Raw genomic sequence first — 211,849 nt, forward strand, 5'->3', positions numbered from 1 at the left:
GAAATACGGAAATCTTTACCAGAGCCTAAACGCAGTTCAAAAGAGACAATTCTCAACTCACTGTGGTCAGTTTTTTCTTTTCACTGACTCCTTTTTGCTTAGCCAACACGTAAACGGGTCCCGAGGCGCTGGCAGGGGACACTGTACCCCGACCGCTTAGACTCCTGTTAACTCGTGTTTGGGTGGCAGGGGCGACTCTGGAGAAAAGCCGCGGAGCCTTCCCGCCCAAACACTGAGGGGGTGGGGCCGGGGCCGGGGCCGGGGCCGGGGCGGGGCCAGACTGGGCGGGGCGGGGCGGGGCCTCGGGGGCTGGCGGGTTGTTTCCCTGTTCCCCGCCCAACCACGCCCCTCTCCGTGCCCCGCCCACACGCATTTCGCCACGATCCCGGCAGGCCCAGCGGCTAGGGGAGTCACCTGAAGGTGGGCGGCGGTGTGGCTCGTCTCCGCTGTTTCTCCGTCTCTATGGTTTTCAGCCGAGGGCGGTTTTGACGCAGAGGCGGCTGGCGCTTCAGCGCGGACGGACGGGTGAGTGCTGCGCTCTGAAGGATGGGAAGAGACAGCCATTATTTACGGGAGGCAAAATGGAAGGGGTTGCAAAACAGCTTTAGGGACCTGATCTCCGGGGCGGCCGTTTGTCGGGCGACTCCTGGGATCAGGCGACTTCTCGGGTCTTGGGGCCGGGGGTAGCTGTCCCTGCTGCGCCCCGCTTAGGGGCTTGAGAGGAGTCCGCAGTCTTTCCTGCGTCCCGTCCTCCGCTTTTCTTCACTTCACCCCGTCCCTTCTCCCCGTCCCGGGAGAACTCCCGGTGCCGAGGTCCGAGCCGCTGGCTTCTCTTGGGCGCCGACGTTGGTCTCGCCGCGCGCGCGCGAGCGACCCGGGGACCCGGGGAGACCCGAGTGGTTCCGCTGGCGTCTGTGGGTGTGGTTGGAAGTTTACAGTTAGATCTCTGGTGAGGAGAAGGCTCGGTCACCGAAACGAAGCAAGTGGAAAGCCAGTGGGGACCCGAAGGAGCAAAGCAAAGTGCCGGCTCCTTGGGCTGTTGGGCGGTGACCTCCCCCTGCGCCTTCCCGTTCGCCGGCCGCCGCCAGCGCGCTTCGCACCCTCCCACCCTCGGCCCCCGACGGTGGGAGTTTCCGGAGCGAGCGGGGGGTCCGCGGCTCTGAGCATGTTGGCGGGAGAGCTGAAAACGGGCTGTCCGTTAAGTTGCCGTCTCTGGGACCTTCACGCTTACGGTTTCTTTGCCTTCTCTTTTAGATGCCTGCTCTGTGTTGTAGGTATTTGAACTGTAAGTAGAGGGAGCGTTTTATAGCTAAGGGACTAGAGTAAAAAGTTTCTCTCTGCCTGCGGTACCTGGACAGACCCGTCTCCTTTCTGATGTTTTATAAGTGGATGTGTTCTGTCACGGTGTTTTTGGGTAGACTCTTGGGTGTACCTTCAGTTTGTGTTAAAGCGCCCCTTTGGGTCCTGTGTGCCAGGGATCTCGCAGTGGAAGAAAGGAGTTTGCAGATAAAGTGGAACAGTTTGGAGCGGGTAACTGTAGGAGAGTTTAGGTTTCATTCAACCACGTGACAAATTAGTCACCTGTCGGCATCTTGGGAGGAGGATGGGCCTGCTGTCTTTCTGGTGTTGGACAAGGGAATGAGCTTGTTGATGACCGTCTTAACTTTTTAGAACCTACTGTGTGAACCCACTTGTGGGAGGGAAGGTGGCTCTGGCCTCCAGCGACTCTTTGTTGTCACCCTTCATAGGTCCCTGATTACCGCCTTCCACTTAAGAACCACTCTGGCTACCTAATTATGGCAAGAAAGTGTCACCACGCCTTGTAAGTGCCAGTAATTACTGAGGATTATAAAACATAGAGTAATACTGGCAAAAACAAAGGGTCAGGAGTGGGCTGTGTGCCTGGAGAGAAAGGGGAAGAAAGAGGGAGAGAAACTAATAAAAACTAATAAGCAAGAGGACAAAAGTGTGTATTGCTACCTTCCTTTATAATCTATTGAACATTTACTATATTCAGTAGGTAGACTTTTTACATGCCCAAGGGGAGCATCTTGAGACTGACTTTTGTATAGTGTTTAAGAATAAAACAATAGTAATTTCTCCCATAATGCCGTATTATGTAAAAATAATTATAACTGGAAGATTTAACTGACTCTTCAGACCTTATGTTATTTAATTGATAGTTATCAAACCTAATTTGGCCACTTTTAATGTTTAGTTTTACCTCTTGAGCAACTTTTACAGAGGCTACAGCACTTGTTGAATGTTAACCATTTTTACCCCCATATAGAGTTGGTTATTATATCCCTTTTTAAAAGAGAACCAGTTTTTTAAAAAGTTTACTCACAACTTTTCCCCCCAACTCAAAATAAAAATAGTTTACTTTTGTGCCAAGAGGAAAAGTTAATTTTGGGGGGGCATTTTTTTGTATTATTATTCAGAATATTACAGATGTTCCCTTTTCTCCCCATTGACCCCTTCCACCCCACACCCACCCTCCTCCCCAGACCCTCTCCACACTATCTTCGAAGTCCTTGGGTTGTGCATATGTGCATATAAATTCTTTGGTTAATCTCTTCCTACCCACCCTCCCTCTGACATTCATCAGTCTGATCTATGCTTCCATGCCCCTGAATCTATTTTGTTCATCAGTTTATTAGGTTCTTTAGATTCCACATATGAGTGAGATCATGTGATATTTGTCTTTCTCTGCCTGGATTATTTCACTTAGCATATTATTCTCCAAATCTTTCCATATTGTCCCAAAGGGTAGGAGATCCTTCTTCTTTACAGCTGCGTAGTATTCCATGGTGTAAATGTCCCACAGCTTTTTTATCCACTCATCTCCTGATGGGCACTTGGGCTGTTTCCAGATCTTAGCTATTGTGAATTACACTGCTATGAACATAGGGGTGCATATATTCTTTCTGATGAGTGTTTCAAGATTCTTAGGATATATTCCTGGAAGTGGGATCACTGGGTCAAATGGCAGGTGAATTTTTAGTTGTTTGAGGAACCTCCACACTGTTTTCCATAGTGGCTGCACCAGTCTGCATTCCCACCAGCAGTATACCAGGGAAAAAGTTAATTCTTTTAAAATAGATGTTCTGTACACTTTGGTAAATTATGAGAAAATTGTTAATGCTTTAAGACATTAAATATTGATATCTGAGCATATTTGAGAGGAAAACACAAGAGCAGTATTTTTTAAATTTTTTAAAAATTTTTATTAAATTTTAAAAATATCCAAGGATATTTTTTTCATTGCTTTTCTGAGAGAATGAGAGTGAGAGAGAGAAACATCGATGTGAGAAAGACACATTGATTGGTTGCCTGCCGAATGCAGCCCCAGAGTTGGAACTAGAGCCTGCACCCGAGGTACATGCCCTTGGCCGGAATGGAACCCGGGACCCTTCAATCCGCTGGCTGATACTCTAACCTCTGAGCCAAACTGGCTAGGACACAGGGGCAGTATTTTTAAATGTGTTATATTTCCTATTTTAAAGGTAATAGGTGTTTATTTTGGAAAAATATATATAGAAAATAAAACATTGAAAGTTAAAATCCTAATTTATCTTTTCCCCTGCCACCAGGTAAGTACTAGTTTCCTTGCATGTTTGGGAATCAGCGTGGAAAAGTAGAGTCTGAAGTCACATTCCATGGGAAAGATGGTACTAATAGCACTAGGCTTACATCCTACAACCTTAGAAACTCAGACGAGAGAGAACTTTTGTTTCTCTGTGATTCCAGCAAACTACTGTATGTGGGTCTCATTGGCCTCGCTTGGGTCATTGCCCATCCTAGAGGCAATCTCTGTGGCTAGAGCGATGGAATGCCTTGTGTGGCCAGGATTGGCTCTTGTTCCTACCCTGGAGTGGGGTGCAAGGAGTATACAGTTTCAAGCCACATGAATTAAGGGTAGGAGGCATATAGTTCCTAAAGGAAAATGGAAGTGTTATTTCCGAGAGAAGGGAGACTGGTTGCTCGACAGGCAAAAAAACCAGATGTTCACTTAAATAGTTTTTATATATTTGTTTTTTAATTAAAAGAACTTACTTTCCTTTACCAGTATAAATTAATTATATTTTATAGTTTATATGTTGATTTTTCTTTTTTTTAATCCTCACCTGAGGATATGTTTTTATTGATTTTTAGGGAGTGGAAAGGAGAGGGAGAGAGAGAGAAACATCTATTGGTTGCCTCCTATATGTGCCCTGACTGGAGATTAAACCCATAACCTAGGTATGTGCCCTGACTGGCAATTGAACCTGCAACCTTTTTGGTGTATGGGAGGATGTTCCAACTAACTGAGCCACCCCTCCAAGGCAATTTTTCCTTTTTCAATGTCTGTTATTTTATTAACTTGTTGTAGAAATTAAATTTAAACTCTTCAAGCTCCTGTAGTTGTACTGTTATTACATGTATATAGTACCCTTAATCTAGAGTATTCAGATTTTTTTAACTTTAAATATTATGTATATTTGGCCAGTTGTTAAAACTGGTTTTTGATAAATATTTTTATTACTGTGGGTGAACTTGGGTAAATAACAATGTTCTAAGTATTTAAGTGTATGTAGGTAATATGATTAAATGCTTGATTCTTTTAATTATTTCATGTTTAAAAATCTATTAGCGTAGGAAACCACTTCATTTTGTGCATTATATGAAAAATATATCACTATAATTGTCACTAATGGCTGTCCTTGGGTGTTAATTTCAAAACTAGTTAAGCCCTGGCCAGTGAGGGTCGGTTGGTTGGAGCATCTTCCATACACCAAAGTGTGGCAGGTTCAGTTCCAGGTCAGGGCACATACCCAGGTTGTGGGTTCAATCCCCTGTCGGGACACATATGGGAGGCAACCAATCAATGTTTGTCTCTCACATCTATGTTTCTCTCTCTCTCAAATCTATTTTCTAAAAACTATAGTTAACATTAATGTCTGGTTTTGTATCTGTATGTATTATTCTGATGATACATTCATTGTATTTTTAGAGAAAATATAATTGAAGCAACATTGTTTATTCCACTCTCTTCTCTTCCTTTAAAAGAAATGTTAACAGCTCAGTTCAATGGACATTGGAACTTTCATTGCTGACATTGGCAGTACATGCTTTAGTTTAGACGGATCTATATTCTAAAACCCAACTCCATCACTTCTGGATGTTGAGCAAGTTACTTAATTTCTCTGAACTTGAGTTTATTCTATTTGCAAAATGGAAATAATACCTATCTCATGGGGATATTGCAAGGACTAACTTAATGTATGCCAAGAGTCTTGGATATAGTAGGTTCTCATTATTAACATTAACAAAAAATAATGTCTAACAATATTTTATTTTCCCAGTTTCAGAATGTTTAACTGTGGGGAGAGTAAAACATACAGGTATCTGAGGAATTAACTATATTCTTCATTCAGTTTGTCTTGATTTTAGTAGGTTTTTAAATTCCATATTGCATATATAGCAATAAACTAGAAAACTTTGTTTAAACAAAGTAATTATTAGTGGACTGCCGAAGTATTTGAAGATTGCCTAATTTAAATATGATAACTGTCATGCTAGGGGAATGTATTGAGAGAATTTTACACAAACTGAACTAAGTGAAGTTTAATATTAAGTGGAAGGTATACTATACTAGGGGAGCTAGGTATTGCACACCTTGGAAATTCAGATTAGAATTTATGGTGACTTTTGGTAATAGAAATTATAAAAAAGGATTTGTTTTTATTTTTAAGGATAAGTTCAGGGTTAAACTCCTGTGAAGAAGCAATGCTTTGAGAATATGATATGCTAGATACCTGCAGGTGGAAGAGATAACAGCTTAGAATGTTTCTTGAAAAAACACAACTATGTAACTGAACAGCTTGTGAGAAGTGATTGACATTAAATATAATTAATGATCTGGCATGGGGAAGTAAAATATTGCTGCATTAGGAGGAGAGGTGTTTTAGCCCTGTTTATGAGAAAATAAATAGCTAGAAATGGGTTAGTCTTTATTTCCCCAAACTAAGAGCAACCAGTTTTTTTGCAAATTGTAAATATTTCCTAGGCTAACTAATAATAAATTCAAGGTGGGTTTTACTGACTATGAGGAAATTGAAATTTTAGTGGAATCTTTGAGAAATAGATCCTCATCATTCCTGTCAGCTATACAAATAATAGTTGCATTTCTCTTCAAAGTGATTTAATGTTGGTTATTTAAACTTAAAATGCCTATCCTAATAACATTGCCTGTTCAGACTTGAACAGTTACTTGATTTCCATTTGTAAGCACCAACTTCTTTTTTTTGTTTGTTTGTTTTTTAGTTTAAAACATTACTGATGTCCCTTGTAAGCACCAACTTCTAAAGTATAATTTAAGTTTTGCTTTTTATAGTTTGTTTCTTGAGTATTGGAATTAAATTGGCAAGCTTTTTTTTTTTTTTTCTTTTTAAAAAATGAACATCAGTCTACTATCCTGTTAGGAATAAGCGAACATTCTCTACCATGGCACATAAAGGACATTAGAATCTAAGCTCTAACACATCTCTCTAGTTTAGCTGTTAGGGCTCTTCCTTCCCTTCCTATACCTTCCCGCTTGTTCTAGTCACAGTGATCTACTTTTTGCTCCCCTGCAAGCCATGTCTTTTTGTGTCTTTATACCTTTGCATAGGCTGCTTGCTGTATCTCGAATGCCTCTTCACCATCCTGCCATCCTCCAAATGGCGAGCTACTGTTCATCCTTAGGCTAAGTTAATGAGTTCTTCATAAAACTGCCCTACGCTATCAAGTGGTTATTTTCCTTTGTGGTTTCCGTAATAATTACTTTTCCCTTTAAAAACTATTCTTATTTTGTGGAGCAGTTGTATGTATTGTCTCTGAGACAGTGTTTCTTGATTCCAGGAACAAGTCTTACTCACCATCATATCCTGAGCACCTGTCGTATAGACAAGCTTAGGACATGTTTGGTGAATAAGTTAGTAAGATATTTCATCTGCTTTAAAATCAGAATAGAAACAAGATACGATCCAATAGATTGAGACTGTACTCTGCAACCTTTATCAGTCTGATACATTTAGAGAATTCACTTGGGCACCTCTAGAAAATTCCATGTACACATTCTTCCACACATCAATAAATACGTTTCATCTGTCTAATATGTATCAAGGCACTGGCTCGAGAGGAGAGGAACATCATGTTCCATTCCTTAAGGTGCTCGTGGTCACATGGTGGACACAGACAGACAAATTGATAATTACAATTAAACTTATGCTAATTAAAACTTAAAATTTAGTGATAAAGTTTCACTAGACACATTCCAGGTGCTCAGTAGCCACATACGGCTAGTGGTCACTGTACTGAACAGTGAAGATATAAAACCTGCTCTCATTGCAGCACATTCTATTCAACAGAGCTGTTGTAGATCATTGTAAATAGACTTGAATATGCATTCTGTAGTTTCCCATGATTGTTAATTTTCATTTCAATCACGTTCCTTTCTTGTTAAAATAAAACTTGCTTTCAGATTTGGAAATTGTATTTTTTAAAATTATTGGGTAGAGCCCTAGCCGGTTTGGCTCCGTGGTTAGAGCGTCGGCCCTCCACCTGAAGGGTTCAGCTTGACCAAGGGCACGTGCCTCAGTTGCAGACTCGATCCCCAGCCCTGGTTGGGACTAGGGGGCAACCAATCCATGTGTCTCTCTCACATCGATGTTTCTTTCTCTCCCTCTCCCTCCCCCTCTCTCTCTTTCCCTCTCCCCCTCTCTCTCTTTCCCCCCTCTCCCTCCCTCCCTTCCACTCTCTCTGAAAAGCAATGGAAAAAATATCCTTGGGCACCTTACTCTTAGTATTTTATTTTTTTATTAAATTTATTGGGGTGACATTGCTTAATAAAATTATATAGGTTTCAAGTGTACATTTCTGTGTACATGATCTGTATATTGCATTGTGTGCCTACCACCCAAAGTCAAATCTTCTGTTACATATTCTGCCCCCTTTATGTTTTACTGTCCCCCACCTCCCTTCTCTCTCGTAACCACTATACTGTCGTCTCTGTCTATGAGTTTTTGTTTGTTTGTTTTTCTTGTTTGTTCATTTGTTACTTTTCACTTGTATCCCACATATGAGTGAAATCATGTGGTTCTTAACCTTTTCAGACTGACTTATTTCGCTTAGCATGATATTCTCAACGTCCATCTAAGTTGTCACAAATGGCAGCATTTCCTCCTTTCTTACGGCTGAGTAGTGCTCCATTGTATACATGTACCACATCTTTATCCAGTCATCTATCGAAGAACACCTCAGTTGTCTTTGTCTTGGATACCATGAATAAAGCTGCAATGAACATAGGGGTGCATATATCTTTGTAAATAAATGTTTTCAAATTTTTTGGGTAGATACCGAGAAGATGGGTTGCTGGGTCATATGGTAGGTAACTCTATTCTTAATTATTTTAGGAATTTCCATACTGGCTGTATCAGTTTACATCCCTACCAGCAGTGAATTTCCTTTTTAAGGCTGAATAATATTTCATTATATGTATGCACACATTTTGTTTATCTACTTTTCTTTTGATGGACATTTCGGCTGTTTCTACCTTTTGGCCATTGTGATTAATGCTGCTATGAACCCTGGTATACAGGCATCTGCTTGAGTCCCTGGTTTTAATGCTTTTGGATATATAACTAGGAGTGGAATTGCTGGATCATACGGTGATTCTTTGTTTAACTGTTTTCCTTAGGGGCTGCACTATTTTGCATTCCCACCAGCTGTGCACAAGGGTCCATTATCTCCACATTTTCTCCAACACTTGTTATTTTCTGCCTTTTTTTTTTTTTAATTAATAGCCATCCAAATGGGTGCTAAGTGATATCTCATTGTGATTTTGATTTGCATTCCTTAGTGTTAAGCATCTTTTCATGTGCTTATTTGTATATCTTTCTTGGAGAAATGTCTATTCAAGTCTTTTGCCCATTTTTTAATTGAATTTTTTGTTGTTGGACTAGATAGCTTTTAAATCAAAATATAAGATTTCTTAAAAATGGCAGATTGATTCCATGGCTTTGAAATTCTATTTAGGTTAGAGGAAAAGGAACAAAAATGTCCATTTCCTTGATTAGAATAGCAAGGATAGATAATGGATAAGTTTATGATTAGAATCTTACTTTGCATTTTAGTTAAATGCATTAAAAGGAAGCATTTAAACATTATATATTTATGTAATATTTTAGTGAAATTTATATTACATAATACAGTTTTTATTCGAATTATCACCATCAGCAGCATCCTCTTATATTGCCTTCCAAGCAGACATTTATTTATAATTTACTGTGTGTAGGCACTGTGCTCAGCATTTTACAAGCATTTTCATATTTAATTCTCTTTATAGTAATTTGCATTGTGTTGTTATTCCTGTTTTACGGAAGCACTAAGTTGCCAAGTCTGGCATCACAGGTTTGACTTACTTCAAAATTAATAACCAGTAAGGCCAAGTTAGTGAGGACTGGTATCTAGGATTAATTAACAGAGTACCTTGAATAAGACACTTAGCTTTCTGGGCCTCAGTTTAATAAAACTAAACAAAATGTACAACAACAATATAAACTTACCTACATGTTTAGTAGCACTTTAATTTGTGATGTTCTAATTCTGGCTTTAATTAAATCCTAAAGTTTAAAATATCTTTATGTAAGCAGGGGAAAATCTTATTTAAGTGGGACATCTGTAATACTTTCAATAATAAAGATGAATTTTTTTTAAAAGTACCTGGATAAATAGATAGAGAACAGACAGACAGCTGTCAGAGGGGAGGGGATTTGGGGGGCTGGGTGAAAAAGATGAAGGGATTAAGCAAAAATAAAGAAATACACAACAAACTCATATGGTGATTACCAGAGGGAAAGGGGGGTGGGGCAGGTAGAAGAGGGTATAGAGGGGATAATGGTGATGGAGGGAGACCTGACTTGGGGTGGTGAGCACACAATACAATATACAGATGATGTGTTATAGAATTGTACACCTGAAACCTATATAATCTTATTAACCAATGTCACCCCAATAAAAATAAATAAATAATAAATAAATAAAGTAATTAAGTAAGTACCTGGGTAAACAGAAGTTGGAATAAAGGTTAAAAAGGAAGTAAAATTTCCTATGAAATACCTACTATTTCTGTCAACCTAGCAGGTTTGTTTCTAGAGAAAACATAAATAAAGACAGATTGTTATAAAAGAGTATCTATAAAGATGTCTGTTGCCATGAATGCTAAAAATTATTCCACTGAAATTGTTATTTATGCAGAAAGAGACTTCATTTGGCAGAAATATATAAGTACTCTTCTTACAGATTGGCCCGTGGTGCTAATCAATTCTTCGCTGTTAAAGGAGACTGAGTAACATGTCATAAACACTTGAGTTCTGACATGGAATTGTTATTATATTTTAATATAGGTGTCCAATTTTCTACATCTGGAAATTGAATGTAATGCAAATGAGCATTGGAGCACTGAATTCTTATAAAATACAGAATTCTCTGCAAATGCAAAGTGACATTCTTATTAAATATTGATTCCTTCATTCTGTCTTCACGTATCATTTCTATATCACAGTAGGATTTAGAGGTTTTAATTTAATAGGGAAGCCCATAAAGTATTCTGTGTTCTACAGTACATATAATGCATTGTTGTTGATCAGTATTTTACATTTGTTCCTTTTACACTGCAGTATTTTTTTTTAATTTGCTCTTTCTAGCCCTGGCTGGTGTGGCTCAGTGGTTGAACATCATCCCATGCACCAAGTAGTTACTGGTTCAATTCCCAGTCAGGGCACATGCCAGGATTGCAGGCTCGTTCCCTGTGGCGGTTGTGCAGGAGGCAGCCGATCGATGTTCCACTCTCACATCAATGTCTCTCTTTCTCTCTCTCTCAAACTCAATAAAAATATATTTTTTTAATTATAAAATTTACTCTTTCTCGGGTTATTTTCAGCCTTTTGTAGAGTTAGGCTAGGTTAACCAGTACTTTTGCTATACATTTTCATGTTCAAGCTTTATGAACAAAGCAAACAGACTTAGCAGTGGCTGAATTAGCTGATTAGCAAATTACAAGTGAAGATATGGTTGTAGGTTTACATAGGCCACTTAGGTTTATTCTGTTGTATAATATATGTCATACATAGATATAGCATATATAAAGAAGGCTACATGGGGTATATGTACACTTTAAAGAATAATAATAAAAGTGAACCATGTAGGTAGCCATTACCCAGGATAAAAAAGAACATTTCATCACCCCAGAGCCTCCCAGTTTCGCCTCCCTGATCATAGCCATCTTCAACCTCAGGAGATAAAGTAGCATCTGAAATTTTGCTGATAATCATCATTCAGAGTATCACTAAACAATTTGTTTTTGTCTGGTTTTGAGCTTTATATAGATGAAGTCTAACCATATTTTTTTTTATGATTTGCCTCTTCATTCAACATTATATTTGTGAGACTTACTGTGTGTTACTTTTAAAGCATTTTGGGGGATGTAAATATTTCTGAAATTTGTTTTATAATGTTCCTATCTTTTTTTTAAGTTGTTTAATTTGAAGTAAAAATGTATTAAAAATGTCCGCTTTAAAGAATAATTATAAAGTGAATCCCTGTTTATTCATTATCCAGTTTAGGAATTTGGACATTGCTAGCCCCAGACCCTTCCACCACCCACACTCCCATGTGTTATGTTCCTGTGACAGTTCTCTCCCTTTCTTCAGAGATAACCCCTATTGTGACTTTTATGATGATGAATTTCTTGGTTTTCCTTTATTTTAACATCTCTAAACAATATGGTTGAAATTGTGTTTTTGAACATCATAAAAATGGAATACAACTGTATGTTTTCTTTTTTGTCTTATTCTTCAATTTTATTACTATTATGTGTAAGATTTATCCTTGTGTGTAGTGTAGTTCATTTGCTTTTGTTACCATATTGTATTATAATATGTTAATTACTGTTGTTTTTATCTATTTAAATATTGAAGGACATTTGGGTGGTTACTATAGTTTTTTATTATTAAACAAATAATGTTGTTTCGAACACTCCTGTATATATCTTTTAGAATATGTTTGAATTTTTCTACAGTGAAATCACAGGGTTAAAGGTATTTATGTCTTTATTTATCAAGATAATGTCAGACTTTTCTAAAATGATTGAGACAATTTACTCTCCCGACATCAAGTATGAGAGTTGTCATTGTTCCACATCTTTGCCAATGCATGGTATTGTTGGCCTATTTAATTTTACCAGTCTGTAAAGTGTGAAATGGTATTTAATACAAATTTTAACTTGTATTATCTTGAGAATACTGTTAAACATCTTTTCATGTTTAATGGCCATTTGGATTTCTCTTTTGCCCATTTTTCCTTTTGATTTTTTTTTTCTTTTTTAGGAACTAATAATATAGTCTGGCTGTTAGTCCTTTGATGGTAATATGAGTAGCAACTATTTTGAACCTCTCTGGACTTTACTTTCCACTTTCTTGTAGGGTCTTTTAATGTTGCCTTTATAATGTCTTCTATGGTATCTTTTACTATGAATTTTACATCTTTTACCATCGTTTTTAATATAATGTCTTTTATATTTAATGTTTTTTGGTATTATTAAAAATTTCTTCCCCTACTCTGATATCATAAAAATATTCTCTTATATCATCAGCTTTACATTTTTCCCTTTTTCACCAAAGTATTTAATCGTGCAATTGGCATATGTGTATTGTGAATCCATTTTAATTCTATCTTTATGCATACCGATGTCCCAGCTCCATTTATTGAGAAATCTTATTTTTCCTACTGATCTGCTATTCCCACCTCTATCATACTTGAAGTATCTGTATTTATGTGGATCTGTCTTGAGCCTTTTAAATTTTTTCCATTGTTTTATTTGTACCTCTGTGCCAATAGCACATTGTTGTAAGTACTGAGATTTGTAGTGAGTTTTAATGTTATAGCAGGTTCTATTACCTTGTTTTTTTGGCTCTTTTTTTTTACACATGTCTTGGCTTTTCTTGGCCCTTTGTACTTCTGATTTATTTTAGGGCCCATTTGTCAAGGTCCACTGAAATTCCATTGGGATTTTCATTGTTGTTTAGTTTGGAGGAAAATTGCCATCTCTGCAAATTTTCCCCCAGTTTATTAACATGGTATATCTATACACTTATTTAGATCTCAGATCTTTAAAGAAGTCTTTCGATGAAGTCTTGTGATGTTCTCTATAACTTTTTGCACATCTTTTTTTAGACTCATTCCTAGGTCCTTTGTATTTCTGTTTTTTATTTCTTCTATTTTTATTTTGTTTTTCTTTTAATTGTTGAGATAGATACTTTATTTTGTTCTTTTTTTTCTAATAAATGTATTTAAAACTAAGCATTTTCCTTTTTTTAAATATATCTTTATTGATTTCAGAGAGAGGAAGGGAGAGAGAGAGAGAGAGAATCATCAATGATGAGAGAGTCATTGATACGCTGCCTCCTGCACACCCCCGACTGAGGATCAAGCTGGCAACACCGCCGGAATGTGCCCTGACTGGGAATCCAACAGTGATCTACTGGATCCTAGGTCGATGCTCAACCGCTGAGCCACACCCCGCCGGGCAGCATTTTCTTTTAAATAGTGCGCCCCACAAGTATTTTTATAAACACAGTCGTATATTCACCACAATAATCAAGATGTAGAACAGTTAGTTCCATGACCCCCAGAAGAAATTGCCACATGCCCCTTTGAGTCAACTGCTTCCCCTTACCCCTAATCTCTGGCAACCATTGATCTGTTTTCTGTTGCTATGGTTTTGCCTTTTCTGCAATGTCATATAAATGGAATCATACAGTATATAGCCTAGCTTTTAAAATTGCTTTAAATTTATCATGTAGTAAAGTTGACTTTTTCTCTCTTGGTTTACAGTTCTATGATATTTAATACATGAATTTTAATAATATAGACTCAATTTACTACCACCTTGATCAGGATACAGAAAAGTTCCCCCAAACGCATTCATGCTATCCCTTTATAGTCACACCCTCCTCTACCTCTATTTCCTGGCAACCACTGATAAGTTCTCCATCACTAGTATAAATAGATGGTGTGTAACCTTTGAGACTGGCTTTTTTCACTCTGTATAATGCCTTGAAATTCATCCAAGTTATTGCATGTACCAGCAGTTTATTCCTTTTTATTGTGGTTGCATTTCATGTATGGGTATGCCACAGTTTGTTCATCCATTCAACTGTTGAAAGACAGTTCTTGGCAATTATAGAGATTCTGTAACATTCATGTACAGGTTTTATGCGAACATAAGTTTTTATTTCTCCAGGGCAAATACTCAGGAGTGGATAATGTTGGGTCATATGATAAATGCTTGTTAAATTTTATGAGAAAATGTCAAACTGTTTTCCACAGTGACTGTACCATTTTGAATTCCTACCAGAACTATATAAAAGTTTCACTTGTTTTGCATCCTTGCTACACTTAGTATCGTCAGTCATTTTTTCTTTTAGCCAAATATGTGTGTAGTGGTATCTCATTGTGGTTTTAATTTGCATTTTGCTAATGGCTAATCATATTAAACACCTTTTTATGTGCTTATTTTTATGAATAGAGGTGCTGTGAACATTCATTTACAGGTTTTTGTGTGAACATGTTTTCATTTCTCTATGATAATTACCTAAAATTCAGCTAAAATTTTTCATAAATTGCTAAAGACCAATATAAGGTAGTGTTAGAGTATAGAATCTTTGCAAACCATAGACACAAGGAGAGTTCACACCCACTCACAGGATCTTCTCAGTGGGTATCAACCAGAAGCTCATCAACAAGATTGGAGGAAAGGGCAAGAGGCAGAGAAAGCTCCTCCCCGGGTCTCAGCCCATAGTAGGGGAGCATCCAGCACAATGAGAAAAGCAGAAAGTCCTTTTCAGACTCTTTTCCCCCCTAAGTAACGAAAGCCTTAGGGCACTGGGAAAGGATAGCAAACCCTGTCACCTCAGAGTACAGGTGAAAATTTTGAGTTTAAGGGAAGGAAAAGAAAAACAAATCCTCAATCTGTGGGGGGAGGGGCAGAAAACTGTCAGAAACCCAGATCATCAGAAGCCCACACATGAGGAGAGACAGGGCCACTGAGAAAGCCCCATGCTGACCGAGTGACAAGATCTCTGCTGAAAACTGTGGCTATACCTGGATAGCAGAGAACCCATCACTACAAGGCTAGCACGCACCAAGTAACATGCGCTCAGAGGAAAAATAATACTTACAAAGGAACCAAAGGTAAAAATAACAGCAAACTCCTCAGAAATGATGAAAGCCAATTTCTGTTGCTGTTCCTTCACTCCTGAATTTCCAAGTTTCCCTCTATTATTGTTTTGTTTTATCTGAAAAACTTTTAGTAGTTTTTTAGAGCAGGTCTGCAGGCAAAGAATTCGCCTGGACTATCATGTTTTGGCACTACAGATTTTATTTAAATTGTATGAAGAGTCCTGGATATTTTTGCTTTAGCAGGTATTTGGCCCAGTTAGGTTCAGGTTGCAGATCCTGCCTTTTGTGGGTTGTAGTTTCAACGTCAGTTTAGTTTTCATAGCCTTTGAAGTACTGTTCAGATTTGTCCGATGTGTTCACCACACAGTGGTCAGTCTTGGACCTTGATGGTGGTTTACCCCATATTTTAGTTCACAGATTCTTTGATACGCTGCTTGGGCTAAGACCCATATGTGTGCACCTTGCAGGTGAGCTCAGGAGATCGTACTGAACCTTCTGCTTTCACTTGATTAAGCTCCTCTTCTATGTGATACCCCATCACTTACTTGCTTCCAAGGAGCCCTCGTCTTTTGACTCAATCCTGGAATTTTCTTTTCTCTGTCACATAATTCGACTACATCAGCCTTCTGGGTACAGTGACCACAGGATAGAGAAATAAGCAAAAGTGATCCCTCCAGTGCCCTTAGAGCACAGTTCCTCTGGTTAGAGAATGTTTTCCTTCTTCTGATTTTAGATGCCTTCCCAGCTGCTGGTTCCTGTGCACTGCTGTAGAAGCGCATTGTAGCTGGGGTGGTTGAAAACACGCGTGCGCGCGCACACACATACACACACACACTCACTCCAGGGAATTTCTTGGACTCTCTCTCACTCAGAAAACCCCTTTCCCACACATCAAACTATAAATAAATGGCACTTCTTGGAGATCTGTGTGCATCCAGTGTACACACCTGGTGTCAGGCTAACTTTGAATTCTGGCATGGAGAGATCAGAGGAAAATATTGGGCAACTCACTGCCATTTCAGTGCTCCCTTGAGATTTATTACCTTTTCCATTCTGCCTGCTAACATTTACTTTTCAGAGTTCTCAGATAGGTACTCTATCCAGGACTTTCATTGCATTCAGTGGGAAAGACAGGAAGCAGTATACTCGCTTCATCTTAACTGGAACCAGAATCTCTGTAGTCAAGTTTCAAATATTTTTTTATTTTTTTTTAAATATATCTTTATTGATTTCAGAGAGAGGAAAGCAGAGGGAGAGAGAGAGATGGAAACATCAATGATGAGAGAGTCATTGATTGAGCCCGCAACCCGGGCATGTGCCCTGACAGGGAATCGAACCCCGATCGCCTGGATCCTAGGTCGACGCTCAACCGCTGAGCCACGCCCGGCCGGGCGAGTTTCAAATATTTTTATTATGAAAATTTCAGACATACACAAAACTCACATGTACCCATTACCTAGCTTCACCATTTATCAACATTTGGCCGACGTTATTTCTTCTGTAACTTCCTATTCTCATCGTCACTTGACTTTTACATACAAAATTCAGATGGCACTTCATTTTGTTTTATGTGCCTCGTTTCTATAATTTTTGTGTGTATAATATGCAGTTGCTCAGTGTTCTATATGTGTCCATTATATTAAGTTGTTGATAAAAATATTTCATGTCCTTACTGGTTTTAAAAATATCCTTATACATTTTCTTATCCTGCACAATCCTTTCTGAAGTCTAAGCTCTGTAAAGTAATAATATATGATTGTGTTATTCCATATGTAGCATTTGTATTACAGGGCACTAAAGGTAGTTTTCTTTTTTGTGTGACCTTGAACTCTATTTGTCCAAATTCTTTTAAGCTGTTATAGAAATTAATATTTAAGAGCTTTAGGACCACATATGATGTTTATGTAATATATTGTTATCATGCCAGTACATTACATATTTGAATTCTAGCTTGAAAATCTTAGAGGCTGGAGAAGGTACATTTTCACTTTTGATAGTGTGAAGTGGTATCTCATTGTGGTTTCGTTTTGCCTTTCCCCAAGGACTAATGATGCTGAGCATGTTTTCATGCACTTATTAGCCATTTGTGTATCTTCCTTGGAGAAATGTCTATCCAAGTCCTTTGCCCATTTTTAAATTGGATTGTCCTTTTTGGTTGAGATGTAGAAGTTTTTAGTATACCTTGTATATGATTTGCAAATATTTTCTCCCCTTCTGTGGGTTGTCTTTTCATTCTCCTGATACTGTCCTTTGTTGCACAAAAGTTTTTATTTTCATTAAGTCAATTCATTTTTCTTTCTCGTTGCCTGTGGATTTGGTGTCCATTGCCAAATCCAGTGTCATAAAGATTTCCCCATATGTTTTCTTCTAAGAGTTTTATAGTTTTAGCTCATATGTTTAGGTCTATGGTCAATTTTGAGTTAATTTTTATATATAGTATAAGGTAAGAGTCCAGTTTCATTCTTTTCCATGTGGACATACAGTTTTCCCAGCACCATTTGTTGAATAGAAGTCCTTTCACCATTGAATGGTCTTGGCACCCGAGCTGAAAATCATTTGACCACACATATGAAGGTTTATTTCCAGGCTCTGTATTTTATTCCATTGGACCATATGTGTCTTTATGCTAGTACCACACTGTTTTGATTGCTGTTTTTTGTAATAAGTTTTGAAATCAGCAAGTGGGTTTTTTTTCAATATTGTTTTGGCTATTTGGGGTCCCTTGAGATTTGGTATGAATTTTTTAAAAATACTTTATTTTTTAAAGGGCTGTTTTATGTTCACTACAAAATTTAAGGGAAGGTACAGAGATTTCCCATATACCCTCTGCATTTGTACATGCATAGCCTCCCTTATTAAGCCAAACTTGACAGAGATTAGAAAAATAAGACTACAATCTATAGTAAATATAGGTGCAGAAATCTTTAAAAATAATTTTTTTAATTGACTTTTAGAGAGAGGAAGAGAGAGAGAGAGAGAGAAAGGGAGGGAGAGAGGAGAGGAGAGATTTATGTGAGAAACATCAATCGGTTGCCTCCCGCATGCTCCCTGACCAGGGATCGAACCCAAAACCTAGGTATGTGCCCTGACTAGAAACAAACCCACTACCTTTTGGTGTATGGGTGATGCTCCAACTAGCTGAGCCACACTGGCCAGGGCTAGCTGCATAAATCTTAAATGAAATAGTCAGAATCTTAAACTCATGTTTTAAAAAATTTATTTACAATAAAATTGACTATTTTTTTGCTGTGCATTTCTGTGAGTTTTAACACTTGTATAGATTTGTGTGGCCATCATCATAGTCTGGATACAAAGTATGTAGTTCCTTCGTAGTCAAACCCTCTACCTACTGGTAATCTCTGGTAATATGATCTTTTCTCCATCGCTATAGTTTTACTTTTCCAGAATGTCATATAAAAGTGGATAACCTTTTGAAACTGGCTTCTTTCATCATCATCATCATCATAATACCTTTGAGGTTCTTGTTGAGCATGTCAATAATTAATGATTGATTGATTGACTGATTGATTGCTGCATGGTGTTCCATTATATGGATGTACTAGAGTTTGTTTATCCATTCAACTGTTGAAAATTATTTATTTCCAGTTTTGATGATTATGAATAAAACTGCTGTAAACATTCAAGAACAGGATTTGTGTGAACATAAGCTTTAATTTCTAAGGTAAATAACTAGGAGTGTACCATCTTGCCTTCCCACCAACCGTGTATGAGTGTTACAGTTGCTCTGTATCTTTGATATTATCAGGTATTGTTGGTTTTAGTATTGTGTTTGTTTTTGTTTTTTAGACATTGTAATAGATATATAGTGGTATCTAATCGTCTTTTCATTTTCAGTTCTCTAATAGCTAATGATGTTAAGCATCTTTTCATGTGTTTATTTGCCATTTACATATCTTCTTTGATGAGGTGTGTATTTAGATCTTCTGTCCATTTTTTAATTGATTTGTTTGTATATACTCTATTGTGATTATAGAAAATTCTAAAAAATGCAAACTCATCTCCAGGGCAGTGGTAGTACTGGCGCCTTGCAGGCACTTAAAAAGTCCGAGAAAGGGGAACTTTTCTTTCTGACCAAGCAACTGTGGTCCCAAGATTTTGCCCCCACCTTCACCCCCGTGGAATATTTGGCAATGTATGGAGACATTTTTGGGAGAGGAAACTTTGGGTTAGAGGAGAAAAGAGAAGTCAATGTAGGATATCTGAAGGGCTTTGAGGGTTTTTGGCTTCTATGTTTTGGGAGGTGAAGTGATATTTCTGTGAGCATTTGACCTTTCCATCACAGAATCACAGCATGTCAGATAGAAAAGATTCTGGGAGACCATGTAACCCCACTCCCCTAATTTTATAGATAAGAACACTTGAGATCAGATAGTATCCAGAGCTTAAATTTGACTCTCTGGGATAAGACTTCTCAGTCCAAGGTACTTTGCTTTTTTACACATCATTGCTTCCGTCTCTCTTTTTGTGTTTAGGAATACTTTCTATTTACAAGAAGGCCAGGCGAGAGCTGCGTCCTAGGGAAAGATGAAGGGAGGCATTTGGATTACCATCTAGGTCGACTTCCCGTCAAGCAGCAGCTTGGTGTGGGGATAAACACTGGGCATTTGTGCTTGTTTGTGCTCTTAGAAACTGGCCATGGATGATGGAACAGGAAACCCAGTTCTTAGGATGTATTAATAGCTCTCTTAGTCCTGAGAGCTGTCAGGCTAAAAGTGCCTTGGAATGACTTGCAAGTTTAAGGTGTGAATAGAAGAGAGAAAGGAAAGAAAAGCAGTAAGAGAAGAGAAACAGGGAATAAGGTTGCATTTCATGGGGCTGGTAGAATGCTCTGGAACTGCTCTTTCAGGTCCTAACTACTTACAATAAAGTTCAAGGTAGTAGTATTTTAGTATTTCATTTTTTAGGAGCTTCCTGTTTTCAAATCTGGTCAGAATAATCCCGGTCTTTTCTAATACCTCCGTCAGGATTTTAGTATACTCACTTTCTCTTGTGATGATTATATACCTATCAGAAAAATATTGATGGTTACCTCTGTTTGTAGGTACATTTGATTGATCTGTAGAGCTTAGCAGAGTCAGCTTAATATATTTTGAAAGATGAAGTTAAAGTAGTTTCTTTACAGATCTTATCCAGTGTTATATATATGTTTTTATTTTGTTAGTTCCTCTTTTGTCTGTACAAAACAGGGATTTGATAACTATTAGTATTAGCTGCTCTTAATGCTGTAAGTTAGTTCTGGTTAGTTTTCCATATCTAACATCTTTCTCAACCAGGGTCCCTCATCTGAACCACAGAACAACAGCAGCAAAATTTCAGTGATTACTTTTCAATTTCCTCCTATTGGCACAAAACTACTACCATTCTAGAGGTGTAGGAGAACTGTTAGTTCATTGTCCAATGGATGTCTGCACTCTCTCCTGGAGCACCTGCTGAGAAAGGCTGCAAGAGTCCAGTAACTATGTTTTGTCATTAACTCCCCACAATTGCTACATAGGCAAAAAGTAGGTTGCAACTGGTGAAAGAGTGAAAGTAAGAAGGACTATGGGGTTTTTTATCTGTTTTATCCTGTTTGGAGGAATATTGTGCAGTCATAAGTGTAATTGAGTAATTTCTCAAAGAATATGGAACATGTATAGTTATTGTGAGTGAATCTAGGCAAATGGTATTTACAAATGGAAAATGCCTTATAGTAGGAAATACTTTTTAAATTCATAGTCGCTTTTCTTAGCAGTTTTAGGTTCAAAGAAAAGAAATGAGTGAGAAATACGGAGTTCCCATGTACCCCTTCACTTTGTCCCCCAGTTTCCCCTTTTTAATACCTTGCTTTAGTGTGATACACTTGTTACAAGAGATGAACCAGTATTGATATATTATTAAGTAAAGTGCATAGTTTACATTCGGGTTTATGCTTTGTGTTGTACATTCTATAGTGGTTTTTTAATTGTGGTAAAAAACACATTAAATTTATCATCTTAACCATTCTTAAAGTGTGCAGTTCAGTAGTGTTAAGTATATTCACGTTGTTGTATACAAATCTCTCGAACATCTTCATCAGAAAATAACTTTTTAAAGTGTGTCACGGGTCTAATATCTAAGAGGCTGGTAAACTATGGATCTATGTCCTTTTCATTTTTCAAACTTTCTATAACATTGAAAGAAAAAGCCTCTGTAAGAAAGAGCTGATCAGTGGCCTGCCTGGGAGCCAAGATGCTGCCCTGGGCTGCGACGTTCTGGGCTTTGAAGCCCCAGCATCACCCATTGCAAACATGCCTCTTAACTTCAGACCTGGAGGCCTCATCTTCCCCGGGATGAAGTGTTGTCCTCATTGGCCAGCTCAGGTGGGTGAAGCTCCTCATGGAGCTATAAGACCACCCACAAACAAACTACCCGTTTTCTTTTTTGGAACTCATGAGACTGCTTTTTTAGGACCAAAGGATATATTTCCTTACTCAAAAAATAAGGAAAAGTATGGAAAACCAAATAAATGAGAGGTTTTAATGAAAGTTTATGGGAGATAGATAACAATTCGAAAATGAAATTTTCAAGTCAACAGGCATCAGCTGAACAATCAAAGGTGTCATCTGATGTGGAAAAAAGAAACTAGTGTTTCAAAGGAGGATACTGACCATGAAAAAAAGCCAGCAGTGAGGACGTGACTAAAGCACTTGACATAACCGCTCCAAAAGCTACCAGAGAGGAAGGGAGAGAGACGCAGAAGTGCAAGTGGAAACCTAGGAGGCAGGAGTAGTGAGAACACCAACAGCATCTGTTAATCTAAAAGTGAATCCTAAAAGAGGACAACCTGTGGCTACAGACAGTCCTAATTGATACAAGTATTAAGTTCTGTGCATTTTCCTCTGACCACTGTTTCACATGTATCAAGTGGATCCTGATAGTGTATTCATTATCATTTTAAAAGTAAATTCTATTTAAAATTTAGATATAATTGACATAACATTACATTCACTTCAGGTGTAATTTACTAATGATGTGATATTTGTATGTATTGCAAAATGATCACCACAGTAAGTCTAGTTAACATCCATCAGCACACATAGTTACAAGTTTTTTTGTTGTGATGAGAACTTCTAAGATAGAATATCTTAGCAAATCTATTTCAAATATGCAATACAGTATTAATATATGTACATTATATCTCCAGGACTTGCTTATTTTAAAACTGAAAGTTTGCATCTTTTGATCACCTTCACCCATTTTGCTCACACCTTACCTCCCACCTCTGGCAACCACCAATCTGTTCTCTGAGCTTTCTTTTTTTTCTTTTGATTTTATATAAAAGTGAATCTTACACTGTATGATATTTGTCTTTCTCTGTGTGACTTAATTCAGTTAGCATAATGCCCTCAATGTCTATCCATGTTGTTGCAAATGGCAAGATTCCCTTCTTTTTTATGGCCAGTTATGTTCAATTGTATATACCAATGAAAAGCAGCCCACGGTGTCCTATCTGTTCAGCTGTTGCTGATGGACACTGAGGTTACTGACATGACTTAACTATTGTAAATAATGCTGCTGTGAACATGGAGGGGCCAATATCTCTTCGATAAATACCCAGAAGTGAAATTGCTGATCTCAACACATTAGCTCATCCTAGAGGTTTTACAAAATTTATATTAGTCATCGTTGTTTCTGTAGTTTCCTGGGTGGTTCGTTTGTTTTTGTTTAAAATAGGCTATTTCTTTGGCTGATGTTTTTCCTTCTCCACACTTTGTTTTTCAGTGCAGTTGTTCAGAAAAGGAAATTGCCACTCTTTGCTTCTTCCTTCACCAGCCATACGTTTCAGGTTTTATTATTGCAGTAAAAAAGGCTCTGTGGTGTGTGTGTGTGCATCTATTTTGAGAAGTTGAATTGTGGAGGTATCTGGAAGGCGAGTCCTATAGCATATTGACCTTTTCCCTAGCATCTTCATTTGGCGTGAATATGTACAAAAGTCGGTGTCAAACCTAACATTTCTGTGAGATGATTCTTGTTCCTACAGTAATTATTTTTTTACTGTTAGAGACTTGTATGACTTAAATTAACTTTGCATTCTCACCCAGATTATTTAAAATAGTTCTGAAGAGAGTTAGCTGAAGTGTGAGTTTTCCTCGTTTATTCCGTCAGTAATGTCACTTTGAGGTATGAAAATGCATCTTTTCTAGATGTGAACATTAATCTTTACTGTATCTTGGCAGTCATCCTGGTGCCTTTAATGCAGAACTTTCAATCTGATTAATTTCATCTAAAATAAATGTATGGGGAGGTTTTAAAAATTATTTGGCATAATTAAAGCCTAAGATATTTCCAGTAGCTTATTTCACTCCTCAGGTAAAATGACAAAGCAAAAAAAATGACAAAGTCTTCTAAGATAACGCATCCAGCCAAACTCATTTGTAAAGAATGCTTAGCTTTTTTATACCCTAAGTAAATCTTCCTCGGTGTCTTTCTTGAGCCCTTTCCAACTTTCTAAGCTAATGTAATATTTCCTTTCTTTGAATCCCTGTTATGTTCTTGTGGCTCTTATCTTTTTTTCCTGCCTTGCCTTACTGTTATTTCAATAGTTGTTTTATGTCCACTACCAAGTAATAAGGTGTTTGTAGGTCTGTGTCTTGCTCATTTTTGTCCTCTTGCTGTGCCCACACAATGCTCAATAAATAGCTCATTAATGACTTGAATGAAATAATGGCAGTTGGATATTTTGGAGTATGTGAAATTTGCTTAAACCAGTGAGGCTAATAATGTAGGATGCCCTCTCATTAATAACCATTCAGGATGATTTTCTTCTAACAATAAATGCGAAATACTTTTACCTTTTGTTTTTCTGAAATGAACTCTTAAAGCCAGAAAGTACTTACACATAAGTACCACCCATACTTTGTATCTCCCAGAATAGTCTTGGGTAAGGCTTTTACTAATTACATTGTTGGCTAGTAGTAGAGCTAGAAAGAGAACCTAAGTCTTTTGATACCTGCTCTAGTGTAATTGAACAGTAATATATTGTTATTGCTGTTAGTAATAACTTCCGATTCATTAATTGGCACTGAAGAGACTACAAAGCCTAAAACACTTCTTATCTTTCGATTTGTGATCTCCTTGGCAAGTTGACGGGTATACATTAAAATGACTTAATAAAAAGGTACCATAATAGTGATACAGAATGTTAATTCTATAGGAATTCAGACGAAGAAGTCAAGAGTGATGATGATTTTACCTAACTCTTAAGGATGAGGTGAAATTTCACTTGAGCCTTAAGGAAAAGTTGGTTCCAGGAATAGTACAGAAATTGTCTGTCATGCTAAGACACTTAGAAACAATGATAAAACCAAGACAGAAACTTGACTAAGTTCATTTCTAGTCTAATAGGTTATCTGTTATACAGTCAACATATTTATAATTATTTAGCATTATTCAACATGACATTTCTATTTAAATCAATAAACACTTGAATGTGTTTAATGCCCAAAGTATTGTGTTAGGCTTTTTATATTGTATTAGACTCAGTACTCATGTTCTAGCTTTCAGGCAGCTACATAAGCCCAGTTTAGTGAGCTCTATGGGTTTAAAACTGTGAATATGAACCCTATTATGACAGTGTGTTAATTATAATAATTCTTAGTGTCTGCAGAAGGCATAACTTATCTGGCTAATCTGAAGCTACTTAAACCTGCTCTCAGAAGTCCATATATCTTAAATACAGCAATAGCAGATGCTCATTTTTTTCTATTCTCCTGTTCCTGGAAACTATTGTTTTCATACATTACACATCTTTTGGGGATAACACACACCCTTTGCAAAGAAGCATGGCTGTATCTATGAAAGTTAAAATGATCACACTACTTTTAACCCAGCAGTTTCATTTCTAGATATTCACCCCATAGATAGACTTGAATAAAAATAAATGCACAGGAAAAAAGTCTCCGTAGCTATGTTTGTAAACTGCGCTGTTATGAACATATTCCTTCTGATTGGTGTTTCTGGCTTCTTAGGAAATATTCCTAGAAGTGGGATCACTGGGTCACAAGGCCAGCTCCATTTTTAATTTTTTGATGAACCTCCACACTGTTTTCCATAGTGGCTGCATCAGTCTGCATTCCCACCAGCAGTGTACCAGGGTTCCTCTTTGTCCACACCCTCGCCAGCACGTGTCATTTGTTGATGGAGCCATTCTGACAGGTGTGAAGTGATACCTCATTGTGGTTTCAATTTGCATCTCTCTGATGATTAACAGTGTTGAGCATTTTTTCATCTCTTGGCCATCTGTATGTCCTCTTTGGAGAAGTGTCTATTCAAGTCTGCTGCCCATTTTTTTGATTGGATTGTTTGTCTTCCTTTCGTTGAGTTGTATGAGTTCTTACATATTTTGGAAATTAACCCCTTAATCAGATATATCATTGGCAAATATGTTCCCCCATACAGTGGGTTCCCTTTTCATTTTGATGCTGGTTTCTTTTTCTGTGCAGAAGCTTTTTATTTTGATGTAGTCCCTTTTGTTAATTTTTTCTTTTGTTTCTCTTGCCCTAGGCAATGAATCAGTGAAAATTTTCCTCCTGAGATGCCTGATATTTTGCTGCCTATATTTTCTTTTAGGATTTTGATGGTTTTATGACTTACATTTAAGTCTTTTATCCATTTTGAGTTTAATCTTGTGTATGGTGTAAGTTGGTGGTCTATATGTATTTTACCTTTAAACTTCAACAAAATGCTTATAAGAAATACTATATATTTACATGGATAAATGCATAAGCGTAGTTTTAAAGCTAAAATAGTATAGTATAAAAATTTTGTCTCTTATCTCACTCATCTCCCATCCCAACCAGCACCATTGCGGTTACATTTTTTTATGGCCTCCCACAGTTACTTAATAAGAACATGCAAATATGCATTCTTACTCTCCCTTTTTACATAAAAGGTAGTGTGCCATATGTGCTATTCCATACCTTGCTACATTTAGATAATAGTGTCTCTTGAAACTCTTTTCAAATCTATATATCGTATTGCTACATGGTATTGCCTTGTATATATTTATCATAGTTTAATCAGTCCTATCTTGATGAACATTGGGGCTGTGGGTGTTTCCTAGATTTTTGCTGTTACAAACCATGATGCAATGAATAACTGGTACATGTATGATTTCACAGGTGTGTAAGTATATCAGTAGGGTATTTTAATAGGAGTGAATTTGCTGCGTCAATGTATACAGTTTTTATATGGATGATTTTGGTGGATGTCACCAACTTGCCCACCATAAATTATACCAATTTACACATTTCTCAGCAGTGGCATTTCTATAGCATTGCCAACAAGTACGTTTTCAAACTTCAGGATTTTTGCCAGCTCGACGAGTGGAAAGCAGTATATCCGTATTTATTCTCTTATTATGAGTTAGATTAAGTATCTTTTTATAGTTTTCAGAGCCATTCTTACTTATTTTTCCAACTTTTTATATCTTTATGCTACCTTTCTGTTTGTGAAATAATATTTTAACAATATTTTATGATTATCATTTTTAATATTTATATTACATTGGATTACATTATTATACCATTGTTTATCTTTCTATAGTTGGCATTTTATCTCCTTTTGGAGTGTGTCTATTTATTTTGCTGAGACTGGCAAAAATCCAGTCCCCTTTAGATTATTTTTTGGGAATCAGGAGTTCTAAGATCGATTGTAGGTTTTTTAATTAATTAGCTATGAGTAAACCACATAACTTATCTGGATCTCAGTTCCTTCATCTGTAAAATAAGGATATTGAATTAAATGATTTCCTGGTTCTGTGACCCTTTGAAATTTACCAAAAGCAATACATCAAATTTAATAGTCTTGAAATAAATAGATACAGAAACATGGCAATGATGTACTGTTGCAGGTTTAAAAAACTTGTTCTGTTTCTTCTTGGATATATAATGCTTTTCTTTGGTAACAAAATTATCTTTCACTTGCCTCCCTTGACATATCTTGGTTAGAAATACCTCTTCATCATTTTTCAGTTCACATCATAGCTACTTTTAAGAGGCATCCGTGTGTGTGTGTGTGTGTGTGTGTGTGTGTGTGTGTGTGTGTGTGTGTTGGGGCTGTTGGGGAAGAAAAATGCACTGCTTTTGATTTAATTTAATCTACGTCATAAATGTGCATGTTAATCTTCATTACTGTACAACTGCTGCCAATTCTCCCATTCAATTTTCTAGATTTAGTTGGAAAGCCAATCTTAAATCTGCTTAAATTGTCTCATAAAAAATGAACACATTCAACTAGTTACACTATTTCTTCACTACAAAGCCAGGGATTAAATTTAAGAGAATCTGTTCTCAGAGGGGTTTTTTCTCTCTGTTTACCTGGCATCTATAAAAATGGCACTAGAGAAGATGAATAAAAATATCTTTTCTTGTGTACTTTGGGGAATGAGATTAGGACTATTGGAAAAATGAGATGGAGACAGTAACACCTGAATTACAATATCAAAGTGTAAGTGGAATGTTAGTAAAATTCAGAACTTCCACATTTAAAATATTCTAGATTATACAGACATAGATTCTCAAGATTGATAAATCTTGAATATATGATATGACCTTAGTCCCTCCCTTCAAGTGAAATAGATTAAATTTTGTCACCAGAGATATGAGAGCATTAAAGAGAAAAAAGAAACACTAAAGCAGATCTAGGCATTTCTCTCATTTTTCCCCCCACTGTTTTTTATCATTAAGTTTAATTATGGTTCAGGAAAAAAATTGAGTGAATAACTTTCTTTCAAAAAATATATTGACTCTATAGATTGCAGCTATAGGAGGCTAGTAGGTTAAATTACCCTATTTTCTATTCTGAAAATGACAAAAAGTCCCATTTCCAATTTGATTGTAGCATGTGCCCGAAATGGCTGAGAATAAATACCACAAGAAAGGCAAAAGCTGTAAAGCTAGGGCATGCTATATAGGCTGTAAGAGAAAGTCTCAGAAATACCCAAACTTTCAGTTTTTTAATTGAATTTACCTGGGTGACATTGGTTAAGAAAATTATATAAGTTTCAGATGTACAGTTCTATAATATATCACCTGTATATTGTATTGTGTGCTCACCGCCCCAAGACCAGTCTCCTTCCATCACCATTTATCCCCCCTATACCCTCTTCTACCTTGCTCCACCCCCCTTTACCTCTAGTAATCACCATACTATTGTCGATGAGTTTTTGTTTTGCTTTGTTTTGTTTCTTGCTTAATCCCTTCACCTTTTTCACCCAGCCCTCCAACACCCCACGCCCTGACAGTGGTCAGTCTGTTCTCAGTATTTGTGTCTTCTCATTTTGTTTATGGTTCCCCTTGCTGTGCCATTTGGTAGGTTGGCTCTGCTAAGCTGGCTCAGCTGGTCTTGTCAGTGCTTTCCTCCATGCTGAGATCTCTCTGTTATGGAACCAAGGTTGAATGATCATGTCTACCTGAGCATGATCTCTTGGTTGAGCACAGGAGCACAAGAGGGCTAACAGCAATAGCTCTTAAAAGAACTTCATGGAAGTGGGCCACATTTCATTGGTCAAAGCAAAGCATTGGGCAAGGTACACACCAAAATGAAAAGGGTGGGAAAATATTATTTTCGTACAGGGTGTGAGATGGGAGCATGGATGTTTATTGAACAGTATGACCTAATACAGATGTTTCTAAATTAAAACAAAAATTTAAAGGAACAGGTGAAGTTATAAGTATGAAACAAAAGAATCTAGTGGAAAGGAGGGCTTCTGTGAGCCTAGGAGGGAGAAGACATTTAATTGAAACAAACTATTTTAACAAAAGCAGAGTAGGGGGCAGCAAAGTGTCCTAGTTAAAAACCAGGCTCTGGAGTCAGTCTACTCTTGGTTCAGACTCTGGATCTATCACTTCTAGCTGTACAGTCTCCAGAAAGTCACTGTATATCAGTATCCACCTCTGTATAATGGATGTGCCACTTATCAGACAGTTGTGTTTCAGCTATAAATCCATCTTTCATTGTCTTATTTGCGATATTGTAAATTTCTTCCTTGCCCGCTTTTGTTAAACTTTGTCAGTAGAGGGTCTAGAACGAGACTGGAGAAGGAAAGGGTGTTACTTCCTGAATCTAGTGTGTTCTTTATGGCATGCAGTGGCCAGCAGCATGTGGGACACCCAGTGGCACTCAGCTGGTAGGGAGTTTTCATGGCAACACTCCTACATGTAGTTTCCTTGATCTTTTCTTTTTTGATTTTTTCAGAGAAGGGAGGGGAGGAGAGAGAGAGATAGAAACATCAATGATGAGAGTCATTGATCAGCTGCCTCCTGGACACCCCACACTGGGGATCGGACCTGCAGTCCGGGCATATGCCCTGACCGGGAATTGAACTGCAGCCTCCTGTATCAGAGGCTGCTGATCGGGCCTACTACATATAGTTTCCAAATGAGTTTCATACTATGGCATCTCCTACTTATGGGCACCTTCCCAAGTTCTACTGGCATGAGTTCTTCTAATAGATGGCTTTACCATGAGTTCTGTTAGTGTGATACTTTAGTAAATTTTTCAGACATCTTTGGCTAGGTCCTCACCACAAGGTCTGTATTTCAGCCCTGTTGGGAGTAGCCCCTTTATAGATTTCTTTTCTTTTCAAATTTATCTTTATTGTTGAAAGTATTACAGATATCTCCCCTTTTTCCCCCCATTTATCCCCTCAACCCCATAGCCTCCCCCCCCCCCCCCCCGGCTTTCACCACACTATTGTCAGTGTCCATGGGTTATGCATATAAGTTCTTTGATTAATCTCCCCCGCCCCCTCCCCCACCCCCACCTTCCCACTGATATTCATCAGTCTGTTCCATTCTTCTATGTCTCAGGATCTATTTTGTTCTTCAGTCTATTTTGTTTATATATTCCACATATGGGTGAGATCATGTAAAACTGAATCAGGAATCAGAAAACCTTTGAATAGGCTAATAACAGCTGATGAAACTGAAGCAGTAATAAAAAAAACAAAAAACTCCCAGCAACAAAAGACCTGGTACAGACAGTTTCACAGGGGAGCTTTCTAATTCTATTAAGTTGTAGGGTTAGATAGTTTACTAAAAATTTTTCTTGCTTTTTTGAGGTAGGTCTGCAGTGCTATGAACTTCCCTCTTAGAACTGCTTTTGCTGTGTCCCATAGATTTTGGGTTGTTGTGTGTTCATTTTCATTTGTTTCCAGGAGGCTTGTTATTTCTTTCTTGATCATATTGGTAACCCATTCATTGTTGAATAACATGTTATTTAGCCTCCATGTGTTTGAATGTTTTTGAGTGTTTTTACTGTAGTTGATTTCTAATTTTATGCCCTTGTGATCTGAGATGCTTGATATGATTTCAGTCTTCTTGAACTTGTAGAGACTGGTTTTATGTCCTAACATGTGGTCTATCTTTGAGCATGACCCATGTGCACTTGAGAGGAATGTATATTCTGCAGCTTTGGGGTGAAATGTCCTGTAAATATTAATTAAATCCATCTGATCTAGTGCACCATTTAGTCACTATTTCCATGTTGAATTTTTGTCTGGAAGATCTATCCAGTGAAGTCAGTGGGGTGTTAAAGTCAACGACTATGACTGTATTGCTGTTGATCTCTCCCTTAAAGTCCTTCAGGTTATTATTGATAGGTCCTTATTTATTGCCATTTTAATTCTTTATGCTTATGTTTCTCTATTTCTTCTTATTATTACAGCAGTCCCTTTAACGTTCCTGCAATGCTGGTTTGGTGGTGATAAACTCCTTTAGCCTTTTTTTGTCTGGGAAGCTCTTTATTTCACCATCTATTTTGAATGATAGCCTTGTTGGATAGAGTAGTTTTGGTTTCAGATCCTTGTTTTGCATTGTCTTGAATACTTCATGTCATTCCCTTCTGGCCTATAGAGTTTCTGATGAGAATCAGCTGACAGCTTTATGGGAGCTCCTTTATAGGTAACAGATTGCTTTTCTTTTGCTGTCTTTAATATTCTCTCTTTGTTTTGAATTTTTGGCATTTTAATTATGATGTGTTTGGATGTCGCCTCTTTCTGTTCTTCTTGCTTCGGACTCTCTGTGCCTCCTAGACCTGTGTTACTTTTTCCTGCACCGGGTTAGGGAAGTTTTCTGCCGTTATTTCTTCAAATAGGGTCTCTAACCCTTGTTTACTTTCAACCTCCTCTGGCACTCCTATGATATGAATACTGTTACATTTCATGTTGTCCCACAGCATCCTTAGACTGTCCTCCTGTTTTTTAATTGTTTTTTCTTTTTGTGTGTCTGATTGATTTTTTTCTACCTTGTCTTCTAATTTTCTGATCTGATCCCCAGCTTCCTCTAATCTGCTGTTTATTCCTTCCAATGTATTCCTTATTTCTGCTATGTCATTCTTAATTTCCTTCACAGTTTCCATATCTTTTTTCATGCTGTTGAGCATCCTTACAATCAGTATTCTGAACTCTAAATCTGATAGATTGCTTATCTCCATTTCATTTAGCTCTTTTTCTGGAGACTTCTCTTGTTCTTTCATTTGGGGCTTGTTTTTTTGTCTCCCCATTTTGGCTGCCTATTTGAGTTTGTTTCTATGTTAGGTAGGTCTGCTAGGACTCTCAGTCTTTTTGGATGGTCTCTGGTGCAGGCCAATGTCAGACACTGTTTGTGACTGGCCTTGAGTACCCTGTTTGGAGCTATCGACAACCCACAGCTTAAGGTCCCCTCTGTTGGGGCTGGATGCATTTGGAGAGGACCAAGATGCACACCAAAGTCTGCTTTTCCAAGGCCCAGGTCCAGAAGCAGATCAGGCAAAGACTCAAAGCACTCTAAAGTCTGCCTCTGCCTGCAGACTGATTGATCTGATTCTCTTAATGAGCTTCAGGCTGTAGAAACTCCACGGGATAGGGTGAGAAGTTTTCCAGCAGGGTGGAGCAATTGCTTCCCCCTCAGGCAAAAGCTGCTTGGAAGGTAAATGTCTGCCTCTGCAGTATGGGGGAATGACTCAGCACAGGAATCCAGAGGGTTGCCCTCTGAGCTCTATCTCCAGAGCCCACAACCTTAGATTCTCCTTACACAGCTCCAGTCTACTCTGCCCTCCCTCTGCTGGAGCCCAAGGTGGATGGCTGCACACGAAACTTTGTGTGTTGGCTCTTTAAGAGAGTGCCTGCATTTCCAGCCGTCTCTCCCTAGCAGACAGAAACCCGGCTGCTTTTCACAGCCAGATGTTATATGGGCACCTTCTCAGTTCTGGTGCTCTTGGGGGTTTAGGCCCCAGAGTCCTCAGTGAGAAGCCCCTCCCCCGGCTGAGATATCCCTCTGGACCTTCATCTGCTGCTTGTGGGAGCCCAACCAACCCTCTCACACCTCCACACTTCCACCTTGGTTATGAGAGTGCTCTCCAGCTCCTCTTCAGTTGCAGTTGATTATTCAGGATGTTGTTTCTGTATCTTAGTTGTAATTCCAGATTGGTCCCAGGAGAGTGTCAGTACAGCTTCCACTCAGTCCACTGCCATCTTTAGTCTCTAGATTTATTTTCTTGTTGGTCTGCGACAGCCCTTGAAGTAGTGGCTATTCCCTATTATCTGCTGTCTCTTTACCCTTTACTACTTAGGCCCCTGTTGTAATTAAAAATACTTTATATTAAATTTTTCTTTTCAAGTTACCATGTAGTTTCTTGTCTTTTAATTGTACGTTGACTGACATATCAGGTTTATAAGTCGTACTTTTTTCATACGATTGTTCTGAGGATTAAATGGGATAATACGTGGTATCTTTAGAATACTGTCTGCCACTGAGTGTGTACTTATATTTGTTGACGAAGTTGATTCAGTCATCATCACTGTCGCTACCACTAGTTAGGAGTAACTTTTCCACTTTTTGTTCACAGGATGTTTCGTCTTAAATCACTTTCTGCATTGGCAGAACTGGCCCTGGGCTCTCGATGGTACCATGGAGGATCACAGCCCACCCAGGTCAGGCGGCGACTAATGGTAGTGGCTTTCCTGGGAGCATCTGCAGTAACTGCAAGTACTGGTCTTTTGTGGAAGAGGTGAGTGTTACGTGAGCATCATGTTCTTACGTGTACTTTGATTGTTCCAGTTGTTTCTGTTATCTAAAAGGAATTGATTTCTGGCTTACCTTTATATCAAAATTTCTTGCCCAAATCATTTGGTATGGATGATATTTATCTATGAAATAAGATGTTTCAGAGAATTCAGCTATCATTTCAAAGCAACCAATAGGAAGTATTCTGCTTCATGATCTCTCTGTCTCCTTTGCTAAACATTTTAACTTATTTACCAATTTAATATTTTTAATACATTTATAATAAATAATTAATATAATATAACAAATTTAATAATTTAACATGTAAAATTCATTAGTTTTAAATATATTCCCAAAGCTGTGCAGTCATCACCACTATCTAATTCCAAAAATGTTCATCACTTCATAGGAAATTCTATATCATTTAGCAGTCACCTTCCACTTTCTCTGTATTCCCTGGCCCCAGGCAACCCCTCATCTACTTTCTGTCTTTAGATTTGCCTATTCTGGGCATTTCATATGTCTGGAATCTTATACTATGTGGTCTTTTATGATAGGTTTCACTCACTTAGCATAATGTTTTCAGGGTTCATCTATGTGGTACCATGAATCACTACTTCATTTCTTTTTATGGCCAAATTATATTCTGTTGTATGGAGTGTGTACCACATTTTATTTGTGCACTTCTCTGTTGATGGCTATTTAGATTGTTTCACATTTTTGGCTATTATGAGTAATACTGCTGTGAACATTTGTGTACAATTTTTGGGGTAGAATATGTTTACATTTCTCTTACCTAGGAGTGAAATTTCTGGATCATATGGTAACTCTGTTTAGCTATTTGAAGAACTGATGGACTTTTTTCTAGTCTCACTAGTGATGCATGAGTGTGAATAAAGTCATTATGAACATTTATGTACAAATACCTCTTCAAGTGTCTGCTTTCACTTCGTCTATGTATCTAACCAGAAATAGAATTGCTGGATCATGTCTTCAGTTTTTGTTTTTTTTATAAAAAGTCAATGGTAATTCCTATCTTTGTTTTTAATGTATGAACTATATCTTTTTCCTTGACTTTTATGATATTTCTTTTATCACTTATTTTTAACAACTTGATTATGATGTGTTTTGGTGCTGTTTACTTTGTGTTTATTCTGTTTAGTGTTCATTGATTTTCTTGGACTTTGAGTTGATAGTTTTCATGAACTGTGAACAGCTTTTGCCCATTACTTCTTCATCAGATATTTTTGTCTCCACTGCCCCCCCCCACACACACACACACACACTTTCTGGGTCTTCATTAACACACGTACTAGACCATCTGATCTTATCCCATGTATCACTAAGGTAATGTTTATATTTTGTACAGCCCTTTGTCTCTCTGTGCTTTAGTTTTGGAAGTTTTTATTGTTGTATCTTCAAGGTCATTGATTTCTTTTTCTGAAGTATCTCTTCTGCTAAGTCTACCTAGTGATTTTTAAAATATTTTACACATCGTGTGTTTTTTTAATTTTTATTTATTTTATTATTATTTTTAAATATGTCTTTATTGATTTCAGAGAGAGGAAGGGAAAGGTGTAGAGAGAGAGAGAGAAACATCAATGATGAGAGAGTCATTGACTAGCAGCCTCCTCCACGCCCCTGACTGGGGGTCAAGCCCGCAACCCGGGCATTTGCCCCAACCCCGCATCAAACCATGATCTCCTGGATCATAGGTCTATGCTCAACCGCTGAGCCATGCCAGCTGGGCACACACATTGTATTTTTAATCTCTAGAAGTGCCATTTTAAAAATAACATTTAATTTTTTCTTCATGTCCATGTTTTTCTTTAAATGCTTTAACATTTATAATAATCTTTTAAAAGTCCTTTTCTGTTTAATCTATTATTTCTGAGTCTGTTTATGATTCTGGGTCTTGTTTGCCTGTCTCTCTTTTTTAATCTAATACTTTTTAAGAGGCTATTGCTTTTTTATTGTGGTAAAAAATTTGTAAAATGAAATTTACCACCTTAAGTGTACACTTCAGTGATTTTAAGTACATTCACATTGTGCAACCATTACCACTCTCTATCTGCAGAACTTTTTCATCTTTCCAAATTTAAACTCTATACCCATTTAAAAAATACACAAAAAAACCCTTCCTATTCCTCTCTCCTCCTGTACTCTGGTTACCATCTATTCTTTGTCTCTGTGAATTTGACTACTCTATGTACCTCATATAAGTGGAATCATACATTGTCCTTTTATATTTTGCCAGTTTCACTTAGTAAAATGTCTTCAAGGTTCAACCATATTGTGGCACGTGTCAGAATTTTCTTTTTATATTGTGTGTCCAGTAACTTATTTTTGTAGTTAAAGTTCTTTTTCTACTTGGTCTTTTAACTTCTGTTACAGAATTTAAAGTGATTTACACATCACCATTATAGTATAACAGTATTCTGTATTTGCCTGCTTATTTACTTTCACCAGTAAGCTTTATAAACTTTCACCTGTTTTCATATTACAGTGTAATTTTTTGTTTGTTTGTTTGTTTAGCATTTTTTGTAATATAGGTTTAGTGGTGATGAACTCCCTCAGCTTTTGTTTGTCTGGGAATGTCTTTATTTCTCCTTGATTTCTAAAGGATAGTATAGTATCTTTGGTTGGCAGTTTTTTCTCTGGGCACTTTCTATATGTCCTGCTATTCCTTTATTGACCAGTAAGGTTTCTAATGCAAAATCTGATTATAATCGTATGGAGTCCTTTTGTACATGATGAGTCGCTTTTTTTCTGCTGCTTTAAAAATTCTCCCTTTGTCTTTGACTTTTCACAATTTGATTATAATGTTTGGGTTTCTGCTATTGGGAATCATTTGGCCTTCTTCAGTCTGGATGTCTGTTAACTTCCCAAATTCAGGAAGTTTGTGGGCATAATTTCTTTAAATAAACTTTACACCCCTTTATCTCTATCCCTTCTTTTTCTGGAAGTCCCACAGTATATGTATTGGTCCTCTTGACTTGGCCCATAAACCCCTTAGGCTTTCTTCAATTTCTTTTGTATTTGTTCCTCTGGTAATATCAAATGATCTCTTTTCGCTTTCATCAATTCTTTCTTCTGCTTGATCAAGTCTGCTATTGAAAACCTCTAGTCAGTTTTTCAAGTCAGTAATTGTATTATTCAGTGCCAGAATTCTGTATGCTTTTTTATATTTTTGTCTCTCTTAATACTCATTTTTTTAATGCATTGTTTTCTTGAATTTGTAGAGAATCTTTATGATGGGTATTTTGAATTATTTTTCAGGTAATTAATATTCCTGGTTTTTTAGGATCAGTTTCTGGAGATTTATTTTGTTCTTCTGTTTAGGCTGCAATTCTTTGTTTTTTTGTGTTGTGTCTTTTAACTTTATGTTGAGGTCTGTGTTTTTGAAGAATCAACTACATTTCCCAGTCTTCACAGACTGGCTTTTATACAGGGGAAGACCCTCAGCAATCAGCTAAACTGTAGGTTCTGGGTACCTCTGAGACTTTTTTAGGGAAGATACAGCTTCTCTGGTTTGGGTGGGCAATTTCTCAATTAGAGAGGCTTGCCACTTTCTTGTTCAGGAGTTTGTAATCTTTTGCTCTCTCTGGTGTTTGTCTGAGGCACTGCAGGTTCTCTGGTCTATAGCAGAAGCATCCTTCTCTCTGTCTTCTCATTAGCCATGAAGCATTCAACATATGCCAGCTACCCATCAGCACCCAGAGTCGGGTGAGATACATACCAATCCTTCAGAGTGCCCCCCGAAGAGCTAGAATGCAAGACACACATTCCACTTCTTTCCCTCCCATCTGAGGGAGAAGCCTCAAATGATGTGCCTTTTCCCAGTTACTCAAGCTGTGCCAGCTGCAGCAAGCCACCTCCTGTTCTTCTTTGTTCTCAGTGGCCCCCAGGCATGCAAACTGTGCCACTTCCATCAGTGCTTATAAGTGAGGTGAGCAGAAACCAGTCCCTTGGGCAGTCTCTGAATAGACAGAATGTTGGATACCCATTCCATTCTTCTCTTTCCTCCCTGTGGAAGAAGTTGCTAGCTGGGCTGTTCACTCTCAGTGCTGAGCTGTGCCTGCTTGGGGGTAGGGCTGACATAAGTAAAGTACAATTACTATTCTTTCTCATTTCAGTGTTTCTGTTCTTGACATTGTTGTTGCCTGGTGCACTGCAACTTCTTAACTGGGAAATTTCATAAAGGTATTTTGATGTGTATGTCAATGTTAAATCAGTGATTTAACAAAGATTGGGATTTTCTGTTATACCATCTTGCTGACATCTAATTATTATTTTATTGGATATTTTTACATTGTGAATGTTACATTGTTGGGTGTCTGGATTTTGTTGTTTTCCTTTAAAAGTATTGATTTTCATATTGGCAGACAGTTAATTTATTGAAAAACCTGCCTGATCTTATAAAGTTTTTTTAAGTTTTTTTTAAAACACTGTTTAGAGTATTTTTTGCTTTAGGGCTAGTTTAGCTCCATTAATAAAACATGACCTGCCATGGCGTGTGTGACTTGGTTGATTGGAGCGTTGTCCCATATGCCAGAAGGTTGCAGGTTCGATTCCTGGTCAGGGCACTTATCTGGGTTGCAGGTGCAGTCCCTGGTTGGGGCACATATGGGAGACATCTCATCAATGTTTCTCTCTTACATCGATGTTTCTCTCTCTCTCTCCCTCTCTCTCCCTCTCTCTCTTTCTGACCCTTCCTCCCTCTAAAATGAATGAAAAGCATATCCTTGAGTAAGGAGGGGGAAAAAATGAACCTCCTACAGAGTTTACTAAATGTCTTAGGTGTTCAATAATTTGTCATAACTTACACATTTCCCACTTGTGAGTTCTAGAAATTATTTGGCCTACAACTCCTTGGTAATTGTTATTTGTGCAATTTTGGATAGTTTAATCCTAAGAATGTACTACTTAATGTTTAACTCAAGGAGACCCCATATAGATTTATGGAACTTTTTCTTTGGTAACTTCCTTTCTCATCCTTTTCCCCACCAATTCCAGTCACCTCAGACTCTCCAAACTTTGATCTGTCTTCTCAACTTAGCATGATACTATATTTTGCTTGGGATCCTGCTCATGATCTGGAAATGTCTCCAAACAAAGCTTCATGGCAATTGCATGCCTCACTTTTCTCAGAGAGTTCCTATTTATTGTCCAGTATTTGAAGGTGTTTGTTCCAAATATGTGGTTCAGTTTTCTGTATTTTTTCCCTCTGTGGAAATGCAAGCCTAGTGCAGTTACTCCATTGTGGTTAAAATGTTACAGTATTTGTCTTTTTGTGGCTGGCTCATTTCACTTAGCATAGTGTCCTCAAAGTTAATCCATGTTGTAGTATGTGACAGGGTTTCCTTTCCCTTTTTGTATTTTTCAGATTTTCCTTTAAAAAAAATTTTTTATATTAAAAAAGTACATAATTAATACTTACAACTTGATGACTTGGAGATAAGTATACACCTGTGACCCCTCACCACATTCTATGTTATAAAAATCTCCCATGACTTCCAAAAGCTTCCCCTCTCCCACCTCCTGGAAACCACCATTGCCTTCTCTGCCTCTGTGAGTTTGACTGTTTTACATTCATTATATAAGCAGTATAATGTAATATTTGTCTTTCTGTGTCTGGCTTATTTTACTTAGCATAGTGTTCTCTAGGTTCATCAATGTTGTCACAAATGGCAGGATTTCCTTCCTTTTTTTAAAGCAGAATAATATTCCATTGTTTATATATCACATTTTCTTTATCTGTTTGTCGATTGATAGACTCGTCTTGGCTACTGGGAATAATGCTGCAGTGATCATGAGAATGTAGATCTCTTTGTGATCCTGATTTCAGTCTATTTGGGTATATGCCTGGAAGTGGGATTGCCGAATCATATGGTAGTTCTGTTGTTAGCTTTGAGGATCTTCCATATTGTTTTCCATAATTTACATTTCCACCTACAGTATACCAAGGATCCCTTTTCTCTACATTTTCACCTACATGTGTTATCTGTGGGGGGTTTTTTATATAAAAGTTATCCTACAAGGTGTGAGGTAATACCTTGTTGCAGTTCTGCTTTGTATTTCCCTGATGATTATTGATGTTGAGCATCCCTTCATGTATATGTTGGCCAATTGTGTATCTTCTTTGGAGAAATGTCTATTCATTTCCTTTGCCCATTTTTTAATGGGTTATTTGTTTTTTTGTTATTGTATTATGAAAGTTCCCTATACATTTTTAATATTAACCCTTTATTAAATATATGTTTTGCAAATATTTTCTTCCATCCCGTGTGTTGCCTTTTCATTTTGTTGATTGTTTCCTTTGCTGTGCTGAAGCTTTTTAGTTTCATGTAGTCCTGCTTGTTTATTTTTGCTTTTGTTGCCTGTGCTTTTGGTGTCATATCCTTTACTTTTAAAGCTGAATATTATATGTATATACCACATTTTCTTTGTCCACTCACCTGTCAGTGAACATTTGGGTTGCTTCCACGTTTTAGGTGTTGTGAATCATCCTTCTATTAACATGAGTGTGCAAAACTCTCCTTATTACCCTGCTTTCAGTTCTTTTGGATATAGAACCAGAATTGAGATCTCTGGGTCATGTGGTAGTTCTGTTTTTAATTTTTTGAGGAATCTCTTCATGTAGAACTTTCTACAAATTTCATTGCTGTTGCTCCTGCTGTATCTATTAATATGATGGACCTTCATGATTAATATAGCTTTTTTTTTTTTTAAATATCTAGAGCCCTCGCAGAATCTCCACCATCTGTAAACAACCTAAAGAGTGAACTTGGTGATAAAGGAAAGAATAAAGATGAAGGGGAAGTTTGTAATCATGACAAAAAGGCTGAAGATATTTGTCCTGAGCCTCATCCAGAAGAGAAAAAGAAGAAACGTTCTGGATTCAGAGACAGAAAAGTACGGAACACAGTTTTATAAGTTAATCAGAACTATAGTTAATACAAAATTAGAATAATGCAGATGAGCCTCTTTTATGATATATTTGAGATGGTTCATATTCAATTTGAAGTTATTCATCTTTCTGCTATTTTTCCTGTTGTTTTTAAATTTATCTTTATTATTGACAGTATTGCAGGTGTCCTCCTTTTTCCCCCACTGCCCCCCTCCGACCCGCACCTGCCCGCACCCCAGGCCTTTACCACATTATTGTCTGTGTCCACAGTAATGTTTTTATTGATTTTAGAGACAGAGGAAGGGAGAGGGGGAGAGAGAGAGAAACATTGATTGGCTGCCTCCTGCACGCCCCCTGCTGGGGATCAAGACTGCAACCTGGGCATGTGCCCCAGCCAAGAATGGACCCGGTGACCTCTTGGAGCATGGGTCAGGGCTCCACCACTGAGTCACACAGGTTGGGCTCCTCCTCCATGTATCCATCCTGTTCTAAGGCAGACATACTCTTGGAATGTGAAGTTAATGGGATTAGGAAAAGGACCCAAGATTGGTAATCAGGATTAGCATATATTTTTTTCATTCTTTCAGTTCAGCTACCTAACATTGATTCTTGCTTTCTGGATCTTTCTGATGTTGAACAGTAATTGAGTCTATGTGGTAATCAGGTTTATGATGCCAGGTTGTAAAGGCAGAATAAAATCTCGGGAAATATACAAATATATTTCCAGAAAATCAATTAATTTTGAGTACAGCATAAACTTCAAGTGACTTCAGCATTCTGTATCTTTAACACGACCTGCTTTTGTATGGCTTTACCTCAGAAAAGCTTCAGTTTCAGTATAACAGTGCCTGTGTTGGGCATTTGAATTCATCAGACACAAGGAATGAAAAGTCAAAAGGGTAAATTGATTAGATATTTTGCATGTTAACATTAAAATTCAGGGAGTTGCCTTCACTTGCTAAAATATAGCTAATCCATGCAAGAGGATAACTAGAGTTATTTTTGCTTTGTGTGTGTTTGTGGTACATACTTACAAGAAGAATTTCTTTGAGAAATTTGGATTTTGTTTGTCTGTTTGGATGAAGTTATTAAATTAGTCATCTCATTTCCTAAATTCATTTCCTACTGAGGTGAATTTGAATGAAAGTTATGTATCACAGGTTAATTGTCAACTATCCCAGTGTTTCCATGATACATTTATTTAAAGCTTTTGCCCTAAGTGAATTCAAGGAAAGTTCAAATTTATCTTGCTCCAGCAGTTTCATTTAGAGTTAAAGTTTTACGAAGTTAAACTATTACAAATGACCCAAATAAACATTATTTTTGAACCTTCCATTTTCTACCCCTGCTGTGCTCAGCAGATGACCATATCTCATCCATCAGAAAAAATGAAAGCTGTCAGTGCAATTAATTTGTAACTCCCATAGCTATAAAACCTTTCTGGTCTATGTTTGAAATAATTCTCATTTCTTGCAAACTGATTATTTTTTGTTGTTATTCAGAAGTACAAGCATATAGAGGGCCTAAAGAAAGTTGTTTATTTTGTAACCAGTTTTATGCAGCAGATAGTTGTAGTATAATATAAAATGCCTTTGATTTAAGACTTTTGGCTAAGTCTCAAGGCCACTAAAGGATTGAAAAGCTCCTTAGTATGTTGGCTACATGCCAAATCTTTTGATAAAATCTCTGAAATCAGTATTCAGATTTTAATGAAAATTAGCATTAGAAAAATTGTCATGTATACTTGCAAATTAGCAGACCTTTCTTAATTGCTGAAAGCATATCTGGCAGTGGAAGTAAGACCATTGTTAAACAGCTGCTGCCAGTGACCTCAAAGTGACCACCTAGCCAAGACTGACAGTTACAGTAATAGCTATGTAAGTATGGCAAATTAAAAACATTAGGTGTTTTTCTTTTTTTTTTTTTTTTTTAATATGTTTTTATTGATTTCAGAGAAAGGAAGTGGGGGGAGAGAGAGAGAGAGAAACTCCAATAATGAGAGAGAGTCACCAATCTGCCTCCTGCATGCCCCCCACTGGGGATCAAGCCCTCAACCTGAGCATGTGCCCTGACAAGGGATCGAACCGTGACCTGGTTCATAAGTTGACGCTCAACCACTAAGCCACGCCAGCCAGGCAAATGTTTTTCTTAATATTGTATTGCTTTATAGACATTGTACTGATGGGATTTTTAAATCATTTTGCCTTGACACATTTTCTAACTGGTTATTTATAAGATACTATTTATTGTTGACTGTCTCAACATATAAAATTCAGCTATGAGAAAAATCTCTTCACCAGAGTACTATGTATTTGGTATTTTGATGAAAAAAGATTTCTCTCATACCTGTCTTTGTAAAAGAATGCTATGCAGAAGATACGGTATTTTGTGTGTTCCGTGCACAGAAGGGGGGCAGGGACCCCAGATAAGGAAACGGGCTTTCCTGTGACAGTCCACTCTCTCAGCTAGATGTGCACCATGTTTAGTTTTCCTCCTATTAACATATTCACTTGTGCTCTTCCCAACTCGGTGCTTTTCTAACTATGCTGTAAATACAGGATCTCTGGCAGTTCGCTTAATTTTATAGAAAAAGTAGAAGTCTTATTGTTTGAGACCTGTTAATAATTGAGTTTCCATGGTATGTAATTATATTTTTTAATGCTATCATTGTTGTGCTTTGTATTTGAAGACTATTAGCTATTCAAACCCATGAAGTCCCAAGTCTGTTTTGCTTTAGGATTCAGGAAATTTCATAAAAGTAAAAACTGTAAAGTCAATTCCTTTTTAAAGACTTGGTATTTAAGAACCTGTAGGCTACCATATATATTGCATTATACCCTGTTACTGAGATGTTTTGAATTCTTGTATGACATTTTTCAATTTTGCTAGCTTTCAAGGATTTAAAAAATAAGATTCTTCAAAAGAAATTCTAAAACAAAAGTTACACAAGTATTGCCTCAAATGGAGCATGAAAGACATTGGAAAGAAAAGGTTCAAGAGTTCTTGCAATTCAAGTTTAATTTTTTCTAATATAAAAAATATCTAGGGAGAGAAACAAGATGGCAGCTCAGGTAACAGCTGTACCGCTGCCTCCCGCAACCACATCAGAATTACAGCTAAAATACAGAACCACCATCACTCAGAACCTCCTGAGATATGGCCGAACAGAAGCCCTACAACCAGGGAACTGAAGAAGCACCGAGACTGGTAGGAGGGGCGGACAGGGGGCCGGATCGGGGCTGAATCACGGAGACACTGCCACAGGCCCACACCTGGTGCTGTGGGTTAAACCCGGGAGGGCATCTTGGGGCGGAGGTTTCCCAGGAGTGAGGGGTCCCAGCCCCACATCAGGCCCCCAGCCCAGGGCTCCAGGGCCAGGAAGAAAAGTCCCCCAGCTTTGGGCTGTGAAACCAGCAGGGACTGTTACTGAGGGTTGTGGAGGCTGCGGGAGCCCCAGTAGCTCCTCTTAAAGGCCTGCGCACGGACTCACTCAGACGCGTTCCCCCTGAGCCCCAGAACGGGGCAGCAGTTTGAAAGGAACCTGGGACACTTGGGGAGGAACTAACCTGCCTGAAATCTGGGTGAGAGGTGGAGGGGCAGCTTCCTCCAAGGCAGAAGAGTTGGCAGAGGCCATTGCTCCTTTGTAGAGCCCTCGCCCCACAGCAGTGTGCCCCATATGTCTTGATAAGTGGCCCCAGGCCTGGCATTAGCGGCAGCCTGCATTGGCCCATAGCTTGGCCTCTCCTGGACACACCAAGCCCAGCAGAAGTAGCAGCCAACTACGGTTTGCTGTGTAGCTCATGCTGGGTGGCCCTGGGCAAGGCACTGGCACAGGCTGACTTTGCACCTCCCAGGAGGGCCCAGAGACAGTGCACCTGATGGTCAGACTCGACCACGCTGGATTACAACCCTACCACATCCACAGTGACACACTCAAGGGGCACACTTGTTGAACACCAAAGCTCCACTGAAATAAATTCTGCTCCATAGGGGTGTCTCCAGCACAGAAGCTCTTTGGCTATAGTTGCAGCTGGTCCTTACAGCCAACTGGCCTGGGGGACAGTTCCTCCCAATGACGCCAATAGCAAGCAAGGCTCAACTACAACAGGACAGTGCACACAGCCCACACAGGGAAGCACCTAGAAGGCCCAGCTCAGGTGACTGGGGAGGCTGAGCCACTGGACCCTACAGGACACCTACTACACAAAGCCACTCTACAAATTCCAAGACACATAGCAGCTCTACCTAATACATAGAAACAAATACCTGGAAGCAGCCAAAATGTAGAGGCAAAGAAACATGTCACAAAGGAAAGAACAGAAGAAATCTCTAGAAGAGGAACTAAATGAAATAGATCCAAGCAAGCTAACAGATACAGAGTTCAGAATTTTGTTTATAAGGATGTTTAAGCATACTATTAGGGAAATAACTGAGAAAATCGAAAACATAATAAAGTACCAATTTGAAATGAAGGCTACACGAACTGAAATGAAGAATAATTTACAGGGAGTCAGTAGTAGAGCAGAGGACGCTGAGAATCAAATCAGCAATTTGGAACATGAGGAAAGAAAAAACACCCAACCAGAAGAGAAAGGAAAAAAGAATCCAGAAATATGAAAATAGTATAAGGAGCCTCTGGGAGAACTTCAAGAGGCCCAACATTCGTATTACTGGGGTACCAGAAGGAGAAGAAAGAGAGCAAGAAATTGAAAACCTATTTGAAAAAATAATGACAGAAAACTTCCCCTACCTGGGGAAAGAATTAGACTTACAAGTTCAGGAAGCACAGAGGGTCTCAAACAAGAGGAACCCAAAGAGACCCACAGCAAGACACATCATAATTAAAATGCCAAAGGTTAAAGACAAAGAGAGAATCTTAAAAGCAGCAAGAGAAAAGCAGTTAGTTACCTACAAGGGAGCACCCACCCATATGACTGTCAGGCCAGAAGGGAGTGGCAAGAAATATTCAAAGTGATGAAAAACATGGAACTACAACCGAGATTGCTCTACCCAGCAAAGCTGTCATTTAGAATTGAAGGTCAGATAAAGAGCTTCACAGATAAGGACAAGCTAAAGGAGTTCATCACCACCAAACCAGCACTACAGGAAATGTTGAAAGGTCTTCTTTAAGAAGAAGCTAATGAACAGAAGAATCTGAGGAACTAAATAGATCCAGAGACATTGACGCATGCAACAGACAATCATATTTCAGAGGAAAGAGGGAAAGGGGGTGGAGGGTGAGAAGAGATTAACCAAAGAAGTCATATACATATATGCATAACCCATGGACACAGTCGATAACGGGGTGAAGGCCTGGGGAGGGGGTGGGAGCAAAGTGGGGGGGGAAATGGGACACCTGTAATACTCTGAACAATAAAGATAAATTTAAAATAAATTATAATGACAACAATATAAAAAAAATCTAGTAATAGGAAAAAAAGCGACATAATCAAATTTCCCCAAAAAATAAGATATAAAATGTATGAAAATGAGAATTGCTTAATAGTAACACTCTGGGTTTCCAATTTTAGGTAATGGAATATGAGAATAGGATTAGAGCATATTCCACACCAGACAAAATCTTCCGATATTTTGCTACCTTGAAAGTAATCAGTGAGCATGGTGAATCTGAAGTGTTTATGACTCCACAAGATTTTGTGCGATCCATAACACCCAATGAGAAACAACCAGAACGTAAGTTGCTAATGTGAAAAATAAGATTGTGATATTTCTTTTGTTATATGCTACTTTGTTTCTTTCTATGTATTGCCTAAGTTTTATCGATCCATGCAATAATTATATTCACTGCATAGCTACTATATGTCAGGCATTATGCTAGGCTTTAGGAGTACAAAAGAGGAGCCCACAGTCTAATGTGGCAGTCCTCGGCCAGGTTAGAGGACTGAGGACAGTGGGCTCCTCCGGCTGAGGTTCATTGCCTGTGATGAGAACGTTCCTGAAGGCAGCGCATTACGTATGTGACTGCCACCAAGTTGCTCTTTAGTGAGGAGGACAGACAGTAGTGGGTAATTTCAGGAAGGTAGTGACTTGTTAAAGAAAGGTGGTGCTGTCGCAGTATAAAGAAGGGCACTTAGCTAAATCTGAAAGTTGGGAGAATGGTTTCTGGAGAATGCATCCAAGTTTGGATGAAAGCCTATCTAGGCATTGTACTTACTTCACAAAGACATTAAATCGACTATCTTAAATATGCTTCAAGAATAGTGGAAAGGATGTCTCATATAGAGGAAACAACCTGAACAAACACGGCTTGACGAAAGACAATAAATAGCTTAACATTTTAAGTTAAATGTAACAATTTACAAATGTCTATGGGAGGCACGATGGGGAAAATGACGGAGTAGAGAGCTCTAAGAATTAATCCTTCCACTGAAGCAACCATTAAGCTGCCAAAAATGGGCAGAAACAACTTTATTGGACCTCTGGAATCTAATAAAAAAACCTTACAGCACCAGGGAGTACTTAATAAAGAAAGAGGCTGCTAAATTTTAGTAAGAAAGTTTTCTGGCCTTTTGCTGACCTGCCAACGATGCCCTATTTCCCAGCTCAGCAGCCACATTCCTATTGTGGCTTACAGGTAATGGGGAGTTCATTGGGGTAACTCAGACTTTATTCTCAGAAAAAAATTGTGGTTGTGCATTTTTACTTGTTTGGCAGCTCCCTGAGGAACCAGCCCAAAGGCTTTTCCTTTTCTTTCACCCACCCAAGCTGGAGTAGTTTCCCAGATGTCACCTACTGAGAAAATGTAAGGCATATACTACCTGTAGCTCCCAGGCTAAGAGAGGGCAGATGGGACAAGCAGCAGACAGACTGAAGAGCCTAGAAAGGAGGACACTGAGGAGAAAGACATTTCCCAGGGGATAAGAGCTTTGAAGGGCTACTGCATATCCAGGGGAATCCAGAGTGCAATGTGTGTTCTCAGGGCTTGGAAAGAAGGTGAAAGTTAAGGCAGAGTTGTAGAAAGTCTAACTTGGGTGGGGAACCATTTTTCTGCCAAGGGCCATTTGGATATTTACAATATCATTCGCAGGCCATACAAAATTATCAACTTAAAATTAGCCTGCTATATTTGGTCAAACATTTAATTAACTCACCCCTAATGTGATATCTGGAACTGCTTCTCTTTGGTGAGGCCTTGGCAGGGCTGGACCAAATGATTTTGCAGGCTTTATATGGCCCGCAGGCCAGACATTCACCCCTGGTCTAGCTAAACACCAAAGAAGAACCCCAGCTCAGAGCCAGTCTGCATAGAGTAGGAGAGTTAGGGGTGCTTTTGTTTTGTTTTTTAATTCTTTTTGCCTCTAACATTTAAGGAAACCTCTATTGTGTCACTTACTGTTTAGATAATAGAAAAGAAACTTAAATGATGGCATATGACAAGGAATACAATCTTTGCAAAGATAATTTGGAAAAAAAATCACTAAACAAATATGTCTTTCTAACTAAATTGTGATTCTTCAGGGCAGGGATTGTATCTAATTCATTTTTTAATAGACATTTATTACGCACTATTCCTGGGATAAAGCAGTAGGCAAACACAAAGAAAAAATCCCTGCCCTCAAGTGCTCTTGATATATTTACTTGTATCTTTCACAGTGCTTAGAATTCAATGCTAAGTATTCCCAAGGTAAATATTTATTATTTAACCCAATTATTAAAGGCAATAGTAAGATGGTCTATTTGTATCAGTTTAAATGTGTTACAAAAAATTCTTCTGTTATCAAACTCATCTTTCTTTAACTTCAACAAAAAATTATTACGTATTCAGATTAAACAAATGTCCCTCAGTTTATTTAGAGGTAATTAGCACCTTGATGTAATGCAAAGAGCACCACCCAGGAAGCGTCCAGGACTCTAATTTAGCTCTGCCGTGGAGTAGGTTTGCACATGAGCTTTCATCCCCTTTCATCCCCTTTGTCCTCTTAGAGCCTCACTTCTCATATGTAAAGTAAAACGTTGGTATCTTTTAGCACTTGCACTTGACTCTGAAAGTGGGACAAAAGTTTTATTCTTGTGACCTTGGAATAACGTTGTGGCTAAACCATCTAGTACATTTAATTGAATGATTGAAAACGAAACTGAGAGCTGTCATTTCATGTTTCATTTGAGTTATAATCAGTGACTAAATTTTTTTGCTCTTTTACAGACTTGGGCCTGGATCAATATATAATAAAACGCTTTGATGGAAAGGTGAGCAACTATGACACATTTATATCCTATTTGCTAAGAAGATTTTAAAGTTCCTCTAAAATTATTTGTCAGAGATTTCTGAATTTATCCTATCAAAAAAGCATGTTGCTTAGGTTGGGAGGCCTGTAAGTGCTTTCAGATGCTTCTACAGAAACAGTCAAGCAAAAGTTTCTTCTGTATTTATCCATACAAGGTAACATTCATGGATTGCCTGCTGTTTATTTAATATATAGGGCTAATTCAGTGTATGTTGACATTTGAGTTTTAATTCAAAAACCACAGAAGCTTGGCCAGGCGTGGCTCAGCGGTTGAGCGTCGACCTAGGATCCAGGCGATCGGGGTTCGACTCCCAGTCAGGGCACATGCCCGGGTTGCGGGCTCGATCAATGACTGTCTCATCATTGATGTTTCTATCTCTCTCTCTCCCTCTCCTTCCCTCTCTCTGAAATCAATAAAGATATATTTAAAAACAAAAAAAACCACAGAAGTTAACAAGCCCCCCAATATTGCATTTGTTTTAAAAACACTCATCTGATTTGACCTTTCTCCACCTGTGATAGTATCTAGCAGTTACCTTAACTAGAACATTAGGGAAGTCCTACTGGAGCTTTTATAATAATTATGAAGACCACCCCAGATTTACATATGTTTGCATTATATTTACTTTCAGTTCTTTATTTTATGCCTGAATAAATCATATAATAAATCATTCTTAAGTATAGAAAATGAAACTTTCAATTTTATTATCTCAAAGCAGTTAGTTAAACATGTTTTTCCCTTTCAGGCTGAATTCACCAAAAAGAGAAAGAACGTATTGCACAGGGTCAGAAAGAAAAGTAAAATGTTAATTTTAAAGAGGAGGAAGAAAGAAGAGCGAGCCAGGAATGGTTCTACAAATCCTAAAGTGAAAGAAGTCAGAAGGAAAATCATGCAGTGGCTGAAAAAGGCAGGATCACAGACAGGGCCTAGATGGGTAGATGTCAGGGTTAGAAACTGATCTTGCAGGAATGTGTCCATCCAGCATTGTTTTGTAAACTCCATTTACTGGTAAGGTGAAGATTTAAGTGCTGAGGTCTTTTGTGCAAGTGGAAAGAATGAGTGGCTGTCCTAGGAGCTGAAAGGTCTCAGCCAAAGCTTCCAGCCTAAAAATTACCTTTCCCATTCAGGTGGCATAAGTGCCTCCATCTGTGAGTATCCTCTTTTTAAAGTCACAGAATCTAAAAGAAACAATGATAAAAAAGAAAAGATGTTGAACTTGATGTTAGGAGACCGAGGTTCAGGGTCCTGGCTCTGCTTTGGGGCAGCCACATCTTCCCTCTGATCCTGGGTGTCTCTGCTTTATGTATGATAGATAAGTGCCATATCCATGTTAGGGGTTATTTTCAGACACTGATGTGAAGGTCTGACTTCAGAGTCTCTGGCAAGTCGGGTCCCTGGCTTTTCTGTTGGACTCAGAGTCCAACATGTGCCTCGAACACAGGTGGTGACCAGTAAATATTTGATGACTTGGGAAAAAAATCAACTAGTCAGTCCCATATTCCTTGGAGGTATGACTCACTAAGTCAGTGATATCTTATAGCAAAAACATTTTAACAAATCACTTTTTTTGGTCATTGAAAGAATCCATAACAGCATGAGAATTCAGTTCTCTGTTGTTGCATATATGTAAACCTAGCCCGGCTGGGCGTGGCTCAGCGGTTGAGCGTCGACCTAGGATCCAGGCGATCGGGGTTCGATTCCTGGTCAGGGCACATGCCTGGGTTGCGGGCTTGATCAATGACTCTCTCGTCGTTGATGTTTCTATCTCTCTCCCTCTCCTTTCCTCTCTCTGAAATCAATAAAGATATATTTAAAAAAAAACAACAACAAAAACCCTGAAAACATAAAGAAGTTGAATATGTGCAACTTGTAAATGTACATGTTATAAGGGGAATTTCCATTTTTACAGATCCCCAGATATAAAATCCCTAATGATAACTCATGTTTCATACATGCTTTTTAATTTTTTCCTGTTTCGGCCAGTAACTATCCACCTGATGCTAAAAATGTGCCGTTTTTGGCAAGACTGACAAGCTCCCCTTTGTTTCAATTGTATTAAATTTTTGAGCTCTACATTTCTTATCATTGGTGTCACTTGCATTTTTCTGATGTCCACTTATTTTTATAAAATAGCAAGAGTAAAATGCAATAAAACATTCAAGTATTTGAGTCCCCACCTTGATGTGGAGACTTAAATGGCAGTGATTCTGACTTTGAAAGGCAGACTTACCAGATTACAATTGCAGATATCTGTGCACTAGAGCATAAAATCTGAAATCAAAGTAGGAAAGGCAAGGTTTAGGTATATTAATGTACAGCGTTTGAAAGTATGATTTGTATGAAAGAGAATAGAGGAATGAGGGACTCATACAAGGAGGTATAGAATTGAGCCAGTGACCCTGAGTAACCAGCTTGTCCCCTACCAAAGTGCACACAGATTTCCCATTCATCCATGGTATGATATACATATTTAATGCCTTTGCCAGACTCTTTGTTTAAATCTTATTTTGATTTCCATCAAATATATTCTTAAGGTCTTGTTTGCTTCTTAAATAGGATGTTTAAACCGAGTTCACCTCTAGTTTGTCTATTCTTTCAGATGAAGCTTAAGAAAGTAGTTTTGGTACTGTTTTTAAGCCTTAATATAATGAAGAGTCTAAAACTCATTGTGTTTAATCAGTTTAGAAGTTTTTCCAGGGATTTTTGCCATGTGTGATAGCCTTTACCTCATAACTATACGGATCAACACTTATTCAACTATCAATCTTACTATTTTCCTTTGTATCTTCATGGCTCCTTTGTTGTCTCAATCAGGAAATCTTAATTCTTAAGCAGCAGTTTCTAGAGTATATAAATTCTAAAACAATTATTGAATTGTTGAAAAAGCAGATTTGTGTGGTATTTATAGTAAATTTCATACATTATGGCCAGAAATTTAGTAGAAATCTAGCATCCTAGAGGAATTTCCTTTTAAACTTGCTTTGATTTTTAAATGGATAATTTTCTCTCTCTTTTTTTTTCCAACTTGGGAGATAAACTAGTTATAAACAGCTTAGAGAAAAAATATCGACCCTCATTCTCTTATCCCCCATTGTTTTAACTTTTAACACACCACTTAATAAAGTCTATCATTTGACCAGTAAGAAACACTAACTGATTTTATTGCCTTCTAATTGAATTGCACTTTAGACTTTTTGTCATTGAAAGCAAGAACAAATGTAGAAATAGTGTTATTTTCCTGGGGTCTTTTCTCATTTATACTTGAATTTCATATAATCTTCAAAAGCAAAGTCAGAAAGAATAGTCTGATGTTGACAGATAATTCTAATTGGATAGTTATTTCTTGCTTTGACCCCTTCCTCTTTTCTCCTGTTCTGTTTGACTAGAAAATGCCCTTAAGAAATAAATGAAACATTCTAGTTTCAACTGATAGTCATTGAAACCAAATTTGATTAAGTGGCTTTTGAATTTTGGGGAGGATCTTTTTCCAGAGCCCATCACTTACCTTATGTTAATAATGCACCCTTACTCTAAGGATACTGGCAATTTCCTTTGTACAGAAGTAGTGAAATAACATTATTATTGGCACTTGCATCATTTTTGCATTTCAAAACTATCAACTATCTACTAACACAGGCCATGTATAAAGAAGCTATAGTCAGTGGCCTTTGGTTTTAAGAATATATTTTGTAGATCAGCGATATTTTAAAAAATATTCAGACTAGGTCTAAAAGTTTAAAAATCTCAAAATGGGAAAGAGTTCAGATTTTGTTAAAGGATATTTGAAAATCATTAACTATTATACAGATGGTAGTATAAAATATGGCCTGATGTTTGTTTTGTTTAGATTTTAAAAAGCAACCCCTTCTCCCCCAGCAGTGCTCAATGTCCATGCATTTCCCTTTTCACTTGTTCATGCAGTTATTTCATGAATATTGGATCATTTCTTTAATGAAAGCTATATTTTTTCTGGGTTTAATTTTTTATCACCTAATTGATCTATGAAATAAAGTATACTTTCTAACTAGACCCTTTATGTTACATAATTGTCAAATATTTCTCTCATTTAATCATTTAGTTGCTATCTTTTATTGGTGTGGTTTATACCCTTTCTTTCCCAGGTTCTCTTACCTCTGCTTTCTTTCTCAGTATATCAAAGATAGAAATTACGTTTTTATTTTCTGTTTCTATTGCATGTAATAGACGATACTCTCCATGTCAGATACCACAGTGTTGTGTTTTTTCTTAAGTTATAGTAGAAAACTTCACGATTGAAGTAAAATTCGTTTCTTAAGCTAAGAATACCAATATTTCAGAGCTTTGATGTAATCCACTTCTCCTAAAAACTTTGACATTCACACTTTTTTTCAGGTAACAAGTAATTGCTCATTGAAACTAGCTGTCCATTATTATTGTTCCACCACGTATTTCTTTTTCAGAAAGTAGATTTTTTATTCTTTCCTCCTTATCAAGTTCCCCTTTCCCCCAAGCTTTCTTGCACATTTCAGAAATGATGCCTCCAGATTGAGTTTATTCAATATTCATAAGTACAGCCCCCTTAGAATCTGTCCAGTTTGGAAGAAAGAATTAGCGAGTGTTTTATTTCCATCTATTTTATGATACATACCAGAATATTTGTTCGCATGAAACAGAAAAACACTTTATATCAATTAAAATGAAAATTGTCCACATTTAGGTAAAAGGAATAAAAGTATGGTTAAAGGCTAGAAAGGGATCCCGATTATAGTATTTGTAACAGAAAACTTAATCAGCAGAAAAAAAGATGGGAGGCATAGTTAAAAACCAAAGTGTTAATATAACGGAATGTTTTTAATTGCTTACTAGGTGAAAGCTATTTTTAAAATGTTAATAAATGAACTTTAAAATGCCAGTCCCGTTAGGGCTAAGTCTTGGTTCCCTGAGGGGAGGGCGGGCAGGCGTTTTCCTCTTGGCTCTCTGTTCAAGTTACGATTGTTTGCTTTACGCCACAGAAAAGCCTCGTCTAGAGTAAGGCCGAGGGTAGTATTACTCCTTGGCATACACAGTAATAATGTGTGGGAGTGCCTGTCTTTTAAGAATGGAATGTATTGCAAATCAAGAAAATGTAAATGAGCCCAGCCGGTTTGGCTCAGTGGGTAGAGCGTCGGCCCTCGGACTGAAGGGTCCCGGGTTCGGTTCCGGCCAAGGGCACGTACCTCGGTTGCAGGTTCCATCCCTGGCCAGGTTGGCGCGAGAGCGGGGAGGCAGCCCATCGGTGTGTCTTTTTCACGTCGATATTTCTCTCTCCCCCCCCACTCTCTGAAAAGCAAAGGAAAAAATATCCTTGGGTGAGGGTTAAAGGAAAAAGGAAAAGCAAAGAAAGTGTGTCTCAGGAGACGTGGACAGGAATTCTCTTGGGACAGAGTTTGATAAACCTTTACATTTATTTGACCTGCTTTAATTCTGCTCAAATTTATGTAGTTGGTTATAATAAAGTGTTAATTAGATGCATCTCTCCCTCTTTCTGTCCCTCTCTCCTTTAGCTTCCAGAGACTTGAAACCAGTCAAGTCTAAATTCTTGATGAATTGATATATTTATTCAGGTTTTTGTATTGATCACTGTGAATATGTAGGCAGAACTTTATTGTTTTTGCTCCCTGCTTTTTTGACCCATGTTTTTATTTGCCGTATTAATCCCACTCTGCTTGTGTTCTCTTTCTTTTATAATAGGGAAATTCTTGCCTTAAAAAAACTATCACAGATTTCAAGAGAATGCATGAAGTATTTCACTTCCTTGAAGCCTAAAGTTCTCCACAATTATTTCATAGTCACACATGATTTTAGGGGTAATGATTTGGCCCTTCTTTACAAAACCCATTAACATCTTCACTCGTCAGTGTTTTATTTTTCCAGTTTAAAGTAAAATCACTAAATGACAAATGCTTGATTTCCCTTTTGAGAGTCTCAACTATATGTAAATGATTGATAGATGTTACAGTATGCTGAATTGAGGATGAAAAATACATTATGGATTGCTGAACTTCTTAGTGTATAATAAATGGTACAACATGAAAAGAGTGTGACTTTGGATGTAGACCATCCTGTGTTCAAATATGGACTCTGGCACATACTTGATGGGTAACCTTCACGAGAGACCACTTAACCTCTCTCAGTGTCAGTTTACCTTCTCAGTAAAATCAAGACAATAGGTAAAGTACCTGGCTGTACAAATTATAGCTATTTTGCATGACTTTGGAGTTAACTATCATAGATACTATCTTCTTTCTTGGTTTGTATGAAATGCTGTAGAATAGCACACCCTGTGCATAATTACTCTCTTGGTTCTTTCCTTCCCAGTTAGATCGGATATAAAAAATCTACTTGTGCTATCTCTGTAATGAGCAATCGGATGGATTAACTAGCTGGGCCGTGAACTAAGAGAGGTCTCTAGTTTGGTTTCTCATATCTGAGTTGCCCTGTGTTCACAATGATTTGTCTCAGCTCTGTCACATCAAACCTAACCTTAGACTTATAAATTGCTAAAAGCAAATAATTTTTTAGTCAGGAATTTTTATCATGCTACTAAGCTTGGTTTGAGAAGTATGATAAGTTCAGGTTAAATTTTATTTCACAGCCAGTGAAGTTTATTTATTGAAGAAAAATCTTTAAAATTATTTGATATTTGAAGATATTTTGGAGTGGTATTCAGCTAAATTAGCAAACCTGAACTGCTTCATCACATCTCCAAGATGGCATATGAATAGTACGCTATTTAATGCAACATAATTTGCAGGACACCTGAACTCGTCTTTAGAGTAATTACTAATCCTCTGAACCCATTTGAGTTTGGCTGCCTATATGTTAACATGAGTGGTAAAGCAATGAATTTGCCGTGAATGTATTATATCCATAAGGTGATAGTAAGACATCCTAATGGAAAAGAAATGCTTTGACTACCCATGAAAAAAATGAAGTGTTTGCTTTCCCTTTTCTTTAAGATACAGGTAATTATTTGGGTGTTTTCTTTTTATAGTAATATGAAGTTTTTCTACAATTGTATGTTTCATTTGGGGGAGGTTAGATTAAGGGACTGGGGTTTTTGGTTTTGCTTTATTGTTTAGCAGATAATATATAAAACATATCTATTTAGTCTTCATTTTCTATTTCCAGGTGTTCAGTGATTGTATTACAGGTCTTTATTGGTCCTTTATATGTTATATTTTGTGATATTTATATAATCAATTTGGGAGTTTGCTTATATAATCAAACAATGTCCATTTTTTCCCTTTTTCTCATCTTCTGATCAGGATTTCTGGCAGGTACTGACAGCATGTGCTTTAGCTTAGTTAATGTTCCAAAATCCGTAGTAATGCTTCAGGACAAAGGTTCATTTATTTCAGTGCATGCTCATGTCCTTCCCCTGCTCCCTTCAGAGAATGATTTCACTGCTGTCACTTTAAATTAATGTGCTCCATCTTTAATATGATAATTCAAGCACTGCACAAGTCCTTGAGAATATAGTACCTAGCATAATTTAAAAGGAAGGGTTTTATTTATTTATTGTGTTCTTTATAAAATTGTTTACATTTATTGTAATAAACTTTATAAGGTTCATTCCACAGTATGAACTTACAACCATGAAAACTATAACATCATTCAGAATATTCACAACTCCTACTCATAAGAAAACCAGGACAGGAAAATTTGGCTAATCCATTTTAAAAGGAAGTTTTAACATTATGTGACACAAAAGTTCAACAAACTGTTACTATATTGCATAAGGGATATTCAGTTTATTGGGTCATTTAAATAGTCTTACTTGGGATGCCTTGTTCCTAATTGAACTTCAATAGTAACTTCAAGTGAAAAATTAAGTGTTTTTTTTCTTTTGAAATTTCTTACGTAATAAATACAGAGAAGCAGTTGCTTAGTTGCACTTTACTCAAAATGGTTTAAGAGGAAGCAGAACATTTAGGAAAACATCATTTTTGAGATAATCAACAACTTTAACTTAGAAAAGCTAGCAAATATATGGAGAAAACCATGAAAAAAGAATATATAGATTGTGGACTTACAGAAGAGAATTTCAGGTACTTGCATAAGAAGTACTTTTTAAATTGATCTTTGAAGACTCTTTAATTATAGCTTATAAATTATTAAAATTTCATTTTTTAAAAACATTACTCTTGCATTTCTTAATAAAAATATAAACTAAACTGAATTGGAACATCTTTTGGTTTAAAATAATTAATGATATAATTAATGATGATCACAGGGTGCTCTTTATTTTTATAGAACATTTTTTATGTGCTTCCTTGTTCTTAAAATGGGATATATTTTTAGTAGTTTCATTACCAAACACCAAACCAATCTCCATATTATTAGTGCATAGATTGTCTTATCTTTGCCTTTAACTGCATTGTGAAACAAACCAGCAAATACTTAAATAATTATGTGAAGATAATTTGTTGATAACCCCATTATCAATGTTTCTAACCCCAGAGATTCTACTTTAGAATAGCTGTAGCCCAACCATAGTGCTAAGGAGCGTAAATCAGATGAAATGTTAACACTTGTGATTCAGGAAAGTGACTTTCTCTTCTCTAATTCAGCAGAACAGTTTGTAGGAGCAGCTAAAAACTTGATAATTGTATGGTTTAAGGGTTTAAGGTTAAAAATGACTTGCTTCAGATAGGTGTCCCTCCTAGAAAGTGAGAAGAGAAAAGAGGTAGGAATTGGTAAGTTTGGAAGTCTCTGGAATCTGCAGCATTAAGTAGTCATTCATGATAGTTGACAAAAGAGCACCAGTCATCTTTAAACTTTGACTATTGAAAATAATATTCTTTGATCAAGGACTCAAAATCAAGTTTTACTGTATTCTTAAGGATCTTTTATTAATAAGCTTTATGTATTAAAAATAATGAACTCTTTTACTTAGAATAGGTAGTGGGGGGAATTGTTTATTTCTGTTGGGTCCTATCGATATCACTCATTTTGGTGACACTGGTATGAAGAGGGCTTTCTTGCTTGCTTCCTTACAGGGATTCGTCCTTTGCATGATAAGTTCCTATTGCCTGTGGGGAGGCTGGATTCATTTGGTTTTTCTGTTAGCATAGTCATCTTCTGATGCAGCTTATGAATGGTGTCAAATACTTAACTGTATTGCTGCAAGGAGTATGCATAATGTCTCTTTCCAGTCTCTGAGTTCCACCACTAACTTAAAATCTGTTGTTTAACCCCTGTGTTTGGTTATTGAGGTTGAAAAAAGAAAAAATATAATCATTAAGAGCTCCCAAGAAGGGTATAATTTACTTGGTTGTCCCAAATATTCAGACTTCTTTTACGATGTTTTTAATTACATTTTAATTTTATACTCTGTTGTGTTTGAATTTGGGGTTAACTGAACCCATCTGACTTATCATTGTTGATTTGAAAGCATGAACATAACTAACCATTACATTTCTAACACCTTCATGTTTAGCTATTTGTCATGAAACAAGATTTGAAATTCACTTTGTCATGAGAGGACTTGGTTCCAAACTGACTACTTTTTCTTATTTTAGCAGAAACACTCTAGCATGTTTTAAGGTTACACAAATAAAGTTCTGTGAAAGCTACTCAGAGCAATTCATTTCTCCTATTCTGGTAAAAATGGGTTCTCAGCCTAAACATCTACTGATGTGCTTTGGTTGCAGAGAATGTGTGAGGAGAGTTCTTGCTTTGTATATTTGTCTTTGCTGTGATGCATTTTTAAAAGTTTTAAATTTAAATAAAAAGCTTCTCCTATACAGATTAAGATTTGTTAATTAAGAGTATAAAGAGCCATTACATTCTTAAGCTGATACTCATTTTGAAAATGATTATAATATACATTTGAACAAGTCAGGGCGTAAAAACATGATGTGTGCCTGCATCATTAGCTAGACTTTCTCTTCAAGATAACCAAGCCTGATACAAGCTAAGCCCCAAGGTTAATATTTTACAATAGCAAACTGCGTTTTGCTCCAAAAATATTCAGTCCCCATTAACAATTTCAGAAATTGCAAACAATGTAGATACCTGATTTATTTCTGTACATTGGATACACTATGGTTCATGGCATGGGTTCTGCAGTCAGACCATGACCTGGCCTGTCACTTTATAACATTGTCACCTTGGGCTACTTATTTAACTTCTCTAAACCTCCGTTTTCTCATCTATAAAGTGCTGATAGTAGTGTCACATAGCTCACAGAATTGCAGTGAGGACTGAGAGAGATCATGCAAGTGCTTAGCACAGTGCCTGGCATAGAAATGCAAACTATAATTTTTAAATTCTTGGTATGTCTTAATGGTCAGTGGTGTTCAAGGGTTACCTTTAAATGTTTGATTTCAAAATGATTTAAAAATCTTCATCCAGAGGGCTTCCTGGGGACAGTAGTTACTAGAACAGTGTAAATCAAGGATGTGAGTGGTGGTCCTCAGAATGAAACTTTTTAATTTTTATTCTTACGTGCACTTTTTTCCAAACGGGAGAAGGTGAAATAATATATTAGCCTATTTTTCAAAATTGGTACTGAGGTTGTTTTTCATGAAGTGACAGGGAAGCCTTTTATAAACCATGGGACTAAAACCAAGGCTGCTGCTGAGTTCAGGACAGTTCAGCACTGACTGATTTGAGTGGCCAAAGTTCAAGTTAATTTTTAGATTTAGGTAGCAGGTAATCAATAATGGTAAAATATCAATTCTGTCACCCAGAGAAAGAATATGCACACTTTGAAGCAAGTGTGCAGGCTTCATGTGGTAGAACTGCTGATTCTTCCCTTCTAGGGTTTTAATACCTTATCAGATACTGAGAACTGAAATAAATCACTTCAATAAAGTATCGTTTCCTTGAAGTTAATGCTGTACCAGTAGACTTTTGAATTTTTATCATTTCTTTAATCAAATCCTCTGCCACTGTTTTTTTTTTAAAGCATCTTCATTTGTATCCATTTTCTCTATAGCCACGTAGTTAATGAAATAGACATTTGCGTTCTAGGTATTTGGAATAGTTCTCAGAGCTATTAGAGTGGTTAGAATTGGGACTGAAAAGAGAATGGCTTTCTGGCAGAGTCAAGTTTACAGTATCTTAAGCATTCACCTTCCACCCTTTGTTGCACAGTAACTTATGTTTGTCGCTAAAGCAATATTACCTCTGAAAAGATTGGAAACTGAGTCAGGAGAAGAAATTATCAACTACTCCAAATTAGAAATATCTCACTTCAACTTTTATATGACATATCCCCAAATTTTACCTCCCTGCAAATTCACGTATGTGAGGGGGAAGAAGAATGACCCATTTTAACTGTGCAGCATTTTCGATTTGGAATAGTGTGATTGTTTAAGATCGATGTCTCAGTAAGGCTTTGGCATCTATGTACCAAGTAAATGATGTATGAGCATTAATTGCATGGGAAAACTGCTGGATTTTCTCTTTCTGTTTAATACTCTAGCCCTCCCTGCCCCAACCCCAACCTTAGGTAGAAATGCTGTTTATTATTTGGAAATGATATGCCAAAGTTGTATATTCTGGAAGAAGCATATTATCATTAATTTGTCTTTGAAGTACAACTTCAACTATTTCTTGGGGGATTTAGACAGACTTTGAAATGTATTTCAGCAATATAGAGAAATGCTAATATTGAAGCAATCTGATTATTTCAGTCTCATAAAGAATGACCTCATAATTTAAATAGTAGAGGGGTGTTCTTTATTAGATTTTCTCTATACCAGGGAGGTTTTGAGGTTCTAGATTATATGGTAACACCTGTTTTACTGTCATAACCCATCGACTTCTATTTGATAGAAAAACTTTATTTTGAACTGTAGAACTTGAAAAGTGGGTCTTGTGTAGAATAAATAATGAGATTAAGCTCCCAGATATGACTTTTCTCTGTGGCTTCATCTGGTCCAATCCTACAAGACAAAATTATTGCCTCTGTTTTGATAACCTTGTAACAGGATTCACTGTTTGAGCACGGTGAGTAGTAAGGAGTGTGAATCGGATCTGTAAATCCCAGTCCCAGAGCTCCTGGTGGCATCTGCAACTTTAGCCAGGTGTCTTACAAGTTTATGTGATTGGTCAGAACCCAAGTGTGGGTGCTTTCGCAGCAAATCATCCTGGTGAAACCGTCCCGGGTATAGACTCACTGAGAAGTGGAGCAGTCACACACGTACGTATAGGGTATGATTTGCTCTAAGTTTACTCTTGTCCTTCTGCTTATCTAAAAAATAAAAAGATTCAGAATATGGTGCAGTTAAGATCAATACCAGCACCCCTATGAGCTTATTTATTCGTCTGCCTTTTCTTGAGGTCAATAATTTGAATGTTTTAGTGATATTAAGCCTATAGCTATGTTTTAAATTTTGAAACAAATAAAATCAAAGACTAAATTAAAGACTAAACAAATAAGATCAAATTACTAAATGAATAGTAAAATAGCTTAACTTCAGTTTATTTAAGGCAGCGAGCACACTGCTCCCAACTGTTTTGCATAATGTTGTCCTCCAAGAGGGGTGACATTTGTCAGCAAATTGAACAGAAATAGTATTCCGATCAGTTAGCCTGCATTCTGCTTTCACAGCCTTAATTTCAGAGATTCGAGTGACAAGCAGAGTTTGATATGTAACTTCTAAGGTGCATTAAAAAAGATACCTCTTTAAGTTATTTTTAATTACAGTCTCTTTTTAAAATACCCAGTTCTGTTTGATTTTCAGCATCTCCACTGGCATATTGTTTGAATCTTACCTCAGGAACTTTATTATGAAACAAGTTTCTCATAGACCCTTACTATTTTTTTTTTTTACTGAACTGGTATCTTAATATATTATTTAATGTCACATTACATGCCCTTACCATAGAATTGGAATGTCTTTCTTTTTACTTTTATGTACAGAAATTTCTTCCTTTTAGTTTGTCTATTGTATTTGTTTATATTGAATTTACTATGTATATTGAATTAAAAACTAATCCTTATGATAGGTGTTCCTAGTAATAATGCATATTAAAATAAGTGTTCATTATTAACAAAACAAAATAACCACCTCTGAGACAGAAAATGAGCATTATTACCAATCTGTTCCGGAATATTGTGCTCCTCGGACAGTGCTTCCATATGTCCTCTGAAGTGCGTAGATGGTAGGCTTAGGGAAAAAGGACTTAAAGGTCAAACATTATCCAAAAGATTAAGCAAAAGAACATTTTACTTCACATTCTCAATTTGCAAAATTAAACATTGATGAGACTTGGGAGTAAGAAAAACCCAAAACCTTCCCCCTACTTTTCCTAACTTGAATCTTGATTTTCCATTTTTATCATACTTTGGAACTTTAAAAAAATTATTCATTATCAAACTCAAATATCAAAATTTTTACAGATTCCCTGTGTGTCATGGCTAGTTGATCTGAGGGTATAATTTTTGGTATGGCCAGGCCTTTGGTTTTAAAAGACCAGCTAAGAAGTAGCCATATAACACAAAATAGTCTAAAAATTGGTCTTCTAGTAACCCATTTCCTCCCAAGTATTGACATATTTATTTGTCATATTCCCCCTAGCTTTAAATAATTTGAGGGGTCAAATTTGATGGTTTTATGACAGTTTTGGTGTTTGTAATTAATATGTCATGAGTTTTGTTAAACATTGTCTTTGGAGTTTTGGATACTCTGCAGCTCACTTATAAATTCTTAGAGTTAGTAAAATTAGGTTTACAGTTGTGAATATGCATATCACAGAGTTTATTTTTACATTATTCTTTATTTATTATTGTATTATTTTTATTAGCAGTAACCTACTCTTGCCCACCCCTGTTTAAATCTAAATCTACCTGAGCCACTCTTTGGCAAACGGGTACCTTGGAAAGCATCCACGTAACTGCTCTCTCTCCTTTACCCCAACTCCAAAAGCGTGAAAGAGCATACAGACCTTTCCTCTAGCGAGTTAGAAGGTCGGACTGCGCCGGGCACGTTGCAGAGTATGGCTCATCTTTAAATCCTGTTTAAGCATGTTCCTCATTTTTAAGGAGCTTCTGCAGAGCACACACCTTCCCTGTTCTTTCCCTCCAACATGTGCACACCTTTCTCTTTCCTCAGTTTGCCCGAAGCTCAGTACTTTCTGTTCCTCTCCTGTTCAGTTTCTAGGGTCCTCCTTTCTTCTGTTTCTTTCCGGCTAGCTGTCTTCCTCAGTTTTCCCTGTGTACAGCACTTTGGCATTCTTTGGGCCTCTCTTGCTCCCTGTCACTCAGGTCAGCAGAGGTCTCAGGGATAGCCTCGCAGACAGAAGTATTTTCTCTAAGGCCTTAGAGGACTGAGGCTTGCCAACCTGGACATATCCCACTTAGTGCAGTAGAGGAGGCGACGCTTCCTGAGTGAGCATTGTCAAGTGTCGTTACAGTATAGCCCCTACGGATGTGCTCCAACGGTAACTCAATTAATATGCAGTTGAAGGTCTGTTCAGTGACATCTTCATTGTCTCTGCAGACTTGGTAATTGTCCTAATGGTGAGGGTGGCTAGGCCTGAACCATGACCCCAATGCATCTCATGCAGAGTCTCTCAAGGTGCCTTTTTAAAAACCATTTGAATAATCCCATAGTTATTTATACTTTGAAAAACAATCATACACGTTGCTAGTAATCAAAAGACCTTCCAAAGGAAATGGACTACTCAGATCAGAAAACATCATAGTAGAGTAGATCCATACCTACATGGTCAATTGATTTTTAACAAATCATTTAGAAACAACTGTATGTCCATATCTTTAAAAAATAAACCTTACCTCTATGTCACTGTAGACAGGATTGACTTGAGATGGATCACAGACCTAAATGTAAAATCTATAACTATAAGACTTCTAGAAGAAAATATAATATTTTTATGGACTGGAGATAGGCAAAAGTTTATTAGCCAACATATAGAAAGCAAAAACCATAAAGGGAAAACTTGATATATTTGACTTCATGAAAATTTAAAGCTTGATAGTCAAAATAGAAATAAGCCACCAACTAGCAGAAATATTTTTAATAAATATATTTGACTATATTAGTTTTTTTATTGCTGAGTAACAAATCCAAAGCTTAGTGGCTTATTGCTGAGTAACAAATCCAAAGCAATAATCATTTCTTGTCTCTTGCGTGTTCTGTGAATAGGAATTTGGGGGGAATTTGGTGAGATGGTTCTGGCTCAGGCTTCTTCATGAGGCTGCAGTGGAATGTTGGCTGGGACTTCAGTCATCTAGCCCGTCTGAGAGTGCACGGCTCATTTCTAAGTTACAAACCCAAAATAACTGAAAGCAGAGAGTCAAACATGAATGTGCATTGTAGCTCTAGGTAGAAACACCCCAAATATCCTTCGCTGGATGAATGCGTAAACAGATGTGGTACATGTACAATGGAATATCATTTGGCAATAAAAAGGAATACTGACTGATGCTACAATATGGATGAACCTTCAAAATATGATGTTATTTGAAAGAAGCCACACCATCTTGTACAGTTACAATGGTAAATTTTATCACAATCAAAAATAAACCTCCAAAGGAAAAAAGAAAGAAAGGAAAAGAAAGCTGTTCTGGATTAATGGATATTAAAGATCCATGACAACTAAATGCCATTTATGATTGTGTATTACATCCTGGACTGGGGGGGAAATAGCCATAAAGGAAATTACTGGGAGAGGTGACTAAGTTTGAAAGTAGACTGTGGATTATATAATAGTATGTATTAATATTAACTATCCTGGTTTTATTAAATTTATACTGTGATATGTAAGAGAATGTCTTTGTAGGAAATATATACTGAAGCATTTAAGTGTAAAATGTAAAATATCTTCTACTTTCAAAATAGTGCAAAAGAAAATGTATATCTGTATAAAGTGATAAAACAAATAGGGTAATGGGTAAGCTATGGGGGAATCTGAATAAAAAGCATACAAGAGTTCCTACATGGATCTTTCCACTTTCCTGAGTTGAAATTATATAAAAATTAAAAGTTACTGATGAAACTAGATTTGTCTTTTTGTTGTCTTCTAAGTAGCATTGTCCAGATGATTATTTGAAAAATAATGTTAGATATGCTTCTTTGGCTTAGCTGCCTCTGTCCTTAGATTTTTGTCTGTTTCTCACCTTCTGGATCCCAGTATGTTATTTATTTTTATTTACTTATAGCTTTCTCTCCTTAAGATTATTACATAATTAATATGAAGTACTCAGCTTCTGTACCCATTTATTGTTCTGGCTAGTAATGGTATACCTTTGGAAACCGATTCTCGTTTTGCATATTTTTTTTTATTCACATGCTTTACTTTTGCCTTATCTTGGATATTGTAAAAAAATGTAACTATTTGCTTCTTTTATTTTGAGAAATTAAAATACTTCCTTCCCAGTGAAAGGCTTTGCCGCTCCTGTTTTCATCCAACTGTGTTTTTTTACCTGAAATTTGTGTTTAATCTCTTTGTAGAAGATCCAGTGTGGTATGAGATCTAATCTTAATTTGAACTTATCAGGCTCTGTGTTCATCTTTTTTGTTGGCTCAACGAAGTAATCTCTTAATGCTGTCAAGAGAAGCCCTTTCCTAAGTAGGATCTGCCATCAAAACCTGGTACCGCTTGTTGACATTCAGCTGTGGGTTTTGACCTCTCCGTGGTTACTGTTTCATATGAGCAAACAAATATTCAGTAAAGGCTGTCGGGGGGGTTGCCAAGAAGATCATGGTAATTCACTTGGTACTTGTGTTTTCCGTTGGTTAACTGGTTTTCTTTCCTTTGTGGTGTATGATGGGATCTTCACTAGACAGAGGTAACCTATGGGAGAGTGTCCTGGATGCCGGTGTGGTGCTTGTCGGTTTAGCTTCCGTGATATTTCCCCCGGGTTATGTTTGCAGGGCTGCCTATTATTTTGCGCTTGCATGACATTATTACTTCGATCGTGCTTTGTTGCTTTGGGTTCTTGAAACCTCATATTTCTTTTTTTGGTACCCAGAATAATTCCTTGAATATCTTTGGTTGGCCCAGAACTTACGATTCTAACACTTTGGTGGATCCTTTTCAGTTTTTGAAAATATCTTCAATGTCACCACTATGTTTATAATTCGGCTAGGAATTCAGAAAACAGGGTAGGTTTGCTTAAACACCCAGGAAGAGACCACTTGCCACTCACCATCACTGAAGCTGATGATTTAACTCTCTTTGGGAACTGTATAGATTAAAGAAAAGGAGTTTATACTTAGAGTAACAGCTGAGTTTTAGGAGAGCTTCATCAAATAACTGAAATTTAGGAGCATCCACCAAGATAACAGTAAATATAATGAAATAAAACCATGTCTGAAGCTTGGTGTGCGTGTCTGATTGGTCATTATATTTTAGAGACGCTGTTTGCTCTGCAAGCTCGTTTACATTCCAAAACTGAGATTGTTGGGGATCATAAGGAAAAATTAAAATTAGTATTTCAGAAATTAGTTTTCTGAGCATTTGTGTGGGCCTTGGAAATAGTGGTTTACCCCTTCGTTTCTAATCACTAGTAGTATAGTTTTCTTGGTCAATTGGAACCGACTTCATTTTAATTTATTTGTTTGTTTTTATTTTTTTCTACCTTATATACTTCTGTAGAAGAAGATAGATTGTTTTAAAAACTAAGAAACAAAACTAGCCCTGAATCAGGTCTGTATATGTTAAATGGAAGGAGTTAATAAAATTGAAATTATTTTCCATTGTTCATATTAAGCCAGTGTTGAAACAAAATTGTATTTTTTTTCTTATAATATTAATCATCTTGAAAACTGTAAAGGATCCATTAATTTGGAATGGCCATCAGAGAAATGCTTGTGATAAATACCATAAAGCTGTCAGATAAATGGTGATCCGTCTTTAACTATTTATGTTCTCATTCAGCTGTATTTTCTTTTTATCTTTTGGTGGGACCCATATATTTAATAGAAAATTGCCCAGGAACGAGAAAAGTTTGCTGATGAAGGCAGTATATTTTACACCCTTGGAGAATGTGGACTCATATCCTTTTCAGACTACATTTTCCTTACAACTGTTCTTTCTAGTAAGTATAAACTTATCTTTCTTTTTCTTTTCTTTTTTGCTTTTTTTTTTTTTCCTGTTTGTTTATGGGGAGTATACAGGACTATAAAAGGAGTTAAGTTGATTGGAGGAGGAAGCAAGGCATGTTCATAGAGTTAATTGGTTATGTTACATAAAATTTCATTTATCTTGAATTCTCTATAACTCATGTATAGAACCACTTGAGAAAGAAGAAAATGAACATATCCAGGTAAAGTTTAAAAAAAAAAAAGGCAACTATGAAGCTACATCTACCTTTAACTATCTGAAGTTCTATTCTGTTGAGATAAATTATGTATTGCCTGCTCCTGAATAGCCTTCGTTAATGTTTCAGCTTCCCCAGTAAAACATATATTGATCTATTATTTCTCCCACTAAAGATGAAAATTGGTTCAGTTGTTCTAATTGTGTTTAATATTCATTTTTGAATCTTGGAGGATTACTATGTAAGACACAAAACTCAAATTTGACTCATTTAGAGCACGGATGAATTTCTGATTTTTTTTTAAGCTAAACAATTTTGTTGATTAGTATGCTAATCTAAGTATTTCTTAATTTTATACCCCTTTAGTGTGATTTTTTTTAACTATTGAGAAAAACAAAACAAAATGTATATTTCTAGAACTCTATGCACACTCTAATAAAATCTGCCTAAAATTGAAATTATTTCCCAATGTTCATATTAAGCCGGTGTTGAAACAAACAAACAAACAAACCTAAATAGAACCAAAGAGATCTGGTTTGTGTGTTTGAAAGAGATGATCCCCAGTTTTTTGCCTCTGGGACATATCAAACAAAAATAACCATCTCTTCTAAGCTCGTCATCTATAAAGATAAAACTATAAGACAGTTTTTAATAAATGGTGTATATGACTAAAGTCATGGCTGTGACCATTTTCACCCTTCTTCCCTCCGATTGACAGGAAAGTGAAGGAATGCAGGCTAGGATGCCTCACCACACCTGCCTGTGGGGTACCAAAGTGTCCAAATGAATTCATGTGGGAGACCAGGGCTCTAGCGGTGTAAATGTACATTGATTTGTTACGAAGACCCAAAATAGTAAACTAATTAAAAGCACACACATGCTCTTAAATTGCGTAGTGTTAGTTATTATTTTAAGGGCATGGGTTTTCAAAGCAGGCTTCAGTTCAGATCCTGGCTTCACCACTTCTTAGCTTTGTGATTTGGGGGCAAGTCAGTGAACTTGTTCATCTGTTTTGTCTGTAAAATGAAGAAGGCAGTAATACCAAACCCAAATTATTTATTTGAGGATTATGAGATCATGAATATAAATAGTACCTAGTTCAGTGCATAGTATTTAGTATGTATGCAATCTGTCTGAATTTTTTTTTCATTTTTGCGATGGTGGAGGTTATTCTTGATATCCTGTCACAACATGTTATTTTATATCTATTTTTATTTTATTCCTTTTTTATTGAATTTATTGGGATGACACTGGTTAACAAAATTATACAGGTTTCAGATGCACAATTCTATAACACATCATCTGTGCACTGTATTGTGTGTTCACCCCAAGTCAAGTCTCCTTCCATAACCATTTATCCCCCCTGTACCCTCCTCCACCTCCCGACACCCCTCCCCCAGGCAATCACCACCCTGTTGTTTGTGTCCATGAGTATTTTCTCTCTTTTTTTCTTTTTTGTTCAATCCCTCCAACTCCCCCCAAACCCCTCCCTGAACAGCTATCTATGAATCTGTCTCTGTTTTGCTTATTAGTTCATTTTGTTCATTAGATTCCACATATGAGTGAAATCATGTGGTACTTGCCTTTCTCTGACTGGCTTTTTTTCACTTAGCATAATGCTCTCCAGGTCCATCCCTGCTGTTGCAAAGGGTAAGATTTCCTTCTTTATGGCTGAGCAATGTTCCATTGTGTAAATGTATCACGGCTTTAAAAGATTTATAAATCTTGTCATTAAAAAAACCTAGCAGAGCCCTGGGTGGTGTAGCTCAATTGGTTGGAGCATTGTCTCATACACCAAAAGGTCAAAGGTTCAATTCCTGGTCAGGGCACATACCCAGGTTTCGGGCTCAATTCAATCAATTTTTCACTCTCACATCGACGTTTCACTGTCCCTCCCTCTCCCTTCCTCTCTTTCTAAAATCAATAAAAGTATGTCCTCAGGTGAGGATTAAAAAAAACCTAGCAGAATTGGTGGGGATTTTTAAAACATTTTTTGTGACTTAAGACAGAATTTACATTAAATAGACGTGATGTGGTAGAAAGCATACTACATTAAATGAAGAGACTAACTTGGAGAACTTGATGTGTAATACGTGCTACGGAACTAGTCCTTGTAAAGGTTTGTTGTGCTGAAATGAGATTTTAACTTGTATCCACTGCTTAGTTCTATTACCTTTATATCGTTCTAAAGTGTCAGAAGGATCACAAAGCAGAACCTTTAGAAAACCTGGTACGTTTTGTATCTCCCTTAATTCAATATTTAAAAGCTGATTAAAAAAAAAAAAAGTCACATTGACCTTGAGTTTTGGACACCTTACTTTCTGGTTTTTAGCTCCTGGCTTAAACATGGTGAGTGACTTATAAAAAGTGCTGAGTATTATGATGTCGTGTACTTTCTGTTTTTGTCAGGGATGAGAAAATATAATAAGGATATGATTTTAAGATTTTCTTTTATCACCAGTTTTAAGCATTTTAGTTATATGCCTTTAGTGTTTCTCAACGTTAGCACCGTTGATGTTTTGGGCAGGATGATTCATTGTTGTGAGAACTGTCGTGTATATTGTAGCATGTTGAGCAACATTCCTGACCTGTCCCCACTAGATGCCAGTAGCACACCCTCTCCCTTCTCCCAGGTGTGACAACCAAAATGTCTTCAGGATTTGCCAAATGAGCCCCAGGGGGTGGAGGTAGGAGGAATGATCCCTTGTAGAAAACAACTGATGTAGTTTTTGGCAGGTTGGGGGTTTTTTTGTTTTGTTTTTTACTATGTGCCTTGTCGTGTTCTTCATGTTTCTTGTCTTGAAGTTATTTGAACTTTTGGAATCCATTGGTTTGGTTTATAATTTCCATCTAATTTGTAAAAATTTCAGCCATTATGTCTTCAAATACTTCTTTGCTTTTCCTTCCTCTCCTTTGGGGACTCGAAGCACACATATATTTTCCTCACATCAACCCCAGAATGTTTATACTATTGTTGCCTTCATTTTACAGATGAGGAAATTGGGACATACAGAGGTTTCTACAGATAAAGAACTTGCCCTGAGTCCCACAGTTAGGTGATGCAGGGTTTGAACCCAGACCGACCACAGCATCCAGGCTCCTATTGCTTGGTTTTACTGCTGTGGTCACATTTTCATCACTCATTAGCCATAACTTAGCATAGTGCCTCTTCTTTGTCTAAGGCTGGACTGTGGAGAGGCGAGGCATTAACTCTTCTGTAGATAATGGGCACACTGAATATTGTGAACTGCATTGTCCACTTTCTCTAACAAGTCCTGCGGGGGGGGAGGATGTGCCACCAAAACTGCATGGAGATCAATTCTTTCCCATGTCCAAATTGCTGCTAGGACGGTAGGAAATGAAGCCCTCAGTGGCTCAACTTCCTTGTGGATAACAAGGGATCGTTACAGTCTAGATGCACTAAATGGTTTCCAGGTCATCCTGCAAGAGAGAATGCAATTATTTAAACACCTAAAGCTTTATTAAGGAGTGACTTGGGACTAGGGAAGGTGCATTGATGTATTCAATAATCTGTTACCATGGTGGAGAGAGAGAGAAACATTGATGTGAGAAAGAAACATTGACCAGTTGCCTCCCTCACACACCCGTCTGGGGATCAAACCCATAACCTGGGTATGTGCCCTGACCAGGAATCGAACCTGCCACCTTTTGGTGTACAGGATGGCACTCCAACAACTGAGCCACACCAGCCAGGGCAGGACTGTCATATTTCTGATTAGCTGTTTTTTCCAAAGTTAATGGACTCAATGTTCAAGAAATTGCCATCGTATTGAAGAATGTGAACACTCTGCCCAAATGGATTGACATTTGGAAACTCATAGTACTTTCAAAACTATACTATGTTGTCTAAAGTAAAATTTGACAACTGCATATAGTATATCTTTAAATTTCTTTCTTGATTTATAATTACCTCTCCAAAAAATAAAATTAACAAAGCTGCTTTTCTAAAACATATTATGTAACATAATTACCCCCATTAAAAAGAGTTAATTCTTCTCATTTACACTTTTTAGAAGTTTGATTTTTAGTTAAACAAAAGTTTCTTGGACATACACCAAGAAAAACAATCAACTTGGCATCGCTATCTTATGCTTAAAATAAATAAGCAGTGAGTGGCATATCAGGTCACTCTTCTCTGTGTGCTCTGGATAACTGGAGCCTTCTTTGAACCTAAAGTTTTAAACACACGCACACACACACACACACACACACACACACACTTATACATACATACCTCCTAAAGCCCTTTCCTGCTTTGTTTTTTCTCCTTGGCAATTATACTGTTTAACATTCTGCATCATTGATTGATTGACTGTGTTTACTACCTAGAATGTAAACTGCATGACAGTGATCACAGGTTTGTAATGATAGGCACTACTAACATATCTGGTGTATGTAAAATATTGTGGCAAGGGAACAAAGCAAGAATATAACTTTTTTTCAATTTTCTCCAGAAGGAATTTTAGCAAACATAAGACTTGATTTTGCTCCTTATATCCCAAATTGAGAACAGTCCTTGTAGCTTTTTTTTTTTAATCCTCACCCGAGGATATTTTTTCCATTGTTGTTCAGAGAGAGAGAGGGAGAGAGAGAAACATGATGTGAGAGAGACACATTGATTGGCTGCTCCTGCACGCGCCTCAACTGGGGCCGGGGATCGAGCCTGCAGCCGAGGTGCGTGTCCTTCAGTCTGAGGGCCGACGCTCTAACCACTTAGCAAACCAGCCAGGGCTCCTTGTAGCTTTGATGTCTTCAATCTGCAGCCAGTGGAATGAAAGAAATGTGTTTTTAAATTAATATATTTTCAAACAAGCTCACCTCGATGTTTCTCTCTTTCCCTTCCACTCTCTCTGAAAAAGCAATGGAAAAAATATCCTCAGGTGAAGATTTAAAAAAAAAAAAGCTTGGTTTCTTATTATTCAGAATTCATATATTCATATCCACCCCTTATTTTTAAGTCAGAAGTTATATTGCTTTATACCCCAGTTTCTTGATCTCTCTGATCAAGTTTGATGGAATAACTTGAAGAATTTTCAACATTGGCCATAGCACCTGTATCAAACAGAATACTAAGTATTTACTAAATAAGTACTCATTAATAAAATAAATTCAGATTTATTCTAGGCAAGATCAAGAAACTATTAATATATAGTCTCTGATTTGAGTGAGAATACAGAAACATGGTTATTAATGGCTTAATTCTTAGCACTAACCAACTGCAACATTAGCTGATGTTCTTAAATCTTAAAATAGAAGTCAGAGATATTTCCGCATAACTTGGTACAGAGAAGCGTCATCAAGATTTTTCTAGAATGCCACATATCATTTATTGATTTGTATTATTTTTGCTAATGTTTGGTTATGCTTAGGCTTCATAATGTGTTGTTTACCTGTTCCTGGAACAACTTTAGAAAATTCTTATGTGTTGTGCTAGGGAATTTGAGGTTGCTAAAAGGACATCAAGGCAAAAAACAGTGGTTTTTGATGGAATGGTTTGCCTAATCACTGCCCCTTCTAGAGAAGATACCCAGCGCAGTATCTGGCACATAAGTATTCCATGTATATTTGTTTGCTAAATAAATACCCAAGAATTTTTCTGAATAGTTATTTTAGTATACATACTAAAATTTTATATTGCTCCAAATACCCTTTGCCTCCTGCCTATTATTTAAAACAGTTTTAGAGTAGTATTCTCTATGTATATATACATGGTGATCATGAGAGATAGAAAATTATTACAATAGCCGAATTTTTCTATTTGAACACTAAACTGAAAAACCAAATAGATTTTGGGTGAATGCCAAACCTAGTAACATGTAAAGAGGGTCCTTTAATTTAGTGTAGATTAAATAACAAATATCCAAGCTCTGTGTTAAAGCGGCTAATTCTAAGTATCTATGCAGTAAGTTGTATCTTGGCATAAGCTGTCACTTGGGCTACTATTGAGCGCGTGGAATGGAATGAAACCACATAGACTGAAGCGAAATTCAAGCAGGGGATTATTGCTTTAGATCTGGGAAGATAGAGGTGAGGTCTCTCACAGGTATATGTCATCACTGGGTATAAAAAATAGTAACATGCATTTGAAGAAAATTTATTCCTAAAGTAGAACGTAACCTTAATGCAAGGGCAAAGTGCTGGCATTCCTTTTAGAATCTCTCTCCTGGGAACTCTTGGGGAATCTAAGCTTTTTGACATCTCTGGCATTGAATGCTCTTCCTGTAGCACAGCCGTCAGCAGTGTAGGGAGAAGCAATTTAGATGAAAGACTGCTCCTGGCAGCTCTCTGAGGTCATCAGTAGCTGAGGATGAGACAGCTCAGAGACGGCCTGTGCACTACGAACTAGAAACATCAGCTCTTTCTATTGCTTTTCTTCAGGTGTGAAATTATAAATCTTTTTTTTTCCTTTTTTTTGAGAGTCAGGACTGAAATGTATTTTCTGGAAAAATGTGAATAAACAGCAGCACCTAGAAAAAATGGTGTACGGCGGAACCTTGCTAAAGGAATTCAGAAAAAGTCCAGTCTTGTGAAGTATTTTAACTCAGGTTCTTGCCATGTAGTGCTTTATATTATTTAGAAAACTTTGCCAACTCACATTAAATAAATAAATCACACTGGCAACAATAAAACATGGAACCCTCTTTGTAGCCATCATAGAGTATCTGTAATGATAATAAGCACATAGTGACTGTCTCGTGTAGTTTCTCTCACTGTCATAAGATTTTCAAGTAAAAGCAAGACTAAGTCACTCTGAACTTTAAGTTTGTTGTAAGAATATACATTTAATTTCTCAGTGTTATCTTCTCATGGTCAGAATTTGGTAGAGTAGAAACATGGGTCTTCTAACCAGATCCTTCCGATAAGTGCTGTTAGGAATAGCAGCTTAACTCCTTATTTCCCACCCTGTCCTGATTTAATGGGGTCCTGGCTACCCTGCGACTGACCAGTAAATCCCAGGTTATGGGTTCGTCTAGGAGCTATACTAAGTGTAGGCATCATAGCTGTACCTTGCATCTTGGGCAGCTTTACCCACTAGGTCTGCTGACTTAGCTGCAGTTAAACTTAGGCTTAGTCCTCAAAACTACATGAGACGAATGAGGTCTTTTCTTAACTTAGGTCACTTTCAAAAGTCTGAAGGACTCCAATAAACTGGGATAATGGTTGGAGTCGATTACCTCTTTTAAAAGGGCAATTGGTTTTTTCTTCTCTCATTTGACTACCAAATCCATAGTGTACCTAAAACCATTTGTGCATCAGAATTAACTATTGGAATGACACACATTTAATTGCCTAGAATGTGTTGGTGAGGGCATAATTTATTGGCATACCTTTTAGAATCTTGACAGTGTTTATCAGACTTTCATAAGTGTTTACCCTTTGGCTCAGCAATTCCATTTCTACAAGTTTAGGTTAATAAAATGATTGTATGTATAATGATGCTGGTGGTCAAAAAATAAATTGGAAAGAACTCAAAAATCAAACACATGGCTGAACAAATTACAATAAGTCTATGCAGTGAGATTCAGTATAGCACCTAATGTATGTAGGGCGGAGATTCATTAGCATAGAAAAATGTTCACATATATTGATGAGTCAAAGCATACCTATTATATTATTTCATTTTGGGAAAAGAAAAAGTGTATGTGTTGGCGTGTGTATGTGTATTTTAAAAAATAGTCTGGATATTTGTATTTCTGGTCTGTCTGCAGACCCTGGCACTCTACCTTGAAGTGACTCAGACACCACCATTTTCACTCCCCCACTGCTACTACCCCTATTTGGGAAAAACTCATATCTGTCTCAGATTATTTCAATGCCCTCCTAATTGGTCACCCTTCTTTCACACTTCTCTATTGTGATCTTGTTAAATTTAAGTAAGATCATTCCTTTCCTCTGCTCAGAATCCACTGAAGACTTCCAGTGTCTCTCAGAGTAAAAACCAAATTCTTTTTTTTTTCTTTAAAGTATATTTTTATTGATTTCAGAGAGAGGAAGGGAGAGGGAGATAGAAACATCAATGATGAGAGAGTCATTGATTGGCTGCAGAACCCCCACTGGGGATCGATTGAGCCCACAAACCAGGCATGTGCCCTGATTGGGAATCAAACCGCAATCTCCTGGATCCTAGGTCGATGCTTAACCGCTGAGCCACACCAGCCAGGCAAGGCACATTCTTTACAGTAGCCTACAAGGCCCTGTGTGCTCTCCTCTCCCCCCACCGTCCCTTTCAAGGAAAATATGAATATCATTTGGCACTAGAATTCTCTACACTTACTGTTGTTATTTTTAGCCACAGTGGGAAAAAGGATAGCTACTCTAATTATTGCTAATTAACAATGATAGTTAAGGATGTTTGGGCTGGTAGGCATAGTTTATTAAACTTCTCTAAGGGTTTTGAAACTTTTTCTTTTTTATACCTCACAAAATTAATTACTTTTAGTGTTTGCAAAGCCTGTCAGTCACATCTATGTTGACTGGCACTATAGAATTCTAAAGGTTCATTTGACTGACACCTTAGTGTACAGAAATTTTAAAAAAAGATTTTAGATTCTTAATGAAAAACATAAAGGACTTGTTGCACTGTCACCCTAGCAAACCTGCAACAGACAGAGACAGCAAGGAATAAAGCAGAATAGCAGGGGTTACCAGTATCAGCCAACAGTGGGAGCAACGGAGATTCCCAGTGACCTGCCCCGGACAAGACCCCAGCAGCTTTTACCACTGAAGGAACCAAAGGCCAACACAGCTACCGCAGACCCCCTGCAAATTTCACCCATTTTTGCCCAAGATATTTGTCTTCAGTGAATCCTCCCCACCCTGCTGGAGCCTGAGACCCAAACCAGGAGCCAGCCCAGTCCTCTGAGGCTGAATGAATGCAAGACCCCAGCCCAGACCCTGGCAGCTGACTCCCACTGCTGTGTCAGCTCAGGGCTAACCCCTCTAGTTGTGCTCTTTCATGCCACCGCCAGGATGCCCGTCACTGGCCCCCATTGCTGTGTGCTCACCCGTGGCAAGGTCCTGTAGTCATGGAGTGCGTGCCAGTAGCCAAGGCCCCCACACCTGCTTGTGGGCCCAGATTCGTCCCTATCTCCTGTCACTGGCTTGCACTACTGGCACCCGCAGCTGCCCTCCCCAGCTGTCCGCCTGCATGCCGCTGGCCTGACCACCATCCCCAGCCTCCACTACCATGTGCACACCTGTGCGGAGACTGTGTAGCCACAGCAGGACAAAGCCCGATAGGGATACTGCAAGAAAACTACAGCCAATGTCCCTGATGAATATATTTGCAAAAATTCTCAACAAAATACTAGCAAAACAATTCTACAGCACATTAAAAGGATCACACACCATGATCAAGAGGGATTTATCCCTGGGATGCCAGGATGGTTCAATATATGCAAATCAGTGTGATTCACCACATTAATAGAATGAAAGACAAAAGTCATGATCATCTCCATAGATGCTGTAAAACTATTTGACAAGAGTCAGCACCCTTCTGTGATAAAAATGCAACAAATTTGGGGTAGAGGGAACACAGCTCAACATGATAAAGGCCATCTATGACAAGCCCAAAGCTAACATTCTAACCTTGAAAGGTTAGAAGCTTTCCCCGAAGGTCAGGGACAAGACAAGGGTGCCCACTCTCGCCACTCTTATTCAGCACAGTACTGAAAATCCTAACCAGAGCAATGAAGTATTATTTACATAAAGATTTGTATTTTCCTATGGTTCTTTCATCTACACCTTGGTCAGCAAGTTAAAACACATATACATGCACGCGTATATGCAGAACAGCTGCAGTCTAGGTTGATGAAAAGAAAATCGATCTCATTAAATGTGTTTAAAATAATTCTTATATTTTCACTTTGCGTAGCTCCCTTCCTCTGAACTTAAGTCATCCCAAGGAAATGCTACAGCACAGCTACAGCACTTCATGCCATAGGAACTTTTCCTTGGAGGAAAATGTCCGCACTTAGAAAGCTTCCCTGGTTTCAAAAAGCCCATAACATTTATTTCTACTTTTGGTTTACAGGATCGTACATAAAAAATACCGTCCTATTTTATTGGTCCAATAATCGTGTTGTGGCTGCACTGCCAGTACTAAGCCTTCTTGCTTCCGTAGCCAAGCTCGTAAGGGCACAGGGGGTGAGGTAGATGGGTCAGCCTGGACCAGATGTCTCTGTGGGCATTTCGGACAGGACCAAATGCCTGCTAACGGAACCTGTGTCCTCCGCTCTATGACGTGCAGGAAGATTTCTTCCAGACCGTGCCTAGCCGTCACACTTTGAAGAATTGAGGGAGGGGCACTTTTTTGAAATCTAATCTTTCAAGTTTTCTCTCTCCCTTTCTCTAGGCCTAATGTTATGTAGAAAGCAATATACTAAAGGCCTCATATAATAATGCTACTACATGAGTCTGCAAAGACGCAGTCCTGTTATTTCTAGAAAGGATAATTCATTCCAGGAGTCACTATATTTAGGATACTGTATCTATGGTAGGCATTGACTATCTGCACTACCCCGGGGAGGGCTCATAGGACGTTCACGTTCTGGAAGTAAGCTCTGAGAAACCTTTACAGAGACATGAGAATATGTTTTTTATGTATTTAGAGGGCTGTCAAATAAGTGAGGAAGCAGAAATATTTTTTATTTCTCTAGAAAATTATACCATGACAATTTATAAGAGCTGCACAGGATTAGATTTGGGCTCTGTGATTAATAATCCCAACCATGGTTAGACTTCAGAAGTGGTGACCTTCCTCTCAGAAATAATCGAAAGCTATGTTATCATCCTTACAAAAGCAGTGGTGCGGTTGATCATTGAATAGAAGTTAATTATGTTCTAAAGTATTGTCCTAACTCGGAGTTCTCAGATATTGAAAACTTACATTTGTTCTTACAGCATTATTTTAAAACAGGAATGGTGTAGGCAGGAATTATGTGATGGGAGCATCTAACCAACAGAAAATAAGAATCTAACCTATTCTTTTTTTTTAAATCCTAGCCAGAGGACATTTTTATTGATTTTTTAGAGAGAGGGGAGGGAGAGTGTGTGAGAGAGAGAAACATCAATGTGACAGAGAAACATCAATTGGCTGCCTCCCACTGGCACCCCCATCTGGGGCAGGGAATTGAACCCCCAGCCTAGGTATGTGCCCTGATAGGGAATCAAACCCATGACCTTTCGGTGTATGGGACAACACCCCTACCAACTGAGCCATACCAGCCAGAGCTAACCTATTCATTTTTGTTCATTCCATCAGTACTACCAAAAAAGAATTTAAGACATAATGACTCATTATATTGTTGGAAGAGCCAGAATTAGAGCCCTACTGTGTGCAGTTTCTATTAAAGAGCAGTCACTGAAACAGCCATGAAATCTTGGGGCGGCTGGTGGTATTGCTACTACACATAGAAAAAGGTGCCTTTTTACTTTTTCTAAAGCAAAGTAGAAAAATCGGTGCTTCAAAAACAGTCTAGAGTTATTGTTATTATTATTAATGGTATAATAATATGAAAATGTATATTTAACTAGAACAGACCCTAATGTATCTCCATTTCCTAGTAGCACAGAGTGTCATGGAATTCTGAATAAAATCTGTATAGTAATGAACTTTGTATAGAATTTTACTGTTTTAATCAATTCTAACATAAGGTAATTTTGGAAATCATAAAGAAGTGGATTATGCTGTTAACTTGGGGAGGGGAAAGCTTCACTGTTCATTCTATAAGTAGCCTGGGATTGAAAAGAATTCCTTTCTCAGTACCTTTCTAAGAGAATTAGATTATGAGTTAGCGTAAACACGAGACACCGTAAAGCTTTCCAGAGCAGCTGGATTTCAGAATTATCCTGAAGCCTACATTTAAGAGGAGACAGGGAATTTCAAGAGAATTGCCTAACGGCATATTCCTGTGTAGCATATTTCACTTAAAGCAAGCTGGGTTTTTGCTTGTCTGTCTTAAATACTTTGACAGGATCAGTAGGTGAAGACTGAATAGGTGAGAGAACTACACTGGAAGAGGGACCTTCCCAGTGGGCTGGGAAAGCCTAAATGACAGTGCCGAGGTCGCTGCCTTGACTTGCCTTATCAGTGACCAGCGCATGTGGGCTCAGCCTCTGGAATGTCAGCACAGGTACTTTAATAAACACTCCGAGTAGCTGCACATACAGCACAAGCTCTGTTTGAAAGCAGCTAGGCCAGGATACAAGGACAGAGAAGCCTTAAGCAGTACAGGGTGTGCTTTATTTGGTAAACTGAATTATGTCTTAGTTGTAAGAGGACATATGAACTATGATTTGCTAGAGGAGCTCATGCAGTCATTTAAATGATATGGCCACATGACGTCACAGCCCTAACACGATTGTAAGAATAAATGATTGGATGAAGCTGAAATTTGAAGCACTGTGTAACCTCTGTTATCAGGGAAGATAGGAATGGAAACGCTGCTTTAATTCATACGTGGCAGCGCATTGACTGGCTCTTGCCAGATTTCCCGTTTCTGTTCATTTGGACTGCACGCCTCCTGCTGTTGTGACGCCACCTCCTCCGTCATGCTTCCTCTCGGTTTTCTTTCAGCTGCATCCTACCCTTTCTTCAGCCTTCTCCTCAACCCTCGGCCCTCCTTGGGCAACTTCACTTCAAGCTCTTTGCAGCTCACCACGCTTACACTGAAGACTCTCAGCTTTAACCCCTCTCTTCTAAGTTTAAATCCATATTTCTAGCTATATCCTGAACATTTTCATCCGAATATGCTGTTGACCCCTTGAATTCAGCAGATCTGATCTGAACTCATTTCATTTCTCAAACCTTTTACATCGATTGTATCTCGTGGTTAATGACGTGCAAGCTGCCCGGTAGCCTAAGCAGTCATGCTAATTAATCATTAAGTTGTATAATTTCTGCCCTCTTATTTCAGATTTGTTTTCTCCTCTCCATTACCACTGCCATCATCATCTCAGTTCATATTTTTAACATTTATAAGACCTTGTGGCCTTCTCTGCAGCTAGTTCTTGTTTCCCAACTCATCCTTCACACTGTAGCCAAAGTCCTTCATAAATGCCTGTTTGATTGTGTGACTTCTCTGCCTCGAACTTGCAGTGGCTTCAAATTGTTTGCAGTTGTTACAGTCTCAAGTATCTGCAAGGAATCAGCAAACAACGTCTATGAGTGAAGCGGCTGAGTGTGGGACCGTTGGGGGAGAATGGAGAGTGTGTTCCTCTCTAAAGACATTCATATTCAGGGTTTTTAAAAACACTCGACAAACCTGTCTGAGAACCTAATGTTGTCACTAGGTCCCCAGTTAGTGCAGCCAAGTCTAAACTGCTGAGCGTGGCACATGCAGTATTTCTTTGACATCAGGTGCGTCTTTGAGATGAACAACTTAGAACTCGGCTGTTGCAGAGACTGATGTGACCAGTGAGTCATGTTTGTTGTTTCGTGTCTAGGTTAGAGCATATCAGGATAAAGAGTATGTGTTTATTCTTACGAATGCCACTTCATATTGGAGGCCATGGAGCGTCAGGGAAAGTTTGCAGGCTTCGGAGCAGGCCTTGGCCTCAGCTCACTTGCCAGTTCAGCCACCTACTCGCTGGGTGGCTTTGAGCTAGCCATTCACGGGCCTGGAGCCCCAGTTTCCTCCTCTGATTCAGAAATAAAGAAATAAAGACTTTCGGGACAGAGTACAGTATCAGATGAGCAACAGCTTTAAATTTTCCAGCTCAGTGTTTGGCACATAGTAAAAGGTAGCATCTAGACAGGAAAATGTAAGAGGTGGCAATAACTAATACGAAAATCGAATTCCCCCAGCTGCTTCCTTCTTAGCAATTGTGCTTGTGGCCTAAAGAAGAGCAGACCAGTTGGAGGCCATTAGCCAGTGAGGCAGGCAGTTGGAAGCAGACAGGTACATCATTTATCCCTGCAACTAAAAACCAGGAGCTTACCAGCCTAGCTGCCTCTTGAGCTGAAACTGGAATTTAACCCTAGAAGTTCAATTTGTTATTGACAAATTCCTGAGCAAGATGGGAATATGGACTTTCTACAACTGTGCATAATGTGCTAAGCCCCTTTTTTACATTTTTTGTCTACATGTAATCTTTAAAATTCTTTAGTAGAAGTTATATTAGCTAAAAATGTAATTCATTACTGTGAGGATATTTTATTTTAGTTCTATACAGCCATATAAATTTGAAGCACCAACGAAATGAAGTAAACTACTTAGTTTTCTTTATCAGAACACTTAGCATGGTAAGGAAGGAAGGCTGTTATATTTACATATCCTAATGCAGAAGTATATTAATTATGTTTTCATTGATCTAGGAACAATAAGTCTTAAAGAGCTTTCATCATTCACTTAAAGGAAAGAAAATATACCATCTTCTCAGGTTCTGCATTTCTTATTTTGTTTTTTAAACTTCAGCTTAAATTTAACATTTAAGTATACTTTACTCAGTAATTTGTATACCCACCTGACATGGTTGAAATAGGGGGCTGGACAGCTAACAGTATGCTTTCCTGCCCTGCTGCAGAGCTGTCATGATCATGAGTAAACTAGTATAGAGAGCAACCTGTTGGCAGAATGACATCCACTGAACTCCTGATTGTACTTAAAATGGAGAGATTAGAAAGTAGAAAGCTAGCTTGTTTTTAAAAAGCAAGACAAGACTTAGAGTTTCAACTTCTTTGCAGTATGTCTCACCCCGGACAGACTCTCATGCCCAGGTAAATGATATTATATTTAAGTAACAGAGCAACAACCTTAGTATTACACACCTAAGAGGATGGTGTCTAAGAAAGCAAAGCAGAAGTATTTAAGAGAGTATTGTGGGGGGCGGTTAGGGCCTAATATGTGATGGTGGAAGATGATTTGACTTTGGGTGGTGGGCACACAGTGCAATATAAGGATCTTGTAACATAGAAATCCACACCTGAAACCTATATGCTCCTGTTAACCAGTGTCACCCCAATAAATTTAATTTTTAAAAAAAGAGAGAGTATTGAAACACAAGGACAGGCAAATGCTACCTTTACTGGCCATGGTAAAATTCTCTCTTGATTTTTAAGGAGTATGACAAAAAAGTTGATCTAGATAAATATAGTGGTTATTCTGTGACTTGATGTTACATTTTATTGTTTATCTGTTTTTCTTAAAGGACTGTTTTGTTTTGTTTTTTGTCAATGCCATCTAAATATTTTTCTTTTTCCTCTCTCTCTCTTCTTCCTTCCCTCCTATCCTTCCTTTCTTCCTTTGTACTTGCAGCTCCTCAGAGAAATTTTGAAATTGCCTTCAAGATGTTCGACTTGAATGGAGATGGAGAAGTAGACATGGAGGAATTTGAACAGGCAAGTTGCCTTGGAGAGTTCCTTTAAATACATTACTATTTAACTCATTTTCATGTGCCTTGGAGTTACTTTGGCCTTGGTCAGTAGACACAGATGCTATCCAACTCTTTAAGTACCTAATGTATCGTTCACTTTTAATATGTTGGTTTTCTTGTTTTAACTCTAAACATAAGCAATTACTTGAGCATACGATTAAGGTCAAGATTGCTCTGATTTCCCAATCTGAATTAAACTATAATGCTGAGAGGCTAAGTCATGGATATTCAATCATATATTCAGGCCGCATTTATCAGACAGCTCCTTCATTCCAGGCAGTTTCAGAATACAAGGATGAGTGGCAAGTGAGAAACACGCAGAGATAAATATTTCAGAATATCTAGAGACACTCAGATTTTCACCATGTCCATCATACATTCTTAAATATACAATCTACTTAGAATTGGTGTTATGCTAGTTTACATAAAATATACAGACTTGGCAACGTATCATTTACCCCCTTCTCCATTCTTTGTGCTGCAGCTGCCCTGTGCATTACATCTGCGTGGAACAGTCCTCCCTTCTCGGGGGAGAACCGTTCTAAGACCCCCTGTGCAGACCTGATACTGTGGATGGTACCAAACTAAATATATACTGTGATTTTTTCCTAAACATACATACACTTTGTGGCTTCTCGTTGGCATATCCAAATTGTCCACATGACTACTCTTGTGGGAGCTTTGGGGCCATTATTAAGTAAAATAAGGCCTACCTGAGCACAACACTGTGATAGATACCGTGACAGTCTGGCTGACAGCTGAGATGGCTACAGGTAGCTAACGGGTAGGTATCCGACAGAGCGTGGGTGCGCCGGCCAGAGGGATGAGTCACATCCCAGGTGGGATGGAGCCGGACAGTGAGAGATTTCATCACTACCCAGAATGGTGTACAGTTTAAAACTTATGAATTGCTTATTTCTGGAATTTTTCACTTAATATTTTTGGCCCACGATTGACTGAGGGAAACTAAAACCATGGAAAGCAAAACCACAGAAAAGGGGGGACTACTGTACATTGTAAACCCCATAATACATTATAATTTTTGTTTTAATAGTCATGTTTTTCAAAGAAAGCAAGAGAAAAAATACTCTGTTATGTTTACTCACATACTTACCATTTCTGATGCCTTTCATTCCTTCCTGACTATCCTTGTTTCCATCTGGTATCATTTTTCTTCCATTGGAAAAACTTTCTGTAGCATTTCTTCTAGTGCACATTTGTTGGTTAATTAATTTATATCATCATTACTGTTGGAAGGAAATTCTAGCATAGAGTTCTAGATATTGATGTAAAAGTCTCCGTTATTGTTTCATGACCTGACTCCCTCTGATGAATAGTCACTGGTTATGCGGAATCATTGTTCCCCTGTATATAATATGTTGTTTTTCTCTCTGCTCTCCGGATTTTTTCCTTATCTTTGTTTTCTAGAAATTTGATTATGATGTATTTCAGAGTGTTTTTCTTTGTATTTATCCTTCTTGGTATTTGATGAGCTACTTGTATGTATAAATTTGTGGTTTTAATCAAATTTGAGAAGTTTCTGGCCACTATTTCTTTAAATTTTTTTCTTTAGCCTCATTTTTTCTCACCTCTCTTTCTGGGACTCCAGTAACACAAATGTTAGACCACTGCCTGACAAATCTTTGAAGCTCTCTGTTTATTTTTTTTTTTCTTCAATCTTTTCTCTCTACTTACCAGACTGTGTAATTTCTATTGATATATCTTCATGTTAGCTGACTCTTGAGTTACAGCGTCTCTGCTGTTAAACAATCCAGTAAATTGTTATTTCAGATGTTGCATTTTTCTGTTCTGGAACTCCCATTTCATTTTTTATATAGTTTTCTTTCTTATCTGAAATGTCCCACCTTTGCTTATTACAAGAATATTTTATACTTAAGCACTGTTATAATAACTGCTTTAAAATCCTTGTTGGCTAATTTCCAACGTCTGTGTCATCTAGAGAATGATCTCCATTGATTGCCTTTTATCTCGAGAATGAGCCAAATTTTCCCATATCCTAATATGTCAAGTAATTTTGGGTTGTAGTCTGGATATTATGAATGCCATGTCACAGAATCTGGATTTGGTTATATTTATCTAAAGAGTGTTAATGTTTTGCTTTTGTCGTAGCAGGCTCTTGGATTAACTGGATTTGTCTGGAATTTATTTATAGAATTTGGGGCTCTTCTCTTTGGATTTCTTCTTTCTAGGATTTCCCCTCACTTTCCAATGGTTATAGTTGCTCCAAAGTCTGTCCTCTGGTTTTTCAAGCCAGAAAAACTAAGGATACCAATCCTCCTCATACAGACTGGGACTACCTTTAGGCTGAAAGTGCTAGCCTCTCTCCTCTAATATCTGCTCATGATCACTCTCTAGTGCCTTCGGTTAGTTGTTTGGTGTATTTTGTCCATAGTTTATAATTGTCATCTGAGGAAGGATTAGCCTGAAAGGAGCTACTCACCCATTACCAGAAGTAGATTGAGACCTGTTTAGTATCAAATGCCAAGAGAGGGCTTCAGGCAGGCCTAAGAAGCAGGAAGGAGAGAAATAAAAGTGGGAGAGGGGAGAAGGAAGGGATGGAGAGAAAAAAAATATAGAAAGAACAAATGTGGTTTTGAAATAGCCTAAGAAATTACTTAGGGTGCCCCTCAGGAGCAACATTGCCATGACTTCCCTACTCCTATTATACACACTAAACTTTAGATTTGAATTTAGGTCACATGGTCTTATTTTTGGCATTGCTGCTGACATGCTGAATATCTTGGAGCAGTCACTTCACCATTCTGTTCACTTGTCAGAGAAGGGAATGGTAATTCCATCTAATGTGATAACTGGCCTTGTTAACCTGATGAAACTTATGTATAATATCGATCACATGAAACCTGATGTAAAAACTCTTTAGAAGAAAATCAAAAGGTAATTGTAAGGCGGCTCAGGAGTGAATGGCAATCAGAAGTTTCTCTCCTTCATCTTTCTACATTTTACTTTCTTGGGAAATATAATTTATTAAGTTGAAAGTACACCAGGCTTTCAAACATTCAAACTTTGCTCCAATTTCCCAGGTAAACACGTATTTACTTGACAAGCTTATAAAAAAGTTAAACAGAACCAGTTGAGGACATCTTACATTTCATCATCATGTGTCTTCAGAGTTAATGTTGCATGAGCAAACTATTACTCTTACATTCATCTTTTTCCAAAATCACTTTGATCATGACTAAGCACAAATTACTAAAAAGCATTTATCAACTGTAAGTGTGATTTTCACTGACCTTGCTATCACACAGATTTTTTTTAACCCATTTTATAACAAATCATAAAGTAGAACTAACCTAGCAAAAGATGTTAACTGTTTGTGCTACATTCACCCAAGCCATGACAGAAATTTTTTTTAGTATGAAAGTAGGAGAAGTGATAGCTAGGAGTTGTGAAACAGAAGAAAAGGAATGAGATTTTATTTCAGAGACCATGTTTTATATTTCTCCTGATTTTTCTGCACAGCGTATAGCATATAGTAAGCATTCACATGATAGTTGAATAGATATGTTTTGGGGTTTTTTTAATGTCTTTATTGATTTCAGAGAGAAGAAGGGAGAGGTAGAGAGAGAGAGAGAAATAGCAATAATGAGTCATTGATCGGCTGCCTCCTGCACGCCCCCTACTGGGGATCGAGCCCATAACCTGGGCATGTGCCCTGACCGGGAATCCAACCACGATCTCCTGGATCATAAGTGGATGCTCAACTGCTGAGCCACACCAGCCGGGCAAATAGATATGTTTTGATTGGTTCTCATGTTGTGCCATTAACAAGTTATCTAAATAAAAATATTTGAAGAAAATATTTCCCAAGTGAGAAATACAATCAATCTCTGTCTCTCTCTTCCTCTCTTTCTCTCTCTCTCTCTCTCAAACACACACACACACACACACACACGAAATCTAGTGATACGGGGTTTTTTTTTAAGTTTTTAATGAAAGAACACTAATAGATAGTAATAGTTTGCACCTAAGTGCTACGGTATTTGTACTGTGCTAGTATTAATCATTAATGAAGATGTTATAGCATTAGTTAATTTTCCCTGAAAGCACTTTTTTCCTCAATCACTTGCACAGATACTCTCAGCATCACACCTTTGAAGTTAACATACAGTTTCTACAATAGCAGGGCTATAAAAGCTATAATATTTATAGACACAGGCAAAATCTAAATCATGGTAGGTCCTGATGCTGATGCTCAATACTGGTTCACTGCTATTGGAAAATTCTTCAGTTCTCACCCTTAGATAAAATGAATTATGTATTGCCTTCAAATACAAGGAACATTTTTCTGAATATCCTGTATTTCAATTTAAAGTCTAAAAACATCAACTTAAATAATTTTAAAATCTATTGTTTACCCGGCTTTCAAGTCTCTACATGCCTGAGAAACAAATGTCAACCAATCTTGGCCCTGGCAGGGTGTCCCAGTTGGTTAGATCATTGTCTTGACACACCAACATTGTGGGTGTAATCCCCAGTCAGGTAACGTAGGAGAATCAACCAATGAATGCATAAATAAGTGGAATAACAAATTGATGTTTATCTCTCCCCCCTCTCCCTCCCTCTCTCTCTCTCCCCCTCCCTCTCTCCCTCCCTCCCTCCTTCATTAAAATCAATCAATAAAAATGTCAACCAGTCATACTTACATGATAAATAAAACATGAACCCAGAAAAAAAATCATAATCAAAAGCATTTATGGCCTGGCCGGGTGTGGCTCAGCGGTTGAGCGTCGACCTAGGATTCGATTGCCGGTCAAGGCACATGCCTGGGTTTCGGGCTCGATCAATGACTCACTCATCATTGATGTTTCTATCTCTCTCTCTCCCTCTCCTTTCCTTGCTCTGAAATCAATAAAGATATATATATTAAAAAATTTTTTTAAAAAGCATGATATTAACCTAGTTATCAGGAGACTTAGCGATAATGTACTCTGTGAACTTTTCCAATGAGAAGAGTAAAGCTCAGAGAGGTTAAATGACTTGCATAAATTCTGCTCTCACTGCAGAGCAGCAGAATCAGACCCTGTGTCTCCTCACTCCCCATCTAGTATCTTTCCATTATACTGTTCCACTCTTTATAGAGCCAGAGACTTTTAAATTGTCTTAAATATTTTTATGATTAAAGATAATAAGTAAAATAAAATTTTAAAAACATTTAACTAAGGTATATTCATTGTTACAAATCTTAAGTTTCTAAGTATTTTGCTTTTCTTATTTGGCAATTTAAATATCAAGGCTATCTGTATTATTTGCCCTTACAAATCCAATTTTAATTATTCTGAATAACTGGCGCTTTTAGCTTGTAGAGAGGTAGAAAAGACTGCAGGAACTAGTGAAAAAAAAGCTATAGTAATTATCAGCTTGCCTCAGAAACGCTCTTTATATGTATAATTAGGCCATAGTTGTAGTCCCAAAAGTTATCCTTTCTCAAAAAGCACATTTAAAACTTCTCAGATATTGAACTAATTTCCCATGTTTTCTTGGAGAATTATTTCATACCAATTTTGTATTTCATGTATAAATTCTAATAAATGTTATCTGTCTTGCATGTTACATATTTAAGTGCAGATAGCTGTGCTGTCTCTCATCACAACTATAGAGTCAGTAATGAAAATTGTGAAATTTTTAAAGTTCTCCTGAGTTATGGGAGGTATTACTGTGAGACTGATAATTATTTACAGTAAGAGAGATTTTTAGGAGGGTCCCAATTATAAAGGGATCAGGCATGTGTGTTAGAATCCTGGTTCTGCTCCTTGCTAGCTACTTGACCTTGAGCAAGTTACTTAACTCTGTGTGCCTCAGACTTCTCACCTGTGAGATAAGAATAATCATAGGCTTCTCTCATAGGATTGTTGTGAGCATTAAAGGAAAGAATTGTAGCACAGTGTAGGCAAACAGGAAACAATCAATAGGCACTTATGTTTCTTTTCTCTGTTTTCCCACTTTGTAACGTTTTTCTGGATGGGGTTTGCTTCTCTTAGGTTCAGAGCATCATTCGCTCCCAAACCAGCATGGGTATGCGTCACAGGGACCGTCCCACCACTGGCAACACCCTCAAGTCGGGCTTGTGTTCAGCCCTCACAACCTACTTTTTTGGAGCTGATCTCAAAGGGAAGCTGACGATCAAAAACTTCCTGGAATTTCAGCGCAAACTTCAGCATGATGTTCTGAAGCTCGAGGTAGGTATTCCTTGGGCTCCAGGGGATCACGGGACTGTCCATCACAGGTACTCACCGAGCCTCTGGGTTGGGAGGGCCTGCATTGGCACTCTTTCAGTATACCTCCAGCTGTGAGAACTGCAGCTGTGAACCTGTCAGTGATTTACCGTCGGACAGCAGGCAGGAAATAATGTGTCCTGTGAGAATGTCTTGGAGTGAGGTGGTCCTGGGCCTGAAAGCAAAAATGTCTAAATTGAAAATCTGAGTTGTCTTTGGATACCCAGCTTGAGGAAAAAGAAATGCAGGAGTCAGAGCTATTCTCAACCTGAGCACGTATCCCCAGTTTTATGTTATTGTGTAGAAGGCACCAGCTGGTGGAGATGAGAGGGGATCCCGCTCAACTCAACTGAGACGGCTTGAAAAATCACAACTGAATTCCCATTATTAATAATACATTTTTAAAATACATTTTTAAAAGAACACTCTTAATTATTCATGCTGTAGAAGAGAAGCAGAAGTAGGATAATACTAAAAATCAGATCAGACTTTGAAATGTGCTTTTGTACGTGTTTTCTGAAAATGGTGTAATTGGTATTCAAAGAATTTACCTCAAAAAAACGCAGAGTAATGCATCCCTGTAATTCATGCTCCTTGGGAGGCTCTGGTGGCCCCTGTAATAAGCGATGTATATCAGATTTTTACACGTATGCGGGCACCCCGTAGGGTAATGGAGGCCCAGAGAAGTGGCCTGCGTGCTCACAGCCCAGGGTAACGAAGGGCAGCCTGCCTGTATGAGGTTTGCATTCTTACCCAAGGAGGAGGTGAGAAACCTATAAAACAGGCCTTGTCAAAATGATTCTTACCGTCCTTTAGTCTCCCCATATGTGTTCATCACTTTTCCACAGTTGGCTTTCTTTGTTTCTTTCCTGCGGGTAGAGGGAGGACATCTTTCACACATGAGCTTTATTTCCTGCTTTCAGGAGTCCAACAGTTTTGGTATAAGAGTTGGTGTGTATTAGGATTCTAGACATATGCCTTGTGCATACCTGAAGTGGAAACATTATAACATAATCTGGGAATGTAAATTATTTAACTTACTAATTATATAATTACAATTTAACACAGAATATAGATCCAGAAAATGTAGAGAATAAAGCACAAATTAGAATAGTACTTTTACCAAACTTTAAATAATAATACAGTTCATTCAGAGCATGAAGCAGGTGCCAGTTCCACAAGCTAGCCTAACACTAATTCCTAGACATATAAGTGGGAGTCTCAAGAGACAGAGCACGGGGCTTTTGCCTTTCATCCTGAGATGCTATCCAGCTGAAAGCCCACTAATATATTGTATAGATTGCCAATGAGGTGGAATATTATAAAGCAGATCAGGGGTTTCATACCTGTGTACCTACACAGAGCCTACACCCAGATGCAGAAGAAAGGAGATCTACTAGACAGTCGTATCTAAGATACTTATTCTAGAAAGCCCCCTTGTACTTGACATTGACTTAGGGTCATCTGTAGGCTTTGGGCCAAGACATACTAAGACTGTTACTGTTTGCCAATCAGCAATTACTTCCTCATGTAAGGGAACCAATTGACTCTTGTGAAAGAACTCAGCCTAACATGAAATAAATATTCTATAAATGTTTATTAATCCTGAGTTCATTCTTTCCATATAACATAGCACAAGTCCAGCGAATAAGTGGCTCCTTCTCAAAAACACCCCAGCCTAACATGAAATGAATATTCTATAAATGTTTATTAATCCTGAGTTCGTTCTTTCCATATAATATAGCACAAGTCCAGCGAATAAGTGGCTTCTTCTCAAAAACACCCATATTTAAAGTTTTATGAATCAGTATTATGTCTTCCCAACTAGATTTGTAATTCTTTGAGAAGGTGTGAATATCAGAAAGAGCATAGGTTTTGGTGTTCTTATAAGGAGATCTTGGGTAAAATTTTATTTCCACCACTCACTGGCTATTTGACATTTGATGAGTTATTTATTCTCTTAGAGCCTAAGGGCATTGTTTAAGTGAGATGATGTTTCTTATGGGCTGAATTATGTTACCCTAGAATTCCTATGTTGAAGCCCTAACTCCCAGCACCTCAGAATGTAACCATATTTTGAGATAGGGCCTTTAAATGAGGTGATTGAATTAACACAAGACTGTTAGGGTGGGCCCTAATCCAGTCCTACTGGTGTCCTTATAAGAAGAGGAGATTTGGACACACAGGGAGACTCTGGGGCTTTGCGTGCACAAAGGGAGAACCATGTGAGGAGACAGCAAGAAGGCAGTCAACTGCAAGCCAAGGAAAGAGGCCTCAGGAAACCAACCCTGCTGGCACCTTGATCTTAGACTTCCAGCCTCCAGAACTGTGAAAAAAATAAATTTCTGTTGTTTAAGTCACCCATTTGGTAGTATTTTGTTATGGCAGCCCTAGCAAACTAATATACCACCTGGCATGTACTATGCCTTTAATAAGCGTTCTTTCACTTTCTTTTGTATACCCTCCGCCACTTAGTATGGTGGTTGGCATATAGTAGGCATTTAAACAGTTCTTCTCAGATAAATGACCAAAAGGCTTTACTTTGATTTTGAAAATAGTTTTCTCATAAAACATCTGGAAATGGAGCAATTTTTGTTTTTATGACACACTTTTAATTTTACTTTTCAAAGTTGGGTAATTTCTCCCCTCATTAAATATGAAATATGTCATCATCACAGCCAAAAGGAAAATGGAAATGATCAATAGTAACTTTCATATGGATTTTATAATTTCATCATTCTTTCTGTTTCTAACCAGCTTTATTTCTTTACTTTAAAATTTTAGACCAAGGAGATTTATAGTTTCATTTAGTTATTTCTTCTTCTTTTTCCCTCACCACAGTAGCTTTGAGAGTAAAAAGAACACAATTTATCTGTCAAGTTTAATTTCCATAGAGGTCAGGAAAGAGGGAAATGTCCATGAACATTTTTTGAGTGCCTCCTATGAGCCAGGCAATTTGCATGTGTTACCTGCTTCCTTTGTTTTGATTCCCCCCAACCCTATTGGTTTTAGTGGTGTTATGCCCGTGTCACAGATGTAGAAACTGAAACTCAAAAGGGTAAAGTCGCAGAACTATTAAATGGTTGAGTCAGGATTCCAACTCAGTCTTTCAGAATGAACTATTTTCTATTCTTTATCTAATTATTATTTTTAGTCTGAGATGAGATTTCTGTGTGTGACTTATTTGGAGCTCTAAACAAAAACAAAATGTTCTATAGTTTAGGAACAGAAAAAGACCAAATTTCTTGAATATCTATAGACTTCTTCAGCACCATCTTTTCCTAGTTTCTTTGCCCCTTGAGTGTAGCGTTATGACTAAAAAGAAATACACTTTTCTTTTGTGTTTAGAAGATAACTAAACCGACCATTTAATTTCTTTTCATAAGAATCATTAGCTTGTTATATTTTGTAAAAATGTTTTAACACTCTTAATTCTGGTCAGATTTGTTTTATTCTACCCTTAATTCTCTATTTGGGAACTCAAAAAACATAGGTTTGAAGGAATGACTTAAGAATACACAGTTGTTTTTTAAAAAAATATCTTCTGAAGTTATTAAAAATTCCATCTAAGGCTACCAAGAACTTGAGCCGAGTTCCTTGGAGACAGGTGCCAAGTCTAATTCCAGCTAATACATTCATTGATTTCTTGAGGACTATGGCAAGTAAGATGTCAGTCAAAAATGAAAGGTAATTGAGAACTCTTTGAAAGATTATGATTAATTTTAATTTGGGGGAGGGGGAAATGACATAAAAATGTCATTATGTCAAAGAAAAGCAAAAACTAATTTACACAAGAATAAAGAAGCCAACTCTAGAATGTAAAACAAGGAAGCTGAAATAGTATCATCTAACAGAATTCCAGTCTATAGCATGATTTTTTTAATAAGTTTTTGGGTTCATATGCTTATTGCATAACCAATCAGATTATCATATTTTAAAATGGCATGACTATCAATTATGTGAAGACAAATTAGATACAGTTCAAAGGATAACAGTGATTGTCTTATCTTCTCAGTCTTCAAGAAAAAAAAATATTGAAGTTAAATAGATTTACTCAGTCAGGAAGAAAGGTAAAATGGAGACAAAGAACTATGCTAATTCTCATCTGTCAATAAGAGTAGAGCAAAAAATAAAAGGATTAATTTAAGTTAAATACTAAAGCACTTTAAAAATATTGTGACCACAACTACATGATTAAAAGTGCCTGTGGAAATTCCAGAATCACCTACCATTTGCACCCTCAAGCTGCCTCTTTGTACCCATTCACCCCTTTGAAGTGCTGGAGAGAATTAAGTCTTGTCCCGGTGCAGAGGACCGTAGTGAAAGACAACCTCGGCTCTTCCCGGCCGAGAGATTGTGGGAAAGGAGACCCGAAGGCAAGAAGGCTTCCAGTCAGACACTTTCCGGAACGAGAACACTCTTGGCAAAACAGATTTCTTTTTATTTTAATAGCCAGTTTGACTGTTTTGAACTGGGAAACTGACTCATGTAAACTTAAAAGTGAGAGTTGACTTTTTTTTCTTTTTCTTTTTTAATTTTATTATTGTTTAAAATATTACAGATGTCCCTTTTTCTCCCCAATGACCCGTTCCACCCCGTTCCTTCCCCCTCCCCAGTCCCTCTCCCACCATTGTCCATGTCCTTGGGTTGTGCATATATGCACATAAATTCTTTGGTTACTCTCTCCCCCTCCACCCACCTGCCCTCCTCCATCCCTCTGACATTCGTCAGTCTCATCTATGCTTCCATGTCATTGAATCTATTCTGTTCATCAGTTTATTAAGTTCTTTAGATTCCACGTATAAGCGAGATCATGTGATATTTGTCTTTCGCTGCCTGGCTTATTTCACTTAGCATAATATTCTCCAGGTCCATCTTGATTTAATTAAATCTGAGAATCGAAATCGAATGTGTTCAGTGGGGTTGCCTTTTGTTTTACTCCACTTTTGCCTCTACAAAGCAGAATGTGTATAGTGACAAATCTATAGTTTCTTATTCCATCTTTCGATGTTTTCAGCTTGAATTTCCAAAAATCGTTAAAAGGGTTACCAAAGAATACTTGTCTCTTTTAAGTATTTATAACTTTAAGGAGCCAAGTATATATTTAAAGGTGTAGAAGAAAACCCTTTTAAGATAACAGTCCTCACTGTAGAAAAATCGTAACTTTAATATTCGGTTACAATAATAAAATTCTTTAATGAGTTCATTCTTTTCCTCAAAAAATTTCAAGTCTGTAGTCAATATGAACTGTTTTATTCTTATAAAATTCTGACAAGAAAAGGCCTAATAAGTGTTATTTTTCCTAATGTAAGAGAAAGAAAAAGGAAAAAAGAAAGTATTACTTCCATCATATAAAATGCTTTTATTTCTTGCTTCTTTCAAGTTATTTTTTTGATCCCTTTACTTATTTCTTAAATCCAGATATCTGTTTATCCGATAAAAATTAACTGATTGGATCAGTAACATGATCCATCCAGCCTAGTAGTCTTTCTTTGCCTGGGATACCGGATACCAAGGGATGTTTTAGGAAATAATCACCTACTTTAAAAAATAGAAATATATAAAAATAATAGAATAAAAATTTTAATTTCTGTAACAATTCTTTGTAAGTCAGTCACCCATGACTTGATGTCAGTATTTTTACAGCTACTTTTATTTTCTCTCTGTACCACACATTGTGAGTTAGGTCTAATATCTTGCCCTGATAAGACTAAGTTAGCTCTCAGGATACGTTAGTTTAACAAGGAGATATGTAAAAGACAAACTCTGATTTAATTTCTTGCAAATCCCTTTATACTCTCTAGCTCAAGTTTGCTATAACTTGAGGCTTAAAGGGTCTCTGGCTGTAGAATCAGACTGAAAATACTGTATATGGTAGAATTTCCATGGTGATACAAAGCTCCTTTGATGTTGTAAATGCAGCCTTGGTAATGATTCTGTAAAAAGTGTACAAAACAGTGCTTTTTTGTTTCGTATATTTTGGAGAATGAGGGGAAAAATTTTGAGTGATACATTGTTGCTCAGAATATTGATTTAGGCATGATTTTTATTTTTATTTTTTTATTATTATTTTTCAAAGAATAGTTTATTGATTTTTAGAGAGGAAGGGAGAAGAGAGTAGCATTGATGTGAGAGCACAACATCAATTGGCTGCCTCCTGCAGGCCCCTTATTGAGGATCAAGCCCCCAACCGAGGCATGTGCCCTGGCTGGGAATCGAACCAGCAACCTCTCAGCACATGGGATGACGTTCAACCAACTGAGCCACACCAGCCAGGGCTAGGCATGGTTTTTAAAAGCCATCAGTCAGCACTTCTGAATCTGACCTTCCAGATCGGTCATGAAAGTACAGAAAACTGTTAAAGACTGATATTTTTCTTCGATTTCCTGATGGCTTTGCAATTCTAAAATCAATGACATGTTAGTGATACCTTTGAAATACTTGGCCATCTCCAGAATTTTCCTATCATCAGGTATCTTTAACTTTACATTTTAAGTTAATTTTAAACTGGCCACAAGAAAAAGGAAATCATAAATAAATCATGAAGATTTGATCTTTCCCCAGTGGAAATTTTTCCTCGATCTATCATTCTTACAGTCTTATCAACCATTCTTTAGTCAAACACAGGTGCTTCTCAACTTATGAATGACCTGTGTACCAATGTATCAAAAATTCATAGATCAGTTATTTGGAATTCAAAATGCAGCAATAATTTTTTACTCAAACACATACCAGAATATTTAACTTAGAAATAGTTGAATGCAATACAGTAAAATGAAAAGTATTGTGGAGAAGATAATTGTGGATTTATAGTTCAGTGTTTACTTTCTACCTACTCTTTAGCTGCAGCAGCCTGTGAATGTAGACCTCTAGTAGTATCAAGTGTTTCAACAAATGCCAAGTACATACTACATACTAGTCAACATTTCTTTCAAGTTTACCAGGAGCCAGACACTATTCTAAGTACTTTACGTACATTATTTCATTTAATCTTCACAATGCTAGAGGTTGGTGTTATAATTACCCACAGTTAACAGATGAGGGAACCGAGGCACAGAGAGGTTAAGTAACTTGCCTGTGGTCTCACACATAATAAAAGAGGAGCTGAGATTTGATTCTGGGCAGGCTGCCTCTGGATTCTACTCTTAACTATTAACTTACACTGACTTTCCAAGAGTTGTGCTAAATGCTTAAGGTACAAAAATGAACAAAACATTGTCCCTGCTTCCAGGAAGCTTATAAAAGTGAATTGAATGAACCAGAAATTCTTGTACAGTGTTCTAAGTACATTACTAGAGATATTTGGATGGTGCAGTGAGACTATAAAGGGGGGCATGTAAATCAGTCTGTGAAGTAGAGGGCAAGAGACTGCTCAGGGAAATTCTCCGAGAGGTGGCAATATTTGAGTCAGCTCTAACTCTGATATTCATTCTATCTAATGAATGGTTGGTTAATTTTCCTTTGCTATTTGTTCTAGTTGTAGGACGGATGAGAAGAGACAAGGGAGCAGTAACACTGGGACTAGAACCAGGAGAGGGTGACAGATAAAATGACTTTTCTTATCAAGTGTGTCCCATGCCAGGCTTAAGTTAATGTGTCTCCTAGGTGTTTTCATATCATTCTCAATTATGGGCCTGTGGAGATCATTAAGAAACAGATGGAGAGCAGAGGGCAGGAATAGAGAAGATAAACTTTCCCCAGATTTCTCTAAGAGCTAGCTGGGCCTATAGGCAGACAGATTTGGCCTCTAAATCAGACTTAGAATAAAGGTTAATAAATAAATGACATGTAGGCTATCTGAATGGGTCTTTTAATTTTTATCCCTCTTACAGCCACCTTGAGCTGCAGATGCCTTTCAGAATTACAGTCTTTGGAGTTTGTGGATGTTTTACAATAAAGAAAGGAGCTTTAAAGAATGACAGTTGTGCTAATGAGTGGAAGGAAGCTTGTTTGTTCTTTTTTCCATTCTTTTAACTAATTTAGCCTCAACTAATTCTGGTGGATCTAATTTTGTTTCTTTCTTTCTTAGAGAAAAAGAGTTTTAGAAAATAGCTTTAGCCTCGAGCCTGCCATACAGTTTTAGGAGCCTAGGGAATCTAGACAGTGTCTTAGGAACCAGATCCAGCTTTGCACTACTTTGTGAATAAATAATGCATTACAGCCTGTTGAATTCAGACTGGGAAGATGCTACTTTAGAAGGTCATATATTATATCAAGTTATTATGCTGTGAATTCAGTTAACGGCACATTAATGATTTTTTGTCAAGTCTCTTTCACTTCTTATTTTTCTTACTATGATAGGATGCCTTTTCTCCCTCCCACCCACACTCTCACTGTTTTGTATTAGTTTGCCACAACATTAGCATCAAAGTCTTTTCTTATTTAAGCTCTTTGGACTACAGAAATATAAACTACTTCAATGAATTGTTAGCATGTTTAAAAAGCATCTTTAAATAAAGTGATGCCAAAAAAATTTGGAGGATGGGGGTGCCCCTTTTCTTCATCAGTCTCCTTGAGATCTGGTAGCCTAGCTCCTTAGCAGAAAAATAAACAAAACCCCAAAAATGTAAAACTTAGTTACTTTTTCGACTAATAAATTAAACTTATGGAGTGGAGTTTTTAGGTATGTGTCATGCATTGTGTTAGATACTGAATATATACAAACGCAAGTAGACCCTGGCTCCTGAATTTAAAGAGTCGTGCTCAGACTGGGAAGTCAGACAGTTATTGCAGTACAGAAAGAAAAGCTCAGTGATGGCAGTGTGCACGGAATAGCTACGCAGCAAATATTGTCAAAAGAACAGTCAGTATACAGTACTGTTATTTGAATTTCTTTAAAAATCTATCTGAATTTTAATTTTACTTCTTTGACCCTGGGAGCCTTAATTTCCTCCTGTGTACAACCGAGATGATATCTGCCTCACTGAGCTGTAGGGAGGACTTCCTGAGGTGAGAAAGCTCAGTGCCTGGCACCCGTCACGCACTCCGGGAGGGTCTGTTCCTTTTGTCACTCACGATCACCTTTTTGTGTTTTGGGCTCTCAGCCCTGGATGCTCCACAGAGCACCCTCCCAGAGGCTGCGCTTGTTTCGCTGTCAGAGAGGAAGTAAGGGGAGAATCGGGGATCTGTGCCTCCTGACATCTCTGTCCAGTGGCCCACGATGCTTTTTGTAGCTCTGTAGCCTTTAATGTTTGAAAGGACTGCAGAGTATTGCCAGCCTTAAGTCATTATGTTGAGCAGCTTTTTAATCCCAAATCAGTGATTTCTAGTATATCCAACTAGAAGAGTAAGGGAGGCGTATTGAATTCACTGTGCTAGACAGTATCACTCAGTAAAATGTTTGATAATATTTTTCAAATTCCCATGTAGATGCATCTGTGGAGCATGATGCCAGAAATTAAGGAACTGACATAGTTCCCTTGACTGTAGGATTAGCCACTTTCTCTTTATTGGACATCATCTATAGAACAATTAATAAAAATGTATTGCTGTCATAATTGCTAAGAATATTAATATACTATTTTACTTCTAATATAGAAATTTTTTCACGGATTTTCTGTGCTATTAAGGTTGGCAGAGTGCAGACTGAGAAATTCTGGAAGCATCTCATTTGCTGTAGTGGAATTACCTTGCCTTCTGGTGGTTTTTATTGTTGTGGTGGTAATTGTTTCTGTCTCTCTCTCTCTCTCTCTCTCGCTAACAAAACGACATTTGGGATAAATCACTGTTAATAAGAGTAATTTAACAATTACTCTTGTCCAAGTTAACATGCCTTATGCTCTGGCTTGGTGTTGGTGTTGCCACCGCTGCCAGTAAGATTCCTGCTCAGACTCTAGTGGTTCTTCAAAGTAGCAGGACAGTTTCTAACCCATTCCCTTCACATTTGGAGCATTACAACTCTGTATTAGTGAGCTATTACTGCATAAGAAATTACCCCAAAATTTAGCAGCTTAATACAACAAGCATTTCTTACAGCACACAGTTTCTAAGGGACGAGTCCAGGAGCAGCCTTGCTGGGTGGGTGGCTGTGGCTCTCTCGTGAGGCTGTAGTCGCGCTGCCAGCCAGCACTGCAGTCCCCTAATCTAAGCCTCACTGAGCTGGAGGACCCTCTTCACAGCTCCCTCACATGGCTGTGGGCAGGAGGGTTAGGTCCCTACTCTGTGCACTGCTTCACAGGACTCCTTCCTGCACAGCAAGTGACCCAAGAGAGACAGTGTGACCAATGTGGAAACCACACTGTCTTATAACCTAACCTCGGAAGTGACATACCATCACTTCTGCCGTATTCTCCTGGGCCATTGTGGGAGGGACTGCACATGAGTGTGAATATTAGATTGGGGGCCGTCTGTGTACAGGCTACCACATGTACACACTCACCGCCTTCGACAGGGCTGTCATCTCTGGAGGGCTGTGTCAGGAATAGTTCCAGTGACTTGTTATCTCCAGTAGTGCTGTCTCGTGGACCAGCACCATCCTTCCCTTTCCCAGAAACTGGCACTGCAGCAGCCATCCCACCACTTTGTGGGATGATTTTTTCCCAGATGCCTCATTGCCTTTTTTATCACCCGGCACTGCTTAGAGTCCCCACAGCCCTCCCCACGTTTCATTAGCCTCCCGTCTAGTGAACAGAGAGTGGCAGCCTCCTTCCCAGAAGACTCTTGCTTCCTAATGGTATTCAAGCCCCGCATGGCAGCGGTTTCTCTCCGCCTTCCCCGACACCCAGCTGCATGCCGTATGGTTCAAACTGTGTGGTCCATTTCCTCTCCAGAGAAATGGGCCCGACTCTGCGGCTTTTAACTGATGAGGAAGGCCCTGCTGAACCTCTAGGTGCGGGGCAGACGGGGTCAGTGGGGGAAAAGACATCTGTAATACTCTCAACAATAAAGATAAATTTTTTTTTTTAAATATCTTTATTGATTTCAGAGAGAGGAAAGGAGAGGGAGAGAGAGAGAGAGAGAGAGAAACATCAATGGGAGAGTCATTGATCGGCTGCAGCCCGCAACTCAGGCATGTGCCCTGACCGGGAATCGAACCCCGATTGCCTGGATCCTAGGTCAACGCTCAACCGCTGAGCCATGCCTGGCCGGGCAAGATAAATTTTTAAAAAGATATAAATGACACAACTAACAGATGGATACCAAATGAAATATAGTCATGATTACTAAAAAAATAAAAGTAAAAAAATAAATCTCTAGGAGTCAATTTTTTTTTTTTGAGGGGTAGGCCTTAGCCCCTTTTCTGCTATATATAATGGTTTATTGCTCCCAGTAGCGACAGAAGTACTGAACATTTTAAATAGATGTTGTGTGGTCCGGCCGGTGTGGCTCAGTGGATTGAGTGTTGTCCCATGCACCAAGAGGTCACTGGTTCAATTCCCGGTCAGGGCACGTGCCCAGGTTGCGCACTTGATCCCTAGTGTGGGGCGTGCAGGAGGCAGCTAATCGATGTTTCTCTCATCAATGTTTCTATCTCTCTCTCCCTCTCCCTTCCTCTCTCTAAAATCAATAAAAAAAAATTAAAAAATAAACAAACAGATTTTATGTTACAGTCAAAACAATGTGGTGTGTCTTAGTTTCTAAACTTATAATTTGTTCTATCAATTTAAGGGAAATGTTTGTTACGATCACTTTGAAATTCGGTATCCATTATGAGAGTAGTTTGTAGGTTTTTATCTGTGATATTTTATAATCAACTTGGGAAATTCCCACTGTGACATAACAATAGTGTGTTAAAAATTTAACAGATTACTTTTTTACTTAAGATTTATAGACTTCACTCTCACAGATGCATAGACTATGTAACACTTGGACAGTATATCCAAGTGATGCCTTCTGGGTGTTTGAAATTTTTTATTTCTTTGATCTAATGAATTTTGAACTTTTAAGCAGAAAGTAGTTACTATTTGGTTATCCTCTTACATAATTTCCAATTATTCACTTAGGTGTGAACTTTTATCTTACTCATCTGTGATATTAACTAAAGAAATGGGATTAAACTCTGCTGTCCATCAGGAATTCCCGTATTAGCTTAAATAAAAATAGACTTTTCAGAGAACCAGCATTTCTTGTTAAGTAAATGTGTATCACATTGAATTTGATTGAGACTAATTTTTAAATTTGCATCTAAATTGATGCTGGGATTTTTAATATAGGTTGGCTTACTGATTTTTGTCTTATTTTGGCTTCAAAGGAGACTTTTTCTCTGCTCTACCAGGAAAAGTTAATTAAAACTCTCCTGGTATAAGATCCCGACAGATTGTCTTAAAGAATATTGTCGTATATTCTTGTGCTAACTGTGGATTTGAATTAAGTTTTATAGTTTACTTTTAATATGTATCTTTATTCTCTGACAGGGTTATGGTAGCTTGGGGGACAATCTCTTTGGTTTTTCTCACTTGTGAGTATGAATAATCTCAAATGTGATGTTAATGTGGTTTTGCATTCAATATATGCCAAAAATAATAATAAGTTGTGCAGTTGGTTGATCCGGTGAGTATACTAAGTCCATTTATTTGAAACATGCAATCATTAGCTCACCAAAGCTAATCAGATTTTATAAATACTTTGTCAATTGTGCCCAGGAGCCTGTTCTGCCTAGTGAACATAGTTAACTTCCAACTGGCATAATGGGGCATACATAGCCTTCCAGTCCTTTCTCAACCCAAGTTGTAGCGGTCATCCAAAAAGACTCCCTTTCCCCCTCAGGTTTTTCAGAGGTCACCACATCTGTCTGCCAGAGGGTTCAACAGACCAGATCACCAGAGCAAAGGAAAAGGAATGTGATTGTAGTGAATGAACAGTGCTAGGCTGTAATTAGTATGTGTCAACCCTAGTTACTAGATAGCTTCAGGTATTTGAAATACCTGGCCTCTATCTGCCAGTATTGGCTGGTAAATACGTGACAGAAGTATGTGCAGTTTTCCTTATTATGTTAACCATGGTGGCATAATTTTAGTGTATTCAGTTGGTTGGCTGTGATCTATAATATTGATTCACTTCTCTTTGCCTCCATGCTGGAAATGTGATAATTTGACCTTGTGTTTATGTGGATGTCTTCCCTGGTATCGCAAAGGCATGGACAGCATATGTCCTCCCTAGATAATTTGAGGTTATTGTTGCCTCTGAGCCAGAGGGGAAGAGGTGGGTATTTGGATTGTAGTAAAGGGATAGAAATGAAAGTGAACAATTAATATTAATGTATTTGTCTTCTGTGTTACATCTAGCTCTTTAAATCAAATACCCTTAAAAGTAGGGGATCTGTACTGTCTTTGGGAGCTACAGGAGATTTATAAGAGCAGCTTCCTTAATAGTTGCCACTGCCTCATTGCCTTGTATTGGCCTTTCACATTGATGTGATCATTAGCTCACCAAAGCTAATCAGATTTTATAAATACTTTGTCAGCTGTGCCCAGAAGCCTATTCTGCCTAGTGAACATAATTAACTTCCAGGTGTTGCAAGTCTACCAGGACCCCAAGAAGTGAAAATATTAAAAGCAATTTAAAGATTTAAGGAAGTGTAATTTCAAACATAAAAGCATTTTGCTAGCACCAGCAAGACAAAGATCTGCCAGGCAGAAATGAGTTTCATTTAATTTAGGGTTAGCAGTGCGAAAGCCCAGCAGCCACAGGCTTTGCTAGTAGCTAGGGTCACATTTGGAGAACTGTGTGTAAAGCAGAAAAGAACCTGTTAGGCACAGATGTCTTCATCGTACCCATTCCCACAGTCATTGTCAGTAACATTTCATCTGGCCACTTCTTTCCATCTCTGTCACTATTCGTCTAAACTAGTTATCATTTGCCAGGATCACTTCACTTGCCTCCTAACTAGTCTCACTATAACCACTCTTGCCCACCTACCTCATTGTTCTTAAAGACTTGATTAAACTCGTGCTCATAGGCTCTGTATAATTCCCCCTCTGCCTCCTCCTCTAGGTTCACCTCCTACCAGTCACTCTACCCCCTTGGAGCCTCTGCACTGTTGTTCCTTTGCCTGGACACTCTTCCTCTTTTCTCTCCCCTAGTTACCTCCTTCATCTCCCTCAGCGCTCAGGTAAACTTCACTCAGTCAAGTAAGCCTTCTCTGCTTTGCTGTCTTCCCACCACAAATGAGACCACATTTTAATGTAACAGATTTCCGAAGTACTCTGTACTTTTCCTTCAAATCACTTAATTACATAACCATTGGATTGCTTGTTAAATACCTGTCTCCAAACACTCCTTCAGAACTTTGAGAGCGTATGTTGGGCTCATCATTTTTTCCTTAGTGCCTAGCACAATACCTGACACAAAACAGATGCTCAGGAAATAGTGTGGAATTAGTAACTTTCATCAGCTGTAAACAAAGCCTGATAAAGGCACACACATGCACACACCCTCTCCTAAGTGGCATCATTACGGGTTAGTGTTTAGGCACCTCTTGGGATATCTGCTCAACTTCCAACCATTCCCTCTTCTCCAGGATTTGTCCCACACTACCTCTCAAACACAGGTGTGGGCTTCTGGAAGCCATTCTTGTACTTTGTGCCTCTCCCTTGCTTTTCTTCCCATCACCTTTCCCTTCCCCTCCATTAGCTAATTGGATCAGGAGTGGACACCCAGCCCAGGATGGACCAATCAGACTTTGAAATTTGGACTAGGGACAGTTGGCCTCTTCTGGTAGTTGAACTATAGCATGTGAACTCCAGAGCCCTGCTGAAGCAAGCCCTACTCTATGGGGTCAGCCACTGCACAGCAGATGTTCCATGGTGGTTGCTGCCAGTCCTCACAGTCAAACAGCCTGGGGATAAATCCTTCCCATTGACATGTCAACAATAAAAGCTCAACTACAACAGGAGGATGCACACAGCCCACATGGGGTGTGACATGTACTGGGGGTACCCAGATTGGGTGACTGGGGAGGCTGCGCCACTGGGCTCCACTGGACACTTACTAAATAAGGCCACTCTACCAAGACTGGGATATGTAGTGGCTCTACCTAATGCATACAGACAAACACAAGGAAGCAGCCATGTTGAGGAGACAAAGAATTGTGTCCCAAATGAAAAAACAAAACAATACTCCAGAGAAAAAAAACCAACAAAATAGAGACAAGCAAACTACCTGATGCAGAGTTTAAAACACTGGTTATAAGGATGCTCCATGAACTTAGGGGAAGAGTAGTTGAACTTAGAACTTCAACAAAGAGATAGGAAACGGCAATATGGAGATAGAAAACATAAAAAATAACCAATCAGAAATGAGGAATACAGTAACTAAAATGAAGACTGTATTACTGGCAATCAACAGTAGACCACTGTAGATGAAGCTGAGAGTCAAATCAGCAATTTGGAAGATAAGGAAGCAGGAAACGCCCAATTGGAACAGCAAAAAGAAAAAAAGAATCCAAAAAACTGAGGATTGTGTGAGAGCCTCTGGGACAACTTCAAGTGTACTAACATTCTCATCATAGGGGTACTGGAAGGTGAAGGGACAAAGCAAGGAATTGAAAACCTATTTGAAAAAATGACAGAAAACTTCTCTAGCCTGTTGAAGGAAGTAAACTTACAAGTCCAGGACGTGAAGAGAGTCCCAAGCAAGATGAACCCAAAGAGGCCCACACCAAGACACATCAGAAGTTAAATGCCAAAGGTTAAGACAAAGAGATAATCTTAAAAGCAGCAAGAGATAGAAGATAAGTGAATTAAAAAGCTGTGGTACACTTACACAATGGAATACTATATGGCTGTAAAAAAGAAGGAACTCTCACCCTTTGCAACAGCATGGATGGGTCTGGAGATTATTGTGCTAAGCGAAATAAGCCAGTCAGAGAAAGACAAGCATCATATGATCTCACTCATATGTGGAATCTAATGAACAAAATAAACTAATGAACAAAATAGAACCAGAGGCATAGATATATGGAACAGACTGACAGATGTCAGAGGGGAGCGGGGTGGGGCAACTTGGCAAAGGAAGGACAAGAGATTAGTTAAAGAACATATATGCATAGCCCATGGACATAGACAATTGTGTGGTGAGGGCCAAGGGAGTGGGATCAGGGACTGCGTAGAGGTTTCCAAGGGGTGGGGGGACATCAGCAATAGTGTAAACAATAAAAAAATTTTAATTAAAAAAAAGCAAGAGAAAAGCAGTTAGTTTATCTACAGGGAAGGTCCCATAAGACTATCAGCTGATTTCTCAACAGAAACTTTGTAGGCCAGAAGGCATTGGCAAGAAATATTCAAAATGATGAAAATCATGGACCTACAACCAAGATGACTCTACCCCAGCAAAGCTATCATTTAGAATCTAGGGATAAAGAGCTTCCCAGATAAGAAAAAGCTAAAGTAGTTCATCACCACCAAACCAGTATTATCTGAAATGTTAAATGGTCTTTTTTAAGGAGGGGAAAAAAAGATAAAAAATATGAACAATAAAATGGTAATATATACATATCTATTAACAATTGAATCTTAAAAACAAAATAAACGAACAAGCAGAACAAGAACACACTCACAGATACAGAGAACATTTTGGCAGTTGCCAGATGGGAGAGTGGTGTGCAGGGAACAGTGAAAAAGGTGAAGGGATTAAGAATTGCAGATTGGTTGTTACAGAACAGTCCTGGCGATTTAAAGTACAGCACAGAAAATACAGTCAGTAATATTCTAATAACTGTGTATGGTGTCAGATGGGTGGAAAATTTATTGGGATAATCACTTAGTAAGTTATGTAATATCTAATCACTGGGTGTACACCTGAAACTAATATAATGTATGTCAACTGTAATTGAAAAATGACCCCGGCCAGGCGTGGCTCAGCGGTTGAGCATCAACCTAGGATCCAGGAGATCGGGGTTCGATTCCCAGTCAGGGCACATGCCCGGGTTGTGAGCTCGATCCCCAGTAGGGGGGCATGCAGGATGCAGCCGATCAATGACTCTCTCATCATTGATGTTTCTCTCTCGTCCTCCCCCTCTCCCTTCCTCTCTCTGAAATCAATAAAGATACATTAAAAATAAAAATTTTAAAAAATAAAAATTGAAATTGAAGTAATGGGAACTCCTATACATAGCTGATAGAAATATTAGTGTGATTCTTGTGGAAAGTAATTGGGTACTGTCTCAGTAAGCCAGCAGCTCCACTTCTAGACTTTTGCTCCTGTTTCACCAGGACACTAATCCAAGAGTGTTCACAATAGCATTGTTCATAATAACAAAAAGCTGACAGTAGCTCAAATATTTATTTATAGGAGAACTGATAAGTAGTGACATTTTCAAACAACAGAAATCTTCAACAGAGTAAAATTGAAAGAAACATGCTTAAATGTATCAACATGGATGAATCTTAGAAATACAAGGTTGATTGGAAAAAGCAAATTGCAGAATATATCCAGTATGATACTATTTTATAAAGTTCAAAAGCAAATGGAGATAAACAGTATATTGCTTTGGGACCCAAACATGCGTTTTAAACTAATAATAAACAAATAAGTCAATAGAAAAAGAAATCCAGGTGGTGGTTACCTCTTAGGGAAAGGGGGGGCGGTGAGCTTCAGCCACTGTGCTAATGTTTCCTCTCTCAGGTTAAGTGATAGGTTCATGGTGTCATTTTTTTATGCTTCATAACTTGTCTATTGTGTATATTATTTTTGTATATTTCAAATATTTCATAATAATATTAAAGAGCCTATGGGTTTTTATTTCAGAATTTTATTTTTAGAGATCAATCCAAAAATAATGATGAAAAAATAAGTACGGCCCCGGTCAGTGTGGCTCAGGTGGTGGAGCATCATCCGATGCACCAAAAGATCTCTGGTTTCACTCCCGCTCGGGGACATGCCCGGGTTGTGGGCTCAGTCCTCAGTGGAGGGCATGCAGGAGGCAGCCTATTGATGTTTCCCTCATATCGATGTTACCCCCTCTCCCCTTCCCCTCCTCTCTCTAAAAATCAATAAAAACATTAAAAAAAAAAAAAGTACAGAAAAAGATTATCCCAGTGGTAGTATTTATTTATTTATTTATTTATTTATTTATTTATTTTTAAACTTGTTTATTTGAGAGAGAGACAGAGAAAGAGAAACATCGATTTGTTATTCCACTTAGTTGTGCAGTCATTGGTTGCTTCTTGTACGTGCCCTGACTGGGGATCGAACCTGCAACCTTGGCGTATCGGGCATGGTAGTATTCATTATAACCAAAAATTGAAACAACCTAGATTAACCATTTTAACCTAGATTAACCTAGATTTAAAACAACCATCTTTTAAATATCCTGCTTAGTTCAAGAAAGGATTTTAAGAACCCCTTAAAAAATATATTCAGTGAGACAAAAGTAAATTAAAACTTACTGAGAAATTAAAGTTAAGAGAAGGAAGAAGGTAAAGAAAGCCAGGAGTGAGGTTGTTATGAAAAATTTAAATCATAAAGCCTTCTGTTCTTTTTTTTTTAAGTGTTAAATTTTATTGCAGAGCACATTAATAAATAATCACACATAAAACCACCTAAATATTTACAAAGATAAAGTCTTCTGTTCTTATTAGAGGTAGAACACACTTGCCTCTAAGCTTCCAGTAACCAGGATTAAAAAGGGAAACATGATCCATGGGACCTTCAGGGGAAGAGCAGTCAACTGTTTGGATTGATACCAGAGAGAAATTTCTCCCCAGATTAACTGTCTGGGCAACTTATTTAACTTCTCTTTGCCTGTTTTCTTGCCTATAAAATGGAATAATAATGGTGCCTGTTGTAGAGCCTTGTGAGAATTCAATAAAATAAGTTCCTAGGACAGTGTCCGGCAGGTAGTAAGCACTCAAATAGGTTACTGATGAGCCGTAATGAATGACATTCTTTTTTTTCTTTTTTTTTAAATATATCTTTATTGATTTCAGAGAAAGGGAACGAGAGGGAGAGAGAGAAACATCAATGATGAGAGAGTCATTAATAGGCCGCCTCCTGCATGCCCCCGACTAAGGATCGAGCCCGCAACCCAGGCATGTGCCCTGACCGGGAATCGAGCCCCGATCGCCTGGATCCTAGGTCCACTCTCAACCTCTGAGCCACGGCCAGCCGGGCGACATTCTTAAGAGTATCCTTGCAGAAATCAGGATCGTAGAAGCAGATATTAAGGAAGAAATGGAAAGGTAGTTCTTGCCTTGGTAGAAAAGCCTCTCAACAAAGGACAGAGCGTTGTGAATTAGTTTTCTAGTGTCTTCCCTGTGTTCAGTCAGTCCATATTTATTGAGCACCTCCTTGATGCAGGTTTTGTGTCTGATAATAATACATGGCCGGGGTGCAGGACTTATGAAGTTGGTATTCTGCTCCAGCCAACTCTTAAGTAGTTTAATCTTGAAATTACTCTGTGTTGAATAATCAATAAAATTAGTTGCATTTCCTTTTTTCTGCTCTTCGAATGTGAAAGTAGTATTCTGCGCGCAAAGACTTGGCAAGAGCAGTGATGAAAAGGAGTGAGAAGTGGTAACCGAACTTAATTAAGACCCGCTCAGAACAGAATAATCAGCTGAGGCGTTTGGCTTCCTAGGAAGCAATAACATGTTGGTAAAAATATTAATTGCTACATGTAACTACGCACAAAACTGTGCTAATTTCTTTACATATATATTCTCTCATTTACTCCTTACCACACTTTGAGATTGGGAATATCATCTTCAGTCTTTTGTGGGAAGATTTTGAAGCCTTGGAGTGAGTGAGCCACTTGCCTAGTCAGAGCCGCATGTGTAGGGTCAAGCCAGACTTCAGACCCAGGCCTTGCTGATTCTAAAGCCCATATTGTTAATCACTTTAATGTGTTACCTCTCATGGGAAAAAAACAAAACTGATCAAACCTTGAAACCCTTTGTTCCAGTTCTAAAATGTTTTCCCCCGCCCTGCCAGGCGTGGCTCAGCGGTTGAGCGTTGACCTAGGATCCCGGCGATTGGGGTTCAATTCCCGGTCAGGGCACATGCCCCGGTTGCGGACTCGATCCCCAGTTGGGGGGGGCGTGCAGGAAGCAGCCGATAAATGACTCTCTCATCACTGATGTTTCTATCTCTCTCTCCCTCTCCTTTCCTCTCTCTGAAATCAATAAAGATATATTTTTTAAAAGATAAAATAAATTAATTAAATTAAATGTTTTCCCCTGACACCCTCAGTCAGACGTACCCTGGTTTGTGTTATTTATAGTGTAACAAGTTTAGTCAGTCTTGTTAGCTTCCTGGTTTTGACTCTCAGACTGAGAAGTTAGCCTTTTCCTGGTCTAACTAACTAGGTGATTGGTAGTCATGTCATTTAGTAACTTGGTTTGATCATCAGCGTGAACTTTCTTATAAACAATTTTTAAATGGAAAGTGTCCTTGGATTTGAAGTAGAAAAGTCTGGCAGCTTAGTTTGGTCACCTATAGTCTTATGGTCCCAGACTCTAATGGATCGTTTTGTCCCAAAGTGAAGACACTGAACCATGCTTTCTCAATTCCAAATTACGAGCCTTTTTCCTTGGCTCATCAGCCAGCCAAAAGACAACCTTTTTAGTGTTGACAGTAAAGATACATCATTTATTTAGAGATCAAGAAAATTCAGGCTCCATGCAATTTGGCCTGGTGCTCTCCGACGTCCCCTGCCCATTGAAGACATATCTTCATATTCAAACGATGGTGTGTATGTCATGCTCACTGGATGGGCTTGTGTAGAGAACTTTGCCTGTAATCGTTTTTCTTTTTGATGGACAGAACAGAGGTTGCTCTGAGACTCCTGGTAATAGCAGCAGCGGCATGGTTAAGATCTCAAAAGCCAAATACTGTCAGGTTGAAAAGTAAAGATGTATTCAGCACCTGTAATCTCAGGCTTGAGGTTACTATGTGTTACTTGAATTGCACAGTTCAGAAACTAGAAAAAGCCTGTCAGGAAAATTATTATTCTGAAATGCTTGTAAGAGGGCAGGATTTACTCCGGGGGATAGACAAAGTCTCCCCCAAAATTTACATTTGTTGGAATGTATTAACCTCAAAAGTCTTTAATAAATCAAGACCCACTTGCAGACACTGATTTCTTTTTCCTTTTACTATTTTTCTAATCTCGTGTTGGCCTTTGCCCATAATTCATGTTTTCTCCACTTCCTGGCCTCCCATCTTCCTTAAATCATTTCACTAGGTCAGCCATGTTCTACTTTTTCCATCTCATGGCACACAAACTAATTACTAAAACTCTGCGGTGCACCAAAAATTATGTTTTGCCAATCTAACCAAAAAATAGGTGTAACTTTGATTCATTCGCACCGGATGGCTATTGTTGTTGGCTGCTGTCATTGTTTTGGGTGACTCTCTATGGGAAAAGAGGTCAGAGCCCCTGGCTAGTCAGGTACTGCATGTTTTAAACATTCTTTCAGCACACCCGTTGAAAAACGCTGATCTAGATAGATGCAGACCATCTGTCCTCCCAAAAGGCTGTTTCTTCTCTCAACAAGGGGTGGGGGTGGGAGCAAGAGGCAAAGCTCGGACAGAAGGCCAGGAAAAATCTTGCGGGCAGTTTTTTGGCTCCTCTTTGGCCCCCTGTGCCTGCCCTGCAGTCCCCTGGGGAACGACAGAGAGACAGCAGCTTGTATCCATCTGAGAAAGCAGCAGGGCTGCAGGAGAGAAAATGCTGGGTTTCTCCTCTTAGACACAGAAAAGCCATGCAGTGGTTAGTGGTGCTCTAGAACCGGGAGTGTTTGTGCCCTAGTGTCAGATAGAATGGAATCTTTCATTGTCGTCGAAGTGGAACATAAAGAGGCTTTATCAGTGTTTGACTATGCAAAATACAAGCCAGTCATTTGAACAGCTTCCAAATGTATAATTAGAAGCTTTCTACATTGTGGTAATTTTGTAATAACCTTTGTCTTTTCCCAAAGACCCTCTCAAGACCGTGGGGATTACATGCATATGGTGCTCCAGGAATACACCCACAGGATTGTGTAGGCTTAAGATACACCCTCCGCCTCTAGGGCCACATGATGCCTAGCTGTTGCCCTTGAAAATTTAGCCCTAATGAAGGCCTTTGAGAAACTACCCTTGAATCTGCCTGGCCTTAGTGTAGTAGGTCTTCAGTTAACAAATGTTGAATGAATAGCACGTTAGTTCAAATCAGGAGAGAAAGAGTTCTCCCCTGCCTCCTCCAGCCATGTTTAAGACCTCAGAAATAAGGCAGCCTTGCCTCAAAAGAGCCTAAAGTCCTAAAAGGGGAGGTGTTGCCCAAAATCAAATTACAGAGGAGGTAGTAAACTTTGAAGTGAGCCATACTATAAGGAGCTGAATTTTATAGTCTTTTTTAAGTGAGGAGAAAGTGAGAGAGAGAAACATCGATTTGTTGTCCCACTCATTTATGCATCCATTGGTTGGTTCCTGTATGTGTCCTGACCAGAGATCAAACCCACAACCTTGGCGTATGGGGACGATGCTCTAACCAACTGAGCTAACTGACCAGGGCTGAAGTTTATAGTCTTTAAGCCCTTTCAGGTTCCAACCACATCCAAATAATAACAACTAACTCTAATAGAAAAAGACAAGTCTCAGTTTTCAGTGAACATTAGTAAAAAAGCTAACTTGAGTATGGCATTATTACATGGGGGTCTCCACTGCAAATTATCTTTTCTGTCTTTGAAACATAACAGGTGAGACTTTATGCCCCTATGGAGAACAGACGAATACGGGCCTTTCATAAGCCTTGAGCAAGCTGCTACTGCTGCTGCTGCTGCTGCCAATGTTATAAACAAGAAACATTTCAACCTTGAATCTGTCTTGTGGGATAAAGCTTAAAACGCATCTAATTCAAATATATGAGATTTCTCCTCAGCTGTGACATCTCCCAGATAAGGTTGAAATGAGTGCCCTCAATTGTTGAAGCCTGGCCTGGAGAGCAGAACCACAGCCTTGTTCCACTTGCCTTAAAGAAGCCCATAGAAGAACTGTGCCTCTCCAGCTTGTGCCCAAGTATCACATTTCACTGATACCTGATTCAAACATTGCACAACGTATGCCCGTTAGCACAGAAATGTTCAGGCCTCCATTTTGTTTCAAGGTGGTAAATTGAATTATAAATCAAACTTAAACTGAATCCTGAAAACTTCTGGTGTTGTCAGAAGTTAATCAGCTCTGCAGAAGTGATGGTATGACAAACTTAAAATACTGAGTGGCTGAGTTAAAAAAGAGGCTTTCACTTGATATTGATGGTGTTGATCTCTTTGGAAATTGTTTTGCCTCTCACTTTAAATATGACTAAGCCCCATGGCAGTGTCAGTCTTTCCAAAACAACATAGTGCTGTTCTATAGGATGAATATGTGCCACTGCTTAGAAGGATGAAACAGTGTGATACTGAGATACAGTCCTTGGTTCCAGACAGAGCTGAGTTAGCATCCCAGCTCTGCCACATGTAATTTCATGTTGCCTCAGTTTTCTCATCTGTAAAATGGAGCTGATAGTATCTACTCCTTAGAGTTGTTATAGTGACTAAGTGAAAAAACATACGGGTGAAGAACCTGGCCCATAGTAGATACTTAGTAAATGGCTGCTGTTGTTAAAATGCAGTTCTTGTGTATTGCTCACTGACAGTCTCACCAGTGAGGAAACAACTTACAAGCTAACTGAGGAAATGAGAATCGAAAGAGAATTTCACTCTTGACTACATACTTCCTTATTTTGTGTCTCATGTGTAAGTCTTATCTCCCTACTAGATGGTGAAGTCCCTAAGGACAGAAACTAAATCATCTTTCCTGTACCCTGCAAGACTAACACAGTGCTAGACAACTAGTAGACAGGAAATGTTTGTTGATATGACCTTACTAGCAATGTCTTATGTCTGTGTATACATACCCCTCTTAGGAGAACAGAATCATGTCTCACCACATAGAAATCTGAAAGTTTCCTGGTAACTGTTATTTTCCAGTAAAACCATGGGGAAATTTTACCATCTTCAAATCATTGTGCTTTCTAATTTGTTTCTGGGTCCAGTTTATTATCTATGCATTTATAAGTATTATTAACACTACAGCTGGCATTGAGATGACTTTCTGATCTCCATTTTTATATTAAAATCTTAATTTTCTAATATTACTAAGATTAGCTAGAGGTCCTTTATACTTAACCTTTTCATCTGCATATTTAAATATATTTAATGATTTTTCAGTAGCTTTATGGTAAGCATGTCTAATTAAGATATTCTATACTCTACGTTTTTTTCAAGTTCTACTGATGTCCTAGCATTTCATTACCATTGGGGGAAAACCTGAAATCCTTAAAGGCCTGAGTATATAACAATATTAAGTACAGACTGAAGAACTGATATGACTTTATATATGTATAATTGATTAAACATATAATAGATTTTATGTGTTCTCTGAGTAGCAGGGATATAGATGGCCCAAAGATTACTTATTACCAATAATATTACTCATGAATTAGAATGGAGTTTTAACATTGTTTTGATCCCTGCAAAGACGCTCCTGATCTGTAAGGTATATGAGATGTTACTGCAGCTATGCTTTATCTATGAGGAAATTGAGGCCCAAAGTATTTGGGTTACGCTCCTGATTACATAAACATTTAGTGGCAGAGCTGGAGAAGGGCCCACATCTTCTCTTTCTGATTAATTTTTTCAAACCTCAGTGAGAATTGTAGTTCAGAAATACAGTCCTGGCCATCAACTATTTTCTGCCATCCAACACAGTTGATCACCCCACATTCCATGTCAAAATACTTTCCATTTGACCCCAAGAACACTCTTTCTGCTTCCCTCTCAGTTTGAACGCAATGACCCTGTGGACGGGAGAATTACTGAGAGGCAGTTTGGGGGCATGCTGCTCGCCTACAGCGGGGTGCAGTCCAAGAAGCTGATGGCCATGCAGAAGCAGCTCAAGAAGCACTTCAAAGAGGGAAAGGTAAGTATCGTTGCCCAGGGGAAGGAAAAGAACCAAACCATGGAAAATACCATGGCATCACCCAAAGATTACAACTAATTCATCTCTGGTACCTGAAAAAATGAGCAGTGGAAGAGGAGGAGCGGGGAGCCCAGAATGGTTCTAGTTTTCCTAGTTGGGCAAAGGGTGACACCATGAACTAAGACTGAGAATTTAAAAAGAGAGGCTGGTTTATAGGGAAGGTAAAGAGTTCCGTTGTAGATATCTTGAGTTTAAGATGCCTGTGGCCATCCAAGTAGCAGGCATTTGGATATTTAAGTATTTTAGGGGATAAGATAGATTTGGGAATCGTCAACACCCAGTAAGAAGTAAAACAAGGGGAATGACTTAGATTACCCAGGGAGAGCATAATATAGCAAAGAACTGTGGCCCAAGGCAAAGTCCAGTGGCGCACTAACATTTAAGCACCTGGGGAAGGAAATCTTGAAACATATTTAGAGAAATACCTGGAGAAAGTAGTGAAATAGAAGCCAAGGAAGTAGAGGATTCAGGAACTGAGGTCTACAGCGTTGCATGTGACGGAGATGGCCCAGCAATGTGAGATGGTAAACATCCAGTAATGTAAGGTGGTTTTGGTTAAACAGTAGTCGTTGGTGACCTGTGGAGAGCTGTTTCATTAGAGTGGCCCGATGGAGGGCGTATTAAACGAGAAGTAAGGAAGCAGAGAGAGGAGGAGGAAAGGAAGAGGGCGGGAGCCCCAGAAGGGAAACAGCACATGTTGGAAACCCTCACGAGCTATGTAAGTCTGCCTGGGCTGCTGCAACAAAATACCACAGGCTAGGTGGCTTAAACAACAGAAATTAATTTTTCTCACAGTTCTGGAGGCTAGAAGTCCATGATCAAGATACTGGCAAATTAGGTTTGTAATGAGGGCTCTCCCTGGCCTGTAGACTCTGTCCTCCTGCTGTGTCCTCACATGGCCTTTCCTTGGCGTCTGCACAGAGAGGCAAGGAGGAGGGAGAGTGCCCACACTGGCTCTCTGATGTGTCTTCTTATAAGAACACTAATCGTATCAGACCAGGGCTCCCACCCCTAGGACCTTATTTAACCTTAATTATTTACTTAGAGCCCTCTCTCCTAATAAAACCACTAGGGGGTAGGACTTCAGTGTATAAGTTTTGAGGGGGACACAAACATTCATTCCATAACAGGAAGGAAAGAAATGTGGCATGTGTGAGGAACCGAAGAGGACTGTTGAGATTGGAACATACTAGCAAGGAGAATGGACAGCGACGAGGTCAGAGGGGGACGTGAGGGCCAGGACATGCAGGACCTTGTAGGCAGGGAATGAGTTTGGATTTTATTCACAGTGGAGTGGGAAGCTATTAAAGGGTTGTGAGCAGTGAAATGGTATGGTTGTACATATATTTAAAGAGATGACTCTGGCTACTTTATGAAAAATATTTTGGAAGGGAGTGAGCATAGAAGCAGAAAGACTGATACTAAGGTTGAGAATTCAGGAAGAAATGATTGAGCATCTTTTGAGCAGCATTGAGATTGGAGGCCATGGATTTGTAGTGGCACTAATCAACCCTACTCTAATGCCTTTCGACACTGGCTACACCTGGTGCAAGAAGAGGCAGATGGTAGAACTGAGTCAGCATCTGGGAGTTTGCCAGGGAGTAGGAAGGACACAATGAAGCAGAAATTAATTAGGAGGCCAGACCTCTTAAAGATCTCAGACATACACACGTGCACGCACACACACAGAGCAATGCCACCAAAGCCATATCATCTCATTCTCAGCCCAATACTCTTTCCACTGGACAATGATTACCAATTTGGCCATGATCAGGAAAGTGACCTGGCACCAAAAATGTCCCATGGGAGATTGCCAAGTTAGTGTGGTATGGGAGACATGGAGCTAGAAGACTTGGATTCAAGTCCTGCCTCAGAGGTTTCCTTGGACATTAGACAAATTGTTTAACCTTATTGGCCTCACGAATTGAGAAGCTTGTCCTACATGTGCATTATAAGGGCTCTGTGGCTTTAAAGATTCAATAACTGAAAATAAGAAATAGGATTGCTAGTACTGTACTTGTCTGTTTCCTTAGCTATTGGTCTTTGTGCAGGAAATCTTGCATGAATAGCATTGCCCCAAGTTGGGTGGAAAGCAATTCTTATCACCCAGACTTTTTCCTCCTTGTCTTGGATGTCAGGAAGCTGAAAGGACCTCAGAACCAGGCTGTGAACTGCAACTGAGGGCAGGCTGAGCTCTGAGAGAAAGTGTCAGCTTCTCTGAATTCAGTCCAGCCTGTCCCTAGAGCAGGTGTTCCCTTGGCTGTGAGGGAAAGCCTTGTTATTAATGGAAAGTGACAAGAGAACAATACTTATACACTACCCAGTACCAGCTCAGATCTGTTGGAAATTATAATTTCAGAAAATAGATTGCAAATGTTTAGGTGGATTTTTTAGTGCTGATGCTGGAAGCATAGTGTTTGCATTAGGAAACACTCCTTTCTTTTAACCAGATTTTTTTTAAATATGTCTTCATTGATTTCAGAGAGAAGAAGGGAGAGGGAGAGAGAGATAGAAACATCAATGATGAGAGGGTCATTGATCGGGTGCTTCCTGCACATCCCCCACTGGGGATCAAGCCTGCAACCCGGCATGTGCCCTGACCAGGAATCAAACCACGATCTCCTGCATCCTAGGTCAACGCTCAACCGCTGAGCCACACCAGCCGGGCAACCAGACTTATTTTTAAAGTTTGGCTCAGACATTGATTTGACCTTAAAATAATTATCTATCATGATAGGCTAATTCATGTTTTATTATGAATTTATATTTAAGAGCAATAAATTGGATGTTGGAGACATCTCCCTTGAAGGAATAGAGTATTTTAGCTTTGGCAGGAGTTAATTTAGGACCTGAAGACCTTTCAAAAGAGCTTTGAAGTAAAAGGACAAATTTGTCAGATGATGAAAATCTGGGGTACTGAATTACTTCTGGCCCAGAATTTCTGGCCTGCTTTAGCAAGGAGAATGAGATTGATTGTCCTCTCATGTTGGTTAAATAGTTTGTGAACATAGTAATTAGGTAAAATGAGAGTGAATGAAGGACCTTTGCTCCTGTAGTTACCAGTCCATCTCTCTAGGACCGTTTCCCATTAGAGGGGAATCACCATCTTTTCTAATTGCTTCTTTATTTCACTTTGGATTAATTGTTAGCATGAAAATGTAAGTTTTCATTTGGCTCATGTTAAACACTTTATTTGTGGGGTTCTGTACAAAATATCCAACCAGACCTACAAGATTGAAAGTCCTAGTGGTGTATTAAATAAATACCTATAGAATACTTAGTGACCATGCAGTGCCTCACAGGCATTTTTCTTTTTCTGTGTTTCTAACAGCCTTGTTAGATCTCATGTTGCGTTGGAAAATATAGAGACATAAAGAGACATTGATGACCCACCCAGAGTCCGGACTGAAATCCAGCACTTCCTATTCCAGACCTTGTCCTTCCCATGGCAAAGCTCTGTTTCTCCTGACCGCACTCTTCCCCTAAAGCAGGCTGGTTGCCCAGTAGGGTCACTTGGGGAACTTTTCAGAAATGTAGCTGTTGGAGCCCTCTTCAGACTAATTAAATCAGAAGCTCAGTGGGTGGGTCCAGGCATCAGTGTTTCCTAAAAGGCTTCCAGGTGATTCTGATGTGAAATTGGGCTTGTGAGCCACTGCTCTGGAGTGGCGCTGGCTCTCTTGTCCCTGGGTAATGGCCTGAAGAATTGGGGAGCCTGCCGTTCCTGGGAAATTTCCTGTGTTCATGCCCTGAGTAACCACCATGTTTCTTATTTAACAGTTTTCTTTTCTTTTTATGAGAGAACATGTTTTGTTTGAGCTTGTTTTAAAGGTTAATCCCTGTCCTCTACTAGATTTTTCCTGTTCCCCTCACTATTCTTTTTCCTGTGAATTCTTCCAGGCCAAACCTCTAAGTTGTTGTCTTCTCCTCACTAAAAGAAAGTCAGAGTTCCCTGAGATTTCATAAATTTCATTCATAGTGGTAGTTTTCTATGCTCAAGAGGGCAGAAGCTGCAAACTTTGATATTTTAGCAAATCCCCCTGGCCAGTGTGGCTCAGCTGCCTGAGCGCCGTTCCATGCACCGCAGGGTCGCCAGTTCAGCTCCCAGTCAGCTCACATGCCCGGGCTTGGTCCCCAGTAGGGGTGCGTGCAGGAGGCAGCCAATCAATGTTTCTCTCTCACATCCATCACAGAATAAAATAACTTCCTTCTTCCACTTCCCCCCAGCTAGGCAAGAAAATTCCTTTGATGCCAAGCCTAAGAGGATATTTCCTTTTGACCACCATGACTGTAGTTTAAGTCCCCTGCCAATAGATTGTGCCTAAATTATGGGCTTCTAACCTGAACAGCTCAACCTGAGAAAGCATATCCTTTCACTTTCCATCCACAAACCTCACATTACAGTTTTATTCTAATAACTCTCTGAGTTTTTACTGGGACAGTTACCAAGAAATAAGAATTTCATGCAGCCCTGGATGGGTAGCTCAGTTAATAAGAGCATCGTCCCGATATACCAAGGTTGTAGGTTCAATCCCAGTCTGGGCATATACAAGAGTCAGCCAATGAGTGGGTAAGTGGAACAACAAATCGATGTTTCTCTCTCTTTCTTCCTCTCTCTCTCCCCCTTCCCCCTGCCTCTCTCTAAAATCAATAAAAAATAAAAATTTCATGACTGGCATGATCTCTTCTCTGAGGAGATCAATCTAAATTTTAAGCCCTATAGAACCAAGCCAATGCAGTTTTATTTCCCTCACTATTTCTGGCATAGTGCTCAATGGTTAGTAAGTGCTCAATAAATATTTTTTATTTTACCTATATAATAAAAGACAAAATGTTACATTTTTAAAAATTTCTTTTAATCCTCACCTGATGATATGTTTATTGATTTGAGAGAGAGAGGAAGAGAGAGAGAAACATTGATGTGAAAGAGAAACATCCATCGGTTGCCTCCTGCATGCACCTCAACTGGGGATCGAACCCCCTATGTGGGTGTGTGCCCTGACCGGGAAACAAACCAGCGACCTTTCAGTGCATGGGACACTCAACAACCTGAGCCACCCGGCCAGGCCTGTGCCTTTCTATATAGTCATCATATTGCACAAGAAAAAGTTTAATTTCTTTAATTCTTGGGGAATAAACTATAAAAGATCGTGTGATGTAATTATACGTGCAGTATTTTAGCTCTTCGTTTGATTGATAAAATAAGAAAGGCACCACTGACCCAGTTTGGAGAATGCCAGGAAAGTACTATAGTCTCTCTTGAGGTTTCCTTATTACTGAGTTCCCATTGTGGACTCCTGGGCTCTGTAGTTAGTAGAAATGGAAATTGGAAGAGCAGCATCACTAAGTGGGAACCAGTCAGCATCGCAATCCATTAAGGGCCTGATTTTTCATTAAAAGGCATTAACCTCAGTGTGTCTGCAGTGTTATTTACTTCTTAGAAATTGTATTCATTTCCATCGCAGCATGATGTGTGAGAAGTGGGAAGTAGGCAAATAGGACAACCTTCCTCCCTGTAAGGGAGTTCCCTGTAGCCCCTATTTATGTAACTATGCTCTCTCGAGCCTTCATAGAAACTAAAATTTGAGGTCAGCAAACCTTTGACTAGCCTTTGAAAAGAATTTCTTTTTTTTTTCTTTTTTTAAAATGTATCTTTATTGATTTCAGAGAGAGGAAAGGAGAGGGAGAGGGAGAGATAGAAACATCAACGACGAGAGAGTCATTGATCGAGCCCGCAACCCAGGCATGTGCCCTGACGGGGAATCGAACCCCGATCACCTGGATCCTAGGTCGACGCTCAACCGCTGAGCCACACCCGGCTGGGCTGAAAAGAATTTCTTTATTCACAGGATTTCATCAGATTAAAATTAAGTGGCAAATTGCTTTATCAATAGCTCTTAAATTGTGATAATGAACAGCTTCCCAAGGCCTTGGGTTCTGCTACATTCTGAAACCTTTCCCATGTATATCACTGACTTTGGTGATTCTTTAATTAGCTTAAGCTTCAAAAAGCTTAGTTGGCCTGTGAGTAGATTATTTAAGCAGAAGTCCTAACTCTGGTCTTACTTGTTAAAGTATATGACAGAACAAGTGGCTACAGCTCATTTAGGAAATGTCAAAATAGATAATTGTGACTAATTGGAAGGCATAGTTAGAAATATTTTCATTAAAGATATCCAGCCACCACTGTACCAACTTTATGTCATACATATTTTTTACGTGTGAGAGGACAGCAATTAGCCAGCTTGCCTTTCTCAAGGTAAAATTCTAGAGTTTTGTTCCCCTGTTGTGTACAAATTTGACATTCCACGACTAATTTATTCAATCTCTGTTCTAGACATAGCATAAATTCCTGATTGATAGACATAATAACAGCCTAGTTTTCTGCATTTATGCAGCTTTTTGTCAGAAGTTCCTGTCTTACTCTGCTGTCTCTCTTCTTTCAGGGTCTGACATTTCAGGAAGTTGAGAACTTCTTTACTTTCCTAAAGAATATTAATGATGTGGACACTGCACTGAGCTTTTACCATATGGCTGGGGCATCTCTTGATAAAGGTAATGAAACCCAAAAGTTTTTTCCTGAAGGTATAAGCATTGAATCTGTCTATAATCTATTAGGTGACTATCCCCCATTAACTGTCTGTCATATGATTTCCCTGACATTGTTTTTCAGTTCGGTTTGGTTTGTTTTCATTGCATGATCCTTGAGTTTCACCTTAAGAGGCCAAGCTCAGCAAATATGTTTTCTTTTGCTAAACACTATAGTCAAGGCAATGTAGGAGGGATAAATGGTGATGGAAGGAGACTTGACTTGGGGTGAACACACAGAGTACAGATGATGTGTTGTGGAATTGTGCACCTGAAACCTGTTATAATTTTGTTAACCACTGTCACCCCAATAAATTCATTGAAAGTGGGGTGGCGTAGAGTTACATTAAAAATAAACTATAGTCAAGGCAGATGCACATCTTTAAATGATTAGCTTTGGAAATAGACATCTAAGCTGAGGCAAAGTGCATGAAACTTCTAAACTCCATTGGAGCCAGAGTCATTACATATATAATGTGAAGCTAAAATCACTCTGCATTTTAATTCATTCTTTGGTGAGAAGGAATGGGCTTGGTTTATTTCTTGTATTGAAGTCTGTTGGGGTTTTTTAAAGATAAAATTATGACTCTGAAAATAGCGCCTCCTATTGGCTTACTTCATACAAATTCAGTTCCAGTTTGTACAGGCAATGTGAGAGAGCTGAGGAGCTGAAAACACAATTTTCCCCCAGCATTTTATTACGAAAAATTTCAAACATTTAGAACAGCTGAAATAATTATTCAAAGAACTTTCATATATATGGCTCAATTAACATTTTGCTATGTTTCCCTGATAGTATATCTATGCATATCTTTATCCCTCTATCAACCTTTTATTTTTTGATGCAAAGTAAGTTACAGACTGAAGTGCATTAGCTCCTAATACTTCACCATAAGCACTAACTCAAGTTCAATGTTTGTTTAAAGTTACCTTGTTCCCCTTCATAGTCAGCTTCTGCTCCACCCACCAAGGGACAATCTTAATTCTGTGTATTTCTCCACCATAGTTTAATTTTGTTTGTTCTAGAGCCTCATAAAAATGGGATTATACAGCGTACACTCTTTATAATGTTTTTCTCAGCCTATTTTTGAGATCCATTCATATTGTTGCATGTACAGTAGTTTGTTCCTTTTTATGAATAGTAATCCATTTTATGACTACTCCACAATTCATCTTCTGTTGGACACATTGGCTATTTCCAGTTACTGCCCATCTTTAATAAAGCTGTTATGAACAGTCTTCGGTTAGTTTTTTTGAGGACATGTATTTTCACTTCTCTTGGATAAATACCTATGGAATGAATTGCTGGGTCCAGGGGAAGGTGAGTATTTCTTTATAAAAAACTGTCAGACTTTTTTTCACACTGTATCTTTTACACTCTCACCAGCAATGGCAGCAATTTAAGTAGTTCCATGTTCTTATTAACAATTGGTTAACAACAGTCTTTTTTAATTTAAGCAATTCTGGAGTGTGTATAAAGGTGTCTCACTGTGTTTTAATTTGTATTTCCCTGACAGCTTCCGCTGTTGAGCAGCTTTTTGGGCTAGTATTCATATATCTTTTTTGGTGAAGTGTCTGTTCAAATCTTTTGCCCAGTTTTAGGGTTGCTTGTCTTACTATTGAATTATGGAAGATCTTGATATATCCTAGATACAAGTCCTGTGTCAGATATATATTTTGTGAATATTTTTCTAGCCTGTAGCTTGCCTATTCATTTTCTGAATGGTGTCTTTTGATTGACAGACGTGGATTTTTTTATTTTGATAAAGTGTAATTCACCCAATTTAATTTTTTGGTTATTACTTTCTGGTCCTAATAAACCTTTACCACCAAACTATGAAGATACTCTCCTGTATTTTTCTCCTAGAAGCATTAGTGTTTTAGCTCTTATATTTTATATATGATCCACCTCTGATTTCTATATATTGTGTGAAGTTGAAGTCAAGATTTTTTTTAAATATGGATATCCAGTTGTACCAGCATTATTTGTTGAAAAGGCCTTCCATTGGTTTGCCCTGGGACCTTTATAAAGAAATCAAATAATCTTTTAAGTGTAGATCTATTTCTTAGCTCTCTATTCCGTTCCATTTTTCCATGTCTTTCTTCATGCCCATGGTCACTGTCTTGGTTACTGCAGCTTTACAGAAAGTCTTGAAGTAGAAGAGGTTATAAATTCTCCCAACCTGACTCTTCTTCTCCAAGACTGCTCTGGATGTTTTAGGTCCCTCGTATTTCTATACAAATATTAGGATCAGCTTGTCGCTTTCTTTAGGTTTTCTTGGATTTCTCTCAGCAGTGGTTTTTTGTTTTTGTTTTTGTTTAATTTATCTTTATTGTTGAAAGTATTACAGATGTCCCCTTTCTTCCCCCATTGATCCCTCCACCGTGCACCCCTCCTCCAGGCCATCACTACACTATTGTCTGTGTGCAGGGGTTATGCATATATTCCTATAAATTCTTAGGCTATTCTCTCACCCTCCCACCCCTGCCTTCCCTCTGAGATCCCTCAGTCTGTTCCATGCTTCTGTCTCTGGATCTATTTTGTTCATCAGTTTATTTTGTTCATTAGATTCCACATATGAGTGAGATCATGTGATACTTGTCTTTCTCTGACTGGCTTATTTCACTTAGCATAAGACTCTCCAGGTTCATCCATACTGTCCCAAAGGGTAGGGTATCCTTCGTTTTTATAGCTGCGTAGTATTCCATGTGTAAATGGCCAAGATGATGCTTGATATGATTTCAATGTTCTTGAACTTGTAGATACTTGTTTTGTGTCCTAACATGTGGTCTGTCTTTGAGACTGTCCCATGGGCACTTGAGGAGAATGCCTATCCTGCAGCTTTGGGGTGAAATGATCTGTAAATGTCAATTAAATCCATCTCTCAGTAGTTTTTTAAGTATACAGGTCTTGCACATATTTTTTAAAGTTTATTATAAATATTTTATGTTTTTGATGCTATTATAAATGAAATTTTTGTTTTCTAATTTTTTGCTGCTGCTATTAAAATACAATTGATTTTTGCCCTAGTCAGCTTAGCTCAGTGGTTAGAGCGTCGGCCCACAGACTGAAGGGTCCCGGGTTCGATTCCAGCCAAGGGCACCTACCTCAGTCCTGGGAGACAACCCATCAATGTGTCTCTCTCACATCAATGTTTCTCTCTCCCCCTCTCTGCCCCTCCCTTCCCTCTGCTCTTTCTAAAAAAGAAATCAATGGAAAAAACATCCTTGGTGAAGATTAACAAAACAAAGCAAAAAAGGATTATAATGCTCTTCTGATGGATCGGCCCTTGTATCCTTAAGGAACGTCCCCCCTTCATCTTCAGTAATAAGCCTTTTTTGAAACCTGTTTTGCCCGGTGTTGATGTAACACTGCAGCTGCTTTCGTGCTTGTTGTTGGCCGTGGTGTCTTTTCTGTCCTTTTGTTCAGCCTCCTGTGTCTTTAAGGTGCATCTCTTCGAGACATATCGTTGGGTCTCCAGTGGCCTTTTAGCTATGTTGCTTTGCAGTTTTTACATTAGCGGTTTCTCTGGAGATTACAACTTTTCATGATTTAGTTAAAGTTAATACTGTACCACTTCCAGTGACACATAAGAACCTTACAGTCCTATAGTTTCGTTTACCAGCACTCCATCCTTTATACTGTATTGTCATTTATATTTCATCTGTGTATGTTATAATCCCTGTAGTACAATGTTAGAATTTCAACTTTCAACAGTTGTATCTTTAAGAAATTAAGAGAAAAAGTAATCTTTTGTACTTACCCATATTCATTGTTTACTCATCTTTTCCATCTTTACATTTATTCCTGAATATCTAAATTTTATCTGGGCTCACTTTCCCTAAAATCAGCCTGAAGAACTTCCTTTATCATTCCTTGTGGTACAGATCTGCTAGCAATGACTTCCCTTCATTTGGGGTGTGTGAGCATGCCTGTATTTCCCTTTTGTGTTCTGCCCTGTGATTTCTGAAGCACTGACTGAGGTTTACACTGTTCGGTGGATTCCATAAGGTTTTCTAATATGAAATTATGCCATCTTCAAATAGAGATTATTTTAACTTCTTTCTTTCCAAATGGGATGCCTTTTATTTCATTTTCTTAATCTATACGACTTTTAAAAAAGCTGATGCTCTCGCTAATTTGCACCGTGATTGCGGGGGTCCAGTTTATGGGCCTGAGAGTTGGTCGCGGAGAGGCAGTCAGGATGTGAGGACTATTATCTGTTCATTCAGCGAGGTCTTTTAGATTTTTGGGGGGGTTTCCCATAAACTAGCTTCCTATTATCAGCGTAGAACAGAGGAAGAAACTTTTCCAAGTTGATTTTCCTGTTTTAACTCTGAAGTGGGCAAATAATTCAGGATTTTGAGGTGTTTTATGGTCAAGTAATGAAAAAACCATGACTTCAGGGAGGCAGTTTGCTTCCACTTTAAAATTAGCTTAAGATACGGAGAAAATACGAGGTTATGTTTTCAGTCCAGAATCTCTTCACTCAGTTTTCATCACATGTATGTATACAAAGTCATAGGCATACTCTCTCTGCTGTCTAGGAGGCAGAGCAGGGAGCAAAACTCTTTAATTCCTTATGCCTTTTCTTTAAGGAGGGGTCTGAATGGTAGACCCAATTTATATAGAATATGCAATGTAACCACTTCCGCAACCAGCTACTTTAGAGAACCTGGGAAAGTTTTCACCTACTCCTTTTTTAATTTGGGTAAAGAATTAACCTTTCAGTTATAGCCAAGTTTCAGCCATAACATATTTCTGTCATATGTATTCATACCTCTACATGTACATCTTTATTTACATCAGTATGTATACACCAAGTGTTTTATTATGTATCTTTTTAAAAAAAAGCCATCTCCAAAACATAATTTCAAAGAGCATAATAGCTTGCTACCCTAGTCATGATGCATCATAGTGTAACAGTTGCTCTCTTTTAGACAATTACATTTTCCCATTGTTGATATAAGCAAGGCTGCAGTGTAGCTTTGGGTGTAGTTTTTCACTGTTTTATCAATGTAATTAAATATATCTTACAACAGCCTATTAAGACTAAAATACCTCATTAAAATATAAAAAAAATAGTTTACTTGTTTAAAGTAATACCACCTCTGACCTTTGTAGAATCCTTAGGAAAAATCAGTGATGATATGGAGGTTATGTATGTGTGTGGAGCACCGCAGGATCATTTCTCCAGAATAGCTTTGGTTATATTGCTCTATTTCACAAAACAAATTTGATAGTATCTGCAGATCCAAAGATATCAAACTTTAAGTCATCACTTATTGTAAAAATAAAAGTAATAAGCCTGGCCAGTGTGGCTCAGTTGGTTGAGTGTCGTCCCATGAACCAAGAGGTCACAAGTTTAATGCCCAGTCAGGGCACATGCCCAGGTTGCAGGCTTGATCCCCAGTGGGGGACGTGCAGGAGGCAACTGATGGATGTTTCTTTCTCATCGATGTTTCTGTCTCTCCCTCTCCCTTCCTCTGCCCCTAAAGTCAATTAAAAAAAATGTAACATTTTAAAAATTATAATAAATAAAATTAATAAGCTCCTCTTTATATGTGCATATCTTTGTTTGGAAAGCCCAACTAAAGACAATAGAATTGCTTTAAAGAACAGTTATATGGGATGACTCACTGTCCGTGTTAAACTTATGGGATATCCAAAATAGAATGACTCAGTGTAGTGGTGGCAAAGGAAAGTGCAACCAGGTGATTAATAAAAAAAGACAAAGTGTTGTTTTCTAGTAATGCCAGGCCGTTCCCTGGGATGTTCAGTGTCCATGTCGCCCATGCCCAGTACCCGTGGTGACAGAGGCCGTGGTACAGACCCTGCAGTCACAGCTGGTACCCAGAAGGGTGTTCAACATTCATTTTGACTTCTCAGCTTCCTTTCTCTGTATAACTTTGGATTCCGAGTGTAAAATGATAGCTGTCTAGGGGAAGCCGGTCCAGCTTCATGCTCAGTAACAGGGAGAAGCCAAGTGTATTCATTTCCTAGGGCTACTGTGACAAATTACACAAACTTGCTGATTTAAAACAACAGGAATTTATTCTTTCATAGCTCTAAAGGCCGCAAATTCAATATCAAGGTATTGGCAGGGCCGTGCTCCCTCTCAAGGCTCTAAGGAAGATTCCTCCTTTGCCTCTTTCAGCTTCGGTGGCTCTAGTCGTTCCTTGGCTCGTGGCTGCATAACTCCCGTCACTGCTTCTGGCTTCACATGGCCTCCCCCCCTTCTCCCTATATGTCCTTTATGTCGCTTATAAGGACTCTTGTCATTGGATTTAGGTCCCAACTGGGTAATTCTTAGCCCAGATCTCATCTCAAGATCCTTACCTTGATTACATCTGCAAGGACCCTTCTTCCAAACAGTCACGCTCACAAGTTCCAGGCGCTGAGATGTGGACATATCTTTTGGGCGGCCACCCTTTAACCCACCATAGCAACCAAGAACTAAGTCTCACTCATACGCAGTCCACAAAGAAAGGCAAAAATAAAAACAAAAAAAGTGAATTTAATTTACTGTGAGAATATTTGTATTGTCTGTTTAAAAACTTTTTTTTAGAAACCTAATTATACTCTTTACCTGGTAATTTCTATTTATCTTTCAGGTCTCAATTCAAATGTCATTCCTCAGAGAGGCCTCTAGCGCATGTTCCGCTCTCCTTTCCAAGTCCCTTCACTCCGCCAGATGTGCTGTCTTTCGCAGGCTCTCCTCGCCTTCTCCCCTTTGCTTTTAAACCCTCCTGACCCTGACTGTCCTGCTAGTGATTTTCCCATTGGTTTGAGTCCTATACAAATTCTTCCTCCACCGAATCATGGAATTTTGCTGCTGCAATGAATCTTACAAGAGAGGGAGAAAAGTACATTGGTTAAGAACCCAGGTTCTGAAGTCATATTGTCCGGATTTGAACCTTGGCTCCATCATTTACTAGCTGAGTAGCTTTGGGCAACTTCTGAATTTAGTTTCTATGTTTTTAAAATCAGGGCAATAATACCCACATCATAGGGTATTAACCTTGTGCCTGCCACGTGGTGAATGTTTCATAAATGTCAATAAACTAGATTTAGTGCGGTTCATCCATTAATTCGGCCAGCGGTACAAGCACTGTGTCATAGCAGCTGGGCACACAGTGCTGCCCTGCGGGCGCTCGCAGTCTGTGAGGGGAGAAAGATCGGTATACAAGCTGGTCAAGTGCCCTTTGGATGAGATTAAAAGTGGAGCCTCAGACCCATACTGGGGGCGGGGGGCCAGGGTTAGGGACAGGAGTACTTTTGTCTGCCTTCTGCTCTCAGTCTCAGCTGTCTTTATTTTTTCCCCAAAAGGTTAGGACCTTCAGAAATTGGCACCTTTGTAGTGGCCCTGGCACTGTTTCTTCCTTGGCTGTTTTGGAGCTTGCAAATAGACATAATTCAGCATAGAATTTCCCAGACAGCATCGTGAAGAACACTGTACACTGCAATATGTTAATGGTTCTGCAGGTTTAAAAAAAAAGTGTTCCGTGGTTCAAATAAGTTTGGAAAATGCCAGGTTATACAGAATTTCTTCCTGCAGCACTACCTCTGCCAACTTCTTAATATGCTAATGTGCATTATTAAGCTCCAAGGAAGCGATGTAGTTCCCAAACTTGATTCGCCCTAAATGTCTTTTAACAACCTACAGAGGTGATGTTCCTCAGAATAGTTTGAGAACCCGGGCAGCCAGCAGCTGCGGATTTGCCATATTACAGCGAGATGCAGTCCCTCCAGAACAAAATGCCAGATTTCCTTGAGGCTCGCTCTTTAGTTCCGCATGGGCCAGGAGAGAATGACAACTCTCAGGCAAGAGCAAGAGGCCCTTGTTGAATTACGACCATTTGAAGAAAGAACCTTCTCCATGGAACACTGTGTTTCCACTATAGGTTGTCTCTTGTTTAGCACTTAAGAGAAATTGGTTCTGCTGCTTATTTGTGTACACACTAAGCATAAAATTAGATATATACCTTCTTGGGGGCTGTCTGAATGATTTACCTAGTTTTCTGAAGAAAGTAATAGAAAATTGAACATGACTCCTTTCCCAGTGGCATCCTGCGGTGGAAATTATTTGAGTTGGAGCTCTAGAATGAGTTGTGGCCTGTGTAACTTGGAGCATCATCATCTCTGCCAAGAGAATGAAAGGTTTCCAGGTGTGATAAAGCCCCCATTATAAAGGTCATGCTGTTATAGATTTGGCAAACTCGTATGTCCAGTGTGTCCTCCATAGACTTGGAACTACAATACAGGAAAAGAGTTACACAAATAGGGCCTCTAGTCCTCCTGGCCCAGCACAGGCCTGCTGAGATTGAAAATCGTAATTCGTGACGTGGTTTGGCTTTAATTCTTTACTTTTTTTTTAATATATCTTTATTGATCTCAGAGAGAGGAAAGGAGAGGGAGAGAGAGACAGAAACATCAATGAGAGAGTCATTGATCGGCTGCCTCCTGCACGCCCCCAACTGGGGATTGAGCAACCCGGGCATGTGCCCTGACCGGGAATCGAACCCCGATTGCCTGGATCCTGGGTCGATGCTCAACCGCTGAGCCACGCCCGGCCAGGCTGGCCTTAATTCTTTATAGTCATTATATGTATACAGTTTGCCTTATGGTCAGACAAGCCAAGAGAATAAATAGTACACCTGTGGCATAACTCCCACAGGATGCTCTCTGCAACCCCACGTACTTTTTCTGAAGTACCAGTCACACCATCAAATGATCTCAGGTTCCTTATTCTCTGAAGTGGCTCAGATGACCTCTAAGAACCTTTGTGGTTTTCAAGTTCTTTGAGTCTAATAATTTTAAATGAGTCAAGCATCTCAGTCTTTTGTTATTTAGGTCCCTATTGGGTTTTGGGGGGAGTCAGAAATCAGTGATGGAGTCGTTTCTAGCACACAAAAACTTTTGTATTCTGAACAATCATCTTTGACAGACAAGCTGCCACCCTCTCCTGCGCCCTCGGCGTCCTGGAGCTTTGCCCTTTGGAGGAAAGTGAGGCCGTCACACATCTGAACACTAATAGCAGCTATCACTTCCTAGAAGCCTCTGTATGCCAGGCATAACACCGAGGGCTTTATGCACATTCTCTTTCTTAATCCTTAAAACCTGAGAAGTATTATCCCGTTTTAGGGATGAGGGAATATAAAATGAAGCAGCTTGCTCGTGGTCACCCAGCTAAGCAGTGGGAGAGCCAGGATTCAGGCTCAGGTCTCTTTTATCCCAAAGTCCATATTCTTTCCACATCATGTTGCCTCTCAGTAGATCCCGAAATGCTGCTGGAGTTTGAAAATCTTTGCTGAAATACAATCCAGGAGGCTACGCAGGTTTGCCATTTTGAACCATGCTTCTTAGTAGTTTAAGAAAGACAGGCTCTTGCCCTGGCCAGTGTGGCTCAGTTGGTTGGGGCGTAGTCCTGTGCAGCAGAAGGTCACAGGTTCGGTGCCCAGTCAGGGCACATGCCTAGGTTGCAGGTTCCATCCCCAGGGTACGTGAGAGAAGCAGGTGATCAGTGTATCCCTCTCTCTCTGTGTCTCTCACATCCCTCTCTCCCTCCCTCCCCCTCGACCCTCACCGCTCCCTCCCTCCCCCTCCCCCTCTTCCCCTCCCTTCCCCTCTCCCTGTCCCTCTTTCTCTCAGAGGGAAGGGGAAAGGGAAGGAAGACAGGTTCTAGGCTGTTTATTCCCAGTTCCCTTTGGCTAAGAGTTGACCATTCTTGGGGGAGACTGATATTTTAGAGCTAGTGCCCTTCTCTTGAATATAAAATATGTGACATTTTCCCCCCGACAGTTGTCTCCTGTTGAGGACCAGGTTCTGCAGACTTTCTGACATCTGTACTGCACATCTTACTGACCCAGACTCTTGGGGCCGTTGTCTAGTCTACCTTCTCATTCCGCATGGGAACGCCTCTGTAGGCACATTGTGTTCTTCGCCTTTCTGAACATACTACTCTGCAGTGAAGAAATTAGTACACAAGATCCCAAAGTAACTTAAATAAGGTCACGTAGCTCGGGAAGTTGATATCCCTTTAAAAGACACTGCAGAACAGGAAACGGTGTGTGTACATACAGAGCTGTCATTTTCTCCACATTGAAACGTACAGATAGCAGCTACGCAGCTCCGGCCATCAGGGTCTTCACACCTCTGCTCAGTGGTGTGGCAAGGATTTGATACGCTTTTAAATACTGTCTGACATCTAGCATTTATTGAGCGTTAACTATATGCAAGAAATTTCTATGTGTAAAATTTGGGTTTAAACTCAAACGTGAGTTTGAGTACCTGCTACTCACCAGCTTCACGCCCTTTCCTCTGCTTGCTTATCTTGTTAAAGAGCCAGCAGGCTGGGCGCGGCCTATCCCAATATGAAAACTCTGCAAAAAGGGATTTAAAAAATTAAAAATTACCCTAAGAGCTGATGAGGCTTACTTTTGTTCTCTTAGGAAGTAGTAGCATCTTCTGTTCTTTTCATTCACTTTCGAGATTCGAATGATTTCAGAAGTTATAAGCTGTGTACTTATTAATGAGGAGCATTGGAGCTTTTAGCTTTTTCTCAGTTTCATCATTCATCCAAAAATTCTTGGAGCCCTGGCCGGTGAGCTCCGTTGGTTGGAGCGTCGTCCCGATACACCAGGGTTGTGGGTTCCACCCCGGTCAGGGCACGTACAGGAATCAACCAGTGATGGTAAATAAGTGGAGCAGCAAATCAGTGTCTCTCTCTCCCCCTTCCTTTCTCTCTCTAAAATCAATAAGTAAAAAATGTTTTTAAAAGAATAAGTAACAAAAAATAAAATAAGGAATTAACTTTTTACAAAACTCTTGGAGTCATTGCTTTCAGGAGACATCATCATTTAAGTCCTCTGTTCCCAGGACTCTCTAACCCCTGTAGTATCTCTAACATCCTCAGCATTCAGGGGGGGTTTTCTACTAGACTGTAAGCTCGAGGACATGAACCACGTGTTCCACATCTTTGTATTCTACTCTGACCTAGAACAGTTCTGCAGGTACAGTAGCTTTGCAGTTAATGTTGAATAAATGAGTGAATTAATTATAAATATGATCGGATCCTGGAAAGATGGTGAAATGCTCTAAAGTAAAGGCCTAGGGTGAGGACCATGATACCTTCCCATGTCATTAATTTTTTTGACACCAAGAGCAAGTCACAACTTCTCTGACCCTTAGGTTAGAGTTATATTAAATATCTCCAAGGGTTCTTCCACATTTGAAATTCTATGACTCTTAACTAAATCAGCTTTTTATGGAATGCAGTAATGTTTTAAGGGACATGTTATACCCTAAAGTTATATCCAAATCTGTGTGAAGATGAAGTAACGTAATTATCAGATACACTTGAAATCAGAGCAAAGCTGTTGAATTCCCAAAAGAAGGATGGAAGTTTTAATTTATGTTCTTTTTCAGAAATTTAAAACTTAATTAGACCTTGGTTAGTTCCTCTATAAGATCTAATTAATGGAGTTTGGTTTAGTAGTTGCAGAAGAGTGACAATTCTATAAAGTGTACCTAAAATGAGCACAGCTATATATAAAGTATGCTTTGAGGAAACTCCAAAGGACATAACCAACCATAAATACCTTCCCCACTTAGCTTTCTTGCTGCATAACAGATTACTACAAATTTAGCAGCTTAAAACAACACCTATTTATTATCTCAGTTTCTATAAGTCAAAGTCTGGGCACAGCATAGCTGGGTTCTCTGCTGAGTCTTAACAAGGCCGAAATCAAGGTGTCAGAATGGCTGCATCACCTGGAGTTTAGGGTCCCCTTCCAAGTGCATTTGGGTTCTTGGCAGAACTTAGTTCCTTTCAGTTGTAGGACTGAGGTTCCCTTTTTCTTGCTGACTGTAGACTAGGGATCACTCTCAGAAGGCCACCATGGTTCTTTGCCATGTAGCCCTCTCACAACATGGCAACTCACTTCTTCAAAGCCAGCAGGAGAATCTCTTTCCCTAGTGTGCTGAGGTAGATTCTTATGTATATAATCACAATCATGGGGGTGATCTCCCATTACCTTCTCCATATAAAGTAACCTAAATCACAGGAGCATCCCATCTATTCACAGGTTCTGCCCACACTCAGGGAGAGGAGGGAGTACAGGATGTGTCTACCAGAGGGGGAAATGTTGGGGACCATCTCAGAGTTCTGCCCACCACACCAGCCATAATTCCAGAAATTCCCACCTTTAAATTTTCTTTGAGGACTTCTCAAGATATGGACATTTTAACTGATTTAAGCCATATTATCTAAAAATAACAACATGGCAGTCATGAAATGTAAGGCCGGAATGGAGCTTAGAAATCATAAACCCTTTATCGTTCTTAACCTCTTCATTTGCATGTGAAGGAAATGACTTGCTCAGTTCGCAGCTAATATGATGCAACATAGGCTGGAGACAGGCTCCCTGACTTCATACCACTGTTCTCTTTGGTACGGGGCACCTCCTGCTAGACGGACCCAGGAAATGGCATAGGGGACTCAGTGCTTATGTGTGAGGGCAGAAATAGGGGAGATTCACAGTAAGAATGTGGGAGAGCACCCCCCAGGCAGCCACAGCATGAAGGCAGGAGGCAGGAATGTCACAAGGGTGTGTGGGGAAGAGGTTATGGGGGACAGAGTTCCCACTTTATCAGTTCTTTTAGTTGTGGGAGGCAAACCCCAGTGCTTCAGTTCAACATTTCATCTTGTAAAAACATTTACATGTGAAGAGGAGTGTTGGCCAGGATTCCATTCATTTAAGACGAAGTCATCCATTTTTAAAGTAAAATTATTCATGATGTAGATGGGGAAGCTCAAATTCTGAAAGAAATGTTTACTTCATGAGGCACTTTCTCGGTAGAGACCTGGTTTATTTCCCCAGATTTAAAGTCACTGAGCAATTCTAAAGATTTATTCTGACTTAACTACATTGCTCTGAATATATTGTGTTTTAGTAAAACGTTATGAGTGACCTAGGAGAGAGCGAGCTGCTTTAGGGATTCGTGATTGCCAGTGGGAGAGGGAGGAGGGTGAGGGTGGGGTAGCTGTCAAAACATCCACATAACTAGATAAGCAGGGACAAAAGCGCCAACATCACATCCTACAGAGAAAATGATCAGAGAGGAATTACAGCTGCTGGGGAAGTGCAGTGAGTTAGTATTTATTGCAAGCACTGCTTCTTTGGGGACTTCAAGGTTTACTACCCTTCAAAGCTTCTGAAGCTTTCATGAGACACTTAGGAATGGGAAGAGTATTTAGCCTTCATATAACTTCAGCAAATATGTCAGTTCTCACTTTGGCTGTCGGAGAGTCAGACAGTGTTGAAGCTGACAGCTGTGGACCACGAAGGAAGTAATCTTGTAAAGGGGGGGAAGGTCCTTCCTCCCAAAGATGGAGGTTAGAATAAAATAGGAATCGGTAAAATAAATAATGATATTCCCTGTCAGTGAAATACTTTGCAGCTGCTAAAAAGGAACTGTTTGTGAACTGGTATGGAATTATTTCTATTTTATATTCATAAGCTATTTCTGGGGAAACTGGAGATACTGGTTGCCTCTGGATGACCAGGTGACAACTGGAGTGTAAGGTGGGAAGACTTTAATCCCTTTGTACCGTTTGAATTTTGAAACGGGAATGTATTAACTAATGAAAAATAACTTTTTTCAATTAAAAGAATGAAATTTTAAAGAGTCTAAGAGGGAAAACAAGTTAATATGGTAAATTGATCTCCAAACAAGACCTAGCTTTGTTACGAAAATTTCCTTGCAAGAAGACTTGACCAGCCCTCTAAAATCTATTCCGATGGCCCGTGTCCCCTCTCCCCACCCCCACCCTGCCTCGAGCACCTCCTGTTCGGGCTCTAGCCAGGCCTTACCTCCCTTCCGGCTTTCAGGACTGTATTCAAGCCCATCCCCCGTCCCCACCCCACATCACCTGCTACCCCTGGAGCAGTCTGTCTCTTTAGTCCTTAGAATTCAGATCCCAAATGTACCTCCTACCCAATACAGACCATCCCACTGTGACTCAGACGTGTCTGTTAGTATGTCTGACATTTCTCCTGTGTACTTCTCAGTCTTAATGGTGCATATGATTTCCCCACTAAACTGTGATTGCCCGCTTGATCTTGGTGTCAGCTGGAATCACTGACCACCTAATGGTGCTGGTGGAAATATTTGCCCTTTGTTGACAAAATGTAATGAGGCTTTTTAGTGAAGCCAGATACAATACTGGATGATGGCAGCAAGCCTTACTGTAAGTCAGTTTGTACTAGATTAAGCATGTAAGCCATTGAAGCATCGTGTCACAGGGATGATGTTCTGAGGGTCAGAACATGACTGCAGGCTTCCTCCGTGGCATGTACAGTATTCAGGCGCCAGGACACCATCAGCTCTGGCAGACCTGAGCACACAGAGGGGGTCAACCTGCCTGTGGCTCCGACGCACCGTGCAGACAGAAATTGTTATAATTGTCATTATTAGTACACTGTATTGCCCTTGGCTTCTTAAATCGCTAGTTCTCCTAAATGCTGCCTCTACCCCACCCCTAGATCAGGTTGAAATGTGTGTGTTGTGTTAGCCAGAGTATCTTGGAAGAAGATTAAAAAAAGTACCCTTTACGTGAAAATCCTTCCCCGGCCCCGCACCTCCCCCAGAAGCCATCTAGGGATGGACTGAAGACACTGAGGCACCCGCATCACAAGGCTTCCCCGCTGAAGCAGCAATGTCTCCCCTCATGTAACCTTGGCAGTCACAAGCCAGCTTTGACTCTCCCCACTGCAGTCCGGGAAGGCAGGGAAAATCACATGGCCACACAGCCAGCGACTGCCAGCCCAACTTGGCATGTCACCTTTCCAAACACCTTTGCACTGCGAGGAGACAGGCAGCTCCTAACTGGGCCATGCTGTCCGGAGCTGCATCGGAGGCAGCTGTGCGGAAAAGCTCCCAGGGCCGCCTTTATGTCATATGCTTTTCGCTGGGTTGCAGTTTAATAAACCTTTTAAATTGTCCCTGAAATTGTCAGTAAGTTACAAGGGAATGCTTATGTCTTCACTGTATAGATCTGTGGTCAAACTGTAATGCTGGCTCCTCACAACCCCAAGCTGTTCCTTCTCCTCACTAGCACTGAGTATTCCCCAGTTTGGCTTTTCTTTCATCTGAGCTCTTTCTCTTGTTTAGGGTGATAGTCACTGAGGAGAATAGTATTGTTCACATAAGGGATCAAGTGGACGCAGTGTGTATAGGGAAAAGATCAGTGGGCTGGACGTCAGGAGACCTAGACTCTAGACCCAGCTGCTACCAGCTAGCTTTGTGACCCTGGGCAAGTACTTTAACTTCTCTGGATTTCACATTTCCTCTGAGATCTCTTCCAGGTCTAAGATTCTGTGATTCCATGTGGATGTTTGGGCCCTTGTCATGTCAGAACTCTCCTTTCTTCTGTTTGGCTAGTGTGATAAATAGATAATTTTATGTATTATAACTTCTGACATTATAGTCACACAAACTCAGCATGTGTTCCCCTCTGCTGTTGAATTGTCCAGTCATGGGCCATGCCAGAGAGTAAATTGGGAACCTGGCACAACTCACATTCTGCTTGGACTCTTCAAAAGACCAGATGGCACCATAGTTTTGAGCCAACCGAGCCCGCTGCTTCAGATTCTTCCCCATCTCATGTCCATCTATTATTCAGGCAGCTGGACCAGAGTTGTACAAAAAGATTACATAGGCCTGGGGAGCCTAGGTCTTCTCCAGGGTGATTCCACGCTCCATGTAGACATCTTTCGGATTAGAAACTAGAATTTCAGCCATCAGTCAAATTCCAGTACCAACAACTGGTCTGCATGGGGAAGTCGACATCTGCAGGGGGGAGGAGGGGAGTTCTGCTTACTGTGATTTAATTATAACTTAGTGATTGATTCAGGGATGTGGAAGCAAATATGAATGAGCCAACTCTCAGGACCAGCTGTCGAGCACTTGGCTTGTGATCTGCTGTCATCCCACTTGTCCCGAGCACTCCCGGCTTGCCAGCTCCCCAGCTCGTTAAATGTTTGTTTCCGCCTCTGCTCTGACTCATATCCTAGGGGCCCGGGGTCTTGGATTGCGGAAGGGCACCCCCACTCGGCTACAGTGGTTTGAGTTACGATGACTTAGCAGCCCTGGTTTTTCCTCCTGTAGTACAAATGGTGTTGGAGCCCTCCACACGAGATGGAAATTATCTGTAACTTCTGTCACAATGTGGCATGTGTAGTGAGGCATTCCTGCTGGTGGCCTCCAGAGGTCCCTGTTCCACAACCACTTAATACTACTTTTGTAAGTTTCCACTAACAGTTCTCAAGAGCTCTTGCTGACACCCTTGGATATTGTTTTAGTTAATGGTTTATTTAGAGGAAAGGGCCCATCTTCGTGGGGAGGAGGGGCACTCGGAACGTCAAGAGGAATTGGCAGTAGGCGCTCTGTCCTGAGCGAGGGAAGAACTGGGCAAGAGAAAAAGAGGATCCTTATCGGTTAAGGCAAGTGTGAGGTTGACGTGAAATGTGGAACAAAGGAACAGTTAACAAAAAGCATACATGTTTATCTAATACACAAATACAGAAGTTTTGATCTACCTCTCAGAACACATTTCTGTAGCCACCGAGGTCAGTTCTGTGGGCGATCACAGCTTGAGAGCATCCAGTGTCCTCTGATCCGATTCAGCTTTCAGTGAGCAGTCTTCTGAAATGAATTTTGTTTCCTTAGTATATTTTCCAACTGAGAGGTATAATAACCAGCTGTTGCCATTTTAGTTCTCTAAATAGTTACTATTCTCATTACTGTTCTTGTAAATGCCCTTCTGATTTCTGCTCCTTCCCTGGGCAGTTTAGTTACCAGGAATCAGTTCTTCCTGGGCCAGCTGAGAAAATCAAGTGTCTAGACCTACGAGGCCACGTTTCTAAACCCTGGAACTTCTATCGTCGTGTAGGTGCCCCAGCTCCCCTTTCAGCAGTTAACCACATCTCATGAACACCCACCACAATAGTATTTTCTGCTTAAGTCTTTTATTTCCAGGGGATATTGATTCCTCCTTCACCCTAACTCACCCCTGGGAGGAAGGGCACTGTGAACAGTAACCCAAAGCTTTGGGAAAAGGGAACTGGATCTTCCCACCCTCCTGAGCAGCCTCGCGCCCCTCAAGCCAGAGTCTTTGAACACTAAGGCGCAGCCCAGCTTGCGGCCAGTATTACCTTTCCTCTACCCTTTGCCATACAAGATCCTCAGCTATTTCTGTATACCCCCACCCCCACCCCCAGATTCTAGAAAACACCAATACACTGTTTTCTGCACCACTAAACCACTTCAGCAATTATCTTGAATGAGAAATTTAAATCAAATTAAATCTAAAGAGATCAAGCCACTCCTTCAGGTTCACACTGAATGTTGGTGGTGGAGCCAGGACTGGAGCTCAGGTCTGTGACTTCAAGCCCAGTTTCCCTCCTGCATCGCCTTGCGCCTCTGCATGGTTCTGGTATTTATATCGCTAACCTTGGGGGCACTGAATAAATGGAGGTGACAGGTGAAGCGAAAGAGCAAATGTAGAATAAATGACAAGAAAGAACTGAAGTTACAGGAATTAAGTAAGCAGAAAGGCATACTGACTCCAGTTTAAGTTCTCATTGCTTCTGGGTAGAAATTAATCCTTCTGTCTCCTCCGAGTTGTACCTCTTAAGAGTGTGTCTAGAAGCAATAGCATAATTTGTAATTTTATATACAGGGTGTCCCAAAAAATGTATACACACTCCGAATAATTATTAATTCTAATGGGTTAAATCTGAAAAAGAAACATCAGTTGAGCTGTTACGTGTGTATATATAAAATTTATAGATGTAGGTAGATCACGGTAAACGGGAGGAAAGGCAGTGGAAATCGCCTAGTCCTTCCTGGCTTATTTTGCGTGAGGACCCACTTCTCACATGATTGCTAGTGTTTAACAGTAAATGTCAGAAAATGAGAAAATGGCAAGAGAGAAGAGATTTTCTGCTGAGGTCGGGAAGAGACAGACAAAAAAGCCTGCATCCTGAACTAGGGAGACGGTGGGGAGGGGGAGGCCTGCTGCTCACCCCAAGGGGCAGAGTTAGAAGGACAGGCTGGTGGGGCGCAGGTAGGGGGAGGGGCAAGGAGCTGTCCCTGGGCCCTGCAGGGGCTTCGCTGCCCGTCAGCAACCGCAACCGAAGGGCGAAGGGCGAAGCCTCGTTGTCCTGAGAGGCGCCTCCTGCTCCCGCCCCCTGCTCCTTTTGCTGCCTGGGGGTTCCCTTACTTTTGGTTTTCATGTTCTTTCCAGTGGGTTAGGGATTAAAAACCAAAATACCCTTTTCTTAAATATGACTTAAATACAGTTGAAAACTCTTCATTGTGACTGAGCAGTTTTATCCCTCCGCGCACCACCACCGTGTGGAGAAAGCAGAAGGCAAGCGCGTGCGCTGCGCTGATTCCGCGTCTTTCCTTCTTCCTCAGCGACCATGCAGCAGGTGGCCAGGACCGTGGCGAAAGTGGAACTGTCGGACCACGTGTGCGACGTGGTGTTCGCGCTCTTCGACTGCGACGGTGAGCGGGGCCCCGAGTCAGGCGGGAAACCCAGCCTGCTGCGCTGGCGGCGGCCCTCTCGGTGGCGCCCCGCAGGCAGCTGCGGGCAGCGGCCCGCCCCCCAGCCTGCCCGCTCCCCGCGTCGGCGCGCGGCCCTCAGCGTCAGATCTGAGAAATGCAGCCGGGGCCCGACTCGTGTTTTCCATTTCTTTCCGTAATTCCAAATTGCTTCTAGGTCTAAATTAATGCCTGACCATAAGGACCTTAAAAATGGAAACAATTCAACTATGGCAGTGTTTTAAAAGTTAAATAAACTCAAATATAAAAGCTTAAAAAAATAGGAACAAGAATATGGGCCCCAGCTTGCTGCTTAGTAGATTGGGAGCCCTCAAGGGCCTGGATGTGCCTGGGAAGCAGGCGCCGCGCCGTCTGCACCTCCCAGGGCCCGCCTCCTCGGTCACACTCCGCCCGGGCATCCCGCGGGCAGCGGCCGGGTGGGCGCCCGCTCCTAGCGAGCCCTCCAGAGGCCCTGCTCCGCTCTCGCGCCGTCTCCCAGCCCTGCGGGCTGCCGTGACACTGATGCCCATGTCCACGCTTTCCAGTGCTCACTGCCGAGCGGCTCACCTAGTCCTCCGGCCCCGGAGTTGTTCTTAACCACATTTACAGATCAGAAGCTGGGACTCGGGGTCGCAACGGTAGCAGTGGGTGGCACAACCAGGATTGGAGGCCACGCTGTGCTGCCTGCCTGCCTCTGTGCCCTGTCGCCCCACTGCCTGCCCACCGTCAGGGCTCCTCGCTCATCTTCCCCGGAGCGAGGCGAATGGAGTTCAAGGAGCAGCTCAGAAGCTGCTGCCCGCAGGGAACCTTCCGGCTGGGCCCAGCATGATGTGTCACTCTGGGTCTGTCCTTCCTTAACTTGGTTCAGTTTGTCCACATTACTGCACGTTACACTCTGTCTGGCCCAACTTCCCTACTAAATTGTGAGCTTTTTAAAGAGTAGTTACAAGTCCTCTTCACCTTTGGCCAACCCCCCCACCCCCACATAGGACCTCCGATAGTACTTTGCACATAACAGGTGTTTATTAACTTAAGGTACTTGTTATTAAGTTAAGCTCGAGTTATTTAAATCTGCCACCTGCACCCACAACTGAGGTCTGCATGAAAGGCAGCCCCACAACTAGGACAAGGAAATGGCCCGCCCTCGGGTAGCGGTGGCTTGTTTGCTAGGCTGCCCCATCCAGTGTGATACCACTAGTTTCATGTGGCTATTTAAATTAAAATAAATTAAAATTAAATACACTTTAAAACTCAGTTCTTTGGTCCCTTTAGCCACATTTTAAGTGCTCAGTAACCGCAGGTGCCTCAATAGCACAGACTGAACAAGCATTTCCTTCATAGGAGAGGTTCTGAGGAAGAGCACTGCTGTAGAGAGGTTAATGTTCCCCTGACTTTTTTTTATGATTTTTGTTTTAGAGAGAGGAAGAGAGAGAGAAACAGAAACATCAGTGTGGGAAGCAAACATTGACCGGTTGCCTCACACAGGCGTTGACCTGGGATCAAACCCCCACCTTTTCATGTATGGACAAGGCTCCAGCTGACAGCCACACTGGCCAGGGCCCATCCCCAGATATTCTTACTCTAATCACATTTAGGTGGTTTTAGTTTTTTGAAAAAACATTTATTTTTATAATTTTTGAAGCCAGTATCTTAGAGCTGGTCTGTGAATATGGGAATAAAGGCAGCCACCCTCACAGTTCTGTTCTCCTAGGAGGGCCTGGGAAATTACTTTTGATTTTCTAGCGTTTTAGAAGCAGGCTCTGTCAATATCTACTTGAATCACCTTTAGAAAATCATTTAACACCTCCGGGGCTTACTTCCTTAATCTACAGAATAAGAAAGTATATATTAAATTAGAAAGCTGTTATTGTTACAAATTGGTAATTACAAAATAGTCATGGGGAGGTATTGTGCAGCACAGGGAATGCAGTCAATAATATTGTAATAACTATGTGTAGTGCCAGGTGGGCACTAGAATTATCGAGGGATCACTTCATAAATTATGTAATTGTCTAACCACTATGCATACCCCCAAAACTAATATAAAACCACCACTGAGCCACTCCCAGCCGGGCAAAGCCATTGTTATTTCTACCAGTGCAAGGTCTTAGGTCAGTGTCAGAGGACAGAGGATTTGTTCGGCACAGAATTTAGTTACACTCATAGGTCACACATGCACCCAGATGACACTCAGTCATACACCTGGTTCAGAGGTAACAGCCATCCAGACTGGTCGGCTCCAGCCTCAGGGAAGCAGGAAATAAATCCCACAGTAGTTTGAATGAAATGGCATCAGATTTTTTCATCTAAAGGTTCTTTTTATATACAAAATATTAAGAATCTTGTCTAGACATTTTTGTCCTTTTAATTACATTCTTAGTAAGCCATATTATTGATAGCTTCAGCCCAGCCAGGCTACTTTGAAATTTTTTATATTGAAGTATAATATACATACAGAAAAGTGCAAATATCATAAGTGTACAGACTGATGAATTTTTTAAAACTGAACATACCTGTGTAATCACCATTATCCAGAAACATCACATTACCTGGACCACAGAGGCCCCCTGGCGCTGCCTTCTGGTCACTTCCACTCCCAAGGGTGGCTACTTTCCTGACTTCAGTACATGGTTTTGTTTGTTTAATCTTGCTGTGAGTTATCTCTGAGGCGGCCCATGCTCTCTTCAGCCAAAAAACACGGACCAGTTTAGGTTTTCAGGTACTCTCTACAAAATTAAACCATTTATTCCCTCTTTCCACTCTCTTCCCAGACTGACCATTAGTAGAGAGGTCTGTTTGCTGGTGTCCTGTTGCCTTGTCACCACCAGTAATGGCTGCCGTTCTTTCAATCAGCAGACATTTAGTCCTGGGCATCTAGTCAAAGGGTGACTGCTTTCTATTGCAGTCATTACTGTTCCATGTGACTTGAGAGGTGCTATCCAAGTTCTTTTCCAGACCTGAGAGTCTGTCACAGGAGAGGGTGGAATGGGAATCCTTGAGAAAATGGGCTCAATCCAAAGCCAGATTGTAGTTCTGATTTTCACCGTGAAAAGCCCTCATCTCTCACCTGGACTATTGTAACAGTGTCCCAACTGGCTCCCATACTCCACTTGTGCCACTCTCTGGCCCCATCCCCATATATCCAGCCAAAGAAATCTATCCAAATGGGAATCTAACTACACCTCACCCCCTGCTTCCCGCCCTTTCCTGGCGCTCCACCACCTAGAAGGTGAAGTGCAAACCCTTTAACGGAAACTGTCTCCCGCCTCCTCTTTAGTTTACTGGCCATGCTCCCCCAGCTCTGTGGTCCAGCAGCACCTACTCTAGTTGTCCATCAGCAGCGCTGCTCCCGGCTCTGCCTGGAACACCTTCCATCTCACTCCCCCTTATTTGGCCAGGTCCTGTTCATCCTCTGGGATTCAACTTAAGAGTCAGCTCCAGGACGGCTTTATTGGAGCTGTGCCACCTCCAGCTCGGGTTAGACATCCTTCCTCTGCGCCCCAATAGCATCCTTTGTTTACCCCATTATGGCATTTACCACACTGTTGAGATAACGCATTTGTCTCTCCCACAACCTGGGAATATTTTCAGGGGACAAAGTCTTACCTCTTTATCCACAACACCTAGCACAGGACCTGACAAAATATATTCTCATTTAACTTTTGTCACACTAAACTGTCCCAGTTGCATGCAGCCGGAAACATGCAGAGCAAGCCAGTTCATTTAGGTCAAGAGAACTGAATTTGGTGGGAGAGAGCGGGGCTTACACCCCACATTGTGTGAACAACGGAATTTTCTGTCTTTGTTCCAAGGCCCCCGCTGATCCTGTGTTTGCCTCTTCCTCTAGGCAATGGGGAGCTGAGCAATAAAGAGTTTGTTTCCATCATGAAGCAACGGCTGATGAGAGGCCTGGAGAAGCCCAAAGACATGGGCTTCACCCGCCTCATGCAGGCCATGTGGAAATGTGCACAGGATACTGCCTGGGACTTCGCTTTGCCCAAACAGTAACCCAGAACAGCAAGAGGGGCCACCTTCTCCACCCCACCACCCTGCCGCTGGAGCGGAGCCTTGGCACAGCCCTTCCCGCTGCTGCTTCTGGAAGCAGTGACCCTTCCTTTGAGGAATGACTTCAAATTCAGCCAGTTTCCCTCTCCATCCTTCCCGTCCCGTGTTCTGCTGGGCTCTGATTCTGCCCAGTGACTGTCCCCATAGGTTCTCAAAAACATGAGGAAGTCCTACACACTCAGACTGTTGGCACCTCCAACAGCACCAGCACTTTAGCACCCTGTGGATGAAGATTACCCACCAACCCTGGGGAACACCCAGTTCTCGACTCCTTTTTGCTGTGGATTTATATTAACAAGAACATTCCTTGCTTTTTCTCCTGCTAGTGCTTTGAAGCTCCAAATTGGGAAACCTCTGGCAGGCAAAAGGAAGTCTGTGATGAAGGACAGTGAGGATGACTGGCCCGCCCTGAGCTGGCAGGAAGCCTGGGCCAGAGGAAGGGTCTGTCGGTCCCCGGCGTGGCTCTGAGGCCTGCTCCAGGAAGGTGATGTGTACCGTGGGAATGGAGCAAGATGTAGAGTTTAAAGCAGCTGTTTACTGGCTCTCTCCACTCCCTTCTTTTGCTCTCAGGCTCCCTAAGAAGACTCCACCGCAACTCTGGGCTTAATGAGTAGCAGTGATCGAGTTCATACCCCCTGCAAGTGCCATTTCCCTCCAGGAATGTGCCTCTGAAGCTGAGGCCTGCTCAGAGCCCGTTTGCCCTGTGTCTTGAACACTTGTAAAATATCACTTTAATTATAACAGTTGGCAATAAACCCCCAAAGGCTGTTGTCTCCTTTACTTTAGGATTCTCTGGGGCCCTCTTCATTTCACTTTTCCACTGGGTTTGCTATCCCGCTGGCAGACCTGTTTTCTTTCCACCAAAGTCTGGTTCTTCCTGTTGAAAGGCCACTTTAGGCACAAACAAGAGGTGAGGGCATTTGGAGGTTATTGGTGGTGTCAGCGGCAAAAACGGCACCAGGTGTTAGACCTCAATTCAGCAAACTCAGTACCCAAGTTCTAGCTGAGAAAGCATTCAGAGCCAAGACTCTAACTATAAGAGAAAGTTTATTTAGAAAGTCACTGAGGTAGAAGGAATGAGCCACAGAAGAAGTGGGCTCAGGAAACAAGGCAAAAGAAAGGCCCTTTGAGCTTAGGGGAGAGAGGTAAGGAAAAGGAGCCTGGAGTAAGGGGGTGGGGAAAGGTGCAGCGTGCTCCATAGAGAGCCGAAACTGGGTCCTCTACCCTAAGGGCTTTTAAGGGTGGGATCTCAATAGGATATACATCCGCTTTCCAGGTGTGTCCTTTCAGGACCGTGGTCTCCGATGATTGGCCAGTACTAGGGGTCATTAGTCAGTGCAGCTGGTCCTGAGGTCAGCCATGGCATTGCTTATCTGGTTTTGCTGCTTTTCTAGGCCTGCAGCTGAAACACAAATGAGGCCTAGATGTATTTGATGCGGGTCAGAACCTCATTGTCCAGGGGACTTAATGCTTAAGGGCTATTCTCTGGCCCCCTTGTTCGTTCCTCCTCAAAGGGAGTCTAACCCCCATGACTAGTAACAAGCCAGGAGAGGAATAGTCAGGGGAGGGTCCAAACCTCATGACCAGCGATATGCTGGGGGAGGAAAGGTTACCCTGGGGGCGAGGTCCTTGTTTTCCCAGATTTTTCTGTTGCTAGGCACCCAGAGCTTTCTGCCCGTGACCTTCTGTACCTGGCCTGCAGTCCTTGCTCTGCTCATGTCTGCCTAACTGCCTACCACAGTGGCATTGTCCCAGCATAGCTTGGACAGCTCTTCATCCTGGGCAAACATACATGTCCTTGATTACTCATACCCCACAATAAGGAACTAGGATGGGGTGGTGGAGTATATGAGAAATCATCTGGAATGGTTTTAATAACCATAGCAACCAGTGTTTTATATGGACTCAACTCTGCCACTAACTCAGTGTGGCCTTGAGGAAGCAAGTAATTTCCCATCTGTTTCCTCCACTGTAAAATGACAGATAGGGTTGAGCTCAGTAGGCTCTAAGGTTTCTTCCAGGTCTCAAAGCCTCTCGTTTTCCTCCAGAATTCCTGCAGTTTCCAGAACCTCCAGGTAGTGCCTCCTGGCGTAATTGTCTCGAGTCCAGTGTAACAGAACTCACCACACCAAAAACCCAGTGCCTCCTGCAAGGCCTGGAAGTTGGTAGGGTGTGCTTATCAGGCAAAAAGAGCAGAGGCCTAGGTCTGCACCTGTGGCTCCAGGATAGTACCAACCCCAGCATTTTCTCCAGGGCTACTGAACAACCTTACTTCTAACATCCTTTCTGGGAGATTAGATTCTCAAAGGAGTTTGCCACTCATCTACTTCATCTGTCCTCCACTCTTTCTTTTCTTGGGGTATGTATTCCTGATACCCAAGTGTAGCCTTTGCCTTGCTCATTGCCCCAGGGCTGAGGCATCAGCAAAATGTGAACTTTTCTTCAAATTGTCCCAGAATCCCAAAATCACTCTTTCCCAGATCCTTGTTTCCACTTGGAAGAGAAGTTCAATGCACACACTCTATGGGACATTTATTCCCCTACGAGAAGAGATCTGCTGAGTGGCCTGGGTTCACTGAAGCTGGAAGCCAGAGCACAGCAGGAGAGGGCAAGGATCTCACCTGTAACATCTTGGAACCCAGGGGCAAGGGCACCTATCACAGGCACATGCAATTCCACCTGAACTCCATTAGCTCCTAGGAGCACCTGAAGAAGCGGAGGAGGTCCAGGTGCTCAAGAAGACAGGGCGGCCGCACTTTGGCACATCAGGGTAAACGTGCAGATGAGAGGTACAAGCCAAGTAACCCAGAAGAGGCCAGGGTCCTTCAAGGAAGTCCTTGAACGAGGCAGCATGAGTAAGCTGAGAGGATTCTGGTAGGCAGAGTTTGGGGGTAGGCTAGAAGCATTTGGAAATACAAAAGGCTGACTAGTGCTGCTCTTTTTATTCAAATTGTTTTTTCTACCTAAATGACCTTCCCCTCCACCTTCAAGAGGCTCAAACTGTCCCCTCCAGAAGCCCTCCTTGGCCCTCTTCGCACATGACTCGAAGCCCCTCCTTTGTTTCCCAAGGATCACTTGCCCATCCACAACAACACTGCTGTAATTCTATGTAATCCTTGTGAGATTGTCACCACAGAGCTCAGACCCAAAGCAGTAACACGATCAAACAGTGTAAAAGCTCATTTAAAAATAACTCTGACAGTGTTAAAGTGATACTAGCAGTGCCTCAGTGCGTTCCTCCCACACACCCGCAGCCATTCTCTACTTTTGTTCTCTAATTTCTTTTAAAAAACAGTTCTAGCCCATAGGCTTTGGGGAGGGAAGGACTCAGGGTACCCAGGCTGCTGGGCTTCCTTGACCTTGGACTCAGCATCATCCACAAGGACAAGCAGGAAGAATATGGAGAGAGTCACTCAGGGCAACGGACTTAAGAACATGCACGCTCTTAAAAATCATTTTAGTAGCTTTTAGTGTCCCCCTTCGTTTTAGCTCTAGCTATGCACTTCAACCAATTAAGAGTCTAAGACAGAGGAGAAGTCCAGGCAACGGCTGCTACCAGACAGGCAAGAAGGAACTGAGCGGCATGGGCCCAAGAGCCAGCCCCACCAGAGCATCCTCTGAAGCCGCTCAGAAAAGGAAGGAGGGAGCAGGCAGTGTTCAGCTCTCAGGCTTCAGGTGCCACCTACTGGCAAGAAGGCTTAGTGCAGGGGCTCACTGGTCAAGCAGGGGAAGGTGGCAGCCTAGTCCCAGCTCTGCCCCTAGGAATAGGCCTCCCAGGGAACTGGTGGCATGCGGCCGGGTGGGGTGATCATCCACAGATGGACCATAATCGTGAAGAGAGACTCCATGGATACCATTATCACTGAGGTGAAGAAAGGAGTCTGGTATTGTTCTTGGTGACTCTAGAATGGGAATTTTTACCAGCACACGAAAGGGTATGAGTCACTATTCATTCTATAACTTTTTACTAATCACCTACTATGTGCCAGGCAATCAACAAGGTCTTCAAGGAGTTTGCATTCTAGTGAAGGAAACAGAAAAGAATAAGGCTTAGTTCTTTCAACAATAAAGATAAATTTTAAAAAAAAAAAGCAATAAAGCTAAGTACAGGCTGCTGTGAGAGCACTTGGGGAAGCAGAAGGGCCATGTAATCCAGATTTCGGAGTTCAAGGCAGGCTTGCAGAGGAAAGGCTTGTTTTTAACTTAAAAAAAAAAAAAAAAAATTTAAAAAAAGGAGACCTGAGTGTTAAGAAGGAGTTAACACTGGGGAGGAGTTGCAGAGGGTACAGAGTGTACAAAGTCCAAAGGCAAAAATGAGTGTTTCTGGGAACAGAAGTTCTAGGGAGTGTCCAGTACAGGTTGGGTGATTTTTGGAACCCAAGGATTAAGATGGTGCCTCTGTTAACAAATTTGTCTGGAATACAATGTTGGTTAGACTCAGTCCAAAGGTTATTTTGCCCAGATCTAACATTCCAAAGGTTTGAGGAGTAAGACATGCAAGGCACTTCTTTTCAGATAGCAGCTCCAACTTCATTGTGATGTGGTTTGGTTTATGTTGTTTTACACACCTTTTTGGGGTTTACCTGTGAGGTTCATATACTTACTTATTTACATAGGGCTTTTGGAATATTATGTATTGAAAAAAATTATCACAACATCTGGAGGTCATAAACCCCTATTAGGGTATGTTTCCAGAAAGATGTTCTAATCATGCCTAGGTCATCCTGTCCCTTTGGCCACGATGGTCAAGGAGGAAGTAGACATTTTCACAGGTAGGAATAATCGAATTATCAGTGAAAATATAAACCAATAGGTTCTAGGTCATTTGGGGCTGGTCTCTTGAGCATGCAAGTCAATTAGGGCAAAAGAGTACCCAAATTCCATTTGCACTGTGATTTGAGGAGTGAAAGGCAACACAGGGAGAGGAGTAAAGAGCAGAGGTGAGAAAAAGAAATTCCTGGAGCTTTCCCTTTGGTCTTCAGTGCCTTTCTGAAGGCTACACCTGCCCTTAGGATCCAAAAGTACCCTCACTGGAAAACAGTGTGCAGTTTCAGAAGCTGTATATTTATGTAACATAAACTTTTTCATTTATTTATTGTCTTTTTGTTTTTAGAATGTAAAATTAATGTTGAATCAGAATAAAGGTAAGGGAGAGACTATATATATGATCCATGCATCTATGCAAGGAAAGTATTTTAAAGTGAAGTTATTTTTTAACTCTCACCCAAGGACATGCTTAAGAGAGACAGAGAAACATTAATCTATTGCCTTCAGCATGTGGCCGACTGGGAATCAAACCCTCAACCTAGGTATGTGCCCTGACCAGGAATTGAACTGGCAACCTTTTGGTGCACAGGATGACACTCAACCAACTGAGCCATTCCAGCCAAAGAAATGTATTTTATTAATAAAACCAGCACTGGCTACATCATGTGCTACCTTAATAATTACTTTAAATAAAAATCAAGATATACTCAACTATTACTATATTAAAATAGTCTCTCAATAGAAAAAAAAGAATTAAGATGGTGGTGATTCACACACACACACACAAATATATATATATATATATATGTATGTGTGTGTGTGTGTGTGTATAAAAATAAATAAATATGATACATATGGGCACCCTAGCCAGTTTTGCTTAGTGGTTAGAGGGTCAGCCTGCAGACTAAAGGGTCCAGGGTTCGATTCTGGCCAAGGGCACATACCTCGGTTGCAGGCTCAATCCCTGGCCCCGGTCAGGGTGCATGCAGGAGGCAACCAGTTGATGTGTCTCTCTCACATTGATATTTCTCTCTCTCTCCCCCACCTTCCACTCTCTCTGAAAACCAATGGAAGAAATATCCTCAGGTGAGGATTAAAAAAAAATACATATGGGCATTTTAAAACACTTAAAACTCATAGGTTATAGAAAAATATGATGGGAATTTTAAAATGCTTAGAACTGAATATGGTAATGAAAATTATAGATATTAAAACTTGTAGGACATAGATAAAGGGAAAACTATAAACTTATTAATAAGTTCCATACTATTTACAGGAGATGGGCTGACAATTAATAAGCTAAGTATTTGCCTCAAGAAATTGGAAAAAGAACATATTAAAACCCAAACCAAAAAAAGCAAGAATAAGTAATATAAATTTTTAAATGCATATAACTAGTTACAAAAGCAGTTTAAAAATAATATTGGGAACAGTATTATGCCAATTAATTTGAAATGGATAGTTTCCTAGAAAATATAATTTGCCAAACAGACACAAGAGAAAATTAAAAACCTGAATAAACTATAACTATAATAAATTGAATCGGTAGTTAAAAATCTACTTATAACAAAAAAAACACCAAACCCAGATGGCTTTATCTGAAAGTGAAAAAAAACAAAAACAGTAGAACCAGATCCTGTAGGACCCTCTAAGCCCCAATAAAGAGTTTGGATTTTTATCTTAATGATAATTAGGAACCATTAAAGGATTTTAAGCAAGAATATGACATATGAGCTTTGCATCTTTGAATGAAGACTTTGCCTGCAATGCCACAGGTCGACTGGCATGGGATCAAGGTTGAAGACTGCTACAATAATCCAGTTAAGAGATGCTAGAAGCCCTGGATGGTGTGGCTCAATTGGTTGGAGCGTCTTCCCATACATGGACAGGTTGCAGGTTCTATTCCCAGTCAGGGTACATACCCAGGTTGCAGGTTTGATCCCTGGTTAGGGTGCATATGGACTGATGTTTCTGTCTCACATCAATATTTCTCTCTCTTTAAAACAAAAAACAAAACAAAACAAAAATCAAAAGAGATGCTTGGGGTGGGGGGCAAGGGGAGTTTAACCAAAGAATTTATATGCATAACCAATGGACACAGACAAAAGTACAGTGAATGGCTGGGGGACAGGTGCAGGGTAGAGGGGGTCAAGGGGGGGGAGGAAGACTTCTGTGATACTTTCAACAATAAAGATAATTTTTAAAAAGAGGGAGAGATGCTAGAAGCCTGGAGTAAGGAGATGGCTGCAGAGTTGGACAGCTGGTAACAGATTTGGGAGATGTTTAGGTCAGGCTTAGGGGTAGGGATGGGAACATATAAATTGGAGGATGCAGGTTTGGGTCGAGGAGGATGAGGCCCCTGAGACACATCCTGGTATAACTATCTAGTGGGTAGTTAGACATAAGAATCTGGACCCAGGAAGGGGGTTAGAGGGAAGATATGGTTTGGGAATTTCCTGGAAACCTGGGTTCTCCCAATTTCAACACCAACTAACCATGAACACATAAAGTCTGAGTCAGTTTCCCAACTGTAAAATACTAATACCAGCTCCATCTCTTCCCCATGGGAGGCTGAGAATAGACACCATCGAAGTGAACAGACTTTGAATCAAAAAAACCTACACATGGTGGGATATCCATGAGGCAGACAAGTTTGGGAGAAAGGGCTGCAAGTACCCTATGCTCTTATCTCTCCAGTTTCCAGCCTCTGGCCCTCCCTCGGTGTCGAGAGCGCCTTCTCTAGGGAGAAAGAGAGCAAAGGACTAAAATGAAGATCCAAAGATGCTATGGGGAAATATTCATGTGTTCATTCAAAAAATAATTTATTGAAGCTCAAATTGAAAAGTGAATTACTTATCAGTCATTTACACTCTTCAGTGTTTAGTTTTTTGTTTTGTTTTTTAGCCTCACCTAAGGATATTTTATCCATTGCTTTTGAGAGAGTGGAAGGGTGAGAGAAAGAGGGTGGCAGACATCAATGTGAGAGAGACACATCGACTGGTTGCCTCCCACACATGTCCCAACCAGGGCCAGGGATCAAGCCTGCAACACAGGTACATGCTCTTGGCTGGAATCGAACCCAGGACCCTTCCATCCATGGGGCGACACTCTAACCACTGAGCAACCGGCTAGTGCGAGATTTAAGTTTTCTTTTTTTTTTTTTACAGGTAAACATTCACATGGTTCCAAAATCAAGCTCACATGAAAAGGCACACCGCTCCCACAGCTGCGCATAGTCCACTGTTCACCACAGTTTAACCAGTAAGGGGAGTTTCTTCAGGGAGAGATTCTGAAGCCTGGAGCTCTCTGAAAGGAAGACCTTGGTGGGTCACATTTGGAGGCACCAAGGGACACTGGGGAGCCAAAGAGCAAAAGAGCAAAGGACAAGTGGGGGATATTCCACTGACTTGGCCATTCTATCTGAAGCCTTAGAAAGGAACATATCCCTCAGGCTAGCTCAGGAAAACTCCAGATACTGTTTGGGGAGGAAAACCCGTCTCTGGGATTCATTTATTCAACAAATATGTATTGAGCCCATATTAGGTACCAGGGCCTGTACTCAGGCCACAGGGACCATGAAGGCAAGATCTCCATTTTGGTTTAGCTGGAGACAGGTGTGCCCACTGTGTAGGGCAGTGAAGGCGGGTGTCCATGGAGGAAAGTGCTATGGGGAAATCAAAGCAGGGAGAGTTCACGGAGGAGGAGACCCTTTCTCAGGCTCAGACCTTGGCTCAGGTGTCAACCCCCCCAGAGCTTTTCTAACCCTACAGGCCCAACTAGCAGCTCCCTCTTCTGAGCCTCCTCTGGTTACACACAATCCCACTGTGGTACTTACCACACCGTCCTCCAATTCTCTCACTGTCTATCTCCCTTACCAGACTGTGAGCTCCCTGATGTCAGGTTCTGTCCTTTGTGGTGGTATCTCTGAATCCCTAAAGCTCTGCACAGGGCCTGGCTTTCAGGACAGAGTATCGAATGGATTCTACCTCTTCATAGGGAAGAAGAAACGTAAACTGAGCCCAGAGGAACAAGTCAGACTTGGACACATGGAAAAGATCATGAAGGAGGGCAGGCAGGCAGGCAGGCAGACAGGGGTGGGTGAAGTGTCTTAGTAGAGATGGGAAGGGACAATAGCAGATTCAAGCATGTTAAGGTCAGACTGTGAATTCCTGGTGTCTCCAGAAGAGAGAAATGTGGAAGCCAGTGATCACCTAATACAAGAGTGGTTTCACCTCTGGGAGCAAAATGAGGAGATACTGAGTTTCACTGGAAGATTCATTTTCCCAGTGACTTCTCCTGGGCACCTGTGGCTGGAATTAAGAATTTTGTCTCTTTTTGAGCCTCACCCTCCCACAAATAACATGACCCCAGCCAGTCAAATGAGAAGTTTCCAATATTTTCCTTAGATCAAAATCATGACATCTTGTCCTGGCCAGTGTGGCTCAGTTGGTTGGAGTGTCGTCGCAGTCAGGGCACATCCTCAGGTTGTGGGTTCCATCCCCAGTCCCGGCATGTGCAGGAGGCAACCGATCAATGTCATCAGATGACATCAATGTTTCTCTCTCTCTCCTTTCCTCTCTCTAAAATCAATTTTAAAAAATGAAATAAAAATCATGACATCTCAACTTCAAGAACTATCAAGGAGAAACTGTAATTTCAGATTATCCCTGACATACCTGTCCCATTATTAAGCAAAATTTATAGACCAAGGACCATAATGTTTAACATAAACTGAGCAGGAGTGTGGCTCTCTTCCTGGCCTTTGGACTGAGAGGGACCCACAGAAAATAAGATTGCTTCAGGACAAAAACAATATACCCAGTTTGACTAAGATCTATGAGAAAGGTAGACCCTGGGAGTGTGGCTCAGTTGGTGGACGTACACCAAAAGGTTGCGGGTTCAATCCCGGTCAGGGAGCAACCAATCAATGTTTCTCACATTGATATGTGTATGTGTCTCTCTCTCTTCCTCTCTCTCTAAAATCAATAAACATAGCCTCCAGTAAGCATTAAAAAAAAGAGAGAAAGAAAGAAAAGAAAAGTAGGGAGTAATAACATGGAGGTTGGTCGGACCAGCATTATAATCCCTCCTAAAACAACAAAGAGTTGTTTAGAAATAGTTTAGAGACCCAGCTCAGTAGCAGAGAGGAGGGAAGGCGAAAACAGGCATAAACAGGCTACCACACACACTCAGTCTGCCTCTCCAGATCCTTTAGTGCTCCAGACCCTGCCAGCCAAGTCAAGTTACTAATCACAGACTCAAAATTTAAATAAGATTTTGTCATTTGTATGCATTGAGGGAAAAGAAAGGAGGGCTTACCAGCCAGTAGCAGGGCAATCACAGTCCAATTCCTTAACACAATGAAATTACAGGCCTCCTTTACACGAGTGCCTTCTTCACAAAGTAAAGAACCTCTAGTCAGCCAGAGAAGAGGGGCCTCATAATACTCAGAAAATGGAAGAGACCTCACAATACTTAGCAGTATGGACAAAAAAGGGGCACTATAATAAATCTATAAACTCCTAACTAGGCAGGTCATGGTGGGTGACCTCAGGCCCCAAACTTCAATAGTAAAAGGTTATCTTTGCTCTAAGCAAGCCCTGTCCATTGTTTTTGTGCACCTAGCTTTACATACCTTTAATACGCCTTTTTCAGACCTCTAGGAAGCTAACCACCCTTAAGAGCACATAGTCTTGTTAACTATCCAGCAATCCAATCCTTGCCTTGCTTTCTCCACCTTCATATAATCTTCCTTATGTTCCCTCCTTAATTCCAAATGCATAAAAGAAACTGCAAAACTGTCCTCCGGAACATCTAAGATCCTGCTTCCCGGCAATGTTATCAGTTTGGCTCAAATAAACTCTCATAAAAATCCTCTACAGTTTTGGACGTCTCTTACATCAACAGCACAAAAGAGTTGCAGTCCTAAGTCAACAAACCTCAGAGAGGCTATCTTGAAACGAGTCCCAGTGTTTATTCATTAAGGACCTATCAATTTTTAAAGAGTTTAACTTTCTCTAAGTGTAAGGCTCCCTCGGTAAGGAGGGGCTGATTTCTTCACCAGGATACTGTGTCAGGCCAGCGTGGAGTCGTAAGAGTTTGCACTGAGAAAGGAACAGTGGGAATGGAAAGGAAGGTTGGATGTAAAGAAATTTCCAAGGAATAGCATGTGTAGCCAAGGAGGCCATGGCCTTGCTTCTTAGTACACTGAGAAAATAAAAACTACCCGAAAAGAATTTCCTCGTGTTCCTACTTGCAAACTTACCAGCTGGCCTGCATGTACCTAGCCATACTCTTCCCTCCTAAAAATCAATGAGTTGTCCACACAGCTAACTAAGACCATCCCCTCACTTGTGCCCCAGATCCCATCTCTGTCTACTCCTATAATTGTCTCCTTTCTTTACTGCATTCCCATTCAAATAATTCCTATCACAGAGTGCTATAATATATCCCATCTTAAAAAAAGAAAACAAACTTCCCTACATTCCTCTCTACTACCAATCCATTTCCCCCTCACTCTCTTGAATCCATTCCCATGGGTTTTTTTTAATATAGTATATTGATTTTTATTGATTTTTAGAAAGAAAGGGAGGGGGGAGAAACATCGATGTGAAAGCGTAACATCGACAGACTGCCTCCTGCAAGGCCCCCTACTGGGGACTGAGCCCGAAACCATGGTATGTGCCCTGACAGGGAGTCGAACCGGCAACCTCTTAGTGTATGGGTTGACGCCCAACCAACTGAATCACACTGGCCAGGGCCACTCCTGTTGGATATTCACCTCTACCATCCATTGAGAGAAATCTTATCAAGGTCACCACTGACCTCCACCTTGTCAAATCCACTGGTCATTTCTCAGTCCTCATAATGCTTGGCCTCTTTGCATGGTTTGCCAAAGTTTGACCCCTCCCTCCCTCTTGAAACATTTGTTTCACTTGGCTTCTGAAATAACTAATTTTCTTACCTGGCAGAGCTGCTGCTTCATTCTCCTCTCCTGGATTCTCCTCTTCTTCTAGATCTCTAAGCAGTGAGTGTCACAGGGCTCAGTAACCAGACTTCCACTCTATCTACACTCACTTCTTTGGTGCATTTAGTCCTATAGCTTTAAATACCATTTTATATACAATGATAATTTCCAAAATTATATTTCCAGCCCCATCTTCTTCCCTAAACCATACATATGTACAACTCTCTACTCTACATTTTCACTTGATTCTAAAAGGCATCACAAGCTAAATCAAGCATTTCGTATTCTCCCTACCAAGGTACTGCTCTGTCTTCCCTCAGTCTTGGCAAATGGAAACTCTGTTCTTCCATTTACCAAAAATCTTGGAATCATCCTGACTCCTTTCTTTCCCTCATATCCCACATCCAATCCATTAGCAAAATCATTTTGATTGTGTCTACAAAATATATCCAGAATTTGGCTACTTCTTACCACCTCCACCATCGCTCTGTCCAAGTTACCACTAATTCTCACCTGGATTATAGCAGCAGCCTCTTCTCACCTCTAGTGGCCTCTCTTACCAAAGCCTGCTTGAGAGGCCAAACAATACAGGGCTGAGAAATAACCAAGGGATTAGGCAATGTGGGTCATTGGTGACTTGCCTTCACTGGGATGGTAGGCATGAAAGCCCGATAGCTGAACTGAATTCCACTCTATAGTGAAATCCTACATGCCCCCCTTAGTGAGTTCTCCTTGCTGATCCTGTAATAACTTGGCAAGTAAAGTTCCTGGCTCAGAGCCTTTTGTATTTGTTCTTCCTTCTGCCTGGACCACCCTTCCTCCAGAATTCAGGTTTCTATTAAAACAACGGTTCTGAGAGATTCCACCGGGCCATTTTAAATAGTACCTTCTACTCTCTATCCCTTTACTTTTTCTTCATACATTTACCACTATCCGAATATATCCATTCCTTGGATGTCTCCCCATCCTCCTACACACACGGGAACGGAAGCTCCGTGAGGGCAGGGCCTTTGTTTGGTGCCCTGCTGTATACCCGCCACGGCGCACAGCGGGTTCTCCATAAATACCTGTTGAATGAGTAAAAGACCTTCGCCCGAAACGCAGTTACTGCCAAGAACTTGCAGCCCACCCAACTTTAAGACCTCTGCCTACAACCCTTCGGCCTCCAGAAACGTGGGCACGCAGCCTCAACACCTCTCGCAGACGTCGCCCTCTCAGAAGAGGTACTGCAGCGCTTCCGCCCTCGCTCAAATCCCGGAGAAGGCGGGGCGGAGGGTGATGTCATCATCCCGCGCCCTCCTGCCCAGCGACGCGCCCGCGGCTGGCGCAGCCCTTCGCTCGCCCGGCCTCCCCCTCCCTGGTTCCGCGCTCTGGTTCCGCCATGGAATCTAACAAGGATGAAGCCGAGCGCTGTATTAGCATCGCCCTCAAGGCCATCCAGAGCAACCAGCCCGACCGGGCGCTCCGCTTCCTCGAGAAGGCGCAGCGGCTGTACCCGACGCCGCGTGTTCGCGGTGAGTGTGAGGTGCCGGCGAGACAGAGGGGACATTAGAACTAATGCGGGGAATACGGGAACGGACCGACGGGAGCAGTTGGAGGAGGGGGAGGGGTGGCGAGGCGAGGCTACGCCTGCGCACTGGGACGCGCGGTGGGTGCTGGGAAGTGTAGTCTTTCGATCGCGCGCCTCTCCGGGATGCTGCACACCTGCTGACAGGGGCGACCGCGACTTCAGCTTTCCGGGTGCTTGCAGAACCCTCTGAAATTTGGAGTTCCCAAGAATGAGAGGCGCTGGCAGCCCGGGCGAAGGGAACTTAGCTCAAAGCGAAATCGAACTACTTTTCCCAAGGGGCCATTCGGTGGCCCAGGGCCAGTTGCCGCCCTAGGAAATATAGTTTAATAAACATTACTCTGACGGCGAGAATGGGTTCCAAAGAGAGAAATAAGACTTACGGTCTTCGTACTGCCTGCAAAAGCGTCTTCGTATCTTCGCTCCCTTGCACGTTTCCGGTTGAAGGCCAAGGACCAGCCTCCCAAAACTAGAGCCTGCCTTCTCTGCCCCTTCCCCCACCCTCGCCCCCACCCTACCCCACCCCAGGGCTCCACACTAGCACCTTGGACTGTCTGTCCAGAGACCGGGGTTCTCACTCCCTCCTGGAGCCTCTTCATTGGTTTGTGACATCAGGACCGAACTCTCTTGGAGACGCTGGCCCCAGCCCCCCCCACCCCCAGCCCCCTCCCCCCAAGAGTCCCAGTGGCTGGCCGTGTGGACGGCTGGACAGCACCAGGCTGTCCTGTTATGCAGCGCTGGACTGAATGAAGCCTTCCGAACCAGGGAGGGAAAAGTAAGGTTGTCTCAACTACTCAGCATGTCGCTGTACCTGGGAACCCTTTTTTCTTTAACTTAAGTCTTCAAAGAAGTTTTTCTTCATATAAGCTGGAAGAGAGAAATAGGTAGTCTGTTAAAGATACAGGGGTTGTGCCTGCAGTTACCACTTATTAAACAGTCTGGCATATAACAGGTTCTCAGAATCAGAAGACCTGAGTTATCCTGACTGCTGCCATGTGATTTTTCTGAGCTTGTGTTTACTTACCTAGAAAACTAAGGGGTTGGGACGGATAATAAGAATAACAGTAATACCCGTAGGGCTTTTCAGTTTAGAAAGTCTTGGAATGCATTTTCTCATTTGAGCATGCCCTATCAGGGAGGCAGAGCAGAGATCATTAACTTTGTTGTATAGGTGAAGACATATCTTAGTGGCAAGGAACTTGCCCAATATTACCCAGCTAGAAATTGGAAAGTTCTGTGACTCTAAATATATTTACTAAAGGAATAAAATGAAACGAGAGCAGCAGTCAGCCTCCTAATCATCCTTGCCCACATTATGAAATTTAGAAAAGGGAACACTAGCTGAAGAGGTGGCCTGGAATGCCTGCATTTGCCAGGACTCCTGCGGTAACCCCCTCGAGGAGCTTCCCTGTGAAATAAATCATGCTGTATGAGAGGAGAGCGGGGTGGGGTAGTCATAGTTCTATCTGACTCTGATGCCTCTGCGGTTCAGGAGCAGGCAGCCAAGAATGGATGGTAACAATATAGCTTGTGGAGATCTTCCTGTCAGCAGTTCAGGGGCTTTGAGGGATGTCCTTCCTGAGGCTCTAGCACTGGAATTTGCTCAGGCAGGAGAGTCACCTACTGCATATTTGTAATATTTATGATATTCTGGAAATAGCATATGCCTCGTGCTTCTCTGTAAACATCTTGTGTCCATGGCCCTGCACTGGGCTGACAAGGACCTGCCTGGGGTTAATTTTGGCCTAGGATAGGGAAATCTTGGTTAGAAAAATACTAGGTAGTATTGTCCACACTCAGTATGTGAGGTTTGAACTCATTCCTGGTGTTCATTTAATGCAGCCAATGTTTTTGTTTTGTTTGCAAAGTCCTCTGCTTGGTGCTAAGTGGTATAGCAGGATTGGTAAAACATGAGCCTTTGCCTCAAGGAGCATATGATCTAGTGAGGGAGATAGATTACAGAAAAGGTAATATTGTAAGCCATAAAACAATAACTGTAATTAAACAAAAATTAAGCACCCTGTCAGATGCTGAGGGCTTAAGGAGAGACATGAAAAATCCAGTCCCTGCCTTCCATGGATTCACAGTCTGGTGAGGTAGAGGGAAGTCCTCAGGGTGAGGGGCATGGAGGACAATCTCCTGAACTTAAATTACAAGTGCTGTAGCAAGGACATAAAAATAATGGTAGATCTCAGTGAGGAAAGAGTTCAGGGAGACAGCATTGGAACTGTACTTTGGAGGAGAGTAGGAGACTTGGAGAAGAGAGTACTGGAAGAAAGAAATGGAGGCTGGAAGTTGTAAGAGGTCTGGAGGAAGAGATTGAATGTGGCAAGATTTGGAGGCTGTGGAGGTGGTAATTTGAGCATAGAGAGGATTAAGTTTGGAAAGTAGAACGGGGCCAGATTGTGGAAATCCTGCCCTGCCAGGCTGGGATGTTCACTTTATTCTGTAGTTAGTGAGAAAAACCATTGAGGTTTTAGATGGCAGGAAGAAGATAAGGGTATTTTTCTTAAGAGAGAGCAATATGAAGTATCAATAAGAGGAAAGAGAGACTCAAGGCAGAAACTAGGTGGGAGACAGTTGCGCTGAGTAGGTGGGGAGCTCTGAGAGCCTGAGATAAAGGCAGCCTGGAGGAGGAGGTCATTGGAGGGAGCTACCAAACCTTGCGTGAGAGAGGGATGCTAAGGAGAAATGGGTGTTCAGAATCCAAGCCTGTGTGACTGGGAAGAAAGCAAGGCCGAGGAACACGGATGGGAAGAGATGGGGAGAGTGCGAGGTGCCGGTGGGTTGTTGCTGGTGGGTTGGGTTGTTCCAAAGAAGCTGTCAGCCTGGAACTTAGGAGAGCGAGCTTCAGGTTTTAGCTAAAAACCTCGTCTCAGTGTGATGGAGCTCACTGGAGCTGTGTCTGGCTGAAGTCACTGTGGGAAAGTGGGACATGTAGAGGAGGTTGCTGCTGGCACACCCTTAGCCGTAGAGTGAGATGGAGCAACAGGGAGAGGCGGTCCCAGGAGAGAGCAGCTGCCAGGGAGCATTGTGTTGACGAGGTGAGCAGCACTCGGGTGCTGCAGGGGCCCTGGGGACAGGACAAGTTGAGAAATGAAAGGGGAGGATCAAGAGCATGAGAGAAGTGGAAGGACAGACGGAGGGAAGGGTGAGGCCTCCTCAGAGCAATCCTAAAGGGTCGAAGGACCTCACAGTGAAAAGATATGAGGGGCCCTGGCCCATGCGGCTCAGTTAGTTGGAGCGTCGTTCTGTGCACTGAAGGGTCGCAGATTTGATTCCTGGTCAGGGCATGTACCCAGATTTCAGGTTTGATTCCCAGGTGGGGCGCATGCCGGAGGCAACCCATCAATGTTTGTCTCTCACATCGGTGTTTCTCTATATTCCTCTCTCTTCCTCTATCTAAAATTAATAAAAAACTTATCCTTGGGTGAGGGTTTAGAAGAAAAAATAAGGGGAGACCTGAAACTCATGCTGTAGGAAGTGAGGTGGGGAGGCACCAGCAGCTGGACAGTCATATCATGGAGCAGTAGTCAGGCCCTAAGCTGGGATGCCACAGGGCAGGGCTAGTGGAGCTAGTCAGTCCCTTTCTGGGAGTTTCTATCCAGTGCCTGGCAACCTAGTAGACATTGACTTTGCCTGAAGGTTAACAACCATGATGGAAGGTACCAAGTTTTCCAGGAAGCTGATGAGAACATCTGTAGGCCTCAGTTTCCCCGGCATACAAAGAAAGGGCTGACCTGAATGATCTTGCAGCTCAGGCTGCCTGAACCTGTATGAGATGGCTGGCTCTGCGTCCAGGCTAAGTCGGGAAGGCCAGGGTGGGAAGACCAGCGCAGGGGGACAGGAGGATTTGTTGCCGGGAGATTTTGGCATTCAGGGTCTAGGACTGAGGGATGTTCTAGTACTGGTGAGGTCTAAGGTGGGGTTGTGCATTCAAGTCAGCCTTCACAAGCCTCGCTGTGTGCTCAACCCTTCTGTTCACCTGATTTCACTGAGTCTTTTTGACCCCTCAGCAACCCTGTGAAGGCAGAGATCATATCTTCACTGAGGTATTAGATAACTTGACAAGGCTACATGATAATTAGCGAAATAACCAGACTGTCTAGCTCCACTCCCAGACTCTCCCTGCTCTGGCTTCCGTTTTCCGGCTCACCTTGCACACTATGGGTGCATAGAGAGGGCCTGGAAAGAAAAGTAAGAGATAACACTTAATATTTACTGGAACTTGTGCTAAATTCTTTATATGTGTTTACTCATTTACTCCTCCAGCTCTCTCGAGGGAGATGCAGTTTTACATGGAGAAGCACACTTAACTTGTTTGAGATGACCCTGCTAGCAAGTGGCAGAGCCAAGTTTGAACCCAGACAGTCTGAGTCTGCAGTCTGGGGTTGAGGTGGGGCCACCCCTGGTGGCTTTGTCTATAGACCTGCTTTCACCTCTACCTCAGCTGCTCCCTCTCCCCCCCCCCCGCCCAGCTTTGGTTTCTTCTACTAGTTCCCTTCTTTTTAAATGTCTGCCAGCTTTACTGGGAAGGGGCAGAATGGGGATTTGAACCCAGCCATGTCTGTCTAACTCCAAAGTCACATCAAGCTGTTCTATCTCCTCTTTTGTGACCTTTGCCTATCAGCCACTGTGCCAGCAAGGGATGTAACAGTGAATCAGGAGGAGCCAGTCACATCCCACGGGCTGAGAGAGGGGGTATCTGGGCCACAAGAGAGGCCTGCTTGTCAGCAACCAGAAATCTGTCATTGCCAACTCAAGCAGGAACCTTCTGTCTGACCCAGAGCACACCTATTTCCCTTGGCTCTCTTTCTGTAGCTCAGGGAAATTTGAGTGGCTGACTCCATGTCACTGCCCTGAAAAGCTTCCAGAATCTTTCCTGAGAAGTACTGGAGAGAGTCTGTTCTATCTCCTGGCTGATGCTCTGTGACAATTGAATGATGGATCATATTGTCCTTAGGGTAAATCAGCTCAGCCTGGACCACTGGGGCTTCCAGAGAAATCGAAATAAGCAACTTCTTTAAAAGCCCTTAAAAAACAAAACCGTAGCAAACCAAGCTTCTCTTGATCAGCAGCTCTTCATTTGTTGGTTTGCTGCTTTGCATGCCTGGCATGGACCTGGCATCTGGGACAACCTGAAGTGTCAGGTGGGTCCAAAGCCTGCTGAGTGCTGAAACTTTGCTTCCTAAGCCTTGGAGCTCCGTAGTCCACCCACCTCGGGTCCCCTCATCTTCCTGGCCAACGAGTTCATCAGCCCGGGTCATAGTATTAGCAGCTACTCATTTTGAACTTTTGCTCTGTGTCAGTCTCCATGCTGTGTGCTTACACACATTATCTCATCTCATCCCCCCATTGTGAGGAAACAGAGTCAGAGAGGTTTCACAGGTCGACCAGGGTCATACTGTTAGGATTTAGCTGAGCTGAGGTTTGAAACCTGGGTCTTTCTGAATTTAACTTCTCTTCTGAATTTGGAATGACTGTGCTGGAAGGGGCCTCCCCTGCCAGACTTGTATGGTCAACAGCATAGTGAAGAGCAAGGTCCCATGAGCTGGACATCCTAGGGTTCAAGTGCTGCCTGCCCAGCTTGCGCAGCCATGGGCAAGTTGATAAATAACAGCTCCTCCTTCTAATGGGGTGGTAGTAATAAGACCTACCTTTATAGCCATCATGAAGACTGAATGAGCTAATACTGTGCCCAGGCCTGCCTGACACACAGTGAGCACTCATTACTGTTGCTCCTCTCAGAGTGCCTGCTCAGTGTTTGCTATGGGAACCCCTCCACCTCCCTCCCATGGGCAAGCTGGTTGTCAGCTCCTGTGTGTGGATTTCCCAGCTGCTGACTTGGTGAGATCCCATGAGTTTGCTGCAGCTAAGACAGCAATGGCTTAGGGCACATTGGTTCGCTTGAGTCCCAGTGTTCTGCTCCCAGCAAGCCCTACTCAGGCCCCTTGGGTGAGGCCCAGGTATGCCGAAGCACAGGGTGTCTGACACCCAGCACAGTGCTTTGAGCCCAGCAGGCACCTGGCACGTGTGAAGAATCTGGGGAGCAGTGGGCTGTGCTGCTGTCCCTCCTCAGCACAGAGGTGTCCTGGGTCCCTGTGGTGGTGAGATGCCTGGTTTCCCAGGACACTGTACCCCGGGCATGACGGGGGGGTTCAAAACTGGTTTTGTGCCTGAGATAAGTGGGCACAGGGGACTCTCCCAGAGACTTCAGCTTGTCTGTATTGAGTCAGCAAGAACCAAGGACTTGAGTATGAATAACCATGGTCCTGCCTGAGGAAGACATCTAATGCCCTGTATAGACTCTGAACATTGAAGTAGGACATTTGAAATGTAAAAAATAGCTAGTAGTAAGCACATCAAATGTTTATCCTGAGTTTCACACCACCCCTGGCTCTCTGGGGCAGACTTATTGCCCCCACTCCTCATGGCTAAGCGAAGCCTCCGGGAAGTTTCTGACCAATCCCAGCTGGATCGGGTCCTAATGGGGTCCCCATTGCAGAGTGCTCTGTCCGTCTCGGCTCTTCACAGAGGGTGGCTGTTGAACACACTACTTTGGGATTTGAAAAATCTGAAGAATTAACAGTTTATTTTGGAGAACAGGAAAAAAGAAAAAAAATAGTTTGTTTTTTATGCTGAGTTTAAAATGACCTATATATACCCTGCCAACTTCTGAGGGCTGTGGATCCTAAGAGAGCAGTAGCTCCCCCCACCCCCAGCTTGAGTCAGGCAAGAAACGTGGCTTTGCTGGGAGAATAAGCTGGTGGGGTGGGGGGCCTGGCCTCTCAGGGCCAAGTGCCCCTTGGCCATGACATGTGACCTTGCTGGAGCAGGAGGCCTGAATGGTTTCCTTGCCTTGCACAGCCCTGATTGAGTCCCTCAACCAGAAACCACAGTCTGCTGGTGACCAACCCCAACCCACAGACACCACCCATGCGACCCATAGAAAAGCAGGTGGGTCCGACACCCCCTCGGCCAATGGCGAAGCCGGGGGAGGAGGAGAGACCACCAAAGGCTACACTTCGGAACAAGTAGCAGCTGTGAAAAGGTAGGAGGCTGCACCTGGCTGCAGGGGATGGGGCTGGAGGCGGTGGGAAGTTTTTAAGTCTAGAGAAGGCTTCCTGTGGGGTGTCCTCCACCTCACCTCTGCCTGTGGTCCGGATGGGCCCTGGGAGGGTCTTGAAGATGGAAGGAGTCCCGATGGTCAAGCTCACCAGGCCCACTCCTTATTCCCCACAAGGCCCTGGAATATAGTGTGGGAATCAGAACTCCACTGTCCCCTCCTGCCAAGACAACCCACAGCAGAGTCTGGAAATGCTGACACCACCGGTTCTTCTACTGCCTGGCCTCTTTACACAGTTCTGTTTGTCAGAGATGAGGCCTGGTCTCTCCCCCTCCCCCCATCCTCCCCCAATGCACAACCCCGCCCCCAACAAAGACCCTTTCAGACCAGAGCCTGTGTGGGGTGAGTAGAGACAGGAGACGGTTATCCATCCCTCCAAGGCTTGGGCAGGCCCTGCTTGGAGCACCTCACTACCAGGCCGAGATGGCCCAGCCAGGGCTTCCCAGGCTTTCTTTTCTCCCCAGGCCTCCCCGCGCTAGCTAGACTTGGGACCTCCGAGGTCATTCCCACGTGGTCCTGGCTGCTATGCTGGTGAAGACATCAGCAAACTTCAGGACTGGGTTCAGCCTGCGTGTGACCTAGCACGATTGTAGTTTGTCATAAAAACGTGCCAAATTTACATTTTTCTGACCAGACAAACCTATTGGTTGTAGGCAACAGAAACTTGATTGTGGGGAGTTAAGAGTGCCTGGAAAAGTTCGAGAAGCAGGGTCTCATCGGGGCCCTGAGATGGGGTGAACAGACACCTGCCATGGCCTTTATGTTGCCCATTCAAGACTCAAATTGCAAGGAGAGGAGATAGCTGGCCCAGCTTGGGCCACACCTGCCCTTGGGCAAAGGCCCCTGGTTGACAGTCCTTGTGAGGTCGCCTGCAGTGAGGGTGCTGTTAGCAAAGGTTCCTGGCCTGGCAAACGCAGCAGCTGCCCCTCTTAAACCCTATACGTATTCTTGGTATTTCCTCTGCGCCCTGCCCAGATCCCCATCACCACTGGAGCTTTCTGAGGCTCCCTTGTTCCCAAATTCTGACAGCCTGTGGCCCTGAGGGTGCTCAGAGCTGTGTGCTCTCGCTGCTTGTCCTTGCCCACCTGACCTCATAGCTCTAGGCCCACATAGAGCTTCCTCCCCCTACCGGCTTGCTCTTCTCCTTCCCCCAGGGTCAAGCAGTGTAAAGATTACTATGAGATCCTGGGAGTGAGCAGAGGGGCCTCCGATGAGGACCTGAAGAAGGCCTACCGCAAACTGGCCCTCAAATTCCACCCAGACAAGAACCACGCACCGGGCGCCACTGAAGCTTTCAAAGGTACGCCAACCCTGGTGTCCTGCTATTTTGGTTTTTATCTCCTGTCCTTGGAAAGGAGTAAGGGGCTTTTCTAGGAAGCAGCCTTGAACCCAGGTCCTACTGGCTCGGGAACTGCTTCCTGGAAGAAGGTCTTAGCAGCCACCTCTGGCCACGCAGAGTCTGTCAGACCTCAGATTGCATCCTCCTGCCCCCCCTTCCTCTTCATTCCCTGGGGGGCTAAGGTAAAAGAGGACCAATGGCTCCTCCAGGCCATACAGTGATGGAGGGGCAGAAGCAGTCCACCTGATCCATCTCCATAACTGTTTCCTGTGCTGAGAAACTGGGCAGCCCCAGGTCAAGGGCCTCTGGCCTGGTGGCCTCCTCAGTGCCAGCAGCCATAGCCAGCCAACCCCCGACCCCCTCTACACATGCCTTCTGTGTCTGACACCACGTGCACCCTGGGGCCTGCAGGGGGGACGTGGCAGTCCCTCTGGCCTTGGCTTGTTGGTTCTGGGATGTGTTTCTGTTCTGGCTGAAATCTTCAGCTACTCTCTAATCGGTTAGATTTTCATTTACCCTGCGTGTGGGTACAGACCCTGTGTTACTAGGCACTGCAGGTCCACATCGCCCAGATATCTCCTCTCTCATGCCCACCTGTCCCTCCTGGGACCTTCAGGATCTCAGGCTCACTTCCCTGGGGGAGAGAGCATGGTGACTAGCCTATCCTGGCCCAGGCAGGGTGCTGCATAGTACTAAGGCAGTGACCATAGCCAGGTGGGAATCCTGTGGCAGAGCAGACCCCAAGACCTGGTGTGCTGTCTCTGGAGCCCACCCCGGGTGCTGCTTGGGGTTGGTCATGGGACAGTCTGCAGGCATCACCCCCTGCTGCCTGTCAGCCAGCCCAGAGGATGAAGGAGAACAGAGTAGGGAAGCAAGGTGGCTGTGGTTAATGTTTCTCCAGCCCTGACCTCTGCCTGCAGCCTCCCCCAGCAGGCACTGAGAGGCCACACCTGGCTGTGAGCCTTGTGGGAATGGGAGGAGGAGGGGCATTCACCTCATTCTCAGGGGTTGCAGGGTCTGAAGCAGGTGCAGCTCTGACCCTCTCCTGTGAGAGAGTGGCCGATTGAGAGGGAGCAAGAGACTCAGGAGGCTGGAGCTGGGGACCTTTGAAGTCCAAGCTTCCCACCTGGCGAGCTCTACTGGGAAGGCCCCAGTGCAGAGGAACTGCACCTGGGACCTGGACCCCAGGGAAGAGAGGGCTCCTCGCCCAGGCCACACTACCAGCAGATAAGGAGCCTCGACTGGAACCAGGGATTTTTACTTGCCCTGCAGTTCCTGCTGCTTCCAGTTGACAACAGGACATCGTATATCTTTTTGGCCCTTAGGTCACACTGTGACCTCAAGATTACATAACCTCCAGAAAGAAATGCCCCATCCACTGGGCACCTCAAGAGAGAGGAATGGAGGTGGGGGGTGGATTCATGAAATCAGAGAGCAAACTTGAAGCAAGACCCCTGGGTCTGACTCCTGACTCCGCAACATCAGAGCTCTATGAGCTTACCCTTAACCTCTCTGAGCCTCTGTTTTCTTGTTAGTAAAATGGAGATGAAGTTGCTGTTAGGAGTAGCTAAGATAATGCCTATAAGGGCCTGGTGTGCAGAAAAAGTTGGACTCTCATCATGAGGTGGAGAGCGAGGAGCCTGCATGTTAATCCTCTGCCCAGCCCGGGCTGCCCAGGTTCACTTAGAGACATTCTCGCATGCCCCCCACACACACACTTGCTTAATAGCCGAACTTCCCGAAGTGAGCTGCTGACTGCCGTAGGAGCCGTGTCACCCGCACCCCAGCGTCCCCAGATCTGACTTTTCTACCACCTTTCCAGCCATTGGCACAGCATATGCAGTACTTAGCAACCCAGAAAAGAGGAAGCAGTATGACCAGTTTGGTGATGACAAGAGCCAGGCAGCCCGGCATGGCCATGGGCATGGGGACTTCCACCGTGGCTTTGAGGCTGACATCTCCCCAGAAGACCTCTTCAACATGTTCTTTGGCGGTGGCTTCCCATCTAGTAAGTCCCCCCACCCTCCCCACAGCCAGGTCTCAGCAGGGTGAAGGTGGGAGACTGGATGCCAGCCTCTCCCTTCCCCAGCAGTCTCACTCCTGATTCAATCCCTCTTACCCACAGGTAACGTCCATGTCTACAGCAATGGCCGTATGCGCTATAACTACCAGCAAAGGCAGGATCGAAGGGACAACCAGGGTGACGTGAGTGAGGAAGGTGCTGGGGAGAGGAGGGGGTGGGGCCTGGAGGGGTAGTGACATGCTCAGCTGTCTATTCTGGGATGGCAGCATTCCCACAACTCTCAGCAAGGAGCCATCTTAGGCCTCCCTTGCCATTCTTCTGAGCGACACCAGAGGGAGCCCACTTCACATTGCCCACTAGGAGTGGGGTTTGATGGCCTGTTTTGGAGAATGTAATGCAGAATGTTTTCCACCTACAGACAGGTTCCAATGTGAACAGCCTTTGTTCATAAGGCCAACATTTTTCAAGCAATGGGAAGCTAAGCTTCATGAAAGAATTATAAAGGATGACAGTATAGGTGCTGAGTCTTGTCTTTCCGGCACTCAAGAAATGTATGCAAAGCTATATCAAGACAGTGCTTCAAACACACTTCGAATGCTGCAAGAACAGCTACCTAACTAAAATTAAAACACTGAGGACAGTTGCAGAGCATTTAAAATTGTGGCAGGCAGAGGGGTTCCCTTTTGCTTTGACAGTGTAGCCTTATGGGTTTTTTATTTTAAAATTTTTATTTTGTATATATTTAACATACAGAAGAGTTTTAAAATTATAAATTACTGTACAGTGAACAAATTTATTTTTATAGTTTTTTAACTGGCGATTTTTAAATTGGTAATATATTTGTATGGTTTAAAATTCGAAAAGGTATATGTAGTGAAAGTCTCCCTCCAGCTCTACCTCCCATTCTTCTGGAGGCAGCCACTTTTGCTCATTTTTTGGTATTTTCTCACTAATGCATATACCCACCTTCCTCCTGTATTTAGCACTAGTTTCTGGCAGGTGGCGGGGCCTGTTTGCACAGTGACTACCTCCCACTGCCTGGGCTAACTGTGCTGGGGGGAGCTGGTGGCAATGGTGGTGGGTGCACACTCCACTCGGTCTGGCTTGGATGACTTTCGATCTGCTCTTCCCTCCAGGGCGGGCTGGGGGTATTTGTCCAACTGATGCCCATCCTCATCCTGATCCTCGTGTCAGCTCTGAGCCAGCTTATGGTCTCCAGTCCACCCTACAGCCTGAGCCCAAGGCCGTGAGTACCTGTACCTGGGAGGGGGAGGGGGGAGCAGGTGGGAACTTTGGAGTTTCATCCACCATCAGGAGCCTTCCCATCCTGCAGAGTTTTGATCATAATGCATAAAGCTGGCTTAGAAACAAGAAAATACACTTTCCCTATTAAGTAGAAGTTCTTGATCTTTTCAGGATCTCAGTTCCCTAAGAAAATGCAGATCTTTTTCTTAGAGCCCTGCACATAAGCACAATTTTGCATATGATTTCACAGGCTTTATGACACACACCCCCCCCCAATCTCCTGACCTTGAGATAAGAATCTCTGCTCTTATGTTAGGAGTGGGGGCCTTAGGGCCATGGAAAGAACAGGGGCTTTGGAGTCAGACAGAGCAAAGGTGGCTTTGAATTCCAGCTCCTCTACTAACTAAGCAGTTTTGTGACCCTGGACAAGTTACTTAACTTCTCTGAGCCTTGGTTTCCTCATCTATAAAATGGGAACAACAATATCTACCTGCTTGTGAAAATTAAATGAGTAATAAAATGCCAGACTCATTGGAAATGCTCAACAGTATTTATTGAATGAATATGGACTCAATTGCCAGCAGTGAACTTGGGCAAGTTATTTGACCATGTAAGGTGTCAGCTCCCCTCATTTATTTCTGGCACCTGACAGTATCTGATGAACAGGGGGTGCTCAGCTTCTATTGGTGGAGGCCCTCTACTCCCACCTAGCAGCTTGGCTCTGCCTGGGAGCCTGGCAGCATCCCTGTCAGCCAGCAGGGGGCAGAGTCGGTCCACTGGGCCCACACCAGCCCACACAGGCTCTTTGTGGCCTGATGGCAGCTTTTTCTCTGCAGCTGGAAAGATGACAGGCAGCAGTGGGCAAGTAGGTAGACTGTCCTCCCTGGAGCACTCACTCCTGTCTGCGTGTTGAGGCTCTTCCCACAACCTGTGAGCCTGCAGTTGGAGCTGGAACATAAAATCCAAGAGCTGGATCCTGTTGTTTTGTTCCTAAGCCTCTTAACTGTAGGCTAGGAGCTCCTGAATAGCCAGGCAGGCCCTCAGCAAGAATTGTCTTAAGGGATGAATGAGAAAATGGAGGCACAGGGAGCTCAAGTCACACAGCTCATCAGAGAGGGAGCCCAGACTCACTCCAGGTTCCCTGGTTTCCTGACTGGGCCTCTCAGAAAGGGGCTTCTCACCAAAGTCCCCCGAGTCTACAGCATGGTAAGCACGGAGCCTGAGGAAGGCTGGCTCTATCTATGGGAAGCGCTCGCCGTTGGCTGGGCCCTTTGGACAGGAGGGACACCCTGCTTTTCTTCAGACCCTCACTCTGGGTAGTGTGCAAGTTCCTGCTGTAGTTTGGGAGGGAGGCAACTACCCCTGTGGCCTGTGTGACATCTCCTGTCAGGGGCCTTGTCATCCCCAGAGCTACCTTGGGCTTGGGGCCCATGCTTACTTTGTGCCTGGTATATTTCTGGCCAGGTCGGTGGGCCACATTCATAAGAGAGTCACTGACCACCTGAACGTCGTCTACTACGTGGCAGACGCCTTCTCTGAGGAGTACACAGGCTCCAGCCTAAAAACAGTGGAGCGGAACGTGGAAGATGATTATATTGCTAACCTCCGAAACAACTGCTGGAAGGAGAAGCAGCAAAGTGAGTGTGCGTGTGCTGGGGCACAGGGCTTGAGAACAGGGAAGAAGAAAGCCCTACTTGCCCAGTGGTTTGTGGGCCCAGCACCTTGCACTGCCCTGCACCAACCACCTCTCAGTCTAGAGCTGGGCTCCACCCCTCTGTTTCCCTGGAGCCAAGAGCCATGGGCCACCTGGAGACTTCCTCCAGGTTCCTGTAAGTCACTGCAATCAGCCTGTTGTTTGGCTGCCAGAGGCACATATGTCGACAGAGATTGGAGCAGATCTCATGGGCACCCACTGATTGGACGTCTGGCTCTATCTGTGGGACCCTGGGGCAGTCTGACCAGGATAACAGGTTCTTACCTTGGTTGGCCTCACCCCCACCCCAAGTTGGGACCATAGTCTTTCCTCCTTCAGGGTCCTCCTTTAAGGTCCTCTGCCCCAGCTCCTGGGCCTATAACAGCCTTCCTCCTGTCCCCACAGGCCAGACAGGTACCCTAGCGGGCTTCAGGAGGTACCGCGTGTGTTCTAACCCTGCCCCATTGCTTTGCAGAGGAAGGCTTGTTATACCGGGCCCGCTACTTTGGCGACGCAGATATGTACCACAAAGCACAGAGGATGAGCACCCCAAGCTGTAACCGACTGTCAGAGGTGCAGGCCTCCCTGCATGGATAGTCCTGGGCCAGCCACGCTACCGAGGTCCAAGTATGAGCCAGGGCCGCCCCTGCCCTGCAACTTCCGGCAGCTCTGGCCCTGGTCATGAGGCAGAGGGGGGTGGGAGGGGGAGAGGGGTAGAGCCTGGTGATAATGGCACAGACTCCTTGTCCCCAGCCTGACCACCAGCTGCAGAGTTGGGGCAGCTCTGGGGTGTGTTTGGAAACAGGTCTGCTTCAGGCCTCTACTCTTTGCCCCACCCCCACCCTACTCCCTGGCTCGGCTCAAGCTGTGGAGTACCCCAGAGCCAAGCAGAAGGGGAGCCTGAGGCTGCTGCTGAGAGCCACTTGTGCCTCCTTGGTCTGCTCCAGCCATCAGGTCACGACGGCCCTTTCCCAAGTGCAGCAGACTCTTCTCTGTACCCTGGTGTTTAAGGAGAACCATGTGGGAACGGTTAGGCCAAGAGCCCTTCCTCTCCCTCTGCTCTTCTGGGCAGTAGGACATGGAACAAGATGGGAGCCTGACAAAGAGCAGGGGAGGGAGCCAACAGGCTGGAAACAGGAGAGGCCTGTGCACCCTGACCACTCCCTCTGGTTGGATCAGAGGCTGGCTCTGTCTGTGTCTCTGTCTCTCTCTAGTCTCTGTCCATCTCTCACTGTCTCTCTTGTCTTTTGTCTGTCACTGTGTCTCATGCTACTGCAGCTGCAGCCTGGAAGCCACAGGTATCTGGCCTTCCCAGGCATCTCACCTGTGGTCTGAGGAAGGGAACAGAAGGTCATGAGTTCAGGGTAGAATGCAGAGCTCTCAGCACAGAGAGGGTGGGGGAAAATGAAAGTTGCCGGTATCAGGCAACCTGCCTCCTGTGTGGGTAGTGGGCTCTGCTTCCAGCATTTGCCAGAGGGTTCAACTTGGACCAACCCCAGAGGAGTGTGGGCAGGGCCAGTATAAGTTCTTTCTCCTGTTGGTACCTTGTCCATCCCTCTGCCTGGGTCCCCTCAGCAGGGATCCAGATATAGACTCGATACTTTGAGGCTGTTTGCTTGTGCCTCCAGGAGAGAGAGCAGACTGCAGGAGGGCAGTTGGGCACAGCTCAGGTGGGCAGGACAGTGACAAGAGGGTTGCTTGTTTGTATAGGCTAAGCTAAAGACTGGACACGTGACTGCCAAGCTAACTGTTCCACTCTCCTCCCCAGACCATGAAATCCCTGGAGAATTTTTGGTGACATGCACTGAGCCAAGGTGACAGACTGTATATTTAAGGAAAGACATAAAAAGGAAAAAACAAAAAACATTAAAATGGATTGGAGGCCGAACGCCACACAACTGTCCTCTCTCTCACCCAGTAAATGCAGAAAGCTCTTAGGACAGACAGGAAAACCTGCCACGGGCCTGCTTCCCTTCCTCCCAGGGCTGGCAGAGGCTCAGGCTCCGAAGAGGCTCAGGCTCCACATCGGCTCTCTCCTAGGATACAGAAACCATGGCAACGAAAGCAGAATGTAAAACTTGTAGCAAATGTCTGTGGGAAGGGCTGGGGGAGGGGGTGCCCCACTGCCTTTCTTCCCCCTCCCAGGAGCCACCACCAGTCACCTCTCAGTGGAATCCAGTCAGAGGCGTAGGCAAAGGATAGAGGAGGAAAGAACTTTCCAGAGAATGTAATGTATAGATGCGTGTATATGTATATATATCTATTTATATGTAAATAGCATATATAAAGATATATATAGATATATAGTCTACTTCTTAAACTGCAGGGATTTGGTGAATTGTTTAGTTGATTTCTTCCCTGTTTTAGAAAACGGACTGTTTGGGGAAGGCAACCTGGTCCCTCACAGGCTAGACATGAGCCATAGCTGACAGCAGAAGGAAAGTCGGGTCAGCTCTTAACATTCCCCTCAGCCAGCCTGGTTTTAATGGCGGCAGCAATCATGATAGTGTAAATCTGTAGGAAGTTTTTGAAGGTTGCCAGATTTATGGTTAAGTTTGGGGGGAGAAAGTGCCCTTAGGGCCAGGTGCCAGGTCAGTATTGAGTCATGGTAGAGGCCCCAGATGGCCTGGGGTGAGGTCACCCACCTCAAGCTTTGGCCAGCTCAGGTGGGCTCTTTGTCCTGGTGCCCAGGAGCCCTCTGACCCCCTGCCAGAGAACAGCAAGGTTGTGGAGGGACCAGGTTCTGCCTAGCCACCTCGCCTCGCCCCCTTAGTCCCTGAGTGAGTCTTGCCTTATAGGTGCCACAGGGCGCACAGCTCCATGGTTGCCACTGGTTTTTCCTGAGTCGTGTACCAAGGACTCTAGAAGGCTCTTCCTCCAAGAGTCAGCCAGCTGGTACCAGGACCCCAGGGCAGCAGCTTACTCCTGAAGAAAGTCTGCCTGTGGGCACATCTGTCTCTGCCCTCCATGGACATGACGCCACCTGGCCTTCTCTTGCACTTTGGACAAAGGATGTATTTGAATCAGGAGGGTTTTCTTATCCTCACCTTCAAATGAGGATTTTTCTCAAAACAGCAGTTGCTGCCAGGGGAATGAAGGGAGGTTTTATTTATTCCCACAGTTTCAGCTGGGCCTTTTGGAATTACCATTTTTCCCCTGAATTTTCCTCTGGCGGTGGGTGTGTCTTTGAGCCTGCCATCTTCCAAAGCCTTACTTCCCCAAGCTGCCAGCTAGGAGGTGATAACCATCCTCCCAGAGTTTCTCCTGGCTCTTTTTAAAGTTCCCCAACAAACAGGTTCTTGGGAAAGGAAGTTTGATAAAGAAATGTCAAACCTGGTTTTTGAACAAGATCCTGCCCTGTGATGAAGTGGCCGCCCCGGCCCAGAGAAATGTTAACTGGACATGGGCAACAGTGTCCCACCACAGTGGCCCTGGCACTCTGCCCCACCATCCCGACAGCTGGTCTTGGTAGCTGTCCCTAGACAGTCTGAGCCATGTGCAATAAGAACATAGATCCTAAAGGATCCCCTGAGAAGCTGTATTTCTTGAAATTAGAATTCTGAAATTGTACATCTATAAATATGTTTATTATGTGATTGGCTGTGGTGGGTCTGCTTTGAGCAAGGGGGCAAATGGGGGGGGCTCCCTACAAACCCCTGTTGCTACTGACATCCCACAAAGAGTTTTTGGGACGACTGAATGTCCCCCTCACCCCTTGCCCCAGCTGATAGCCACATAAGGGCACCAATGTTCCAGGGCTGACTCCATCCAGGCAAAGGGTAAGGGACTCAAGCCAGGACCCTGGGATCCCCGGTATCAGTCCTGAGTTGGCAACTGGGATATTATCACAACCTCTGTTTTTCCTTGTTCCTGCTTCCCCCATTCCTTCGATTCCATCAGGCCTGCTGTGAGCAAAAAATGGTTCCAGATCTCCCTTCTCCCCAGCCTAGAGCTCTAGCCCACTCCGGGTGCAGGGCCAGGGGAAAAGTTCTCCGAGTTTCTTTTCATCTCTGGCTGCACAGTCTTCCCAGCCATCTTTCCCACACCGCCCCCACAGCCTGCCCTCCTCCCCTAGAAGGTTGGAAAAGTTAAAAATGAGGCAGCTCCAGTGGGGCTTCCCGTGAATGGAGCAGCAGATCTGCCCAAGGCCTCCCAGAAACAGGGCCCTGCAGCCCTTACTGGCGGCCTGAGGCCCCTCCCGCTGCCTCTCCAGCCAAAGACAGGCAGGCTGCCTAGTGGTGCCACTGCAGCCTGGGAGCTCATTGGCTGTCCCACTCAGGGTCACCGCAGCCTGCCCTGCCTGGTCTGCGAGCTGCCACTTGTTAACTGCAGTTGGCAGGGGCAGTCCCTGCCACCCCCATTTGCCCAACCCATCCCCCTGCCCTCAGCATGCAGCTCAGCGAGCCAGAAGGTGCTGGACAGACTCCAACTGTTTGCTGCAAAAAAGAGCCTTTGACAAGTGTCCCCACCCACTGTCAGGTGGCAAAACCTCTAGCCCATCCAAGCTCCTGGGATCTGCCAACTTATCTCCTCATCCCAGGCTGCCCCCAAGGAGCACACATCCCGGCCCAACTGTAACCTCATCCCCACCCTGGTTGCTGGGCAAAATCACCTGGCTTTCTAGGGGAGACACACAAACAGCAGTGCCAAGACAGGTAAACAGACTGGGACACAGCCTCAGTTCTGGAGCAACTCAGAATGCTCACGAGATGTCACACCATGCGATTTGGGTGAGGCTGTTCCAGAGCAGGAAACAGGTTTGGGGGAGGGAAGGCCATGACCAAGATGACCAAGGATCTTCATGAAACTGTGTGTCTTGGGGGTGGGGGGTGGGGAGTAAGCAAAGCAATCATTCTGCAAATATTCGCTGAACCCAAACTCACTGTTCTCAAGAAGAAAAAAACCATTTGTGCCAAGTAGAGTGGTGGGAGCTGAGTTCCAAAGGGAAGAAAGGCCACACTAAGGAAAATTGGACTTAATCTAGGGGCTTGGGCTGGAGATGAGCTGCCCATAGAAGCAGGTGCACTCTCTCTCCTGGCAATGGCAAAGGTGTCCACTCGTGTGTGCAGGGCAACTTCCCTCCGTTGGCATCACCTCCAAAAGGCAGCATAGGAGATCGGTTGGGATTCATTGCGGACTCCACAGCCCCACTGCCTGGGCTGGATCCATCTACTGGCTGGCCTTGGGCCTGTCACTTAATGTCCCTCTGCCTCAGTGTCCTCACCTTGTGAGGAGAGAAAGGGTTATCACATAGATAGCACACTACATGAAAAAGATTAACTGACCCACCAACTAAGTGTCAAGTCCCATTCCAGGCACTGAAACCACAAAGGTGACTGAGACATGGCCTGCCCTGGAGGGGCTGTGGGCGGGGAAGGAGCCAGAGTTCAACAGACCCCAGGGCACAGAGGACTGATACAAACAAACCTGGGAGCCTGGCAGGCAGCAGGTGGGAGCAGCTCTGGCTGGGGCCTCTTGATAAAGGGACTGGCATCTGGGAAGGAGGTGGGAGTGAGGGCAGGGCTTGGGGTAGAGTGGGCACTCTGGCCAGAGGAGACAGTGTGAGCAAAGTCCTGGAGCTGGGAAAGTACGGAAGTGACCGCATTCGGGGAACTACGCAGGCCAGGTCCCCAATCTATAGTTGTCACCTTGCCAGTCACACCCAGTGGCCATGGGCAGAGAAAGAATTTCACAGGGAATGAATGGACGAGAAACCCTGCACTCGGAGACTGACAAGAGCAAGCAATGCTTAAGGCTGGCCTTGAGGAGGTGGGGGATGGAGGCAGAGGGGACTGGCAAAGCTGGAGGCCTGTGTGGGTGGAGCAGTCACACCGTCACACCATCACCCCCTCCCCCCAGTTTTGCATGGAGGGAGGTTTCGCCAGGAACAGGGCCCAGGCCTCCTGTTGCTTCCATAGCCCCAGAGCCATTTGAGTACGAAATAAAGGTCCAGGGACCATACAAGACAAGGGATATGGGGGAGGCACTCTCTAGGACCCCTGTGGCCGAGCAGTCCTCCCAGAGCCCAAGAGTTGGGGGTTTGCTTGGGAGGAGAGTGGGAGGTCTGACTGCCACACCTTGTCCCTCTTTCTTCACTTCCCCTTGGACAATTTGGTCTAAACAAAGTCCCAGGGAGATCAGGGCTGCCTTTTCTAGCCCTGACTCGCTGGGCTTTTCCTGGGGGAGGGCAGGGTGCAGTTCCCCAGTGGAGTTGGTGCCAGTAAGGGCAAGCGGTCAGGCTCAGGGCCTTCAGGCCTCTGCAGCAGCTCGCCTTCCTTGAGTGGATTGTTGCCATTTTTTCCAATGGACACAGTGAGGGGCCCAAGAGACAGAGCCTGAGCAGCACAGAAGTATATTGGCGATCTGTATTTACAGATGGGGAAAGTGGAGGCCAGAGCGACACAGTGAGGTCCTTTTCCTGGTTCCAGGTGGCTGGCAGGGCGCTCATGCTCTGACCCCGATGCCCTCTGGAGCCACCTCTACCCACCCTCTCCTCACACATTGCCCCAGTTCCTTCTGCCAGCAGCCTCCCTGCTGCTCCTCCACCCTGTCTCCTCCGGAAGGCCTGCCCTGTTCCCACAGCCTCGGCCTGGCCCCTCCTTGAACAGTGTGACACTGGAGATGTTCCTGCAGTTCTTAGACGAAGGCCTCACCCCCCGGGAAGGCAAGGGCCTGTCTGGGGCCCACCTGTCTGTCCTGTTCAGTGCTGCAGCCACAGTGTCTAGACAAAGTGGGGCCTCCATGAACACTGCTGAAGGAACAAAGGTGCCCACCCAGCCACCTTTCTGATAGCCACTTGTGGCTGTCCCTCTGAAGCTTTCTCCACCTCACCAACCCTGCCCAGGGTAGTCCTATAGCGAGTTTTGCAACTATAGACTCACAGGACCAGGGACACTTCTCCCAGACCTAAGAGGGCTCAAGTGAGCTGTACCCATCTGGGACAGAGGGCTGGACAGTGGGAGGAGGTGCAGTCTCTTGTGGGTAAGCACTGAGTGGCACCTTGTCCCTACCTCTTGGGGGAGGCAGAGTCCTGCTGAAAATGCCCATATCTCCTCTCCCTGAGTGAGGACAAGTGTACCAGGGGCTGGTGTGAGAATCATTAACAGTGCTCATCCTCAAAGGGACCTCTGATCCCTGTCCTGAAGCCGTCACCACCCTGATGAGTAGAAGAGGGTACTCTCTCCAGCACTCAGGCTTCTGCCAGGTGGCACCACCCACTCCTGGACTCAGACCCAGCTCTGTCCCTTGGCTGCCCCAGTGCTGCCCTGGCCACAGGCCTCAGGGTCATTGCTGTCAGGCTTTGCTACCTGTGGCCCTGGGTGCTGAGGATGGTATCCTGGACCATGCAGGTCAGACAACCTCCCACTGCCACCACTAGACTGATTGCAACTGTTTGGGTGGCAGTCAGGCTGTAAGCCCCAGGATTTGAGTGATTACAGGTAGTGCTCAGGGCCACTTCTCTCTGGACAGCTCTGGGCCTCAGATTCCCCTGGTCGCTGCTCAGCACTGAAGCACTGGCCACAAAATCCTGAGATCAGGCTTCAAGTCTCAGCTGTAAAGGACATTATCATTTCTTTTTGTTGTTGTTATAATTTTAAAATTATACATAAAGAAGTAATTTTCATTTATATCATTTAAAGTTTTTTATTATAATTATCATCATCCTACAGAACTCACCGATTTAGTCCTTAATGTGGCCTCCCTCTGTCAACTGTGGAGTCTATGGCTGCAAGCCTGACCAGGGTGGGCTTTGAACAAACAGGTACCCCCCAGACCCAGCCTCACCCCCAGGACCCCAGAACTGGAGCCCACCTCACTGCAGCCTGGGGTCATGGGGTCAGGCAGGATTCAGGCCAGGGGATGGAGTTGTGTGACCCACATCTGTTCATATTATTAGCTCCGGAGCTGGCAGGCCACAGGCTGTAACACAATTCAAGGAACTGTTGACTCTGCTCAGCTCATGTTTCCAGCCCAGTGACTGGGAGGGACGCAGGGAGGGGGGAGCAGAGGCCTCTGGCTCCTCCCCGCCCCCTCGCCTGTTGTTGTGAGAGCCAGAGAAGACTGTGTGAAGACAGCACGTCCCTTCAGGGCACTATGATGTCAATGCAGATGCTGGGGCCTCTGCTTGACCCGGGTCAGCTGCCTGGCCTATGGCATCCTCCCCTACCTGTTCCTGGGGTCCCAGCTACTGAGGACCTGCCCCTCCCTGCCCCCTCTAACTGAAGCAGGGATGGCGATGGGGTGGGGGTGGCTAGTTGGGAAGATACTGCCCTAGACCCCCAGGATGAGAAAGGAAGTTTTCCCTTTCCTGCCTTCCTCATAGACTCCCACCCCTTCTTTCTGCTGTTGGCGCCTGCAGATGACAGCACCCAGGGATAAGCTAGGGAAAGTCTGGGTCTTGGCCAGGGTTCCTGGCTATGTGCCCGGCTCTGTACCTACAGGTGGGGGAAGCCTGAGCCACTCTCCTAAACTCCCTGAGCCCCTTTTCTCATCTGTGAACTGAGATTCCAGACCTGCCCTGCAGGCTGCTGGGGAGATTAGAGTGGGTGGGGCATGAGACGAGGTATGTGGAAGTCCTTTACCAGCCCAGAAGTGCCCCACAAGGTTAGCTGTGGCACAGAATGTTTTGTTTCTGTAACTTCCCTGAGGAGGAACAAGGCTCTATGGCCCCACTGAACTCTGTAACAAGGGCTGAGACAGACGTCAGTGTCAGCAGGGACCAGGAGTTAGAGAATTTGAAGATTTCTATACTTGGTAGAAGGTGCCAGAAGGTGCTGGGCTTGGGGTCTAAATACTGGGCTGCCTGGAAAAGGCAACTAGGACATCCTTGCCTTTGAGTCACAAATAATAGTGTTAAGAGATGGCAGGCACCCTGAGGAGGGGCTCTAAAACTGTGTCCCCTTGGGCCCTTGGGCACTCTGGGGTGTGAGGGTTATCTCTTTTATTTAGTGTAATCAGAACTTTGACTAGAAAAGAAGTGCCACTACTAAAAGAAATACTTAAAAACCAGAGACCTAATCTAACCCCACAATTTTACAAATGAGGAAACTGAGGCCCAGAAAAGATAAGTGGCTTACCTGAGGCCACCCCGCTCAGTTGTGTCAGAGCTGCTGCCTGGCCACTAACCCCTGGTCCATGGGAAAAGAGCCAACACCTGGCCTGGCCAGGGTTGCTAAGTGGTTAGAGCATCGCCCGAGCACTGAAGGGTCACGAGTTCAATTCCCGGCCAAGGGCACATACCTGGGTGGTGAGTTTGCTCCCTGCCCCTGGTCGGTCGGGAGCTTGCAGGAGGCAACCAGTCATCTCTCCCTCTCTGCCTCTCTTCTCCCTCCCTCCTGCCCTTCCACACTCTGAGAAAGCAATGGAAAAAATATCCTCGGATGAGATTAATTTTTAAAAATTAAAAAAAAAAAGAGCCAAAACCCTAAGGATGAAGAGGATAATGGAAAAGGAAGAGTGCCTCCCTCGGGGTCTGGGCCTCAGCCACAGGTCCCCTTATATGACCCCAGAGGTGACGCCTGGGGGCCAGGAGCCATATTGTCCCCAAGACGGCAGCCTCGGATGATGGGAATGGATGGACAGGAAGGCAAAGGCTCCTCTGCCCACTTCCCTGAGCAGCGAAGAGTTCGGGCCCAGCACAGTGTCTCCAACTAACAAACTACCCCAGCCCCCGCTGGCCATTTAGCCACCCACTGACCCCTTCTCTGAGGTTCCTCCTGCAAGCATCTGAGGCAGGCAAGCAGGTACCCTCTTCCCATTTTACAGCTGGAGACACTGAGGTACCAGCAGTAAGTGCGCCTGGAACCACGCTTCTCTGATACAAACCGCGTGCTCTCATTATCTCCTGCTATCCTGATGTCTCTCCCCAGCCCCTGCCGAGGGCAGGTAGCTGCCCTCTTTCCCCAGCACCAGCTCAGCCCTTGCACCCAATCCTATGCTGACCGGCCCACCCTTCCCCTCACTGGCTTTAGCAAGAAGAGCCACCCTGGCCAAGGTGCTTCGCGAGTCTTTCAACCAGCCCAGAGCCCCGGGCCTTTTGCATAGCCTAGGCCCAGTCCCTCTCCTGTGGAAGTGAACAGAACCAGCCCCTGACCACAGAGAGCTAGAACTAGGCCACATCTGTTCTTGCCCTAAGATATAGCCTATAACTCAGTGCCAGGGTGGACAACTGTTGTGGCTTGCCCAGGACTCTCTTGATTAGCACTGGAAGTCTCAGGTCCCAAGAAATTCCTTAGACCTAGGCAAACTGGGACAACTAGTCACCTTACTCAGCACCCACATACTTAGGGTCATCACACCCTTCCCTTCCCCCACTGATTAGGGTCATTTTTTCTGTAGCCGGCTCTCCACTGAGGCTAATGAATAGAATGAGTCAGTGCCCTTGACCTGTCTGGCCCCCTCAAACTGGATTGGGGCCTACCACAGGCCCATAGCAGTCAGAAGCTTGAGTCTGCTCTGACGTGAGCAGAGGGCCTCCAACCTGTTGGAGCGCTGGTTGTGCCCTAGGCACTGTGAGATAAATAGCAGATAGCAGAGAGTCCAAGAAAGTCCTAGTGAGATCCTGGGCCTTGCTCCCAACCCAGCTTTATCCTGAAGCTGGGAGGTAGGCCATTTGGGGTGACCCCAGGTAGGGTAACCCTCAGGCTGGAGCCAGTCAGGGCCTGCCAAGGGCTCACTGAGGCTGCCTCTACCTGTCTGAGTTTGAGGTGAGTCATTTCCTTCCTCTGCTGGTATGAGGCTGGGAGGGGAAGGGAGGGGTGACATCTAAAAATAGCAGGGCTTCCAGACTTAGTGATACCCAAAGAGCTTCTCCTTGGGGGAGGGAGGAGCCAGCTTCTCATCCAAGCTAACATCAGCTGGAGACCCCAGACACCTACCTTCATTAGGCCGAGGAGGAAGATGACGCTGAGACACCCTCTCCCCGCCCCGTCCCTCCTCCTACCAGGCTTAGCATAGGGTGCTGAGATGTGGAGGAGGCATCTTGAAGGCTGAGACACAAGGAGCAGTGTTGGGGTGGGGTGGGGTAGGAATTTGAAGAGATGAGAGACCTCCAGCAGACAGGGCCTGGGGAGGGGCAGGAGGGTATATAATGTGGAAGGCTTGTCCCTTGCTAAGGCTAGCAGGGGGGACAGGGGTTGGATCCCCTCCCACATAATCTCTACAGAACCACATATACTCCCCACCCCCACCCACACACAGAGACACACTTGGGGACACACAGACATGGCCTCACACTCAGCCTACCTGTGTGAATCATTTCCTCTTAATAGGATTCATATCCCTCTTAAGTGGAACTCGATTTCCCTAGTCAGCAGCAGAGACTAAGGCCACACTGTGTGCTGGAGCCACACCCTGAAAGGCAAGGAAGCAATGATCATGACTGCCCCTGGCCTTGGGAACATCTTCAGAAGCCCACTCAGGAAAAGTCAAGACAAGACCCAGAAACACAAGCAGCAGGGAAGGCCCTGTGTGGTGGGACAGCATGGAATCTGGCAGACCTAGGCTTAAATACTTGTACTGCCACTTTCTGGCCATGTGACCTGAGGCAAATTTTTTGGCCTCTCCCTGCCTCGGTTTCCGCATCTATATAATGGATGTCATATATGACTTTCATCATATGTCAGAGACAATAACCTCCCAAAGCAAACAGAGATCTTTACCTGGAAGCTCATGGTATGAGGCTATCAACTTTTAACAAACAAAAGGACCCTGAAGATTTCAATACGCCTTTACTATTCCAAAGACCCAAGACAATAGTATTCTACTAGGCCCCCGCATGTGACAGATAAAGGTGAGGGACAGTGGGGATAGGGGTTGCATTTTACAACAATGACACCTCTTACGAATACTTCATATTTCCCTCATTTTCTCTTATCCTCACAACAGCCTCATACAGCAAACATTATTATCCCCATTTTACGTGTGGAAAAATGGAGGCCAAAGACAATAAGTAACTCATGCAACATATAGCGAGCATGTGATAGAGACCAAATTTGGACCCAAGTCTGAGGCAAACTCCTGCGAATTATGGGGTGTAGGTGGTGGTCTGTATGTCTGAAGTTGGATGAGGGTACACTGAGCTCTGACTCTTTCAGGAGGGGGAGCCTTTGGAGACTAGCCAGGGGTGACAAGAATATGCCAAGCCTTTGACTTAGGGCTGCCTTCTTTCTGTCTCATCTCTCTCACCCTGAGCCCCTACCAGCCTTCACGGCCCCTCCTAGAAACACAGCATGTTCAACGCCCTCTTGTTTGGGGGGAGTGCCTTACAACAGCCCAGTGAGGGAAATGTCATCACCCCCACTTTACAGAAAAGACAAGTCAAAGGGATCACGAACCTGCTGGTGGTCATAGAGCAGGGGGAGGCAGACCCGGGACCAAGCCCTGGCCTCTTAGACTCCTAAGCTGAGGCCATGCCCCCACACCCCAGCTGTGTGGTGTGTCTGACGGGTGGGGGTGTCCTCTGCTCTCCCTGTCTAATCACATTTTCCCTGAGCCATCACCGCTCCCACTTGCTGGATTACACGAAAAACCCAAAACTTGCATCAGCCAGACCGGCCCTGGCTCTTCTAGTAAGAGCCTCTTTCTGCTTCCCTGGACTTTCCCCACCGTTATCTGACTCATACCTCTGCCAGTCCCAGGAGACTGGAGAGAGAGGCGGCCTCTTATCCCTATATACAGATGGAGAGACTGAGGCAGGAAGTGACTTGCTCCAATGAGTCAGTAGCTAGAGGTCCAAGGGGTCCAGGCTGGGAGGTCATATGTGTAGCTGGCAGAGCCCGAGTAATGTTCCTGGGGTGCCACATACTCAGTAAAAGAGTTTTTAATACTACACAGTAGCCACTAATGTCCAGATTTGTGTTGAATGAATGAATGAATCAATCAATGTTGCAGGCCCTGAATGAAGAGATGAGGAACGATATTGCAGAAAAGATGAATATGATATAGGGAAGGAAAAAAAATACCAGAAGTCCAATCTTGCCCATCACAGACTCTCTCCCAGCCCTGCTGGGGCTTGTAGCTCACTGTTCCCCTATGGCTATCATTTATTGGGTGAGTCCTAATGACCTCTGGGGCTTAACACTTTATAGCCACTATCTTGTTTAATCCCTACTACAACCTAATGAGAGTAGTATGTATTATCAGCATCCCCGTTTAACAGAAGACTGATTTATCTGAGGCTCAGAGAGGTTAAGCAACTTCCTCCCAGGACACTCAGCTCAGCCCTTGTTCCAATAGACAAAGGACAACAAACCTGGGGGCTGACTTAGAAGAGCTCTGCAAACCCAGTGGGGCAGAAAAGGGGTCTGGCGCGTGTGGCACCCACGTGGGCTGCCCAGGTGTGTCTGCGGGTTGGCAACAGGAACTAGCGTGTCTGCCAGTGCCGCGTGGGGGTGGAGGGAGAGAGCAGAACAGAACACCAATCGCCCGGGGGGGAATGAGCCAGGGCGCCTGGGTGGCAGGGGGGCTCTGGGCAAGAGGAGCTGCTTGGGCAACGTACACACACGTGCCCACCGGTGTGCGCGCAGCAGCCGGCCTGGCCTGTGCTGGCTCGAGGAGCTGGGAGAGCCGGGGTAGGAGGTCAGCTGCTGTGAGCAGCCCTGCCGGGGCCCCACCCCCACCCGCACCCGCACCCGCACCCGCACCCGCACCCGCACCCGCAGACGGCCGGCCGCAGCACGTCGCCCTCCGTTGCCCCATCCCGCCGCATCCGCTCGCGCGGGCCGCTCGGCACGTTGCGCTCCCCGGGGCGCGCCGCCCGGCCCCCCTGTGCCCTGGCCCGCAGCCCGGCCCGCGCCCCGGTCAGGCTGAGTCCCCAGCGGCCCGTCAGCCGGAGCCTCGTCCCAGACACCTTTGATGGCCGCCCTTTGCTCTCGCGGCTCAGAGCAGACAAATGAGGGAAATGGAGTGCGCCGGTTTAGCAAGGCAGGAAACTGCTGGCCATTTTGTTACGACTTTGCAGCAACTTTTGGAGGGGTGGGAGTGGGGGAGGGGGCTAAGGGGAATTGAGGCGGGAACTCCCGGGGGGAAGGGGGGGAGATTTCTGGAGTCGAGGGGATTGGGGACGCTTTCAGTTCTGGAGATCTTACTGGCCTCTATCTCCCAGGTCAGGCACAGTGCTTGACATTCCTTCCTGCTACGCAAATTCTTGTTAAAACGCATTTCCTCACCCCCCCCCCCCCCCCCCCGCCTCCTTTTAGTGATTGCCAAAAAACTTCCGAGGTGAAAGGGGGGTGGGTTTAGGGCTGGAACTGAAGGCTGACGTTTGCGGCCTTAGCTTCTGCCTTTGGCATGAGTTTGCTGTTTCACTTGAGCAAATCCCCTGACGTCTCTGGGCTAAATTTCCGTAGGGGAATCAGTAATAAAGTAACCTGCTGGCCCTAAGGCTCAGGACAGGCTTTGAACTTCTAGCAGGCAGAAGAAAACGCCTTCCATTTGAAGCAGAGTTGCCTCCCAGATGTTAATTTTCTCCTGGGTCTTTCCAGGCTGGAGCCACAGTATTCTGTGTCTAGAATGAGTGTAATGAGTGGTTCTCTGTTGCCTATAGAATCAAATCCAAATTCTTTGGCTTGGCATTCGAGGCTTTCTGACATTGATTCTGCCCTCCCTCTTTAGCTTTACCCCCAAATATACCCCTACACTGTGGCCTTAGAAGGGGTCTTACCAAAACACACCACACAGTGTTCATACTTCTATGTCCTGTTCATGCTGTTCCCTATGCCCAGAATGCTTTTCCCTACACTCCTCAAATGATTGGCTGGCTCCTTCTCATCTGGCTCTCCACTTAAATGTCACCACCAGCGACATTTAAAACCAGAGAGGTGTTTTCCAGGTACCCAGCCTAAAGCAGGGGCCCTTTCGGTCCCTCTCAGGGCTTCTTGTTCCTTCCCTCCTCCGCTCTTCCTGTGTCTTGGGGGAGGTTTGTCTCTCCCAGAACTGGAAGGCCTGAGGCAGAGACCATGTGCACTTTCTTCATCTCCATATACTCAGCACTTACCAAGGTGCCTGGCATATAAAAAGAGCTTAATAAATATTTATGGAAAGGAAGAAAGGATGGATGATTGATAGCAAACACTGAGAACAGCCTACGTGCCCATCAGTAGGGGACTGCTGCTGGGAATGATGATGCAGCCAGACACTGGAATACTGTGCAGCCATTAGATTGATATACAGCCACATGGAAATGTGTTCCTGATACCTTGAGAAGTAAAGAAAGAAAGTCGGCCCCTTTCCAATTTAAAAAACAGGGGCTTGGGGTGGGCATGTGTATAGATAGATGAAGGCATAGATATGTCTGCAAACCTAAGAAAAACTCATGATGGTATACACCAGCCTAAACACCCCTGAGGGGCAGGATACAGATGTTGTCACAGTTTGTCATATATCCAGAGCCTGGTTAGACTTCATCTCCTCCAAAGTCTTCTCTGAGCCTGCCCTTGTGTTGGAGGAGCTGCCTCGGAGCGCGCAGCCCGGTGCCTGAACCACGGCCCTCAGCTCCTTCCTCAGAGCCCGGTCCGAAGGCTGAGTGTGTGAGCTGAGGGCAGCCCGGACGATGACAGCAGCTCTTCTAGGTATTTGTCCGTTGTCCGCTCGGTGCAGGTAAAAACAGAGCTGGTGAGGACAATGATGACAGTGGGACTGACACCAGGCAGCCTGTCTCCACCTCCCAGGTGATATTACTGCAGGTGGCCTTGGGCTATCAGCAGAGCCAAAATGTGACAGGAAGCCTGACCTTGGTGCAAAGTTGGGCCCAGCTGGCTCAGTTCCAGATTCAGGAGACTCAGCCTCTGCTGCGGGAGGCACTCAAGGCAGCTTCTTGTGCCCTCTGGATGCCTTGGAGTTGAGAAGGGTCAGATGCAACTTGGAGTAAGCAAAAGGCCTCCTGCCCGCCTACCCACTTGCCGTCTGTCCCACAACAGCTCCCTTGAGACCTGGAACAACACAATTCAGACCAACTGGGCCAGGGGAGAGGAAGGAAGAGCGGCAAAGGGCTCAGGGTCGGATGTCTGAGCTTCCATTCCCACGGGGGCCTCTCATTATGCTTGTTAAGAACAGAAAAGAGTGCAAACTTCGCCCTCACTTTCATCTCACCCTGCTTTCTCTTCCCCTGTGTCTTCAAACAGGTCCCCCATCTGGAAAATCATGGGGTGTTGCAGGGGTGGACCCTCCATTCTGGAGTCACCCAGTTGCCACTGGTTTCAGGTCCACACCTACCAGCCATGACCCTGGCCAACTGTCTTTGTCCCTCTGTGCCTCAGTTTCCCTAGTAAATTAGTTAATGCATGGCAAGTGTTTAGAAGCAGGCCTGAAATACTAAATGCTCTGTTATCCGTGTGTGTTAGCTGTTATCTACATGGCAGGGATAAAACCAGTACCCACCTCATCCAGCTGCTGTCAGGATTGAATTAGATAATGCATGTCCAGTGCTTGGCTGTGTGAAGTGTTTACTTGTCTTAGTAAAGATAATAGTATGGGAGTCCAGATCTTGGTCCCTGAGATGCCAGGAGATTAGCATGGTGGCTGCTGGTGGCTTCCTAGGCATGGAGTGCAGGGCCTTTGTGGCCATTACGGTGTTACTATGCTGGGTGTTGCTGAGCTGTCTGGTTAGTCAACTGCCTGCTCCGTCAAACCCATTTAAACCAGCTCTGTCTGGCCTGGCTTTCTCAACACACCACTCTGGCAGCTGTCACGGGCTCAGAGCACTGGGCAAAGCGTCAGGCCTGCTGCAAAATACATTGGAACTTTATCTGACCCCTGGCTCCCGTCCCACCCAGAAATACATTGGCTGGAATTTGCAGCCAAGCTCGAACCAGCCTGGGGGATGGAGGAGGAAGGCAGCTTGGATCACAGACCAGATACTCTGCCCACGCCCTCCATCCTTTTGGCCCCCCCTCTTTATTTGTACAATTCTAATAGATTATGCTGTTTCTAGTTATGAAGTGGTTTTAAAAAACTTGGGCTTCATCTGGATCCTGGATTTGCAGAGAAGGAAGAAAAAGAGAACCATTCCCCCCAAACTCAGTCAGGTTTCCTGCAGAGCTTTCCTCTTTTCCTCCCCTCAGTGTTGCTCTGTGGCAGCCTTTTTGAAGGCCAGGACAATTCCTCCGTGTGGTGGCGCCGTCTGGAACGCCCCAGAAAATGCCCATGACAATGGCAGCAGAGGCAGCCACGCCAGATTGGGATCTGGCCAGCTTTGGAGGGAGCGTTGCTCAGTCTGGGAGTCTCCGACCCAGTCAAGAGTGAGTCTCCCTCCCTGCCCTGCTCCCTTAGGTGACTCCCACAGGGAGCCTAACAGGTCCCAGGCCAAACAGGTACCCCTCAAAAGGCCATTGTTTAAAATAAAAGGCATTCCAGGAGCACCCCACCCCAAGCACTCATTTGAGCTTGCTAGTTAAAAGAAACAAGGGAAAGAAACAATGTGTTCTCTCTGGCCTGAGAGAGCTTTAGTCATTAGGTTACATTTTTAAGAGCTCCAAAATTTCCCATTTCACGGGTAATATTGTCAAGACCCCTAAACCTCACAGATCTGGAATTCCTTAGATTAAGAATTTTTGAAAAGTCAGCCTGGTCACATTTGAGTATGGACTGGACATGAGATGATATTATGGAACTATTGTTAGCTTTCTCGGATGTGAGAATTACAATGTGATTATGTAGCAGAACAGCCTGTTCCTAGGAAGTTCATGTTGAAGTATTTGGGGGTGAAACATCATGATGCCAGCAACTTCTTTTCAAATGGTTCACACACACACACACACACACACACACACACACACACACACACACACACACACACACACACAGGGTAACAATTGTTGAGCTAGGTGAAGAGGGTATCTAAGGGTTCACTGTGATATTCTTGCAACTTCTCTATATGTTTGAAGACTTTCTCTGTAAAACATTAAGGGGGAAACATTTAAATAAAATAAGCTATTCACATGCAAAACAAGGCAGCTCACAATTGAGCTTGCTCTAGCCGAACCTCACCTTTTCTCTGACGCTAGACTAATGGAGACGAGATGGCCTCCAGGGCTGCTGAGTCAGCCAACCAAAGAGAACCATTTTTAAAGAGTTTATTAAAATGCTTGTCTGGAAACAATACTAATCATTAATCGTTCTAGTTCATGACCAGGAGAGGACTCATTGTGGAAACTGGGAGATTCCAGCCCTCTTAGCTGCTTGGAACCAGATTTAAAACAAGTCAAGAAACACATTTTTAAGACATACTATGAGCAAAGCCCTGAGACTTCACAAAAGGTGTTTTCCCCCTGCCTGTAATCTGATATTGAGTACAAGGTAGCCACAATTTTTTTCTTTACTGTGGTTATATGTTGAATTGTAATCCCCCCCCACACACACACCATCTCATATATTGAACTCCTAAGCCCCAATACCTCAGAATGTGGCCTTATTTGGAAATAGGGTCATTGCAGGTATAATTAGTTAAGATAAAGTCAGTAAGGCAGACCCTAATTCAATCTGACTGTTGTACTCATAAAAAGGGGAAATTTGGGCACACAGAGAAACACATGTAGAAAGAACACCATGTGACGATAAAGGCAGAGTTTGGAGTGATGCTTCCACAAGTAGGAATGCCGAAAATTGCCATCAAACCATCGGAAGCTAGGAGAGAGGCCTGGAGTAGATTCTCCCTCACAACCCACGAAGGAACCAGCCCTATTGACACCTTGATTTTGGACTTGTAGCCTCCAGAACTGAGACAATAAATTTCTGTTGTTTAGGCCACCCAGTTTATGGCAATTAGTTATGGCAGCCCTAGCAAACTAGCACAGCAATAAAATATAGATACTATAGAATGTACTGTTTTAATAATTTTTAAAGTGTATATAGTACACTGACGTTACGTGCATTCACGCTGTGCAACTATTTTTTATTTTTAGCTAGGGCATAACCCAGGAGGACTATGAGAAAATTGGAAGACCTAGTTCTATATCTATTTCTGCTTAGTTGAATGACCTGTGTCGTCATGTGTGCAGTGAAGAGACTGGGCACACAGCTTCCTACTCTGATGCTATCATTGCCCATGTGTGGAGAAATTATAATAGCATAATAGCTCACAATTTACTGAGCAATTATTATGTTCCAGGACCATGCTAAGGGCTTTACAAGGATTATCTCTTTTAATAATCATAATAACTTTATCAGGGAGGTATCATTAGGCCCATTTGACAGATGTGGAAATTGAGCCTCAAAGAGGCTCAATTTGCAGGTGTAATGATACAGCTTGGTTTTGGCAGCCTAGAAGGTGCAGGGCAGTGGAGGTCTTAACCATTGTTTAATGCTCTGCCTTCAATATCTTTTGGCCACACTGGCCTAGGAGAAAGTAAAAAGCATAAGATATTGATCAGGTTGAAAGATGTTTGTGCCAAATCAGCCAACTGCCCTAGGGCCCCCACTGCACATATTTTCATACCACCAGTCCCACTCTCCCATGTCCCCATGTCCTGGGGCGGACTCTGAAGAGTCCATGAATTCTAAATCCAAACTTGACTTTCCAGGTCATTTTGAAGGTGTATTTATGGAGGTAGGAAAATAAAACATTTTATTTGACAGCTTATTAGCTTGCTTTATACATGTTGAATGTTCAAACATGTGGTGGTATATGGGTTTCCATTTGTGCTCCTGCCCAGTGCCCCAAAGGTTAGAGGCAGGCCATTTACCATGGTTTCTCTGAGCCAACAGATTGCCAGCGGCCTCTCAGAGCTTGAAAGTCTGGGAGTGAAAGGGAGGAATTTCACATATTTCCATCAAGGGGCAGGAAGTAAGTTGCAACAGTGGGGGAAGAAGTCCAGCTCCCCTAGGTGGTCTGACCTGATGGTCCACCAGCTGCAGAACCTGCTTCTCTAACTTGCACCTACCTGCTCAGCCCAGATTTTCCTCAATCCTCAAATTACATTTGTTTCCTTTCTCTTCTGTACACCTCTCTGTTTCTCAGAACAGAAAAGTCTAAAAGCAGGTTTGCTGCCCAAGGAGTAGGAAAAACAAGGTTGAAGAGATAAGACAGAAAAGGGCTCCTGCTGGGCAGGGTCCTGGAGAAGATGCCCCGTGGAGGGGAACATGGGGAGAAGGGTAGGGACTCAGCCTCTGGGGGGAAGGCAGGGGGCAGGACCCCATGGGAAGCCAGAGGGCTCAGCACCGCACAGGGGTCCTGCTGGAAGGGCTGCTGTGTCTGATGGAAGGGGCGATGAGCTGGGCCAGGGCCAGTGCAGCCTCTTGGACTGAAGCAGAAACACTGTGGCTGAGGGTTGACTGAGGAGATGAGGGAAGGTAGGAAAGTGGCTAAATATTTCTGCTGGCAACAGAATGTTCTGGTCTGTATGGGCTATTGGTCATTCACATCTTTGTTCCACAATGCCCCGCGGCTGTGACCAAGATTGTGTGTGGGGGAGGGGAAATTCCCTTACCCTTCCAGGTTCTTCTGGCTGCTAAGAATTAAACTGACATGAAACAGAAAATCAAATTTAATTTCATATTCACGTGGAGCCCAAGAGGCAGCCAGATTCATGAGCTGAGGAAAGGGGTAGGGGTCCGGGAATACAAAAGGGATTAGGGCCATTCACAGGAAGGCAGAGGAGACGTTTGGCCAACAAAAGGTTGCCCTCAGATAAGGCTGTTTCTCAGATAAGTTTCTTAAGAAAAAAAGGGATCTCAAGTAGTGGCTCTGTTCCTGCTACAGGCCCCTTTTCCACAGCAAATTTAGGTACTTGAAGGGGAGATAGAGAGCTTTTCCTGAATCTGCTGGGTTTGGGTTGCTTTTAGCTCAAAATAATCTTTATTCCAAAGTGGCACACCTCTGGGAGACCTGTTCTGAACCCCTTCAACAGGCTTCCAAAGCACCGTGGTAAGCTCTCCCCTTGACCCTCATAGCAGGCCTGGCGGGCTCAGCCAGGCAGTCGTTACACCCATGTCACCAGCGAGGACATGAGAAGCAAACAGGTGACTGCCTCGTTCAAGGTCACACAGGAAGGTGTGAATGTGAGATGCAGACAACACCAGGCCTTGGGAAAGGAAAACCGATGGCCAGACTCCAGAGAGGGTACAGCAGTTCTCATCACGACTACCGTCAGAGTTCCTACTGATGCAGCACTTACTGGATGTTGCTAACCTCCTGAGCCTATGGGAAAGGCCTTAGGTCATTGTTATCCCCATTCTACAGATGAGGCATCTGATGTCCGAAGGGGTTAAGTCCATTGCCCAAGGTCACACAATAGCAAGATATGAGACTGACAGCCCAGGTCTGAGGGCAGAGCACATGCTGGCCTGGTCCCCACATCGGATCCTCTGCCGTGAGTACACATGTACGCTTAGAAAAACCCATAGAGAACACAGGTGTCGTGGGAGAAGGAGGGCCCGATGCCAAGCAGCGGGGACAGCTGTGTTGGCAGGAGCCGGGAGAATGTGTGACTGAGCGCAGCTTTACAGTGGCAAACAGCATGTGGGAGTGTGCTGACGGCAGGGTGTGGGATGGCAGTGCCATCTCCATGTGTGTTTCTGCTGGCAGCAGAATGTTCTGGTCTGTGTTGATAAACAACAGTTTGGGCAGGCTCGAGGCTGGAGCAGGGACAGAATCGAAGCCCTGAGGGGAGGGGCGAAGGCAGGAAGGAGAGGACATGCCCAGGACTGGTGGTGGCTGCAGCCGGCAGCTCCCACAATGAGGGGCAGCAGGGTGGCAGCTGTTGTTTTCTCAGCTGACCTCACTGGGTGCGTACGTCTGGGTGTGGATCACTGTACAAACCACCTGATGCCTACAAACATGAAAAACAGGAGCTGGGACACTCTGTGAGGAAGAGAGTGTTCTTCCTGGGGTGCTAGTTGCAGGATAGAGGTTTAATCAACAGCTGAAGCCAATGCAAACACATCTTGATTCCCACGGCCAGGCAGATTCCTCAAAAGCCAGCTTCTTGGAAGGGCTGCACCCCTGAGACCAGCCGGGCTCATGACTGTAATCCGATCCCCCCCATCTCACCCTCGCCTCTTGGCAGACGCAGATGCAAGCCTGCAAGGGCATCTCAACCTGGGAGTCACCTGGGAGAGACTTTCTGGGCCTGAGTCCCCACCTCATCCCTCCCCCAGCAAATCTGCCCACCAGAATACCTCCTCTATCTGCTCCCTCTCCGTTAGCTGAACTCTGTGCTACCTCCAAGACCCTATATATTTCTCACCACCTCCTGGAAGCCTTGCAACCACCTTGGGAGGGCCTTAGAACTCCCTCCTTCAGAACTTCAGCTCCTCCTGTTGCCAGAGCCCCTCAACACAGGCCTCACCATGTGGATGATGCCTGAACATCTGCTCTGTGCAGGGGAGTAAATTGAGCAAAACGGGGAGCTACAAAGACCCCTGAAGACCAGTAGTTGCCCTCAAGGATCTTATGTTGGGGTGCACAGAGGGCAAAGACACGAACGAGGGTGTGTGATGAAGGCTGAGGGAGGGCTCATAATAAACGTGGTGGGGCATCAGTGAGGAGAGCGATCACTTGGGTTTGGAAAGGAGGGGAGGTTAGCACACAGGACCGGGGGTGGGGGTGGGGGGGGCTGTCTAGTCAGTTTCAGCTCCTTGAGTTCAGGGATCTTTTGAAGACAACACACGGTATCCGAAAATTTTCCAACCACCCTCTGAAATCCTTGGTTGGCGTCTGGAAGCTCCTCCTGCCCTCCATGGTTGACATATCGGCCTGGCCGAGCTGGTGGAGGAGGTTGGCGCGGCTCTTCCCTGCTCTGCTGCTGCGGCCTTCCTGCCAGGGGCCTGTTAGTCCCCAGGGTTGGCTGTCACTTTCCCGACTTGCTGCTGTGTCCTGGCCCTTCTTGTCCACCAGAGTCCTCAGCTCCTGCTCACCCCAAAGGCCAGGGCCCGAGAGAAACACCTCAGACTGATGCTCCCACCGGGATAAGCACAGACATATCCCCCGGGGAGGGCTGGCCTGTCGCCTTCCCTGGCCGAGAAGCTCAGCACAGAGATGCCCTCATGGGGCCCTGTCAAGAGACAGACCTTTTCCTTTGCGCATCGATATGGAGCTATTCTTAGTGTAATATTTTAGCAGGACCAACCTCACCACCCACACGGTGGCCGCTGCCTCTGTGTTTCTATTTATATAACATCTTCTCCACTGGCATGTCTGAACTTGCACTGTTAGCCCGATTTCCAGGAGGCCTCATTAAAGCATGACTCACGTGCACTTAAAAATGGTTAAAATAATAAATTTTAGATTATATATATTTTACCATGAAAAAATTTTTTTGAAGGGTGTGTTTCAAGATTTCAATTAGAACTGTTTTTCTAGATACAGAAATTTGGGTAATTTTATACGTTTCTATATTATTTGATTTTTTAAAAAAACAACTGGACATGTATTATTTATATAATCAGAAAAGAAGGTAATGCTCTTTCTGCTTTAAGAAATAAACACTTTGGCTTTCCAAAAAAAATACAACTCATCCCCTGGACAGGCAACACCTCAAGTCAGTATGAGTCTAACTTCTTAGCTCAGGGAGTTTTGAAAATAATTCCCTGGAGAAGACTGAAGAAATGCAGGTGCCCCAGCCCAGGAGGCTGAGCAGCCCCAGTGCTTCTGAGGGCAGCCAGGCCTTCCAATTCCAGCCTTGGAGATCTGGGGTGGAGCTGCCAGAGCAGTGGGAAGGGAATGGGGTAGGGAAAAGCTCCTGCCTTGGCCTCCTGTTGCTGAGTGCTCCCTCCCAGGGCCAGGGGTTTTCCTCAGTTCCCATAAGCTGGAGCTTTCACATGCCTCTCCTTGTTTAATAGATGTTTTGGGGGAAGTGACAAGGATGGCCACCTTGATGGCAGGGTGCACCCAATCTTTGGGGCTGAACAAGACCTGGAGAGGTCACTCAGTCCATTCCCCTGCCTTCAGGCAGCACTAGAATTACCCCAGCTGGGCAAGTCTTTATCTTGTTTTGAGGACCTCAGAAGCCGGGCACTCCACACCCTTCCTTGGTCAGTAATTCTCATGTCTATAAACATTTCTAGCCAGGAAGTCTTTCCTCATGTCTAATTCAATTCTCTGTGATATGAGTTTCCATCCTGTGGCACTTGTGGGTCTGGCTGGAGACAGGAAAATGCTTCCCTCTTCCCTGCCTTAATCCTATGTCAGAAGCCACCGGACCCTTAAATCAGGACCAAAGTTCTACCTTGCTGTGTGACCCCAGACAAGTTATTACTACTCTCTGAGCTTCAGTTGATCTTCAGCTTCATCCATAAAATGAGGCCAATGATGTCCACAGTGCAGGCACTGAGAATATCGAATAAGACTGAATATGAATGAGAGGAAGAGACAGGAAGCTCACTACTAACATGAGGCTTTAATTACTATTAATAAGGAACAACTACCCATCCTGGCTAAACCATTGTATAAGATGTTTTCCAAAGTGGTGGTACCCAGGACAATTTCAGGTGATCCAGGATTTGATTTTAAATCAAAATTTAATGTGTGTCAGAAAAAATAAAACTAGCACATCAAATCCAGGATTTCACAAGTATTATTGCTTAGAACAAATGCATGTCAAAACAACAGCAAAAACGTAACATTGTTTTAAAGAAAAAATATTGAGTAAATAATACTCTGGGTAGCACAAGGCTAGGGTAGAAATCATAAAGGTGGTTTACAAATGCTGACTGAGTGGAGATGGCAATGGAAAAAAGGATGGTTCTTAAGAGAGGGCGAGAGTGGCTGAGTCAGGGGATGGGTGAGAAGTGAAGTCCCAGAGGACGGGAGGAGACAACTGTTGAGCAGCTGTTGAGTGTCCTGCCCACAGATGCCCTCTTTGGGTTCTGGAACAGTCTGTCTCCCTCCAGAGCTGGGATGTTAGCAGCTCCAGCAAGAATGGTGGGCAGGCAGGGCTGGGATTTCCTGTCAATATTCATGGTCCCCAGAGCTCAGCTTTCCCCTACCAGGGGGAACTGAACAACTCTAACCCCACCTTGAACCCCTCCTGCAATGTTGCCCATTCATGGTTTGTGAGCCTGTGCTGTGGAACTCAGTGACAGGGAACTCACAACTGCCCAAACAGTTCCCCTCCTCTACTCCCAACATGGGATTGGGCAAAGGGGCCCTGGCAGAAAGGTCCTTTGAGACCCTCTGTGTGCTAGGCCCAGGGACACAGTGAGAGACTCTGCCCTCCAGGAGCTCACAGCTGAGCCAGGAGATCTCCCTCTCAGCTACGATGGAGCTTGGTCTAAGACACAGGGCATGTTGGAGGAAATGGTCCCCTCTCCCTGTGGGTCCTCAGCCTCCCAGGACCAGGCATTGTATTGGATAGAGGACATCACCTCCCTGTGCCCCGGGAAGAGGCTCCAGGCCCCTGTTGACCCTCCATCCCAAGTCCTAGCACTAAGCATTGCAATGTTTCGTCTTGAATCAGGGTTTCCCAAACCCTGGGTCTGTACAGGGGTTCTCTGGAGTCTGAGAGATCTCTGCAAGACTTTAAAATGTTTGTGTTGTCATTTTGGAATAATCTGAAAAAAGTCAACATCAACATATTCTACATCATCTGGATGCTTGGCTTACAGCCTATTATGTAATCACAACATTTTAGTGTCTACATTTGCACTGATGTTTATGAAAAGCAGTTAATTTGGCCCTGGCCAGTGTGGCTCAATTGGTTGGAGTGACAACCCATGCACCACAGATCTCGGGTTGGATACTGGGTCAGGGCACATACCCAGGTTGCAGGTTTGATCCTCAGTCTAGGGGCCTGTGGGAGGCAACCAATCGATGTTTCTCTCTCTCTCCCTCTCTCCCTCTCCCTTCCTCTCTCTCTAAAATTAATAAAAGCATATCCTCCGGTAAAGATTAAAAAAAAAAAAGGCAGTTAACTTGTTTTAATTTAGGTAGAAGCTACATACAGAAGAGTACACAAACCTGAAGTATATAGCTGGATGAATTTTCACAAAGAGAACACATCTGGGAAAGCAACACTAAGATCAAGAAACAGAATATTATTAGTGTCCCCTTTCACCCCTCAGAGACCCTTGTCAAGACCTTCCGTATCCCTAAAAGTGACCACTATCCTGACTTCTCCCACCATAGATCAGTTTTGCCTGTTTTTGAGCTTGATATAACTGGATCATATAGAATGACTTTTCAGTCCCTGGCCCCTTTATCTCAACATTATGCTCATGAGATTTACCCATGTTGTTGGTGTGTAGCTGAAAATGACAGTGGCTAGCTACTAATCCAGTACTTCTTAAAGTGGGATCCTCAGGTATGGTTCTTGGGGCTCCATGAATGTACTAGTTGGAGAAAAACGCATGTGGGTGCCTGCTGGCTCAGAAGAGGGCTGAAAGCAGCCATCTGTGGGCACAGTACTGTCCTGGGTGCTCACTGCACAGTCTAGGCCCTGCCACAGTCCCACTCTGGACTTGCAATTTCCCCAGTGTACCATGCTCAGCCAGGCCTTTAGGTCTTTGCAGATGTTCCTTCCCTTTGCCTGGGATGCCCTCCCCCTGCTTATCTGCCTAGCAAAGGCCTATGTGTCTTGTGTTCTCTGAAAGTCTGCCTCCTCTGTGAGGTCTCTGCTGGTTTCCCTGAGTGGACTCAGGCACCTCTTCTCTTGTGCTTCCACTCATGACACTGTGTGGTCTGTCTCCCTATTAGACTATGGGCTTTTGTGGCAGGGTGAGGGGATACTGGACTCATTCTCAGAGTGATGGAGGAGTCTTGCTGCACCTCCACCCAGGGCCATCAGAGGAAGGGACAGGGTTCTCTGTCTTGGCTCACCTGCCTCATTAAACATGGGGTTCAGTTGGCCCCAGCACCCCTGCACAATCAGCAAGGGTGGACAGCATCAGAAATGTGGCACAGTGCTTTCTTAGACAAGCCACCACACCAGGGAATTAAAGAGGGCCCTGCTTAGGCAGCCCGAGGGCCCAAGGGTGGGATACTTTACCAGGCGGGCATCAGTTTCCTGATCTGTGAAATGGAGACAATGAACCTGGTTACCTTCCTCTTTCCTGAGAAGAGTTCAAGGTTAATGAATGTCCAAGACAGGACATAACTATACCTAAGACTGAGCGCAAGCTGCCTTGAGGCAAGGGAATGGCCTTGGTGACCCTTGGTTGTCTCCTCCTGCCCAGGACTGCAGGACAGTGTGGCACCCACAATTCAGCTGTGGCTGCTCATCTTGGTCCCCCACCCTGCTCTGGGTGGGTCTTGTCTTGGAAACCCTAACCTGCTTACTCAGCACCCTAAGCAGCTACTCTACTCATTGCTCCCTAAATTTGCCCAAGCCTGTGCCTTGCCCTGCAAGTGCTATGTTCGCTCCATTGTAGTAAGTTGGGTTTCTGTGCCTCTATTCAGAGTGTCCCTCCTCTAGGCAGCCTTCTCTGAACAATGCTGGCATTTGTGAAGGGTTTGGGGGTTCTGATTGTCCCCCAACTTCCCATCCCTACTCTATCCCGAGGAAGAACTGGGCAAGCAGAAGAGCGGGCTCCGCCCAGTGGGCAAAGCGTGCTGCGGCTCCCTGTTGCCATGGTAACCGGTCACTTCTTCATTGGCCGCTGCGATGGAGATCCCGCCTCGGCCGTCAGAAGGGACCAACTGGAGGCCGGCTGGCTGAGACCCCGTTGGGGGATCAGTGGGGTGCTGCGTCTCCATTCCCACCCTGCAGGGACACCCAAGGGCACATGATCGCATTTCTCATGGCAATCCCGGCAGTCAATGGGGTGAGATCATTTCGCAGAGTGTTTCCTAGGAGGAGCCGGGTAGTGAGCTGAGTGGATGGACCCGGGCAAGGCACAGGCTGAGCAAATGTAGGGAGCAATGAGTAGAGAGCTTAGGGTGCTTAGTAAGCAGGTTAGGGTTTCCAAGACAAGACCCACCCAGAGCCCTCCTCTGTCTGTTAGGCCGGGAGGGCTGGCTCCGTGGGGCTGCGGCCAGGTCCCCGAGGGCCACCAGGAGGGCCACCAGGTGGAGGCGGTGTTGGAGGCTCTGCTGGGCCTGGGAGGAAGCTGACGAGGAAAAGTATTAAGAAAGAGTGTGGGGAGAATCCCGCTGGCAAAAGAAGGCTGAAGCTCCTGGAGGTGGAAGTGGTCTGGACTTGCAGTCCTAAGACCCGCGTTCGAATCCCCACTCTGCCTTCGTCAGCGACCTGACCTTGCACACAAGTGCCCTCCTCTGTCTGTTTGGCGGAAGGGGTTACTTTGTGCCGACCCCTGTGCCGAACACCCTAGGAGTAATTCACTCCATAATGCCCTCAAAACGACCCTGAAACATGTGGGAGCCACTTGATTTTTGTTATTTTTTTAACCTTCATCCGAGGATATATTTTTTCATTGATTCTAGGGAGAGAAGCTGGGAGAGGAAGAGAGAGGAACATCTATGTGAGTGAGAAACATCCATCTGTTGCCTCCCTAAGCACCCCAACCAGGGATCAAACCTGCAACCTGGGCGTGTGCCCTGACCACTAAGCTATACCAGCCAGGAATGTGGGAGCCACTTTACAGATGAGGAAACTGAGGCTCCAGGAGGCTACATGCGAAAAGCCCAAGGTGAGCTCAATTAGACGTGAGAATTATCTGGCCTGGTGGGTGGTTATCTGGGAGGAAATGGGAGGTGCCGTTCCCACCCCACCCCCACCACCAGGCAACCCGGCCTCTGCGGAAGGAAGGGTCTCGTGCCAAGCTGTGGGACTTGCGTGGTTTCCTTCAGCGAAACTGCGTCAGAGTCAGACTCTCTCTGGGGGGGTTAACCGTTGCTAACGGGTGACAGCGCTTGGACTACAGGAGATCAGAAAGGGGAAACCAAGACTTCTTCCTTTGTAGGAGACAGCAGATTAAAGAAGATAGAGCTCGCCCTCACGGGCAAGAGGGAGGGAGTGTTTGCAACTCCTTTTGCCCTTTTAACACCATCTAAGATTACTTACAGAAGCCTTCATTTAACTTAACAGACCAATTTAACTTCGCCTGGTTGTGATTGAGACCTGGCAAGGAGCAAGTCCCTGAAAACAGCACTGATGTGCTCCAAGGGAGGCGCTGAGCCAGCAGAGTGGGTGCTGGATTTAGCATTACCCTGGATCTAATCTCTGGGCCCCACATTCCTCATCTGTGAAATGGGCTTGATTAGACTACGAGAATGAGGAAAAATAATCATGACAACCACTAGAGCATTTCTTGGTGCCACCTGTTATCTGCATGGGTCAGACAGTCCTCTCTGCCCCAGAGTTTCCTGGGACCCTACAGTATCATGGAAAGAGACTTGCTTTTTTTTTTTTTTTTCAGATGGCCCTTGCAGTTCACCTCCAGGGGCCAGAGTCATTAACAAACACTTATGGAACACCTAAAAGCTGATGTTTTCTGAGTGTCTAACATATGTTAGGCTCTGTGTTAAGTGTTGGACCCTGACCAACCCTTTTAATCATCCCAGAACAACTCTTCCTTTCTCCCGAGAAATACTGTTACCGTCATTCCCTATTTTGCGGATGAGGAAACTGACGTTTATAGACAGGTTAAGAAAGTTCACCATGTGAATTTCAGACTCTTTCTGATACAAATGACAAAAATATGACTCAAACTGGTTTATGCTAAGAAGGGAATTTACTGGCTTTGGAAAGAGCAATCCAGGCATGACTTGATCTGGAGACTCAAAAACGTCATGAAGATTGAATCTCTCTACCCTGCCTTCACCATCTTGGTGTCATATTTGGACTCTGTGAGTTGTTCATATAATTCCAAGTTCTAGTTCAGTAGAAAAGAGAGTCTCATCTTGCTAACTGGGACACGAGTTCCAGGGTTTACTCTAATTATACAGTTGGGGTCAAATGACCACTCTGATGAAAGGCACTGCCCAGGAAGATGCAGTGCTGATTGGCAGGTCTGGTGGCCTGGTTGCAGGCCCCACACTTACAGCCTCACCTGTACCAATGGGCTGATAGGGAAGAAGGGAGGAATATTTCTCTAAAGGAGAAACAGAAGAGATGGGGAATGGGTGCCAGTAACTAACGCTACCTGTGGCCACAGGTCACACAATTGAGAAGACCAGAGGCCTGGATTGAGCCCTGGTAGTCTGACTCCAGAACCCACATTCTGAACTTCTCTGGAACTTCTATAGACTACAGGTGCCGGCCTGGTAAGCACTTAGAAGAGGAAACATAAATGTAGAAGGTGAGGCCCTGCCCTGGAAGAGAGTCCACCCTTTCCTTCCTGGTCTCAGGTCAGTCCTCATCACATCTGGTGCCCATCCCCACCTCCTGCCCTGGCTGCTGTTCCTGGAGGGTCCTTGGAGCCTTTCTGATGGCTGGGGCCTGGGCTATTGCCCGCCACGCTGCAGAAGGCCCTCCACATTTAGCTGGAGTTATGCACTGTCCTGGGGTCTAGTAGCTTCCTGTTTCTCCAAGCAGAGGAGAGGATCATTAAACATTGGGACTGTTCTCCTTTTCCCTGTGTGTGAGCCCTCTCTGCAACCAGGCAGGACTTGTGCATTAGATAGCAACTGTGATTTTTGAGGACCCTGGGGAGCCCTTCTCTACCCACTATGTATACCTTCTTTACTTTTACAATTCCATCACTAGATGGGATTTCATTCATTTAATTCCCACTAAGATTTAAATTCCCGCCCTGGCAGGGGTGGCTCAGTTGGTTGGGACATTGTCCTGTACACCAAAAGGTGTCAGGTTCGATTCCCGGTCAGGGCACATACCCAGGCTGTGGGTTACATCCCTGGTCGGGGCCCACATCGATGTTTCTATCTCTCTCCCTCTCTCTAAAACTCAATAGAAAAAAATGTAAAAAAATATTTAAATTTCCCTGAGAGAACACAGTAGGTCTTATCACTCATTCACATGTTAGTGAGAAGTAGTTCACAGCATCCTTTCTGAGGGCAGGCTTTTTTTTTAGTTCCCAGCACTTATTCAAAAGCTTCTCATTCATTATCTCATTTAATCCTCAAAATTCTGTCAGATGGGTACTATTCTTACCCCAGTTTTACAAATGAGGAAACTGAGGCTCAGGGTCTGCAAGCAGGGGAGCTGGGATTTGACCACATGAAGTCTGATTGCAGAGCCCTGTGAGGACTCGAGGGACACTTGTTTTGGCCATTGCTTACCCACAGCCATCATCCTTAGTAGGTGCTCAGGTGGCTGAATGAGTGAGTGGGAGGAAGGAGAGAAAGGAGAGGAGGGTGGGAGGAGGAGAGGAAGATGCAGCAGATTTGTTCTGGGAGCTCCTAGACTCCATGCCCACCACACTCTCTCTCTGTCCCCGGGACACCAGTGGGCTGACTCAGGCTTCGCTCACTGTGCGCTGCGTGGGGCCCTGGGAAACTGATCTCAGATGGGAATAAAGAGCCTAAACCCTGGAGCCACTCACCAGTAAACCGAACTCAGCCTCCTCAACATTCTCCTCTGTAAAATGAGGACGATCATGCTATCAACCTTGCCGAACGGTAGGAAGGTCCCAAAGATGTATAAAAATACACTGAGTACATCTGTAAACTAAAGAGTAGTAGAGGTGGCTTCGGTGGGGTGATGGGTAGAACCAGCTCGATGCTTCATCCGCCCGCTTTCTGACCTGGTTTTTCCAGGATCTTCAGAGGGACTCTGTTTCCCTCTTTGTAGATGTGGAAACAAGGCTCAGAGAGGCTGACCCACAGTGTTAGACATGCAACGAGAACTCACTCAGGTGCTGAGACTCCTGCCTCAATGAGCATCTGCCAAACATTCAAATGGATGTAACAGTGAGCAAGACAGACTCATCCTACCTTTAGGAGCACCAATTCCAGTAGGGGGTGACAGACAAGACAGAAAATGTTGAACTGTGAGCTGAATGGGGTGACAAGAGCTGAAATTCTTTTGGCAGGGCAGAGGACAGAGGTCTGCTCCAGGCTGTCTCAGCTCTGGCATTTGGGAAGACCCAGCAGAGCAAAGGTTTAGGGGCTGGGGAATTGAAGTTCGCAAGGCAGGGGGAAGGCTCACATGGGGTGTTAACTGGGAGAGGGAGTTGGAGCTGCCCCACCCTCAAAAATACCTGGCCCAAGCTAACTTTGGCCTCTGCCTGCTGCCTCTCAGGCTGTGTTCTTCCAGCCTGGAGTTTCCACCCCAACAGTTTCCTTGTCTTGGGTGGTTTCCAGCCCCACCTGCTTTTCTGGAGCCCAATTCATCCATCATTCCTGCCAGTCATATACCAGTGTCACTCTGAGTAACTCTAGGGACTCCGGGTAACCTCACCTGCTTCTAATTCAGCTTGACTCACCCTCCACGTTTCAGGAAGGTGTCTCTTGGCCTTTCTTATCTCATGTTCGGGCACCCAGGGCAGACTCCCGATGCTTAACCAGGACTGTGTATCATGCAGGGGAAGTGGGGGAGCCCTGAGGAGGGAACCCTTGTCCACCTGGATTAACTCCCTCCCTCTACAGCTCACTTGGGAAATCTTTCCAGTGATCATGAACATTCTCCAGTCTACTTAGGAAGAATAGCTTTTGTTAATCATTTACTATGAGTTGGGCACTCTACAGACATCATCAGTCTCACAACATTTTGTTATTGGTTTTCATTTTCAAGATGAGGAAACCGAAGCTCAGAGAGGGGATTCAACTTGTCTAAGGTCTAAGGTCACACAGCAAGGAATTTGGCTGAGGAGGAATTGAAAACCAGGTGTACTTGACTCCAGAGTTCTTTAACCAGAGCCACACAGCTGATCCCCTTCAGCTGCGCACAGGTAGGGATAAAAAGAGGGAGATCTTTCCACCCACCATGCCTGAGCCTGCTCAGATCCAGCCTCATGCACCCCCAGGATCCCTCGTGGTGGTTGGAGGGATAGCAACTCTGAGAGGAGCCACCCAGGAACCTGAGGGCCAGCACTTCCTTGGTGAGAGGAAGCCCAGACCCACAGAACGCCCATAAGAGGCACTCCCTTGTGAGTGGGCTGACCTGTGCTGCTTGGTGCGAGTCATGGCTGGTCATCCCACCTCATTTTTATGTGGGCCCAGGCCTGCCACCTCCATTTCCCCCACTTTTCCCTCCCACAACTGGTCCCCAGTCTTTTTCAGATCCCTCTTACTGGACCGCTCCCACCCATACGGCCTTCACAGCAGATGAACCTGTACAGCCCAGAGCTAAGCTATCCAATACAGTGGCCACTAGCCACAGGTGGCTGGTGAGCACTCGAAATGTAACTAATGCAGATGAGGAACTGAATTTTAAATTTTATTTAATTTTAATCAATTTACATTTAAGTTTTAAAACTGATAGTATTGTTATCGGAAAATGTTTAAATATGTGTGGGACAACTTGGGTATGTGAATCTACTTTTTCAACTGGAAATTTTATGAAATCTAAACACAGATAATTTTCTAATGAAAATTTAACAAGTGCTGTAAGTGTAAACTAGGCACTTAGTAAAATAAAATGTAAAACTATCATTAATATGTTTATATTGATTACATGTTGAAATGATATTTTTAATATATCAGATTAAATAAAATATATTAAAATTAATTTCACCTGCTTTATTTTAATATACAGGGTGTCCAAAAATATATATGTACACACTTTAACAGCTGATAGCTCAATTTTGAAAATGAAATGCATTTTAATAAACATGGACGGCCTTTATAATTATCAAATTGTGTGTATACATTTTGGGGGAACACCCTATATAAGAAAGTTTATTGAGAAAGTTACAGAGGGAGTAGAAGTGAGCCAGCTGGGCCCCCTAGGCTCTGGAACAAGCTACAGAAGCAGAAGAAGGGCCTGTAGAGCTTAAGAGAGGGGAAGGCAAAGGTAACACACTTGGGGGGAAGGCAAGGAGGTGGCGGGTCTGTTCCTGAGAGGGAGAGTGCACCTCACCTGATTTTTTTTTAATGTAGTTACTTGAAAAATTTTTAATTACTTATGTGGTTCAGATTATATTTCTATCACCCAGTGCTAGCCTAGAGGTTAAATGTGTGATTTCAAATTCTGGCTCTGTGTGTCCTTGAGCAACTTAACCAACCTCCCTGGACCTCAGTTTTCTTACCTATTAGGCAGGGATAATAGTAGCATCTCCCTCCTAGGGGAATAAATGAGATAATGTTTGTAAAGCACTTACCACAGTGCCTGGCATATAATAGTGCTCAGGGAAAAAACAACAACATTATTTTAGGCTTCCTTTCATCATAACACTCCAAGTGCAGTTCAATTAAACTCAATATTTATTGAGGGCCTGCTATGTGCTGGGCTCTGAGGATTTGATAGAGACAAGCTGGACTACTTCCTCTGCTCTCATGGACCTCCCATCTGCAGGAGGGAGGCAGCCACTAAAAGAAACAGGATAAGTGCAGGTGGTGGTAAGTGCTGGCGAGAAAATGAAACGTGGATAATTACTAGAGAGTGGCTTGAGGCTGCTGCTTTAGCAGGAGTGGCCAGGGAAGGCTTTTGAGCTAAACCTGACCCATGCAGAACCAACCAGGTGAGGCTCTGAGGGAAGGGTGTTCCCAGTCGAGGGAACAACCAGTGCAGAGGCCAGAGCGCAAGCCCCTGCCTCGGCTGTCTGTATTGCACAATCTGCTTCACCAAATTTTCCACTTCTTACATCCAACTGTCTCCTGGCCACTGCACTGCCCCTGCGTTCATGGCAGCCTGTGTAAAGCTGGTCCGCATTGTCTCCCTTCTCATCTGTCCTGCGTGCTCCTGTCTGCCTGGGCACACCTCCTGTTCCACTGCCCCTCCAGCTCCGGCCTCCTGTTCTAGGAAGTTTCCCCTGATGGTTCCTGTCCCCGCTGGTCTCTCTCTGGGGCTCTTCCAGGCTGAATACTTTGTCCTACACCATCCTGGTTCCCACCCCCCCACCCCCTTCATCTTTCTAGAGCAGTTGTGTCTTCCCAACACACCTGCCCTCTTCCCCAGGGCAGGAACCAGAACCAGAAGCAGGTCTTACACTCTTTTCAGCACGGAGCTGAACCGGTCAATAACTCCTCTGGGTGGCCAGGTCCCTTGTCTGAGAGGCACGTCTGCCCAGGCAGAGTGGAAAATCCCTGGCTGAAGGAAGGGCCGTGGAAATTTCTTCTTAACGGTCCCTTTCCAGACTTGGACTCACCCCAGAAAGCAGTCAAGCATTTGCCCAGTGACCTGCAAGGCAGCTCTGTTCTTCCTCCACCCCACCCCACCCCTCAGGCTGGAACCCAGGGAGCAGCAATGAGGGGCTGGGCTGGGCAAAAGCCACGGTGGTAGCAGATGACAGCTGAGCTCTGCCTCAAAGAATCACTCTTGATGTCCTCTAGTCTCACCCCCTCAGTTAAAAGATGAAGAAACTTGGGTCAGTGGCAAAATCATAGCAGACTGCAGGTCTCCCCACTCCTAGTCCAACCTCCTACCACTGCTCCATGTACCTGTTTCCTCATCTGTAAAATGGGAATAATAATAATAGTACCTACTTCATAGGATTGGTGATATGTTAAATGAGTTAAAGATGTAAAGCATTCTATAAATATGAGCTCTGTGTCCTCTCCAGTCCTGAGCTTGCCCTTCCTCGCAGCCCCGTGGTGGAGTGTGCTGTTAGCATTCTGCAGTGGCTGACCTCTAGGCGGAGGGAGGAGGCTTGAGTGAGGGCCTGAAGTCGTCACCAGAGGCTGGCAGGTTCCAATGAGGCCTGCCCCTGTCTTGTCTGTAGACTGCATCCATCGCATGTCTGGCTCATATTTGTCCTGCTGCTTTTTAAATGTATGCAGATGCAATTACAGTAAATAAAATGCAAATTCATTTAACATTGTTACTGGAGTCACAGGTTTGTCATATATTAGCTCAATCAATGAAAGCTAAAGGAGGTTCAGAATGGATTGGGGGCCACTGGGATAGGTGCCTCAATCCTCAGTCCTTCTTCCCGGGGGGACCTGGGCTTCTGTCCTCTGAGATGTACGAGCCCAAGTCAGCTCTACTACTCTCCCCAGCCTTCAGGCTACCCCCAGAGGGTCTCGGACAGGGAATCAGAATTCCTTGGGGGAGGTTCACGTGAATCAGGAGAGCTGCCTTCACATCTTTGGGGCTGAAGTTGCATCCTTTCTCCTCTTGGAAGCTGTCCTCACTCTGTCTGTCTGATATCCCTGCAGATCCACAGCCCTCATCCGGCCCTTTACCATTTACCACCTTGTAGGCATGGGTGCGGTGGGACTTAACTGTTGGGGTAATTTGAACTTGGATGGGATGTGGAATGGCATAAAAGTGCTTGGAATTTGTGCACTGTTGGTAGGAATGTAAAATGGTGCAGCTGCTGTGGAAAAGAGTATCGTGGTTCCTCAAAAAATTAAAAATAGTTATTATATGATCCAGCAATTCCACTTCTGGGAATATACCCAAAAGAAGTTGAAGCAAGTCTCGAAAGTTATTTGTACACCCTGTTTATAACAGTATTGTGCACACTAGCCAAAAGAAGGAAGCAACTCAAGTATCTATTGATGGCTGAACGGATAACCAAAATGTGGTCTAGACATGCAGTGGACTGTTATTCAGCCTTAAAAAGAAAGGAAATTCTGCCCTAGCTGGAGGGTTTGGCTCAGTGGCTAGAGCGTTGGCCTGTGGACTGAAGGGTCTCGAGTTGGATCCTGGTCAAGGGCACGTACCTCGGTCGCAGGCTCGATCCCCGGCCCTGGTTGAGGCGAGTGCAGGAGGCAACCAATCCAAGTGCCTCTGGCACATGGATGTTTCTCTCTCCCTTCCACTCTCTCTGAAAAGCAATGGAAAAAATAGCCTCGAGTAAGGATTAAAAAAAGAAAGAAAGGCAATTCTGACAGTTGCTACACCGTGGATGAACCTTGAAGACATTGTGCTAATAAAGTAAACCAGGCACAGTGAGGCAAATCCTGTGTGATTCCACTTCTATCGGGTACCTAGAGCAGTGACATTTATAGAAACACAAAGTAAAATGGTGGTTGCCAAGGGCTGAGGCGAGGGGGAATGGGCAATTATTGTTTAATGAGTTTAAAGTTTCAGTTTTGCAGGATGAAAAGTTTTAGAGAAAGGCTGTACAATGAGAATATATTTAACACTAGTGAACTGTACACTTAAAATGGTAAGGATGGTAAATTTTATGTTGTGTACGTTACAACAATTTTTTAAAAAGTGTTTGGAAGTGGCCCAAATGGGCCTCCCCAGGAGATGGCAGGTTGGAGATGTCAGGGTCCTTTCCAGCCTGCCTTCCTTCTGCACATGCTCATTAGCTTTTTTTTTTTTTTTTGAGGAATTAACACCAGGAGTCCAGTCTTGAGGACCTCTGTGTATCTGTCAGTTTTCTTCTCCGCGGTCCTTCTGGCCTGTTTCCTCGGCCTCACCAGCGGCTTTTCCTTCTGGTACTGGGCCCTGGCCCCCTGCCGCCTCCCCTCCAGGTGGCGGGGCTGCCTGGGACTTCCAGCCCCCTCGGGAGCCAGGCCCCGACGGGGGTGGGGGATTGAGAGGTGGGGGTGGGGAGATGAGGGGTGGGGGTGGGGGGATGAGGGGTGGGGCTCAGAAGTGGTAAGAGCAGAGGGATGGGTTGGTGTTCATCCCCTGGCCAGATACTTCAACTTGTTTGTAGTAGAAATTGCCAGAAATGTTAATGCCCTTGGAGGGCACCACCACCATCTTCCTGGCCCCAGTCCCTGCTTGGCCATGATGGCCACCAGGCACCCAGGAGATGGCCTCAGCCCTCCAGTAGCCTCCTTCTGCAGAGCCTGGGCTCAGTATATTCAATAGGCCAGGCTCTGTTCTAGACACAAAAAATGTGGGCTGACATTCTATTGGCAGAGACAGACAATGAATAAATTTGATCCAAAATACTCATGGCTTTACTTTTGTTTTCCTTTTCTTGCTGAAAAATTTACCATATTTACTTCCATATTTACATATGGTTTATAAATGACCATATTTAATTGTGGAGCCATAATTTATGTTTTAAAACCTCTGGAGCTCATTTTATATATTTTGTGTATTAAAACATTTAAAAACTTAGTTATTTATTTCCTTTTTATTGAATTTATTGGGGTGACACTGGTTAACAAAATTGCACAGGTTTTAGGTGCACAATTCTACAACACATCATCTGCACACTGTATTGCATGTTCACCACCCCAAGTCAAATCTCTGTCCATCACCACTTATCCCTCCTATACCCTCTTCCACCTCTCTCCAACCCCCTTCCCCCTTCCCCCAGCAATCACCCCACTGTTGTCTGTGCCCATGAGTTTTTTCTCTCTTTTTTTTTGAAATTATGGATAATGCTGCCATGAACATTCATAGATAAGTTTTTGTATGAACATGTTTTTATTTCTCTTGGCTATGTACCTAGAAGTGAAATTGCTGAGTCAGAGGGTAACTCTATGTTTAACATTATGAGGAATTGCCAAACTGTTTTCCAAGGTGGCTGCACCATTTTACAATTCCTCCAACAACGTATGAGGGCTCCACTTTCTCCACATCCTTGCCAATACTTGACATTATCTGTCTTCTTGATGATAGCCATTCTGGTGATATGAAATGATATCTCATTGAAAGTGATTTACATTTCCTAATGACCAAGAATGTTAAACATCTTTTCATGAATGGCTTAAAGATCATTTGTACATCTTCTTGGGAGAAATGTCTATTCAGATCCTTCGCTCATTTTTAAATTGAGTTATAAGAGCTCTTTATACATTCTAGATGCAAATCTCTTACCAACATGTGATTTGCAACATATTTTCTCCCAGTCTGTGGGTCTCTTTTTACTCTCTCTTTTTTTAAAAAAATATATCTTCAGTGATTTTAGAGAGAGGAAGGGAGAGGGAGAGAGAGAAACATCAATGATGAGAAAGTCATTGATCGGCTGCCTCCTGCATGCCCCTCACTGGGGATCAAGCCTGTAAACGGGGTCTGTGCCCTGACAGGGAATCAAACTGCAATCTCTGGATCATAGGTCAATACTCAACCACTGAGCCATGCAGATTGGGCTCTTTTTACTCTCTTGATTGTGTCCTTTGAAATACAAATGTTTTAATTTGCCCAACTTGTTGATCTTCTCTTTTATCACTTGTACTTTTGCTGTCATAGGTAAGAAATATTGCCTAATCCAGGATCATGAAGATTTACTCCTATATTTTCTTCTAAGAGTTTTATACTTTAGCTCTTCCATTTAGGTTTATGATCCACTTTGAGTTACTTTTTGTGTGTGTGTGTATATATATATACAAACTGCAATCTCTGGATCATAGGTCAATACTCAACCACTGAGCCATGCAGATTGGGCTCTTTTTACTCTCTTGATATATATATACCTTTTTCAAAAATTGATGCATTGGAGCATAATTTACATTCAATAAAATGTACCAATTTTAAGTATACAGTTTAATTAGTTTTATCTTATATATACTTAGTCATTCTATATTGTTGGACATTTTTTCCTGGGAAGTTAGGGATAGGAAAAATGGAGTGTGTACTCATTTCTCTCCTTATACCCCACAATTTTGCTTATAAATGTGAGAGTAGGGTGAGAGATAAAAAGAGAAAGAGAGAGAGTCAGCTCCTTAGGGGTTCCCACTTACTTTGGCTTTCTCTTGCAGCCCCATGGATCCATTTAATTATATATAGGTTGACTGAATGAATGCAGTAGTCAAGTGGCAGTTCATCAGTGTCTGCTTTCAGAGCCATCAGTACCACATGACCACAGACAGATATCACCATGGTTGAGATGGGGATGAAGACTCTTCAGCTGGGTCTCTGCATGGACATCTGGGTTTAATGGGCTGTTTTCTAATTTGTGATTCTTTCAAAAAGAGCCCCCCTTTTGGGATAACTGCAGAGTCCTGTAATAATCTATTAATTGGGCCTGGTTTCCGTAACCTTATGCTGGGCTGCCCCAGCAGCATTTGGCCACCTCCACCAGCAAAAGCAGGATATGGCTGACCCAGGCCGCCTGATCTGGGGATCCAGAGGGGCTCAGTGGGTTGAATGAAAGGACCAGGAGGTAGGAGGCCACACTTCCCATCTTAACCCTGCAGACCTGCTCACTGAGCCACTCTGGGCCTTTACATTTCCTTCTGAACCATTAGGTAAAACTAAAGGAAACTTTTTTTTCCCCTGGTGGTCAGACTGAGGATCGAACCTGCAACCTTGGAGTATTGGAACAACATTTCAACCAACTGAGTTACCTGGCCAGGGCTTATGAAAGGAACCTTTTACAGGGTGCTTAATATATGCCAGACTTAGAAGAATACAGCTTAGAAGTAAATCTGTCTGAGCACATTACTCCAAAATGATGTTTTTCACAAGCCTTTATTAAGATTATACGTTGACATGACTGTTGTTAAGATGGTGGCCTTTGAAAAGATGCTAGAGGAAAGCAGGACCAGAGGGGAAAGAAGCCAAAGGTGGTCCCTATTGTGCAGGGTGCTTGCTCTGTTGCCAGCTCACCAAGGCTCAGGTCCCCCATCTCTTGCCCAGCCACTGGCTTCCTCACTATCATCCCCACGTTACAGATGAGGAAACTGAAAATTAGTTGCTCAAGGTCATCAGCTTAGAAATGTCTGAGCCAGGATTCAAACCCAGATTTCACTGCCTCTGCTGCATGGTGGCCTTAGCCACAAGGACACTACCTCTCTTCCAGGATCTCAGCCTTTAATATTCCTTTACACTAGGTGACAGGTATAATGAAACAACAAAGCATCACTGCCCTGCCCTGCTCTTTCCGTAGCCTGAGAGTCTGAGGCTGGTGGGGCAATCTTGTGTTGTTTGAGCCAAGGGAGAGGGGTGTCCCACAGAGCCGGATGGATACTAAACAAGTGCATACAATGAGATCAGAAAACTGCTAAGCTTCCAACACTGCAATCATCAAGGGTGAGGTAAGGGGAGGGAGAGGGGAGTCATAAAAGGGCTAGAACTTGCTCTGGGCCTTAAAGGAAGGACAGGCTTTGCAGACAAGGCAAGGCCCACATCCCTGGTGGAATAGCAGAGTCTGGGGCTAGAAAAGGGGACAGGGCACACTGACCTATACCAGAAGAAGCAGAGTGGTAGGGAGTATCCCAGATAGGGTGACTAGAGCCCAATACCAAAGGTATTGAGAGGCAGACAGTAGAATCTGATGATTGGGAGCTATTGCAGGTTCTAGAGTAGTATCTGATAAAGTGGGAAACAGAAATAAGGGAGGGAATCCTATACAAAGGGATGTAATCAGTACAAATTTTATAGGCTTAATACAGTAATTTCTGAAAGCATTTTCCAAATTGGACTTCAGCCTTAGCAAAAAGGAGCCTGCTTTGCCCAGCCGGGCATGGCTCAGCGGTTGAGCATCTACCTGGGATCCAGGCGATCGGGGTTCGATTCCCGGTCAGGGCACATGCCCCGGTTGTGGGCTCGATCAATGACTCTCTCATCATTGATGTTTCTGTCTCTCTCTCCCCCTCTCCTTCCCTCTCTCTGAAATCAATAGATATATTAAAAAAAAAAAAAAGGAGCCTGCTTCATCTTCCCTCCAAAAGCCCAATGTCTGGGGCAAAGCTTCCTGCTGCATCTTAGGCAGCCTAGGAGCTCCCACCTAGGGAGCTGTCCTGCTTGTGGAGATTTTCAAGCCCTGTGAGGAGGAAGCTTCAGGAGAGAGTGTCTCAGGTGAGCTTTCTTGGGAACCCAAGCTTTCCTCTGGCCTCAGTCTAACCATCTAAGAAAAGCTGAGTGTGCTCGCTGCCTCCTAGTCCTGGAGAGGGGTTAATGCTCACTGTGCCATGCAGCCTCCATATACCGACAGACCTGTTCTGGAGCTATTCACAGTTGTTTTCCTTGCTCTTCCTTTGGGGCCAGGGAAGCACAGGCATGAGCATTGGCACTAATCTCAATTTATGGGAAGGTGACCCTCGGACACCACACAAATGTTGAACCTGCTTCTCTCCCAGCTCCCACCCTGAGGGGCTGAGTGGACAGGTCAGCCACGGTGAGAAGATAGCCATTCAAAGGCTTGGGCTCCTGTTTGCTAATCTGTACAACATTGCAAACCCCCGCGGGACCCACACTTCACAGGGCGGCTATTAGGAGGATGTGCTCAGAAAACGAGTGTGAGGGCTCTCCTAAAACTGCTGTGGGTAACTTCTCACTTGCTCTCACCATTTTCAAATCTAGTTCTAACCCAAATTCACTCATTTTGGGAAACAAGTCACTCAGTTCCACCAAAGAGATGCAAGTCTTCTAAACCATCCCAAAGTTCAGGCCCCTGTGGCAGAATCCCTGATGAAAATGCAGATTCCTGGGGTTCTTCTCCAGCTGCACTGGGTCAGAATCTCCACCAGTGTCCAGGGATCTGTGTTCTAACTGGGGGCCCAAGAGATCTGACTACACACTCAAGTGGAAGAACTGTTTTACAGTTGGGCAAACAAGGCCTATCTGGGACCAGGAAGAGAAACAAGGGAGATAACAACTCTCCAAAGGCCAGTGTGGGAGGACCGCCTGATAGTCACAGGGAATGAGAAGTGGAAAAGGCCTTGGCCTTCATCTGGCCCATCCCCAATTTTACTGATAAGGAAATTGAGGCCCAGAGAGTACAATGAGTCCAGGTCACCCAGGGCATTCATGAAGACAGGCTGCAATCCCCTTGTCTGTGTGTGTGTGTTGTGTGGTCTACACCTGCCTGGGCCACACCTCCCAG

General features: G+C 42.5%; 2 protein-coding genes and 1 pseudogene across 6 annotated transcripts; all 3 read left to right on the forward strand.

Annotated features, from left to right (window-relative positions):
- Window positions 1-356: 356 nt before the first annotated feature.
- On the forward strand, window positions 357-143,320 carry MICU1 (mitochondrial calcium uptake 1). Of its 2 annotated transcripts, XM_081158567.1 has the most exons (13): window positions 366-525; window positions 33,127-33,288; window positions 40,025-40,199; window positions 45,726-45,888; window positions 48,359-48,402; window positions 49,187-49,348; window positions 66,364-66,478; window positions 81,979-82,061; window positions 88,117-88,314; window positions 113,092-113,229; window positions 119,733-119,841; window positions 138,359-138,448; window positions 142,332-143,320. In XM_081158567.1, exons 2-13 carry the CDS (start codon window positions 33,128-33,130, stop codon window positions 142,490-142,492), a joined length of 1,599 nt encoding a protein of 532 aa, XP_081014693.1. In that variant the 5' UTR covers window positions 366-525; window position 33,127; the 3' UTR covers window positions 142,493-143,320. The 2 variants fall into 2 exon arrangements, with proteins under 2 accessions (XP_081014692.1, XP_081014693.1); XM_081158566.1 differs by lacking the exon at window positions 49,187-49,348 and having other exon boundaries at window positions 357-525.
- LOC308567305 (PC4 and SFRS1-interacting protein pseudogene) lies at window positions 21,549-22,110 on the forward strand (annotated as a pseudogene). The gene has a single exon. The product of its transcript is annotated as a PC4 and SFRS1-interacting protein pseudogene (transcript).
- Window positions 143,321-155,528: 12,208 nt separating the features above from the next.
- DNAJB12 (DnaJ heat shock protein family (Hsp40) member B12) lies at window positions 155,529-172,872 on the forward strand. Of its 3 annotated transcripts, none has more exons than XM_081158570.1 (9): window positions 155,529-155,797; window positions 162,718-162,901; window positions 164,131-164,276; window positions 166,138-166,323; window positions 166,441-166,520; window positions 167,475-167,584; window positions 169,048-169,220; window positions 169,752-169,897; window positions 171,045-171,162. In XM_081158570.1, the coding sequence occupies exons 1-8, from the start codon at window positions 155,665-155,667 to the stop codon at window positions 169,871-169,873; spliced, it is 1,134 nt and encodes a 377-aa protein (XP_081014696.1). In that variant the 5' UTR covers window positions 155,529-155,664; the 3' UTR covers window positions 169,874-169,897; window positions 171,045-171,162. The 3 variants fall into 3 exon arrangements, with proteins under 3 accessions (XP_081014696.1, XP_081014695.1, XP_081014694.1); XM_081158569.1 differs by having other exon boundaries at window positions 155,576-155,797; window positions 169,752-169,903; window positions 171,045-172,872; XM_081158568.1 differs by having other exon boundaries at window positions 155,591-155,797; window positions 169,752-169,849; window positions 171,045-172,872.
- The last annotated feature ends 38,977 nt before the right edge of the window (window positions 172,873-211,849 follow it).

The sequence above is a fragment of the Miniopterus schreibersii genome (assembly GCF_964146895.1).
Source record: "Miniopterus schreibersii genome assembly, chromosome: 14".
Lineage (NCBI taxonomy): Eukaryota > Metazoa > Chordata > Mammalia > Chiroptera > Miniopteridae > Miniopterus > Miniopterus schreibersii.

Excerpts from the sequence above, each read along its gene's own strand:
- MICU1 (XM_081158567.1), top strand. The coding sequence starts at position 33,128 with ATGTTTCGTCTTAAATCACTTTCTGCATTGGCAGAACTGGCCCTGGGC. Across the intron at positions 40,200-45,725 it reads CTGGATTCAGAGACAGAAAA|GTAATGGAATATGAGAATAG; the intron begins GTACGGAACACA and ends TTCCAATTTTAG. Across the intron at positions 48,403-49,186 it reads TAAAACGCTTTGATGGAAAG|GCTGAATTCACCAAAAAGAG; the intron begins GTGAGCAACTAT and ends TTTCCCTTTCAG.
- DNAJB12 (XM_081158568.1), top strand. The coding sequence starts at position 155,665 with ATGGAATCTAACAAGGATGAAGCCGAGCGCTGTATTAGCATCGCCCTC. Across the intron at positions 166,521-167,474 it reads GAAGGGACAACCAGGGTGAC|GGCGGGCTGGGGGTATTTGT; the intron begins GTGAGTGAGGAA and ends TCTTCCCTCCAG. Across the intron at positions 169,850-171,044 it reads GCTGTAACCGACTGTCAGAG|ACCATGAAATCCCTGGAGAA; the intron begins GTGCAGGCCTCC and ends TCTCCTCCCCAG.